This window comes from Diabrotica virgifera, chromosome 2, assembly GCF_917563875.1.
Source record: "Diabrotica virgifera virgifera chromosome 2, PGI_DIABVI_V3a".
NCBI classification, from domain to species: Eukaryota; Metazoa; Arthropoda; class Insecta; order Coleoptera; family Chrysomelidae; genus Diabrotica; species Diabrotica virgifera.
Window position 1 is genome coordinate 89,038,861 of NC_065444.1, and position 288,358 is coordinate 89,327,218.

The window sequence follows — 288,358 nt, forward strand, 5'->3', positions numbered from 1 at the left end:
CAAAAGAAATTAGAAGAGTGATTCTATCAAAATGTACTAAAAATATAAAAAAATGTCTAATATAGTCAAAAATCCTAATGCCAAATTTTTCAAATTTTGTAGTTTATAAACATTGAGAATAACTTTAAAAATATTGTCCGTAAAAAAATCATTTTACATATTCGAAAAGTTGGTATTTTACACGAGTTTTTAAAATTGTAATTCAATTGGTGGATAGTTGTGGTAACTGAAGGGGGAGCTGGGAGCCGACAAATGCACGAGTTCAAAAACTAAAAAAGGCAACTTAAAACTATTATCGTTTTCTATAAATCGGGATCTACTCAATATATTTTAATCTTTCTCTTTTTAATTGGTATGTAATTTTTCCGTACATTACAAATATATGTAATTGGTCTATTTGCAATTTGACATTTACGAATTAATAAACAAATAGAATAATAATATATAATAAATTAATAAACACCTGTTTAAAAAAATTTTGAAAAAAAAATTTATTTTTCCCAAAAATCCATGTTTATCTTCAATAAATAATTAATTATCTAATAAAAATAATTTATTTATTAAAGTGTACTTTAACTTTCTCTATGATCATTATCTACTAATCATCTACTATGATTAAAAAATAGATTTTTGTAAAAAAATATTTTTTCAAGAATTTTTCAAATAAATTAGACTGATTATTATATTTACTAAATTGATAAACAAATTGCATATTTGTAATATACGGAAATTATATATAGTGTAGGAAACAAAGGTTGAACCTTGCAAAATGGACACAAGTCCGGTTTTATTTTTTTTCTGGTATATCAAGGGGTGCTTATTATAAGACTAACTTTTTCTGAAAAAATTTCGCCCCGGAACCTCCCTTTTCACCCCTTTAAAGGGGGTAATTTGTGGTTTTTGCGGAACGTAGCCCTTCCTGTAACTTTTACAAAAAATTTCTTTTATAGAAATATGAAGAGGACTATATTTTCTACGATTTATTTCCAACACCATCTCTCTATCATCCACCATTTAGCGGGGGTGGCGCCCTAAAGTTGACAAGTTTTTAAAAAAGATGTTTTAAAAAAAAATATATTTTTCCCTAACTGTAACGGAAATTAAGAAGAAATCCTGCGGCAATTATTCACAAATAATTGACTGATTTTTTGGTATAGGTTTTACTTAAGGATAATTGCCCTTTTTTTAATTACAGGGTGTTACATTTTAAAAAACCTCTTTTTATACCATCTGAACCGTTTATGCTAGAGTAAAAAGACTTTCAGCGATTACCCATGTACTGGTGCTATTTACAAATTTGTATAATGCACCCCCATTTTTTCCCCGGAACCACCCAAAAAAAAGAAGAATTAATAAATAAATTGATTTTCTTGGAATCCTTCACACACAATGCCCTTTATTAATATGCTTCATACATCATTTTGTGGACGTTATTATTACCCATGCATGGACACCAAAAGCAATTTCCTAGTGCAACCCCTTAAGCAAAAAAAAATAAATAAAATGGGGGGTTGAAATTTTTTTTTTGTTTTTTGCTTTTTGATCCATATGGGCATATGCTTCATCAATAGTGCTTTTCAAAAATATATATGGTTATTGCAACATCTCTGCGAAAACCACCCCTATCCTTGAAAATGTACTGCAGAAACTATCCCTATCCCTTGGCCAGCATGTTTTTACGATTTTCTCATTACCTATGTATTATTTTTAAACAAAACTTATACAAGGTTAAAGACCACTATTTACTCTAAAAATTATGTCCTATTCATTTTTTCGTATAAGCAACGGTTACGGCACAGTGGCGCCGTAAACCTCATATATGCTTTGGCGGGCTCCAGTTTTTGTTTTTTTTTTTCGTCATCTGTTCGTTTTATTGATAAAGTACTTATGCAACATAAAACAACACAGTGTAACCTACAAATTATGACTTATGCACATTTTACATTCTTTGCTCCCCAAAGCCACAGTGGTGGCCCAAAATAAATTTTTGCATATTTTCGCCACCTACATGCATTTTATTGCATTAATGCTACCTTAACAGCACAATATTTACCCTTAGGTGGTCGCTACGCAGTGGCGGATCCAGGGAGGGGTGATGGGGGTGAACACCTCCCCCCCCCTCTCAAACCAAGTCATATTATATTCAAAGATTATAAAAATATTCATTTATTTTTATAGAAATTTAACCAATTGGCACCCCCTCTTAACTATGTCATTCTTATATGTCCCCTCATATAAAAAGTCATTCTTATAAAAATAATATTAATATTATATAAGTATTTCTATAAAAAAAAAATGAATATTTTTATAATCTTCAAATATAATATCACTTGGTTTGAGAGGGGTGGGGGTGATCGCCCCCATCACCCCTCCCTGGATCCGCCACTGCTTAGCGACCACTTAGGGGTGAATATTGTGCTATTAAGGTAGCATTAACGCAATAAAATGCGTGTAGGTGGCGAAAATATGAAAAAATTTATTTTGGGCCACCACTGTAGCTTTGGGGAGCAAAGAATGTAAAATGTGCATAGGTCATGATTTGTAGGTTACACTGTGTTGTTTTATTTTACATAAGTACTTTATCAATAAAACAAACAGATGACAAAAAAATAAACAAAAACTGGAGCCCGTCAAAGCATATATGAGGCTTACGGCGCCACTGTGCCGTAACGGTTGCTTAAACGAAAAAAATGAATAGGACCTAATTTTTAGAGTAAATAGTGGTCTTTAACCTTGTATAAGTTTTGTTTAAAAAAAATGAATAGGTAATGAGAAAATCGTAAAAACATGCTGGATAAGGTATAGGGGTAGTTTCTGCAGTATATTTTCAAGGATAGGGGTGGTTTGCGCAGGGATGTTGCAATAACCATATATATTTTTGAAAAGCACTATTGATGAAGCATATGCCCATATGGATCAAAAAGCAAAAAACAAAAAAAAAATTTTAACCCCCCATTTTATTTATTGTTTTTGGCTACAAGGGTTGCACTAGGAAATCGCGTTTAGTGTCCATGCATGGGTAATAATAACTTGCACAAAATGATATATGAAGCATATTAATGAAGGGCATTGTGTGTGAAGGATTCCCAGAAAATCACTTTATTTATTAATTCTTCTTCTTTTTTGGGTGGTTCCGGGGAAAAAATGGGGGTGCATTATACAAATTTGTAAATAACACCAGTACATGGGTAATCGCTGAAAGTCTTTTTACTCTAGCATAAACGGTTCAGATGGTATAAAAAGGGGTTTTTTAAAATGTAACACCCTGTAATTAAAAAAAGGGCAATTACCCTTAAGTGAAACCTATACGAAAAAATCAATCATATATTTGTGAATAATCTCCGTAGCATTTCTTTTTAATTTCCGTTACAGTTAGCGAAAAATATATTTTTTCTAAAAACATCTTTTTTAAAAACTTGTCAACTTTGGGGCGCCACCCTTGCTAAACGGTGGATGATAGAGAGATGCTGTCGGAAATAAATCGTAGAAAATATAGTCCTCTTCATATTTCTATAAAAAAAATTTTTTGTAAAAGGTACAGGAAGGGCTACGTTCTGCAAAAACCATAAATTACCCCCTTTAAAGGGGTGAAAAGGGGGGTTCCGGGACGAAATTTTTTCAGAAAAAGTTAGTCTGATAATAAGCACCCCTTGATATGCCAGAAAAAAAATAAAACCGGACTTGTGTCCATTTTGCAAGGTTCAACCTCTATTTCCTACACTAATACAAATTAAAAGAAAGATCAAATTTCATTAAGTTGATCCGGAGATACAGAAAATTGTGTTAATTTGAAATTGCTTTTCCGGTGTTTTAACTGGGTGGATTCGTAGGTTCCCCCTAGTAATCGTTTGAACTACATTTTTGAAAAATCGTAGAGGGTGATGTGAAGACACAATGTTTGTGCAAATTTTTAAATCAAAAATACAAATCCCATTCGTTAAAATTGCATTAACGAGATTCCTTAATTATTATAAACAAATTAGCTGTGACCTAATTTACTAAAGCAAAATGGGAAAAATTCTCTGAAACATTGGATCAAGAAATTTCCGAGCTAGAACCTTGCCCTGATTCATACGATAAATTTGTAAAAATCGTAAAGCAAGTATCACGGAAATTTATCCCTAGAGGTTGTCGAACTGAGTACATAGCGGGGCTCAATGAAGAATCTAAACCCCTACTTAAAAGATACGAACAGCTATATGAAGAAGACCCTTTCTCGGAAGCGACAATAAAGGCTGGGGAGGAAATGTTACATGCGATATCCGCCAACAGAACGGAAAGGTGGTGCAAGCTGGTCACGAGTCTGGACACGAAACAAAACAGCAGACGTGCCTGGAAGCTGATTCGGAATCTTGGCAACGATCCCGCTGCTCCGGCAGTCAACAGGACAGAAGTCACACCCGATTAGATAGCCCATCATCTGCTAATGAACGGTAAGACGACATCAAGAAAGAACAAGGTGAGAGCTCAACGGAATATCGACGAAGAAAGAGATGTTCTAGGTACCTCTTTTTGTCTAGAGGAGATGAGAGGCGCGATCCATCAAATGAAAGATAATAAAGCGGCTGGCCTGGACGACATACGAACAGAGCAAATAAAGAACTTTGGACTAAAAACCGTAGAGTGGCTCGTAAAAATGATGAATTGCTGCATCCGTACATTACAAATCTCCAAAATCTGGAGAAAAGCTAGAGTGGTAGCCCTCTTAAAACCAGGGAAGGATCCGGCGGATACAAAGAGTTTTAGACCTGTATCTCTCTTGTGCCACCTTTTCAAGGCCTTTGAAAGAATGATACTGAACCGGATCGCAGAATATGTGGATACTAAAATTATTCCAGAACAAGCAGGATTCAGGCCCGGAAAGTGCTGCTGCAGTCAAATTCTTAATCTCACCCAACATATTGAAGATGGTTTTGAACGGAAGGAAATAACAGGAGTAGCGTTCATAGACCTAACTGCCGCCTATGATACAGTTAACCATCAACAGCTACTCGCAAAACTCTACGAAACTACAAAGGATTTCCGACTCACAAGGTTAGTGAAATGTCTCCTCCAGAATAGACGCTTCTACGTAACGCTCCAGTCCAAGAACAGTCGGTGGAGGGACCAAAAAAATGGGCTACCACAGGGAAGTGTCCTCGCGCCGGTTCTATACAACATATACACCAACGACCAACCCACATACCAACAAACAAGGCAATTTATTTACGCTGATGATACAGCGGTGGCAGCTCAGGGAAGAACCTTCAATGAAGTCGAAGTGAAACTGACAGATGCCCTGGGAGACTTAGCTCTATACTATGATAAAAACCATCTGAAACCCAATCCCACAAAAACCCAGGTATGTGCTTTCCACCTGAGAAACAAGCATGCCCGAAGGTCGCTGGAGGTGGAATGGCGTGGTCAGATGCTGGAACACAACAAGACGCCAAAATACCTTGGCGTCCGTCTGGATAGAACTCTGTCTTACCGATACCACTGTCAAGATGTCAAGAAGAAAGTAAGTGCCAGAAATAATATCATCCGCAAGCTAACTAATACAAAATGGGGAGCACAACCACACACTCTCCGCACTTCTGCCTTGGCATTATGTTTTTCGGCCGCGGAGTTTGGAGCACCAGTATGGGCAAACTCTGCTCACGCAAAGAACGTCGACGTGGCTTTAAATGAAACGGTCCGTATAATATCGGGTTGCCTGAAACCGACACCTATCGAAGAGGTATACCCCATTGCTGGAATTGCTCCACCACCTATCAGGAGGAAGGTCACGTCAGAGGTAGAACGGAAAAAGCAGGAGACGGACCGAAGACACCCCTTATATGACCACCAAACTCAGCCAAGCAGACTAAGATCTCGGAAAAGCTTCCTGAAAACATCAAGATCCATCCCCGAAGCGCCAGAGACGCGCCGAATACACCTATGGCAAGCGTCAGCTACCGCGACACATTTTCCTCCCTCGGAGGAAATGGCTGCTGGACACAATTTACCGTATCCGACTTGGAAAGCGCTAAACAGACTAAGAACCGGCGTTTCACGTTGTGCTAGTAACCTGAAAAAATGGGGATACCAGGAGGACGATACCTGCGACTGTGGCGCGGTTCAGACCAGCCGGCATCTACTATCATGCACAGAGATGAGAGAGACCTGCACAGAACAAGACTTAATTATAGCAAATGGCAGGGCCATCTAAGTGGCCAACCATTGGAAATACAGAATTTAAAGTTGTTGGTGTTCCGGACACGGAAAGTAAGTAGCTGTGACCTAAGAAAAAACACATGGCTAATTTTGTCCCAAATGAACCCAGGCCAAATTTTTTTTATATAAAAATTCGTATTAAATACTAGCTTTTCGAATATGTATAAAGAATTTTTCTACGGACATTATTTTTAAAGGTATTCTAAATGTTTATAAACTACAAAATTTCGAAAATTTGGCACTAGGATTTTTGATTATATTAATTAACTTTTATCTTTTTTTAATACATTTTGATACCATCGGTCTTCTACTTTCATTTGGCATACTCAGACTTTCCCAATGTTCATTATTTTCTGTCTTATATTATTGCAAAATAAAGGTCTCTGTGATAAACAAATAAAATAACTTTTAAACTAATTAATGGATCGGTCTCAAATTTTGATAGTTTGTTACCAAAGTACCCAACTTTGGGTAGAACCCTAAAATTTTAAGTTAAATTTAGTAAAAGTTTTTAACAAATATCGATTTTCATTTATTTTTCAATTTGCAGAGCAACAAACTAACTTTTTAACTTTCAAAAATCAGCATTTTGAAGGTTTTTCAATGTTCTAAAAAATTAAATTTTGTAGTTTTATATCTACTGTTTAGCTTTGTTAAAAAAAATTGTTAATAATTAAAAAACGGACGCGAACTCTAGGCAGGAAACAGGTAGGTTTTGTTCCCATAGGTCTACAATAACTAAAAAAGTAGTCAGATACCTGGATCTTTGAGTGTCCTGAAAAAATTCTTATTTCTCTGGACTAATATTGTAGCGATATACAACATGAATAAATACTAGCAGAGTGTATCGTTCCATAAAGAATTCATAATGGTCATCTGCTAGTTTTTCGGCTACAATCCATGTTAGAAGAAACTTGATCAAAGCTGCCAACCACTCCTTTGGTTAAATTATAGTTTAAAATTATCGGCGTTTTACCAATCTCTTTAAAAATGTCCACCCCTTCATTCACTGCGGGTAGCAATAAAGCGTATTTATTATTTTTTGGCATGTAAGACCAAAGTTTTTTCTTCATTGTAAACGTAGAGATTTTAGAATTCCTTCTTGAATTTCTCAAAGTTCTGGATATATCTCTTTTTTATTTTTTCTCATTGTTCCCAACATAGTAAGTTTGGTTCTTTTAGTAGCTCATTAGCAAGGTCAACTGAAGTAATCCAATAATTAATAGTTGAAAGACTGATAAGTTTGTACACACTTGAATGAATAGAGGAAATAAAAAATGTAGTATATCAAAGTGTGTAAATAATTTATTTCTTTACCTGAGCGCTTTCGACATAAACGTCATCATCGGAGCTAATGGTCAATTGTTACAAAAAGTACCGCTACAAAATTGAGGTGTTAACATTTGCATCTTGTGAAAATAAATTTTGGTTGGATATGCTATGTCCTCCGTACAACCCCAAACAGTAAAAACAGAAAAACGGCCACATTACACGTTACACAAACACAAAATTTTTTTTTCCCTGGTATAGGTATCACCCATCCATTGTTGGCCTAGTAGAAACAGCTGACTGACAGGTCAGCTATACCAGGGAAAAAAAATGTTTTTGTTTGTGTAACGTGTAATGTGGCCGTTTTTCTGTTTTTACTGTTTCGGGTTGTACGGAGGACATAGCATATCCAACCAAAATTTATTTTCACAAGATGCAAATGTTAACACCTCAATTTTGTAGCGGTACTTTTTTTAACAATTGACCATTAGCTCCGATGATGACGTTTATGTCGATAGCGCTCAGCTAAAGAAATAAATTATTTACACACTTTGATATACTACATTTTTTATTTCCTCAATCCAATAATTATTCATTGTAAGATTTTGATTTGGTCATTCCTTATAAAGTATGTAGAATAAGTAGGATAGAAAATGTTGAGTAGATAAGTATAGGAAAATATTATTGTAAAATAAATGAGCAAAATTGGTGAATCGGCGAAAGAGCTTTGAAGGGCCCGTAGTCATACAACTCCAAAGAAAAAAAAAAAAAAGATTTTGATTGCTGTCGCAAAGTGTTTTCGTTAGTTATTTTACAAAAAAAATTGCCATTGGTAGACCACTTGTTTTCGCTCATTTTGTTAATATGAACAAGCGTCAACTAGGTACTTTGATGAAAAGTTATAAGCCACAACAATCTTTATTCCACATTTGGAAGGTTTTTGGGTAAGAAAATCTTATACAGGGTGTTTTTAAATAAGTATGACAAACTTTAAAGGGCATGAAAAAATAATGATAGTTTGCTCTCTAAACATATTTCCGCAAATGCTTCGTTTTTGAAATACTGAGTGTTGAAATTTTTCATTCAAACTACCAATTTATTGATGGCTCTAATACTTGTTGACTTATGAAAATGAAATTTGTTTATTTTTAAGAGGTGATTATTGCGCATTTTCTGACGTAGAAAAAAGAAGTTTGTAGTCATCATTGGCGCGCATGCGGGTAATGGCCTGAAGTTTAAAAAAAATTAGTACGTCTCTTAGATCTTTCAAATTACAAAATATTTTTAAATCGTTTTCGAAATACGGAGTGTTGAAATTTTTCTTTCAAATTACCAAATTATTTATTGCTCTAATATAAGACTTGTTGACTTATGAAAATTAAATTTGGTAGGTTTTAAGAGGTGATTATTGTGCATTTTATGACGTAGAAATAAGAAGTTTGTAGTCATCATTGGCGCGCATAGGGTAATGGCCTGAAATTAAAAAAAAAATTAGTACGTCACTTAGATCTTTCAAATTACAAACTATTTTTAAATCTCACGTTTATTTATGATAAAAATCTCTCTTGTCTTATTTTTATATTGAACACCGTTTTTATGCAAAAAAATAAACGTCTTATCTTGTATTTTTCACTTCATTAATATTATCAAAAACTATCTTAGAGATTGCAATTGCTGGACCCAGCATCCAGCAATTTAAATGGATCCAGCATTTTTTTTACATTGGAACGTTCTTTAACGGTAAAATATTGCAAAACCTCTAAATTTTAAAGAACCGTTTGGATTGACATGAAAATTGGCACACACATAGCTAATAAGTCAAAGAAAAAAAGTGATATTTTGCCGATGTGTGCTTTTGCCCTGGAGGTGAGTTTCACCCTTTCTCGGGGGTGAAAAAGTATATGCCCAAAATAAGTTCGGAATTCGATCAACTGACTGATTCTAAGCAACTTTTGTTCTATAGAGTTTTTTCAGTAAGTCAACACTTTTTGAGTTATTTGCGAGTGAATTTGTTCATTTTTAAATAAAATAACCACGTTTTTAGACGGTTTTTCGCAAATAACTCAATAAGTAACTATTTTGTCGAAAACAATAATTCTTAATAAAAATATAGTTTATAAAATAATGAAAAAAATGTTACATCTATTAAGTCTGTAGAACCAGTACAAGCAAAGCTGTAGCTAATGAAAAGTAGGTTCTTATTCGTCAAATTCCAAATCGAATATTTCATCGAGAAATAACTAAAAAACGGAACACTTTTCGGGGAACACTTATATCAACTTTTTTAAAATGTTTAAAAAAGGTTTATTTTTGTTTTTAAAAAAAACTTCTAACCTTAAAAGTAAGTGAGTTATGCTCGAAATATTGTTGGTACCTTTTATTTTTTGGTAAAAAGAATCGCTAAAATCACCCCCTAATTAGCATATCAAATAAAATTGATCGTTACCGCTTCACAAGTTACTTTACTTATTTATTCTTTATACGATCTGTAACTCTCAGCGATTCAAAGTGCTTATTTTTGAAAAGGCTGTAGTTAAAATGGCTTGAACCAGTCACTAATCCCGAGTGTATGCAAACTTTGAACAGCCATAGCATAACCGATTTTTGTTGAACAGGAAAACAAAAAGTCCAAAATATTCAGAAAAGCAAAACGTACATTTTATTACCTCTTGAGATGTTTGGTATTACTAATAATTTTTAAGTTATTTTGAAAAAGAGCATTTTTTTCAAAATCTAAAATTATAAAATTTTTATTTTAAAACCATTTTTTTTTAAAGCACGTTGAATCAATGAAACTTACAGATCATATTATAGACACTACATAAATAAAGCAATATGTGAAGTAGTCCTGTCGCCAGGGGGGGTACAACGGCCTCGTTAATTCAGATGGACTTACTCAAGTTTTTTTTATGTATTTTGACCCGTAGAACACGAATTTTTTGGGTAACAGTTGATCCGGATGTCGATAAGATTGTTATAGACCAAGAACTTGAGGAATCAAATAACAGCGATTTTTGGCAAAACAAAACAATATTTTGTATTTTTTGGGCCATTTTAAGTAAAAAATATTTCTACAAGTTTTTTCGTAGGATGCACAGTTTTCGAGATAAACGCGGTTGAACTTCAAAAAAATCGAAAAATTGCAATTTTTGAACCCGAATAACTTTTGATTAAAAAATAAAATAGCAAGTCTGCTTACCGTATTTGAAAGTTTAAGTCAAATTATATCGGTTTTGATTATTTGCATTGGTAAAAATTTATTTTTTTATTGTTTAACAAAGCTATAAACACGTAGGGTTTCCCGTGCTTTTACATTCGTTTTAACGCATGTAACGTAGAAATAGTCTTGATTGCACTAGTACCTATTCTACCTACTCGTTCGATTTTAAATGATAAATCATAGAAACATCACTCACGCACTAGTTGTTTGTAGCTTTGTTTAACAATAACACAATAAATTTTTAGCAATGCAAATAATCAAAACCGACATAATTTGACTTGAACTTTCAAAGGCGCTAAGCAGAATTGCTATTTTATTTTTTAATCAAAAGTTATTCGGGTTTAAAAATTGCAGTTTTTCGATTTTTTGAAAGTTCAACCGCGTTTATCTCGAAAACTGTGCATCCTACTAAAAAACTTGTAGAAATATTTTTTGCTTAAAATGACCCAAAAAATACAAAATATTGTTTTGTTTTGCCAAAAATCGCTGTTATTTGATTCCTCAAGTTCTTGGTCTATAACAATCTTATCGACATCCGGATCAACTGTTACCCAAAAAATTCGTGTTCTACGGGTCAAAATACATAAAAAAAACTTGGGTAAGTCCATCTGAATTAACGAGGCCGTTGTACCCCCCCTGGCGACAGGACTAAAGCGGTGACGATTAATTCTATTTAAGTTGTTAATTAGGGGATGATTTTTCCGATTTTTTATGCCAAATCAAAACGGACCAACTGTATTTTGAGCGTAACTTGCTCACATTTGATGCCAGAATATTTTTTTATGGACATGGAGGTTTTTAAACTCTTTAAAAAAGTTATAATGAGTTTTTTCCAAAAACTGCTTCATTTTTTGGCTATTTCTCATTGAAATATATTTATTTGAATTTTGGCGCATATGATCTGCTTCTACTAGGTCTAGAGACTTCATGTATACACCATTTTTTTCACTTTTTTACAAGCTTTACTTTTGCTAACAACGGTTTTTCCATAAAATACTTACCTTTTGAATTATTTGCGATAAAATTGTCTAAAAACTTACTTGTTTTTTTGAAAAATGAACATATTCACTCGCAAAAACCCAAAAAGTATTAACTTGGTGAAAAAACTGTATAGAATAAAAGTTGCTTAGAATTAGGCATTTTATCGAATTTCGGACTTACTTTGAACGTATGTTTTTCACCCCTGAGAAGGGGTGAAACTCACCCCCAGGGCAAAAGCACACATCGGCACAATATCAATTTTTTTCTTTGACATGTTGGCTATGCGTATGCCAAATTTTATGTCAATCCAAACGGTTCTTTAAAATTTACAGCAAAAACCGTCAAATACAAGCAGCGCAAATCCGCAAACGTGTCAAATTGAAAATAAGTTACTTCATGTCTTCATTAGCCTCTTTATTTAACAGCCGTGAGTCGGCAGCAGTTTGTTTAGTAGGCTGGACCGTTTCTACACCCTAAAAGTTTGCATCGATAAAGCTTTGATAGACACTGATTCTGGGATAAAAATTCTTACAGTGGTCAAAAATAAATGAATTTTTTACCACTCTCCAACCGGTAAAACTGGCTGTATAACCCATAGAGTAGCACTACCTCCTCAGCTAACTCCTTGTCCCAAACTATTGTTGTTTCGTCATTGTGTTCTTGTGGTGTTTGTTTTAATGTGGATTTTATTTATTTATTGATGGACAGAACTCAATGTAGGTAGATCCATTTCTTTTTTCTTTTTACTTTATCGTACTACATACGTAGTATAGTATAATAGATAAAGTTATAGGATCGTGCAAAAAACTTTTTTTCGGATTTCACTTTTTTTCGACGTTTTGAGTCCCCCTGAGTCTAAAAAGCAAATAAAAAAAAAACATGTCAGAAGTATGTACGTACGTATGTACGTACGTATGTCGCCACAGCCCAGCAAAAACTACCGGATCGGTTTCGATGAAATTCGGTATGAGTAAGTTTAGGAGAATTTTGTCGAGAAACTAAGCTTTTAAAAAACCTCTCGAAGGGGGGCCGAAATAGGGGGGTTATTTAGGGCCCATTTTTGCAAATTTTGACCAAAGCGAATGAAATTTAACTCAAAGTTAGCTCAACGATAGGTAAATAGAAATACGGAATTTGACATTTCCAAATTCAAAATGGCGGCCAACATGGCCGACCGCCCACTTGACACATCAGACACATTTCCCTAACTATCTAAAAACTTGTTTAAGATAAGTTTAATTTGAAAAAGTTGTTATATAGCCTAATGATGGTACTATAAGATGAATATTATCGTTTTTCAGAAAAAGTTATGGGTTGTCTATATTTAAGGGGTTAAAATTTGACATAATTTTGAACTAGATTTTGTCAAAAATGGCTCCAAGGAATTTGTTTATTTTTGATATATTTTTGATATCCTATCGGTAAATTGAATGGCATTAATAAGATTTCTTAACTCCCCATACGAGGGGAGTTATTAATTTTCTATAAAAAAAATATTCGAGTGCCCGTAACTTCCTTTGTAATAGAAACTAACATTTGAAATTTTGCAGACATATATGGAACTTTATTATATATTATCACAATGAATTTAACCAAAAATGTGGCTTCCGGTTGATCGGGAAATGAAAAAAAAATCTTAATTTTTTCAGATATGCCCCATATATTTTAACTGATTTTGAAAGAATGCAAAATTTCCTTTCCAATGACATAAAACTCGTTGCTGTAGCTCAAAAACTCGAAAAGTTACAGTAAATATAAATTTTGCTATAATCTTGTGTGTGTCCTCTCTCACGCGATCATAGCAGAGCATTATTATAGGGCAGTCAATGAGGGTATTTGGCTCCGAATTCCATCCTACTACATCGATGTACTTGATATTTTCAGAGTGAGTAGGGAATAGCTCAAGAAACAAAATCTACCCTATATACTATGGCGCTTTTATCTTAGGGCGGTTCCCACCCCTTCAAGGGGGTGAAAAATTTGTTGGTCAAAATAAGCACGGAAGTGGCTAGAGAACCTATTTCTAAGCAAAAACTGGTCTATACTTATTTTTGAGAACTCAATACTTTTTGAGTTATGCGTAGTTGAAAATTAGCCATTTTCATTGAAAAATGACACCTTTTCGGACAGTTTTTTGTGAATACCTTAAAAACTATGCATCGATTTAAAAACACTATATAAAACATTTTCCCCGAAATATGGCATCGAACATTTTCTCAAATGCAGGAATTAATGATGCGTAGAACCATAAAATATTTTCAAGAATACAAGGTGTTTCTAAAATATCAAAATAACGAGTAACTTTGCTATTTTTATAGAATGACAGTATCTAGTACGATAACGATAATAGATCGGTACGATAAAGTTCTCGGGCGGCCCTTCCGTTCAACGTTTTATTTAATTCAACAGTTTATTAAAATTTCTTCTCTGTTTTAATTAATAAAGCAACTTCCCACTTTTATTTTCAATTAACTTTCAACTTAATATTTCACTTATAAATGGCTACTTATCTACTCTATGTCATATTATGTATGTATAAGTTTTTAGTTTGTGAAAACTGTCATTATAGATAGCAGTGCGTGAAGGATTTAAAGTGTGCGTGAAGTAACAATGTATTTTAAATGGGATTTACTTTTTCGCACTGTTTTTAACTTTCGAGTTTTCATGGTGATGACAATATGAGCAATGAATTACAACAAAAGTTTTGACAGTTTTTTGGTTTGAAAGTAGTTAGAATTTTTAAATATCAAAGTTAGAAATGAATTCTAGTGACGAAGAGTTTCAGCTTTTTTGATTTGTTTATCGTAGATAAAATATTGTATGAATCTGTGCGTGAAGTACCTTTTGCGAACTTACGGGAAATAACTACTATGAAACAGTTCGTGAAATATGCTTTTTACGAACGCACGCGATTTTTAAAGCACGAGCGACAACGGGGCGAGTGCTATAAATCGCGTAAGTTCGGAAAAAGTACTTCACGCACAGTTTCATACAATATTTTATCTACTATAAACAAATAAAAAAGCTGTAACTATTCGTCACTGGAATTCATTTCTATTCTACAATTTTTAGAACTTTGTTATTTAAAAATTCTAGCTACTTTCAAACCACAAAACTGTCAAAACTTTTGTTGTAATTCATTGCTCATATTGTCATCACCATGACAACGCGAAAGTTAATGATTGTCACCATGACAACGCGAGGGTTAAAACAGTGCGAAAAAGTAAATCCCATTTAAAATACATTGTTACTTTAGGCACACTTTAAATCCTTCACGCACTGCTATCTATAATGATAGTTTTCACAAACTAAAAACTTATCCATAATATGACATAGAGGACTTAGATAAAAATTTTTACCCAACTCCACAACTAACGCTTTGATTTCTTTCTTTTCTTTTCCTTTCTGTTTTGATTTTCAGGTTCATGCACCTACATTGATGTTATAGGCTATTGATTATGTACTATAGAAAAGAACTACAACGTTAACGGGGTTTTATTATTTAATATGATCAATGAATCTCTATATATGAAAAAACCGCGGATTGCTATCATTTAAAGGAGTGAAGTGAGTTCTGAGAAATGGGTGAATTAGTCCCTGGGCACAAGTTACATTCGGGCGAGTTCTAAGCACTTTTGGTACAAACACGTCTACATAAAAATTGTTCCTGGCTAAATTTCCTATCTAAATATAGCTTTTTAAAGTCAAAGATACTTTTTTTACAAAAATATATTCAAAAGAAAAAGCACAAAGAAACCCAAAAGAAAGAAATTTTGTTTTTTGTCCCATAACGTTTGTCCACGGGGATATACAGTCCCTGGCCATATTATTATGAACACCTATGAGTTTTTACAAAAATCAACTATTCCACTAGGTAAGCTTTGTTAAAAATATTATTTTTAAGTTTAGTTTTGTTATGCAGTGTTAATGTTACGCATTAACTATAATATATTTAATAATAAACAGCAATAAAATATTTTAAAAAATTACATATTTATATTTTTTTAATATTTTGTTGAACTTCTGACCTAAATCAGATGGAAAATAGTTGGGAGCTTTTAAAACGAGAAATTCCCGATGAAAAGGTCACTAGCGAAATTGTTTTTTTATTAAAGAACTAATATATCATTGAAACCACAATGACAAATTAAAGCAAAAAAAATAACTGCATTCAAAGTATGCCAAGAAGGGTACTAGCGGTAATCAAAGTTAGGGGGGCTCAGCAAAATATTTAAAAAATGCAAAATGTGATATTTTCAAATGATTTATTAACACCAATAAACACCAATAAAACATTTAAAAATATCACATATTTTTATTCTTTCAATTTTTTGTTGAGCCCCTTTTAAATTTGATTAGCGCTTTGTATCCGTCTTGACATACTCTGAATGCAGCTAATTTTTTTTTGCTTTAATTTGTCATTGTGGTTTCAATGATATATTAGTTCTGTAATCAAAACAATTTCGTTAGTGACCTTTTCATCGGAAAATACTTGTTCTAAAAGCTCCCAAATATTTCCATCTGATTAAGGTCAGAAGTTCAACAAAATATTAAAAAGTATATAAAGATGTAATATTTTCAAATGTATTATTGGTGTTTATTATTAAATATAATATAGTAAATGTATAACATTAACATTACATCAAAAAAAAATTAAAAACACAAAGAGGGTGTAAACCTCCGCGGGGTTGATCCGGGTTGAAGCCTTATCGCTGTGTAAAAAAAACATATATGTATTAACATTTAGTATTAGTATTTAGTATTAGCATGTAGTTTTTTTTTTGTCGATTTAATTATTTGTAAATTAATTTAAGTTGGTTAGGGCCATGAATGAGGAGTATACCTACTGGTCAATTAAATGTTTCCACTTCTACATATGTATGTATGTATGTGCGTGCATAAGTATTATATGTGCGCACATGTACCTAATGTATTATGTAATGCAATGTATTATATTTGGAATATTGTAGCAAACAGTAATTTATTATCTATCGTGTCTGAATGGATCAAGTAATCCAAAGCCAATAAGGAAGAAAAAAAAACATTACATCACAAAATTTAATTTAAAAATCATATTTTAAACAAAACGTACCTAGTGGAATAGTCGATTTTTGTAAAAATTCATAGGTGGTCATAATAATATGGCCAGGGACTGTAGTTATAAACATTGCTTCACAGAAAAAAAACTTACAAATTTTCTGTTTAAAATGATGTTTAGTAAAGGTCATTATGATTTACAGTTTTCGAAATATGATTTTTAAAAGTTCGCCACTCACAGCAATTTTGGGAAATTTTCCTTGTTATTTTGCAAATATTGTTCTGTAACTTTTTTTCTACGCAACTTAAAGCATATGCAATGGTACATGTAAGAGGAATAGAAATCAATTACCTTTAAAATGTTCTACTGTATAATGTTTTACGACTTCTTTTAAAGAGGCTATCTTTTTCAAGATTTTATACTTTTAACGAGTTTTTATATTTTTTACGATTATTTTTTAAATTTCCCATTATAAATTTTTTTCCATATATTTAGTATGTTATATACATATTTTTTAAAACATCGCTGTACTAATATTGTTGCTAGACATATAAATTGTCATTGTATACCGGGTGTACCAATCACACCTTAGACCATAAACACTGATAGACACGCCGTAATGCTATTCTCTTGTCTCGAAGAGTGAAGCCAACATAAAACGATTCGCACAGCTGTGGGTGACGTCAGTTTACGGCAAAAAACGTTAGAGATTAGAAGTGTTTATAGGCGTTGTGAACTATTTAAAGTGTTACAATTAAGTTTTTAAAGTGAACAATTTAAAATTTTCCCAATACATTAATTTTTTAATTATGGTGTTATCTTGAAGTGCATTTAATTGTACACAGCGACAAATAAAAGGGACAGACATATCATTTCAAGTAAATTCACAAATTAAACTTAGAAAACATACCAGAAATTTAGCACCTATTATTTTACGTTTCCCTTCCAAAGTGTTTAAAATAGATACATATTAGAGAGAGAGCCTTATATATAATTTTTATTTTATAATTAGATTGAAAACTGAAGCACTAAGTAAATCAATTTGTTTTAGATTTCCTAAAGATTCATCATTGCAAAAAAAATGGATTATAGCGATGCGCCGTGAAAATTTTAAACCAACAAACGTATGTTCTGAAGCTATTTCCTTGTGGCATTTTTATAATTAAGTATTTTCTATGGGAAATAAGCCACAATTTTACTAAAAAATGAATTTATTAACGTTTCGAAGACCAAATCCAAAGAAAATACTTAAACAGTTCGAAAATTTGCTCCAAACATTTCACAGCGGATTCGTAATATATTACTAGCAGTTGGAGTTCAAAAAACAACTCAAAAAAGAAGCTGTACCCAACATTTTCGATTTTCCAAACCATTTAGTTAAGCAAGTTACAACTAGAAAATTACCAGTAAAAAGAGAAACTGCCTTAGATAAACCAACAGGATCTAAAAGGGAAAATATAAATACAACAACGAGTGAATCTACTACCATAAAGACTCCAGTAGAAATTTCAGACAAAACTACCTTAGAACCTCCCCTGAAAAAGCGAAGACATTATCTTGGTGACTTTGAACAAGGATCATCTAACAGAGACCAAGGATATAAAGTAGTAGTGAACAAATTAATTCAAAAGAAAAACAAATAAATCAAAATGTTGCAACAACGAAATAGAAGGCTTATTAAAAAAGTTAATACCTTAAATCTTTATTAGAACATCTTAAAGAAAAGCAGATGATCGATGAAGATTCCTCCCTGAAACTTTCGGTAAGGAAAATTATGAATACTTCTTATTAGTGATCTAATTAGCTTTGGCATGTATAACAGTATATTATTTTATATTGTTTGTAGTTAGTCGATCAAGTTTTGATTATTGCTTTTTATTTTATTAGGATACGATGCATACTTCTGCAAAAACTATCTTTAAGCAGCTACTTAAATCTAAGAGCACTAAAACCTATCCACCGGAGTTAAAAAGCTTTGCTCTCACTCTTAATTTCTATTCACCAAAAGCTTACTTGTATGTCAGAAAAACTTTTCCTAACATGTTGCCTCATCCACGAACTCTTAAAAAGTGGTATCAAGTAGTAGCTTGTGAGCCTGGGTTTCAAAAAGAAGCAGTAAATGTATTAAAACAAAAAGTAGTTGAACTTAAAAATAAAGGAAAATCATGTATCTGTGCTTTGATGGTTGATGAAATGTCTATACACCAGAAAATAGAATGGGATGGTGAAAAGTTTTTAGTTTTTAGGTTAGGTGTAGCTTAATATTTATTAGCAATTATATAAAGTATCATAACATTATATTTTCTATATAAATAATTGAAAACATTAATTTTAGGTATGTTGATATAGGAAGTAAACCTCAAAGCGATTCTTCCGAAATTAAAGCAAAAGAAGCAATTGTTTTCTTAATTAATAGTTTAAATGATTCATGGAAGCTGCCGATAGGCTACTTTTTAATCGCTGGGCTATCAGGTGTTCAATAAAGTAATCTAATAAAAATGTGCTTAAAAATAATGCACGAAGCTGATGTCACAATTACCAGTTTAACGTTTGATGGTGCAGCATCAAATATTAGCATGGTTAAGCAACTTGGAGTTGATTTATCGATTAATTCCAATAAAGTATATTTTCTACATCCAGCAACAAATCAACCAATATATGTAATATTTTACCCTCCCCATATGTTAAAACTTATTCGCAATAGTTTAGGTTATTACAAAAATTTTTTTGACGGGAATAATAAAGCGATTAAATGGGAATATTTGCAAAAATTAGTAGACATTCAAGAAAAGGAAGGCCTTCATCTTGCAACTAGGATAACCCGAAGGTATTTAAATTGGTATAAGGAAAAAATGAAGGTAAAATTAGCTGCCAAACGTTCAGCCAAAAAGTTGCTAAGGCAATACATTATTTGAGAAATAAAAGCTCAAAAGAATTTGTACATAGCGAAGCTACTCAAAATTTCATTGAACATATCAATGATATTTTTGATATTTTAAATGGCCGAAATTTATTGGCAAAGCACCTAAAATCCAGTTTACAGCAACATAATAAACGAGCGATTTTTCAAAAAATTGAAGAATCCATAAAATATCTTAGTTCACTTAAATGTTCCAAAAATGGTGAACACCTATATCTAAGCCAAAGAAAAACGGCTTTTATTGGTATGATCATTACTTTAAAGTCACTAATGGGAAGTTGGAAAAATTACGTGGAGGATATGGATGGAGGTCTGAAGCATCTTTCGGCCTATAAACTTTCACAAGATCACTTAGAAGTTTTCTTTATTTCTATTAGGAGTCATGGAGGTTACAACAACAACCCAACGGCAAAACAATTTAAAGCTGCATATAAAAGGCTCTTAATGCACACAAGTGTTACAGGATCTACCCAGGCTAATTGTATAGAACAGGCACCTTCCATAATTTTATCAATGAGCACAACAAATACTGTTAAAATGAAAACTGTTGATCATCAACTCATTGACAACTTTATGACTGATGAAAATAATAGGAATACAATAACTAGTAACCAGGATTTTACTATAAATAATTTAAGTTTTTCAAAAACATTGTCTTCTTATGTTTGTGATGTTGTTGACTTTATCGCTGGGTTTGTAGTTAAGAAAGTTAAAAAAACATTAGATTGTGACATATGTTTGTGTGCAATTGAATGTAATAATTTACAATCTCCATTCATAAAACACAAAAATTATAGCGTATCAAAAAATTTTTAATTCAACCTTCTAAAGACGTCATTCATATTTGCAAAATTGCTGAAAGCGAAATTAGAATTATGTACAATTCAAAAAAATTAAACGATTCTAAATTAATGACAAAATTGATCTTAAATGTCATTAGTAACGTGCATGGTTCTGTGTTTAACGCATACAAAGAACATATGTTTGATCATGATTTTGAAACAAACCATTTGTTTAATCTAATAAAGATAATTTGTTTTCATTATTGCAACATCAGATTGTACCACGAAGGTGAAAAACTAAATAATGTAATAAGAGTTAGAAGTAAGTTAACAAAAGCTATTTTGTTTTGTGGTCAATAAATTAATAGATTTCCTACATATTTTTTTCACCTAACCTGAAACTTCCACCCAAAAGAAAATATTACTCTCCTTTAAATTTATTTTTGATTATCAAACAAGAAGAGATATAGGTACCAACGATATAATATACTTATGTATACTTTCAAATAAAACATTTATTTTTACAAAATTACTTTAAGTCAAAAATATTTATTAATTCCTTTGATAATTGTTTTAGGTGTCTTCCATATTTTTTACAAAATATTGAAGTTATATTAAAATTAATCTAAAATTGGGTAATTTTATTAGTGCTTTGCTAAGAATCCAAACGGGTTCTTGCCGTATTGTGACGTCACTTTCGCGGAAGGTGTTTGCTTCAACCGTTGGGTACAAGGCGTGTCTATCCGTTTTTATGGTCTAAGAATCACGCTGTGATTTGTTCTCAAAATTCACGTCACTTTGTGGAATATTCTAGCGTTTATAAAATCCTGAAATTGAAACCCAACTATAGCTTCATGTTTTCTTAACATTCTGTTTTGTGATTCATCCGCTTATGTTGGATAATAAGAAGTTCGGTCCTTTAACAACTAGCCTTGTTTTTCATCAATACAGGGTCTTTTTAAATAAGTATGGGATACTTTAAGGGACATGCAAAATAATGACAGTTTGCTTTATAAACGTATGTCCGCAAATGCTTCGTTTGCGAGATAGGGGATGTTGGAATTTTTCTTACCAACTGACGATTTATTTATTGCCTTAAAACCGGTGAAGATATGCAAATAAAATTTGTTGAGTTTTAGATAGATTAGTTAGATATTGCGCATTTTTTTACATTCAGTTAGAAATTTGATGTTCACCATTGGCGCAAATAAGGGTCATACTGCCGATATGCGCGCCAATAGTGAACTTTAAATTCTAAATTGTATAGCAAAATGACATGAAACCTATGAAACAGGTTTTGGATATTTAAGACGTTAAAATTACCAATTTTTAAGGTGTGTCCCACTGTGTCAATGGCATTTAAAAGGTATTGTAATCTATCCATATCATCACTTAAATTAACTGTGTCGTCTGCATATCTGATTGTATTTATCAGAATTCCCTTACCTTTCATACCCCGTTCCAAATTATGCAGCTCTTATTATAGGTCCATAAGAAGTTTTTTTATGAATTGTTTTCCAGATTTAAAATTCCTTATTATTTCAGTGTAGTTTTATTATTTTCGGAAATTGAAAAAATTCGTAGCATTCGGTTAAAAATGTATTGAGAAGTACTATTGCTTTCATGTGTAAATGTTCAGGATTTCTAGAGTTATTAAATGGTATCCCGGCGACTTATACTAGATGGTAAGCGTACTGGTAATGACAAATGGCATGGACATTGAGTACGTGATTTATGTTTTCGTCTTCAATGTTGTTTAGTTAGTTTTAGATAAGATTTACTAAGTGTTCAACGAAGAATAGAATCTTTTTGTTTTATTGTGGTCGAATTGCCGTCAGTGTTTCTAATTGCACATCTTATAAAAGTGGGTCTAAAATTTCTTGGTTGATTTCCACAGAAATGCTCATTGTGTACAAGATTTTTGATATAATATTTATATGAGCTTTTTGAAATCGCTTATCATCATCAATCAGCCCATTGCGTCCGCTGCTAAACATAGGCACCTTCAGTTCTTTCCAGTGTTCTCTATACTGGTCCGCTTGTAGCCAGTTTCCCGCTACTTTTTAATTTGGTCGGTCTCTCTAGTCGGTAGTCATCCTCATCTTCTTTTATAGTTTCTGGGCCTCCTACAGACAACAAAGACCGCATCGTCAGAAACCAAATAGATTATATACTGGTCAAAAATAGATACAAAAATTCAAACAAAGCAGTAAATGCGTACCCCGGTGCAGATGTTAACTCAGATCATAACCCGCTGATAGCAGTAATGCACTTGAAACTCAAAAAGATAGTAAGACGTAAAAATAAACCATAACTTGATTATACGAAATTAAGAAAAACAGAAATACATTAAAAAATGATCCAACAAGTCAAGTCAAATCTTACACAAGTAGAAGAAGAAATTTTAACATCAGAAGATGTCAATAAAAAATGGAATAAAATACAGAAGGCATTGATAACGGCTGGGGAAGAAAATTTAAAGCCTGCAAAGACAAATAAAAAGCAGAAGTGGATGACTTCGGAAATTCTAGCATTAATGGAAGAGAGGTGAAAAGCCTAAGGGATAAATGAGCCAAAATACAAAGAAATACAAAATAAAATTAAAGTAGAGATAAAAAACGCCAAGGAAAAGTGGTTAACAGAACAATGCAAAGAAATAGAAGAGTATGACAGAAAATACGACAGATTTAATATGCATAAAAAATAAAAGAACTAAAAAGTACCACAAAGCGAGCACACTAATGGACACTTAAAGATGATAACGGTAAACTCATCGCAGACATCAGAGAGAAATTTCTCTAATCTAACAGATCTACTTTTAGAACTGTTCAACAAGGTATATCCAACAGGAGTAATACCCCAGGATTGGTTGCTGTCCACATTTGTAACGTAACACTACCAAAGTTTATAGTGGAACATTATACAAAAGACTATACAAAAAAATTGAGGAAGATATAGATGAGACCAAGTTTGGTTTCAGAGGCGGATTAGGAACGAGAGAGGCTCTGTTCGCTTTTAACGTTCTCGCGCAAAGACGACTAGATAAGAACCAAGATCTCTTATATCTGCTTTATAGATTATCAAAAGACTTTTGATAGAGTACGATATCAGAAACTCATAAAATTTTTGAAAGAGAGGAATGTGGACAGTCGAGATATACGGGTTATTGTCAATCTGTACTAGAATTAAAAAGCAACGGTTAAAATCGAAAATGTCGAAACAGAGGCCATAAAAATCAAGAGGGGTGTTAGACAGGGTTGCGTGTTGTCGCCATTGTTATTCAATCTGTACAGCGAAGCTATTTTTAAGGAAGCAATATCAGAGGAAGAACAGGGTATATCAATAAACGGAAAAATCTTGAACAACATAAGATTCGCAAACGACACCGCTATATTTGCATAGATGCACTGCAACTATTAGTCAATAGATTACATCAAGTCAGTATGGACTATGGACTACAAATGAGCGTTAAGGAAACCAAGTTCATGATTATTTCTAAGCAACATACAGTAGGAAGGTTGGATATCGAGGAGAAAGAGTCAATAACTACAAATATCTGGGAAACTGGGTAAATGACAACAATGACCAGGGTAGAAAAATCAGGACACGCATTGAAATTGCAACACAAGCATTTATAAAAAGGAAAAAGATGTTTGTTAATCGAGACCTTCCTCTAGAGCTGAGGATAAGAGCCTTAAGATGCTACGTTTTCTCGACTTTGTTGTATGGAGTGGAAAGCTGGACACTAAAATTAGAAAATATAAAGAAGTTGGAAGCCTTTGAGATGTGGTGCTATAGAAGGATTTTGAAAATACCATGCATCCAACGAGTCACAAATGCAGAAGTGTTAAGAAGGCTACAAAAGGATTGCAAGGTGATAAAGAACACCAAAACAAGAAAGCTAAAATATTTAGGCCACATTACCAGAGGTGCGAAATATGAGATATTAAGGCTCATAATGCAAAGTAAAATAAAGGGTAAGAGATCTATAGGTAGAAGAAGAATTTCCTGGCTGAGAAACTTAAAAAAGTAGTATAGTTGCAGCTCAGTAGATATTTTCAGAGCAGCCGCCAATAAGGTACGGATAGCTGTGATGACAGCCAACCTCCGATAGGAGAAGGAACTACAAGAAGAAGGGCCTCAATTCCATGATTCGTCTTGTCCATCTATCTCGTGTTCTAGATAAGTGCTCTGCTCAGTTCCACTTAAGCGTCGCGATTCTTGCGATGACGTCTTAAACTCCCGATATTTGCCTGGTTTGTTGATTTGTTATGTGGTCTCGAAGGCTCACGTTCAGCATTGTATTGCGTCAGTGTTAAAGTCTCTGCTCCATAAGTTTGTATGGGGAAAACATATTGGTTATAAATCTTTCGCATGAGACACATGTGAATTGAACTTTTTAGAATATGGCCTAGTTTGCCAAATGCTGAACTATTGGCTTCTCTGTTTTATGTGTTTGATTATCTCTGCTGATTTTGATTTATTAGCCCAGATATTTGTAAATATCTATCTGTTGCATTTTGTGACTGGCTAATTGACACCCAAGTCTATGCCATAAAACAAACAAAAAATCTGTTGCATGCTATTATTGCCAATAGTTATATCTCCACTCATTACTAGATTTTTCATAAATTTAGTTTTTTCAAAGTTTATTTCTAATCTGCTCAGTCAGACAGAATTTTAAACGAATGTATCGTAGAAACTTTTTAAGTCTTTTATAGAGCAGAACATAATGTGTGCGTAAGTCTGTTAAAATTTATTTTGTCGTGACTATTTCTTCTATTTTTCATTTTTCCAAATCCATTTCCAAGAACACATTTTCAGTTCTTCATTTTTACAAAATTAGTTCTATGTAACATATCGAGGATACGTTATTATTAAATAACATACATATTATAAAACCAGAGTTTGGTACTAATTTTGAGAGGAAACTAAGAGCAAATACTTACAATGTCGATGTCGTGATAGTATCATGAGTATGAGCTTATATTACAAGTAAAACAACAAAACTGTTTTGATATATTGATGTTTTTATTTTGTTAACACTTTTATATATAATCTGTGAAAATTGAAACGTCAAATAAGCTTAATTTTAAAGTAAAATTATGGCTTATTCTCACCAAAAATACTAAATCCTCATTTAATATTATCCACTAGTTGATTTTGCCTTAATTTGGTTTCTCACAAGAATGTATAGTGCTGTATTAGAGTTGTACTATCACATCTTCTATTCTTGTCTTAAAATAATCTATGTATATGAGAATTATTTCAGGTTTTGCAGTTTTGAAGGAATATTAGATAGGATAGATAAAAAACAAAAAGTAGTTACTTTTGTTAAAACTTTATTTTTCAAAATAACGCTGAATGGCAAATCAGTTACATAACGGCATGTGCTGTTGTAGAAGATTCCAGAAGACCATACAATTATTTAGAAAAATATAAAGTGCTGAAAGTAAAAAAAATATACCTATATTTTTCAAGTAGTAAATAGTAGTCAGTAAATGTAAATAATCAAATTATCAGTGACGACGCAGCAATAAAAGTAGGTTTGAAAAGTGCTTCGGAAGCGATATCGACCTTGCAGCGGCCATTCCGCTTTCGGAGCGCTGGATGACAGAGGAGGGACTGGTTTAGCAAGTAGGCATTAGGCGTAGCCTCGGCGACGAGAGAGCGTTTTAAAGTACCTCGGGAACTATCGCTGGTACTACGAAGAATGAATCCTGCACTAAGGTCAGTCAGGCAGCGTTCTGGACTGAGGTGTCTTTTGAAGATTCCAGACCCCCCTCTTTAACCCTTAACTACAGACATCTCAATATTATCACGTAACTACAGACTCCCGGTATTTTTTACCGGTCATTATAAAATAGAGTCAAAATATAAAGTTAATAATAAAAAACAAAAACTTTTTGCATTATGTGTTTTTATGGAGTCTCTAGATATGGGAAAAATGGTAAAATTAGTGATTTTAATAATATAATGACAAGATTTTTGAAGAATAATCTATTAAACCAGAATTTTGGTAACATTTTTGGTCTATTGAAACAAACGGCCATAAATGCTATGGACAAAAATTTAAACTTCTTTTTAACAAATAAACGTAACATAGAATCACAAAGGAAATATAAAATAGCATCCACGAAAATTTTTACATCCATGAAAAAAATCTGCAAGGGGTAAAATTGTAATAAAATTAAATGGCAATTCCATTTTTGCAAAGTGGCCTCAAAATTTTTATCTTCAAATTTAACCTTCATTGAAGGTCCAGGATGTCTTCCACAGTCCATTTCTTTACTTTTTCCCCAAAAACACAAAAAAATAATGTAAACATTTCAGATTTACAAATATAGTACTCATATAAAAATACTCCCTTAACACAGACATCCGGTAATTTTTACCGGTTAAGATTTTTGGTGTGTACCAGAAAAGAAAATATTGACAATACACAATACACGCTTTGACTAGCATTGTTATACAAACTGCCCGAGAGGTACAGAGACACATGAACTTATAAGTTGTGAGGTTACCACGAAATCCACATTTTGGGAATGCCCGCCGGTAAAAAATACCGGATGTCTGTAGTTAAGGGTTAAAGATGAAAAAAAAAGGTTGGAAAAACTATTTCGAGAGCCTGTTTACAGAGCAAGCACAAACAAACACAGCCTATGCACTACCTGATATCGAGATAGCAGATCAGAATCAAAATAATGAACTGACAAACCCACCCACAAGGCAAGAAATATTGGATGCCATTAAAGCAATGAAAAATAATAAAGCTCCAGGGATTGACAATATACCAGCTGAAATTCTTAAAATAGGAGGACAAACACTGATAGATAGATTCCATAAACTTATAAGAGACGTATGGAACACAGAATAAATTCCAGGAGACTGGAAAAGAACAATTGTATGTTCAGTCCACAAGAACGAAGACAAACTGAGCTACAATAATTATAGAGGCATATTCTAACTCTGTGTGAGTTATAAGGTGTTCACGTGGATCATAAACCGAAGATTAAGCCACTTCACAGAACAAATTATAGGAGAATACCAGGAAGGATTCAGACCAGGACGGTGTACTATTGACCAGCTATTCAACGTGAAACAAATATTAGCTAAAGCCTGGGAGCACGACATATACATCTACCAAATCTGTATATTTTCGACAAGCCTATGATAACATACATAGAGATAAAATATATGTAATTATGCAAGAATTTGGTATAAAAAGGAAATTAGTAAAGTTAGTTCAAGCCACCATAACTCACACAGAAGCGCAAGTACCAGTTCAAAATGAATTGACAGATCCCTTCCAGATATCTTAAAGGCTAAAACAGGGAGATGGGCTGGCACCGACTCTCTTTAATATATGTATGAAATATGTCATCACAAAAATGTTCATAAACCAAAAAATTTTTGGTTTAATAAGTCTAAGCAGATTGCAATCTACGCAGATGATGTAAACTTGATGGGAAGAACCGCAAGAGACGTCACAGAACTGTATGTGGAGTTTGAAGAAAATGTGAAAGAAATAGGGCTGGCTGTCAACATAGATAAAATTAAAGCCCTAATACAAGCAAGGAACCAACGAAACTTGCAGAACTTAACAATAGACGACGCTAATATAGAAGTAGTAGAACAGTTCACAAGTATCAGCTCACAGCTCACAGCGTACAAATAACAGAGAATGGCAGCGAGGACGAAGAAATAAGGAAACGAATAATGCTTGCTAACAAAACATACTTCTCTTTATCGTAGATGTTTGGATCCAAAGACATCCACAGAGAAGTTAAGTTTAAAATATATAAAACCACCATACGGCCAATACCCAGGTAGCACAATACAAACATTTTAGTTTTATTTAAGGTTTATAAAGGTTTTATTGTGGTAAATATGAAGATAATGGTTTTAAAGTTACCTTGTAGATACACTGCCAGAACTTTAAAACTTTTATACATTTGTCACTACATAGTTTTAAAGCTTCTAATAAGAGTATCAAATAAAACTAATTAATCTTAATAGATAATTTGTCTTATTGTAGTTTTAAAATGGTTTATTCTCAGTTCACTTTAAAACTAATCAGTTTTATGAAAAACTTCCGGACTGTTTGGTTTTATTAGATTTTTGTTTCTTATCTTTTAGTTTTATTGCAGTTTTAAAAATTCTCCTAATATGACTAATAAAACCTATTATTAAAACTTCTTAATCTCAAGACTATTATGTCAGTAAAACATATGCCTTAAAACTGTTTTTTTAGTTGTCTTTAAAGTTGCTATCTTAAAAGTAATTAGTAGGCTATAATAAAACCAAACGCTCTTAACTGAATCAATTTGGTTATCGTAAAGACTAAACTATGCTTCTTGTTAGAAACAATAAAACTAAACTCATCCCCTCTTCTTTCATGTCCAAAGTGGTTGGCCATTTGTTTTAGAGCTAGACAGTGGTGTAGTGTGTTGTAAAAAGTGGAAGTACAGTTCGTATGGAAAAAATAAGTCGCAAGTACTTAAAATATAAAAAACTGGTCATTTTAAAAGAAAATTACAACACACACAGCACTACGACGACTCGATTTTAGGTTAGATTCACATTAAAACCGAGTGGCATTATTGACAGCAGCATTAAAACTAAACAGTTTTAATTTCAAGGCAACCTTCCTTTTATGTAGGATATATGCTCTTGGAAAGGTACAAAATAAATCCATTTGATATTAAGAATTCTCTGTCGATAGACCAAATAGTTTTATTTGGATTTCGGCCATATTGCTTTCTAGACATGCTGAAAGCCATGATAGATTACAATATAAGGCTTACATAAAAATTATAAATAAGCGACTTATGCCTGGTTGCACCAACAGATCTTAAGCTGCAGCTTAGCTAAGCTCTACTTTTAGATAGGGACTCCTTGAGTATCACTTACGTTGCACCATAATTTTAGATTCTTACTTTATTATCAATTATATAATATATTATTATATTATGGTATTCTTATTATAATATATTATAATTATATTAATTCTTATGATATTCTCGACTTAAGCCTAAGATCTGTTGGTGCAACCATAAAAGACATAAATTCGATTTATTTTAACATTAAAACATTAAAATTGTAGATAAAGTTATTTTTCTTTCAAATTAATATTTTTCGGATTAAAATTTTTTTATTATTTTTATTTTTTAATCGCCAAAAGTCAGAAATTTTAGGGCGCGTGAGTTATTTAGACCTATTTTTGTTAACATTATCAATAAACTTGGGTGCGCAAGTATGTTTCTAACTTGACAGTCCGAAATAACCAAGTACTTTTTATTATTAATACGTATCTACCTATCATAACACATGTAAAAAATTGTTGGCCTATATGGAGTATATGGGTTTGTAGAATAATTTAATATGGTAAATTGTCTTTGAAAGTATCCGTTTAAGAAACCTTTTTAAGTTTGCTATAAAAATGTCTGCACTTAAAGTGTCTGTTAACATGGTTTTAAAAGCACCTTCACAGCAGCTTTAAAACCAGTTGCTTAAGAAAACAAAGTTTTAAGAAGGTTTTTATTTTTGGTTTTATTGACCCTTTCAGAGTGGACCCATTTATGCTGAAATCGATTTTATTGCAATCTTAATGTTTACTTAAAAACCAAATTGTTTTAATTTTAGTTTTATTCTACAGTTTTAAAGCATCCTTAAAAGGCTTAATAAACCCGTTCGGTGCTACTTGGGTAGCAACTTATGGTGTAGAAACGTGGACCATGACAGAAAAGACAATAAACCTTGTTAATACTTTTGAAAGAAAGATATTTAGGAGGATACTGGGAGCTATTTGTGACAATGGTATATGGAGAATAAGGTTCAACCACCAGTTATACAATATTAGAGAGATCCCTCTATAGCAAATTATGCAAAAATACAATGATTGCGCTGGTCAGGTCACCTTATAAGAATGGATACCGACAGAACACCTAGTAGAACGCTTAGCGGAACTATGGTGGGACGTCGGTCAGTAGGAAAACCAATGAAATAGGTGGATAGACGAAGTGAGAACCCATGCTACAGAGATATTGAGGGTGGACAACTAGAGGAGAGCAGCCAGAGACAGTGATACTTGGAAGCGGATGATAGGGGAGGCCAGGGTTGGACTTGGGCTTTAGCGCCATAGGAGAGAGAAATGTAAATATTAATGCATTTCCAGGTACCGGTACCTAAAAGTATAATGTTGCTGATACAAAAAACTTACTTCATTATCTACAGTTTTTTGAATGCATTTTTCCATCTCCCATATTCTTTTTACGTGATCGACCTCTGAAACATACAATTAATTATCGATTTTTGCTGTAGCCTTAAATTATCAATTAAATGTTTTTATCAAAATAAATATAAATTTTATAACATACAGTTTAAGATACGATATACTTAAGGTGGATTTGTACCGATCTGTTTCATGGATAAAAATTATTGGATATTATGTAATTTAGCATGTTAACAATTACAAAAAACCAGGGTTGCTCGATCTAATCTTGTTCTAACTATTATGAGTTAATAATAAAAAAATTACATTTATTTTAAAAATAAAAATAAAAAATTTTGACCCGGGCGGATATTATTTCAGATTCTTTAGGTCATTGTAAACAAAAAAGGTCTTATGTAATTTTTCTCTAAAGTTGATCGTTTTCTAGTTATAAACAATTTAAAACTGAAAATGAAAGAAAGATGACGATTTTCAAGGCTCAAAAACGTAAGTATAAATTATCAATTTTGAAATTACGAAGTACTACCTTAATTCAAGTTCAAACTTTATTCTATTAGTTGTTGATAAGTCTTTTGGACTTATTTCATTCTGACATATTGTTTTTCAATTGTTAATGTCCGTATCCCTATAAAAAACCTTCCTCGTTAACAATTAAAAAAATATGTACCTATTAGAATAAAACATGGCTGGCTAAAATTCTTATCGAGACCGGATAGAAAGAGGTTTGAACTTGAATTTAAGTAACGTTTACACGTATCCAGTAACTGGCGCCAATCTCACTGGCACTCTTATTAAAAATCCTAACACGGCCACTGAAACCACAGGTACGACAGCGCCAGCGACTGGAACGCTGTGTTTACACGTGGCTACAACCACTGGCACGGGGTTAGAGGGGACGCGGACGAGTGCCACTGGCACGAAAAATAGACCAGCTTTCTATTCGAGACAGCGCTGGCAGACAGCGCTGGACTGGAACAAAAAAGCGTTTCCATGATGCCAGCACTGTCGTTCCAGTGCGACTGGCGCCAGTTACTGGATACATGTAAATGCGCCTTTATGTACTTGATGACTAAAAAATAATATTTTTTGCACGATTGATAATTTTTGACTGTTTACCGTGACAGATTTTACGTCAGTAGGTGACATTTACTAGCAACTCGACGGTAAGTACTCCAACTCGACGGTAAGTAATTCACTTACCGTCGAGTTAAAAAATCTCTTAATTTTAATTTATTTTTTGAAAGAATAAAGAAAACTAACGAATTATTTATTAATATTGAAACTTATGGTACAATTTGTTAAATTATATAATGAAATCCCACTTGTTTGGGCTGTAATTTCACTTCTAACAGAAACTCCTGCAGAATCGCATACATTAGTAGTATTACCAGTATTAGACTAATTGCGGAACACCCTTCTTCCCAAGCCCGTTCAATTTCTTCAAATTCACTTTCGCTCATATTTTAATTTATAATAATCAAAATTGTACTTAAAATTATTGACAACTAAAGAAAAACTCAATTCTCCATTGTTGTTATGCACCCTAGTTACTACCTAACAACCGAAGTATCTATCTTGATAAAATGAATGAAACTAGTCAATATGACGAAAATGTTTAATTTTATAATTTATAATGGCATCAATGGTGCAAAAAACGTTATAAGCATGTCGAACGTTAAGGGTAACCGATCTCAGACAATAATTGGAGTCGTCGCTCCGCTCCTCCTCCAAACAATTGTCTTCGATCGGTATAAAACCGTTACCGTTCTCCATACTTAATATATAATACTATTTAATTGTGTTTTTGAGCCTTGAAAATTGTCATGTTTCGTTCTTTCTTCAGTTTTAAATTGTTTATAACTCGAAAACGATCAACTTTAGAAAAAAATTACAAAAGCCCTTTTTTGTTTAGAATGATCGAAAAAATTTGAAATAATATCTGGCCGGGTCGAATTGCTTTTTTCTAAATTCATAAAAAATGTCATTTTTTAATTATTAATTAATTATAGTTAGAACAAGATAAGATCGGGCAAGCCTTGTTTTTTGTAATTGCTAACACGCTAAATTACATATCAAATAATTTTAATTCATTAAACAGATCGGTGCAAATCGACCTTATATCGGATCCTCTACTAATACAATGGTGAGCGCGCTCATAACCGGCAAAATATCGCAAAAGATGGACAATATAATGCATTGTGAAATAAAAAAAAAATGAAACTAGTAGATGTGGCACATTATCGGTATAAACTTATAAAACATGACAACTTACAATAAAAATAAACGTCAAAATATGACAAGTTAGTAGCTGAATATTTTTGCCTGAGGGAATGGGAAAACTGTGCCTGTTTAATTTTTAAATTAGTTTTTAAATAAAAATATTTTAAAAATTAAAGTTAAATTATTAACTCACTAATCATAATCTTTGTTTTTGATTTATTTATGGACAGCCTTGCTACCAAACTCACTTACTGTATTAGAACAGATTCGTCGAGATTATTTAAAATTTAAAAAATGTTAATGTCACGTTAACGCCATACGTATGACTAAAGCTTTTCGCTAACGTCTAAGAGTGGGAAACTATCGTCAGTGGTAAGGCTTTATAGGTTATTACCGATAATTTCCCACCTCTACTGCTATTGTCATCTCTTTTTATTTCACAACACATTATGTTGTCCATCTTTTGGCGTTATTTTGCTGGTTATTAGCGCGCTGTATTTATGCAAATACAGAAATAGTACATAAAGTTAAATCATAAAATGTATTTATAATATTAATAATATGGTGTGTTGTCCGTAAAACTAGAACCTATACATAATTGGTTCTCTTTGTGCAGTAGATATTTATCTTGAACAACAAAATCTTTGCATTCCTATTTAGTGTTTGGAAACAAAATATTTCTTTCCTCCTGCACGGTTATGGTCTATTCTCATGGACTCATAAATTGTCTTGGCACACGCTTTTGCACTGGATATAATATCAATCTAATACTAAAGGGTAAGTGAGCATAGTGGGTTTGCCTCTTCAATCAGTCAACCTGTCCTAAAATTAGGTCTCTGAAAATTGTCCTCATTTGATAAAGATTATCCTAACCCGGCACCTGCCAAGTGGGGTGCTACTAGCACCCCATAACATATTTTTATCAAATATTTGGTATTTCAAGATTGGTAACCGTGCTGTGCGTCATAGTAGCTTTCCATAATATTATATAGCATAGATGTGTTAGCGTTTGAAGTGGTTATTTAGTGCCATTCTGAACTTGTAGCTCTAAAGTCGAATTGGGGTGTCATCATCTGGCACTTTAAGTTTTATTTTTTTTGTATTTTTAATAAACAAGTCAAATTTACATTTTTTATTGAAATAACTGATTTAAAATATTAATATCGACGGTGGAAAAGCAAAACACTTGAAGCGCAATTTTTTAAACTTTACAGGAGAGCCAATTAAAGTTATAATTTTACGAAAAAAATTAATTAAAAATTCAATTTTACTCTTATTTCGATACAAAAAATAACGGTATGTCATAATTTTTAAACTCTTTATCTACGGTCAGTTTAGAAACTAGAATGATAGATATAAATAAAAATAAGTGGCGTTTAATGATTTTAGTCAAAATATAAAATAAGGCAAAACAATTTAATGTACACACAGACACGTTATTTGGGTAAGGAAAAACGCATTAACCACCACTCTTACCAAATTATGAGATGCATAAAAACAATTCAACTGCATTGGTAAACTTTTATATCTGCTAGGCAGAACAAATTATATGACGCAATACTCTCTAAAATGCCTCGAGAAAAACAACTTAAGTACTTTAACAAGTAATAAAAATTAGGCAATGAATAAATTAAGTACCTACCTATTCTTGTACTAAATAAGTAAAGGAAAAAATAAAAAAACTAATATTTTTAAAAGAAATTTAATTGAAAACATTATTATTATAACTAAAATAAAATAAACTGAAGAAGTAATTGTAACGACAAACGCACATTATTATGAGTCATCTAATACCTTATTAAACATAATTATTGCACTCTAGTTTTAATTCGACACTTACCTATATCTAGGGTGACGGTTATCAGAAATAAAATAACGTTTAGAAAATAATATTAATATAATAAAGTATAAAAACAAAAACTCGCTCGTTATACAAGATAAATCTTGTGTACAATAAGTTTGGGTATTAAACATATACGGCTAACTGATGTGAAATGAAAACAGAAATTAAATATCTAAAACAAAGTTTTACATAATGTCGTCTATATCCGTTTCTGCGAGGGTATCAATTCCTGTAACTGAAGGTAAATTTATATATTCCTTTTGGAACAATTTGGGGATCACCTGATCATCACAAAGTTTTTTTAAATCGTTATATTTTGTTTTAGTTATGGGCAAAGGTGTTTTGTACAATTGGTCCACGACCTTTGAATTTATACCTCCCATGATGATAGGAATAATTTCTTCTTCTTCATCGGATCTCATGCTATATTTGACTGACATCTGATTGATTTTAGACTTTTTAAAAGTAGCAACTCTGATCTTGCTTATCTTTCCAGTTAAATTACCGCGAAAATATTTGTCAGCAAAGGTTCCATAACCTTTGAAATCTGTATGATCCAAATAACTGACGTTATAAGGCTTTGGTTCTTTTCTAGCTAACTGACAAACTGTAGCCCATTGCGAAGGGGCCCATACAATAGTATTTTTTACAGCGCCTTCTATAACAGAGTGCATAGAATCAACAGACATCTCTGTATGTCCCGGGAGCAAGTAGTTCATTTGGATGCTTACAATATTTTCACAGTTTTTAAGCGCATTATGAATGGCTGACAAAATGATCCTATTCTTATTCTGTCCGGGACATGAATCGGGATACAGTATGAGGTGTTTCACTGAGATGCGTGCATACACTAGATCTATGTATTTCTGGATAATAGAAGCAATTTCATTGCTCCCTCGTTTTCCTTCAGTTTCTCCCCAGATGTAACAAAAGCCTTCTCTGCTGCCATTTTCATAAAAACATAAGTTGTTTACGGCATATTTCCTTGAATAATAGAGTAACATGCTTTCGCCATGGGGAGTATTCAATACCTTTTGAAGATCAAAAGATGTACAAATTAAATCTGTGCGTTTCTGACTTATTTCACGATGAAAACTGTACCTTTCCTTGCTAGCTTTCTTTTCCATAAGGTGGTCTTCCTTTTCTGCTTTGCTCTCTTCAGTGTTTGCTGCATCAAATTTAATACATTTGAGACATTTATCTTTCTTAGGAATATGAAAGCCTATATTAAATTCAGTATTAAATATGTTGTGGCAACACGATAGCGAGTAGACAAATACCTTGTTATTTTTCGGCTGCAATTAACCCGATTTATCGGGAATTTCAACGAGAAACAAATAACCAAAGTATAAGGAGTGCAAAACCAAGTCAAAAACTAATCAGTAGTGCAAAAAATTGGGATTCTAAAAGGTGAGTCGGCTAAAAAACTATACAAAATTAACCAAAACAAATCCATAAGGTTAACAGATAAGAGCGATAACAGACAAACGAGAGAGCGAAGTCTCGGCCGATTTATTTGCGACGTTGCCACTGTGAGCAAAATATCCCAGGTGACAATATTTTAATTTTTAATTCAATTTTAATTTAATTGTAACAAAGTAAATAAACGGTAGGCACTGCTTTCTCCGCACTTTTGAGGTGGACAGCAGTGCTTGGCGCCGAATAATAATAATGAAAAAGTTTTTGGAGAAAGGAAAAGGTTATGAGAGTGATAGCTCGACAACGGACGAAGGTACAAAAAGAAAAATGAGAGAGGGGGACAACAAAAATGAGGAAACAGAAGAGCACGCGAAGAGCAGAAAGCTTTCAACGAATTCACCACAAAAAAAGTACGAATCAAAACTAGATACCATAATCGAAATGATGAGTAAATTGTCAAACGATGTCACAGAGATAAAGAAAGACCAAAAGAGCAGTAAAGAAGCAATAGAACAGCTCATTGAAGATAACCGAAAGTTGAAGAACGAGAACAAACACCTTAAACAAGAAAACAAGGAAATCAAAGAGGAATTGAAAGAAATAAAGGAAAATATGGAATTTATGGAAAAACAACGGAGGAAGAACAACGTAGTAATGAATGGATTAACAATAGACACCTATGAACAAGGAGCAATAAAAGAGGCGATGCTGAATTTGTTCAAAGGACATATGGAAATTGAGGTCAAAATAAAAAATGCATACAAGTTGGAAACAAAAACCTGTCTGATTGAACTAGAAGACCAGGAAGACAAAATCAAAGTCATGAAGAATAAGTCCAAGCTAAAAAATTACAAGGAAGAAAAAATATATATCAACAATGACACCACAATGAGAGAAAGAGAAATACAAAAAACTATCCGGATGATCGCACGAGAAGAGAGAGATAAAGGTAATGAGGTAAAAATTGGTACAAATAAACTCTGGGTAAATAATGAAGAATGGAAATGGAATAATAAAGAAGATAAGATAGAAAAATCAAAAAACTAATAAAAAGCGCCAATGGACAAACGATAATAGAACAGGCAATGAACAAGGACACGAGTAGAAATAAAGCAATATGCAACGATCAGGATAGAAACTTAAACTGTAAGAATGATGAGAAATGCTTACAAATACACAGAACAGCTGCAAACAACAAGATCAAAAGTATAGAAACAACTGCAACTGAAAAGACCAAATTACCTGAAGGATGGACAATAGGAACTTGGAACGTAAGAGGTCTCAACGGTAAGGAGACAGAACTTGCAGAAGAATTTGATAAGGCTCGAATAGACATACTAGGTATAACAGAGACAAAAATAAAGGGCAAGAGCACACAGTTTCTGGAAAATGGCCATTTTTTAATCCTCAGCGGAGTATCGCAATTAGAAAGAGCAAGTGAAGGGGTTGGTTGTTTAATTAATAAAAACTTGACTAGCAGCATTAAGGATTGGGAATGTATCACCGAAAGGATCCTGAAAATAAGGATGACAACCGATGAGAAGAAGCTACTTAACATATTTGTCATATACGGACCAAATGATACCGAAAGAGCGAAGACCAAGGACATTTTTTGGGAAAAGGCGACAGAGATTATAGACAGCGCAGAAGGGAACACAATAATAATGGGAGATCTTAATGGTAGAGTAGGCATAAAAGACAACGACTCCTCGGATGTACTAGGGCAATATGGAGAACTAACAAGAAATAATAATGGAGAACGTATTATAGACTTTTGCAGAGAGAATGATCTTTTAATAATGAATTCGTTTTTTCAGCATAAAGATGTGCATAAATTCACCAGAGAAGTTAAAAGCAGAGGAGAAAGATCTATTATTGATTATGTATTGGTGAACAGATCTCTAAGACAATATATTAAAGATGTCAGAGTGCGAAGGGGAGCAGAAATATATAGCGACCATTACTTGGTAGTGTCCCGAACAAGTATATGAAACGAACAAAAACTAACTCAAAGGAAACTGAAAAAAAGAGACAAAACCCCAAAAAATCTCACAAACGCAGCTATTAAGTCATATCGACACCTGATATGAAAAACATTGTAACTCACTTTTGCTTAGTTTACAGGAGAGCGATTTAAAGAAATTTCCAAAACATTTTATTTTTTTACTGGGTCAGCTTTTACATTTTTGTGATGTTCTTAATCCATATTTTATAACTTTTTCTCAGCTTTTCACTTTTACATATCACATTGTTGTCAACATTACTGGTCCTGATTTAGGTCGAGTTACAATAGCAAATTTTTTCAGAATTTTAGGTGAAAATCATTGTAAGTGGTTCATACAATGATATTTCAACACAGTATGTTTCTTTGGTTAGGTGGATATAAATTGTAACTAATCAGTAAATATCCAAATAAAGAGATTATAATTAATTTATTTTATTGGTTTTACTTGAAACGTGATTTTTTTGCTCAGACAAGTAGTATTTAAGAATTTACGTCATACATACTAACAAGAAGTAGGTAAATAAAATAATATCTTTTACATTTATTTATTACAAAATGAACATTAACAAATTATAAAACAGTTTATATTCTATTAAAAAATAAATAAAATTTACCCCTTGCAAACTTTTATTCAGAGTCATCATCCGAATATTCCGTTTGTTGAGAGTGGGGAAGATTTAAATAAAAACTGCAATATTGCTCTGGTATAGCTTTACCAGAGCACAAAGCAACAAGATCTTTTTATTTTGAAGTGGTTATGGGAAGTAACCCATTATATGCTAAAGGAATTTGTACTTCCCATAAATCGTGTATATTTTTATTCCTGGATTTGGTAGCCCTTTTGCTCGATTTTGGTTTGCATTCTAAGTTTATAAACGATAATTGATCAGAAATAAGATCGTACTGAAAACTAATAATATGTGGTTGTTCTTTATATATTTTTACGTATTGTATTTTTGACCAGAAAACTTGGCGTTTATCTATATCTAAATCCCAATTCGGCATTTTCTTTAACATTGATTTAAAGTCCAAGATGTCATTTTGACTTAGTTCTTTTAAATCGTATGGTTTTCCTGTGACTTTAGCACACCTTATCAGTGTATACCACTGTTGTGGTACATAAACAACTTGGTTCTTTTTTCTTCGCTTAATGAGGGCGTGCATTGAATTACCCTCAGATTGAGAGTGGCCCACCTCAAAAAACGTGTGTGTAATATTAATATTCATGATCTTAGATGCATAAATATACATTAAAAATATTATTCAATTTCGATTTTGTCCTCCACAACAATCTGAATAAACTCTAAACTCTAATGCTCCACCAGCAACTTTTCCATTAATAAAATCAAATAGTGCACTACTTATTTCATTAGGCCTCTTTTTACCTGTGGTTTCATCCCATGCATAACAATAGCCTTCTGCAGATCCAAGATCAAAGATAGTAAAGTTATACATACACTTTAAACTTCCTTTTATAATAAAACAATGATACCTCTGATTGGAGCGTAGTTAATATTTTTTTGCAAATCAAAGCAGGCAGTTACAACAGTTTCTGTTTTCTTAGAAACCTCTTTATCGCGATTTTTGGCTTCACGTGCAACACATTTATTTGCAATATGTAAAGCACATTCTTTTTCTATTTGGTCTTTCTCTGCTTTAGTGTTATGTAAATTGCAAGTAAGACACATATCTTTTTTCGGTGCAAAAAAAAAGCGATATTAATTAAGCTCAGTATTGAATTTTCTGTACTGACTTTTGGTGGTTGGTTTATCGCATGGGTGATTCTCCAACATCCATTCATTATAACAGTGAATACAATTTGGGAAAAGTTAAAGACTCATCAAAATACATCTTACTTGTTCTTTGCCTTACGTAATGGGATTCTTTTGCTGGAACAGAGTTAATATGCGCACGAATCGAATTTTTAATACTTTCGTCTACAGCATTTGCCCTGTTCCTGTGGCGACCACGCATATCTCCAGGTATACGGCCTCCGCCTTCATGGCTATCAATTTTTTTGAATATTGTAGTTAACCACATATCTGTTATGTTAAAAGTGTCCAAAAATATTTTCTTAACAAACTTGAAGTCGGTGTTCTGCCAACTGCAAATTATATTCATATGTCCAGTGTCTTCTGGACTCTTTTAGCTTTGCAACTTTCCTCTCTTGTCTGAGAACATATGTACATAAATATTCGCTTTGTTGGTCATGATCAGCCATTGCCCAAAAATTATTAAATAAATTGAGCCATTTTCAGATAATTTCGATTTACATTTTCTGATACATTTATCGTTACATCCAGGTCCCAGTTCTCTAATTTTCGATAATTTTACAGTTTTGCCAGTATATTCTTAGCCAGAGTTCCTCAGTTTCTTCAAGACATTCATTTTCCAAACACTAGGATCCCTTTGTTACTTCCTTCCAAGATTTTTCTTCTTGAGGTATTGTTTTTTCTTAGCAGACGTATCTAATGGTGAACTTCGGTATCTTCGGTGCATGTAGAATTTTCCACTGTCGATGTATCTTGAGCGTGCAATCCACTGTGACCATTGATTATCTGAGTTTCATCAGTAGAAGTTAGTTCAGCAGTGAATGATATAGGTGTTATTATTTTTGTTTGAAATTCTAAACTAGTATTTTTATGTGAGTTTTTACGATTTGAGGCATGCTTACTATGCTCAGCAGTTAATAATATAGAATTTACCTCCTGACTATATTGACTTACAATGTTGTTCATCGTAATATTCCACTACCTTGCTTTCTTGTATCACAACTTACAATGCAGTTATAAAAACTTACTCAATAAATGTTTCAAGAAAAACATTGTATCCCATGTTACAATGTTTTATTAAAAAATTTTCATCAATAATAAAAAAATTTAATATTGTAGCATTGGTTACAATGTTTTTTCCACCCAGTGATCAAAAATTTGCACTTACAATGAGGTTATTTTGTTAAATAACTTTATAATTACATAAGATAGGATAAAAGTTCTTAGACCAAATTGAAGGTTATCGTTTATAGATGCTATTTAAGCCATAGTTGAAAAACATTGTAAGTGGAGATACAATGTTTTTCATATCAGGTGTCGATATAAGCTAACAGATAAGAAAATAGCACAGAAATACAAAAACTATGTAAACAATAGTCTTCAAAAGCATTTAAACCAGAACTATGACTTAGAAGAAACTTGGCAAAAACTTAAAGAAGCACTCCTAGATGGAGGCAAGCAAGTCTGCGGAATGACTATAATTAATAAAAACAAGAAGTGCACAAATTGGTGGAGTAATGAAATAAAAGAAGAGGTCAAATTAAAAAAGTTAGCGTGGAAGAAATACCTAGGGAAGCAGAGCCCAGAAAGCTATCAAAAATATAAACAGCAGAGGGCAAAAGTAAAAGACATGGTTATGGAAGCGAAAAAGAAGAGCTGGGAGGACTTTGGCAATAAAATGGAGAAAGACTACCACACTAATCAAAAATTATTTTACAAAACCCTGAGAAGTCTAAGAGCAGAGAAGGTACAACAAACACCAAAACAAATTAAAAATGAAAATGGCCACATTCTCTGCGAGAACGAAAGAATCATAAACAGATGGAGAGAATATTTTGAAAACCTCTTGACCCAAGAAGACTCCAATAATAAATCAGATAACACCGAAGAAAATGCACTTGAAAACCAAAATCAAACCGAAATAACAACAGATGAAATAAAAGAAATAATATGTAAGCTTAAAAGAGGAAAGGCAGCTGGCTATGATAAGATATCCGCGGAAATGCTAAAAAATATGGGAGAAAATGGAAATGAAATGCTCAGAAAAGTTTGCAATAAAGCATGGAATGAGAGTAAGGTCCCAAAAGACTGGGAAGTGGGGATTATTTTACCCATTTTCAAAAAAGGAGACAGACGAGACTGCAGTAATTATAGAGGTATAACCCTCCTGAGTATTCCTTCCAAAGTCTACGAACGAGTACTAGAGAAAAAATTATTACAAGAAGTGGACCACAAACTGGAACAGTCACAAAGCGGATTCAGGAAGGGAAGAAGCATTCATGACCATATTTTCACACTCAAGCAGCTAATACAAAATACGCGAAATACAAGCACAGAACTACACCAAGCTTTTATAGATCTAGAAAAAGCATTTGACAGAACACCAAGGATAGAAATCGACAAAAGCCTAATGAACAGGGAAGTAGACACTAAACTCAGAAAAGCTATTATGAGCCTATACAAAAACACAAGAAATGGAGTAAGAACAGATAATATGGAATCGGACGAGTTTATAGTTAATGATGGCTTAAGACAAGGAGGTGTACTAGGCCCCATCTTGTTCAATATTGTTCTAGATGATGTAATGAAGGAAACCAGAGAAGAAACATCGAAAATATATGTTGGACATAGAAATCTCGAAATGATACAGATAGCAGAATGTGCATTTGCAGATGATCTCGTTGTGTTTGGAAGAGATGAGGCCGCACTACAGAGAAACCTCCAAATATGGAGGGATAAACTTGAAAAACGTAATCTGAGGATTAACGAAAGTAAAACTAAGGTCATGATATGTGGGAAAACAGATAAACGTACAAAAATTAAAATCAATAACGACACCCTAGAACAAGTTGAAACTTTCAAATACCTGGGAGTTCAAATAGAGAGTAGGGGTGCACACGATACTGAGATAAACAACAGAATAGCAAGCGCAGCCCGCATATACCATGCAATTAAGAGCACATTTCTATCGAAAAAAGAAGTATCCCAAAAAGCCAAGATAACAATCTACAACACAGTTTTCGTACCTATCCTAACATTTGGATGTGAAAGCTGGACGCTCACCACCAGACTAAAGAAGAAACTGCAAAGCATGGAAATGAAGTATTTAAGAAGAGTACTAGGTGTGACCAGGATGGACAGGATACGGAATGAGGAAATAAGAGAACGCCTTAAAGTCCAACCAATAGAGAAGAAAATCGAAGCAGCCCAGTTAAGATGGTACGGCCACATGGTTAGGATGGATAAAGGAAGGCCAGTAAAACAAGTTTGGGAAGCGAGAAGAAACCTGAAAAGACCGAGGGGCAGGCCCATGAAGACCTGGGACGATGAAATCGCTGCCATCCTAGACAAAAGGGGAGTCACTAAAGAACAAGCGAAGAAAATGGCAAGAAATAAGAAGGATTGGAGGAAGTTTGTGTACGAAGCATAAAAACAGACTTTATTTTAGACTTTATGCCCAACACCTTAGGGTAGAAGGGTTATCGATTATATATATATATTAAATATGTTTAAAAAAATTTTTTCACTGACATAGTTTATTCCCTCGGATGTTTTCTCGCCTTTGTAAATACGGTACAAATTTTTTTGGTTCCTAAATTCTACTGGTAAGTAAAGTTTAGTAGTATCCTTTCGACAGTAGTGAGAGGGCAGTGCTGGCAACTTTTTGATGAAGTTTATAACGCTTTGTCGTGTAGTTTCCTTAGTTTTATTAGCAGGTATAATTTTACCTCTTAGATCACCTTTTGCAGATCCTTCAATGGAATTTGTTAGTGTATAATGTACATAAGTTTGTGTAATATCTAGGGTGTTAAGTAGAAACTGCTGGCACACTCTTCGTCTATCTTCGTTATCATTAATGTAATATTCGTACGAAAAAGAACGTTTCCCACTATCTTTTGAACGTTTTCTCTTGATTGAATTTCGTCGGCTCATATTTACAATCCAATCGCGTTGTCTAGCACTACTCAAACTCCAAAAATGATGAAACAATGACAATCTTCGTTCTTCGGTTACATTCTGGCAGCCATTGCCGCATTTTTTCCCGATACAAGGATTAGGTTTAATTTCTCTTTTAGAACGTATTGTTCCATCTGCTCGGGTATACTCTTGACCTCTATTTTTAAGATCCTTTCTATTCTTTCTATAATTTATTCGTTTTGTTCTTTTACCTTTTTCGCCAACTATGTCAATATCATCTGTTTTACTGGCTAACTCCTTACTTAACTTCTGTGTTTTTTTGACTATCTTTTTCTTAGGCCTCTTATTATGGGTAGATGTATCTGAAGACGTGTTACCTGTATCACTCCACGAACTAGAACCATCAGTAAAAAACGGGTCTTCATTATCGGAGATAAATTCACAATATGTCTTTTTGTTAAGTCTGGGTCGTTTGGATTGTTTTGTATTTTGCTTAATATTAATAGGAGCAGAAGCAGCATCTTTGGCGACTAAATTTTCCATTGTGTTCGTTATTACATTGCTATCAATTACATTGCTATCAATAGTCCGTTGAAACTCTGCAACAGTGTCAACTGAAATAAAAGAGATGATATTTTATTTATATTTCATAACAGGGCTAACATAACAAGAATGAATAATAGAAAGACTGACAATAAATTATCATGAATGTACATACAAATGAAGCACCCAAAACGTTCGCAAGTTGAGCATTTCAGAGCCGTGTAATGATAATGTTTGCTATAGTGTATCGTCTATCCTTTTATAAAATGATATTTAAAATACAAATCATCATCTATCTTTTATCAACTAGCTGAATATTGCAAATTAATATTATTGAAAATAACAAATTCCAATACGAACCTATTCCTTCCAAGGTTGGTGGAGTCTCAGTATTATGGCCATCGGTATTATTGTTTTGCAAACATTCTATTTGTGGGACATCGATGTTTTTGTGTATTTCTGAAATAAATTACTACAATTTATTTCTCAAACTATTGTATCCATTAGTACTTTGTGTAGAGAGAAGCTTTGTGTTCATAACATATCTCAAGAAAAATTTAGTCCAAACAGTAAACACTCGTCATTTACTTTAAATATAACAGGTAGTAGCCTACGTTTCAATCCCACCAATGCGTTTATTAGAAACAAAAGCCGCTTTTATCCTTATAAAGGCAGATGACAACACAGGCGAAAGTGGAGTGAAAATCAGACAATGGTAAATACAGTGAATAAATGATTATTAAATATAATACATACCTAATTTACTTATTGACTGATGATTTTTATAAAATATTCTAGAAGATGAAACATGGTCACCCATATTTTCAATGCTTGTCAAGGGTTGATTATTATCCAATAATGAAGTTAATTCCGAAGATTGTTGTTCCTGTGTAGGGTTTGATGCTATTTCGTCTTCGAAGGATAATTTACGTTTAGCCCGTACCTGAGAGAATTCGGATATTACTTTTTTATAAAACTTCCTACGGTCCATCATCACGTAACTGTAAAAAAGTTTTTTTTTTTTTTATTTACAAACTCGCATCAGCCTGTACGGCTATTAGCGAAAATGACAGTTTTGTTAACAATAATAATAACTATAGAATACTACAATTAAATTTTATATAAACAGTTTATTGCTTTTAAGTATTGAAGGATCACTTTGGAACCGCACTTTGAGAATAGTATTTTCAAATCGTCCGGGATTCCGAATTGAACTCTTTCCGCACTGTATAACGGGCACTCCACTAGAAGGTGTTTTATTGTCAGAGGGGTCTCACAAGCATAACACTCCGGTTGAGGATCTCGTGTCATCAGATGACCATGCGTGAGGCGGCTATGACCAAGCCGCAATCGCGAGATGATCACTTGGGAAAATCGATTTGTGGAATTATCAGACCATCGTTGAAATGTTGGTTTTACCTCAAATAACTGCTTCTGGTTTTCATGCCATCTGCTATTCCATATATCAACTATTTTGCTGTGGAAATATGATTTGAGATCTGACGCTGGAGTTGTTGGATAGATCTCTATGGTTGCATCCTCTAAGGCTTCTCGAGCATGTTTATCTGCCAGTTCATTTCCAGCGATTCCAATATGAGATGGAACCCACAGGAAAGCAACATTTTTGTGATTTAGATTGTGCAATTCTTGTCTTATGAGTTTGGCCACAGGGTGGGGAGAATAGATTTTAGAGATGATTTCTAAAGAATTTAAAGAGTCAGTAATTATGAGAAAGTTAATTTGAGAACTTTTCCTAACATGACTTAGGGCTTTATATATCGCAAAGAGTTCTCCTGTTAAAATAGTGTTAGTCCCCTCTAGTTTATATTTCTTTATTTCATTATGTGTTACAAAGGCAGATGCTACACAATATTTAGTCTTTGATCCATCAGTGAATAACTGTTCGAATGAGGAAAATTGAGAAATTAAGGTTTGATATTTAGAAATAATTATATGACGATTGGTTTCTTTCTTATTTTCTAACGCTAGATCCATTATTAAATGAGGAGAAGATATTAGCCAAGGAGGGGGAGTTGGTATTTTGCTAGGATAGATTTTAGGAACTTTAAGGTGTAGTTCATTTATGATTCGTTTGCATTTTTCTTGAAAGGGAATGTGAGTTTTTGTATGCTGAGTACTTGAAGAGCAAATAGTTTGGTGACATTGTGAAGAGTACCGCTTCACTGCATGTGAGAGTATTAATTCCTGTCTTCTTAAATCTAAAGGTAGTTCGCCGAGTTCGGCCTGAAGACTTATAATAGGAGTTGTTCTAAATGCACCACATATTATTCTAAGAGCGTTGTTTTGTACCATATCTAAAACTTTTAGAGTTGTTTTTGAAGCAGATGAGTAAGCTTGGCATCCATAGTCAATCTTGGAACGGATCAGATTTTTATATAATGTGAGTAGAGTCCTACCGTCCGCTCCCCAGTTTGTACCAGAAAGACATTTCAAGAGGTTTAGTCTTTTTTGACATGCTGCTGAAATATATTTAATATGTTCTTTCCAGGTTAAAGCTTGATCAAATATTAGACCTAGATATTTAATTGTTTCTACATATTCGAGTCTCTGACCTCCAAATTTTAAAGTAGGTATCTCCTTTATCTGCTTTGGTCTCTTTGAAAATAGGATACAGCGAGTTTTGGATAAAACAAATTGAAAACCACTCTTTTTAGACCAAGATATAAATTTATCGAGTTGATCTTGTAGTAATTTGGCCATACTCTGTATATTGTTTCCCTTTAAGAATATTATGAGATCATCAGCATATAATCTGGCTTGAATGGGTTTATTCATTGATTTGATTATATCATTAATAGCTACAAGAAAAAGCGTCGGACTGATCACTGATCCCTGAGGTGTGCCATTTTCTTGATATTTCACATTAGATAGAAGACCGTTTACTTTTAGCTTGAAATTTCTATTTAGGAGAAAATTTTTAACAAAAGCGAGTATATTTCCTTGATAACCCCATGATTTCAGTGATGATATTATTTTGTGATTCCAGGCCATATCAAATGCTTTATGCAAATCAAAATAAATTGCAATACATTTCTGGTTGTTACAGAAGGCGTTATTAATATGCGTTTCTAGATCTACTAAGTTGTCGGTGGCCGATTTTAAAGGACGAAATCCAGATTGTTCATTAATCAGATGGTTGTTTTCTTCCAGACACCACAATAAACGTTTATTTATAATTTTTTCTAAAAGCTTACACATGACACAAGTTAGAGAGACAGGACGATAAGAATCTGCTTTGTTTCGTGGTTTATTAGGTTTTAAAATGGGAATAGTTATAGAGGATTTCCATAATCTGGGAAATTCATGTTTAGTCCATATACGATTGTATATTTTTAATAAAATTTCTAAAGCTTCTTCAGGTAGGTGTTTCAGAAAAGAAGCTGGAATGTCATCCGGACCTGGAGATGTGTCCTTTAAAGAATCTAACATCTCTCTTATTTCTCTGATTGTGATAAGTACATTTATAGGTTCATTATTGTTTACTATGTTGATGGGAATACTTTCTTTTTGTTCTTTATATGTTAGGAAATCTTTATCATAAATAGAATTTGAGGATGTTAACTGGAATGTTTCGGCTATTTTTTCTACGATTTCTGCATGGTCTGTTGTAGATGATTTATTGTCTAATTCTAATGAATCTATTCCTTGATATGAACTCGAGCCTGTTATCTTCTTTATTTTCCTCCAAACTTTTGATACAGGTGTGTAATTATTTATCGTTTCTACATATTTTATCCAGGATTGTCTTTTAGATCTTGTGGTAACCAGTTTGGCTCTAGCCCTATTCCTTTTAAGTTCGATTAAATTTTCTAGATTTTTGTGTCTTTTGTACTTTTGAAGAGCTTTTTTACTTAGTTTAATAGCTTCTTTACATTCTTCATTCCACCAGGGAGTAACTTTATCCCTTTCAATGAACTTTGTTTTTCCTATTGCTTTTATAGCTGCTTCGGTTATGATTTTATTGAATTGTAGAATTAATTCGTCTATTGTATTATCTAAACAAATCATTGAAGATTCACTACGGATAATTTCTTGAAAAAGGCCCCAGTCAGCTTTGTCTAACCTCCATTTCGGATCAGGCTTAACTGGCGTAGCTTTAATCAAGTGTTTTTCTATTAAAATCGGGTAGTGATCACTCCCATATAAGTCTTTTTCTACGTACCAATTGTGATTTATTTGAAGAGTGGGTGTACAAAGTGAGATATCTATAGAAGAAAATGTCCCTGTTGATAAGTTTAAGTGGGTGCTACTACCATCGTTTAGTATTGCAAGATTTAACGTGTTCACTATATTTTCAATCTTCTTTCCGGTAGATGTAGTTTTAAAGGAACCCCAGTTAGTGTTATGTCCATTTAGATCTCCCAATATAAATTTTGGATTAGGTACCTGATTTATTAGGTTTACAAGATGTTGTTCTTCTAGGTTATAATTTGGAGGTATATATATATTACATATGTTAACTTTTTGTGTTGTACCAATTTGTACAGCTACAGCTTCCAGATTTGTGCTTAGAGGAATTTCTTTGGATATTATTTGTTCTTTTACATAAATGGCAACGCCACCTGAAGCGTGACCAGCATTATCCCTATTTTTAAAATATGAATTAAAAGATTTTAGATTCATGCAGGTGGAATCTTTAAAATTAGTTTCTTGAAGACAAATAATTTGTGGTGTGTATTGATTGATTAACAACTGTAACATAGGTAAACGAGTCTTAAAGCTATTTAAATTCCACTGTAAAATTTTGTTATACATAAATGATTATATTTTATTAATGAGCACAAAAATTAAAAAGTGGATGAATCACTTTCAGAATCCAAATTCGTGAAATTAATTTGTAGAGCTAATTTTTTCCTCAATTTAGTGCAGCGATATTTTGTTGTTCTGTCTTCTAAATGTGGGTGAATTTCATCCAACATAGTGATAATAGCTACGATGTCAGAGTTATAATCCTTCGCCACCGTTACTACATCAGAACAGCCGTAGCAATTTTCTAGTAGACTTTCAACTTGCTGACTGCTGAGGCAAAAGGGAGGCGAGTGATTATCTATATATGTTCTAGTATTGTCTGAAAACTTTATGTTTTGTTCAGGTTTTTATTCTGTTTTGGTCTTTTTCTTATTTTGTGTTATAGTTGGAGTTGCGAATTGGACATCCTCAGAAGTAGGAGAAGAAACAGCAGAAGCGGTACGTTTTTGTGAGTTATTTTGTGTTGAGGGATGATCGGACTTTGTATTGTCCACCAAAATATTTTTGTTTATCTCAAGATTCATAGGGGTATTGAAAGATTGAGAGAGGGGTGAGTTTGATAGTTCTGGATTTTGTGGAGTAGATAGCTTAGACATATCTAGGGGTACATTTTGTTTTATTAGTGAACTGTGGTCTTTGATGGGTTGTGTATTATTGGAAGAAGAAGCGGTAGTGGTGTCAGAAATAGAAAGTGCTGAATTCTGGGCCTGAGTTATGTTGTCTGGTTGAATATTGCTTCCTGTAGGTATTATACTCATAGGTGGTGGAAATGAGGCAGTGCATTGTAAAGCATTGTGTCCTGCCTGCTTGCATTTGAAACAGTTGTGGCTGTCTAGTGTTAAATATAACCTATTTACTATTCCATCTTGTTCTATATCAATGTATTCCGGTAAAGATGCATTTTCTGGAGGCGAAATGTAAATTTGTCTTCTAAAACTAAGTATATGGCTGTAAGCTGGGTCAGTAGCTCCAATTCTCAGTTGTATCATTGGCGATAATAATGTTAAGCCTAGATTTTGTAAACATCCTGTGATTTCTTCATTAGAAATTGTGGGGCTTGCATTAGATATTAGCAATCTATCTGATGGGGTAATTAATCTTCGAGCAACTATACGAGTGTTATTAATTGTGATACTTCCATAATTTTTTAGAAAATCGTCGACAATGTTTTTATCTCTCAAGTATATGCATACTCGATTGTTAGAGATGCGTGAACAGTATATTATATTATATGGGTTCACTATTGGTCCAATCTGTAGGAGATAGTCTTGTATTTTAAAACCATCTATTGATGTAAAAACTACGGCTTGATCTCTGTTTGGTAGTAGATTCGAGTTCTGGGCTAACGCCGCTGAATACGACTTAGTAGGGTTATTGACGTTCTGTGACATGTTAAATATTATGAAGTAGGTAAATTAAATAGGTACTCACTAAATTTGTTATCATCCAATGATAACAAAATCTATCATCACCCAATGATTAATAGATGTGTTGTTTTGCACTTCACTAACAAAAACTTGTGAAATTAAAAAGCAATTATAAACTAATGGTTATCTACGATAACGACTTTACTGTCCGAACGTTCGAACGAGACTCAAAAAAAAAGTTTTTGAATTAGACAGTTAATGAATAAGTATGACAAATTTAATAGATAAACAACTATTTTCTATTTAAAATAATACCATAGACTAATAATAAATCGGATACTTTTAAGATAATTAATAAACAAAAGGTAATCATTTACTTACTCGGTTCTACTATCAACCTTATCGACAAGTCTCAAAAAACGTGATCTCTCCCCGTAACGGCTGATCACTGACTGAAGCGACCTTTGATTGGCACTTCTATTTATAACTTCGTCACTTGCAAAAAATTCGTTAAAAAAACGTTGCATTAAGCGACAGGTTAATTAAATAATCAGAAAAATGTATATCTTAAACGACACTAAACATCATTTACAATTGAAGTCAAAACAATTTAGGCGCCATTTATAAAGATTGTAATGCTGTCGGTTAATTTAAAAACATTTGTGATAATTTTTTATACGTTACATTAAGCGACACTTCGTATTTTATTAGACATCTTGCAAAGAAATTGAACGCCATTCAACCCATTCTGAAAATATGAGGAAAACACATTAAATACGCGATCTGCAATAAATGTTAGATAGGAAAAATAATTTAAGTCACCTACCACTAACTAGTATGAACACAGAAAAACACTTTAAGTATTATTAGTAACATAGTTCAGGGTAAGGAAAAACAATTTCACCACCTCTCGCTAGCTAAAAAGGGAAAGCATAAACAATTGGAATGCCAAATATATCAAACGGGTGTTAACTTAAGAGCAACCTATACGGAAATTGACAAAATTTTGTGTCGGTACAATTATCGATGATAAAAAATGATTCACAAAACTGCAATATTTTAAGCGACATCAAAGTCCTCAGAGAGTGATGAAACTATTACCAATCGACGCAGAAAAAAATGCTGATTTCAGTGATATATAAATGTCATTTTTGACCAAAATGTCGCTTAAAGTGTTTTGCTTTTCCACCGTCGATATAGACTATATACTCACTAAATCTTATTTTTTTAGATATTTTATTTCAATTCATTTATTACGGCTTGGTACTTGCTAATTTGCTTATAACACCTTTTTAATTTTATTTTTTAACTTTTATAACATATTAGTGGCTAATAAGTTAATAAAACATGTTTTTTATATTCTTGTGTTACTCAACACATTATTTTGGTTTTTAAACAAGTAGATCACAGAAAATTTTTAAGGGATGCTGTGAGCAACCCACGTGGCAGTTGACGCCTTGCAAAGCCACGTGGCAGGTGCCGGCTTAAGGTAATACAATACTCCCGATTAAGAGATTTTGGCGAGACGCCTGGAAACATATCCTAGTATTTATATAAGTTTTCATATTCTATCTTGTATCGTTTGCTTGATTGACCCATATGTACATTAACCCTTAAATACTGACGTGGATGTTTCAGAACGTAGATTGCGACACGCGGTGTGTCATACAGTTGTCTATTCTCCTTGGTTTTCAAAATCTGAATTTGTCTTATACATATAATTGTATTTGTTTTTTACATCAACTACGGAATGATTCTTCACATTGCTGTAGATTAAAATACTGCTCCAAATAAAAAAAAAGAATGTGTGTGTGTACTTTGTACGCACGTAAGAAGATATTCTTCTATTATATAATAGGTAATGTAAACGAAGTAAATATACTTAAAAGGTTATTTGTACTTATTTTATTTAAAAATCAAACTATCTTTCTTATCTACCACTTTCAAAAAAGAAGAATATCTTCAAAAATTATATAATAATATACTTACAATCATAAAATCTATAAAATAAAATAAAAAAATAATAACTTGCTTGGGGCTCGAACCCACTTCACGTCTACCGCGCCGTACGAAACTTGACGCCATTTCAAACTGCACCAAACTCTCGTATACGTCATGTGGGAATATACACAAACTAAACGTTTACACCATAAATTTATATGAATTTAATAAAATTATTGGTTTGATTTTTGTCGAAATAAAATACAACAAAATATATAGTACGAAAACGATATATGAGATGAAGATTTGTAGAAAGTTTGTTCGTAATCAGATTATGTAAATTAAAGCATTGCCTACTAATAGGTAACTACATTATTTTGTTTACATTTTCCAAATAGATAGGTATTGAAACTATTAGGAATTTCCAACTGAAACATTTAGAATTACGTACCTGCGGCTTTTCAAAACTATTTAAAAAGTCACTATAATTATAAATTTGATTTTATTTCCGTCCCCACATCAATAAAAACTAATATTATACAATATTTTTGTTTACCGATAACCTCCATATTGAACAATTATTGACAGACCATTTCAAAATTTCAACACCCAATCAGAGCCCGTATAACCACTAATACCATAATGTCGGTGTGCGCATGCGCGGGGATCGATCAAATTTTACCCTCAATCGATTCGCCGCTAAAGAAGAATATCTTCAAAAACTTTATTTTTTCAAGAAATTTAAATTAAATCCGGAAGAAGAATGACGTTACTACAAAATGTCAAATTTCTCAGGACAGCAAAAAACGATTTTTAATTATTTAAAATATGGATTAAATGAGGAGTAATCATCCAGGAGCAACGGTATGGCGTTTATTCTTACAATCATGGCTTTATGTTTGTCTCTATTGTTTCGAAATTCATTATCTTAATTTAATCCCCCCATTTTCAACATTATCTACAGTTCCGTCATTATTCATCTAAATATTTTTAATGTCCGACTGGCATATTATTAGACAAATAATGACATGATTTCGAAGTGAGTTAATTATAATATAATGCCGTAGGGCGTTATTTTAAAAAATAACGCCTTAGAGCATTAAATTTAAATAACTAGTTAAATACTGTCAAGTTGACAAATAACAACCTAAGTAAAACTATGGTTACCACAATTACGTTACGACTATTGCTGGTAAATGTACTTATTTAAAAACTAATTAATTCAAAATCCATTCAAATTTTTTGCATATAAAGAATAATTTAGTCGGACATTGAACGTTGAAGGCACCACGGGAATTATACACTTGAGAGCAAAATAATCGACTCACTTGTAGAATTGTACGCGTTAAAAGTCTCTAAATTAATAAACTTGTTGTCCGATTTGAGTTATTTTTTTTAGTATGTTATAGTCTTATTGTTTAAGAAAATCCATGTAATATTATTGCTGATAGTCAGGTAAAGGTCAGTTCATACCGGGTGTAACAATCGTACTGTGTTTTTTCTTAAAGTTAGGAACACCCCGTGTAATATTCTAGCTTATAAAAAATATTTAAATTATAACTCAATGCTATTCGGTCTTGATCAATATCATTCCAAATCTCGAGAGCTACTGATTTTACCTCTTGTAAGGTTCTAGGATGTGGCAAACGCTATCATAATCTTCTGCCAATTATCTCCCACAAATGCTCGCTCCGGTTAAGATATGGACTATGCGATGGCCAATGCGAAGCCCGAAGATTTACCTGTTGTTACAGTTACAGGTCGTGAACGTGAGGTCTTGCATTATCTTGCATTAGCAAAAAATTGTTACCAATATGTATAAGGAGCCTATAGCATGGTAGCTAAGTTTTCGCTAGGTAAGATCACTGCTTGAACACACTCATCGCGCGTCAAATTCCTTGTAGCGCATTCCATTTCCACCAATTAACAAAAAAAACTGCAAACTTAATTGAAACTTTAAATAATAAATCTGTAAGGTTACAAACGTCACATCTTTGATATTTTATTTTTAAATAATTATTTTACTTTATTTCCTTTAATATTTCATCAAAAATAATTTTCTTCTATTTGTTTTACCTGTTTTATTCGTTAAAAACTCGTTGGCGCCCTCTTTTATTATTCTCTTTTATTATCCTCTTTTATTATCCTCTTTTATTGCCCTCTTTTATTATTCTCTTTTATTACCCTCTTTTATTATCCTCTTTTATCATCCTCTTTTATTTTCCCCTTTTTTTTAACTTCTATTTACGATCTCTTTTCATCTAAAATCTAAATCATCAATTGAACATACTGAACGTACCCTGTATATTCTTACTCTGTAAATATCTGTTTTTCAATAAGGAAAATGCCTGCTACTTCTATTCATTTCAAATGTCGTTTTCAATGACAGTGTCACTTCTTCATCCCTACTCGAAGACACAAAATGGAGGGGAAAAATTATTGCTTAAAAAGGCATGTAATGTGAAAAATAAATCATTTTTATTCATATCATCTTTCTCTTGGGTTAAGAATTCATTATTATTTTTTCTTGTACGAAGAACCGGCCCTTAATGTACAAAATATTTAGATGATTATTTCATTCATAGGAGATTTTGACCAATAGAAAGCTACAGAAATAAAAATTAAACTGATAATTTTTGATAATATCCCGTCGTCAAGTATATTACGTTCGTCAGATGCCCTTCGTTGCTACGAAAAAATACATTCAGTGATATTAATGACAATTGATGTTTTCAAAATTATAAAAGTGATGACTTTCAACCGTCAAATATTTATAACAACTGTGTGCTTAATTGTGCTAATTTGTAGTTACATAAATAAATTACAATAAAATTTTGGTTTTGAACAGTTTTATTCATGAAATAATCGCAACAAATTGCACTCGATCTCTAAAATTATTATCGAATTTTTGCCCTCGTGACACTTTGACATAATTTAACTCCCCTTCGGGTCGTGAAATTAAAACTGTCAAAGTGTCACTCCGGGAAAATTCGATAATTTTAGAGCTCTGGTGCAATTACTACTGAAAATTATATTATTTAATATACTTACGCTTTTCTCTGGCTTCGGCGTTACATTTCAAATAATGAACAGCATCAGCTTTATGCATGTCAGGTAAATAGTATCTTAGCAGTGTTTCATTCAATTGCATTTTATCTCCCATCTAAAAATTATTTCGTATCGTTACATATTGGGGCTAATTTTTCACAGACATTATCAAAATCAATAATATACTACGTCTGGCTACTTCTAAGTCTGGCAAGGTAAATGATGACAACTTATCTATGACAGAAAACTTGAAACTGCAGCTGCATTCATAGACCTAACAGCGGCCTATTAGTCCAGAGAAATAAGATTTTTCTCGTGACACATCCCCCTCCAGGCCGAGACCAAATTTTTTGAGTAGTATGGACATCTATATTATTAACCTATATGTTTCCTGCAGCCGATTTTGATGATATACATGGTTATAAACAAATGAAGATCAAAAAGCGGTAAATTTTCGCTTATTTCGTCTACTACCAAAAAGTTAAGCACTTTAAACAAATTTGAGAGTAAGAAACTCATAAATCGTATAAAAAAACTTCAATATGGCGTTCGCTGAATATGTCCATCCTTATTGGTTGCTTAGAAAATTGCAAAATAAATCATAAATTTTGAGTTTTTATAAATATTCATAACTTATGTAAAAATTAACTTAGAACCTTCTTATTACACGTAATGCTGAGACTTCTTGTACTTAAATTATATTTTAAATTTCAAAGCAATTGGTCAAATAGTTTAAAAGTTATTTAATTTGTTTAACCCAAATTCATTTTTTTTGCAACACTATAAGTCAGAAAATTATGAGGTTAGAATAATACTTCGGACAGTTTATGTAAGAAGAATATTTATACTATTACCTTAATTAAAAATAAATGACAAAAAATAATTTTAAACAGTGTAAAATTATTTTGCAAAAATGTGTCGATTTTTTGCTTACTTATAAACAATTAGAATAACTTTTTAACCCTTACCCGTAGAAAAATTATTTTTTCATATTTAGAGAGACTGAATTTTTATACACATTTAGAAAGAAAAACAACTCTCCTAGGACAATTAGGGGCAAAGTTAGCCCCCCCATTTTTTAAATCACATGTTTTTGCAAAATAATTTTGCAATATTTATAATTATTTTTTGTCATTTTTTTTAATTAAATTAATACTGTAAATTTTCTTCTTTCATAAACTATCTAAGGTATTACTGTAACTTCATCATTTTCTGCCTTACAGTGTTGCAAAAAAAATTAATTTGGGAAAAACAAATTAAATAACTTTTAAACTATTTGACCAATTGCTTTAAAATTTAGGGTATGATTTAAGCACCATAAGTCTCAGCATTCCGGGTAATAAGAAGGTTCTATGTTAATTTTTAAATAAGTTATGAATATTTATAAAAACTCAAAATTTATGATTTATTTTGCAATTTTCTAAGCAACCAATAAGGATAGACTTATTCAGCGAACGCCATATTGAAGTTTTTTATACGATTTATAAGTTTCTTACTCTCAAATTTGTGTACAATGCCTAATTTTTTAGTAATAGACGAAAAAAGCGAAAATTTACCGTTTTTTGATCTTCATTTGTTTATAACTATGTATATCATCAAAATCGGCTGCAGGAAACATATAGGTGATTATTATGGATGTCCATTCTATTCAAAAAATTTAGTTTCGGCCTGGAGGGGGTTGTGTCACCAACAGGATATTTTTTTTCCTTATTTCTCTGAACTATATGATTGACTAAAGAGGCTGTTCTATCCTCTCAGATAATAATTAACCTAAAAATATTGTTCTTAAGCTCTTACTTGGTGGCATTTATGTAATTTATTCTTTTAAATGGGTAATAAGCCACAATTTAACAAAAAATGATTTATTGGCGTTTCGACGTCCACATCGGACGTCGTTATCAAAATACAAAATATTACTAAATTAAGGAAAAATGGTGTTGCTTAGTAAAGAAATTCTTCTAATAATTTAATTTAATCCGACTCATTTATATCGGCAATTGAAACATACTATACACTTTAAAGTAGAAGACTTAGAGCCAAAATTACTTGTTCTAACGAAAATTCATTCTTAGCAGAAAAACAATTATTGTTAACGCCTGTTTTATTAGAAAATGATTATCCTTTATCGTTTATAAATAAGGAATTGTCAAGATTGGATCTAATGGAACAGAACGACCCAGAACGGAATCCTACAGTCCATATGATGAGACCGCTCCCGTCTGAAAAACATTTCTAATTCGGTTTCTCTGCGGATTCATATTCAGAAATGTCCACTTTAAACAAATCTGAAGGGTGCCGGACGGAATTTTTGGGCAGAAATTGTCCAAAATTTTTTTTAACCAAATACATGAAATAACCTTTTTTTGCTCCAAAAAATATATTTTTAGGTTATTTGGATCATTCTAAGCAAGAAAGGTATCTTGTATTTTTTCCAAAAAATTGACAGTTATCGAGTTATAGGCGATTTAAAATCTAAAAAATGCGAAAATAAACATTTTCGAGGCTTAAAAACTCATCTTTAAATTAGTATTTTTAAGGGTTCCAATAACTTGAATTAAAGTTTAAACATTCCTTTTCAAAATTCCGAAGAGTGATCGGGTCTAACTTCAATTTAGACCGTAGTTTTTTAATTGTTAATTATGCGTGTCCATCCGGTTTTTTGCCGGTGCGGCGCGCACTATTTTCAAAAATCTCCTATTTTCCTCCGAAAAATAGTTTTTTAGATTCTTTAGGACATTCTAAATAAAATAAGTTGCTTGACATTTTTCTCAAAAGTTAATACATAGTTTTAACTAATAATAAAACACTGAAAACGTTTGTTTTCTATACTTCCACAAAACTTATTATAACTAAGTGACTACAGCTGTTTCGGCGGAGTGCCATACTAGTATGCTTTACAGAAACTAACAGACAACTTGACCAATTTCTATCATATATTAATTCACTTCATAATAATATTGAGTTTACAATAGAAACAGAACAGAATAACTCCATAAACTTTCTAGATGTAACGATTTCCAGACTACACAACAAACATGAGTTCTCCGTATATCATAAACCTACCCATACTGACACAACTATACACAATTCATCATCCCATCCTACACAACACAAATTAGCAGCCTACCACCCTAACAACACACAACATTCCAGGAATGTACTACCAAAGTTCTATCAATATTTGAATGTCCTGGAAATTTAGGGAACATTCGGTGAACATCTGTTTAAATTATTCCTGGAATGTTACCATAAGACATTCTGTGAACATACTACCAATGTTCCTATATTTTAAGTTGCGAAATAATACATACGTGTAACAGATACAACATTACTTATAACATACCAGACAAACTAAGTGACACTTTAGGCCTACAGTGCAATAATATGTCAAATTTAAAGAGTTTCCCAAGTTCAATTACCTAATACAATATTATAAACATACAAATGTAATAAAAATTATTGTTCGCGAATATTCAATTTGGAATGCGATTTTGTTAATAAAAAAAATACTTATAACTTATGCAAAACCCAAGAGAGGCATTTATATTTATTTCTTTTGCGTTCATTTTCAAATTCGCCGTGCATATATTTTTGTGCATGGCGCTTGAGAGGGCATCACGTGACTAAAAACGACCAACCAACGACCTCGCTTCGGCCATCTTGGCATCTTCATCTTGGCCACCTTGCTTTGCCGTGGGTGGATCGTTGTTTGTGTTATTTGTGCTTTTTAAGAATATTTTTTTAATTCGGATACTTTTATAATAGCTTTAATAGTATTATTAACATAGTGAATAAAATGGTGTCCTGTTTTTAACGCAGTTGGAGTAGCAGAAACAAATGTAGATAAAAAAATCTGCAGGAATAACGTTTCAATTATGACAGAAGCTCCAAACAAATGACTGAATGAAAAGCCCTATTAAAAGGTTAGTATGCAAATATGTAAACGAAGGCAGGCCCTGTATTTCAGAAAATAAATTAATACTATTAATACCCTAATAATACTATTCATAAAAAATCTTTTAAGTAAAATAGATATAACAAAGTGAATAAAAGGCATAAATCAGAAGAATTATTATTTTATTTTATAAGTTAATAATTGGTCATATCCATTTATTATTTTAATAATAATTGTGAATAAGCCACAAACTTCGCTTATTCCTAACTAAAATAGTAAATAGAGATAATAACAATAGGATTTGTAAAACTAAAGTAATTCTTTTTGCGTTTTTGCTAATGTATGCCTTTATAAATAGGATGGTAGACCACACACTATAATATGCAGTACCAACTAATGAATACACAGAATATTATAGTCGATTTGCTAAACTCAGTCTCAGTACTACTGAGTCTCAGACACAACTGGCTAGTGATTTTAGTAAATAATTTTGCCAATTTGGTAAAATTGGCAAAAAAAAATAATAACTAAATAGTTAATAATTACTGTAATTTTGGCAAAATTGGCCAAAAACAAAAAAAATTACCTACTAAAATCACTAGCCAGTTGTGTCAGAGTTTGGGGAACCGACTATACTAATAAACAATTTCTAAGCTGTTTTATAATATTTTGTGAGTCCATTAATCATATTTTTTATTCAAAACTAAAATTTGTTAATAATGCTTAGTAATGCATATATTTTGTATTTTTAGCTTTCCAGAAGATCCTGCGAAGAAGACATGAAGTATAGATCAGATTTGTTAATAGAGGAGTATGTTCAAAACACTTTTTAGAAAAAGATATTGACAGAACTTCACTTTCATCTGTTCGTTTAAGAGACTGTGCTGTTCCAATAGTTTATGTCACACAGGTATATGCATTTTTTTTCTTGGTTTTAACATCTTTAAACGTGAAATACGCAATAGCTTATCGAATTGATGCCATGTTATTTTTCTTTATTAAGGTCTTTGTTTATTATTGTGTATGTGTATTAACAACAGAAACATTTTTGGTTATTCTTTATTTTATTTTATATTTTGTCATCAAGTGTTCAGTCAATGTATGTAGTTTTCTTATGTACACCTTTATGGGTTTATACCTGGTGGATGTATATTTCAATAAATAAATAAATAAATAACCTAATTAATAATACAGTCTGTACAATATAGATACTGTTGTAATTCATTATCTACATCGGAGATCTAAGTTGACATTGTTGCCCAACTGCAAAAAATTTTTGAATTCATTTTAAGTCAAATATATCACATAATTATTGCGAAGTAGATTATACAACAAAACAGATTAATATTCAATGTAAATAAATAAAAACATCAGAAATAGAAAACAAGAATTAAGGTATAATCTTATGTTACAGTTATTAAGGTACCAAGGGTATTATAAGGATAATAACGCTTGAGGTCAATGGTGTTTTTAACAAGGGCCTGAGGGATATACGTTGACCGAAAGCGTTATTATTATAATACCTGTGGTGCCTTCAACGTTTAATGTCTGACTAAATTATTCTTTATATGCGAAAAATTTGAATGAATTTTGAATTGATTAGTTTTTAAATAAGTACATTTACCAGTAACAGTAGTAACATAATTGTGGTAACCATAGTTTTACTTAGGTTGATATTTGTCAACTTGACAGTATCTAAGTCGTTATTTAAATTTAATGCCCAAGGGCGTTATATCATACTTAACAGACTTCGAAATGTCATTATTTGTCAAATAATGTACCAGTAGGACATTAAAGTAAATAATAAAAACAATAAATATAATGAATACTAAATACTTATTTGTTCGTGAAAAATCTATTTCTTTGTGGCTTTTTTGTAATTAACTATTCTAATGAGGAAATAAGCCACAATTTACTTGAAAAAATAATTTTATTAAGGTTTCTACTTCCACGTCGGATGTCGTTGTCAAAATACAAAATGTTCATTATTATTATTTTATTTATTAAATATTATTTATTATTTATTTAAATATTATTTAATATTTATTTTTTTATTATTATTATTTATGCGTATTATTACCTGTAAATAATATTTCTTCTGATTGTTAATTGTAAAGGATAGAAAAATTACCTTTTATTTTATTTTCTTTTAGAATCAGCTGAGAGAAGTGGTCTACAAAAAACCAGAATGGAAACGGAATATGTGGCTACGAAAAGCAAAAGAAAGGTTTACAAAGCAAATGTGACACATTTTTTTATAATATTTAGGAATGTCAGTAAATTACATTAAAAAATGTATGTAAAGATTTTTTGCAATAAAAATGTTTATATTTATCAAGGATGTATTATTTGGTATGGCCACATATCGTCAGTGATGTGACAATACCTCCTATCTGTTTTTTTCAAGAGATTTGTAAGATAGACTAAAAACTTGTTTCGGCCACCTCCTGTTTTCATATATTTTTTGACTTGTTTTGCAGTAAATTCAACTATCTATTTACTACAAAAAAGTCAGAATACGTACGAAAACAGAAAGTGACCTTAAAAAATGTTTTTCGTCTCCTGCGAACCTCATGAAAAAACATATAGGAGGTATTGTCACATTACTGACGATATATTTCAGTGAATGTCTAAAAAATATACTGTGAATGTTCAAAGAACGTTCGTAGACATTCATGGAATGTTCTAACAAGACATTCAGTCTAAAAATATACTGTGAATGTCCAAAGAACATTCATGGAATGTTCCAACAAGACATTCAGTCTAAAAAATAGACTGTGAATGTCCAAAGAACATTCGTAGACATTCATGGAATGTTCCAACAGAACATTCTAAGAATATTTAAAATGCTGACACAGCACTTTCCTGGGACTTTCCAGGGACATTCGTGTGCATTTGGGGACATTCCAGGAATGTTTTCAATGTCCTGTGTGTACATTCTAGGAACATTCATGGAATGTTTTGTGTTATTAGGGCATAGCATGATACATAAACTGACAGAAATTCCCATGACAAAAAAAAACTTCGAGATAGAACTAAACATCATTAAACAAATAGCAGTAAACAACGGCTATAACGAACAAACAGTTAACAAAATTTTAAACCAAAAACTCCATAAGAAAGCCCTGAAATTAGTGTATTCACCACCACAAAAAGAACCCAGTACCTTCTGCTCTCTCACATATACTGGCAAGATAACAACAACAATAGCCAGATACATAAAAAAGAAAGGAATAACACCAGCTTTCAGAACTAACAACAACTTAAGCAAATATATTAAGAACAATAAAAGCCGAAAGAGAAAGCAACTACAGAGTGGTGTGTACAAACTAACTTGTGGTGACTGTCCGAAAACGTACATCGGTCAAACTGGCAGAACTTTTGACAAACGGATAGCAGAACACAAAAGGGCATTCAACAATAGAAAAACAGACACTTCTACATACGCACTTCACCTTCTAGATCATAATCATTCTTTCAATGAAGAGTTTCAAATTCTACATATTCAAAATAAAGGCCTTAAGCTATCTTTTTTAGAATCTATGGAAATTAGTAAACTGAAAAATACAGATATAATTCTGAATGACCAACTCGAGACAGACAGCTCCCCACTCCTCAACCTCTTCAGTTGAAGACTTAAAAAGGCAAACACATTGTAAACTATATCACTTGAGAAAGGCACTCCGCCGAAAGAGCTGTAGTCACTTAGTTATAATAAATTTTGTGGAAGTATAGAAAACAAACGTTTTTAGTGTTTTATTGTTAGATAAAATGAACTTCCATCAAGTAACGGTCGAATCCATCAATTATATACATAGTTTTAAAGTTATAAGCAATTTAAAATCCAAAAAATGACAAAAAACACATTTTCGCATTATAATCGCTTATAACCTTAAAACTAGTAAGTTTTGAGAAAATTGTCAATATACTTATTTTATTTAGAATGTTCCAAAGAATCTAGAAAAAATATTTTTCGAAGGAAAATAGGAGATTTTTGAAAATAGTGCGCGCCGCACCGGCAAAAAAACCGGATGGACACACATAATTAACAATTAAAAAACTACGGTCTCAATTGAAGTTAGACCCGATCACTCTTCGGAATCTTGAAAAGGAATATTTAAACTCTAATCCAAGTTATTGGCACCCTTAAAAATACTAACTTAAATATGAGTTTTTAAGCCTCGGAAATGCGTATTTTCGCATATTTTAGATTTTAAATCGCCTATGACTCGAAAACTGTCAATTTTTGAGAAAGATCACAAGATACCTTTCTTGTTTAGAATGACCCAAGAAACCTAAAAATATATTTTTTGGAGCAATAAAAGGTGATCTTGTGTATTTGTTTAAAAAAATGGTTTAAACAATTTCTGCCCAAAAATTCCGTCCGGCACCCTTCAGATTTGTTTAAAGGGGACATTTTTGAATATGAATCCGCAGAGAAACCGAATTAGAAATGTTTTTCAGACGGGAGCGGTCTCACCACATGGACTACTATAACATTCACAAGAAATAATACGAGGAAAATATCAATAACATATTTATTATAAAGGGACTATCTGAAAAACTTAAAGCAATAGGAAATAAATTCAACATTTCAACAACATTCAAGAGAACAAACACATTGAGATCTACTTGGTCTAAAACTAAACCTAACAATGAACAAGAAACAACAAGAAATTATTTATAAAATACCTTTTGAATGCGAACAATTTTATTTAGGTGAAACCTCAAAATCATTAATCGTTAGAATAAGTGAACATAAATTTTATATTAAAAATAGAGAATTTAACAGATATGAAATATGTCAACACGCATGGGAAAATTATAGTCTGTTCGCTAAACTCAGACGCAACTTTCTAGATATATTAGTTTGTAATTTTGCCAATTTTAGTAAAATTGGCAAAAAATAATTACTAAATAGTTAATAATCACTAAATAGTTAGTAATTTTGCCAATTTTTGCAAAATTGGCCAAAAACAAAAAAATTATCGACTAAAGTATCTAGCCAGTTGCGTCTGAGTTTAGCGAACCGACTATAACATAGAGTTCAGTGGAAAGATTCAAGTATAGTCCTGAAAGAAACAGATAGTAAAAAGAGAAATTTAAAAGAAGCGTCTCTAATTATGCTAAATGAAACCAACTGTGTCGAAAATTCCTCGGTAGAATGCAGTAAGATGTGGTTACCCATACTAACAGAGGAAGTCAATAGAAAGAAAATACCACGATTAGTAAGTCAGTAACATATGGAGAATAGTACATAATTTATATTTAAGTATTATTTATATATTTTATTTTTTACGTTGTGTACGTCTGTTAACTTGTGTAAAATTTTTACTTTTTTACTTACGGGAAGGCCAATATTCCAGAGGCAATAGGTATATCGCTAAAACAAAATAATATTATTTATATTTTTTTTAAATACACAGGTAAAACAATAGTACGTTCTTTAAAGGTAAAATATTGCAAAACATCTAAATTTTAAACAACCACTTGGATTGACATGAAATTTAGCATACACATAGCTAACGAGTCAAAGAAAAAAGGTGATATTGTGCCGATGTGTGCTTTTGCCCTAGGGGTGAGTTTCACCGCCTGTTGCGAATGAAAAATATATGTTCGAAATAAGTCCGGAAATAGATAAAGTTACTAATTCTAAGCAACTTTTGTTCTATAAAGTTTTTTCACTAAGTCAATACTTTTGAGTTATTTGCGAGTGAATATGTTAATTTTTCTACAAAATAACCACGTTTTCAGAGGTTTTTCGCAAATAACTCAAAAAGTAAGTATTTGGTCGAAAAAAGATTCCTATTAAAAATAAAGCACGTAAAAAAGTGGAAAATATGGTGTATATATTAGCTCACCGTAACTAGTAGAAGCATAGTTATAGCTAATGAAATTAGGTTCATATTCGTCAAATTCCAAATCGAATATTTTAACGTGCCATAACCAAAAAACGAAGCACTTTTTTGGAAAAAACTCATTATAACTTTTTTAGTGTTGGAAAAATGCTTAAATTTTTTTTTTAGAATCAAAAGTAAACAAGTTACGCTCAAAATAAAAGTTGGTCCCTTTTTTTTGGTAAGAAATCGGGAAAATCACCCCCTAATTAACATTTCAAATGAACTTAATTGTTACAACTTCACAAGTTTTTTACTCTCGTATGTATTGATCATATGACCTGTAAAAGTTTCTTCTGTTCAAGTTCCTTATTTTTGAAAGAGCTGTAGTTAAAAGGGCTTGAACGAGTCACTTATCGATGGCTTAGTGCTTAGTGTGAAAACCTCGTATCTCATTTTTTTTCGAAAATGACATTTTGGTGGTTTTAGTTTGAAAACCTTGTATCTCATTATTTACAACTGTTAAAAAAATTCCAAATACACTAGACTATTTTCTACAACCGAAAAAAGAAACCACGTATATCAATTGCTCTTTTGATTTAGTGTGAATACCACGTATATTTTATAATCAAGAATTTGGTACTTAATTTGGAGTGTTTGTTTGAGAGATTCGACTTGCAGAAATGTTTTTTGTGAACAACAAAAGGTAGTCCGGCATATAGGAACATTTTATGAACCTTAAATCAAAAGATTCGTATTGTATCGACCTAGTATTTGGAGGTGTGCAATAAGCTATGAAAAATGAAAACCTCGTAAATAATAAAAAATACAACCTCATTTGAGATGAAAAACACGTATATTAAGATATACGAGGTTATCACAGTTACTTCGGCAAAGGCTCTATATACTGCAAGGGTATTTACGTGTTTTTCACAGTTAATATTTGTATTTCCAATTTAATAGCAACATTTAACACTTTTCGCTCTGTGCCAATATCAGATATTTGTCTCAATGTGCTCGAATTAAAAATACGTAACGTTATTTTTGTTTTTAGGTTATATTATGGAGAAAATCAGTTTTTTGCCTCTCCTGTAAAATTGTAATTTAATGAGATACGAGGTTTTCACACTAAGCCATCGTTATCACTCTTAACCAATTTTTGTTTTACAGAAAAACAAAAAAATACAGAATATTCAGAAAAGTAAAGCCGACTTTTTTCCGAGAAAAAAAGCATTTTTTCAAATTTAAAATTTTTAAAAATTCTACTTTAAAACCAAATTTTTTTAAAAATAAGCACTTTGAATCGATGAAACTTAGAGATCATATAAACAAAACATAAGTAAAGTAACTTGTGAAGCGGTAACGATTAATTTCATTTAAGTTGCTAATTGGAGGGTGTTCTTTCTGATTTTTTTGCCAAAACAAAAGGGACCAACTTTATTTTGAGCGTACCTTGCTTACATTTGATGCTAGAAATTTTTTTTATAAAAACAGAAATAAAGTTTTTTTAAAACACTTTAAAAAAGTTGTAATGTGTTTTCCCCAAGAATGCAAGAAAATGCAGTGAAAAGAATGTTATTTGGATATTTTACATTGAATTATTCTATTTGGAATTTTTCGAATATGAACCTATTTTTCATTAGCTATAACTCTGTTTTTGCTAGGTATAGAGACCTAATATATATGTACATATTTTTTTTTTACTTTTTTATATGCTATAGTTTTGCTAAGAATATTTTTCCAAAAAAATGCTTACGTTTTGAGTTATTTGCGAAAAACCGTCTAAAAACGTGGATATTTTGTTGAAAAATGAACATATTCACTTGCAAATAACTCGAAAAATATTGATTTGGTGAAACCACTCTATCGAACAAAAGTTGCTTAAAATTAGTCAGTACAGTGGAACCTCGATAACTCGGATTAATCGGGACCGCGGCCGATCCGGGTTATCGAAATTCTGGGTTAGCCGGAGAATATGGTAAAAATTAATAAAATACGGTATACTTACAGATAACCTCCATTATAATCACAAAAACATGAAACTCATATGCACAGTACACATCTAAATTACGTATAGTTGTATAGAGTGTAGAGTTTTGTTCATTTCTTGGTAAAAAACTCAACTGTACATGTACCGACACCATATGATGCTGCAATAAATTGATTTTACATTTTCGCCTTTATCAATCCTACCTAATGCTTTTAGTTTCTTTTCCATTGTCACTACAACATTTTTACGTTTTGTTGCCATTACGTAGACAAAAAACACGCAAACACAATCTGATACGACTGTACTACACACAATACGGTCACAAGGAACAATGTTGTTATCTAAGAACAGACTGAGACCATTGTTTTAAAAAATGATTTTTTAAATAGTCTTTTAGTCTATTTTAAACAATGCTAAGACAGTCTGACGTAAATAAAGGAAAAAGAATACAGACAGTGCCTATTCTTTCCGATAAGCCGAGACGGTCGCTCTGCCGCCGTGTGCCATGAATCATTTTTACTATCGTTATGTAGTTTAAATTACACAAATACACATTATCTCTCAAATATTATTTTGCCTACATACATTTTTATTTGATAAAGTTGTTTAATTGTTTATTTGTTAAAATGTTTGATGAAAATCGGTCCGGGTTATCCGGACTTCCGGGTTATCGTGGGCCGACTTATCGGGGTTCCACTGTATATCCAATCCGGGACTTATTTTGGACATATATTTTTTCACCCCCGAGATGGGGTGAAACTCACCCCCAGGGCAAAAGCACACATTGGTATCACTTTTTTCTGTGACATGTTAGCTATGCGTGTGCCAAATTTCATGTCAATCCAAGCGGTTCTTTAAAATTTAAAGCAAAAACCGTGAAAGAATGTACTACAATTAGTTGTCCCATTTAAATTTGCTTTACCAGAGCTGCTTATCTGCTAATTTGCTTTTCCAGATAGATATTAATTACCCTGTACAATTCGGCATATTATCCGAGTCTGTAGAATATCATTGTCTAAATAAACTAATATATTATCCACCAATATCACACAAGAATTGCACCCTGTATATAAAAAGTGAAGGTGCATTGGTGGATTGGATAATTTTATTTATACGCACAACATGTCGTTAAAAGACGTCAACATAGGAAGAGGATAGAGAATGGGAAACAAAGAAGTAAAAATACTTTGCTACGCAGACGACGCCATATTGATAGCCCAATATGAAGATAGTCTGCAAAGATTAGTCCACAGATTTAACATAAGATCAAAGAAATTCACTATGACAAATTCATTTTAGAAAACTAAAACAATAGTAATCAGTAAAGAACCAATCAGATTTAAATTGAAATTAATGGTATCAGTATTGTATAAGTAATGAAAGTAAAATACTTTAAAATTACTGTCAAGTTACGGAAACCTGGACAAAGGAGTGAGAAATCAAGTACAAAAACAAATAGACTGGCAGGATGCCTTAAAACACTATATGGCCAAACCGACATATTAATACTAAGAATTCAAGAAGTCAAGAATTTATAAAGAAAGTGTAAGACTAATAATGACATATACATCAGAAATAAGACCCGATATAGCCACAACACAAAGACTACTGGAAACGGCAGGGATGAGAGTACTAAGAATGAAGATATTAGAAGACAATTTAATACAAAGTGTATAAACGAATGGATGCTAAAGAAAAAAAATGGAATAACCCCATAATCAGAATGGGGAAGAAACGTGTGGTCAAAATAGATTAATCTCCAATCGGTAGAAGAAGTGTCGGCCGACCGCGCAAAAAATGGAGTAACAATATTCCATAGATATATCAATCCGCCAATGAACAGGCAGAATTGCTTATTAAAAGGAAGAAGAAGAAGAAGAAGAAGAAGAAGAAGAAGAAGAAGAAGAAAGCGAAGAAGAAAGACAGGCCGTTAAGACCTAGGGCAGGGGTTCCCAACTTTCTAGCAACTGCGTAATACCGTAATATTTTGAAGATTTTGGCGTACCAACAAACACACCGAGGAGGGGCATAGAATAAAAAGAAGCCCCTCTCCCGATTTTTTCACACAATTAAAATAAAAGAAAAATAAAACAATTAGGCACATTACAGTTTATTACCCATAGCTATCCAAAAACAATGTGCAATGGTATATCATTGGTACAAACTATCAGCCCAAAAAAAAAACAAATCAACAAAAATCAACATTAGTCATTATGTATCGAGATGAATGCGAAGTTTGTTGCAATTTTATTCTTAAGTCCTCTTCAATACTGGTTAGTCTGTTTCTATATTTATTTTTTATATACAATAGTTCAGAAAGACCAGTCTCACACAAATAACTAGTGACATTTGGCATCAAAAACAACTTAGCTTTCCGAAAGAGCATTGGATAGACGGATTTACACCCAATTCAGAAATCAATTAACGATTTCTCTTTAAAACCGTATTTAATAGAACTGTCTTCTGTTAGATCGATAAACGTTTCCTTTAATTTCAACTCATTTGGTGGGGTTCCTGCAAAAGGATTTCTGATCCAGTCAAGTTAGGAATAATTTTTCGAAATAAGCGACACATTGAGGAATATGATTGTCACTATTTTCTGTGCTTGTCTTCACTACAAAACCGTACTGTAAGTAGCTTCAATGATATTTCCGATTGTCCTGCAGTTTATGTTTTTTAACACCATCCTTTAAAGTCTCAAGGTTCACCAAAAACAACCCGATAGACCGTACTGGCACTTCTGCAGTTAGAGGCCCAGCGTAATCGCTATTTTCACCCACGCGACGTGTATCACCTGAAATCTTCTCGCTTACCACTAGTGGTACGCGTACCACCGGTTGGGAACCCCTGACCTAGGGCATTTATTATATATAATCATAAGATTAACTACGTAATTACAATTATTTTAACCGTAGGTAACTTAAACTTAGGTATATACAAAATTCTTAATTACTCCGAAGAACCTGATAAACAACATTTCTCCATACACTTTTATTTTGAGCTTTTTTTGCAGTCCCTCACCTTCACATGTTTAAGGTCTTCCTCCACTTTGTTAATCCACATATTTCTGGATCTACCTCTTCTTTTCGGACCGATGAGTTTTATCGTCAAAACTAGTTTAGGCATTCTTTTCACTGCCATTCTTTCTACATGTCCCAACCATCTGATTCTTTGTGTCTTGGCGAATCTGCTAATAGTAAGGTATTGGTACAAGGCCATTAATTCACTGTTGGTTCTACTCTCCCAACCTTTTTCTGTCTTCCGTGGTCCGAAAACCTATTTCAAAATTTTCCTTCCCCATCTTCCCAGAGTATCCTCTTACTTCTTATTTAATGTCTATACCTCGTAGGCATATGTTACTGTGGGTCTAATCGCTGTTTTATAAATTGGGAGTTTGCCTCGTCTATAAACGTATTGTGAGTCCAGTAAGGAATTAGGTTAGGTTACCATCGCATACCTCAAACGAAGAAGTGCTGCATAGAATAGGCAAGAGAACTTTTCAACGCAGTGAAAGTTAGAAAAACATCATACTTGGGCCACATACTGAGAAATAATAAGTACCAATATGCTCAACTTATAGTGAGAGGAAATATCGAGGAAAGGAGAGGACTAGGGAGGAAAAGACTATCGTGGCTCAGAAATATCCCTACAATGGACAGGGCTAAATTTTGAACAGCTAATAAGAACAGCTGAAGACAGAGAAGAGTTTTCAATTGTAGTAGCCAACCTCCATTGAGGAGACGGCACTTTAAGAAGAAGAAGAAGGAATTAGGGCTCTTAAAATTCCTCATCATCAGCCTCTCTCAATCCACTGCTGGACATAGGCCTCCCCTATTTGTCTCCAAAGTGTTCTATCTTGTGCTTTCTGTATCCAGTTTTTTGTTGTCTTTCGTGTAACTCGTCTTGCCATCGTGTTCGTGGTCTTCCTCTGCTACGTTTATCGGCTCCAGGTCTCCATTCAACTAGTTTGCGAGTCTATCTTCCATCCTTCATTCTGGCAAAGTGTCCAGCCCATTTTCATTTTAAGTTACAGCTTCATTCAATGACGTTCTATAACTTTGGTTTTAGCTCGTAGATCTTCGTTTCTAATCCTGTCTCGCAGAGTGGCCCCTATCATTGATCGCTCCCTTGTTCTCTGCGCTACTCTTAGATTTTGTGCGTTTTTCTTTGTGAGCGATAAGGTTTCTGCACCATAGGTCATCACCGGTAGCACGCATTGGTCGAAAAATTTTTTTCTTCATATTAGTTAGAATGACAGTCTTAAAAACGTTTATAAGAGCTCCGTATGTTGCCCATCCTTGTATTATTCTTCTGGATACTTCGGTTGTTTGATTGTCCTTATATATACACACCGTTTTTTTAGGCGTCAACGCCCTTCCGGTAGGGATCTATGGAGGAGTGTCACCGAGCCGCAAGCCCTTATCCCTTGCCGTACCGCTCCTCCAAAAGCCGATCAGACACCAGCTTATTCCAGACCAAGTCAAGTAGATTCTTTTTAGAATTTTAGACTACGACGTCAGCCTTTTTATTTTTCTATTCACCGGGCCGGGGCACGAACCTTTATCGCCTCGACCGCATATCCACTATAGATTTGTCAATCGTGCGCCTCAGTCTGCTTGGCTAATCTGATCGACGTTTGATTGTCCTTACATATCCTAATTTCGTGACCCAGATGTATATATTTGTCTACCAGTTCTATTTGTTCATTTTGTATTTCAAGGTGTTTACTTGGTACTAATTCCTACATACATGTTGTTTTTGTTATATTCATTTTTAAGCCCATTTTATGACAGGCTGTACTAAGTTCTTCCAACATTTTCTGTATTTGTCCCAAATCGTTTGCAATCAGGACTATATCGTCTGCGTAACTTAGGTGGTGTAGCATCTATCCGTCCACATTTATTCCTTTGTCACCCCATTCAAGGGTTTTGATCGCTTTTGCTAGAGCCGATATGAAAAGTTTAGGTGACAACGTATCACCTTGTCGGATACCTCTTTGGATTTGTATTTGGTTGCTGTTATCGTGTAGGATTATCGACATTGTCGCATTTTTATATATATTGCATATTAGCCTTGAATATCGGCTATCAATGCGGCTCTCGTTTAGTGCTTCTATTATAACACTGTCGAGTTCTACTGAGTCGAATGCTTTGTGGAAATCTGCGAATGTTAAAACTAAGGGCTTGTTATATTCTATGGATTTTTCGATGAGTTGATTTATTATTTGGAGGTGATCGTTGTTTCCAAAGTTTGCTCTGAATCCAGTGTGTTCTCTACTTTGATATAGGTCCAATTTCTTGTCTAAAATCTTGTGGTGATTACTGTGAAAAGTTTATAAAGATGGTTTAACAGACTCATTGGTCGGTAATTTTCCAGATCAGTTTTTTCTCCTTTTTTGTGCACAATAATTGTTTTGGCTCTATTCCATTCAGATGGTATGGATTTCTTTGCCAAACATAAATTAAAGAGAACTTTTATTTTTCTTATTAGAGGTTCACCGCCATTCTTAACAGCCTCGATCACTATTCCGTCGTCTCCTGGTGATTTATTGTATTTCATTTTATTCATCGCTTGTCTAATTTCACTGAGAGTTATTTCTGGCGTGAGTTCAGAGCCTTGATTTAATATTGTTTTGCTTATTGCATCTTTTAGCTGTATTTGGTTCATTCGTCTGCTTTTATAAGTCCTGCTAAGTTCTCCATAGAAGTCTTCTACTATTGTTAAAAGCTCTTCTCTATTTGTTGTTATTTCTCCCTTTTTGCGTTTTAATACCTAATACCCTTAAAATACCTAATAAATGTTTTATTCTATTTTGCTATTCTGGTATCGAGCTTCTATTTTTCATCGAATTCCACACCTTGTATTCAAAATTGTTCATGATTTTAATGCTATAGTTGTTACCACTTATAGACCTCACACTAAAGTATTTTTTTCTTCTGTCTGTCCCATGATCATGTATTTGGTTTTGTATTCACTTATCTGCAATCCGAATTTCTGTGCTTCTTTAGTAGTTTTCTTCACAACTCTTCTTAATTCTTTCACGATTCTTACTAAGATCGTTAGATCATCAGCAAATGCCAAGCACTGGTGTTCATTTTTTACGATTGTTTCTTCCACTTTCATACTGCATTTTTTGATTACAGCTTCTAACACTTATTTCAATATTGTGGTGAATAAAGTATCTCCCCGTCTCAAGCCTTTGCAACCGTAAATTGATCTGAAATGTGACCGTGTCAAGCAATTTCATAGGCAGAGCTATTTAGTACCATTTTTACTAGCCTTTTTTGAAGTAGCCAAATGTTCCAATGCTCGATATATTATGATTTTATGGACTCTGATCATATGCTTGTCTAAAATTCACAAATAACATATGAGAGCAACTTTACCTTCATTACAAATTGATCTCCTTTAACCTTTGTCGAGCGGCATAATTTTACACCGTTAACAGACGGCATAGTTACAATTGTACCTGTAACATATTTTCTTCAAAATTCTTTAATCTAAAGGTAATATTTGTTAGTTTTAAGATAATATTATTTATTGCTAGCATAACTGGTAAAAAATTGTTTAATATCTCAATAAATAAATAATAATATTCGGTAATTTGTTCTTGTATGGATTTACAAAAATTGAAATCCGCTTTTAAATAATCCCTGTTATCTATCGTAAATTATTGAAATTAATGCAACAATAAAATTTTGGAAATAGTGGTCGTAAACAAATTCTAGGAAGAGTATCATTGTATTGTATTACAACTGGAAACATAGATTTCATCCACATTTAGTTGTTTGGTGTTTGTCAATATATGTATAGTGTACATATAGCAGGTATACATTGTATACCTGCAAATTACCATTGTATTAATGGTTCTACATCTAGTTTATCAAAATGCCGGCAAAAGAGGTATAAATAGAATCAACGAAGGAAACTTGTGTGAGATGGGGAATATGGAGCCTCTGCCACTCATACGTGCAGCTATGTCTCGTGATAATCCCAAGACTATGCTAATATTTATAAGATTTGGCAACGAAAATACCCGTCATTAACGCAAAAAAGCTGATAAGACTGCCCTCATACGAGATATCTGGACAATGCTGAATAAAAATGTGCAACAAGACTACAAATCATCCCAATGCATAACCATAGGTGAACACCATAGGTTCGAATGCATAACCATAGGTTATACTGTACATTATTGACGATTTATCTAATTATTGACGATTTATCTAATTTTAGTAAATTGTAGTTGTTATTTGTTATTTATATTATGTTTTTCTTTTGACTGTATGTAAGCTTTGTCCATAAAATTTTAAAAATTTTCAGTGAAAATAAAGCATATTTGTATTCTATTCTATAACAATTGTTTCCATTTAGAGGCCATACCTACAAAATATGCACAATGTATAATATCTTCCAAACACACTAAACATGGTATTTTGGGTTTGTAATGCCTCAAACACCTTATCCTATACAAATTCATCTTTATGTATGAAAAACAGAATATGGTTCCCGACAAGTTAACGTTGGAAAACGAACAGTTTTGGATCTGGTCACGTCTTATAAAGTTTCTGCGCGAAAGGGTACCACAGATAACTTTTTACCAGTTTTGAACTCGCTAAAGTCTAGAATTCGTGTGACATGAGGTTCGTGGGCACATTTAGAAAAAAAAAATATGAGATTTTTGCTCAGCAATATGAAAGCAAGCAAGGAAAGGGCTGTTTTCCACAAATTTGGCATACAATCATGATGCTACCGTATGTCCTTATTTGCTAAATAAAAACAAAGCAGTAGTGTTACTTCCGTTCCGTCCATGCATATGACAGGACAAGTAGCCTGAAATGATTAAGAATTAGATTAAAACTAAAGGGAGGTTGATACGATGGATAAAATGATGGGTGAATGTACGCTCAAGCGTCGAACATTGAGTTGGTACTTGCCCTTTTTTGAAATATGATTGACGTCACTGGCTTAGCTTCCTACATTATATCGAGACTACAATCCATTACAAAAAAGGACCAACGCAAGAAGTTTTTGAAGGATCTTTCTAAAGATCTTTGTCTTGCTGTAGATTCTCCTCAAGTATCTCACAGCATTCGTGGATCTACTTCAGTAACCGGAAGTTACCATGTTTGTCTAACCGAACGGAGAAAACAGCCTAAATCGAGGAAAAGTTGTGTAGCATATTTTCTACCTGTGTGTGACGAACATTCTTTGTCTAAAACGACATGTGTGTTGCAAAAATCCACACTAACATTCATTTATGATTTTTGTTTCAAATAAACTATGATTTATTGAAGGTTTCTTTGTTATATTTGGCTCACATATTCTTCTGGATAAATATAGACATGTCACAAAAGTTCAAGTCTCTATCTATACAAAAAAAAGTTATCACAATTTAAAAACTCAAAAGTTACAATTGTACCTATGCCGCCCGACGAAGGTTAAGAAGAATATTTGGTCTGTAGTAGATCTGTCTTTTCTAAAGCCGGCCTGATAATCATGTAGGATTTTAATCTATTTCTTATTTTAGGATAGCTATTTAGTCTATTTCTTAGTATTCTACAGTTGTCAAACTTCAGTTTGTCTCCTAGACCTAGTCTAGCAGTCAACTGCTAGACTAGACATCACTTGAAATGGTTGGGTGACACCCATTACCATGCACAAAATTTTATATGTTGTATCGTTTAATTGGTTGTTTTTTTAATGTTTTACAATTATTATTGATTTAATCAATTTTTCATCATCCGGATGAGTTTTCATTTTCCATCACAGCAGACAAAATTTCAAAATATGTTGCACACACACGACCCCAAGTAGCGGTACTTTTTTATACTTTGACCATTAGTTCTGAAGATGATATTTTTGCCGAAAGCGCTTAGCTAAGGAAATTAAATATATTTTTCTATGGATGATATACAACGAGCAACTTCTCTCACTACTTACATACATTCAAAACGAACAATTTCTGACGCAGTGAGAAAAGTCGGCCATTGCAGTGAGAAATATTTTTTCTCGCGGATTCTCCGCAGTGTTCCATACATATGATCGCCGTTTCCATGGTAACATGCACAATTGCACAATACAAACATAATTAATGTTTTCAAACAAAATATGTTGAAACAAAACTTACCAGGAATTACATTTCAAAACTTTTCAAAAGTAACTGTTAATTAGAGTTTTAAATAAATAACTTTTATTAATAACTTTTTAAAATATAAATTTTAAGAATATTAAATACCTACATGTACAGGGTGTCTCGGAAAATAGTGCGTTCCTTCAAGGTATGGGCTAAGTGCACCATTTAGAGCAAAAAAATTCTGATACAATTTTTTTGTAATGTCAACCGTTTTCAAAAAAATTTTTTATTAATTTTAATGCATAATGTCAAACCGTTTTCAAAAAAATTGTTTATTAATTTTAATGCGTTTGATTAATGTCCACAGAAAAGCAAATAGAGCCGGCAACGCTGCGTTCCTTCTTCTGTGTTAAAATAATTTTACTGTAACTCAACTATCATGAATCATCGACCATAGGCATAATATATGTATTGATAAAATACTGATAACAGTGATAGAAAAACAGCATAATACTTGTGTTTATTAAATATCTAATAAATAAGGTTTTTATACCCTATTCCACGAAAATAGGCGCCCATACACACGGGCAGGGGGGGCCGTGGCCCCCCTAGCTTTTCGGGAAAGAAAAAAATTAAATTTATATTACATAAACGCATTTTTGTCAAAACATTATTGGATAATTTTGAGAGATAAATTGGAAACAACATATTTATTAATAAAAAAAATTCACATATTGGGTAGTTATTAATAGTTTAACAGAAAATCTTTGTGTCTGCGACAGTGGTCTGTATGGAATGTGCATAATACACATTTCCCACAATCACGGTATGCTACTAACGAAAACATTGACAGAGATTAGAGGCGTGGGAAACATATACACTAATCGACACCCAAAATTACAAATTAAATGAATCATTTATACTGCAAAAAAACCGTATCAGCAAGAATTCCGATCTCTGATCGATAATCACTAATGAGCCATTTGTCTTTAACAACTGGTATAAAGTAATTATATTTTGAAAAAATTCATACTGAAAAATAATTTTTAAAATTTATTGAACATAGTCAAATTTTAGTTTGCAATAGTACATTGTTTACCGGGTAGGAAAAGCTTAACATTCCTGGACGACTGTGAAGATTGCTAAGTCGAGGCGCAAGCCGAGACTTAGCAACACAGAGTCCAGGAATGTGGCTTTTCCTACGAGGTAAACATACTATTTTTCCGCAAATCGTTTAAAATTCGACAGATATTGATTGATTTAAAAAAAAACGCGATAATTTTATTCCCAAATAAATGGTGCTTTGAAATTCCTAATAAAATTACTTGGGTTACTATGGAAACGTATTGAGGTTGAATTGTCAAACTTGACGCTTATAAATAGAACACTAACAACTGTACGGAAATATCATTTCCTTACAGTAAGGAAATGACATTTCCTTAAAGTAAGGAAGTCCTGACTTTTTCTTCAAGAAATTTTGACAGGAATGTCAAAATTTCCTGGCGATTTGCGGAAAAAGTATTTTTTTAGTAAATAGATTATTTTTAAAGTGTGCATTATGATGAACAGAACAATTTTATTTAAATGAAAAACAGGTGATCTTTCATGATGAATGAGTGTTATATACAGGGTGTCCCAAAAGTAGCGGAAAGGCCGAATAATTCCCGAAATGAACATCGGATCGAAAAACTGAAAAATACGTGTTCAATAATTTTCAAAAATCTATGCGATGACACTAAACAAGTCCACCACTTCAACCCCTGGGTGTGGAGCGGGGGGTAACTTTAAAATCTTAAATGGAACCCCTAATTTTTGTTGCAGATTTGGATTTTCCTTGTAAAAATAAGCAAATTATATTCGAGCCATTTTGCGAATTGTGGATAGGTAGATAGCGCTATAATCGGAAAAAACGGTATATCGTGATACCACAGCAAAATTATAGAAACGGTCTAATATCTCAAGAAATATATGTACTTCCAAATAAAACTAAAAACCACGTGTTTAATATTTTTCAAAAATCTATAGAAGGACACCAAACAGGATTTTTCATTCCACACTCTGGAGATGGGGTGAGAGTTAACTTTAAAATCTTAAATAGGAACCCCCGTTTTTCTTGCAGATTGAGTTTCCTCCTCAAAAAATAAGTAACATTTATTCGAACTTTCTTAGAATTGTTGACGGATGGCGCTATATTCGGAAAATGCGATTTATTTGCGCCATCTATCAACAATTCTAAAAATGTTTGGAATATGTGTGCCTTATTTTTCATAAGGCTTCTATATCTGCAAAAACAAAGGGGGCTCCTTTTTAAGATTTTAAAGTAAAAACTTGGTTCGACACATACTCTTGGTTAGTCTGCTCACCAAAGTTGAAGGGAAGGCTTTTCAAGCATTGTATTCTTTTCAAACGGGTTTTAAAGAGAGGCTCAACTTTTGTGGTACCCATGACATTTCCATTTAAAAACTTGGTCTAGTGTTTAAATGTATGAATAATTCCTCACAACAGGGTTCAAACTAGGTTTTTTAGGTGGTTTAAACTACAGTAGACTCCCTCTATAACGAGAACTGAAATGGTGAATTAATTATCTCGTTATAAGCGGATCTCGTTATATCAAACAATAATAATATTGAAATCTTTTGATGCCTCTTACGTAGTTTATTATGTGTCGATGGTCAACCTGAACAGTGAACAATGAGACTTCGCCGCCATAAATTGTAAATTTCCTATAGTATTCAATATCGGTCGATAAACAGGCAGATGTTTATTACAGGTGGCCGAGTTTATTATAGCACTGGCCTCGATAATAAGACAGATGTTGGGCATTTCTATGTACAGGTAGTTGGGGCATTTATTTATTTGTGACCATTACAACGCTAAAAACAGGTAAAGACAAGTATTCTTCGATTTAAATTTTCCTCGTTATAACCAAATATGCCTCGTTATAGAGCGTTATAGTTCAATAGGAATTTCATGGGACACCTAATGTACCTCGTTATAAGCGAAACCTCGTTATATCCGTGTTCGTTATAGAGAGTCTACTGTATATATTGTCATCCGAAATATACAAAATGTAATGTGCAACATCTTCACGTTTGGCCCCCCCCCTAAAAATTTTTATATGGGCGCCCTTGTCCACGAACATACGCCTGTTTTGGATTATTTCGACAACGAATATTTTACTGTGCCAAATAAGAAGAACGAAAGTAAATTGCAAATAACATTGTTGTTTATTGTAATAATTATTAGCGCCATTTACTTTCGTACTTCTTATGTTTCTCAGTAAAATATTCGTTGTCGAAGTAATCCAAAACAGGCGTATGTTCGTGGAATGGCCCATATAGTGTTTTAACTTACATGAAAAATTTTTATAACAATAAAGCTACGTCTTCAAGAGGTATCAAAAGAACATGTGGCAAAGCATTTGAGTACATTTCTCCATTCAATCTTCTGGGAAGTTTGAATGGTTCAATCAGATGATTATAAATAATCCCAGCCCATAAATTCATACTTTTGGCAATCATGAAAGTTAAACACACCATTCGTAAAATAAAGTTTATCTGCACACAACACTTTACACAGAAATTCGGGTTCTCTGAAGATTTTGTTTTTCTTCGAGGTAAATAGCCTTGCTGTAAATCTTGCACTAAACATAAGTAACATAATATCATGATGCTCGCGATCGAAATCATGAGAATATCGCAACAATCCGATGTACCTATTCTGGGGTTACAGGTGATTATGATATGACTCTTTGTGTTTACAATTATTGTATATGTTTATCTTCGCTGTATCAAAATAAATAAAACTGCCGTGTTGCCAAATGCAAATTTTAGTAAAAGGCATTATTTTAACTTTTTGGGGCAACAGATGACTTTAGAAAAAAAATTTATAAGAAAGTTTTCTTTTAAATGGTGCATTTTACCCCACCTTTAAGGAACGCATTATTTTCAGGGACACCCTGTATATGCATTTTATTTTAATTTATGCATATAATATACTTAAAAGCACATAAATTATTAATTATTTTTTGAAGTTTGAACTCTTGACAAAACCGCATCCATAGAAAAAGTACAGTGTACAACATATGAGAAAATGTGACATATTTCTACCTCGCTTGATTTGCGCTCGTGAGAAATATGTCTTTTTTCTCACTTGTTATAAAGTATACTATTAAACACTTTAATATACTTTTCTTCACTTCCTTCAAATATTTTTCCGCTCCTTCATTATTTCCGTTTTTGTCTTTGGTAACCTTTTCCCATCTTCTTAACTTCTTGATAGAACGACCTCAGGTCTTTATTTTTGAACTCCTCTTCTATTCCTTTTAATTTTAAAATTCATTATGGTATATCTTTTTCTTCCTACACAGAGCTTTCGGTGTCCCTCGAATTATTATATATTCTTGTGTTTTGCATTCTCCTATCTGTTAATAATTATTGTTGTCTGATCTTTTCCCTTTCCTTTGCTATCGTCTGACACTCTTCGTCAAACCAAGATTGGATAATATAAATTGATAGTAACCTAAATGAAATACATACCTGCAAAGCATCATCTTCAGTTAACTGTCCTTCTATCGCCTTCTGTATCAGTTCTTCCTTAACATCTGTAAGACGCTGACAAATGTTGTGCCATATGTCAACTTTTTCCAGAAGACGGGGTCCAAAGTCCTATACATATAACAAACATATTTAAATACATATTGCCCAACAAATGAAGGTATAGTGTGATAATATGTTATTAACCCGTAACTACTACCGAAATGGTCAGCGTAACCTAACAATAGCTTTAATATGCCCTACCCATTAATTATTTTAGTAAAGAAAACAGAGACGTTCTCACAAACAATTCATTTTACAACTGACGACCGGTTTCGCTGTCTATACTTTGCACAGCATCTTCAAGTCCCGGTTAAAGTAAAATTAAATGCTACAAACAACAAAAAACCAGAGTTAGTTAAGTGGTCTGGTTTAAATCAAAGGTTAATGATCAAGCCAATATCAAAATACATATATTTATGTGTATATACAAATATATGTACTTTGATATTGGCTTGATCATTAACCTTTGATTTATACCAGACCACTTAACTAACTCTGGTTTTTTGTTGTTTGTAGCATTTAATTTTACTTTAACCGGGACCTGAAGATGCTGTGCAAAGTATAGACAGCGAAACCGGTCGTCAGCTGAAAAAAACACATTGTTTGTGAGAACGTCTCTCTTCTCCTTACTACAATGGTATGGACTCACACATGCAACCCATTCATTATTCCTACCCATTAAGTTTGAAAGTGAGGAAGCTGTCTGCCCACCTATTCTCTGGCCAATCAGTGTTTCGTAAAAGGGCAAAGTGAGAAGTTTTGTTGATCTTGTCAAATTCGAAATAATTACGTAGAGAGTCACGGTGACCCAACTTTACAACCTAAATGTACCCCGGAAACTTTGATTTCTCGCTGACAAGGCAACTGTTCAGAGCAGCTGCCTCGAAGGTCAGAATAGCCATGATGTTTAAAAACCTTCGGTGTGGAGATGGCACTTTAGGAAGAAGAAGATATAGATGATACACCTGAGAGTGTTTTACTAGGCTGTTTATACTATAATATAAAGCATGTTATATTTAGGCTGTACAGCTGACTTACCTTTTTCTCTAATTTTCCTAAGGCTAAATGAATTAGGCAAACCAATAAAATTTGAGCAAAAATGGATCTCATGATTGAAAAGGTCGACTCAAGTCTGAAAAATAAAAGTTTTGTCACATAATGTATGCCTTATTATTTTTAGCGCTCATGAATAAACCACTAAACTGTCTAAAATACCGTAAACATGATAATGAAGGTCTAATAAAATAATTTTATCGCCCACCGTCACCAAAGTCATTCATTATTGTACTCATTTGCCCTCATTTTTGGCAGTAAAGTAACACTTTATTGTACTAATTGAAGAATTTTACTTATCTGCCGCGATTAATCAAATTAACCGAGATTGAATGTAAGTGGTCGATGGCAGTAATCGAATGGCGAGTATTTGAGTGAACATAAAATTTATTTACTTTAATTATTAAAAATACATATTGTACAAAATTTGAATTATTATTAATTAAATGTATATCAAAAAGTGAAATTCTGTAGTAATGTGCAATTATATTCATACAAAATAAATTAAAACTATGTATAACGACTTATAAACTATTCAATATTAATAACTATCGAATAAAATCGCAAGCGGCCATCTTGCAAAAGTTTACTGTCATCACTGTCATGAAATTATTATTACGTCTAAAATTTTAAAAGTTCTTAAATTGTAAATTGCAAGTAATTGTTAAAACCAATATAAAATTAGGTTTGTAAAAACCAATATTGTAATAACCAATATATATGTAAAAGACTGTTTATCGAACTCAGCTGTTACTCGCTCGCTACGCTCGCTCTTCTCGTAATATCAGATTCGTTCGATAAAGAGTCACTTTGCTGACTTGGTACATAAATAACTATAATTTAAGTACCTATCAGAGCTGGGACGAGTCCTCAAAAAAAGGATTCGAATCACGGATCCGAATCACGAGATATGATAGGAATCACGGATCCGAGTCCGAATCCTTTTTACTAAAAAACAAGGATTCGAATCACGTGATTCGAGTCCATTTTTCGGATCACGAATCACGGATCATATTAGTGTAATGATGTATGATTCCTAATCTAATACTGTCTTCTGTCTATCTATTACTCACCATGACATGCATAAAAATGATATAAAAATAGATTCTGTCCATTTAGCCACTCTTAGTTTGGTTTAACTTTTTTATAACGTGTGTTTTGTGTAGGGTTGGTTACTCTTTCCCGGTGACACTTTAGGAACAGCACTGTTAATTAGAACCTAACAATGAATAATCGAGTGGGGAATCCTACCGAAGGAGTATGTAACATAATTAGTTTTTAATTAATTAAATTAATCAGAAAAACCCCGTCACAAACAGGACTAGAACCCGGAAACCATGGATCCGAAAGTCCTGACTCTAAATACGGACCACTGAGCCACATACTCCCTATGAATATTTTTTGCACTGGCAATAACCTATGAATATGAACCATAAATAAATAAAAATCTACAAAAAATACACTTTATTTATAAACAGAACAACAACAACAAACAACAATAAAGTGAACAAAAATAATAAACATAAAATAAAATTTTAAAAAACTTATAGTTTTTAAAAATATTTCTTTTGGTTGGCCTTACATAGCACCAAAATTTCAAAATTTTCGTCTGTCAGGCCATTCCTTCGAGGTGCGTCGATTATACCTGCAAATGAAAATAATCGTTCGACTGCACCAGACGAAGGAAGGCAAGTGTTAAATTTTATGAAATTTTTTTTAAGTGTAGGATATTCATTAATAATATGTATATTATTTCTCTTCTAAATACGTCAACAGCTCCAGTTCAATTTTTGAAGATGTTTTACTTTTAGGTACAGATGATGATTGGGAGGAGTTTCTTGCCATTTGACTGTCGTTATTTAATATTGGAGGCTGTACCTTGACCTTGTCGTCACTGAAATCAAAGAATTGGTCTAAATTGGTTGTGTCACTCTCATCTGATAAGAAATCATAGTTTGAATCATCTAAGTCTCTAGCTACGTCTATAATAAACATTTTTATATCCTCTTTAGTGTATGTAGGATACTTTACGATATTATACCATCTGAATTTAAATTGAGGAATTAAAACGGCTGAAATTACGACTTCTTTACAATTAAGCGACAGTATGTCAGCAAATCTTCTTCTCAGGTTGTCGAGGCACATTTTGGCTATGTATTCACCTCCATATTTGTATGTGGTACGGACCGCTACTTTTTTGTCATATTTATTTATTAGAGATAATAAACTCGGTAACAAGAACCCAAAAAATGAGTTGTTCGCGTGCTCTCCTTGAAGAAAATCCAATGTATGGGCTAGAGGTTCCATTACCATACAATAATCTTCTAAAAATAAAAGTTCAGTCCCTTTAAATGGTTCCAGTTCCAGTTTCTTAAAAAGTGTATTGAGCTTGACCTTTTCTTTTAAAATTTGCTTTACAGAATCATAAAGTGAATTCCATCGAGTAATACCTGGACAGCTAAGTGTGTGCCCTAAAATGTTCTGAATAATTTCATTTGATTTTGGTCTATTAGCTTTATTCCAAAGCAGGTTACATTTTTGAAATGCTGCGGTATGGCGCTTTCGCAGAACTGCATTTTCTTTAATTAAATTTTTGTAATCCGTTGTGGCTATTAAATTTAGTGTGTGGCTGGCAGATCGGAAATGTTTCGGTAAAGTGAACTGTTCAGCTGAATCGACATCCATATCGTCATTCTCCAAAAGTTCCGTGTCTTTCTCTTCATTTATATTTATTACCGGAAATATATCATCTGCATTTATCGCTTCCTCTTCATCACTGGTTATGTGGTATTGTTCAAATGCTTTAACGAAGTTGCTTCCAATATCTGTAATTGTTCCAACTATTTTTTCTGTTAAACCAAACTGCAAGTTTATATTTTCAAGCATTTCGCCAATATGTCTGTAAATGTGTGCGCCTTTAAATCGTTTACAGGCAATTGCAGCAGATCCTCTAACCAAGTTTTCCTCGATCCAATGCACGGTAACCCCAAGAAAACTTCGTTTCTTGTTACACCAAATATCAGCTGTCGTACATAAAAAGCGAGTATTTCTTAGTTTTTCTCTAATATGACACATATTTTCATTATAATTTTGATTGATACTTTTCATAATTGTTTTTCTTGATCGAACTTTAACATTCATTCCTTGAAAAAGTGCCAAGAAACTTTCATGTTCTATGTTTATAGCAGACATTGTACCGAAAATAAAATTTACCACCCGTTGTTCAAAATTAGCTTGGTCAACCCTAACGTTTCCGCTGCCTAGAAGTGTCTGCATTAGTCTAGGTTGCTTATGGCTACTGGCACTAGTCGATGCCGTCGATGGTCCTTCAAGATCAGTTATAATGTGGCATCTTTTGTTTAATTTCGAATTTCTCTTAGATTGTTTATACCGCTTATACTCTTCTAGTTTTTCAGGATGAACTCTTTTTATATGTCTGATGAAGTTAGATGATAAATTAAGACTCCCGTTAATTTTCTTTATGATCGGAAAACAGAGCTGAGAGTTTGAAATCTTTCAAAATCAATTTTAGAGTTTTCTACTGGAGGATTTTCAGCAACGCCATTACCACTTTTGACACTTTGCTCTTCCTTTTTTTCGAAAATATCATACAGTTTTGTTATTCGATTCTTTTTTTGGGTTTTCTTGGTGTTTCAATTATTTCATCGTCTTCAGAGTCAGCTGATTCAGTACAGTACGATGGTTCTTGATCCGATAATGAAACAAATGGATCTTTTCTACTGTCATCTTCACCAGAAGGTTGTTCTGAAGATTCTGAAGACATTAGTATTATATTCCTGAAAAAAAAAATGTATCTTTCACATTGGTTATAGTAGTAATTACCTAATGACTAAGTACAACAGTTGATATTAATAAATCAATGCTCTATTTTCATGAAGAAACTCGTAAAGAACTACAGAGTATCAGAATAAGTAGGGTATGTCATTTGCGTAACATTAGGTGCGTGAACTCCTTCAGAAACTCAGAAACAAAGAAGTTTTTCAGAATTAAAAAAAACACGTATATATAATTATATTCTTCACAGAAATGACTCATTTTGAATTATTTAATAACTAAAAAGTGTACTAACATTTAGTTTGACACAATTGTCACTAATTTAAAAAATAGTCAGCTGAGCACTAAATAATGAACTGTACTGGTAGATTTCATAGAATGGATAAGATTACATACAATCATATATTTTTCGATGGTGAACAATAATTATATTGGGACATAAGAGGAATAAAAACAGCCTGTAATAACATGGTTACACTCCCTACCAGTACCAGTAGTGGGTCAGTTTTAATATTCTGTTTTTCTCTATTAAACAGGATTGTTTTTCTAGACCACTCGCCTCGAGTCACAATCAAAAAGTTAACATACTGTATATCCGTTTAGGTGTTTAGTAGGGATGGGTATCGAACTTAAAAACATCGATGTTTCATATCGATGGTTATCGAAATTAAAAACATCGATAGGTAAAAAAACTTCGTTGTGAAAACATCGATGTTTTTTCACATTTGACTTTTAATAAATAATACAATTTTCTAACCGGTGTAATTTAATTTTGCTGAAGACTAAAACAGACTACCTACATTATAAATTACATTATGGACTTTTGAAATCAAGACTATAATTATACTTTTGTATATTAAATTTATACCTCCGCAAAATTTCAAATTTTAAGTTCAAAAAGTTAATTTTGATGCCATATCTGGTTTCAACCTATTTCTTCTTTGGTTCATGATGACAAATCAGTAGATACTAGATACAGAGATACCTTATTTACTAACTTTACTTTTAACAAAACATTGATGTTTTTCAAATTTCGAGTACTCGCGATACCCATCTCTACCCTTTGCCTTTAGTCGACTGATATCGCCTACATATTCAATTTGTACATTGTGCATAAATAGAAAAATAGATAATAGACAGATTTTCACTTACCTGTAGCTTTACACGTTCACTTATATTATGTCTATCTATAGTTTATTTATACCAATTTATTTACTAATTCTATTTTGTAACTATAACAGTATAACTAACTTTTTACAAACTCCGATGCATTCGGTCTTCACTCTCAATCTGTGTTTGTTTACACTTCGTGACAAGTCGAAGCTTGAGTCAGCTTGTCGCGCCGGCGCAGTATAATCTCTAAAAGGATCCGAACATAACATTGGTGATTCGAGTACGGATCCTTTAGGATTTCTTCGACGAATCCGGATCACAAATTTTTTTTTAAAGGATTCGAATCACCGGCCTCGGATCCTCAAAAAGGATTCGAATCCAGGATTCGAGTCCTATGTGATTCGAATCCTCCCCAGCTCTGGTACCTATGTACACATACTTGAATTATAAAGATCTAGATAATGCACATTTAAAAGGATGGTCACAGAAGCATGATTTGCCAGCCTTGTAAAATAACAATCAGAATAAACGGACCACTTACGGAACCTGGGTTTCTGGGATACAGTTTCTGGGATAAGACAATAGGATTCACTAAGCCCTATGCTATTCAGTCTAAATAAGGATGAAGTCATAAAAAGTGTTAATAAAGAAAGAGGAACAATTACAGAAAATACACTGAGAGACCGAAAAAATATAAAGAATAGTGGGAAAATGTAACTTATCTTTCAGAAACAATACAAAAAATTTTGGTGCCCAAGCGAAGCTAGGACAAATAATCAACGTACAAACTTTCCAGAACAAAAAATCTCCACAAATTATTCTTGGACAAAAAATCCCCAGACAAAAATCACCCGACAAATAATACCCGGATAAAAAATTCCGGAAAAATAATCCCCAAAATTTTTTTTGGACAAAATATCCCCACAAAAAATCCCGGACAAAAAATTACCAAGAAATAAATGCTGATTAGCAATCGCCATGAAACCGATTTTCGGCACGAAAATAATGATTAGCAATTAAGATTAAGCATCAATAATTGTAATTTGGAGTACCAAATTTCGAATTTCAATTCCATACCGAAAACTTCAAATTTTACATGACAAACCAATGTGAGTTTTTTAAAAAATCGTGGAAGATATGTAGTATCTTAGTATAACCATGTAGTAATTATTTGCTTAAATCTTTTACTCACTCTGCTTTGAACAACTGTGTTCAAAACATTGCCAATTCGTGATGAGAACTGCTGGTCCTGAAAACGATGATCTTGATTGTAATGCAAAAAACCTGTTACTTTTTGTAAATTTAACGTAAAAAATATTTAGTTATTATCATAATAAATGGCGTTATAACTCTTCGAGTGCCCTTGCGAGTAATTTACTATTGCTTTCCATGTGTCGGTCCTGTACCACTATTTCCCATTGTCTCACTCCAATTTTCTGCAGATCTTCTCTGACTGCATCTTTCCACCTTTTTCTAGGCCGTCCTACAGACTTTCTCCCATCTGGCCTCTCCCCGAGCAACTATGTCTGGTTTGATTTTTGGATAAATTTTTCGCTTGGCATATTCTAAGGCCAGTTTAAAACAACAATGGGGACAATGGATCTCCCTGTTTCAGTCCAGAATTTACGCATAAAGCATTTGATATTTCCCCACCTCTTCTAACTTGTGCAAAGAAGTTACTTACACCTATTTGCGTTACCGCACTTAGTTTCTTGGGTACGCCCAGCTTGACCATTGTATTCCATAGTGTAAGATGATTAATTGAATCATAAGCCTGTTTAAAATCTATAAATATCTGATGCACGTCTTGATTATACTCCCAATCATTTCAAGCATTTGTCTAATAGTAAATATTTGATCAACAATCGATCTTCCGGGCCTGAAATCACACTGGTATTTCATCCAATCACTGGTCACCAACTATTTCTTCGGCATATGGTAGTAATCTTTTTAGTAATACATAGCGAAAAATGTTTAGTCATCAGTTTCAATTCACTGCAAGAAACATTTCAGAAACCTACTACAAAAGCTTTCAAAATCTATGTCAAAAACGTGTGTTCTGCGTTTTCATGACAAATCTAAACATTCTTAATAGCCCAAAAATTTTTCATGCATGTACACAGATAATCCACAATGTTTTGAACTTAGTTATTCAAGGCTGGGTGGGCAAAAGATTTAATCGAATAATAATTACAACATGATTCCCACAGTCTTAGCTCATTCCCCATATTATGTTCCACGATTTTTGAAAAAACTCACACTGGTTTGTCATGTAAAATTTGAAGTTTTCGGCAAGTAAATTGGAATTCGAAATTTGGTAATCGAAATTAAAATAATTCATGCTTAATCTTAATTACTAATCATTATTGTCGTGCCGAAAAGCGGTGTCATGGCCATTGCTATAATGCACTGAGGCTGAAAAACATTTGAGTCGATTGCGTTCACGGGAAAACTTTTAGAGAACTATTCGGTAGCAAATATTTCGTGGGGATATTTTGTCAAAAAAAATTTGTGGGAATATTTTTTGGGGTTTTGCCCGGGGATTATTTGTCTGGAGATTATTTTTCCGGCGACTTTTTGTCTGGGGATTTTTTGTCCAGGGATAATTTGTGAGGATTTTTTGTCAGGGATCATTTGTCTGAACCCCGCCCAAGCCAACTCCCCCTAGAGGAAAATTCTGGGTGCGTCATTGAAGTGAGTTGAATCTATTCACTGCACACTCGAGAGGGGCCACGTGCACCGAGAGCATGCCAATTTCTGCTACACCACCACGTGCATGCCGCTTGGAAACGAGTCAGGAGATTTGGCAGTCTGTGATAGGCAATCATTAAATACACGTTGATCACACGATTGATCTCAACGGAGATACAAAACTGTTTATTTCTGGCATATATTGGAACCAAGAAACCGCTCAAATGTGGGTTAATGGGAAACTTGGCTTGAAAATAAGCAGCTTGCTCGCAGCGTGCAGGCAACAGGAAAACACGCAAATGTGCATCGAGCCTAAGACCTATGCTATTCAACCTAATGAAGGATGAAGTTATAAAGAGCGTCAAGAAAGGGGATACAAAATCGGAACCAACGAAATTAAAATTCCCTATACGCATCAGAAACAAAATCCGACACAGACAAAATAGAAATAATGCTAGAAAGAGCAGAAATGAGAATACTGAGAAGAATTCAGAAAATGCCCTGAGACACCGAATAAGAAGTGAAGAGATTAGAACTCCATGTAATATACAAGATATAAACCAGTTGACACTAAATGGTACAATCACATCAGTGCAATAGTGTACATCTGAATCGTTTAAACACCAAGAGTAGTGTTGCCCAAAATCGGTCTTGGTCTTGCAGTCTTGGTCTTGTTCTTGCGTTTTAGCAAGACCAAGACCAAGACCAAGACCGCCTTATTTTAGCAAGACCAAGACCAAGACTGACCGTGCAAGACTTGAGCAAGAACAAGACCAAGCCTGCGAGACTCTTGCGTCTTGCAGTTTGAGTGTCGTTTTATGGAATAATACAGGGTGTAACAAAAATACAGGTCATAAATTCAGTCACATATTCTGGGACAAAAATAGTTCGATTGAACCTAACTTACCTTAGTACAAATGTGCACATAAAAAAAGTTACAGCCCTTTGAAGTTACAAAATGAAAATCGATTTTTTCCAATATATCGAAAACTATTGGAGATTTTTTATTGAAAATGAACATGTGGCATTCTTAAGACAGTAGTATCTTAAGAAAAAATTATAGTGAAATTTAGACACCCCATAAAAATTTTATGGTGTTTTGGTTTCTTTAAACCCCCCCAAACTTTTGTGTACGTTTCAATTTGATTATAATTGTAGTACCATTAGTTAAACACAATGCTTTAAAAACTTCTTTGCCTCTTGGTACTTTTTCGAAAAGTCAGTATTTGTCGAAATATTTTGCATATTATTTGTCAAACCCACCACATATTTGTATATGGCCACATAATAATTTATGTTATGTGCATCTGTGATATGGCTAAGTACGATTATAGAGACTTGATAATATGTAATAGGAAAATTTATTTATGATTTACATATTTAGGTATATTTTAAACCATATTAAAAAAGAAGTCACATCTCGATAAAATGTGCCTTATCGAAAAAATACACAGAAGCAAAAAAGTTTTAAAAACACTGTGTTTAACTAATGATATCGCAGTAATAGTTTAATTGGAACGTACACAACCATTTGGGAGGTTTAAAGGAACAAAACCCCCATAAAATATCTACGTAAACATACATATTAGAAAAGAAGCCGCAACTCGATAAAAACTGCCTTGTCGAAAAAATACTAAGAACCAAAAAAGTTTTAAAAATATTGAATTTAACTAATAGTATCACAATAATAATTTAATTGGAAAGTACGCAAAAGTTTGGGTGGGTTTAAGGGAATAAAACCCCCATAACATTTTTATGGGGTGCACAAATTTCACTATAATTTTTCTTTAAGATATTCCTGCCATAAAAATGCCACATGTTCATTTTCAATAAAAAATCTCTAATAGTTTTCGATATATTGGAAAAAATCGATTTTCATTTTGTAACTTCAAAGGGCTGTACCTTTTTTATATGCATATTTGTACTAAGGTAAGTTAGGTTCATTAGAACTATTTTTGGTCCTAGAATAGGTGATTTAATTTATGACCTGTATTTTTGTTACACCCTGTATATTACTTCGGGTATATGCTTAGAGACTATGAGATACAATAAAATATGTAACAAAAATTTGGAAAAATGGATTTATCCGCATTATGAACAATACGATGAACATACATACCGAATTAAAAATATGAACACTTATTTATTGGATAGGTACTCAGAGGTCATAATAAATTATTATACAATGTAAAAATAAAATATTTCATTCTTTCCTAATATCAGACGACGCCTTCGTTCCGAAATTAATTACAATTGAGCAATTGTCTAGATTTTGAGAATAGCAACCTTTCATAAAATAATCTTCTTGTATTGTGTGTATAACAATATCGCATTGAAACTTTTAAAGAAGTATGTCGCCTATAAGGTGATAAAAATATAATACGAATACCATATTCACTGTTACGGACAACCAAACCAATTGTTTTTCCTTATCCATATCGTAAAGACTAAACGTCCTACTTTTTGCAGGGTGTGCAATTAGATATTAGATCAATCGGCCAAACAAAATTTTTTGCTGAAAAAGCAGTAGATAAGATGATGCCTGACTACCATGTATAGTCCATTCGCGCACGGTAAAATGCTACAAAACCTTCAAATTTCAAAAAAAAAATATTTATTATTATATAAAAAGAGATATTGGCCGATGTGTGATTTTGCCATTGTTTTTTTATTGTTAATGAAGAACTTATGAGAGGATGGGTGATCGGGCTGCATTAAAAACTAAAAAACAATGTTCTTTAAAATGAAATAAACAAATTACTTATCGACAACTGATAAATAAAGTTTAAACTTCAGTTTAGGCACTTCGAGATTTCGAAAATAATATTTTTTTCCACCTACCTCTACCGAAAGTATACTTTTCCGGACCTGATTGTAGGGAGCAAAGTTGTACTTTTCCTCCCTAGGGAGGAAAAGTAAAAGTAACGTCATGGTATGTCATTCATGAAATATAACTTATTGACGCCCTGTATAATATCTATTTTCTATTACGTAAGTATCTATACATTTTAACTTTTATTTATAAAACACTCTGTATTTTGCAGAATGGTAAAAAACAGTAAATTGTTATTTTGATTTAACAATGTTTACATTAATAATTTGACTTATATTTGACAGTTGACAGTTATATTGTACCTACTTGTTAGATTTAGTTCTCATAAATTTTATTGGTTAGTTACATAAAATAAATTAAGTAAAAATGAAAAAATGACTTGTTATTTGAGGAAGGTGGAAAAACCATATGTATAACATGGGAGTAAAGTGCCTTTTCCTCCCTTGAATGATTACTACCCTCCGCTACGCGTCGGGCAGTAAACTTCATTCTCGGGAGGAAAAGTAGCACTTTCCTCCCTTGTTATACAAATAGCTATTACCTACTTTTGTTTTTGAGCCTTGAACATCGTCATTTTTCGATTTTTTTCAATTTTAAATTGTTTATAACTCGGAAACGAATAACTTTAGACAGAAACTTACAAAAGACCTTTTTTGTTCCATATGATTCAAAGAACCTAAAATAAGTCTGCCAGGGCTGAAACAATTGATTTTTATAATTTGTTTAATTTTTTTTAAATAAATATAGAAATGCCTCAGAAATTACGGCATTTCGGTATAGGAAATATTAGATGAAAATTAATTAGTAGTTATTATGGTTCAAAATGCAAAAATATACAGGGTGTTCTATTCGAAATACTAAAGTTCATTATATTTTCAAAAAAACGCAAGATCTGGTAACAATCTGTAATTACCACTATAATATCGGCCGCATTAGAAGACCTTTACTCACCAAATTCTATAAAAATCGTTCAAGTCGTTTCCGAGATATTTGAGGCGTTCCATACATAAAACTCACTCTGTATAAATGTTATATAATTAAACTGCATGTATTACTTTGTATTAATTCTTGTTAAAAAAAGGTCAATCTTAAAATTTTCAACTTATAGCAAACAAAAATTTTCAACTAATAATAGTGCCAAAGCTATTGCGTACTGTGCTGTAATTTAATTTGTATTTTTTTAAATTTTTATTTGAATAAATGGCAAATTGTAGAACTCTTTTATTCCATTTCATTTCATATACCTAATGTGAGAGTCCATCAATCCCTTTCTAGACAGATAATGTTCTTTAAAATACAGTCTAGATAAGTTTATGTCATTTGTTTGATTTTTTGTGTTTTCACCATGTTTTAGCACATATCAGGTTATTAAATATGCAAACGTTTATTAAGAAACAGACTGACTCCCGTGGGACATGGTAGATAGCCCAGTTAGTTAGAGTATAGGCAGGGATAGTTTAGATCGTGGGTTCAAACCCACCTAATGTTAGTTGTTTATTAATAAATAGCAATATTCTAGTGGGTAACTGCGAGACTTGCAAGACTCTTGCTGCAAGACCAAGACCAAGACCAAGACTGGGAGTGCAATACTAAGACCAATACCAAGACCAGGTGTACTGGTGCAAGACCAAGACCAAGACTGTCCAAGTCTCGTCTTGGTCTTGCATTTGGGCAACACTAACCAAGAGACAAATCACCAAGTTGAAGAAGCAGTATTCTCTGACCGTGTAAGAGATAGAGTGAAAATATTCCATAGAGACAAAAACTCGAGAATGAACAAGCAAAATTGCTTATAAAAGGGAAGAAGAAGAAGTGTTAAAAATTCTACCTGATACAAAAATAAATAAACTAACAGTAATAAACTGAAAATTCGACTTCACAGAAAACTAATCCACAAATACAATCACTATTGAATATCACGGTTATTAGACTTTATTACGGTTGTCTTGTCCGACGGTGGTGGGGAGACTTATATTTTTGACCTTACGTCACAAGAGTTTACATTCCCATATTTTTAAATTATTTTCGATCATTGAATGTGTGTTATTGTGTATATATGTGTATTATTTGTGTTATTATGAAATAATAAGACAAATAGTACACATTTTATCTTATACCGGGTGGTGAATCGTAAAAAGGGCCATAGGAAACTCAATGTAAAATTCTGAATTGTTGAATTCCTGCTTTCCTAATTATTCTACATCAAAAGTCATGAGATAATACTTGTAGAGAATTAAAATCTGTATTCAAATCAAAAGTTAAAATTGTTCTACGATTTAAATGCATTCCAAAATTTTGAAAAATATGATACATTTGCCACAATAGGTATGCGTGTAAAAGTAAGGCCACACGTTACTATTTAACTGACAGTGCTCACACCATTGACTGAATAAAAAAATCTTTATTATTAATCCTTTCTCCGCAACTGAGGGTATCTTATCAACTGTATTGTTTTTAAACAATAGATGATAAAATAAAAATATTGACAGTTCAAAAATGTGAAGATTATTGCATTGTGTGTGGCCTAAGTTTGGGCTGAAAACTAAAATGTATTACATTTTTACAAAATTTTGGAATATGTTTAATTACGTAGACCAATTTTAACAGTTATTTCCAATACAGATTTCAATCCTTTTCAAATAGTTTCTAATGTCTTTTGATGTAAAATAATTATTAGGGAAGCTGGAATTCAACAGTTCAGAATTTTACATTGAGTTAATGCAAAACCTTGACGCATGTCAAAATTCCCAATGTGTTTTAATTGTATTAATTTTTTTCGAATCCTGAGAAAACTAATAAATATTTTTGAAAAATTTAAACTCAGAATGAAAGACTACATTATTACCGAGGGCTGAAAGTCCCTGAAAACTTCTATAATGTTTATTTTAATAAGTTACAGGGCTGAAAATAAAAGAGAATTGTGATATTTAATTTCAAATATTTCATTCAATAGAATCTGCTTGTTTATTCTAAGGGGCTTTCCGCCCTCGGTAATAATGTAATCTTGCATCCTGCGTTTAAATTTTTCTAAAATACTTGGTTTCCTCAGGATTCGAAAAAAATCATATTACGATTCAAATGACAGTAAACTCTCGTGACGTAATCTCATCCTTAATGTTCATTGGTTAGTCGATTTAGGCTACCGTAGTAATGTCTAAGAACCGTGATTGAATATATTGTAATCAACCAAATACTAAACCTACAGTTCTAATAAAAATTGTCTTATAAAACACAAAATTTACAAAAAAAAATAACATATACCTACTTTATGTCTTTAACTATAACAAGCTACAAAGTAATTGCAAATGATTATGCTTAAACAGAAAACCGTTGTTTAAATACCTAAAATAATAATAAATCATTTTATTATTAAAAAATATATGCCTTTTAAATGATAATGAAGGAATTAGTAGCTGAGCATATGAAAAATAAATTGGTTCATTGATAGCGGACTCATTAGCGTATTGCGTACTTCTATAGATAAAACTAATTTCTAGAAATGACCAATTGAAGTTTTCTTTTTACTAGATACTATATTCTGCTTATTGGCTAATTAATACTTTTTTATAATCACTCTGTTCACTTAAATTGTCTATTTGTATGATGATTCTATTATTTTTTTCACTTTAGTGTTTAGTTTAGATGTAAGCACTCCTCTTTCAGTTTTTCAACTTATTGGCTGTAATTGTTCTCAGTAAGTTTTAGTTTTCTAAGTTGTGTAATAGAATATCTTCTCTTCTTTGCTCATTACTCTGTATCCTCTTCCTTTGTTGTAAGTTCACTGTTAAAATTTACCATATATCCATTTTATATTTTGATATTTTTAGCCAAAACATGCGTATTGTTCTCTTACAATTGTGTAGACTTCTTAAACATAAAAGTGAATTGATTTTGAAGTGCCAATGAAGTTAATATTTCCCTTGAAATGTAGTATATTTCTGCAATGCTGATAGTCTTATTAACCTTAATTCACAAAATACTAGGTTCTTTAAAGGTAACTATGTTGAAATGACCATATTTCATGGCTTAAGTATTTTTTGACATTTAAAAAAGCATCATCAATTCTTCCACATCATCAGTCCATCTTTCCGGTCTTTATTTACTTCTTCTGCCCTTTGAGTTTCAGAATGTTAATCTTTTCGTGTGCTCATTAAATGAGCACATTGCTCATTGTTTATTGCCGCAATGCAATGTGTCTAACCGTGTTGAGCTGCCCCCCCCCACTTGCAAAAATTAAAAAACAAATAGCGCTGATTTATGAGCTTTCATATTCCACACATCAAAAATTTTGAGCTCGTTACACTCAGCAGGAATTTAATATTTTAATGGGGGAGCTGACTCAGCCCCCCCCCCCACTACTTAAAAATAGGGATATTGAATCGATCTTTGCGACAGAATTACGAGCTGTCTATGAGCTCTTGAAATGATATAGTTTCGATTTTTGAGCTCATCCCCTTCACCACCAAGCAACCCTTTAATTGATTTAACTTAAGGGAAACATGCTAAAAAACAATTAAAATATATCCTATCGCTGATATAATTCCTATAGCTTATATTATATTCTAAGAATAAACTCTTAAATCACGCGCATTTTGATTATTGAGCTACAACCCCTTCGCAAGAAAACCACCCCATCTTCCCGACTTAAGAGGGAGTTGTACCTAAAATGCATTAAATTAATTATTTGGCGACTACACATCATAATTTAATAATTTATGAGCTCCCAAAATACGCGCATTTAGATCATTAAATTGAAATTCTTTTTGTATAGTGCAGTCACTGAAGGTAAAAATCAACTATTACCTTTAATTTCGGTGAACCTTCATCGATTTTCACGAAAAGTGGTTGTAGGATAACGATGAGTGATTAAAGGATACCTCAAGGAACAAAGGTGACATGGTGCTACCTTGCGCCTTTACCCTGAGGGTGAATACCTCCCCTTCTCGGGGCTGAAAATTTTTTGATTAACACTAGAAAGTCTGGCTTAGCATACCTACCTAGAAAGTCCGAAGGGATTATTTTGGCCCCCAGTTCTTAAATCAATAAAAACTCAGTTGAAACAAATTTTATCAATTCTAGACGATAGAATCTGATTTTATTTTTTAGTTTCATTGTGTAACACATTCGCTGCCTATCAAAAACATTTGGAACACCATACAGTTTGCAGTTTTTGACATTTACCAGACATTGCCTTGTTACAGCCCTGGCACTAATTGGAAGTCTGATTTCCTTTATAAAATATTTTCAACTGACATTTCTTTTCGTTTTTGGATAGTAACGTTGGTTGATAGTTTTTGTTAGAACCTGTGTAGCTGGGTGTAGTACCAGATTTCGGGAGGCAACGTATGGGCATGAAAACCGATGCAGTTTATAAAATATACTTAATATACATGTGTCACAGTACTCAGAAATATGTACCTATTAATATTGGACATGTTGTTGAATGCATTCATAGCCTTCTCTATTCTACATTTTACTTCTTGTGAGTGATCCCATTGTTTGTTTACTACTGTTTTAAGATAAGTTAACTGTTTTCTCGTTCCACTGGTGTATTCTTGATAAGCAGTTGGATGTCTCTAATTTATTTTTGTTAATGAGCATAAATTTAGTTTTTGATATGTTTACTTGTAGTCGAAATGTGTATTTACTTTGTTTATGAGTTGCTGTAAACTGTTCAAACTGTCTGCAAAAATAACGGTGTCACCTGCATAGCGGATGTTGTTTAGGCGTTCTCCATTTAGGATTATGCATTCTATGTTAGTAATTTTTCAAGGCTTCACTTAATATGTCCTCTGAATATATGTAGATAAAATAATATAGGTGAAAGTATATATCCTTGTTAAACTTGTCTTAGTAGGAATATATATACATGTCCTATTCTTTATTAGTCTTTTCAAAGTACCTTCCAATTATTGCGGAGTGAGTTGTTCCTATTGTACCTCTTTTTTTGCATTTGTATGCGAATCTAATGCATTGAGATATAACTCGTGGCATCCTATTCAGATCGGAAATTTTTTCACAAATATCACTGACCCGCGGTTAGTTCTTACATGGTAAATAGTAGGGGAGGAAAGTATGCTAAATTTGCAGTTACTCGAGAGTTATAGGGACCTATTGTGTTGTGAAGAGTAGGTCCTAAAACCAAAAAAATTTTAGTTAAGTATTCCATAAAGTGGGACTTTTCCATTTTTAAATTTAATTTTCCATTTCCAACAATCGTTTCTTCCCATTATAGCGTCATCAATCCATAATTTGAAAACATGTTTCGAATAAAATTTATTTATTTTATGTAAGGAATCGAAATCTGCAATAAAAAATGGGTACTCCTATTTAAGATTTTAAAGTAACCCCCAACCCCACCTCTGTGGGGGTCGTGTTTGGTGTCATTCGATAGATTTTTCAAAAATATTGAACACACATTTTTTAGTTGTTCGATCTAACGTTCATTTCGTGAAATAATCACTTTTTTTGTGAAATTTTGTGACTCGCCCATTTCCTTACGCCCTGCTCAAATCGTCAGATTTTTTAATTATACACTGTTTTGCATGTACTTAACTTACCTTATCTTAAACTGACAAATTCGAGTTTTTCTAAGGACAGATATTTTTCGGACTCCCCTTAACGAACTCACCTGTATTAAGAGCCAATATATCGTAGAGGTGCCCGCTTGGGCTCCCTTACCAAAATGAAAACAACAGAAATATTATTTCAAAGATATAGCAATAAATATTTGTTGTCAATATATTTTAACGTTTTTTATGTCCTCCGCATTTATTAAACCGATTCCAATATAAGAAAAACATATATCTGTCGATTATTTTGGAAAGCTGTTTAAATTGTGCCTTTTTTTAAACAATAGGGAATCAAAATAATTAATAAATACTAGTGTGTAAATAATACAAAAAGAAGCAGATAAGTTAAAATAATAGTATATTATTCAACGAGCATGTAATGATGGCTATTACTCACGATGATGAAGTTCGCGACACGAGCCGTTGGCGAGTGTCGTAATTCATCAGAGTGAGTAATAGCCATTACATGCAAGTAGAATATTATACTTTATCTATGACCTTTTTTATTTGGATTAGTAGAAAAATATAATTATCAACTACTAATATTATTTAAAACGAAATATTTTATTTTTCATAAGAAAATATATTTTATATAACTATGGCAACCCTGTTAGAATTACACTCGTTGAGCTTATGAAACAATCAAACAGTTGTCATTATGTCATGGAATGGCGGTGGCTTTTAAAAATAAGACATATTTTAAGGCAATTACATGAAAAACGACGTGTGCTCTCAATTAAAATCTTTTGTACAATGAACAGTAAGTAAAACAGAATTCATTGATATGAATTTGATATCCGTAAGTCCTTTTACGAAATTAATACCATTAATACATTAACTGTTTATTGTTTACCTTTTCATAACGTCAAACTTAAGATGTCAAATGTTGAAATTTAAACGTAGAAAATATACTGACCCATTGTTAAAGTTAAAAATCCTTTAAATATTTTTCAAATTTAATTGTCATATAAATTACAATGATTATTTTATTAAATAAACAAGTTTAAGTAATTATTATTTGCTAATAGGTATATTAAAAGTGCCATGCACCAATTGAATCTAACTTCAACCCGTGAGTAATAAATTATTACTCACGGGTAAAGTAATGGGTTTTATTATATATTCAAAAATAGCGAGTAATGAGTATATTATTAAACGGTCGTAGAAAAATTATATTATATTACATATTATTTATATTGCAGGTGTTTTCTCCAGTTATAATCTTCATACTTTTAACAAGTAAATTCTTTAGCTCCATTAAAGTGGTCGAAAGGAAAATTTTATATGTATTATAAGATATTATAATTAGGCCTAGACAACATGAAAGCTGCTCTTGTAGTACTTCTTTTTGTGTTTAGTTCCGTTAATTGCAACTTTGAACTAAGGGTAAGTCTTATTTTCGTAGATACAATTTTTTGATATAAATTTAAACCTATTAGGCCTGTATCCCGCGTACCAAAAAAAAGTTTTTTGGTACGTTTTTTATCTGGTAAAAGTTTTTTCGCAAGCTGAAAATTTCTTAATAAACGGTGTCTAGTCTGACAAACTTTGATGTAGGGAACACTGGATCATGGGAAGTTATAATTGTGGAACATTAGTTTAATTGTGGAGCTTGTCATCCTGACCAGTTTATGATTGTGAAAACTAGCAGGTCGTTTTTAAAATTCAATAGCAAACTGTATATAATATATGAAAAAATGTTTGTCCGACAAATATGTTGAACTCCGACACGTAGAACATGTCAAATGACAGGAATTATGTTGGTGATAAATAGCAGTGTGATTTTTGCATGAGAGTTTATCAAAAAAGTAACAAATCAATTTGAAGTTCTGTCCAACAACATACATGGGACGTTCTCGTAGTCTGACGTTCGAAATCTATAACCTGTTCCACAATTAAAACTTCCCCTGTTCCAGTGTTCCCGTACATCAAAGTTTGTCCGACTAGACATCGTTACGGTATTAACAAATTTTCAGCTTGCTATTAATAAACTTAGGCAATTAGACCGGGAGATATTATACAGAAGTTCAGCCACGATTTTCTAAGTCCTGCAAGTCTTGCAATACTGGAAGGGTAGACTATGTACTTACAATCTGTGGAAACATCCACAAATTTCCTGTGACATTTTCCTGTAAAAACTAGATTTTCCAAAAAATAAAAATAGGGTTTTGCGATGAATTTCTAAGTCCTGCCATATCCGTAGATAGACAGGATACTATCGATTTTATGAAGAAAATTTTTTGGGCAGGAGGGTTGCAAACGGGGTAACGGAGTAATATATGTATACAAACATGTAAGGAAAATAATGAAATTTTCATGATTTTCTAGGTCCTGCCAACTAAATAAACTAAACATATTTATTTCAAAATGATAAAAAAAAATATTTGCATGACGTCTCTTAATGTTTAAGTATACTTGTCCCTTGGAAAATTCTGCGGAAAATTTTCACCCTGATTCCGTGATTTTCTTAGTCCTGCCTTTAAAAAGTTATAATACTCAAATACAATCAATACCTTTTTGGTACTCGGCAGGAAGGTTAAACGGTTCTTGTAAGACGGCAGGAGTCCTAGATTTGTAAGAAAATTCGTGAAAAGTCAACGATTTTCTGAGTAATGCCATTTTGCACATGTTTCAAGAATCTTAATATAAGTCTATTTACAAAGAGGCAGGATGGTTTTATGGTTATTTTGTATACAGGGTGGGGCATTACTGTGACAAAGTCCAATTACTCGTTTGTCGTAAGATATACGAAAAAAGTTATTTAGGTAAAACATGGGTCACAGATAGGACTATGATTTAACAGTATTTTATAATATACAGGGCTACCCGTTTTCAAAGGGTGACACAAATTTATGTTTTTTTAAATGGAATTGTATATTTTTACATTTTTGGATTCTACTCGATGTTCTCTTTAATAAAATATAGTGTTTTTAAATATTATACGAGGTAGTTTAAAATATAATTACGTTTTTTTTTGTTAATTTTGTAGGAACATTCACATCCACATATTGTTAGTGATTTGATATCCAAACTTCTATTAATTTATGTTTAAACGATTTTTAATATACATAGTCTACTATTGTCAGTTATTAATAGTATACCAAAATGTTTAATTTTATTATACGGGGTTGGTTTAAACTCGGAATGAGTATTTTCTGAGTTTTCTTAAATGGGACACCCTGTATTTTAGTATTATAATAAAATGATATTTTATGGTACCTTTTTATTTGTTAAGCATTTTCTATACCATATTTATATATTAATTTCGGCAGTAGATTGATACAGACAGATTACTCAGGTGGTTTTTGGGGTTTCTGAACAAGAATGTCACATTAGAACAGATCTTTACCTAGTGCTCGGGGTGACTAATATACACGCCATATTCTTAAATTTCGAGGCTTTCAGACACCAAAGTGATGTGAGTAGATTACTCGAGGAATTTTGTGGTTGCTGAACATGAATACGCCATCAAAATCGACCTCCAAAAACTCTCTAAATTCGAGATCAGTCCCCCTGGGCACCAGGTGCTCCGAGGGTCGGTTGTAATATCATATTCATGTTCGGCCATCCCAGAAACCCCTGGAATAATCTGTTTTCTTTAATTTATTGCCGATATCCCACGAAACTCCAGATGACGTGCCTTAGCAGCAACTCTGGGCACTAGGTGATTCGGAGGTCGGTTCTGCTTGCGTATTCGTAACTCCATAAACCTCCCAAATAACAAAATTGTGCCCTTAATACAGTGATTTTGACAGGCTTATGCACTTTTGGATGCATGTTATGCACTAAAATGCAATTTCCACCCATTTTTATATTGTACACCTTTTATTTGAATTTGAAAAATTTTTTAAAAAAATTAAAAAAAAAACGATATATTTGCCGACTTAAAGCAAGAGTAACTTTTAGTACTAGAGTACCTCATAATTTAATACTCTATATATATATCGGGTGTTCTACAGCATTCGCCGTTTCCCGCATCCTATTCGCCATGCTTTTCGGTCACGAATATCTTCCTCGTTGAGTTGTCTACTGTTCATTGCTTTCTCTACATCTTGTATCCATGTTCTCTTCGGTCTGCCTCTTTTTCTTCTCTCGGGTGGTACATACTGGATCATTTTCTTGGGCCATCTTGTTGGTCCCATTCTCTGGACATGCCCGTACCATATTAATCTTTTTTGTTCTATTCTGTCTATAATATCCTTTTCTACTTCCATTCTTTCTTTTATTTCTTCGTTTGGGATATGCTGCAGTTTAGATATTCTGCAGCTTCTTCTAAGCGCGTCCATTTCTAAAGCTTGAAGTCTTTTATTTTGTCGGTCTTTTACTTCCCACACTTCCGAGTTGTACAGGACAATTCCTTCCACGATAGTTTGGTAGATTTTTTTCTTTGTCTGATTTTGCAGTCCTGTACTCCACCAGATGCCATTTAGCTGTTTTATAGCTTTTCTTCCTTGGCTTATTCGATATTCTATATCTTGATCGCATGTGGAGTTTTTGTCAAAAATTGAACCTAGATATTTAAATTCATCACATCCTTTTATGTATTCCCCTTCTAATTCTAAGTCTTCAGTATCACCTCCGACTACAAGGTATTCAGTTTTCTCCATGCTCATTTCCAAACCCCATTTTTGGTACTCCTCTTTCAATTTTCTAATCATGTAACTGGCGTCATCTTTATCAGCAGCAATCACAACTTGGTCGTCAGCAAATAGCAACGTATACAAATAAGAATCTCCTACTGGTATCCCCATTGTTTGGCATTTCCTAGTCCAATATTTTAACACATGTGTAAGGTAAATTTTAAATAAAGTGGGCGACAGACAGCATCCCTGCAAAAGGCCTTTCGAAGTTTCAAAAGTATTTGAAAGTTTCGTTCCAATTTTAATTGCTGTTGTTGCATTAGCATAGAGATCTTTTATTGTTTGGATGTATTTTCTATTTAAAGTGGTTTGTTGTAATACCTCAAACATTTTTTCTCTGGGAACGGTATCGTATGCTTTTTTTAAGTCTACAAATACCATGTGAGTTTCTAGATTTCTAGCAGAACGTTTTTCTAGTAATTGCCTTATGCAGAAAATGTTATCTGTGCATGATCTACCTGCCCTAAATCCACTTTGTTCTTCGGAATCTTGCCACTCCTTTTCTATCCGTTTCTTTATTATTCGTCCGTACATTCTTCCAATTGAGCTGGTTACACTAATGCCTCTGTAATTATTACAATTTTTTCTACCACCCTTTTTGTATATAGGGGTAGTTATGGAGTTTTTCCACTCAGAGGGCACGCCACTATTGCCTGAAAGGCATCCGTTGAATATTTCAACTAAAATTTCTTTTGTCTGTGTCGTGCTGTGCTTAATGAGTTCAATTGGAATACCTCCGGGACCAGGAGCTTTATTGTTTTTCATTTCTCTTAACGTTAGTTCTAGTTCTCGAATAGTTATATCTTCTAGTTGTTCCAGGTTGTTTGGGGCGATGATGGTTTGCCTTACATATTCCTGTCTATTCTCTTGCAATAGGTTTCTAAAGTATGTTTCCCTAATAATAATTTAATACTCTACTCTCAAAAATGTCTAAAAATTTAAAGACCAATAAGTTATGAGATAAAATATCCGTTGATCTACCCAAGACGGATGCCTATGACCTGTACTAGAAATTCAAAATTGATAAAATCGATTCATCTCTGGAAGAGAAATAAACGTAGCAGTTTTCATTTTCCTAAATAGTTATTTTCTAAATTCTTTTAAACTCAAAAAACCAAAAAACGAAAAATTTTTCAAATCGATTTTTCTAGCATATTCTGCGTATTCTTCTGAGTTAAATCAAAAGTACCTTTTAGTCCAAAACTATCCCAGATTTTAATAATCCAGTGTCAGAAATGCTTAAAAGTTAGACAGAAAAGTTATTCGATAAAATATCCGTTTCCATACCCAAAACGGACCCCTATGTCCGGTACTAAAAATTGACAATTGATAATTGACCTTTGACAATTGACCTCTGGAAGATAAATAAGTGTACCAGTTTTCGTTTTTCCAAATAAAAACGTTCTGCAGCTATTTTAAAGAAACCAATTACAAGACTTTGATATGCTTCTTCTAGACGAAGCATATCGAAGTAGAGGTCGTCTGCCAACCAGATGGTCTGATGACATCAAACGGATCGACAGAAACTTGATGCAGACAGCACAGGACAGAAATGCATGGAGAAGACTGAGGGAAACCTATATCCAGCATTGGATAGATCCGGGTTGAACTATGACGATGATGAATTACATGACGCCATCTTTAAAGAGCTCTAGCTTTCCACGGAAGCATTTTTGAACTAGGTGAATTGAGTTAAATTTTCTTAAAATTATCTGAAGGATCTCCGGTTTTCGTTTGTTATGAGAGCTTCTGGACACCCTGTATAATATAATGGGTAGGTAAATTCCCTACTATAACCAATAAATTGTAAAAATTGTTTATTTACTTTTATTGCGTTTACTTAGATAAAAATATAATCTAATCACTTAAAATAAAGATGTTACAGTTTGCTATTAGCAAACTGTAAGCTGTAAGCAGTAGTAATATTAGGGGATTTTAACATTGATTTTAAAATTAATCATAGTCATCTAGATGAATTAAAGTACATTTTGTTGTCTTTTGGACTTTTCATAAAAATTGATGATTACACGAGAGTTACTGCTACTTCTGCCTCGTTCTTGGATAACATAATTACAAACTTCGATGACTCGTCGATTGTTACTGGTATACTTGAACCAGGCATCTCAGATCATTGTGGCCAGTTTATATCAATTTTTAAAACTATGGAAATATCTTCACAAGCATCTTTCAGGAGAGTTTTTACAGAGAACTCAATATTAAAAATTAAAAAATGTTTAAGTCTTATTGATTGGTCTATTTTTAATTCAGTTAAGTCGGTTCAAGACATAGACTACTGTTCCAATTTTCTTATCACTAAATATCAACATTTAATATGTGATTATTGTCCATTGAAAAAGTATATTTCCAAAGACAAAAATTCCCCATTTGTTTGGTATAATGATGATCTGAGATTAATGAAAAACTCACTAACTGCTGCTAAGAGTAGGGCAGATGTAAGTAGAAAAATCTGTGATTTTAAAGTTGTCAGCCAACTCAAACAAATATACAAAAATCAATTAAAGAATGCAAAGAAAGCAGCATATGATAAATTTATAACTTCGTCTGATAATAAGTCAAAAGCTTGCTGGAAAATAATCAATTTCGAAAGGAATAAATCTGTTCATAATCCACCTCCTATTGAACTATCTCCTGATGCTTTCAATGATTTTTTCGTTAATATTGCAATTGATATAATTAAGTCTCTGCCATTTGTGTGCAACAAAGATTTGTTAAATTTTAGAAATTTCCCGAATCCCAGTGATTCTTTTTATCTTTATCCGGTTTTGCCAGAAGAGGTATCTGAAACAATTAATTGTTTAAAAAATTCTAAATGTTTAGATATTAATGAGTTAAATAGCAAAGTAATAAAAAAACTAATGACTTCATTATAGTTCCAATTACAGAACTTGTAAATTCTATTTTTAATTCAGGTGTTTTTCCTGACTGCTTTAAACATAGCAAAGTAGTTCCTTTATTTAAAAAAGGTGACAAAAATATTGTAGATAACTATCGTCCAATTTCAGTTGTGTCTATTTTTGGAAAAATCATTGAAAAATTAATTAAAAAGCGTTTGTATCAATATTTTGAGTCAAGAAACTTCTTTAGTGGTACCCAATACGGATTTCGACAAAAACGTTCCACGGCAAATGCTGTTATGAATGTGGTCACTAACATAGTGTCGAATCTTGAGGATGGTATACAAACCGGTATTGCTCTCTGCGACCTTTCTAAGGCATTTGACTGTGTCTCGCATGATATACTTTTGGAGAAGCTGGGTTACTATGGGGTCAGGGGAATCGCCCTGAAGCTAATAACATCGTATTTGTCAAACCGTTCTCAAGCTGTAAGTATACATAATTATATTTCTAATTTCAAACCTATTAATTATGGCGTTCCCCAAGGCTCTGTCTTGGGACCACTATTATTTATAATATATACTAACGATCTAAGTAACTATATGCATCCTGTGGAAACAGTTTCCTTCGCAGATGATACTACTTTTATTTATCCAGCCAAGGAAAGTGGGACAGGAACATACATTTCAAAATTTTGTCGAAAATAAGGCACAAAATTGGTTTTTAGCGAATAAACTGCAGCTTAATAAGGGCAAATCCCAACATTTATATTTTAAAGGTATGACAGATACCTCAAACTTGGATAACGTAAAGTTGCTTGGGATAACAGTGGATAGTAACTTGACTTGTAGGCCTCATATAATTAACTTAAGAAATAAATTAAGTTCTACTTTGTTTCTCTTAAGACAATTAAGGAAAGTTACTACTATAAATACATTAAAAACAACTTATTATGCATTATTTCATTCACATATTAGCTATGCCACTATTCTTTGGGGTAATTCATCTGACTCCTTGGTGATTTTCCGCCTGCAAAAGAGAGCAATGCGAATTATATCTGGCGTGAGCTATTTGGAGCATTGTCGCCCGTTGTTTTTTACACTTAGTTTCTTACCTTTACCGTGCCTATATATTTTTAGTGTTGTTGTTGAAATACACAGGAGATCTGTATCTCTTGTGAAACAACATGATATTCATAATTACAACACCAGACAGGCAGATAATATCAGAATTAATAGTTACCGTCTAATTAAGTCAAAAAGAAATTCTTTAGATTACAAGCTTTAAAACGTGTTGCCAGGTTATATAAAAAATTTAAGTCTAAATGCTTTTAAAAAAACCGTGAAAAGAATTCTGAATAATAACTGTTTTTATTCAGTGGAGGAATACCTTGAATATTTCAAGTTTCATTGAAGTTCATGGAAAGTACTCATCTATTCTTGTTCTCATGATCATTTTTCAGTGCGTCACAGTTTTTCGATTTCTTTCTAATGCATTAAGTTTGATGAGACGGAAAAAGCGGTAGCTCCGTGATTAAACACAAAAATAATGCAGCATTACAATGGTTATATACATAAGATGTCTATTCCTAACCTACGTTTGATTCGTTGATATTTAGAATGCGCGTTTTTTCTAGCCAATCAAATACACGTATTACGAACATTTGACGAAAACTTCGTCCATTTTGGCCAATTTTTAGAAGTGTCAAAGAGTCAAGTGACGGTTATTATTCAGGTCAGTATTTTGTGTACCTATCATTTTGAAATTTCGAATTCGACTTCCCTTGTGTTTCACAACGTTTTTGTGCATCATTTTGTGTTTTGGTTTAGAATTTAGTTCGTTAAAAGTTAGTTTTGTATTTCGGTTTAGAATTTAATTCGTTAGAAGTTAGTTTATACTCCAGGTTATTATGCAAGAAAAATATCCATAGTAAGGAGACGTAACTCATGGCTGAAGAACCTTAGGAACTGGTTTGGATGTAATAACAATGAATTATTTAGAGCTGCGGTTTCAGAAATATAAAGATCGCTCTGATGATTACCAACTTTTGAAGCGGAGACAGCACCTAGAGAAGAAGATAAAAATACAGTTTATGGATAGTTTTGTGTCATTTTTGAATGTTTCCATATTTATAAATTTAATTAACAATACTGTTTACTTTTTAATTTTATTCCCCTTTATAAAAAATACCTACATGTTAACATATTGTGTAAAAATAAAATCTACTAAATTACTAATTAGTTTAATTCCACAAGCTTTTCACCTATGGCTAAGTACGATTGTGGCATCTGTCAGATTCGTCAATAATTACATGAAATAAGTCTCGACACACCCAATACAGTATATGACGTCATAATTAATGACGCACTGAAAAATGATCATGAGAACAAGAATATCTAATATCTTTTATTACTGATCTGTGATACAGTAGTTACATAATTTTATACTATTTAAAATTGAAATTTTTGTGAAATACTTGTGTGTCAAATTATTATTTGTATATTTTAGGTATTTTTTGTGTATTTTAGGTATATTCTAATATTTTATGTATAGATAGGTTTTAACTTGTTTATTTTTAATCATTGAAGTCTGACTTGCTACAAACCTTGTAATTGTGTAATGTAGTTAAATAAATTCAGTCATTCATATTAAATTTGAAAAGTGTGTAAAAATTCCGAGACATTATTCAGGAAAATAAAATTTAATGGGATACGATTGTTTTAATGATATACAAATTAATTTTTTGTATTATTCGTCTTTGCGGTTATCCTGCCAAGTTGTAAACGGTTTTAGATTAGTGTTTTTTAAGCATACTCGACATGGTATGACTCAGAAAATTGTGGTGATATGAATATGTTGGTATAACACGCTGAAATACTTTTGCAGACACACAATTTAATTTTTTTATACGAAATAACTATACAACGATTCTGCCTCTTTGAAAATATATTTATATTAACCTTCTTGAGATATGTGCGAAATGGCATGACTTAGAAAATCGTGTAATTTTCCACGAATTTTCTTACAAATTTTTTAACTATATATAGTAAAAAAGGTGTAACTAAACATCCTGCCATTTTGAATAATGTCTACTGAAATTATTTATTTTATAACAAAATTTATTTTATGACTTAGGAAATCACGGAACCAGAGTGAAAATTTTATACAGAATTTTCCAAGAAACAAGTGCAGTTAAACATTAGGTGACGTCATGCCAACATTTTTTTTGGTCATTTTGAAATAAATATGATTAATTTATTAAGTTAGCAGGACTTAGAAAATTATGAAAATTTCATTATTTTCATTACATGTTTGTATATCTGTATACTCCCTTAGTCCTTTTGCAACCGTCCTGCCCAAAAAATTTTCTTCATAAAATAGATAGAATCCTGTTATTCTATGGATATGGCAGGACTTAAAAATTCATCGCAACTCCCAATTTTTTTTTCAAGGAAAATCTAATTTTGACAGGAAAATGTCACAGGAAACCCGTGGATTTTTCCACAAATTGTAAGTACCTTCTCTAACTTTTCAGTATTGCAAAGGGCAGGACTTAGAAAATCGTGGCTGAACTTCTGTTAATATCTCCCAGTTTAATGATTTTCTCCAGGATTGGAAAATATGCCAAATTCTACTGGGTGATTAATAACTATGTGGTAAAGCAAACATGCATTTTTTAAATAGGACACCCGGTATTCTTTGTCATATTTATATTCCACTAAAAATCTCTGCTGTTTCAGTATGAGGTTTGACACTACTATACGGGATATTTACTGAGTTATGACCATTTTTATGTCGAAATCGCTATGACATTATATTCTGATTAAAAAGAAGAAATAAATAAATAAGTATTCTTTTACATAAGGTGAACAATATATTCTAGATTTCATATTAACTTTAAGAAAAATTACTCATAAACACGGTAAAATCAAAACACAATAATTACTATTTTACTCGTACTTTTAAACGTACAACTCTTTAATAAAAATTGCATTAATAATATTCTTTCACCTTTACGGAGCATTTTGCATACCTAAGCCCTTTACTTTCCGAGATAGTTTTTTTTTAATTCGGGGACAACTTTACTTTTTATAAGTAGAAAAATAGCTTACTACTTAAAATAAAGCAGTCAAGAGCGGAGTTACACAAGGATCAGTACTTGGACCACTACTCTCTTGTATCTACACTAGTGATCTTTCTCTTATTGTAACCAGTAAGGTTTTCATTTACGCCGATGATACTAAATTATATCTGAATTCAATTATTGACCAACATGTTCTTCAAACTGACCTTGAGACAATATTCAAATGGTTCTCAGAGTTGTTACTTCCACTGAACATTGAAAAATGCGCCCTATTACATATTGGTAAAAATAACACATTACTACCGTACTTTACAAATGGATATCCCATAAAGTCAGTAACATCCCACAAAGATCTTGGAGTGATAATTAACAGTGACTTAAATTGGTCTGATCACATAGTGTCGGTGTGTAAACGTGCAAACTCGGAACTGTTTCTAATCCGTAAATGTTTTACACGAATATCTCTGACCTTGATTAGTAAACATTATTATACGTCAGACATATTCTTGAGTTTGCCGGGCCAGTGTGGAGTCCAAATTTTAATTCTGATAAAACCTTACTTAAAAATCTTCAAGGTATAGCAACAAGACTGGCATTTAGCCGTGTAAGACCTAATTATGAAGATGGACTCTCCGTGGCTCATCTAACAACATTTGAGCATCAACGTCTTCGGGGTGACCTAATCATGTTCCTCCGTATTTTAAAATATAATTTTCGAAACATCAACACCATATTTACACTAAATCAGAGGAACGATTAAGAGGTCATCGTTACAAATTAACGAGGGAACACACGACAACAAGATCCAGGAAGAACTTTTTACCCAACAGAATATTATCTGGAATAACTTGGATCAAGACACCATATTGACAACTAGTGTTTACATTAAAGAAAAGATTTAACTGTTCTTTATTTTATTTACAGTACTGAATTATTTTAGGACGGCATTATTTATTTTTTCAGAATTTTGTTGGATGTTTTTTAATTGTAATCTTTATAATTTTTTTTTATATTTATAACGATATTTTTCTTTGTTTTGGGCATAATAGGAGCTTTATAGGATTAAATTCTTTTAGGGCGGCATTATTTGTTTTATTTTTTTTTTTTATTAGAAAAAGATGTCGCATCCACCAAAAGGTTATTAGCGACGGAACAAAATATAAATAACAAAATTAAACAATTACAGATTGTACAAAATGTTTCTGGATCTGAGATAATTAACTATATTATTGTCACAGGAACAGTTTTGACCTAGAGCCTGTGGTAGAGCGTCTGGGATCTTGTAGCGCTGTCTTTCTTGGTCATATTTACTACATATTGTTAAAAAGTGTTCGACTGTTAATCGGACGTTACACTGTCACATATACGTGGATTTTTCTTTGTGAATAGGTACGAGTGCGTTAATCTGGTATGACCTAGACGTAAACGCGTAACCACAATTTGTTCTCGTCTATTGCGCGACGATGGGAGCCACTGAGACACATTATTTTTAATTTTATTTAGCTTGGAATTAGTTTGAGACCACTCATTTCGCCACAAAAACAACACTTTATTTTTAAAATAAGCTTTTAAGTCACTGGAAACACCCTTGTCTATCGGCTCTAAAAAATCACTTAAAATTGCCTTTCGTGCGGTCCTGTCACCTTCTTTATTTCCTATTATTCCGACGTGTGAGGGAACCCATAAAAATTGGACGCTTCTTCCATGTTCATGAGCTTGGGAAAGCTGGTATTTTAGCAACTTTTCAAAGGTATGTTTCGGAAAAATATGTATTAATGAGTTTAGAGAGCTAAGGGAATCTGTTATGATCAGGGCTTTTGTGAGTGTAAGCTCGTTAAGAAGTTTCACAGCGCGGTATATGGCGTAGAGTTCAGCTGAATATGTGCTACTTGCTGGGGGTAAACAAGTGAAATGTTTTGAATTGTACAACTGATTGGTCTTTAAGTTTGTCTCCTGTAGACAAATAATATCTGGAGAATATTCAGATAAAAGAAGCTGTAGCATAGGGAGACGATGGAAAAATCCATTAATGTTCCATTGAAGTATCGCGTTGAATGTTGTTAACAGATTCGGAGTTAGATGATACTGAACAATTGTCTACAGAAGAGTCACTGTCTAAGTCAGAAATCTCATTCCCTAAATAGTTGTGTAGTTTCTTTTGAAGTTTTGTAAACTTGGTTTTTGTAGATCTATCATTTGCATATTGATAGCTTGTAACGTTTGAAAAAACTCCAACATTAATTTAATATCCCAATTCCCAAAAAGAATGTCTATTTTTTTAATTTATTTTGTGAAGTTCAATATCATTATAAGATCCCAAGCCGACCCTGTATACAGCCATGAAGTATTGCAGCAACATTTCAATGTGTTACAAGATTCCTGTTTATTTGAGACGCAAAAACAGAATTTGTAAGAAGTGTTGACAAAAGTACAGTTCTAATGCGTAGATGAACTTTCTAGAACAAATCTTGAACTGAAAGTTGAGTTCTTGTCAACTAAGCATCCCTAAGGATCAAAATCGCTCGGTACTTCCGTCGTATTTTCCCCGATCTGTGGCTTCAGACCGAAGCGCAGATCAGTCCGGTTTGATTTCTTCAAGCGTGAAGATCGCTTGCCGACTCACCCCAAAAGGGCGTGGTGCCTTTTGTTACCCGCCAGTAAAGGGTATAGTATGTCGTTCTGGAAGATCTAGTGTGAGGGCACGATGTTTTTTTTTACCCCGTAGTGAAGTTGGGTGCTCTTACACTGTGTTTGAGTTGTGACGCAGTACTATACGCCGGCGTGGTATGAAGTCCCTGTATCTTGTCCAAGTTCCTGTTTAAATGAAGTCTTCCGAGTCCCGATTGATGTCCTGATGTAGACATTTTGAGTTCCAGTCCCGTGATGTTTATCCAGTTGATTGCCCCGAAATAAAAAGGAAGCCATGAAGCCCACCTCAGGTCGATGACCCTGCTTGTTTGTAGATGAACCCCCTTTCCGTGTAGTTTGTGACGTGTGATAAAGGATTTTGTTTAAATATGGTATGATATATTTTTTTAAATTTTGCAAGGATCCCAAATGGATAAATATTTTTGTTGGTAAAGAGTTTTGAAAAATAATAGTTGTTTGTGCTTTCATGATGCAACTTGTAAATTAAAATGACAGTGACTTTGACCTTTGACAGCTGCGTCAAAATTTTGTTTTGACATACACTGTCCAACAAGTTCTTTTGTCATTCTTTTGTTATGTTAAATTGAAGATTTTTTTTGTAATGTAAAAGATTTGTAGATATTTTGTCCTGTAAAATCATTTCCTGTTAAAAGTTTTTTTGTTTGTTTAAAAAAAAAACCACCCTAAAGTTTTAAATAAATGTTTGTGAAAGTGTATCTATCATCTCATTTCTGTAGCCTTTGGAAAAATTTTAACAGAAAACTAATGCAACTGTATGAAAGTTTTAGTTCAGGAGAAAAGAAAGAATATGGCATAGAAGCCAATAATAAGGAAAGATGTTGTCCCAATGTAACCCCAAAGAGGAATCAATGATGATTGTCCCCCCGATTGGTACCCGTAAGTAAGAAAGTATCCAGTAAGTACCCATAGGTGAAATAGAGGATTTATTTCAAACGGCGTCCCTTTTTGTTAAATAGTAGAAAGATCCTCTAGTCAGAGTAAGTACCCTTATGTATTTAGTTATGGTAGTGTAGTCATCTTAACACCCCTTCACCCTCCCTAACGAATCTACGACCTAGCTCCCGCACAACAAATGAGCTGCCGTCCCGCAACGAGGCTTTATGTGTCTGCTTCTTCTTCTTTAGCCCCATTCTTACCCCCCAGTATCTCTATAGATAGTCTTTCCTTGTTCCCATATGAGCAGACATGTAAAATGCATCAAATTGCGCCCAACGTGTGTGGCTCGACTCATTTTTGGCCTCCTTCCGGCTCCAGTTGCATGTAAAATGCATCAAATTGCGCCCAACGTGTGGGGCTCAAAACGCTTCAAATGTGAAGCTGTGAATCTGTGAACACTTTCATTAGTAAAATGCATCAAATGTCGCCCAACGTGGGGCCGATTCATTTTTCTGCCTCCTACAGTATCCAGTAGTTGTCTTGTCCAGTTGAATGCTTCGGATGGCCCCGGCAACGTGGGGCCTGTACTTTTTTTGGCCTCCCTCAGACCCCATTTGCATGTTCCCACTACCATATCCCTTTAGCCTCCTTTCGGTCTCATTTGTACTACAACTGTTAGGCAGTGCCCGTCTTGGGTAGCCGATCTCAGTTTGTGGTGCAAGTGTTTCCGATAACATGGAAGCTCGACTCGTGTCATGTTTTGTATGCCCATTGTTACAAGTCTAGCTTGTAGACATGTTCAACTAGTAGTTAGCCTATCTACTAGTCCCCAATATCTTTAGCCACCCCCCCACTTAGTGTTACGCTTGTAATACTTGTAACGTACACCCTGAAGTTTGACCCGAGTAAATATCGCCCAAGTCTTCCCATGTAGTTTAGCCCAGATTCCTCTTGTCTTGCCCCCAGAAACTGTTTCATGTCTGTTAGTGCCCCCGAAACTGTTTCAGTCTGTTAGTCCCCATGAAAGAGCCCATTTTTGTAGTTTTTGTTGCAAAAGTTAATAATTTTTCCAAAGAGGTGTAAGTATGTACACATTTTGTTGTGATGTTGATTTGGTCGTGCTGTTGATTGTATGGGCATGTACCATTTCATACATCATAGTGTATTTAACTTGTAACCCCATATGTATACTGGTATTGTATTGTATTGTAAGTATCGTAGAACAGAATTGTATGTTATTTTAGCGTACTAACTGTATTGTATTGATATTGTACCCATGATGAAAGCATTGATTTGAATTTTTTTGAAAATATTGATGAAATATATAGACAAACAGTTGAATAAAAAAGTAACGTAAAATTTTTTTGAAAATTTTGATTAAAAGTAACGTTAAATATTTTGAATATTGAATCCAATTATGAAGTATAACAGTATGTTGTATTTTTTGCATGTATTCCTATAGATCAACAGTTTTTTTACAGAATAATCGTTTTTTGTGATTTATTGATTTGGTCATTTGATTAGATGTGTGATGTTGTTGGTATGGTCCGTGTATGAGCTTAGCCCCGTATAGTCTGTGTGAGAGTAGTCCCTTGTTTTACCAGCGAAGCCTATCTCTGTTGGTGTATGTCATGCCACAGGTTAGTTGGAGAAGTCATCCCATTGAGAAGTCATCCCCTTGAGAAGTGGCCCCGTGAAGAAGTGAAGAGGGAAACCGTGGAGAGGCCCCCCACTTCTGTGTTTTTTTCAAGCAGCCAGGAGAAAAGCTGTCACTTTTAGATTTGAAGATAGCGTTCTCTGTCGACACTGTTTGAGAATAACTGTCTTGAAGTGTAGAAGTTAGCCCCTGAAAAAGCCCCCCCCTTGTCTGTGTTGCCCCTTGTTTTTTTTTTTTGACTAATCTATCTTTGTAGGTGTCAAAAGGATGCCAGAGGTTAGTTAAAAAGAGCCCGTGAAGTAGTAGTTGAAGTCTCCCCCCCAGTGAAGTAGTTGAAGTCCCCCCGTGAATGAAGTATGTCTTTTTGTTTCTGACATGTCACAAGTGTAATACTCGTGATGAAGGAAGTGTTGTTCAGCTATCTGTGAACACTTTCATTAGTAGTCGGAGCAAGAAATGTCTTATCCCGTGTGAGCTCATATAGGAACCAAATTTCAATATTGTTTGTGTTTGTAAGCCCCTGAGTATATCTAGAAGTCAAAAAGTATGTTGTTGTCTGTTTGTTTGTCTATCCCTGTTTTGTCTGGAAGTTTTAGAGCCCATTGTCTGTTGTCCCGTGTTGTCTATTAGCCTGTGTTGTCTATTAGCCCGTGTTGTCTATTAGCCCGTGTTGTCTATTAGCCCGTGTTGTCTATTAGCCCGTGTTGTCTGTTAGCCCGTGTCCGTGCTGGAGTTTGATTTTTTTTGGCGAATAGTTAGTTGACCTCTCTTCTCTTTGTTGATTGAAAGTAGGCCAAGAGCAGAAGCTGTGACAAGGCTGGTGAGGTTAGGATCTGGCCGCGTTGAGTACAGGTGAAGCTTGCTTTCGGTCGATAAATGGAAGCGGTTGTTCGTCAGAACTGTCATACTTTCCAATGTCCCTTTGGTCTTCCCCTTGCGTGTTGCTTTCACCCCCTGTTTTGAAAAAGTAGCCCCCCGTTTTGAAAAATAAAGTCCACCCCCAGTCTTGAGAAATGAAATGCCCCCAGTTTTGAAAAGTAAGTCTATCCCCAGTTTTGAAAAGTAAGTCTATCCCCAGTTTTGAAAAGTAAAGCCCAACCCCCCTGTCTTGAAAAATGAAGTCTATCCCCTGTTTCGAAAAGTGAAGTGTAGCCCTGTTTTGAAAATGAAGTCTTTCCCCAGCTTGTGATTTGAAAATGAGAGAGTTGTCTAGTGAACGTTCATGAAAGGTTCTTATGTCCTGGATTGGACTGTTGATTGAAAACGTAATGATGTAGTGTTCTCTATATCATATGTTGCGTTCATTTCCCTTAGTCTTGTTTAAAAAGTTTGATATCCTGTTTGAACCCAGTATACTAGTCTTTTTGGTCTTTTGTTGTTGTCACACATACCCCCTCCCCCTTGTTAGTCTTGTTTTGATTTTAGCCCTTGTTGTTGTCATATACCCCTTTGTCTAGCCCTGTCTTGTTTGAATGAGTTGTTGAAGTAAGTTGTTGGTGAGATTTTGTCTCACTGAGGTGTTTAGACTGGATTGTCTAAATCCTCGTTTTGCAGAACCGTTGCCGAAATGTCCCGTGAAACTCGCTAGGTGTTAGCAGAGTTTGGGCAGATGTTTATCTGTCAAACATCAACTTTTTAGTTTTTGTGAACCGCTCGCGGTTAGGCAACGAGGTGACAAGGCTGTGTCTGCCCTGGTATGTCACTTGTGTTACTGCTGTGGATGTCAGCGAGGTCCACACAGGGCACAAGTTTAGTTTCTTTCCCAAGGCACAGAAACTCTTGTCACCTACAGTTCTTAGTAGAGTCAAGAAACATTTAAGTCTACTCGACTTTAAAGAGTCTGGCGATTGATGGCACGCTAGCCCAATCCCTAACGACTTTTTTGTTTTGTTTAATCCCCACTAGCCATTATCTAAATATTTTGATATTGTTGTCCTGTCACACCTAAGATGTCCATGTTGGATTTTTTTCTGTTTGTTATCGAAAACTGGATAATCTTATCCAGGTTTCTCTTTTGCGCGGAGGCTTTGTAACGTTTGAAAAAACTCCAACATTAATTTAATATCCCAATTCCCAAAAAGAATGTCTATTTTTTTAATTTATTTTGTGAAGTTCAATATCATTATAAGATCCCAAGCCGACCCTGTATACAGCCATGAAGTATTGCAGCAACATTTCAATGTGTTACAAGATTCCTGTTTATTTGAGACGCAAAAACAGAATTTGTAAGAAGTGTTGACAAAAGTACAGTTCTAATGCGTAGATGAACTTTCTAGAACAAATCTTGAACTGAAAGTTGAGTTCTTGTCAACTAAGCATCCCTAAGGATCAAAATCGCTCGGTACTTCCGTCGTATTTTCCCCGATCTGTGGCTTCAGACCGAAGCGCAGATCAGTCCGGTTTGATTTCTTCAAGCGTGAAGGTCGCTTGCCGACTCACCCCAAAAGGGCGTGGTGCCTTTTGTTACCCGCCAGTAAAGGGTATAGTATGTCGTTCTGGAAGATCTAGTGTGAGGGCACGATGTTTTTTTTTACCCCGTAGTGAAGTTGGGTGCTCTTACACTGTGTTTGAGTTGTGACGCAGTACTATACGCCGGCGTGGTATGAAGTCCCTGTATCTTGTCCAAGTTCCTGTTTAAATGAAGTCTTCCGAGTCCCGATTGATGTCCTGATGTAGACATTTTGAGTTCCAGTCCCGTGATGTTTATCCAGTTGATTGCCCCGAAATAAAAAGGAAGCCATGAAGCCCACCTCAGGTCGATGACCCTGCTTGTTTGTAGATGAACCCCCTTTCCGTGTAGTTTGTGACGTGTGATAAAGGATTTTGTTTAAATATGGTATGATATATTTTTTTAAATTTTGCAAGGATCCCAAATGGATAAATATTTTTGTTGGTAAAGAGTTTTGAAAAATAATAGTTGTTTGTGCTTTCATGATGCAACTTGTAAATTAAAATGACAGTGACTTTGACCTTTGACAGCTGCGTCAAAATTTTGTTTTGACATACACTGTCCAACAAGTTCTTTTGTCATTCTTTTGTTATGTTAAATTGAAGATTTTTTTTGTAATGTAAAAGATTTGTAGATATTTTGTCCTGTAAAATCATTTCCTGTTAAAAGTTTTTTTGTTTGTTTAAAAAAAAAACCACCCTAAAGTTTTAAATAAATGTTTGTGAAAGTGTATCTATCATCTCATTTCTGTAGCCTTTGGAAAAATTTTAACAGAAAACTAATGCAACTGTATGAAAGTTTTAGTTCAGGAGAAAAGAAAGAATATGGCATAGAAGCCAATAATAAGGAAAGATGTTGTCCCAATGTAACCCCAAAGAGGAATCAATGATGATTGTCCCCCCGATTGGTACCCGTAAGTAAGAAAGTATCCAGTAAGTACCCATAGGTGAAATAGAGGATTTATTTCAAACGGCGTCCCTTTTTGTTAAATAGTAGAAAGATCCTCTAGTCAGAGTAAGTACCCTTATGTATTTAGTTATGGTAGTGTAGTCATCTTAACACCCCTTCACCCTCCCTAACGAATCTACGACCTAGCTCCCGCACAACAAATGAGCTGCCGTCCCGCAACGAGGCTTTATGTGTCTGCTTCTTCTTCTTTAGCCCCATTCTTACCCCCCAGTATCTCTATAGATAGTCTTTCCTTGTTCCCATATGAGCAGACATGTAAAATGCATCAAATTGCGCCCAACGTGTGGGGCTCTAAACGCTTCAAGCTGCTTTGTAAAAGATAGAGTAAACCAGCCATATCAGTTGTAAATTCTTTAACGACGCTAATAGTGTCGGGGGAGCCTTGGACATTATCAATAAGTAAAGACAATTGGTGGTAATTTAAAACGAATGGTGGGTATGATTATCAATAAAATTTTCAAGAGTTACCCGTGTAGATGGGACTTTAGATGAGCGCGGTTTTTTTGGTTTAGATGATTTGGGTTTTGCAAACAGATTTTGTGATGAAATTGCCGAATCTGAAGGAGGCGTATCGATCTCACCAATACTGCGTTTTATGGAAGAACTTGCGTTTTCGCAAGTGCTATTAGAGTTTTCACTTAGATGCTGTGGCTTTATTACATTTGGGGGTACTGGAGCAAACTCATTGGTAGTGGCAGAAGTCGAGCTTGAGGTTTTATTTGTAATATTGGTTGAAATGGTTGTTTCAGAAAATTGTGGTGATGTATCAGTTTTATTAGAGTTTTCTGCAGTTGTATCTAATAGAAAAGGTGCTGATAGATTGGAGGATATGGCCTCCGAAGTTTGTGAAAACGGTATTGCCGCTGAATGAGGTTGATTTAAAGTGTTGCTATGAGTAGAAGTATTAGTAATTTAAAAAATCACTGGGAAAATCCCAATAGTTGGCTGTATACCATAGTTTAAAAAACCAATACAGAAGTAAAAACTTCGAGATGTATTCTGGTATAAAATCGTTTATTTAAAAACTATAAAATGTCATCGATTGCAGAACGTTTTCGTTCTAAACAGAACATCTTCAGTGCCTAGAATGAAGTATTTCCACGTTAGATTAAAGCAAAAGGTTAAAAATGTGACTGTTAAAATGAAAAAAGTGTGGGAATACTTACATCCTGTCGAGTATTTTGAAACTAGCACACCGTAAACAGTGTTAACATCATCATATGTGGTTTACATAATGTAATATGTTAAAATGTTATGACTACAAGTCGATGTTAATGGATAAAGTGGAACACATGCTAAAAGGGTGCCATGGTTCCCTGCTCGAAGATACTAGGTACTTGCCAATTCAATGGGCACAGACCAACTGAGAAATTATGAAGTGGATATACAATTTGACAAGGGTGACATGACATGACAAGATAAAGCCAATTTTTGGTTAAAGTTTCATTTGATTTTGGATTTTTTAATAAAATGCGAAGGTTTGTCCGCAAAAAATAATTTAAATTATTTGAATAATAAAATCTACTGTAAAGTTTAAATTAGCAACTCTCTATTCCAGAATAACTTATAGATTCATTAAATTTAATGCAGATATATTACGTGGTTTAAGTTGTGACGTCATCGGATGTGAAATGACGAGATGAAAGTTGAGTTTGTTGAAACAAGGAAATACACTACATAATAAGATAATTAGACTTGCGTGGAAAAACAAAGCTAAACAAGCCGAGAAAACCAGAATTTAAGAGTGTTTTTATGTGATGAAATGTTGGTTGCCTAACAAGGCAAGCAGACAACAGGTTGAAGGTAAACGGTAGAATATTGCGAGAAAACAGTATATATACGAAAGGTGGCTATTTATTGTGTTAAATTTATTATTATATTATTGTAATGAATAATTATGTCTGTTAAAAGTTGGAAAATAGTTGTGAACAAAATTAAATAACTAAAGATTACTGTTAGTGAGGTAGATATATGTGTGAAGGATATGATTGTATATAGTATTGTGAAATGAATGAGAGTATGTAATAATATAATAAAATTAAACTATGTGACATAAAGTCTAATTCATCTTTATGTAGTTTTGAAAGGACTGAATGAATTGGAAGTAATGTATCTTGATAGTCTACCAACGTGGAATAGTGAATAAAATAATTAGAATGAGAGCTACCAATATAGGTCAAATTGTGGGTTGGTGTCAGTATGTAAAGAAGAATCTAAATTGAATGAAATATATTTAAGTGCACAAACTTTATGAACGTATGTGATTGTAACTGAAATCAAACAAATGAAAAATGTGAAAAAATTTTTTTATTTTAAATTGGGATAAATGGATATTGGAAGTTGCCTGATATGAATGGAAATGAAAAGATAGATGGAAAAAGAAGAATAGTGAATGCAATAAAACTTAAATGTTATAATCTGAAAGAAGTTTGACTGAATGGGTCGTAATGGATATAGGTGTGCAGTATCCTATTGTTAAGTAAAGTCTAAGAATCTAAAAAGAAAGAAGTGACAGAATGTTACTAAGTAAGGAAAGTGATATATGACAGACCAGAGTGATTGGATGTATGGTGTTTTTTAATTATTGTAAGCGGAGATGAGAGAAAATGAGTAAGTAACATAACAGGCAACAGGATAAGTGAGTGTGTATGACTCAGCTCAACAACTACTTCTTAAAATTAACTTAATTCACCCTAATATCAAATTTACCATGGAACTAGAATCTTCTCAGGCCATTAATTTCCTTGATTTATCTATTACCAGACTTAACAACCAATTCAACTTTGGTATCTTTCGTAAACCCACCCAAACTGACCATGTAATTCATTTTTCTTCTAATCATCCTCTATCACACAAACTAGCAGCTTTCAGAAGCTTCATACACAGACTTTTCTCTATACCTATGTCAACAGATTCTTTCAACAAAGAACTCAACATTATAAAACAAATAGCTGTCAACAATGGTTACGATCCCTCTATAATAGATAAACTCATCCGCAAAAGAGAATCTAAATTGCTTCAAAATTCTGCTTTCCGTCAGTCATCTTCCTCTTCTGCTATTTACAGGTCACTACCATATCATAACCCACATCTATCTGAAAAGATTAAACGTATTGTATCTAACTCTTCTGAGAATATACATATTTCTTTCAAAGTTGGAAATACCCTTGGCCACTTTTTGACAAATACTAAGGATACAATACACTATATGAATCGTAGTGGTGTTTATAGACTGACTTGTTCTGATTGTGATGCCTCTTACATCGGCAGGACTTACAGATCACTCTCAACCAGATCTGCTGAACATTCTAAAAGAGACACTACATCAGCCTTTTCCCATCATTTGAAAGTTAATAATCATCATCTTGACATCCCTGATGGTGTTAAATTAATTCATAACATCCAAGACAGAAACAATCTACGCCTGGATTTGTACGAGGACCTTGAGATTTCCAGAGACATGAGGACCAGCCCCAATTGCGTTAATCGTCAAACAACTTTAAATCGTCCTTTCACTCCTATCCATCGACAACTATTCCCTTAATCCAACCCTAGTTTTCTCTCATTATTCCTCTCACCCCCCTCCCCTATACTCCTATTCTCCATTTCCCCCTCCCCCTCTTTTTCCACTACCCCACTAGTTTATAACAGTCTTCTCTTTCCATACTAATCACCCATTAACACATATCTCAACTTGCATTTCTTTTCAACTTCATTGCTGCCTCCCCCACTATCCCATCCCTAACACAGTTTTGATTCTTCTATTTTCCTATCCTTCATATTTCTCCACTCCTAGTCATTTCTGGTTTGACCTTGTGTCTCTGTCTCTTTTTCAGGTCCTCTATATCTCATCTCACCATTTCTTTCATAATTTATTTAAATGCCTCTTATTATTATTAATCCTTAAATCGGTCTGGTTTATTGTCTCTTTGGAATGTTCTTCACACTCACTTATCCTGTTGCCTGTTATGTTACTTACTCATTTTCTCTCATCTCCGCTTACAATAATTAAAAAACACCATACATCCAATCACTCTGGTCTGTCATATATCACTTTCCTTACTTAGTAACATTCTGTCACTTCTTTCTTTTTAGATTCTTAGACTTTACTTAACAATAGGATACTGCACACCTATATCCATTACGACCCATTCAGTCAAACTTCTTTCAGATTATAACATTTAAGTTTTATTGCATTCACTATTCTTCTTTTTCCATCTATCTTTTCATTTCCATTCATATCAGGCAACTTCCAATATCCATTTATCCCAATTTAAATTAAAAAAAATTTTTCACATTTTTCATTTGTTTGATTTCAGTTACAATCACATACGTTCATAAAGTTTGTGCACTTAAATATATTTCATTCAATTTAGATTCTTCTTTACATACTGACACCAACCCACAATTTGACCTATATTGGTAGCTCTCATTCTAATTATTTTATTCACTATTCCACGTTGGTAGACTATCAAGATACATTACTTCCAATTCATTCAGTCCTTTCAAAACTACATAAAGATGAATTAGACTTTATGTCACATAGTTTAATTTTATTATATTATTACATACTCTCATTCATTTCACAATACTATATACAATCATATCCTTCACACATATATCTACCTCACTAACAGTAATCTTTAGTTATTTAATTTTGTTCACAACTATTTTCCAACTTTTAACAGACATAATTATTCATTACAATAATATAATAATAAATTTAACACAATAAATAGCCACCTTTCGTATATATACTGTTTTCTCGCAATATTCTACCGTTTACCTTCAACCTGTTGTCTGCTTGCCTTGTTAGGCAACCAACATTTCATCACATAAAAATACTCTTAAATTCTGGTTTTCTCGGCTTGTTTAGCTTTGTTTTTCCACGCAAGTCTAATTATCTTATTATGTAGTGTATTTCCTTGTTTCAACAAACTCAACTTTCATCTCGTCATTTCACATCCGATGACGTCACAACTTAAACCACGTAATATATCTGCATTAAATTTAATGAATCTATAAGTTATTCTGGAATAGAGAGTTGCTAATTTAAACTTTACAGTAGATTTTATTATTCAAATAATTTAAATTATTTTTTGCGGACAAACCTTCGCATTTTATTAAAGAATCCAAAATCAAATGAAACTTTAACCAAAAATTGGCTTTATCTTGTCATGTCATGTCACCCTTGTCAAATTGTATATCCACTTCATAATTTCTCAGTTGGTCTGTGCCCATTGAATTGGCAAGTACCTAGTATCTTCGAGCAGGGAACCATGGCACCCTTTTAGCATGTGTTCCACTTTATCCATTAACATCGACTTGTAGTCATAACATTTTAACATATTACATTATGTAAACCATATATGATGATGATGTTAACACTGTTTACGGTGTGCTAGTTTCAAAATACTCGACAGGATGTAAGTATTCCCACACTTTTTTCATTTTAACAGTCACATTTTTAACCTTTTGCTTTAATCTAACGTGGAAATACTTCATTCTAGGCACTGAAGATGTTCTGTTTAGAACGAAAACGTTCTGCAATCGATGACATTTTATAGTTTTTAAATAAACGATTTTATACCAGAATACATCTCGAAGTTTTTACTTCTGTATTGGTTTATTAGTAATTTCTTGGTCATGGAGATTTGTAGGTGTAGGTGATATGCTCGGATTTGATAATGGATAACTTGATGACTGCTGAGTGTTTGGTACCTTGTGTAATATACTTGTTGGATCTGTTGGATTTGGTACTTCATTGTTTGACTCAATATGAGTTGATGCCGTTACTGAACTGTTATTGCATTGGGATGATATGTGTCCTGTATTTTTGCAAATAAAGCAGGTGAGTGTACCTTGTGACAAAAATATGCGGTGAGGTGTTTGGTCGAAATTTATTAGAATAGAATCTGGAATTGCTGATGTTATAGGGCTTACATAAACTTGCCTCCGAAAGCTCAGTATGTGACTATATTCGGGAAGAGTGGAGCTAATTTTCAGAAATGTTATTGGGGAAATAAGCTTTAAACCGATATTCTGTAATTCTTCAACTAATACTTGATGAGGAATTGACGGGCATACACCAGACAAGACTAGTCTTTCTGCTGGAGAGACAAGTCTCCGTGCTGTTACAACTTCGCCGAGTACTTTTATAGAGCCATGTTGTGTCATGAAATTATCTACTACGGTTTTGTTTGCTAAATACATGCAGATTCTATTATGAGATAATCTAGATGAAAAAATAATATTTTTTGGGTTGATGATTGTGCCCAAAGGAATTAAATAATCCTGCAGTTTAGCACTATCGATACAACTAAATTCAATTGCTTGGGTCTTACTCGGAAAAGACTGTGAAGCGGCTGAAGCATAACTGTTTGTGATATTTGTACGTTGATTTACTGGGCTGGTTAGATCGGAAGGTGTGTTTACATTGTGTGAAGTCATTTTAAGCTGCGGTGGCGAAAGCTTCAGTCCGACTCTGGTAAGTGACAAACCAACCGCATGCTAGCTAACCTCACAAAATGATTGTACGGTGGTGTATTTTTCTTATTTGACGTTTTCTTTTCACAATAATAAACTAATAATTACGTATAGATGACTTACGTAGTAGTATCTAGTAGATAAACATTTTAGTTTTAAAAAACTATTTAATAATACCACTTGTTTTTAGTAAAAACTAGGAGAACAATATCAGTACAACTTGACCATCTAATTAGTTTATTGTTTTAAGCTATTTGTTTTATTGTTTCAGTATTTTGTTTGATGTTTCTTAATTGTAAGTTTATTCTTAATTTGTATTAGTTGAATAATGAAATTTTTCTTGGTTTTTGGGCATAATAGGAGCGAGCTCCTGTACCCTTATTTGTTTTATAATAACAATAATATTAATAATAACTTAGCTACAGTAGGAAAAATGAAAGAATACCCATGAACGAACATATAAAACACGCTGTATTTTCCTGTCACCGTGTCACATAAAAAATTGGCCAGCGCAAGTACATGTAATAATTATTATTACATGTACTTGCGCTGGGCAATTTTCTTTGTGACGGTGACAGGAAAATACAGCGTGTTTTATATGTTCGTTCATGGGTATCCTTTCATTTTTCCGACTGTAGTAAAAAAGCATAATTATTATTATTTACTAAATATATATTGCAAAACATCATTAAAAACAGAACACAAAAATATAATGTCATCTTAGTTACTATCTGGATCTGGAGACCATTTAGAGAGATTCCCTTCAAGGACAGCAACCAACACTGTTGGGAGCACTGTCATGATGTAAAAAAAATAAAGTAAAATTTCAAACATAACATAATAGTGTAGGAAACAGAGGTTAAACCTTACAAAATGGACACAAGTCCGGTTTTATTTTTTTTTTCTGATATATCAAGGGGTGCTAATTATGAGACTAACTTTTTCTTAAAAAATTTCGACCCGGAACTTCCCTTTTCACCCCTTTAAAAGGGATAATAATGGGCATAGGTAAATTGAGTCCCGTATACCGGAATTAAGAAGGGTCAAAATAGTTAGATGGTCGAATTGAGTCCCGGGCATCGTTATCCTTCTAATTACCTTTTAATAGCTTTTTAATTTGTAAATATTTTATTGGTTATGCATTTATGGTAATCGAATAAAAAGTAATATGTATACCACAAAATATTTAGTATAGAGTGCGATCTATCTGTATACGATACAGTGTTGATTGCCAATGAAAATCGTTCTTAGTGAAAATGAAAAACAATAATTGATTGTGTTTAATGGCTTCAAACATCGTTTTCAAAATTATTTAAAAAATGACGGCAAGCGTTTGGATTTGTTGTGCGCAGACGAAAGAAAATTGTAAAGCATTTTTAAAAACCCAAGGGGACAACGTAGTGACGGAAATTATGGATGACCACAATCATAGTTAATTAAACGAAGATGTACTCAGTCGTCAAATGTTAGTAACTACTTGAAGTGAAAGACCGTAGAAGATATCAGTGAACGACCTATGAAAATGGGGGATATGAAAATTTTGCATGAGGAATTACGAAATGGCAATATTAGTACCTTGGCTATCAAAGATGTGGAATTGGTCAGAAAAATATGTATAACGCCCGACGATCTGTTCTGCCTAAATTGCCAAAAAGTATGGAAGAAACTCATGAACATTAAAACATTTCCAGTGAATACCAACAAAAAGGAGGATTTTCTAATGGTAAACGACATACAAAACCAAATTATTGTTTTATTACAACAGCAATTGAACTTTTGAATATTGCTCAAAGTTTTTTATGCAAATGTTCTCCATCCATGATCTAAAAGAAGATCATTATATAGCTTTGGTTTTCTTCTTATTACCAAATAGAAAAAAACATACATATACATAGAGTGGCATTTAAATACCTTACTTAGCACAGATTTAGCATGTAAATGTGGTTATATTGTTTACTGTAAATATTGTAGGATTGCATTTTTGTAATAAAATTATATGTTATAAAATAAATTATTGTTTTCTCATTCCTAGAAAACATTAGGTACACCGACTAAGCCCCAGGTAGGCACGGGACTCAATTTACCCATCTTCGGGACTCAACTCGGCTATTGGAAAGACGGATTATAAATTCTGGGACTCAATTAGGTTACTCCGATAATAATTTGTGGTTTTGGCGGAACGTAGCCCTTCCTGTACCTTTTGCAAAAAATGTCTTTTATAGAAATATGAAGAGGACTGACAAGTTTTTAAAAAAGATGTTAAAAATTATTTTTCCCTAACTGTAATGGAAATTAAAAAGAAATTCTGCGCCAATTATGCACAAATAAGTGACTTATTTTTTGGTATAGGTTTCACTTAAGGATAATTGCCTTTTTTTTAATTACAGGGTGTTACATTTTAAAAATCACTTTTTATACCACCTGAACCGTTTATGCTAGAGTAAAAATACTTTCAGCGATTACCCATGTACTGGTGATATTTACAAATTTTTATAATGCACCCCCATTTTTCCCCGGAACAACCCCAGAAAAAGAAGAATTAATAAAGAAAGTGATTTTCTTGGAATCCTTCACACACAATGCCCTTTATTAATATACTTTATATATCATTTTGTGCATGTTATTATTACCCATGCATGGACACCAAAAGCGATTTCCTAGTGCAACCCCTGTGGCAAAAAAAAATAAAATGGGGGGTTAAAAAAAATTGTTTTTGCTTTTTGATTTATATGGGCATATGCTTCATCAATAGTGTTTTTTAAAAATATATATGGGTATTGCAACATCCCTGCGGAAACCACCCCTATCCTTGAAAATATACTGCAGAAACTACCCCTATCCCTTGGCGAGCATGTTTTTACAATTTTCTCATTACCTATGCATTCTTTTTAAACAAAACTTATACCAAGGTTAAAGAGCACTATTTACTCTAAAAATTAGGTCCCATTTGAAATGTTCTGCACAAAAACACTTGGATGAACCCGAAACAAATCATTATTGGACTACATATCAAATACAACTGGTTAATTCTTTTACCTGTAACTAACTAAAATATAATGCGATAGTTAGCAATACATGAGCGTCGCCAGTGGGGTTTATAATTACATGGCCAATACATTACATCACCCCACCCTAAAATCCTACTTATAACTAAATTTAGGAACACAACAAAACTAAACTCCTAAATACTATATTTCGAATCCAAAACGTTTTGGTTCTTTTCTAGATCTTATTGGACGTCTATGTGGGATGCCTGACTCTTGGATAACATCACTATCATTTTGAGAGTCTAGCTGAGGCTCCCCACCTAGATTTCCTGTTGAGCTTGTAGCGGCTTGGATAACATTTTCCTCGCTATTTTGAATATTATTTTCCTCTGAACTATCGTGCATCGTCTCCGCAAAGGTAATACCTTCTAAATTACTATTAAAAACTATTTTAATTTGATTACAATGTCTTTTACACGTAAGTTTACTCCCTAACGGATTTACCAAATATGCTCTTCTACCTAAAATTCGTAAAATCTTTGCTTTGCACCACGACACCTTGGTGTTTCTATAATCTTTAACTAAAACGATATCCCCCACTACAAACTCTACCTGTCTCCTCCCCCTATAATATTTCTTATTATTTTCTTGCTCTTGCATCAAGTTACGTCTAATTTGTGTTAAATCAACTGGGTTTGATTGTTGGTTTTGTAAATCATCAGGTTTAATTAAATCTAGACGCGTTCGCAAAGCCCTTACAAAAAATATCTTAGCGGGAGAAGTACCTGTCGACAGGTGCACTGTGTTCCTATATGTCAATAAAAATTTAGACAATGATAAATTAATATTCCTTTGATCAATATCTTTTAACAAAAAATGCTTGACTGTTTTAACGCTATTTTCAGCGGCACCGTTGCAATGTGCTGAAAAAGGAGGTATTGTTATATGTTTAATACCATTAATTAAAGTAAAATGTTTAAATTCTTGCGATGTTAGCTGCGGGCCGTTATCGCTGACAAGTACTTCCGGTAAACCATAACGAGCAAAACACTCCCTAAGTTTAGCAATCGTAGCCATTGAGGTGACTGAAGACATTGGACAAACTTCTACCCATTTAGAAAAAGCATCCAAAATGATAAGAAAATGAGTTTTTCGCGTTTCGGCAAAATCTATATGCACGCGTGACCAAACATTTTGAGGAATGCTCCAGCCTTGTAAGGGAACCTTAGGAGGATCTGCCTGCATGTGCTGACATGGAATGCAGATCTTGCTGAGAACTTCAATTTCTGTATTTAATGATGGCCACCAAATATAAGACCTAGCTAATAATTTCATCTTAACTATACCAAAGTGAGCTGAATGCAATTCATTCAGTAATTTATTTCGTAGTTTACTAGGAACAATTACTCTTTGTCCCCACAATAAGACGCCATCTTCAATAGATATTTCATTTCGTTTAAGGAAATAGGGTTTAATCTCTAATTCAACATTTGTGGGCCATTTGGCCATAACATATTCAGTTACACGAGACAAAATCGGATCTAATTTTGTTTCTTTCCTTATATCACTCACATTAATAGGAATTTCTTCGCTGTCTGCTAAATAATTTAAATTAACAGTTTCCTCTATATTAAACTTAGAAGAATCTAGCCTTATCGGCTTATTTGAAGGCAATCTACTTAAAAAGTCTGCTACATTTTTTTGTGTCGATACATGCTTTATATTAAAATTGAAACCACTTAAAAATACTGCATATCGCTGCAATCTATTTGCCGCTGTAACCGGTATCCCATTTTTAGGGCCAAAAATGGATACTAACGCCTTGTTATCTGTGATTAAATTGAACTCCTTCCCATATAAAAATTGGTAGAAACGTTTGATTCCCCACACTATAGCAGTTGCTTCTTTATCTAGAGTCGAATAAGCCTTTTCGGTATCGCTGAGCGTTCTACTAGCAAAATAGATTGGTTTCTCGCTACCATCTTTCAAACTATGCAAGAGAACAGCTCCGATCCCATAATCTGAACTATCAACCGTTAAATTTAATTCTAAGGTTGGGTCGTAATGAACTAATACTAGATCTGAAGCTAACATTTGTTTAATAGTGTCAAAAGCTAATTGACATTCTTCATCCCAGTGCCAAACTACATTTTGTTTTAAAAGCTTATATAAACAATGAACAATGTTTGGGAGATTTGGAATGAATCGATTATAATAATTTATACTTCCCAAAAACGATTTTAGTTGTGTCACATTCGTAGGTTCTGGGATATCCTCAATAGCCCGAATTTGATCTTGACTTTTATGCAAGCCCCTTTTATCAATTATAAATCCAAGATAAGATACTGATTCCGCGAAAAACGTACATTTTTCTTTTTTTACTCTAAGACCACATTCTTGTAAAATCGCTAAAACTTTACACAAATTCTTAGTGTGTTCTTCCCTATTCCTTCCTGTAATTAGAATATCATCTAAAAAAAATAGATATACTTGGCATATTGAGAAATATTTGTTCCATAATACGTTGGAACTGGGATGGACCTGATACAACTCCGTACGGTAGACGATTAAATGCAAATAATCCCTTATGAGTACTAATAACCGTATATTTCCGAAAATCTGGATGAATCACAACTTGCTGATAAGCTTGACTCAGGTCAATTTTAGAAAACTCTTGACCACCCTGTAAATTAGCAAATAAATCATCGATCCGTGGTAACGGATATTTATCCGCTTCGATAAAAGGATTGATAGTTATTTTGAAATCACCACAAATCCTAACACCTCCATCATTTTTTAAAATCGGTACTATGGGTGTTCCCCATTCCGAAAATTCAACTGGAGATATAATGCCCTCCTGAACCATTTTATCTAATTCCATCTCTACCTTGTTTCTTAAAGAAAAAGGAACCACTCTGGGTTTAAAAAATTTAGGTCTGGCATCTGGTTTAATATTAAATAGTAACTGAAATTTATTAAATGTGCCCAATTTGTCAGAAACTACAGTGGGAAAATCTTTCATTAACCACCCGATTATTTCATTATGTTTATCTGCTTCAATAAAATTTAGTTCCCTGAAACCCATATTATAACACCTAATAAAATTTCTACCTAGCAAGGCTGGAGTTTCTCGATGCATAACATAAAAATCCAAATTATTTGTTTGTTTTGAAAAAGTTACTGGTAAGTTAATTTTGCCCTTAGGATGAACCTTGTCTCCCGAAAAATTAACTAACGATACATTAACTTGAGATAACGGTTGTGTATTAAAATATTTGTTATATATACTAAAAGGTAGGACAGAGACCGCGGCGCCCGAATCTAATTCAAATTTAAATATTTTACCTCTAATACTGATATCAATATAAATTGGCGGATCATTATTTGCTGATATACATAATACAGATGATTCAGTTCCTTCTTCCAATAAATTTAAAAATCTATTTCTACATACCCGTTTTAAGTGTCCTCGAACGTTACATAAATTGCAGATATAATCCTTATAGGGACATACTGAAGGCGGATGTTTTTAGCACACCTGAAACACTTTTGAACACTACCACTGAACTCATCACGATTAAAATCCGAACTATGTCTCTGCATCCCTGAAGTTGAAGGTCTAGTCTCCTTAAATCGCCGTTCTTGTTGATGTACTCTGCCATGTGATACTTGCAATATTTTCTTACTGCAACTTCCACTCGTTATTTGACACACCTCTCTTTCTTCTACTGGTTCCACTTTCACCACACTTCTGCTATCTACTTCGTTAATGCCAGTTATTGCTGCTTCTTCAATTTGTGCTGTTTCCATAGCTTTATTAAATGTGATATCTGACTTCAGTGCAAATAGCGTATTCTTTACTTTTCCCTCATTATATTTTGAAATAAACATATCTGTTAATTTCGTTTCCAAATTATTTCCAAATTCACAAGTACCGGCTAGTTTTTTTAAACGTACACTCCAATTTTGTACACTTTCACTTTTTGCAAACTTTGCCCTTTCTACCCACACTAAACAAGTTTTGTTATAGTAGCTATCTAGGCTTTTTACAATGACATTAAATTCACATTCTTCAGGTTTTTTAGGCACGGACAAGTCGGATAACAAGATATAAGCTTCTTCTGAAAGGCTATATAACAAAATAGCTCTTTTAATATTAACATCTGTAATTTCTCTAGCGATGAAATATTGTTCTAGCCTTTTTATAAACACATTCCATTCACAAATTCTGGGATTAAATTCCAAATTTAACGATAAATCTAATTTCCTGTTTTTCGACATTTTGTATTCACTTATACACACTTTAAAAACGTTTTTATCTTCGTCGCCATGAAATGTTCTGCACAAAAACACTTGGATGAACCCAAAACAAATCTTTATTGGACTACATATCAAATACAACTGGTTAATTCTTTTACCTGTAACTAACTAAAATATAATGCGATAATTAGCAATACATGAGCGTCGCCAGTGGGGTTTATAATTACATGGCCAATACATTACATTTTTTTTTGTATAAGAAACCGTTACGGCACAGTGGCGCCGTAAACCTCAGATATGCTTTTTCGGTCTCCAGTTTTTGTTTTTCTTTTTTCGTCACCTGTTTGTTTTATTAATAAAGTACTTATCGAAAGGTTTTTGACAAAACATCGTAAGCATAAATTTTCCGAAAATGGGATTTTTATCTTAAATGGTTCCTTACGATAGTTTACAGCTAATTCAAAATTATTTTTCCCATAATAACATCCTAAGTGTCTAAAATTGAATATAATTTGTATCGAAACCACCGCATTTCAAGCTCATTTTGTGCCTTTGGTATCGCAAACGGCAAGGTAGTACCGACAGATTATAATAAGCCCCATAAATCTGGTCGGTTATGTTTGCATGTTTTGCCGCTTACGATAAGATTCAATGACCAAAATGAGCGTTAGCAGGATTACTCAGTGTTATCTTAAATGTGTTAGAACTCAGTCAGTGCAAATTTTTTATTTCGCTAGAACAATTTAAAACGAAAATAGTGGTAGTTTTGATAAATCCTCTTATTCAGTAGATACGGTAAGTTTTTAATACTTGTTTTTATGGTTTATTGTCTTTTTAATAGAATTTTAACTATAATTTACTAACTTAGTAATTATATAGCCTATGTCTTTCAGTTGTTCTTGTGCAAATATCATAAATATTATATTTGCAGCAAAAATATATCAACTTGTAGTAAGTTCACTGAAACCTGAAACAACTGTAGGGGAGTTAATATAGAACGAATATTGAAACAAAGTTTTTAATTCCAAACAACTTTCGATATTGATAAAGCTACTTTACTCTTGAACAAGATTCATATTTTTTGACATACCTCGTATGAAATTAATAAAATTTAATATCTCATAGTTTTTTCTGATAATAAAAAGTTATCAATAGGTCCCAAGTTACGCAGACATACTGTATAAGAGCTCAAAAAAGCTTGTTATTAAATGTATTTTAGGTAAGTTGTACAGAAAAAGGTTTTGATGACTTTATATAAACAGTTTTTTAACTGATATTTTTGGGTTATTGTATTACATTTTTTTATCTTTCTTAATTTTCTCAAAAAGAAGTTGTTTATCTCATGTCTAAAGCAAAATAGTTTAGTGCATTTTAAAGATTACATCTTAAGCTTTAAAAAACACCTATAAAATTGTAATATCTGTTCAAACTTTAGTAATAGCCTCTTAAGGTGCTAGTAATTCTGTAAAACTACGAAGTTCTCAAAAATTATATTTTTGGGACGTGTCGTATCATTTGAACTAAATTTTTGAGATTTTTTTGAATAGTACATCATTTAGTAGTGTCACAGATTAATATACGTATAACATCTTATTTTTCTTTGTCGATTTTTATTATTAATAATATTTTTTCTGTTAAGATACTTACGTTATTTATGAATATTCATTTATATATTGATACCTTGAAACTATCGAATGTTTATCTTAAGCGACAGGCTTCAACTAAAATTTACACAGACAAGGTCTGACAAAGTATCGCATGTTACATAATTTAATAAAAAAAATATTATATTACAGTTTTTTTAAGTTAATTATTTTTTTAATGTACTAATTTATCACGGTTTCAAAATTTGAACTATATTAACCAAAAAGTCGGTAGAAGAAAAAGTCGTCCCTTGTAAAATGTGCGTTTTGTCGGTTACGATGTTTTGTCAAAAATTCACCGTTATTTAAAATAAAACAACACAGTGAAACCTACAAATTATGACCTATGCACATTTTACATTCTTTGCGCCCCAAAGCCACAGTGGAAGCCCAAAATCAATTTTTGCATATTTTCCCACCTACACGCATTTTATTGCATTAGTGCTACCTTAATAGTACAATATTCACCCTTAAGTGGTTGCTAAACAGTAGCAGATCCAGGGGGTGATGGGAGCGATCACCCCCTCTCAAACCAAGTGATATTATATTTAAAGATTATAAAAATATTCATTTATTTTTATAGAAATACTTATATTATTATTTTTATAAGAATGGCGTACTTTTTCGCTTTAGCGACAGTGGCGGATCCAGAATCGTTAAGAGAGGGGTGAAAATTGGCTAAATTTCTATAAAAATAAATTAACATTTTTATAATCTTTAAATATAATACCACTTGGTTTGAGAGGGAGGGGTGATCGCCCCCATCAACCCTCCCTGGATCCGCCACTGCTTAGCGACCACTTAAGGGTGAATATTTTGCTATTAAGGTAGCATTAATGCAATAAAATGCGTGTAGGTGGAGAGAAAATATGCAAAAATTGATTTGCTGCAGCAATATGCTGTGGCTTTGGGCGCAAAGAATGTAAAATGTGCATAGATCATAATTTGTAGGTTACACTATGCTGTTTTATTTTACATAAGTACTTTATCAACAAAACGAACAGGTGACAAAAAAAAACAAAAACTGGATCCCGCCAAAGCATATCTGAGGTTTACGGCGCCACTGTCCCGTAACGGTTGCCTATACGAAAAAAATGAATAGGACCTAATTTTTAGAGTAAATAGAGTTAACCTTGTATTAGTTAACCTTGTATACGTTTTGTTTAAAAAGAATGCATAGGTAATGTGAAAATCGTAAAAACATGCTTGTCAAGGGACAGGGGTAGTTTCTGCAGTATATTTTCAAGGATAGGAGCGGTTTCCGCAGGGATGTTGCAATAACAATATATATTTTTGAAAGACACTATTGATGAAGCATATGCCCATATAGATCAAAAAGCAAACAAAAGTTTTTATTTTTCAACCCTCCATTTTATTTATTTTTTTTGCTACAGGGGTTGCACTAGGAAATCGCTATTGGTGTCCATGCATGGGTAATATAAACGTGCACAAAATAATATACGAAGTTTATTAACAAAGGGCATTGTGTGTGAAGGATTCCAAGAAAATCACTTTCTTTATTAATTCTTCTTTTTTTTTTGGGGGCGGTTTCGGGGAAAAAATGGGGGTGCACTATACAAATTTGTAAATAGCACCAGTACATGGGTAATCGCTGAAAGTATTTTTACTTTATCATAAATGGTTCAGATGGTATAAAAAGGGATTTTTTAAAATGTAGCACCCTGTAATTAAAAAAGGGCAATTACCCTTAAGTGAAACCTATACCAAAAAATCAGTCACTTATTTCTGAATAATTGCCGTAGGATTTCTTCTTAATTTCCGTTACAGTTAGGGAAAAATATGTTTTTTTAAAAACATCTTTTTTAAAAACTTGTTAACTTTGGGGCCCCACCCCCACTAAACGGTGGGTGATAGACATATGCTGTTAGGAAATAAATCGTAGAGAATATAGTTCTTTTCATATTTCTATAAAAGAAATTTTTTGCAAAAGGTACAGGAAGGGCTACGTTCCGCAAAAACCACAAATTACCTCCTTTAAAGGGGTGAAAAATGGGGTTCCGGGGCGAAATTAAAAAAAAACGTTAGTCTCATAATAAGCACCCCTTGATATACCAGAAAAAAATAAAACCGGACTTGTGTCCATTTTGCAAGGTCCAACCTCTGTTTCCTACACTATAATACTATTACATTACATTACGTAACAGTGTAACATTATTTAAAAGTCAAAGTTATAATTCATTATTTAAAAGTAAAGAATAAAAATGGTATACATTTTTATTTTAATATTATTTAATTCTAAACTTTAGACTATTTAAAATATTTTCACCGAAATATTTTTAGTGCCTCAACCACGTATACCTTGTGCTGCACTGATGATGGAATTATCATTCCGAAAACGTTCTATCATGTAGCCCGAAAGAGTTACACTTTACACTTAACACTTCAAATTTATTAAAATTTAGACACGCGCAGTTCTTCCAACGGATACTCGCTCGTGCATGAAATTATTCACGAATTACTTTTTATACTAGTTGTCTTTTTTATCTACAGAACATAGTATCGCAAAATTAAGTCGCATATCCATAGAAACCACAATAAGTTAAACAAGGATAAGTGATACGGCATGTCTTTAATACATTATTTACTAAGAATTTTGACGTTTATCATTTTCATTGACATTGGTGCATTTGTTTTGTAATGATTTTTCACATTATTTAAACTTTTGGTATTTGTACATTTCATTGTAATTTTTAATTATAAACATATTTTTTAGAAAGACTAACTGTTGCTCTCTTTTTTGATAACTTCCGCTAATTCTTTATTTTTGAGCTAATAAGACAAGTATCTAATATTTTCTAACCTGCAAATTGTCATTATCATCATCAAACCTCAATATGTAGTTGTGTCAAAGGAAACTTATTGGTTTGTTTCGAAACAGCTTTTTGACTTCTTTTTATTTATTTATTACCGTTTTACATTTATCTTTATATTAGTAATAGTAATAGTTGGTATGATATTCAAGTTGTTTAATGTTAAGTCCATCAATGAAAGTTAAAACTGAATGAAAAAAATTAAACACTTCAATAAAATAACTTTATAAAATACGTCCACCGGAATAATAGCCATTTCCTAATAATTATATTGACAGTACATGCCGACTTACGTTTCACTTAATGTTTTGATTTAACTTGTTTGTAAATCAATCATTAGGTATGTTTGTGCAAAGATCCATTATAACAACTACTGCAATAAAATTTATTTATTTATTGAATAAATAATTTACTTTGAAAATGAAAATATATCAAAAACTAATAAATTTAGAAAGAGAATATTAAATAAAAATTGAAGTATGGTAATTGACCAGTAAGGATCTGTTTTTAGGTGGATGTGAGAGGTGGCATTCAGATTTTTGCGGATTAAGTTAGGTGATAACTTCTTTAATAATAATTGATTTATGCTCCTTCTCAGATATGCCCGGAACAATTAATAAAAAAAGTTAAATATTTAAAAATTTCAAAAAATTTCTTTTTTTTTTTTCTAATTTTTTTGCTTATAACTTTAGAACGATTCATTTTGGAACAAAGTCTTATAGGAATAAAACAAAGATAATTAAATTTTCTATCAGATGCGATTGGTTAAAAATGTCTTAATTTATCACCCTTGCTGCAGAATAGCACGAAATATAAAATAAGGGGGCAAAACAAGTATGTCTTTATTCAATGATTTTCCATCACTTAGGTTACAATTGGAACCTTCCTAATTCCTTTAGAAAATTTTTGTAATGTGCTAAAACCGTACACCAAATTTCATTAAAATTGACGTACTAGATTTTGATTACTAATTTTGCAATCTTAACTTTTTTTAAAAAATTTAAATTTTTTAAAATCTTGCACAACAAAAACTAGAACATACAAAGATTTTTCAATTTTTTTAAATATAAAGAAGCACTCCACCTATCTAATACACTTTACAGAATTGAAATCGGATTATTTAAGCAGCCTCAGCAATGTTTTAAAGTTATAAACAATTTTTTGGCTTATAAACAAATTAGTGCTGTGACCAGGAGGGTGTGCTACGGGCTCCTTTATTTAGATGGGCTTACCCAAGATTTTTATGTATTTTTTGACCCGTAGAAGACGATCTTTTTGGATAACAGTTGATCCAGATGACGATAAGATTTTTATAAACAAAGAACTTGAGGAATTACATAACATCGATTTTTGGCAAAACAATATATTTTTTTTGTATTTCTTGGGTAATTCTAAGCAAAAAATGTTCTTACAAGTTTTTTCGTAGGATGCATAGTTTTCGAGATAAACGAAGTGGAACTTTCAAAAAATCGAAAAATTGCAATTTTTGAACGCGAATAACTTTTGACTAAAAAATAAAATAGAAATTCTGCTGACAGCATTTGAAAGTTTAAGTCAAATTATACCGGTTTTAATTATTTGCATTGCTAAAAATTAATTTTTTTTATTATTAAACAAAGCTAATTTTTTACAAGCCAAAAAAATGTTTATAAGTTTAAAACATTACTGAGGCCACTTAAATAATCCGATTTTAATTCTGTAAAGTGTATTAGATAGGTAGAGCACCTCTATATATGTAAAAAAATTAGCCAACTTCTAAATCGTCTACTTTTTGTTCAGAAATATTTAAATAATTTGAACTTTTTTAAAAACATTTAGATTGCAAATTTATTATGCAAAATCTATTAGGTCGATTTTAATGAAATTTGGTACACGGTTTAAGTGTGTTACAAAGAATTTCCTAAGCGAATTACTAAGGTTCTAGGTGCCACCAAAGTGGTTAAAAACATTGAATAATAACAGGCGTATTTTGCCCTCTTATTTTGTATTTATTGCTATATTTCAGAAAAGGTAATACGTTAAGACATTTTTGACCAGTCGCATATCATACAAAATTCAATTATCTTTATTTTATTTCTGTACGACTTTGTTCCAAAACGAATATTTTTAAAGTTATAAGCAAAGAAATCAGAAAAAAATCGACGTTTTTCGAAATTTTTAAATATTTTAATTTTTTTATTAATGTTCCGGGCATATTTGAGAAAGAGCATAACTCAATTATTATTACTGAAGGTGTCACCTAACTTGATCTGCAAAAATCCGAATGCCACCTCTCACATCCAAAAATAGACGTTTTTTCACAGATACTTTTCGATAATGACATAAAATACAGGGTGTCCTATTTAAAATTACTGAGACAATGATGTACTTGCGTCTTGACTCACCCTGTATTCGATATAAAGAAAACTAACAATATCAATTATTTGTGAAAATTTTGACAATCAATGGAAATATGTACACTCATATTGTTGTGCTTCTTTTTAATTATACCAGTAGTTGAACTTGTTACGATTTTCATATAATATTGGTTATAACTTTGTTAATACCCTGGATAACATACCAAATCTTTATATTGTTGTGGTGGGGACATAAAGAAAATTTCGAATATAAATGAAACTACAGGATGTTCCATTTAAAAAAACATAATAAGTTTGGTCTGCGACAATGTTATTCAGTACCCTCTAACATTCTAACTATTTTTGTAATGTGAATCTCAAAGTTACCTACAAAGAATCCTACAAAGTTACGAAATTTTTAAATATTTTAATTTTTTTATTAATGTTCCGGGCATATTTGAGAAAGAGCATAACTCAATTATTATTACTGAAGGTGTCACCTAACTTGATCTGCAAAAATCCGAATGCCACCTCTCACATCCAAAAATAGACGTTTTTTCACAGATACTTTTCGATAATGACATAAAATACAGGGTGTCCTATTTAAAATTACTGAGACAATGATGTACTTGCGTCTTGACTCACCCTGTATTCGATATAAAGAAAACTAACAATATCAATTATTTGTGAAAATTTTGACAATCAATGGAAATATGTACACTCATATTGTTGTGCTTCTTTTTAATTATACCAGTAGTTGAACTTGTTACGATTTTCATATAATATTGGTTATAACTTTGTTAATACCCTGGATAACATACCAAATCTTTATATTGTTGTGGTGGGGACATAAAGAAAATTTCGAATATAAATGAAACTACAGGATGTTCCATTTAAAAAAACATAATAAGTTTGGTCTGCGACAATGTTATTCAGTACCCTCTAACATTCTAACTATTTTTGTAATGTGAATCTCAAAGTTACCTACAATTTTTGTTTTTACTTTTATTCTTATTCTTTGTATATAGACATGACTCTGTCTGTTTTTTTTTCAATGTGCCTCCAGTAAGTCGTCATTCCATCGTTTTAGAGGCCTTTCCATTGATCGCCTTCTTATTGGGGACCATCTCTCGCCGTCCATATTACTCTATTTTTTGTCATTCGGCTTCTGTGACCATTCAACCATAGTTTTCTGATTTTTACCCAGTTATTAATGTTGTTGCATTCTTTAAGTTAAAGAAACTGTCATGTGGAAACAGTGACATAAAAAGTGGGCCAGGTCGAAGAAAAACGCCATGGCTTAGAAACCTGAGAGAATGGCTTAACAGATCCTCTGCAACCATTTTCCGAGCTTCTTTCAACAAAATTACTATAGCCACTTTGATAGCCAACGCTCGATAATCGAACAGGGCACATGAAGAAGAAGATTACTGTTGTCCACCTTATACCTTCGTCGTATATCTGCACTTCTAGCTCTATGCTATAGAGTCTTTTACCATCGATTTTTCAAAGGGTTTTTATCTCTGCTATTTCTAGTATTCTTTTTGTACGCTATGTATCAGGTCGTGTTTCTGCAGCATATTATTAGTCCAGGGTAATAAGGTTTTTCCGATGACACTCAAGCAGCCAGGGTACTGAAGCGTTTTTTCGACAGTTAATGCCTATGAGAACAAATTGTAACTATTTGCTGCGTAGGATCTGGCGGCCATTTTTGTTTATAAACAATTTAATGTCGAAAAACGGCATTTTTTCCGTTTTTTTTTCAGATCAATGGAAAACAGTGTACCTTGTGGTTACATTAGTACAAAATTCTTCGAGAGCATGGAAAAACCTTTAAAATGACGTATTACAAAGTTTGATACACTTATCTATTGTTAATATAATTGCGAAAAAAGTCGGACTTGCAAAAAAAATAATTTCGCAATATCTTTTGTAAAAATTAGTGTACAGCTTTGAAATTTTTGTCATATAAGGGCTCATTGGTGCTTAATATGTTATAAAAAGTTCATAGCGATTCATTTAATTGTTTAAATTTTATTCAAATTGTTTATCCCAGAGAGCATTTCTTTTGCAATAACATAAGTCAGAAAAAAATGAAGTTAGAACCATTCCACAGGTGTCAAGTGAAAGAGCATGAGCTATATTTTCAACTTGGTTTAAAAAAAGCGAATAAAAAATGTGTTTATTAGTAATAAATAATTATGCAAAAGTATCATAAATCTTTCCTTATAAACTTTTTATTTTGTTATATAAGAAATTATATATATTTATTACAATTTTTTATCAATTATGATATAAATAACATTACTTGGTAGTTTTGCACTTAAAACAGGGTAAAAAAGTCAATTTTTTTGGAAAAACTTATCCAAAAAGTTTATAAGGAAAGATTTACGATACTTTTGCATAATTATTTATTACTAATAAAAGCATTTTTTATTATCTTTTTTTAAACCAAGTTGAAAATATAGCTCATGCTCTTCCATTTGACACCTGTGGAATGGTTCTAACGTCATTTTTTTCTGACTTATGTTATTGCAAAAAAAAATGCTCTCTGAAATAGACAATTCGAATAAAATTTAAACAATGGAATTTTTTTTGAAATTTTTATCACATAATTAAATGTGATTTAAATTTAAATAAAAATAAAATGGAATCGCTTTGAAATTTTTATCACATATTATGCACCAAAGAACCCTCATTTGACAAAAATTTCAAACCTGTACACTAATTTTTACAACAGTTATTGCGAAAATATTTTTTTTTGCAATTCCGACCTTTTTTCGCAATTATATTAACAATAAATGAGTATATCAAACTTTGTAATACGTCATTTTAAAGCTTTTCCATAATCTCAAAGATATTTGTACTAAAAAACTCATAAGTTTCACTGTTTTCCATTGATTTGAAAAAAAAAGGAAAAATGTCATTTTTGGACAGTCAATTGTTTATAAATAAAAATGGCCGCCAGATCCTACGCAGGAAATGGTTACAATTTGTTCCTATAGGTATTACTTGTCGAAAAAACGCTTCAGTACCCTGGCTGCTGAAGTGTCACGAACAGGGTATATTTTTGTCTTATTACCCTGGCCTATATGTCATTATTGGCCTGACGACTGTTCTGTAAATTCTGCATTTCATTGCTTTTCCCATATTTTTATTTCTCCATATTATTTCATTCAAGCAAACTGCCGATCTGCTTGTTTTCTTCGCTTGATCTTATACTTCTGTTTCGAGCTTTCTGTAGCTAGATAATGTGATGCCTAGATATTTAAACTCCATGACTTGTTCTAATATCTAACCATCCACCTCTAATTTACATCTTAGTAGATTTGCTGTTATAACCATGCAGTTGGTCTTTTGTGGGAAAATTAACCTGCTAAATTTTTTAGCGGTTATGTCAAATTTGTGCAGCATACGTTGTAAATCATCTTCTCTTTGAGAGATTACTATTGCGTCGTCTGCATACTAGATTATTTTTTTTAAGTTGTTTTTCTCCCATTTGGTATTTTTTTTTATTTATTACTTTTTGTATTACTTCATCCAGATCAGGTTGAACAATAGAGGACTCAGGGAATCCCCCTGAGTTTATTTTATCCCATTGAGTCTTATCCCATTGCCAGCTTTAATTGCGTCAGTTAATTCTTCTTCTACTTTTATTGTGTTTTTCTAGTATGATATTTTAGACCCTTTTAATTATTCTTGCTTACAATAAATGGATAACGTCATTTAATTTGACCCTTCTTAAAATCAACGAAACAGAAATATGCAGGTTTGTTGCATTCTAATGATTACCTACCTCATTATAAATATAGCGTCCCTGCATCATATTGCTATCTATTATTATACAGGATTTACTGAATTTTATCACACTAGTTAATCACCCTATATATATATATATATATATATATATATATATATATATATATATATATATATATATATTATAATATGCAGTTTCATTGCCGTTGACTATATTTTTACTTTCATTAGCACCTAGAGGGAATGAACGACTTGCATACACTTTGTAAATTGTATTCAGGAACAACTGAACAGCTCATTGAAGGTGTTAAAAAAGGACAGTTTCCTGATAATGAACCATCAATACAGGTATTAAATTTACACAAAATAGATTAATCCATGGAGGTTTACGTTTTCCCTTTATACAGATCTGGACCTCGGAGGTAAACTACACTATGTCATTTTAAGCAACTTTTCAGTAGAGCAGTTTGAATATTTTAAAAATCTTATATCTCATAATTAGGTATCTTTCGCTCTGAAAGACAATGTTATCATATTTTAATCATAACATATAACTAGTTTGTACAATACAACTAATAAAACGTTAAAATTTGCCCTAATTACTGTAATTAACGGTAATTTAGGGTGACATAGTGCAGTTTACCTCTGATGGGTTTGATCTATACTTATAAAATATTTATTGAATTTAAATGTATTCAAGCCCAAAAAAATTTGGTACATCCCATGAAACAAATTTTTATTTTAGTTAAATGTTGTTACAGTAAAACCTGTGTTAATGGCCACCTGTCAAAATCGACAACCTGTACTAACGGCCATCTATTTAAAACGGAAACCCATTTCATAGAAATTTACCAATATAGGCCAAAATATTTTTGTATGGGTACTTGTTCATAATACCTTATATTGCGAAATACCCAATACTATTTTATAACTTATCGTATTTATCTAAAATGAGATTAAAAATAACTTGAATTTTAATTTATTAGGGTCGGTGTCGAACACGAAGTTCTTAAAGCTCTATAATAATATAATAATAAAAACATAATAAAAATATAATAGCTGAGACAGTGAAAAGTCTGGTTTATATTCACAAAAGTTTGCCGATAAATATAGTGTTGGAAAATTATGAAGCTGTATTATTAAAAAAAAAAAATAAAAGTAAGTTGAAGAATTCTTTAAAACGCTTCACTAAACGCTAACATCAACAACTGATAACAACCTGAACAAATTCTGTTTTTTCCGTAGTATACAGTCTCTGGGCAAATTTTATTAGACGCACTAGAAAGGATTTCAACAAATGGTTATTATAAGGTAATACCATTGTAATACTAAATAGGTTTTTTGTATGTACCAGAGACAAAGTATATTGTTTGATTGTCCATTTATTTGTCTATATTTTATCACAAATAGAACATTATTATTAATAAACGAATATATATTTATGTATTGACTCTTGAAAGAAAACAGAAATAACAAAAATGTTGGCAATTTGTTTCTGACATATTGTGGCTCAACAAATAGTACATTGTTTACCGGGTAGGAAAAGCTTAACATTCCTGGACGACTGTGAAGATTGCTAAGTCGAGGCGCAAGCCGAGACTTAGCAACACAGAGTCCAGGAATGTGGCTTTTCCTACGAGGTAAACATACTATTTTTCCGCAAATCGTTTAAAATTCGACAGATATTGATTGATTTAAAAAAAACGCGATAATTTTATTCCCAAATAAATGGTGCTTTGAAATTCCTAATAAAATTACTTGGGTTACTATGGAAACGTATTGAGGTTGAATTGTCAAACTTGACGCTTATAAATAGAACACTAACAACTGTACGGAAATATCATTTCCTTACAGTAAGGAAATGACATTTCCTTACAGTAAGGAAGTCCTGACTTTTTCTTCAAGAAATTTTGACAGGAATGTCAAAATTTCCTGGCGATTTGCGGAAAATAATAATATTTAATACTAGTTGTTGCTATTTCTGTTTCTTTTATATTTTTTTAAACTTAGCATAATTTTAAGTGATGCATAATTTTTGAAACTATATGATAATACCATTCGAAATAAAAACACCAATTTTTAAGAGACGGTACATAATATTTGTTGATTGTTTTTTACCATGTATTAATAATCGCGATTTTTATAAAAATAACAACTACGTAACTATAAAAAAATAGATAAAAACCAAGAGATTTATTTCTGTTAAGAAGAACAGTTACCTATGACCCGTTTTCTGCTAGGTGCTCAGTGCACTAAGTCAACATAGTGTTGTTTACCATCAGCACGCAGTTAGAAACTGTGAGGTAAAAACACCCAACTTTATATGGCGCTATTTACCTCCCAAATTATTTGAACATAGTGTTCTATTTTTTTGGTAATTTCGTTTTCGTGGTCATTAGTACCAAGCGTAGTATACCCCTAGAAAGCTTTTGCGGGGCAAAACATGTCTAGGTTGCAGCTAAGGAGCTCTTATTGGTCGACAACTTCTTAAACCTGATTCTAAAATTCTTCTTCTTATTGTAGCCAACGATACTCTGTCTCCTGCAGCATGCCTAAAGTCTCTTCGTAGGGCTGGCACAGATATAGAAGAATTGTCACAGACAAATTACGATTCATTACAAATCAGGTTCTCACAAAATTTACCAGAATAATTTTTTTCCTAAGTTTACAACTTAGCAAAATTAGATCAATTAAATGGGTATTTGAAAAAGCCCAAAAAGGTGTATTATATGTATATTTTATATAAAAAAGGACTTTTAAATATGTGATAAGGACACTGATTTGTAAAAGAGAAGAAACCGTGAATACGAGAAGTGATGCATAACTCTTGAAAGTATGTATGTATATTAATTACTTGTTTGATTCCTTTCTTAATGTACGAATTTAATAAAAAAAAGTAACGCAACACGGGGCAAATACGATTAACATGAGAGGTATCAATGCAAATAATGAAATGCAAATAGTCAGAAAGCTTAACCCACTTAATAATATTTTGGTTATACTTTTCGCAAAAGTCTTAAAATAATCTTTTTTGAAAACGATTTCTGGAGTGGAAATCCAAACGTCAAACAGTAGTTAAAATGTAATTTTTATTATAATAAATTGTCGCTTAATCCCAGATAAACAGAAAAAATATTTTTCGCATTTACAAAAGAAAAAAATGGATCATTATGGCGAAGAACAAGCCGGACTCCGAAAGGCCAGATCATTTCAAGATACATAATATATTTATCATAAGATAAGTGATAAAAAAGAACAAAGACGAAAATATCGAAACGAATAATATGACCTTTATTGACTTAGAGAAAGCATACGATAGCTTTCCCATGTAACAATAATGTGGGAAGCAAGGAGAAGAATGCTGTTTACTAGGTTACAGAGAAAGGGGTGAATATAATACATATACTGTATAAACAAACGCAGATCCAAATAAAGTTAGGCTATTAAATAATAAAATTAGAAAATCTAGGGTTTCGTTTTGATTTAAATCTGTCTCCTGCCTAAAACTATTTATAAAACTAAAAACTATTTATACTGTAGTATGGTTAGAACGCCATCTAACGGGGAATAAGTGAAATGAATGTCGATTCAATTCAAGTTCTCTGTTTAATCCAGGTACGACAATACCAAAAGGCACCGCTAGGAAAATATTCCAATTTGCGTTTCAGATAACCTGTATCAAACGGGTGTTTTTACTCTAATACAGAGTATGGCATTAGTAAAATTAGAGAATCTACGGTTTCGTTTTGATTTACATCTTGATTTAAATCAATAGGTCAGAAACCGATTAACTATTAGGCGGACTAGGCGGCCGGCTAGGGCCCGCGCGTGTTACGGGACCCGCACTCGGCTCAAATACATTAATTAATATTGAATTATTTAAGTAGTAAATATACGAAAAGATATAAATTTATGTTTTCATTATCATAAATTTCAAATCAAATACTGATTTTAAGACGCGTCTGTAGCTAAATAATTTGGGCGCATATAAAATGCCTCCCGAAAAAGGGTTTCTTACGTTTCGCTAAAATGGTAACATACGAATTGCCTTCCAAGCTCTAAATAAATTACATGCTTCTAACTTTTATGTGAAGGTGAGACGTTGCCACATCTTCGTCCCTTTGTAAATTTTCGGCAAAATTGGTATTTTGTTATTTAATTTATTTTATTTTAAACCTTTCCACAGAGAACGGCAGTTCTCACCAGTGGCGCACAACACCCCTACAAGCGACACTATATACACTATATATACTATATACACGAAATTTTCGATTTTCTAAACCTGACTGAATTGAAAATTGGGCCAAATCCCATCTTAAAATATAGGAAAAGACTCGTCCATCCATATCTTACATCTCCATTTTGGTTCAAGGATGTGGATTTTACGGCCCTTCCCATCTAGAGTCTGTTTTTCGTTCTCGTCCCCAAAACTCCCAAAAATTTCAAAAACTTAAGCCCGATCTTTACGGTTTCTGATAGCACAGATCATTACCTTTCCAACGCATGTTTAATTTTAAAAATCGGTTATATCATTCAAAAGTTACCGAGCTCAGAATTATTACTCAATTTTTATTTAAAAATGGGAAAATGTTTGTGGATATGTATGTATGTATGTATGTGTGTTTGAAAGTTAAACCGATTTGAATTTTTTTTCTGTGTTTCAAGTGGATGTGCGGGCTGCTGATTCAGAACCGGTGTAATTTTTTACTTCTGACTACCCGTAAGACAGCTAGAGGGCTAGGAAAATACAAAATAACATATTTTTTGCACGTATATATCTTAGGTTCAAGGAAGGGCAGGAAAATTATAAATATATCAAATCAATAGGGTTGATTCAAGATTTCAAATGGTGCTTAACCGATCAATCTGAGACATACACACTGCTCAAAATAGCCAAAAAACTGAAAAAGCAAACTTTGAAAATTTTGGTTTTTTGACAATTATTGAAAATTTCAACCTACAAATTACGCCAATAACTGAGCGTTTGTAGGAGGACTCAGGACACGTCTAACGGTTTATATCTCGTATCTGGAAAAATTCGAAATTTTAAGTTATAGGCTTCATAAATATGATCAAATCTCTTTCTTATGGGAAAAACTGTTTTTCAAGCTCAATAATTCCTGTAATACGTTCAGTTATTATACTTGATCTTAGATGCATCAGATACTAATTGTCAATACGATTCAAACTCATGTTTAGTGGTCAAAATCAGTCAAGCCGTTCAGAAGTTATGGAGATCCTAAAGTATAATTAGTCCAGAAACTGAAACTTTTCACTTCGCAATTTTTACAGAATGGATGGATTTGCTGAAATAAAAAAGTTTTGTAGATCTTATAAAAACCTACAAAAAAAATTTCTAACAAACTTTCTAATATAAAAAATAAAAAAGTTACGGTTAACAAACCAATAAATTTTTTTGAAAAATAAAAAAATGTAAAAATCTAATTGGAAGCATAATAATGTAGGTTAGCGGTGTTTTTTTGTATAGTGTACGTTAAAAACTTAAAAAATTACTTAAAAACTTAAAAAAAATTACCAGAGAACGGTAGTTCTCACCAGTGGCGCACATCCCCATACATGCGACACTATAATATAATATAATATATACAAAAAAAATCTAGTGTATGTACATTCGATAGACACTATATCATTTGGAAGATAATGCGTGAAAGGGCAACCATTTATAAGGCTTAACGTGTAATCGAGACATATTATATTGAACTTAATACATTTAATTTATAAATAACTTTGAAAAACTTATACAAGAATAAAAACCGTTAAACGCCGTAAAAATGAGTGGCTCATACAATATTTCAGCTACAAAAGATCTGATATGAATATTATGTGGCGCAAAAATGTATTTTCATTTTGACGCAAAACAAAATTCTAGTTTAATTTTAGAAGATTTTTCCATAATGTTTGCTAAATTTGAAGTAAACGCGCCACAAAAGAGTTTCAAAATTCAAACTGTATAAAAGTTACTCTTTTGTGGCGCGTTTACTTCAAATTTAGCAAATATTATGGAAAAATGTTTTAAAATAAAACTAGAATTTTGTTTTGCGTCAAAATGAAAATACATTTTCGCGCCACGTAATATTCATATCAGAGCTTTTGTAGCTGAAATATTGTATGCGCCACTCATTTTTACGGCATTTGGCGGTTTTTATTCTTGTATGTATTAAACATTATTGACACTAGGCAGTATTTATAAATTTCAACTAACTTATACATATATAATTAGTTTTTTAGTATTTAGTATTTAGTATTTTTGGATATTCATAATTTGACAAAAAATACAAAAACATAATAAGTATTTTATAGATTTATTAAAAATAACATCACAAAATGCTTATTTTCAAAATATTACAAAATGTGTATAGAAACATAAAATTACAAAATATTGTTCCTAAATTTGATACTACTTTGACAAATTCTAATCTATTTATTTTACATTCTCTTAATTCTAAAATTTTTTCATTTAGACAGTTTACTTTTGCTGTATTTTCTGCAACAATTTTTTTGGTGTCGGAACAGAATTCATTTTAATGTAGGTATTTATTTGAAATAATTGTAAAATTAAATCAATAAATTTATTAATGTTAGGATGAGGGCAGTAGAAAGAAGAACTATACTTGAAATGAAAACTTTCGCATGGGTTTGTGGTTCTTTGTAAGGATGAAGAGTGCTCAGCCCAAAGATGTGGAGGAAATGTCGAATTTTCAGATATGTGATTATGCATTTACTGCATTATGAATTAAAAAAATCAAAATAGATAATACCTATATATTTAAATTATGATTTGGCAACATTGTGTCATTATACAGAGATTAAATAGAAAAAATATCAGCCTAAATGATTAACAAAACGGAGGCATTTCGATTGTACCTGGGAGGCATTTCATGTATGAAAATGTTTACCTGAAAAAGTGGAAGGCATTTCGATAACGCCGAATAATTTAACCATGTCATCGCACCGCTGAGTAAGCTATAATTCGAGAAGTTATAATCTTTAAATACATGCCGATAGAGAGTTAATGACTTATAAAAATTTCGTTATTTACTCTACGATGATTTACGTTTAACCACGTATTCTGAAAGAATAATACAGACTTCTATAATAGGTACCACTTTCAATTTACCCCAAGTGATTAAATTAAAAAAAATTTGGCAATCATTATCTGTACTACACTTTAACTTTTCCGAATAATTTTCAATTAAATTTAGGACGTTATAAATGTAGAAACGCGCCTATATATCCAGAGTATTTGGTGTTCATTGTACTAAGGTGACCAACTATACTCATTTACTGAGTTTTGTACTCTTTTTTTCGCAAACCGTACTTTTTCTGAAAGTAGGTACTCATTTGTATAATTTATTAAACATGTACTTTAGAGCATTAAATTGTTTCAAATGGACCTATATACGGACCTATATATGGGCATATGGAAACAAAGGTTTCTATATAGTAAAATTGAATGGAAAGAAGTTTCTTCAGCAATCGAATTTGTAATGAAAGAAGTAAAAGTTATTGTTATTAATGACAATTTTTTCGTTGAAGAAATTCAAAGTAAATGTTTTATACTTAGGTAAATGAAGAAAAATTGAATAAATGGAACGATGAGAAAATAGAACTTGACAAAAGATGGCTAGAAATTTTTGGGCATTTTAGAGTGGTATCCCACATGAAAATTTAAAAGTTTTGCTAGAAATTTCCTTATGTTGCCTCGGCCCTAATGCTGCTGTTGAAAGGGTATTTTCACTGGACTAGACTAGAGGATGGTTATTGGAGCAGTGAGAAGTCGCAATTTTGTGTAACAACATTATATACCACGTGTTAACACAGAAATTTAATATGCAAAATGAAAGTTGTTCGGATGTGGCTACATTATTAGACGAACATCCTCATTTAGCAAAAAAATCCACTCCTAAGAAAAATATGTTTTTAAAAGAAAATAAAGTTTTTATCGTTTTTTCTTCTTTTTTTTACCTATGAAATACGTGCAAAGTGTAGGTACTCTTTTTCAACAAAAAATAGTTGGTCACCTTACTTGTACACACTTGTTCTTAATCCAGTAAAAAATGCACAAAAATGCATATTTTTGCTTTTTCAGATTTTGAAATAAAATATTTGATATTAAAAATCACACTAAATTTTATATTTTTTTTTTCACCCCTGTAACTTATTAAAATAAACATTAAGTATAGAAGTTTTCAGGGACTTTCGGCCCTCGGTAATAATGTAATCTTTCATGCTGCGTTTAAATTTTTCAAACATATTTCGAAAAAATGAATGCATTTAAATAGCATTGGACCAGTATTCATTTTAAGATAAGTAGTTTTAATTCTGGTTACCACATTTAAAGTAACTGATAATAAATGATCTTTTTACATTATCGTAATTTATTTTTGTAGTAAATAGCTACTTTCCAAAAAAAGATAAATATTTTAGACCTTGGGCCTGCACCCCACACTTATGATTATCTCCCTCATGAGACTTCGTTTGTTCAGTTATTCATGTTGAGTTTGACAATTTTTCTAATACGGAAAAAATTCAGTAGGGGTGCGTTTCATAAATATAGAGGTTATTAAACTCTGGTGCGTCCGACAACTGAAATACCCTTAACATTTATTGTCGGACAATATTACCAGTTAATTTTAAATATTTTTATTAATTGATACTGCAAAAATCAGCTGTAAGGGTATACATTTTATGACTTCATAACGCAACATAAAGTCATAAACTGTTTGGTATTCCAATAACTGTCGGACGCACCAAAGTTTAGAAATCTCCTCTATATTTACGAAAGTCCCCTCCCCAAAAAATTTTCCGTATTAGAAAAGTTGTCCGATTTAACATACATAACTGAATAAACAAAGTCTTACGAGGGCGGTAATTATGATTTTTTTTTAGTGTGTTCGCAAGACCTATTTGTAAATTAATTTTAATGTAAAGGCTGCTATAAAATTGCCTACTTCTTATGGCTGCCTAGGGCCCCATGATGCATTAAACCGTCACTGTAATAAGTTTATGAAAGCAAGCATAGAAGAATATATATTATACTCTAAATATTTATATTCAATTCGAGATTGTCCGTATCTCATAAACATCACGTGTTAATAGAGAGATATCGAAACCCTATTTAACATCGTCCTTTAATAAACGATCTTTTATTTTGACATATAGGCAAACCCCGTATCACGTCCTTTATTTTTGTCCTGTAATAAAATACAGGCCGCCCGTATTTAAGAAAAAATAAAGGACAAAAATCTTTTAATAAAGGATCCTTTATTTTGACGTAACGTGTCAAGCATGTGACAAATTTGTCAAATTATGTGAAGAAACAAGAAAGAAACGCGTCTAACTTCACTTATATTTATGTTTTTATCACATCCTTGGATATTTTTTGATCTAAGTTGAAGTTTTATTTATTAAAAAGAACTCCTAAATAAAGGGATAAAAGTTTATTCTCAGATATAGATTATTAATGCTTTGACCCAAATCAATATAAAAAAGAATATTAATTTAGGCTATTGATTATATTCAAAATAAGATTAAAATAGATAGCTAAAAGGAACTACAACGTTAACGGGGTTTTATGATTTCATATGGTCAATGGATATCTATATATGAAAAAACCGCGGAGTGGTACCATTCAAAGGAGTGCGTTTTTGAGAAATAGGTGAATTAGTCCCTGGGCACTGGTTACATTAGGGTGAGTTCTATGCACTTTTGGTACAAACATATCCACATAAAAATTGTTCCCGGTTAAATTTCCTATCTAAATATCGCTATTTAAAGTCAATGATACTTATTTTTACAAAAATATATTCAAAATAAAAAGCACAAAGAAACCCAAAAGAAAGAAATTTTGTATTTTGTCCTATAACTTTTGTCCACAAGGATATAGGTATAGACATTGCTTTACAGGAAAAAAACCTACATAATTATTCTTTAAAATGTTGTTTAGTAGAGGTACTTAGGATTTATAGTTTTCGAAATATGATTTTTCAAACTTCGCTACTCACAGCAATTTTGGGCAATTTTCCTTGTTATTTCGCAAATATTGTTCTGTATCTTTTCTCTACGTAACTTTAGGTATATACAATCGTACACGTAATAGGAATAGAAATTAATTACCTTTAAAATGGTCTACTGTATAACGCTGTACGACTTTTTTTAAAGAGATTATGCTTTTTCACGGTTTTATACTTTTACTAATTTTTGATATTTTTAATGATTATTTTTTAAATTTCTCATTATGACCTTTTTTGTACATTTATTTATATATATATATATATATATATATATATATATATATATATATATATATATATATATAGTTTTTTTTTTCTAAGTTTCTTGAACCATACTATATTTAATTAAATTTTGTATTTCTTGGGTTTAGGTTCAGTGAATAATGTTAAAAAAATTTTTGGAATTAGATTTTATTTTTCCATTTAAATCGACGTTTCGGTGGATATCTCTCACCTTTGTCAAGATTCTAAAAATGCATACAAATGAATACAAGATGTTATTATAAAACATGTTCAACAACTTACCTACACGTAAATCGACACACTCACAATAATGGACATATACATAATAAAATGTGAAACCTGTTATCTCATTGCTAGATGGTATAGTAATTACTATTAATTATTAATTATGGTACAGTGACGTATCTTTTATGTTGTTATAAAATATTGCAAAGTGGATGTTTGTTACGACTTTAGGAGGTTTTTGTTTTGTTTCGGGTGTTATAATTATCATTATTTAAATGAGATTGTAATATATTCTATTTAGGTTGTTAGTGTCTTTTTTGTCGTTGATAGCATTGGTGTTTCTTTTTATTTCAATCGATTCGTATATTTCCCTCTTTTTTTAATGGATGTGCAATGGGTGCAAGTATTTCCAGTGTCATCGCTCAGCTGGTTTTGGAAGATTTAGAAGAATCTGTCATAGATCACTTAGATTTTAATATACCATTCTTCTACCGCTACATCGACGACTGTGTATGTGCTATCCCAACTAATAAAATCAATGAAATTTTAGACAATTTCAACTGCTACCATCCAAAACTAAAATTTACTTTAGAAATTGAACAACATAATAAAATAAATTTTCTGGATGTCACTTTACATCGTACCAACAACACAATAAAAACTATGTGGTTCACAAAAGATACGTGGTCTGGACGATATCTTAACTATAGATCTCATCATCCGTTCTCCCAGAAGAAGTCCGTAATTATAGGTCTTGCTGACAGATCTATTAAACTGACAGATCCAGAGTACAGACCAATTGCAATAAAAAAAGCAAAAAATGCACTCCTAAGCAATGATTATCCCAAACATTTAATCGAATCGATATTCAAATCCAGACTAAATAAATTTTACAACAACACTAATAACAACAAAAGCAACAACACCAAAACTATATATACAACCCTGCCGTATATAAATGGTTTATCTGAACAACTGATGCATCTTTTAGCCAAACATAACATAACAATGTCTCACAAGGGCAACAACCTTTTAAATAAATATTTTACCAAATTGAAAACAAAGACTCCAAAACTTAAAAAATCACATGTTGTTTACGAGATACCATGTACTAACTGTGAAGGTGTCTACATCGGGCAAACCAGTCAACTGCTTCAATCTAGAATTCGTTCCCACAAATACGATAAAAACAACACCACTGCACTTACAAAGCATGAGAATGGGAAGAAGCATAAATTTGACTTCGATAACATCAAAGTTTTAAAAACCGAGAAAAATAAAAAAAAGAGGGAAATATACGAATCGATTGAAATAAAAAGAAACACCAATGCTATCAACGACAAAAAAGACACTAACAACCTAAATAGAATATATTACAATCTCATTTAAATAATGATAATTATAACACCCGAAACAAAACAAATACCTCCTAAAGTCGTAACAAACATCCACTTTGCAATATTTTATAACAACATAAAAGATACGTCACTGTACCATAATTAATAATTAATAGTAATTACTATACCATCTAGCAATGAGATAACAGGTTTCACATTTTATTCTGTATATGTCCATTATTGTGAGTGTGTCGTTTTACGTGTAGGTAAGTTTTTGAACATGTTTTATAATAACATCTTGTATTCATTTGTATGCATTTTTAGAATCTTGACAAAGGTGAGAGATATCCACCGAAACGTCGAATTAAATGGAAAAATAAAATCTAATTCCAAAAATTTTTTTAACATTATTCACTGAACCTAAACCCAAGAAATACAAAATTTAATTATATATATATATATATATATATATATATATATATATATATATATATATATATATATATATATATATATATATAAAGAAAGATTAATCTTTGCAGATAAGTTAAACAGTAAAGTTTTGAATATTGGGGAAATCTGCAAACCAAAACTCAATGCGTATCAATTGTACGGCCTAACGTTTTCGTGAATGATTATTCACTTCTTCAGGGCTGAAATAAAGAAAATGTTAATTAGCCATATATATTCCACGCAAAATGTTAGTTTTCATTACCAATACGTAGAATTGTAGAGTTACGTTGTTAAGTAATAAAAAAGACGATATGTATAAAAACATATCTCTTTTTGTTTGAAGTAAAAAGAAAACACAACACTTCAACTTGGAAAACTATGGCTATATGGTTACAATCAATGAATTATAATCCTTGAGAAACCTCACCGATTGTTCACCATACTCTACCCTTATTGTGTTGTAAAACCCCATGTTCCTATAAAATAAAGAAAGATTAATCTTTGCAGATAAGTTAAACAGTAAAGTTTTGAATATTGGGGAAATCTGCAAACCAAAACTCAATGCGTATCAATTGTACGGCCTAACGTTTTCGTGAATGATTATTCACTTCTTCAGGGCTGAAATAAAGAAAATGTTAATTAGCCATATATATTCCACGCAAAATGTTAGTTTTCATTACCAATACGTAGAATTGTAGAGTTACGTTGTTAAGTAATAAAAAAGACGATATGTATAAAAACATATCTCTTTTTGTTTGAAGTAAAAAGAAAACACAACACTTCAACTTGGAAAACTATGGCTATATGGTTACAATCAATGAATTATAATCCTTGAGAAACCTCACCGATTGTTCACCATACTCTACCCTTATTGTGTTGTAAAACCCCATGTTCCTATAAAATAAAGAAAGATTAATCTTTGCAGATAAGTTAAACAGTAAAGTTTTGAATATTGGGGAAATCTGCAAACCAAAACTCAATGCGTATCAATTGTACGGCCTAACGTTTTCGTGAATGATTATTCACTTCTTCAGGGCTGAAATAAAGAAAATGTTAATTAGCCATATATATTCCACGCAAAATGTTAGTTTTCATTACCAATACGTAGAATTGTAGAGTTACGTTGTTAAGTAATAAAAAAGACGATATGTATAAAAACATATCTCTTTTTGTTTGAAGTAAAAAGAAAACACAACACTTCAACTTGGAAAACTATGGCTATATGGTTACAATCAATGAATTATAATCCTTGAGAAACCTCACCGATTGTTCACCATACTCTACCCTTATTGTGTTGTAAAACCCCATGTTCCTATAAAATAAAGAAAGATTAATCTTTGCAGATAAGTTAAACAGTAAAGTTTTGAATATTGGGGAAATCTGCAAACCAAAACTCAATGCGTATCAATTGTACGGCCTAACGTTTTCGTGAATGATTATTCACTTCTTCAGGGCTGAAATAAAGAAAATGTTAATTAGCCATATATATTCCACGCAAAATGTTAGTTTTCATTACCAATACGTAGAATTGTAGAGTTACGTTGTTAAGTAATAAAAAAGACGATATGTATAAAAACATATCTCTTTTTGTTTGAAGTAAAAAGAAAACACAACACTTCAACTTGGAAAACTATGGCTATATGGTTACAATCAATGAATTATAATCCTTGAGAAACCTCACCGATTGTTCACCATACTCTACCCTTATTGTGTTGTAAAACCCCATGTTCCTATAAAATAAAGAAAGATTAATCTTTGCAGATAAGTTAAACAGTAAAGTTTTGAATATTGGGGAAATCTGCAAACCAAAACTCAATGCGTATCAATTGTACGGCCTAACGTTTTCGTGAATGATTATTCACTTCTTCAGGGCTGAAATAAAGAAAATGTTAATTAGCCATATATATTCCACGCAAAATGTTAGTTTTCATTACCAATACGTAGAATTGTAGAGTTACGTTGTTAAGTAATAAAAAAGACGATATGTATAAAAACATATCTCTTTTTGTTTGAAGTAAAAAGAAAACACAACACTTCAACTTGGAAAACTATGGCTATATGGTTACAATCAATGAATTATAATCCTTGAGAAACCTCACCGATTGTTCACCATACTCTACCCTTATTGTGTTGTAAAACCCCATGTTCCTATAAAATAAAGAAAGATTAATCTTTGCAGATAAGTTAAACAGTAAAGTTTTGAATATTGGGGAAATCTGCAAACCAAAACTCAATGCGTATCAATTGTACGGCCTAACGTTTTCGTGAATGATTATTCACTTCTTCAGGGCTGAAATAAAGAAAATGTTAATTAGCCATATATATTCCACGCAAAATGTTAGTTTTCATTACCAATACGTAGAATTGTAGAGTTACGTTGTTAAGTAATAAAAAAGACGATATGTATAAAAACATATCTCTTTTTGTTTGAAGTAAAAAGAAAACACAACACTTCAACTTGGAAAACTATGGCTATATGGTTACAATCAATGAATTATAATCCTTGAGAAACCTCACCGATTGTTCACCATACTCTACCCTTATTGTGTTGTAAAACCCCATGTTCCTATAAAATAAAGAAAGATTAATCTTTGCAGATAAGTTAAACAGTAAAGTTTTGAATATTGGGGAAATCTGCAAACCAAAACTCAATGCGTATCAATTGTACGGCCTAACGTTTTCGTGAATGATTATTCACTTCTTCAGGGCTGAAATAAAGAAAATGTTAATTAGCCATATATATTCCACGCAAAATGTTAGTTTTCATTACCAATACGTAGAATTGTAGAGTTACGTTGTTAAGTAATAAAAAAGACGATATGTATAAAAACATATCTCTTTTTGTTTGAAGTAAAAAGAAAACACAACACTTCAACTTGGAAAACTATGGCTATATGGTTACAATCAATGAATTATAATCCTTGAGAAACCTCACCGATTGTTCACCATACTCTACCCTTATTGTGTTGTAAAACCCCATGTTCCTATAAAATAAAGAAAGATTAATCTTTGCAGATAAGTTAAACAGTAAAGTTTTGAATATTGGGGAAATCTGCAAACCAAAACTCAATGCGTATCAATTGTACGGCCTAACGTTTTCGTGAATGATTATTCACTTCTTCAGGGCTGAAATAAAGAAAATGTTAATTAGCCATATATATTCCACGCAAAATGTTAGTTTTCATTACCAATACGTAGAATTGTAGAGTTACGTTGTTAAGTAATAAAAAAGACGATATGTATAAAAACATATCTCTTTTTGTTTGAAGTAAAAAGAAAACACAACACTTCAACTTGGAAAACTATGGCTATATGGTTACAATCAATGAATTATAATCCTTGAGAAACCTCACCGATTGTTCACCATACTCTACCCTTATTGTGTTGTAAAACCCCATGTTCCTATAAAATAAAGAAAGATTAATCTTTGCAGATAAGTTAAACAGTAAAGTTTTGAATATTGGGGAAATCTGCAAACCAAAACTCAATGCGTATCAATTGTACGGCCTAACGTTTTCGTGAATGATTATTCACTTCTTCAGGGCTGAAATAAAGAAAATGTTACATAGCCATATATATTCCACGCAAAATGTTAGTTTTCATTACCAATACGTAGAATTGTAGAGTTACGTTGTTAAGTAATAAAAAAGACGATATGTATAAAAACATATCTCTTTTTGTTTGAAGTAAAAAGAAAACACAACACTTCAACTTGGAAAACTATGGCTATATGGTTACAATCAATGAATTATAATCCTTGAGAAACCTCACCGATTGTTCACCATACTCTACCCTTATTGTGTTGTAAAACCCCATGTTCCTATAAAATAAAGAAAGATTAATCTTTGCAGATAAGTTAAACAGTAAAGTTTTGAATATTGGGGAAATCTGCAAACCAAAACTCAATGCGTATCAATTGTACGGCCTAACGTTTTCGTGAATGATTATTCACTTCTTCAGGGCTGAAATACAGAAAATGTTAATTAGCCATATATATTCCACGCAAAATGTTAGTTTTCATTACCAATACGTAGAATTGTAGAGTTACGTTGTTAAGTAATAAAAAAGACGATATGTATAAAAACATATCTCTTTTTGTTTGAAGTAAAAAGAAAACACAACACTTCAACTTGGAAAACTATGGCTATATGGTTACAATCAATGAATTATAATCCTTGAGAAACCTCACCGATTGTTCACCATACTCTACCCTTATTGTGTTGTAAAACCCCATGTTCCTATAAAATAAAGAAAGATTAATCTTTGCAGATAAGTTAAACAGTAAAGTTTTGAATATTGGGGAAATCTGCAAACCAAAACTCAATGCGTATCAATTGTACGGCCTAACGTTTTCGTGAATGATTATTCACTTCTTCAGGGCTGAAATAAAGAAAATGTTAATTAGCCATATATATTCCACGCAAAATGTTAGTTTTCATTACCAATACGTAGAATTGTAGAGTTACGTTTTTAAGTAATAAAAAAGACGATATGTATAAAAACATATCTCTTTTTGTTTGAAGTAAAAAGAAAACACAACACTTCAACTTGGAAAACTATGGCTATATGGTTACAATCAATGAATTATAATCCTTGAGAAACCTCACCGATTGTTCACCATACTCTACCCTTATTGTGTTGTAAAACCCCATGTTCCTATAAAATAAAGAAAGATTAATCTTTGCAGATAAGTTAAACAGTAAAGTTTTGAATATTGGGGAAATCTGCAAACCAAAACTCAATGCGTATCAATTGTACGGCCTAACGTTTTCGTGAATGATTATTCACTTCTTCAGGGCTGAAATAAAGAAAATGTTAATTAGCCATATATATTCCACGCAAAATGTTAGTTTTCATTACCAATACGTAGAATTGTAGAGTTACGTTGTTAAGTAATAAAAAAGACGATATGTATAAAAACATATCTCTTTTTGTTTGAAGTAAAAAGAAAACACAACACTTCAACTTGGAAAACTATGGCTATATGGTTACAATCAATGAATTATAATCCTTGAGAAACCTCACCGATTGTTCACCATACTCTACCCTTATTGTGTTGTAAAACCCCATGTTCCTATAAAATAAAGAAAGATTAATCTTTGCAGATAAGTTAAACAGTAAAGTTTTGAATATTGGGGAAATCTGCAAACCAAAACTCAATGCGTATCAATTGTACGGCCTAACGTTTTCGTGAATGATTATTCACTTCTTCAGGGCTGAAATAAAGAAAATGTTAATTAGCCATATATATTCCACGCAAAATGTTAGTTTTCATTACCAATACGTAGAATTGTAGAGTTACGTTGTTAAGTAATAAAAAAGACGATATGTATAAAAACATATCTCTTTTTGTTTGAAGTAAAAAGAAAACACAACACTTCAACTTGGAAAACTATGGCTATATGGTTACAATCAATGAATTATAATCCTTGAGAAACCTCACCGATTGTTCACCATACTCTACCCTTATTGTGTTGTAAAACCCCATGTTCCTATAAAATAAAGAAAGATTAATCTTTGCAGATAAGTTAAACAGTAAAGTTTTGAATATTGGGGAAATCTGCAAACCAAAACTCAATGCGTATCAATTGTACGGCCTAACGTTTTCGTGAATGATTATTCACTTCTTCAGGGCTGAAATAAAGAAAATGTTAATTAGCCATATATATTCCACGCAAAATGTTAGTTTTCATTACCAATACGTAGAATTGTAGAGTTACGTTGTTAAGTAATAAAAAAGACGATATGTATAAAAACATATCTCTTTTTGTTTGAAGTAAAAAGAAAACACAACACTTCAACTTGGAAAACTATGGCTATATGGTTACAATCAATGAATTATAATCCTTGAGAAACCTCACCGATTGTTCACCATACTCTACCCTTATTGTGTTGTAAAACCCCATGTTCCTATAAAATAAAGAAAGATTAATCTTTGCAGATAAGTTAAACAGTAAAGTTTTGAATATTGGGGAAATCTGCAAACCAAAACTCAATGCGTATCAATTGTACGGCCTAACGTTTTCGTGAATGATTATTCACTTCTTCAGGGCTGAAATAAAGAAAATGTTAATTAGCCATATATATTCCACGCAAAATGTTAGTTTTCATTACCAATACGTAGAATTGTAGAGTTACGTTGTTAAGTAATAAAAAAGACGATATGTATAAAAACATATCTCTTTTTGTTTGAAGTAAAAAGAAAACACAACACTTCAACTTGGAAAAATATGGCTATATGGTTACAATCAATGAATTATAATCCTTGAGAAACCTCACCGATTGTTCACCATACTCTACCCTTATTGTGTTGTAAAACCCCATGTTCCTATAAAATAAAGAAAGATTAATCTTTGCAGATAAGTTAAACAGTAAAGTTTTGAATATTGGGGAAATCTGCAAACCAAAACTCAATGCGTATCAATTGTACGGCCTAACGTTTTCGTGAATGATTATTCACTTCTTCAGGGCTGAAATAAAGAAAATGTTAATTAGCCATATATATTCCACGCAAAATGTTAGTTTTCATTACCAATACGTAGAATTGTAGAGTTACGTTGTTAAGTAATAAAAAAGACGATATGTATAAAAACATATCTCTTTTTGTTTGAAGTAAAAAGAAAACACAACACTTCAACTTGGAAAACTATGGCTATATGGTTACAATCAATGAATTATAATCCTTGAGAAACCTCACCGATTGTTCACCATACTCTACCCTTATTGTGTTGTAAAACCCCATGTTCCTATAAAATAAAGAAAGATTAATCTTTGCAGATAAGTTAAACAGTAAAGTTTTGAATATTGGGGAAATCTGCAAACCAAAACTCAATGCGTATCAATTGTACGGCCTAACGTTTTCGTGAATGATTATTCACTTCTTCAGGGCTGAAATAAAGAAAATGTTAATTAGCCATATATATTCCACGCAAAATGTTAGTTTTCATTACCAATACGTAGAATTGTAGAGTTACGTTGTTAAGTAATAAAAAAGACGATATGTATAAAAACATATCTCTTTTTGTTTGAAGTAAAAAGAAAACACAACACTTCAACTTGGAAAACTATGGCTATATGGTTACAATCAATGAATTATAATCCTTGAGAAACCTCACCGATTGTTCACCATACTCTACCCTTATTGTGTTGTAAAAGCCCATGTTCCTATAAAATAAAGAAAGATTAATCTTTGCAGATAAGTTAAACAGTAAAGTTTTGAATATTGGGGAAATCTGCAAACCAAAACTCAATGCGTATCAATTGTACGGCCTAACGTTTTCGTGAATGATTATTCACTTCTTCAGGGCTGAAATAAAGAAAATGTTAATTAGCCATATATATTCCACGCAAAATGTTAGTTTTCATTACCAATACGTAGAATTGTAGAGTTACGTTGTTAAGTAATAAAAAAGACGATATGTATAAAAACATATCTCTTTTTGTTTGAAGTAAAAAGAAAACACAACACTTCAACTTGGAAAACTATGGCTATATGGTTACAATCAATGAATTATAATCCTTGAGAAACCTCACCGATTGTTCACCATACTCTACCCTTATTGTGTTGTAAAACCCCATATTCCTATAAAATAAAGAAAGATTAATCTTTGCAGATAAGTTAAACAGTAAAGTTTTGAATATTGGGGAAATCTGCAAACCAAAACTCAATGCGTATCAATTGTACGGCCTAACGTTTTCGTGAATGATTATTCACTTCTTCAGGGCTGAAATAAAGAAAATGTTAATTAGCCATATATATTCCACGCAAAATGTTAGTTTTCATTACCAATACGTAGAATTGTAGAGTTACGTTGTTAAGTAATAAAAAAGACGATATGTATAAAAACATATCTCTTTTTGTTTGAAGTAAAAAGAAAACACAACACTTCAACTTGGAAAACTATGGCTATATGGTTACAATCAATGAATTATAATCCTTGAGAAACCTCACCGATTGTTCACCATACTCTACCCTTATTGTGTTGTAAAACCCCATGTTCCTATAAAATAAAGAAAGATTAATCTTTGCAGATAAGTTAAACAGTAAAGTTTTGAATATTGGGGAAATCTGCAAACCAAAACTCAATGCGTATCAATTGTACGGCCTAACGTTTTCGTGAATGATTATTCACTTCTTCAGGGCTGAAATAAAGAAAATGTTAATTAGCCATATATATTCCACGCAAAATGTTAGTTTTCATTACCAATACGTAGAATTGTAGAGTTACGTTGTTAAGTAATAAAAAAGACGATATGTATAAAAACATATCTCTTTTTGTTTGAAGTAAAAAGAAAACACAACACTTCAACTTGGAAAACTATGGCTATATGGTTACAATCAATGAATTATAATCCTTGAGAAACCTCACCGATTGTTCACCATACTCTACCCTTATTGTGTTGTAAAACCCCATGTTCCTATAAAATAAAGAAAGATTAATCTTTGCAGATAAGTTAAACAGTAAAGTTTTGAATATTGGGGAAATCTGCAAACCAAAACTCAATGCGTATCAATTGTACGGCCTAACGTTTTCGTGAATGATTATTCACTTCTTCAGGGCTGAAATAAAGAAAATGTTAATTAGCCATATATATTCCACGCAAAATGTTAGTTTTCATTACCAATACGTAGAATTGTAGAGTTACGTTGTTAAGTAATAAAAAAGACGATATGTATAAAAACATATCTCTTTTTGTTTGAAGTAAAAAGAAAACACAACACTTCAACTTGGAAAACTATGGCTATATGGTTACAATCAATGAATTATAATCCTTGAGAAACCTCACCGATTGTTCACCATACTCTACCCTTATTGTGTTGTAAAACCCCATGTTCCTATAAAATAAAGAAAGATTAATCTTTGCAGATAAGTTAAACAGTAAAGTTTTGAATATTGGGGAAATCTGCAAACCAAAACTCAATGCGTATCAATTGTACGGCCTAACGTTTTCGTGAATGATTATTCACTTCTTCAGGGCTGAAATAAAGAAAATGTTAATTAGCCATATATATTCCACGCAAAATGTTAGTTTTCATTACCAATACGTAGAATTGTAGAGTTACGTTGTTAAGTAATAAAAAAGACGATATGTATAAAAACATATCTCTTTTTGTTTGAAGTAAAAAGAAAACACAACACTTCAACTTGGAAAACTATGGCTATATGGTTACAATCAATGAATTATAATCCTTGAGAAACCTCACCGATTGTTCACCATACTCTACCCTTATTGTGTTGTAAAACCCCATGTTCCTATAAAATAAAGAAAGATTAATCTTTGCAGATAAGTTAAACAGTAAAGTTTTGAATATTGGGGAAATCTGCAAACCAAAACTCAATGCGTATCAATTGTACGGCCTAACGTTTTCGTGAATGATTATTCACTTCTTCAGGGCTGAAATAAAGAAAATGTTAATTAGCCATATATATTCCACGCAAAATGTTAGTTTTCATTACCAATACGTAGAATTGTAGAGTTACGTTGTTAAGTAATAAAAAAGACGATATGTATAAAAACATATCTCTTTTTGCTTGAAGTAAAAAGAAAACACAACACTTCAACTTGGAAAACTATGGCTATATGGTTACAATCAATGAATTATAATCCTTGAGAAACCTCACCGATTGTTCACCATACTCTACCCTTATTGTGTTGTAAAACCCCATGTTCCTATAAAATAAAGAAAGATTAATCTTTGCAGATAAGTTAAACAGTAAAGTTTTGAATATTGGGGAAATCTGCAAACCAAAACTCAATGCGTATCAATTGTACGGCCTAACGTTTTCGTGAATGATTATTCACTTCTTCAGGGCTGAAATAAAGAAAATGTTAATTAGCCATATATATTCCACGCAAAATGTTAGTTTTCATTACCAATACGTAGAATTGTAGAGTTACGTTGTTAAGTAATAAAAAAGACGATATGTATAAAAACATATCTCTTTTTGTTTGAAGTAAAAAGAAAACACAACACTTCAACTTGGAAAACTATGGCTATATGGTTACAATCAATGAATTATAATCCTTGAGAAACCTCACCGATTGTTCACCATACTCTACCCTTATTGTGTTGTAAAACCCCATGTTCCTATAAAATAAAGAAAGATTAATCTTTGCAGATAAGTTAAACAGTAAAGTTTTGAATATTGGGGAAATCTGCAAACCAAAACTCAATGCGTATCAATTGTACGGCCTAACGTTTTCGTGAATGATTATTCACTTCTTCAGGGCTGAAATAAAGAAAATGTTAATTAGCCATATATATTCCACGCAAAATGTTAGTTTTCATTACCAATACGTAGAATTGTAGAGTTACGTTGTTAAGTAATAAAAAAGACGATATGTATAAAAACATATCTCTTTTTGTTTGAAGTAAAAAGAAAACACAACACTTCAACTTGGAAAACTATGGCTATATGGTTACAATCAATGAATTATAATCCTTGAGAAACCTCACCGATTGTTCACCATACTCTACCCTTATTGTGTTGTAAAACCCCATGTTCCTATAAAATAAAGAAAGATTAATCTTTGCAGATAAGTTAAACAGTAAAGTTTTGAATATTGGGGAAATCTGCAAACCAAAACTCAATGCGTATCAATTGTACGGCCTAACGTTTTCGTGAATGATTATTCACTTCTTCAGGGCTGAAATAAAGAAAATGTTAATTAGCCATATATATTCCACGCAAAATGTTAGTTTTCATTACCAATACGTAGAATTGTAGAGTTACGTTGTTAAGTAATAAAAAAGACGATATGTATAAAAACATATCTCTTTTTGTTTGAAGTAAAAAGAAAACACAACACTTCAACTTGGAAAACTATGGCTATATGGTTACAATCAATGAATTATAATCCTTGAGAAACCTCACCGATTGTTCACCATACTCTACCCTTATTGTGTTGTAAAACCCCATGTTCCTATAAAATAAAGAAAGATTAATCTTTGCAGATAAGTTAAACAGTAAAGTTTTGAATATTGGGGAAATCTGCAAACCAAAACTCAATGCGTATCAATTGTACGGCCTAACGTTTTCGTGAATGATTATTCACTTCTTCAGGGCTGAAATAAAGAAAATGTTAATTAGCCATATATATTCCACGCAAAATGTTAGTTTTCATTACCAATACGTAGAATTGTAGAGTTACGTTGTTAAGTAATAAAAAAGACGATATGTATAAAAACATATCTCTTTTTGTTTGAAGTAAAAAGAAAACACAACACTTCAACTTGGAAAACTATGGCTATATGGTTACAATCAATGAATTATAATCCTTGAGAAACCTCACCGATTGTTCACCATACTCTACCCTTATTGTGTTGTAAAACCCCATGTTCCTATAAAATAAAGAAAGATTAATCTTTGCAGATAAGTTAAACAGTAAAGTTTTGAATATTGGGGAAATCTGCAAACCAAAACTCAATGCGTATCAATTGTACGGCCTAACGTTTTCGTGAATGATTATTCACTTCTTCAGGGCTGAAATAAAGAAAATGTTAATTAGCCATATATATTCCACGCAAAATGTTAGTTTTCATTACCAATACGTAGAATTGTAGAGTTACGTTGTTAAGTAATAAAAAAGACGATATGTATAAAAACATATCTCTTTTTGTTTGAAGTAAAAAGAAAACACAACACTTCAACTTGGAAAACTATGGCTATATGGTTACAATCAATGAATTATAATCCTTGAGAAACCTCACCGATTGTTCACCATACTCTACCCTTATTGTGTTGTAAAACCCCATGTTCCTATAAAATAAAGAAAGATTAATCTTTGCAGATAAGTTAAACAGTAAAGTTTTGAATATTGGGGAAATCTGCAAACCAAAACTCAATGCGTATCAATTGTACGGCCTAACGTTTTCGTGAATGATTATTCACTTCTTCAGGGCTGAAATAAAGAAAATGTTAATTAGCCATATATATTCCACGCAAAATGTTAGTTTTCATTACCAATACGTAGAATTGTAGAGTTACGTTGTTAAGTAATAAAAAAGACGATATGTATAAAAACATATCTCTTTTTGTTTGAAGTAAAAAGAAAACACAACACTTCAACTTGGAAAACTATGGCTATATGGTTACAATCAATGAATTATAATCCTTGAGAAACCTCACCGATTGTTCACCATACTCTACCCTTATTGTGTTGTAAAACCCCATGTTCCTATAAAATAAAGAAAGATTAATCTTTGCAGATAAGTTAAACAGTAAAGTTTTGAATATTGGGGAAATCTGCAAACCAAAACTCAATGCGTATCAATTGTACGGCCTAACGTTTTCGTGAATGATTATTCACTTCTTCAGGGCTGAAATAAAGAAAATGTTAATTAGCCATATATATTCCACGCAAAATGTTAGTTTTCATTACCAATACGTAGAATTGTAGAGTTACGTTGTTAAGTAATAAAAAAGACGATATGTATAAAAACATATCTCTTTTTGTTTGAAGTAAAAAGAAAACACAACACTTCAACTTGGAAAACTATGGCTATATGGTTACAATCAATGAATTATAATCCTTGAGAAACCTCACCGATTGTTCACCATACTCTACCCTTATTGTGTTGTAAAACCCCATGTTCCTATAAAATAAAGAAAGATTAATCTTTGCAGATAAGTTAAACAGTAAAGTTTTGAATATTGGGGAAATCTGCAAACCAAAACTCACTGCGTATCAATTGTACGGCCTAACGTTTTCGTGAATGATTATTCACTTCTTCAGGGCTGAAATAAAGAAAATGTTAATTAGCCATATATATTCCACGCAAAATGTTAGTTTTCATTACCAATACGTAGAATTGTAGAGTTACGTTGTTAAGTAATAAAAAAGACGATATGTATAAAAACATATCTCTTTTTGTTTGAAGTAAAAAGAAAACACAACACTTCAACTTGGAAAACTATGGCTATATGGTTACAATCAATGAATTATAATCCTTGAGAAACCTCACCGATTGTTCACCATACTCTACCCTTATTGTGTTGTAAAACCCCATGTTCCTATAAAATAAAGAAAGATTAATCTTTGCAGATAAGTTAAACAGTAAAGTTTTGAATATTGGGGAAATCTGCAAACCAAAACTCAATGCGTATCAATTGTACGGCCTAACGTTTTCGTGAATGATTATTCACTTCTTCAGGGCTGAAATAAAGAAAATGTTAATTAGCCATATATATTCCACGCAAAATGTTAGTTTTCATTACCAATACGTAGAATTGTAGAGTTACGTTGTTAAGTAATAAAAAAGACGATATGTATAAAAACATATCTCTTTTTGTTTGAAGTAAAAAGAAAACACAACACTTCAACTTGGAAAACTATGGCTATATGGTTACAATCAATGAATTATAATCCTTGAGAAACCTCACCGATTGTTCACCATACTCTACCCTTATTGTGTTGTAAAACCCCATGTTCCTATAAAATAAAGAAAGATTAATCTTTGCAGATAAGTTAAACAGTAAAGTTTTGAATATTGGGGAAATCTGCAAACCAAAACTCAATGCGTATCAATTGTACGGCCTAACGTTTTCGTGAATGATTATTCACTTCTTCAGGGCTGAAATAAAGAAAATGTTAATTAGCCATATATATTCCACGCAAAATGTTAGTTTTCATTACCAATACGTAGAATTGTAGAGTTACGTTGTTAAGTAATAAAAAAGACGATATGTATAAAAACATATCTCTTTTTGTTTGAAGTAAAAAGAAAACACAACACTTCAACTTGGAAAACTATGGCTATATGGTTACAATCAATGAATTATAATCCTTGAGAAACCTCACCGATTGTTCACCATACTCTACCCTTATTGTGTTGTAAAACCCCATGTTCCTATAAAATAAAGAAAGATTAATCTTTGCAGATAAGTTAAACAGTAAAGTTTTGAATATTGGGGAAATCTGCAAACCAAAACTCAATGCGTATCAATTGTACGGCCTAACGTTTTCGTGAATGATTATTCACTTCTTCAGGGCTGAAATAAAGAAAATGTTAATTAGCCATATATATTCCACGCAAAATGTTAGTTTTCATTACCAATACGTAGAATTGTAGAGTTACGTTGTTAAGTAATAAAAAAGACGATATGTATAAAAACATATCTCTTTTTGTTTGAAGTAAAAAGAAAACACAACACTTCAACTTGGAAAACTATGGCTATATGGTTACAATCAATGAATTATAATCCTTGAGAAACCTCACCGATTGTTCACCATACTCTACCCTTATTGTGTTGTAAAACCCCATGTTCCTATAAAATAAAGAAAGATTAATCTTTGCAGATAAGTTAAACAGTAAAGTTTTGAATATTGGGGAAATCTGCAAACCAAAACTCAATGCGTATCAATTGTACGGCCTAACGTTTTCGTGAATGATTATTCACTTCTTCAGGGCTGAAATAAAGAAAATGTTAATTAGCCATATATATTCCACGCAAAATGTTAGTTTTCATTACCAATACGTAGAATTGTAGAGTTACGTTGTTAAGTAATAAAAAAGACGATATGTATAAAAACATATCTCTTTTTGTTTGAAGTAAAAAGAAAACACAACACTTCAACTTGGAAAACTATGGCTATATGGTTACAATCAATGAATTATAATCCTTGAGAAACCTCACCGATTGTTCACCATACTCTACCCTTATTGTGTTGTAAAACCCCATGTTCCTATAAAATAAAGAAAGATTAATCTTTTCAGATAAGTTAAACAGTAAAGTTTTGAATATTGGGGAAATCTGCAAACCAAAACTCAATGCGTATCAATTGTACGGCCTAACGTTTTCGTGAATGATTATTCACTTCTTCAGGGCTGAAATAAAGAAAATGTTAATTAGCCATATATATTCCACGCAAAATGTTAGTTTTCATTACCAATACGTAGAATTGTAGAGTTACGTTGTTAAGTAATAAAAAAGACGATATGTATAAAAACATATCTCTTTTTGTTTGAAGTAAAAAGAAAACACAACACTTCAACTTGGAAAACTATGGCTATATGGTTACAATCAATGAATTATAATCCTTGAGAAACCTCACCGATTGTTCACCATACTCTACCCTTATTGTGTTGTAAAACCCCATGTTCCTATAAAATAAAGAAAGATTAATCTTTGCAGATAAGTTAAACAGTAAAGTTTTGAATATTGGGGAAATCTGCAAACCAAAACTCAATGCGTATCAATTGTACGGCCTAACGTTTTCGTGAATGATTATTCACTTCTTCAGGGCTGAAATAAAGAAAATGTTAATTAGCCATATATATTCCACGCAAAATGTTAGTTTTCATTACCAATACGTAGAATTGTAGAGTTACGTTGTTAAGTAATAAAAAAGACGATATGTATAAAAACATATCTCTTTTTGTTTGAAGTAAAAAGAAAACACAACACTTCAACTTGGAAAACTATGGCTATATGGTTACAATCAATGAATTATAATCCTTGAGAAACCTCACCGATTGTTCACCATACTCTACCCTTATTGTGTTGTAAAACCCCATGTTCCTATAAAATAAAGAAAGATTAATCTTTGCAGATAAGTTAAACAGTAAAGTTTTGAATATTGGGGAAATCTGCAAACCAAAACTCAATGCGTATCAATTGTACGGCCTAACGTTTTCGTGAATGATTATTCACTTCTTCAGGGCTGAAATAAAGAAAATGTTAATTAGCCATATATATTCCACGCAAAATGTTAGTTTTCATTACCAATACGTAGAATTGTAGAGTTACGTTGTTAAGTAATAAAAAAGACGATATGTATAAAAACATATCTCTTTTTGTTTGAAGTAAAAAGAAAACACAACACTTCAACTTGGAAAACTATGGCTATATGGTTACAATCAATGAATTATAATCCTTGAGAAACCTCACCGATTGTTCACCATACTCTACCCTTATTGTGTTGTAAAACCCCATGTTCCTATAAAATAAAGAAAGATTAATCTTTGCAGATAAGTTAAACAGTAAAGTTTTGAATATTGGGGAAATCTGCAAACCAAAACTCAATGCGTATCAATTGTACGGCCTAACGTTTTCGCGAATGATTATTCACTTCTTCAGGGCTGAAATAAAGAAAATGTTAATTAGCCATATATATTCCACGCAAAATGTTAGTTTTCATTACCAATACGTAGAATTGTAGAGTTACGTTGTTAAGTAATAAAAAAAGACGATATGTATAAAAACATATCTCTTTTTGTTTGAAGTAAAAAGAAAACACAACACTTCAACTTGGAAAACTATGGCTATATGGTTACAATCAATGAATTATAATCCTTGAGGAACCTCACCGATTGTTCACCATACTCTACCCTTATTGTGTTGTAAAACCCCATGTTCCTATAAAATAAAGAAAGATTAATCTTTGCAGATAAGTTAAACAGTAAAGTTTTGAATATTGGGGAAATCTGCAAACCAAAACTCAATGCGTATCAATTGTACGGCCTAACGTTTTCGTGAATGATTATTCACTTCTTCAGGGCTGAAATAAAGAAAATGTTAATTAGCCATATATATTCCACGCAAAATGTTAGTTTTCATTACCAATACGTAGAATTGTAGAGTTACGTTGTTAAGTAATAAAAAAGACGATATGTATAAAAACATATCTCTTTTTGTTTGAAGTAAAAAGAAAACACAACACTTCAACTTGGAAAACTATGGCTATATGATTACAATCAATGAATTATAATCCTTGAGAAACCTCACCGATTGTTCACCATACTCTACCCTTATTGTGTTGTAAAACCCCATGTTCCTATAAAATAAAGAAAGATTAATCTTTGCAGATAAGTTAAACAGTAAAGTTTTGAATATTGGGGAAATCTGCAAACCAAAACTCAATGCGTATCAATTGTACGGCCTAACGTTTTCGTGAATGATTATTCACTTCTTCAGGGCTGAAATAAAGAAAATGTTAATTAGCCATATATATTCCACGCAAAATGTTAGTTTTCATTACCAATACGTAGAATTGTAGAGTTACGTTGTTAAGTAATAAAAAAGACGATATGTATAAAAACATGTCTCTTTTTGTTTGAAGTAAAAAGAAAACACAACACTTCAACTTGGAAAACTATGGCTATATGGTTACAATCAATGAATTATAATCCTTGAGAAACCTCACCGATTGTTCACCATACTCTACCCTTATTGTGTTGTAAAACCCCATGTTCCTATAAAATAAAGAAAGATTAATCTTTGCAGATAAGTTAAACAGTAAAGTTTTGAATATTGGGGAAATCTGCAAACCAAAACTCAATGCGTATCAATTGTACGGCCTAACGTTTTCGTGAATGATTATTCACTTCTTCAGGGCTGAAATAAAGAAAATGTTAATTAGCCATATATATTCCACGCAAAATGTTAGTTTTCATTACCAATACGTAGAATTGTAGAGTTACGTTGTTAAGTAATAAAAAAGACGATATGTATAAAAACATATCTCTTTTTGTTTGAAGTAAAAAGAAAACACAACACTTCAACTTGGAAAACTATGGCTATATGGTTACAATCAATGAATTATAATCCTTGAGAAACCTCACCGATTGTTCACCATACTCTACCCTTATTGTGTTGTAAAACCCCATGTTCCTATAAAATAAAGAAAGATTAATCTTTGCAGATAAGTTAAACAGTAAAGTTTTGCATATTGGGGAAATCTGCAAACCAAAACTCAATGCGTATCAATTGTACGGCCTAACGTTTTCGTGAATGATTATTCACTTCTTCAGGGCTGAAATAAAGAAAATGTTAATTAGCCATATATATTCCACGCAAAATGTTAGTTTTCATTACCAATACGTAGAATTGTAGAGTTACGTTGTTAAGTAATAAAAAAGACGATATGTATAAAAACATATCTCTTTTTGTTTGAAGTAAAAAGAAAACACAACACTTCAACTTGGAAAACTATGGCTATATGGTTACAATCAATGAATTATAATCCTTGAGAAACCTCACCGATTGTTCACCATACTCTACCCTTATTGTGTTGTAAAACCCCATGTTCCTATAAAATAAAGAAAGATTAATCTTTGCAGATAAGTTAAACAGTAAAGTTTTGAATATTGGGGAAATCTGCAAACCAAAACTCAATGCGTATCAATTGTACGGCCTAACGTTTTCGTGAATGATTATTCACTTCTTCAGGGCTGAAATAAAGAAAATGTTAATTAGCCATATATATTCCACGCAAAATGTTAGTTTTCATTACCAATACGTAGAATTGTAGAGTTACGTTGTTAAGTAATAAAAAAGACGATATGTATAAAAACATATCTCTTTTTGTTTGAAGTAAAAAGAAAACACAACACTTCAACTTGGAAAACTATGGCTATATGGTTACAATCAATGAATTATAATCCTTGAGAAACCTCACCGATTGTTCACCATACTCTACCCTTATTGTGTTGTAAAACCCCATGTTCCTATAAAATAAAGAAAGATTAATCTTTGCAGATAAGTTAAACAGTAAAGTTTTGAATATTGGGGAAATCTGCAAACCAAAACTCAATGCGTATCAATTGTACGGCCTAACGTTTTCGTGAATGATTATTCACTTCTTCAGGGCTGAAATAAAGAAAATGTTAATTAGCCATATATATTCCACGCAAAATGTTAGTTTTCATTACCAATACGTAGAATTGTAGAGTTACGTTGTTAAGTAATAAAAAAAGACGATATGTATAAAAACATATCTCTTTTTGTTTGAAGTAAAAAGAAAACACAACACTTCAACTTGGAAAACTATGGCTATATGGTTACAATCAATGAATTATAATCCTTGAGAAACCTCACCGATTGTTCACCATACTCTACCCTTATTGTGTTGTAAAACCCCATGTTCCTATAAAATAAAGAAAGATTAATCTTTGCAGATAAGTTAAACAGTAAAGTTTTGAATATTGGGGAAATCTGCAAACCAAAACTCAATGCGTATCAATTGTACGGCCTAACGTTTTCGTGAATGATTATTCACTTCTTCAGGGCTGAAATAAAGAAAATGTTAATTAGCCATATATATTCCACGCAAAATGTTAGTTTTCATTACCAATACGTAGAATTGTAGAGTTACGTTGTTAAGTAATAAAAAAGACGATATGTATAAAAACATATCTCTTTTTGTTTGAAGTAAAAAGAAAACACAACACTTCAACTTGGAAAACTATGGCTATATGGTTACAATCAATGAATTATAATCCTTGAGAAACCTCACCGATTGTTCACCATACTCTACCCTTATTGTGTTGTAAAACCCCATGTTCCTATAAAATAAAGAAAGATTAATCTTTGCAGATAAGTTAAACAGTAAAGTTTTGAATATTGGGGAAATCTGCAAACCAAAACTCAATGCGTATCAATTGTACGGCCTAACGTTTTCGTGAATGATTATTCACTTCTTCAGGGCTGAAATAAAGAAAATGTTAATTAGCCATATATATTCCACGCAAAATGTTAGTTTTCATTACCAATACGTAGAATTGTAGAGTTACGTTGTTAAGTAATAAAAAAGACGATATGTATAAAAACATATCTCTTTTTGTTTGAAGTAAAAAGAAAACACAACACTTCAACTTGGAAAACTATGGCTATATGGTTACAATCAATGAATTATAATCCTTGAGAAACCTCACCGATTGTTCACCATACTCTACCCTTATTGTGTTGTAAAACCCCATGTTCCTATAAAATAAAGAAAGATTAATCTTTGCAGATAAGTTAAACAGTAAAGTTTTGAATATTGGGGAAATCTGCAAACCAAAACTCAATGCGTATCAATTGTACGGCCTAACGTTTTCGTGAATGATTATTCACTTCTTCAGGGCTGAAATAAAGAAAATGTTAATTAGCCATATATATTCCACGCAAAATGTTAGTTTTCATTACCAATACGTAGAATTGTAGAGTTACGTTGTTAAGTAATAAAAAAGACGATATGTATAAAAACATATCTCTTTTTGTTTGAAGTAAAAAGAAAACACAACACTTCAACTTGGAAAACTATGGCTATATGGTTACAATCAATGAATTATAATCCTTGAGAAACCTCACCGATTGTTCACCATACTCTACCCTTATTGTGTTGTAAAACCCCATGTTCCTATAAAATAAAGAAAGATTAATCTTTGCAGATAAGTTAAACAGTAAAGTTTTGCATATTGGGGAAATCTGCAAACCAAAACTCAATGCGTATCAATTGTACGGCCTAACGTTTTCGTGAATGATTATTCACTTCTTCAGGGCTGAAATAAAGAAAATGTTAATTAGCCATATATATTCCACGCAAAATGTTAGTTTTCATTACCAATACGTAGAATTGTAGAGTTACGTTGTTAAGTAATAAAAAAGACGATATATATAAAAACATATCTCTTTTTGTTTGAAGTAAAAAGAAAACACAACACTTCAACTTGGAAAACTATGGCTATATGGTTACAATCAATGAATTATAATCCTTGAGAAACCTCACCGATTGTTCACCATACTCTACCCTTATTGTGTTGTAAAACCCCATGTTCCTATAAAATAAAGAAAGATTAATCTTTGCAGATAAGTTAAACAGTAAAGTTTTGAATATTGGGGAAATCTGCAAACCAAAACTCAATGCGTATCAATTGTACGGCCTAACGTTTTCGTGAATGATTATTCACTTCTTCAGGGCTGAAATAAAGAAAATGTTAATTAGCCATATATATTCCACGCAAAATGTTAGTTTTCATTACCAATACGTAGAATTGTAGAGTTACGTTGTTAAGTAATAAAAAAGACGATATGTATAAAAACATATCTCTTTTTGTTTGAAGTAAAAAGAAAACACAACACTTCAATATATATATATATTAGAGCGGAGTAATTTTTTTTGTCATCGGGTCACAATCAGTTTCTGATTCTACAATGAATTCTGTGAAAAAAAAAACATTACACCATAGGTATCTGATGAATTTCGAGGCGCCACATTTTTCATTTTAGTTTTGAGGTACATCAGACCTCGTCATTTTACGACTTCTGATGTACATTGAGGTTGATTGTGGACAAAATTTCAACTTTTTTTATTACGGAAAAGTGTATTTTTGTAGCTTTTGAGACGAGCAATCCATTTTTGATATGTATTTCTACCAAAAACACTCACCAGGGGGCGCTACAATGCAATTTTATGAACATCAGAATTTGTCACTTTATGACTTCTGATGTACATTGCGGTTCACTGGGGACATATTTAAACTTTTTTTTACGGAAAAGTGTATTTTCGTAGCTTTTGAGACAAGGAATTTATTTTTGATATCTATTGGTCCCAAAAGTACTCACCAGGGGGCACTACAGTGCCATTTTTGTCATTTTACGACTACTTTTTTTGGATAAAACAGTGTTAATATTATTTTTTCAACGTTTTTATTTAATAGGCCCTGAGTATATGTTACAAAAAATAGGTAATATTAATTAGTTTATTATAAACTTTACTAAACAATATTTTGCTTAATTAAATTTATTTGAAATATAATAAATTAGATGTTTTTGAGTAACCAAACCACTCAATTTTGGATCAAAAAAATTTTGGATCTTCGATTTTTCTAAAACTTGATGTATAGCTTCTGAGGAACGTAAAAATAAGCTCAAGCTGAAACATTTAAGCCCGAACAGTCTTCTTCTTTTTTCTCAATTTGTACATTTTATCATAAAGTATGAATGGAAAAATAAGGTGTTAATACGAGGGACTCAAAAATGTCATTATAAGGTATTATAACAAATTAATATGATTCAAAACGAGGTTTTGGTCAAATTTTGGTGTAGAAAACGTTAGAATGCCGTTTATTACATTTTCCTCCATTCCCAAAATATTGTATATTTCGATTTTGCTGATCATCTTGGCAATATTTTGCCAAGCATAATTCCTGTCTTTGACATGTTCTACGTGTCGGACTTATGACTTATTAAAATGTCCAGTTGGTGATAAATAGCAGTCTGATTTTCGCAAATGTGTGTGTTTAATGAAAGGGTAACAAATCAATTGGAAGTTCTGCCTGACAAAATATAAGGGACGTTTTCGTAGTCTGACGTTCCAAATTTTTAACCTGTTTCCCAATTAAAACTTCCCCTGTTCCAGTGTTCCCAAAGATCAAAGTTTGTCCGACTAGACACCGACTAGATACTTCCGCCTTCATCTTAATTGTAAGATTTTATACCTTTTTTGTCTTGGAGTTATATGACTCTGCCAGATGTAATACGTTCGTATTAGTAGGGGAGACAGGTGTGCTAAATTTGCAGTTACTCAAGCGTTATGGAGACCTATTGGATTGTGAAAATTAAGTCCGAAAACCAAAAAAACTTAAGTTAAGTTTTCCATTTTACTGGAGACTTTCCATTTTTTTATTTTAAATTCCAAAAATCATTTTTTCCGATTACAGTGCCATCTATCCATAATTCGAAAAATTGTCTCGAATAAAAGTTACTTATGTTTACCTAAGAAATCCAAATCTGCAATAAAAAAATGGGGAATCCTATTTTAATGTTTTAAAGTAACCCCCCACCCCACCACCGAGGGTGGTCGTGTTTGATGTCATTTGATAGATTTTTAAAAAATATTGAACACGTAGTTTTCAGTTTTTCGATCTGAAGTTCATTTCCGACGATCAAAGTTGTGAAACTTTGTGACTCATCCATTTCCTTACGGATCCGCTCAAATCGCAAGATTTTTTAAATATACTGCATGTACTTAACTTACCTTATCTTAATCTGATGCAGTGGCGTACTGATAGATCAGCGGGCCCTGGTTCCAGTTGGGATGCGGGCCCCCGCCCAAAACATTCAATATAAATCATCATATATCATAAAATATTTCATAAAAACTCAAACTAATTTATAGTCCATTTACTCACGGTTTTTGCTGTCAATTTTAAAGAACTGCTCGGATTGAGATGAAATTTGGCATACACAAAGCTAACATGTCAAGTGACCCCTGGCTTATATGATCTGTAAGTTTTACCGCTTCAAAGTGCTCAATTTTAAGAACAATTTGGCTTTAAATTAACAAAAAAGTTAATACTTTTGAAAAAAAATTGTTTTTTCAAAATAACTCAACTTCAAAAATCTCAACTACCTAGTATAAAAAATATAGGTTTTGCTATTGTGAATATTTTGGACTTTTTGTTTTCCTGACGACAAAAATTGGTTATAAGATATGTCTGTTCAAATTTTCCATACACTTGTGATTAGTGACTCGTTTAAGCCATTTTGACTACAGCCTTTTCAAAAATAAGCACTTTGAACCAACGAATCTTACATATCTTATAAACAATAAAGTAAAGTAATTTGTGAAGCGGTAACGATTAATATCATTTCGGATGCTAATTAGAAGGTTATTTTGACGACTTTCTTTACCAACCAAAAAAAAGATACTAACATTATTTTGATCGAAATTTACTTACTTTTGATGTTAGAAACTTAAAAAACAACAATAGGCTATTAAAACAGTAAATTAATATTAATCCTATCGTTCTTCATACTCGCATGATTGATCACTTTACGCCAGCCGTTTTTATAAATAATGAAACTCAAAAACTTTTTACATCCAAATTTACAGTCATAATTGAAAACATTAATACCGGAAAACTAACACAGCATTTAAAAAATGAACATTGGAATAGAATTTATATGAACAAAATAGATTCTCAAATTGCATAATATGATACATTTATTATAAATAAGTTAAATAATTTCATACAAACCTCTAGGGAGATAAAACGGTTAAATAAAAAAAAAACCTTGGATAACGGTAGGGCTGATATATTTTATCAAACGACGAGAATTTCTTAAAAAGAAATTAGTGACTAGTTATCCTTACCACTATTGTCTATATTTAGAATTTAATTTAAATTTTTAAGAATCACCTACCTATATAAAAGTACAGGTTGAATGATGACGGTTCTATAAGTACCAGTATCGACCCTATTGTATTGGGATTATTGCAATAAAACTTGCAATGCATATTTACAACTTTGTAGTAAACCGACATCTTATTCATGAATCCTGCTAATATACAAGTGTTTAAGTTATCACGTGTAGACAGGCCCTGGCGGTTAGTCTTTATCAGTTGAAACATGTTTGGAAAGCAGGTAAATAAAATGTGTAGGGAACCTTACAACAGCATTCCCTGTATTTCAATAAAAAATTTTGTTTTCAAAATTTTTGAGCAATAATTATTCTTCGTTTTTACCTACACAAGTACCTACACAAAAATGAAAATCTGTTAAGCAGTTACATTTCTTATCTGTGTACTTGTGTAGTTCAAATGTCTCTATCAAATTAGAAACAAAAGAAGCAAAAAGCGCATTAAAGCGGGCCCCACGGGGCCCGGGCCCTGGTCCCGCGGAACCATGCTCAGTACGCCACTGATCTGATGATTTCGAGATTTTCTAATAATAAATTCTTTCGGACCCTCCTTAACGAAATCTCCTGTAGTTAGAGTCCATATATGGTAGGGGTACATTTACAGGGTACAATGTTTCTCCCCATGTGATATTCTGACGTGCTCGAGAAACTGCAGAAATCCCCGCTTGGGCTCCCCTACCTAATATAAAAGTAATTGCTTAAGGTCTAGTTAATTATTATATTTTAATTAATTTTATTAACAGAATTATTAATTTTTTAAAATTTTATAATTATCAAGTTAATGTTAAATATTTTTAATAACACAGAATTAATATCTACTAAATAAAAATAAAAGAAAAAATAATAATATTAACATTGTTTTACTCACAAAATGACGCAAATTGCACTGTAGCTCCCCCTGGTGAGTATGTTTGGTACAAATAGATAAAAAATGAATTCCTCGTGTCAGAAACTACTAAAATACACTTTTTCGTAAAAAAATGTCTAAAATTTGTACACAATCACCCGCAATCTACATCAGTAGTCAGAAAATGACAACTTCTGATGTTCATAAAATTGCATTGTAGCGCCCCCTGGTGAGTGTTTTTGGTAGAAATACATATCAAAAATGGATTACTCGTCTCAAAAACTACTAAAATACACTTTTTCGTAAAAAAATATTTAAAATTTGTACACAATCACCCGCAATCTACATCAGTAGTCATAAAATGACAACTTCTGATGTTCATAAAATTGCATTGTAGTGCCCCCTGGTGAGTGTTTTTGGTAGAAATACATATCAAAAATGGATTGCTCGTCTCAAAAACTACTAAAATACACTTTTGCGTAAAAAATGTTTAAAAGTCCACAATCAAACGCTATGTACATCAGAAGTCATAAAATGACAACTTCTGATAATCATAAAATTGCAATGTAGCGCCCCCTGGTGGGTGTTTTTGGTACAAATAGATATCAAAAATGGATTCCTCGTCTCAAAAGCTATTAAAATACACTTTTCCGTAAAAAAAGTTTAAAATTTGTCCACAATCAACTGCAATGTAGATCAGAAGTCATAAAATGACAATTTCTAATATTCATATAATTGTATTGTAGCGCCCCCTAGTGAGTGTTTTTGGCAGAAAAACGTATTAAATTTAAATTTCTCGTCTCAAGAAATACTAAAATTCACTTTTCCGTAAACAAAGTTTAAAACTTGTCCACAATTAACCGCAATGAACATCAGTAGTCATAAAATGACAACTCCTGACGTTCACAAAATTGCATTGTAGCGCCCCCTGGTGAGTAATTTTGGTAAAAATAGATATCAAAAATGGATTCCTCGTCTCAAAAGCTACTAAAATAAACTTTTCCGTAATAAAAAAAGTTGAAATTTTGTCCACAATCAACCTCAATGTACATCAGAAGTCGTAAAATGACGAGTTCTGATGTACCTCAAAACTAAAATGAAAAATGTGGCGCCTCGAAATTCATCAGATACCTATGGTGTAATGTTTTTTTTTCACAGAATTCATTGTAGAATCAGAAACTGATTGTGACCCGATGACTTTTTTTTTTGTCATATAAATTACTCCGCTCTAAATATATATATATATATATATATATATATATATATATATATATATATATATATATATATATATATATATATATATATTGATACATGTATCCATGTGACTTCCAAAGTAGATTCTCGTAATACGTTGTTACTTCATATATACCGTTATGACTTCCGATTTCGGAAGTCACAACGTTTTGCCTATATTTTTACGAATTTGGCTACTAGATGGTATCAAAAGGCTTATATTAAAAATTTCGCTGGAAGTCATATCGTATCTAACATACTCATAAGATCAGATTTTAGTTCGACGGTATATCACCAGCGCTAGTGTCGCTCCCGTGCTACTATACAGGTTATGTACACAACGCGTAGCGTCTTCCGTATACCACACCGCTCGGTGTGACTTCCGTTTTTTGGCAACCCTGTGTAACGGTTTCCAGACATTTATCTGTTGTAGATTCGCGGTCCTAATCGTACTTAGTGTTTTGTGTGCCTTTTGTTTTTAAACATGAATAATAGCAGATCTGCTTTACTTTTAAAGTTAGCCTTAAATGAAGGTACAATAAGTGATTATATATCTCTATAATTATATATTTTCTGTACTTATTTCAATCTATAATATTTACTTACCTATTTACTTATATAAATTCATTTTTCTCGTGTTTTTGTTTACTTCCTTTTTTACAATGAACTTCTAATTTAATCTACACTCACCGGCACGAAAAACGGGCACCCTAAAAAAATGGGTAATTTTTGATGTCTCGTATCTCCCAAACCTTTGGTCCGATTTAAGTAATGTTTTTAATATGTTATAGCCTTATTATTTAACAATATAGCTATGATAACATTGTTGATAGACAGGTAAATTTTCATTGTATACCGGGTGTACCAATCAAACTGGGTTTTTTTCTCAATTTTCACAACACCCTGTGGAATATTCTAGCCTTTATAAAATATTTAAATTAAAGCCTAACTATAGCTCCAGGTTTTATTAACATTCTGTTTTTTTATTCATTCGCTTACGTTGGATAATAAAAAAGTTAAGGACTTTAACAACTAGCCATGTTCTTTATCGATACAGGTGTTTCTAAATATAAGTGCGACAAATTTTAAGGGGTAATTTCTGCATGAAAAAATAATGATCGTTTGGCAAAATAATTTTATATTTGCAAGCATTTGCGGACATAGCTTTATCAAGTAAACGATCATTATTTTTTCATGCAGAATTACCCCTTAAAGTTTGTCGCACTTATTTAGAAACACCATGTATTGATAAAGAACATGTTTAATTGTTAAAGTCCCTAACTTTTTTATTATCCAACATAAGCGAATGAATAACAAACAGAACATTAAGAAAACCTGGGGCTATAGTTGGGTTTTAATTTCAATATTGTATAAAGGCTAGAATATTCCACAGAGTGTTGTGAAAATTGAAAAAAAAAACCAGTTTGATTGGTACGCCCAGTATACAATGATAATTTACCTGTCTAGAAACAATATTATTACAGCGATATAGTTAAAGAATAAGGCTATAACATATTAAAGAAATACTTAAATCGGAGAATAGATTTAGGAGATACGAGCCATCAAAAATGACCCATTTTTTGGGTTGCCCGTTTTTCGTGCCGGTGAATGTATCTATTAAATAATCTAAATTATTTTTAAAAATCTTATTAAAAGCTTAAATACAAGAAATGTAGGTAAATGTTCTCATTTAACGAAATTTCCGAAAATTGTTTATTTTTTTGACCCAAGTAGGCTGAAAAATCGATTTTATAGTTATTGTTATTTCGAAAGTAATAAAACGTGTAAAAATTACAAAAAAATTGAATGTACAATTACAATTGAATGGAATTAAATACACGATAAAATGAATCAAGAGCGATAAAAAGTTTAAAGTAATAAATTCTAGTAATAATATAAAATACAGTAAACTCTCTCTTAAGAGAGAGTAGGCGCAAAATCTCTGTCCAATGCTATTTAAATACATTTATTTTTTTCGAATCCTGAGAAAACTAATAAATATTTTTTAAAACATACACCCAGAATGAAAGATAACATTATTACGGGGGACCGAAAGTCCCTTAGAATAAAAAAAAGTTTCTTTTGAATGAAATATTCGAAATTAAAAATCACACTAACTTTTCTCTTGTTTTTTCATCCCATTATCTTTATTAAAATAAACATATATTAGGTATATAAGTTATTAAAATAAACATTATATAAGTTTTCAGGGACTTTCTGCCCTCGGTAATAATGTAAGCTTCCATTCTGCGTTTAAATTTTTCAAAAATACTTATTAGTTTTCTCAGAATTCGAAAAAAATTAATGCATTTAATTAGCACTGGACTAAGATTTTGCGCCTATCCCCAACGAGCACCTCCTCTATACGGACGGTATTTAAAACAAAATTCATTTGCCGATATACTGAGCCTGTACTCTTCCGGACAATCCCTTAAAATGATGTGTACCTAAATGAAAAAAAAATACATAGATATTTTTTCCAAATATTTTAGAATACAAAACTACAATATTTATATTTTATTATTTCAAATTAACACAGAGATGACAACGAGTGATATTTAATAACTCTTTACCTTATCAGCAGTAGGTAATAAAAATCTGGTTCTAGTGTGGGATCCGTCATTAAAATATTTTGTGTGTCAGTCATTAAAAGAAATGTGACACCATATGTGTTGTGACTAAAAATGTTAACGGAATGTCTGCTTGGCAAAAGAAAACATCGGCACAATATCAATTTTCTTCTTTGATATGTTACCTATGTGTATGCCAAATTTCATGTCAATCTTAAGTGGTTTTTTAAAATTTATGGGTTTTGCAATATTTTACCGTCAGCGAACGGACTAATAGAAGAGGATCCGATATAAGGCCGATCTGCATCGATATATTTAATGGATAACAATAATTATTGGATATGTAATTTAGTATGTTAACAATTATAAAAAACAAGGGGTGCATGATCTAATTTTCTTCTGACTATAATCAATTAATAATTAATAAATGACTTTTATCTACTCTATGTCATATTATAATATATAAATTTTTAGTTTGTGAAAACTGTCATTATAGATAGCAGTGCTTTAAAGTAAGCATGAAGTAACAATGTATTTTAAATGGGATTTACTTTTTCTCACTGTTTTTGACACACTTTCATATAATTAAATATTCTTTCTTAACTTTCGCGTTTCATGGTGATGACATCTTATTTTTCTTCAAGTGCCATCTCCGCGAAGGAGGTCGGCAATCATCATAGCTATTCGGACCTTGGAGACGGCTGCTCTGAAAAGTTCGTTTGATGTACATCCGTACCATTCTCTCAGGTTGCGCAACCACGATATTCTGCGTCTCCCTATGCTTCTTTTTCCTTGAATCTTTCCCTGCATAATGAGTTGGAGCAAGTTGTATCTCTCTCCACGTGTAATATGTCCGAGATATTCCAATTTTCTGGTTTTAATTGTATTTAAGACTTCCATTTCTTTATTCACCTTTCTCAGAACCTCTTTGTTTGTGACGTGTTCTGTCCATGATATTTTTAGAATTCTTCTATATACCCACATCTCGAATGATTCCAGTTTTTTCATTGATGCCGCATTCAAGGTCCAAGCTTCCATTCCGTAAAACAGAGTCGAGAAAACGTAGCACCTAGCCAACCTTATTCTTAGCTCTAACCTTAGATCTCTTGTGCAGAGCACAAGAGAGGTGATGACATAATGAGCAATAAATTACAAAAAAAAAATTTGACAGTTTTGTGGTTTGAAAGAAATTAGAATTTTTATATGTCACAGTTCTAAGAATTGTAGAATAGAAATGAATTCCAGTGACGAAGAGTTACAGTATTTTTATTTGTTTATCGTAGATAAAATATTGTATGAAATTGTGCGTGAAGTACTTTTTGCGAACTTACGCGATGTATAGCACTCACTCCGTTTCATAAAAAACTATTTTCATATATTAAAAAAAAATGTTTCGACCCGGGTAGATATTATTCCAGATTTTCAGATTTGGGCACAGAGTTGGATTGTTGGGGCATATATGGAGAGCAGGTAGCGCAACAACTATAAACTCAATTTTACAATGGAGACCCGGAGTTAGAAGGAGACGCGGAGGAACTAGAATAAATGGTTACAGGAATTAAAGGAAGATTTATATAGGGCAGGAATTAGAGACTAGCAGAAAAACAAAAGAGGATAGAAAGAAATGGAGAAGCATAGTCAATAGTATCGAGTAGCAGATTGGGAAAAATCTGCTCGAAAAAGATGGATCTAGATAGCTTTTTAGCGGGTAATCCCCACCTGGAGGGTTTAGCCATTTAATTTTTTATTACATATTATTATTGGTACATCAAAAATTAAAAGGACGGTGCCTGTAATAAAATCTAAAATATTAAAATTTTCTATAAGTTCAAATTTATTTATTAACATTTTTGATATAATTTTCATAAATAAATGACTTACTATTAACACTTTTTTAATTAATTCCAATAAATCCATTTTACAGCAATAATAATATATTAGTATTTTTGTTAAAATAAATATCAATCATATTATCATAAATAACACAGGTTTACAAAAAAACTAAATTTCGGACAATTTGACGAAACCATATGACAAGGGGGTTTTTCGAGTGGCTGATCACAAATCCGGGGTCTGCTCACCTCTATCGCGTCAGGTAAAGGTCATTTCAAGGTCAAATCAAGATAAATCGACAGTCGCTCTGAAAAAGTGTATTAGGGGGTTCTTGGGGTCGCTGAAGATGAATCCGGAGTCCGCTGACCTCTATCTCGTCTAGTTCAACGTCATTTTAAGGTCAAATCAACATAAATTGACACAATTGCTCTGAAAGTATAGGGAGTTTTGGGGTCGCTGATCATGAAAACTGCGGACCGTTGAGCTCTAATACGTCATGTAAAGGTCATTTCAAGTTCAAATCAGGAGGAGTTAACAAAATTGATTTGACCTTGAAATGGCCTTTACCTGACGTGGTTGAGCTCAACGGGCCCCAGTTTTGTGATCAGGGACCCCAAAAACACCCTAATATACTTTTTCACAGCGATTGTGTTGATTTATCTTGATTTGACCTCGAAATGACCTTCAGCTACACGTGATAGAGGTCAGCGGATCCGGGATTCGTTATAAGCGACCCCAAAAACCCCCCTAGTCATATGGTTTCGTCAAATAGTCCGAAATGTATTTTTTTGTAAACCTGTATAATCAAAAGAATATCAATATTTTAATTTAAATAGACAACTTTACAACACAGACAACTGTATTCACAGTAAAAGTTTCAAAAGATCACACATTACGCTCAAAATAGGAGGTAAATCTAGCAGACGAGTCGTTGTGACTTCCAAAATATGACAACACCGCTGGAAGTGACAACGCGCCTTGAACTACCCTATATATGGAAGCCATAACGTATGCTGTACGCTTCGGTATATACGTATATATATACAAAATTTATTTTGGTAAATCCTTTCCCCTCAATAGGTAGACCCATTTTATAAGCCCCCCTTTTACCAAATACACAATTTTTAAAAAATAATTCCTAGTAGAAAAGGTGGAAGTCGGACAGCCTCTTCTGTATACCGGAAGTCACAACTTAACGTGCATCAATATATATATATATATATAGTCTTTTTTTATTACTTAACAACGTAACTCTACAATTCTACGTATTGGTAATGAAAACTAACATTTTGCGTGGAATATATATGGCTAATTAACATTTTCTTTATTTCAGCCCTGAAGAAGTGAATAATCATTCACGAAAACGTTAGGCCGTACAATTGATACGCATTGAGTTTTGGTTTGCAGATTTCCCCAATATTCAAAACTTTACTGTTTAACTTATCTGCAAAGATTAATCTTTCTTTATTTTATAGGAACATGGGGTTTTACAACACAATAAGGGTAGAGTATGGTGAACAATCGGTGAGGTTTCTCAAGGATTATAATTCATTGATTGTAACCATATAGCCATAGTTTTCTAAGTTGAAGTGTTGTGTTTTCTTTTTACTTCAAACAAAAAGAGATATGTTTTTATACATATCGTCTTTTTTATTACTTAAAAACGTAACTCTACAATTCTACGTATTGGTAATGAAAACTAACATTTTGCGTGGAATATATATGGCTAATTAACATTTTCTTTATTTCAGCCCTGAAGAAGTGAATAATAATTCACGAAAACGTTAGGCCGTACAATTGATACGCATTGAGTTTTGGTTTGCAGATTTCCCCAATATTCAAAACTTTACTGTTTAACTTATCTGCAAAGATTAATCTTTCTTTATTTTATAGGAACATGGGGTTTTACAACACAATAAGGGTAGAGTATGGTGAACAATCGGTGAGGTTTCTCAAGGATTATAATTCATTGATTGTAACCATATAGCCATAGTTTTCCAAGTTGAAGTGTTGTGTTTTCTTTTTACTTCAAACAAAAAGAGATATGTTTTTATACATATCGTCTTTTTTATTACTTAACAACGTAACTCTACAATTCTACGTATTGGTAATGAAAACTAACATTTTGCGTGGAATATATATGGCTAATTGACATTTTCTTTATTTCAGCCCTGAAGAAGTGAATAATCATTCACGAAAACGTTAGGCCGTACAATTGATACGCATTGAGTTTTGGTTTGCAGATTTCCCCAATATTCAAAACTTTACTGTTTAACTTATCTGCAAAGATTAATCTTTCTTTATTTTATAGGAACATGGGGTTTTACAACACAATAAGGGTAGAGTATGGTGAACAATCGGTGAGGTTTCTCAAGGATTATAATTCATTGATTGTAACCATATAGCCATAGTTTTCCAAGTTGAAGTGTTGTGTTTTCTTTTTACTTCAAACAAAAAGAGATATGTTTTTATACATATCGTCTTTTTTATTACTTAACAACGTAACTCTACAATTCTACGTATTGGTAATGAAAACTAACATTTTGCGTGGAATATATATGGCTAATTAACATTTTCTTTATTTCAGCCCTGAAGAAGTGAATAATCATTCACGAAAACGTTAGGCCGTACAATTGATACGCATTGAGTTTTGGTTTGCAGATTTCCCCAATATTCAAAACTTTACTGTTTAACTTATCTGCAAAGATTAATCTTTCTTTATTTTATAGGAACATGGGGTTTTACAACACAATAAGGGTAGAGTATGGTGAACAATCGGTGAGGTTTCTCAAGGATTATAATTCATTGATTGTAACCATATAGCCATAGTTTTCCAAGTTGAAGTGTTGTGTTTTCTTTTTACTTCAAACAAAAAGAGATATGTTTTTATACATATCGTCTTTTTTATTACTTAACAACGTAACTCTACAATTCTACGTATTGGTAATGAAAACTAACATTTTGCGTGGAATATATATGGCTAATTAACATTTTCTTTATTTCAGCCCTGAAGAAGTGAATAATCATTCACGAAAACGTTAGGCCGTACAATTGATACGCATTGAGTTTTGGTTTGCAGATTTCCCCAATATTCAAAACTTTACTGTTTAACTTATCTGCAAGGATTAATCTTTCTTTATTTTATAGGAACATGGGGTTTTACAACACAATAAGGGTAGAGTATGGTGAACAATCGGTGAGGTTTCTCAAGGATTATAATTCATTGATTGTAACCATATAGCCATAGTTTTCCAAGTTGAAGTGTTGTGTTTTCTTTTTACTTCAAACAAAAAGAGATATGTTTTTATACATATCGTCTTTTTTATTACTTAACAACGTAACTCTACAATTCTACGTATTGGTAATGAAAACTAACATTTTGCGTGGAATATATATGGCTAATTAACATTTTCTTTATTTCAGCCCTGAAGAAGTGAATAATCATTCACGAAAACGTTAGGCCGTACAATTGATACGCATTGAGTTTTGGTTTGCAGATTTCCCCAATATTCAAAACTTTACTGTTTAACTTATCTGCAAAGATTAATCTTTCTTTATTTTATAGGAACATGGGGTTTTACAACACAATAAGGGTAGAGTATGGTGAACAATCGGTGAGGTTTCTCAAGGATTATAATTCATTGATTGTAACCATATAGCCATAGTTTTCCAAGTTGAAGTGTTGTGTTTTCTTTTTACTTCAAACAAAAAGAGATATGTTTTTATACATATCGTCTTTTTTATTACTTAACAACGTAACTCTACAATTCTACGTATTGGTAATGAAAACTAACATTTTGCGTGGAATATATATGGCTAATTAACATTTTCTTTATTTCAGCCCTGAAGAAGTGAATAATCATTCACGAAAACGTTAGGCCGTACAATTGATACGCATTGAGTTTTGGTTTGCAGATTTCCCCAATATTAAAAACTTTACTGTTTAACTTATCTGCAAAGATTAATCTTTCTTTATTTTATAGGAACATGGGGTTTTACAACACAATAAGGGTAGAGTATGGTGAACAATCGGTGAGGTTTCTCAAGGATTATAATTCATTGATTGTAACCATATAGCCATAGTTTTCCAAGTTGAAGTGTTGTGTTTTCTTTTTACTTCAAACAAAAAGAGATATGTTTTTATACATATCGTCTTTTTTATTACTTAACAACGTAACTCTACAATTCTACGTATTGGTAATGAAAACTAACATTTTGCGTGGAATATATATGGCTAATTAACATTTTCTTTATTTCAGCCCTGAAGAAGTGAATAATCATTCACGAAAACGTTAGGCCGTACAATTGATACGCATTGAGTTTTGGTTTGCAGATTTCCCCAATATTCAAAACTTTACTGTTTAACTTATCTGCAAAGATTAATCTTTCTTTATTTTATAGGAACATGGGGTTTTACAACACAATAAGGGTAGAGTATGGTGAACAATCGGTGAGGTTTCTCAAGGATTATAATTCATTGATTGTAACCATATAGCCATAGTTTTCCAAGTTGAAGTGTTGTGTTTTCTTTTTACTTCAAACAAAAAGAGATATGTTTTTATACATATCGTCTTTTTTATTACTTAACAACGTAACTCTACAATTCTACGTATTGGTAATGAAAACTAACATTTTGCGTGGAATATATATGGCTAATTAACATTTTCTTTATTTCAGCCCTGAAGAAGTGAATAATCATTCACGAAAACGTTAGGCCGTACAATTGATACGCATTGAGTTTTGGTTTGCAGATTTCCCCAATATTCAAAACTTTACTGTTTAACTTATCTGCAAAGATTAATCTTTCTTTATTTTATAGGAACATGGGGTTTTACAACACAATAAGGGTAGAGTATGGTGAACAATCGGTGAGGTTTCTCAAGGATTATAATTCATTGATTGTAACCATATAGCCATAGTTTTCCAAGTTGAAGTGTTGTGTTTTCTTTTTACTTCAAACAAAAAGAGATATGTTTTTATATATATCGTCTTTTTTATTACTTAACAACGTAACTCTACAATTCTACGTATTGGTAATGAAAACTAACATTTTGCGTGGAATATATATGGCTAATTAACATTTTCTTTATTTCAGCCCTGAAGAAGTGAATAATCATTCACGAAAACGTTAGGCCGTACAATTGATACGCATTGAGTTTTGGTTTGCAGATTTCCCCAATATTCAAAACTTTACTGTTTAACTTATCTGCAAAGATTAATCTTTCTTTATTTTATAGGAACATGGGGTTTTACAACACAATAAGGGTAGAGTATGGTGAACAATCGGTGAGGTTTCTCAAGGATTATAATTCATTGATTGTAACCATATAGCCATAGTTTTCCAAGTTGAAGTGTTGTGTTTTCTTTTTACTTCAAACAAAAAGAGATATGTTTTTATACATATCGTCTTTTTTATTACTTAACAACGTAACTCTACAATTCTACGTATTGGTAATGAAAACTAACATTTTGCGTGGAATATATATGGCTAATTAACATTTTCTTTATTTCAGCCCTGAAGAAGTGAATAATCATTCACGAAAACGTTAGGCCGTACAATTGATACGCATTGAGTTTTGGTTTGCAGATTTCCCCAATATTCAAAACTTTACTGTTTAACTTATCTGCAAAGATTAATCTTTCTTTATTTTATAGGAACATGGGGTTTTACAACACAATAAGGGTAGAGTATGGTGAACAATCGGTGAGGTTTCTCAAGGATTATAATTCATTGATTGTAACCATATAGCCATAGTTTTCCAAGTTGAAGTGTTGTGTTTTCTTTTTACTTCAAACAAAAAGAGATATGTTTTTATACATATCGTCTTTTTTATTACTTAACAACGTAACTCTACAATTCTACGTATTGGTAATGAAAACTAACATTTTGCGTGGAATATATATGGCTAATTAACATTTTCTTTATTTCAGCCCTGAAGAAGTGAATAATCATTCACGAAAACGTTAGGCCGTACAATTGATACGCATTGAGTTTTGGTTGCAGATTTCCCCAATATTCAAAACTTTACTGTTTAACTTATCTGCAAAGATTAATCTTTCTTTATTTTATAGGAACATGGGGTTTTACAACACAATAAGGGTAGAGTATGGTGAACAATCGGTGAGGTTTCTCAAGGATTATAATTCATTGATTGTAACCATATAGCCATAGTTTTCCAAGTTGAAGTGTTGTGTTTTCTTTTTACTTCAAACAAAAAGAGATATGTTTTTATACATATCGTCTTTTTTATTACTTAACAACGTAACTCTACAATTCTACGTATTGGTAATGAAAACTAACATTTTGCGTGGAATATATATGGCTAATTAACATTTTCTTTATTTCAGCCCTGAAGAAGTGAATAATCATTCACGAAAACGTTAGGCCGTACAATTGATACGCATTGAGTTTTGGTTTGCAGATTTCCCCAATATTCAAAACTTTACTGTTTAACTTATCTGCAAAGATTAATCTTTCTTTATTTTATAGGAACATGGGGTTTTACAACACAATAAGGGTAGAGTATGGTGAACAATCGGTGAGGTTTCTCAAGGATTATAATTCATTGATTGTAACCATATAGCCATAGTTTTCCAAGTTGAAGTGTTGTGTTTTCTTTTTACTTCAAACAAAAAGAGATATGTTTTTATACATATCGTCTTTTTTATTACTTAACAACGTAACTCTACAATTCTACGTATTGGTAATGAAAACTAACATTTTGCGTGGAATATATATGGCTAATTAACATTTTCTTTATTTCAGCCCTGAAGAAGTGAATAATCATTCACGAAAACGTTAGGCCGTACAATTGATACGCATTGAGTTTTGGTTTGCAGATTTCCCCAATATTCAAAACTTTACTGTTTAACTTATCTGCAAAGATTAATCTTTCTTTATTTTATAGGAACATGGGGTTTTACAACACAATAAGGGTAGAGTATGGTGAACAATCGGTGAGGTTTCTCAAGGATTATAATTCATTGATTGTAACCATATAGCCATAGTTTTCCAAGTTGAAGTGTTGTGTTTTCTTTTTACTTCAAACAAAAAGAGATATGTTTTTATACATATCGTCTTTTTTATTACTTAACAACGTAACTCTACAATTCTACGTATTGGTAATGAAAACTAACATTTTGCGTGGAATATATATGGCTAATCAACATTTTCTTTATTTCAGCCCTGAAGAAGTGAATAATCATTCACGAAAACGTTAGGCCGTACAATTGATACGCATTGAGTTTTGGTTTGCAGATTTCCCCAATATTCAAAACTTTACTGTTTAACTTATCTGCAAAGATTAATCTTTCTTTATTTTATAGGAACATGGGGTTTTACAACACAATAAGGGTAGAGTATGGTGAACAATCGGTGAGGTTTCTCAAGGATTATAATTCATTGATTGTAACCATATAGCCATAGTTTTCCAAGTTGAAGTGTTGTGTTTTCTTTTTACTTCAAACAAAAAGAGATATGTTTTTATACATATCGTCTTTTTTATTACTTAACAACGTAACTCTACAATTCTACGTATTGGTAATGAAAACTAACATTTTGCGTGGAATATATATGGCTAATTAACATTTTCTTTATTTCAGCCCTGAAGAAGTGAATAATCATTCACGAAAACGTTAGGCCGTACAATTGATACGCATTGAGTTTTGGTTTGCAGATTTCCCCAATATTCAAAACTTTACTGTTTAACTTATCTGCAAAGATTAATCTTTCTTTATTTTATAGGAACATGGGGTTTTACAACACAATAAGGGTAGAGTATGGTGAACAATCGGTGAGGTTTCTCAAGGATTATAATTCATTGATTGTAACCATATAGCCATAGTTTTCCAAGTTGAAGTGTTGTGTTTTCTTTTTACTTCAAACAAAAAGAGATATGTTTTTATACATATCGTCTTTTTTATTACTTAACAACGTAACTCTACAATTCTACGTATTGGTAATGAAAACTAACATTTTGCGTGGAATATATATGCCTAATTAACATTTTCTTTATTTCAGCCCTGAAGAAGTGAATAATCATTCACGAAAACGTTAGGCCGTACAATTGATACGCATTGAGTTTTGGTTTGCAGATTTCCCCAATATTCAAAACTTTACTGTTTAACTTATCTGCAAAGATTAATCTTTCTTTATTTTATAGGAACATGGGGTTTTACAACACAATAAGGGTAGAGTATGGTGAACAATCGGTGAGGTTTCTCAAGGATTATAATTCATTGATTGTAACCATATAGCCATAGTTTTCCAAGTTGAAGTGTTGTGTTTTCTTTTTACTTCAAACAAAAAGAGATATGTTTTTATACATATCGTCTTTTTTATTACTTAACAACGTAACTCTACAATTCTACGTATTGGTAATGAAAACTAACATTTTGCGTGGAATATATATGGCTAATTAACATTTTCTTTATTTCAGCCCTGAAGAAGTGAATAATCATTCACGAAAACGTTAGGCCGTACAATTGATACGCATTGAGTTTTGGTTTGCAGATTTCCCCAATATTCAAAACTTTACTGTTTAACTTATCTGCAAAGATTAATCTTTCTTTATTTTATAGGAACATGGGGTTTTACAACACAATAAGGGTAGAGTATGGTGAACAATCGGTGAGGTTTCTCAAGGATTATAATTCATTGATTGTAACCATATAGCCATAGTTTTCCAAGTTGAAGTGTTGTGTTTTCTTTTTACTTCAAACAAAAAGAGATATGTTTTTATACATATCGTCTTTTTTATTACTTAACAACGTAACTCTACAATTCTACGTATTGGTAATGAAAACTAACATTTTGCGTGGAATATATATGGCTAATTAACATTTTCTTTATTTCAGCCCTGAAGAAGTGAATAATCATTCACGAAAACGTTAGGCCGTACAATTGATACGCATTGAGTTTTGGTTTGCAGATTTCCCCAATATTCAAAACTTTACTGTTTAACTTATCTGCAAAGATTAATCTTTCTTTATTTTATAGGAACATGGGGTTTTACAACACAATAAGGGTAGAGTATGGTGAACAATCGGTGAGGTTTCTCAAGGATTATAATTCATTGATTGTAACCATATAGCCATAGTTTTCCAAGTTGAAGTGTTGTGTTTTCTTTTTACTTCAAACAAAAAGAGATATGTTTTTATACATATCGTCTTTTTTATTACTTAACAACGTAACTCTACAATTCTACGTATTGGTAATGAAAACTAACATTTTGCGTGGAATATATATGGCTAATTAACATTTTCTTTATTTCAGCCCTGAAGAAGTGAATAATCATTCACGAAAACGTTAGGCCGTACAATTGATACGCATTGAGTTTTGGTTTGCAGATTTCCCCAATATTCAAAACTTTACTGTTTAACTTATCTGCAAAGATTAATCTTTCTTTATTTTATAGGAACATGGGGTTTTACAACACAATAAGGGTAGAGTATGGTGAACAATCGGTGAGGTTTCTCAAGGATTATAATTCATTGATTGTAACCATATAGCCATAGTTTTCCAAGTTGAAGTGTTGTGTTTTCTTTTTACTTCAAACAAAAAGAGATATGTTTTTATACATATCGTCTTTTTTATTACTTAACAACGTAACTCTACAATTCTACGTATTGGTAATGAAAACTAACATTTTGCGTGGAATATATATGGCTAATTAACATTTTCTTTATTTCAGCCCTGAAGAAGTGAATAATCATTCACGAAAACGTTAGGCCGTACAATTGATACGCATTGAGTTTTGGTTTGCAGATTTCCCCAATATTCAAAACTTTACTGTTTAACTTATCTGCAAAGATTAATCTTTCTTTATTTTATAGGAACATGGGGTTTTACAACACAATAAGGGTAGAGTATGGTGAACAATCGGTGAGGTTTCTCAAGGATTATAATTCATTGATTGTAACCATATAGCCATAGTTTTCCAAGTTGAAGTGTTGTGTTTTCTTTTTACTTCAAACAAAAAGAGATATGTTTTTATACATATCGTCTTTTTTATTACTTAACAACGTAACTCTACAATTCTACGTATTGGTAATGAAAACTAACATTTTGCGTGGAATATATATGGCTAATTAACATTTTCTTTATTTCAGCCCTGAAGAAGTGAATAATCATTCACGAAAACGTTAGGCCGTACAATTGATACGCATTGAGTTTTGGTTTGCAGATTTCCCCAATATTCAAAACTTTACTGTTTAACTTATCTGCAAAGATTAATCTTTCTTTATTTTATAGGAACATGGGGTTTTACAACACAATAAGGGTAGAGTATGGTGAACAATCGGTGAGGTTTCTCAAGGATTATAATTCATTGATTGTAACCATATAGCCATAGTTTTCCAAGTTGAAGTGTTGTGTTTTCTTTTTACTTCAAACAAAAAGAGATATGTTTTTATACATATCGTCTTTTTTATTACTTAACAACGTAACTCTACAATTCTACGTATTGGTAATGAAAACTAACATTTTGCGTGGAATATATATGGCTAATTAACATTTTCTTTATTTCAGCCCTGAAGAAGTGAATAATCATTCACGAAAACGTTAGGCCGTACAATTGATACGCATTGAGTTTTGGTTTGCAGATTTCCCCAATATTCAAAACTTTACTGTTTAACTTATCTGCAAAGATTAATCTTTCTTTATTTTATAGGAACATGGGGTTTTACAACACAATAAGGGTAGAGTATGGTGAACAATCGGTGAGGTTTCTCAAGGATTATAATTCATTGATTGTAACCATATAGCCATAGTTTTCCAAGTTGAAGTGTTGTGTTTTCTTTTTACTTCAAACAAAAAGAGATATGTTTTTATACATATCGTCTTTTTTATTACTTAACAACGTAACTCTACAATTCTACGTATTGGTAATGAAAACTAACATTTTGCGTGGAATATATATGGCTAATTAACATTTTCTTTATTTCAGCCCTGAAGAAGTGAATAATCATTCACGAAAACGTTAGGCCGTACAATTGATACGCATTGAGTTTTGGTTTGCAGATTTCCCCAATATTCAAAACTTTACTGTTTAACTTATCTGCAAAGATTAATCTTTCTTTATTTTATAGGAACATGGGGTTTTACAACACAATAAGGGTAGAGTATGGTGAACAATCGGTGAGGTTTCTCAAGGATTATAATTCATTGATTGTAACCATATAGCCATAGTTTTCCAAGTTGAAGTGTTGTGTTTTCTTTTTACTTCAAACAAAAAGAGATATGTTTTTATACATATCGTCTTTTTTATTACTTAACAACGTAACTCTACAATTCTACGTATTGGTAATGAAAACTAACATTTTGCGTGGAATATATATGGCTAATTAACATTTTCTTTATTTCAGCCCTGAAGAAGTGAATAATCATTCACGAAAACGTTAGGCCGTACAATTGATACGCATTGAGTTTTGGTTTGCAGATTTCCCCAATATTCAAAACTTTACTGTTTAACTTATCTGCAAAGATTAATCTTTCTTTATTTTATAGGAACATGGGGTTTTACAACACAATAAGGGTAGAGTATGGTGAACAATCGGTGAGGTTTCTCAAGGATTATAATTCATTGATTGTAACCATATAGCCATAGTTTTCCAAGTTGAAGTGTTGTGTTTTCTTTTTACTTCAAACAAAAAGAGATATGTTTTTATACATATCGTCTTTTTTATTACTTAACAACGTAACTCTACAATTCTACGTATTGGTAATGAAAACTAACATTTTGCGTGGAATATATATGGCTAATTAACATTTTCTTTATTTCAGCCCTGAAGAAGTGAATAATCATTCACGAAAACGTTAGGCCGTACAATTGATACGCATTGAGTTTTGGTTTGCAGATTTCCCCAATATTCAAAACTTTACTGTTTAACTTATCTGCAAAGATTAATCTTTCTTTATTTTATAGGAACATGGGGTTTTACAACACAATAAGGGTAGAGTATGGTGAACAATCGGTGAGGTTTCTCAAGGATTATAATTCATTGATTGTAACCATATAGCCATAGTTTTCCAAGTTGAAGTGTTGTGTTTTCTTTTTACTTCAAACAAAAAGAGATATGTTTTTATACATATCGTCTTTTTTATTACTTAACAACGTAACTCTACAATTCTACGTATTGGTAATGAAAACTAACATTTTGCGTGGAATATATATGGCTAATTAACATTTTCTTTATTTCAGCCCTGAAGAAGTGAATAATCATTCACGAAAACGTTAGGCCGTACAATTGATACGCATTGAGTTTTGGTTTGCAGATTTCCCCAATATTCAAAACTTTACTGTTTAACTTATCTGCAAAGATTAATCTTTCTTTATTTTATAGGAACATGGGGTTTTACAACACAATAAGGGTAGAGTATGGTGAACAATCGGTGAGGTTTCTCAAGGATTATAATTCATTGATTGTAACCATATAGCCATAGTTTTCCAAGTTGAAGTGTTGTGTTTTCTTTTTACTTCAAACAAAAAGAGATATGTTTTTATACATATCGTCTTTTTTATTACTTAACAACGTAACTCTACAATTCTACGTATTGGTAATGAAAACTAACATTTTGCGTGGAATATATATGGCTAATTAACATTTTCTTTATTTCAGCCCTGAAGAAGTGAATAATCATTCACGAAAACGTTAGGCCGTACAATTGATACGCATTGAGTTTTGGTTTGCAGATTTCCCCAATATTCAAAACTTTACTGTTTAACTTATCTGCAAAGATTAATCTTTCTTTATTTTATAGGAACATGGGGTTTTACAACACAATAAGGGTAGAGTATGGTGAACAATCGGTGAGGTTTCTCAAGGATTATAATTCATTGATTGTAACCATATAGCCATAGTTTTCCAAGTTGAAGTGTTGTGTTTTCTTTTTACTTCAAACAAAAAGAGATATGTTTTTATACATATCGTCTTTTTTATTACTTAACAACGTAACTCTACAATTCTACGTATTGGTAATGAAAACTAACATTTTGCGTGGAATATATATGGCTAATCAACATTTTCTTTATTTCAGCCCTGAAGAAGTGAATAATCATTCACGAAAACGTTAGGCCGTACAATTGATACGCATTGAGTTTTGGTTTGCAGATTTCCCCAATATTCAAAACTTTACTGTTTAACTTATCTGCAAAGATTAATCTTTCTTTATTTTATAGGAACATGGGGTTTTACAACACAATAAGGGTAGAGTATGGTGAACAATCGGTGAGGTTTCTCAAGGATTATAATTCATTGATTGTAACCATATAGCCATAGTTTTCCAAGTTGAAGTGTTGTGTTTTCTTTTTACTTCAAACAAAAAGAGATATGTTTTTATACATATCGTCTTTTTTATTACTTAACAACGTAACTCTACAATTCTACGTATTGGTAATGAAAACTAACATTTTGCGTGGAATATATATGGCTAATTAACATTTTCTTTATTTCAGCCCTGAAGAAGTGAATAATCATTCACGAAAACGTTAGGCCGTACAATTGATACGCATTGAGTTTTGGTTTGCAGATTTCCCCAATATTCAAAACTTTACTGTTTAACTTATCTGCAAAGATTAATCTTTCTTTATTTTATAGGAACATGGGGTTTTACAACACAATAAGGGTAGAGTATGGTGAACAATCGGTGAGGTTTCTCAAGGATTATAATTCATTGATTGTAACCATATAGCCATAGTTTTCCAAGTTGAAGTGTTGTGTTTTCTTTTTACTTCAAACAAAAAGAGATATGTTTTTATACATATCGTCTTTTTTATTACTTAACAACGTAACTCTACAATTCTACGTATTGGTAATGAAAACTAACATTTTGCGTGGAATATATATGCCTAATTAACATTTTCTTTATTTCAGCCCTGAAGAAGTGAATAATCATTCACGAAAACGTTAGGCCGTACAATTGATACGCATTGAGTTTTGGTTTGCAGATTTCCCCAATATTCAAAACTTTACTGTTTAACTTATCTGCAAAGATTAATCTTTCTTTATTTTATAGGAACATGGGGTTTTACAACACAATAAGGGTAGAGTATGGTGAACAATCGGTGAGGTTTCTCAAGGATTATAATTCATTGATTGTAACCATATAGCCATAGTTTTCCAAGTTGAAGTGTTGTGTTTTCTTTTTACTTCAAACAAAAAGAGATATGTTTTTATACATATCGTCTTTTTTATTACTTAACAACGTAACTCTACAATTCTACGTATTGGTAATGAAAACTAACATTTTGCGTGGAATATATATGGCTAATTAACATTTTCTTTATTTCAGCCCTGAAGAAGTGAATAATCATTCACGAAAACGTTAGGCCGTACAATTGATACGCATTGAGTTTTGGTTTGCAGATTTCCCCAATATTCAAAACTTTACTGTTTAACTTATCTGCAAAGATTAATCTTTCTTTATTTTATAGGAACATGGGGTTTTACAACACAATAAGGGTAGAGTATGGTGAACAATCGGTGAGGTTTCTCAAGGATTATAATTCATTGATTGTAACCATATAGCCATAGTTTTCCAAGTTGAAGTGTTGTGTTTTCTTTTTACTTCAAACAAAAAGAGATATGTTTTTATACATATCGTCTTTTTTATTACTTAACAACGTAACTCTACAATTCTACGTATTGGTAATGAAAACTAACATTTTGCGTGGAATATATATGGCTAATTAACATTTTCTTTATTTCAGCCCTGAAGAAGTGAATAATCATTCACGAAAACGTTAGGCCGTACAATTGATACGCATTGAGTTTTGGTTTGCAGATTTCCCCAATATTCAAAACTTTACTGTTTAACTTATCTGCAAAGATTAATCTTTCTTTATTTTATAGGAACATGGGGTTTTACAACACAATAAGGGTAGAGTATGGTGAACAATCGGTGAGGTTTCTCAAGGATTATAATTCATTGATTGTAACCATATAGCCATAGTTTTCCAAGTTGAAGTGTTGTGTTTTCTTTTTACTTCAAACAAAAAGAGATATGTTTTTATACATATCGTCTTTTTTATTACTTAACAACGTAACTCTACAATTCTACGTATTGGTAATGAAAACTAACATTTTGCGTGGAATATATATGGCTAATTAACATTTTCTTTATTTCAGCCCTGAAGAAGTGAATAATCATTCACGAAAACGTTAGGCCGTACAATTGATACGCATTGAGTTTTGGTTTGCAGATTTCCCCAATATTCAAAACTTTACTGTTTAACTTATCTGCAAAGATTAATCTTTCTTTATTTTATAGGAACATGGGGTTTTACAACACAATAAGGGTAGAGTATGGTGAACAATCGGTGAGGTTTCTCAAGGATTATAATTCATTGATTGTAACCATATAGCCATAGTTTTCCAAGTTGAAGTGTTGTGTTTTCTTTTTACTTCAAACAAAAAGAGATATGTTTTTATACATATCGTCTTTTTTATTACTTAACAACGTAACTCTACAATTCTACGTATTGGTAATGAAAACTAACATTTTGCGTGGAATATATATGGCTAATTAACATTTTCTTTATTTCAGCCCTGAAGAAGTGAATAATCATTCACGAAAACGTTAGGCCGTACAATTGATACGCATTGAGTTTTGGTTTGCAGATTTCCCCAATATTCAAAACTTTACTGTTTAACTTATCTGCAAAGATTAATCTTTCTTTATTTTATAGGAACATGGGGTTTTACAACACAATAAGGGTAGAGTATGGTGAACAATCGGTGAGGTTTCTCAAGGATTATAATTCATTGATTGTAACCATATAGCCATAGTTTTCCAAGTTGAAGTGTTGTGTTTTCTTTTTACTTCAAACAAAAAGAGATATGTTTTTATACATATCGTCTTTTTTATTACTTAACAACGTAACTCTACAATTCTACGTATTGGTAATGAAAACTAACATTTTGCGTGGAATATATATGGCTAATTAACATTTTCTTTATTTCAGCCCTGAAGAAGTGAATAATCATTCACGAAAACGTTAGGCCGTACAATTGATACGCATTGAGTTTTGGTTTGCAGATTTCCCCAATATTCAAAACTTTACTGTTTAACTTATCTGCAAAGATTAATCTTTCTTTATTTTATAGGAACATGGGGTTTTACAACACAATAAGGGTAGAGTATGGTGAACAATCGGTGAGGTTTCTCAAGGATTATAATTCATTGATTGTAACCATATAGCCATAGTTTTCCAAGTTGAAGTGTTGTGTTTTCTTTTTACTTCAAACAAAAAGAGATATGTTTTTATACATATCGTCTTTTTTATTACTTAACAACGTAACTCTACAATTCTACGTATTGGTAATGAAAACTAACATTTTGCGTGGAATATATATGGCTAATTAACATTTTCTTTATTTCAGCCCTGAAGAAGTGAATAATCATTCACGAAAACGTTAGGCCGTACAATTGATACGCATTGAGTTTTGGTTTGCAGATTTCCCCAATATTCAAAACTTTACTGTTTAACTTATCTGCAAAGATTAATCTTTCTTTATTTTATAGGAACATGGGGTTTTACAACACAATAAGGGTAGAGTATGGTGAACAATCGGTGAGGTTTCTCAAGGATTATAATTCATTGATTGTAACCATATAGCCATAGTTTTCCAAGTTGAAGTGTTGTGTTTTCTTTTTACTTCAAACAAAAAGAGATATGTTTTTATACATATCGTCTTTTTTATTACTTAACAACGTAACTCTACAATTCTACGTATTGGTAATGAAAACTAACATTTTGCGTGGAATATATATGGCTAATTAACATTTTCTTTATTTCAGCCCTGAAGAAGTGAATAATCATTCACGAAAACGTTAGGCCGTACAATTGATACGCATTGAGTTTTGGTTTGCAGATTTCCCCAATATTCAAAACTTTACTGTTTAACTTATCTGCAAAGATTAATCTTTCTTTATTTTATAGGAACATGGGGTTTTACAACACAATAAGGGTAGAGTATGGTGAACAATCGGTGAGGTTTCTCAAGGATTATAATTCATTGATTGTAACCATATAGCCATAGTTTTCCAAGTTGAAGTGTTGTGTTTTCTTTTTACTTCAAACAAAAAGAGATATGTTTTTATACATATCGTCTTTTTTATTACTTAACAACGTAACTCTACAATTCTACGTATTGGTAATGAAAACTAACATTTTGCGTGGAATATATATGGCTAATTAACATTTTCTTTATTTCAGCCCTGAAGAAGTGAATAATCATTCACGAAAACGTTAGGCCGTACAATTGATACGCATTGAGTTTTGGTTTGCAGATTTCCCCAATATTCAAAACTTTACTGTTTAACTTATCTGCAAAGATTAATCTTTCTTTATTTTATAGGAACATGGGGTTTTACAACACAATAAGGGTAGAGTATGGTGAACAATCGGTGAGGTTTCTCAAGGATTATAATTCATTGATTGTAACCATATAGCCATAGTTTTCCAAGTTGAAGTGTTGTGTTTTCTTTTTACTTCAAACAAAAAGAGATATGTTTTTATACATATCGTCTTTTTTATTACTTAACAACGTAACTCTACAATTCTACGTATTGGTAATGAAAACTAACATTTTGCGTGGAATATATATGGCTAATTAACATTTTCTTTATTTCAGCCCTGAAGAAGTGAATAATCATTCACGAAAACGTTAGGCCGTACAATTGATACGCATTGAGTTTTGGTTTGCAGATTTCCCCAATATTCAAAACTTTACTGTTTAACTTATCTGCAAAGATTAATCTTTCTTTATTTTATAGGAACATGGGGTTTTACAACACAATAAGGGTAGAGTATGGTGAACAATCGGTGAGGTTTCTCAAGGATTATAATTCATTGATTGTAACCATATAGCCATAGTTTTCCAAGTTGAAGTGTTGTGTTTTCTTTTTACTTCAAACAAAAAGAGATATGTTTTTATACATATCGTCTTTTTTATTACTTAACAACGTAACTCTACAATTCTACGTATTGGTAATGAAAACTAACATTTTGCGTGGAATATATATGGCTAATTAACATTTTCTTTATTTCAGCCCTGAAGAAGTGAATAATCATTCACGAAAACGTTAGGCCGTACAATTGATACGCATTGAGTTTTGGTTTGCAGATTTCCCCAATATTCAAAACTTTACTGTTTAACTTATCTGCAAAGATTAATCTTTCTTTATTTTATAGGAACATGGGGTTTTACAACACAATAAGGGTAGAGTATGGTGAACAATCGGTGAGGTTTCTCAAGGATTATAATTCATTGATTGTAACCATATAGCCATAGTTTTCCAAGTTGAAGTGTTGTGTTTTCTTTTTACTTCAAACAAAAAGAGATATGTTTTTATACATATCGTCTTTTTTATTACTTAACAACGTAACTCTACAATTCTACGTATTGGTAATGAAAACTAACATTTTGCGTGGAATATATATGGCTAATTAACATTTTCTTTATTTCAGCCCTGAAGAAGTGAATAATCATTCACGAAAACGTTAGGCCGTACAATTGATACGCATTGAGTTTTGGTTTGCAGATTTCCCCAATATTCAAAACTTTACTATATATATATATATATATATATATATATATATATATATATATATATATATATATATATATATATATATATATATATATATATATAAACACTTTTCGAGTTTCGGTGGGTTGGAGTCAATAAAAGGGGGCTGTTAGAATACTATTTTTTATTACTCGAGCTTTCGAATGTGTTTACATTCATTTTCAAGAGCTAAAAAGTAACTGATAAAGTGGAAACAAAGATCATGTAAAAATATAACTCACCAGATAAATCTAGATTGGTATTAAAACTTGCTAGCATTAATCCATATAAATAAGAGGATATATATATATATATATATATATATATATATATATATATATATATATATAGTGATATTCAAAGATCGGTGTGCTCAAAGCAATTGATTAGATAATTAATTAATTAATTAAATTTAATTTTAATGATGCACTTATGATTTAATCACACTATTTAATGCTCTAATCTCAGGGTTTTATATTCTCGTGCTTCAATATCTCCTTTGCTTTACATATGATAAATAAGGTCAAAGACTAACGGAATAAAACACATATATGGTACAAAAACATCTATTGAAATAAATTCACCCTCAAAATATCCTCTAAAAATAATATCTCCTATTCTGATTATTGAAATACTCCTACCACTATCTAAAGTACTTATTGAAATTTGCGTTATGAATAATTCTACAAAAAAAATAAAACTGTCTCTCGGATGATGAGTTGTCCAAATTCTTGTCTCTGGTCGCCTACAATTTACTCTTAGCAGCCCCCTATGTAGTCAGCAATCTCGCAACAAACTATTGCAAGCCTATTGTCATCAATGACCCCCTTCAGATGCACGTATCGTTCAAAAAACCATGCTAGCCTTTTCTCCTCTCAATAAACTGAATCTATTTCTCGTTCCGGCATGCAACGGTGACTCTTGGAATATAAGTAGAACAATATAACTTACAATGCTTTACGTGATGAGCCTCCGTCAGGACACTTATTTCAACAAACTCACAGCTATTCATTTATCTGCCTTACTACTTCAGGAGACTCTCAGAGATCACCACTATTCGACTTGACGATCATTTAACAACTATCATCTAGAATCCCATTCGTTTAAAGGCCAGCACTAAACAGTAACGTTGAAAAATTTATTCTACCGTAAAATTAAATTATGTAAAAAATTATGAAAGTCCACTGACAACGATTCCCAAGAATTAAATTCCAAATTGTCAATGTCAGATCCAAAACCAACTTTTCCTACCATTCTAAATTTCCTAAAACTAATTACATGCCAATCGGTTTTTAAGGAGATTACATTCATTTAAATTTCTAAATACAATTGTTCCCTAACCCGGTCTCATTGTCCAAACACATAACCACTTCCTTATCATACTAACTGTACAAAGAAAATACTTAATCCCTATTTAAATTTTGTTTACCTACGGCCATCCAAAGATAATTGACTTTCATTTCTTCGAAATGAATTTTGGTATATTTTTATTATATGTTTTAACTTTTCTAAAATATTAAGATCGAAACCATATTAATTCAAATTTTACATATCTTAACAACTCCCCGCCATTTGATTTGCCGAAAAACTCTGTTATTTATTTAAATGACACAAGTTTTTTTTAGGATCAAATTATTCCATTATGTTACCAAACTCTACTCATGATACTTATAAATGTCGTGAATGTTAAAAATACCCCGTATCTTGCCTGTCTCTATATGCGCTAATTCATAACTATTTACCCCATTTTCCGTATTGACCCTATATGGACCTTCAAATACCGGCATCAATTTAGCACAAATACCATTTTGTAAATTGGACACCCTTAGTGCCCTCACTAAAACTTTATCCCCTTTCTGGAATGTAACCGGCCTTCTTCTTCGGGTCCTCTCTTGCCTTTGGAGATATTTCTCTCCACTTCGTCTCAATCTTCGTTGAACCACCTCGATCACTTCTTCGTATTGTCTGGGGGCGGTGTCTTCCCACGGTCTCGTAGGCATTGTTCCTTTCATTACATATAAAGGCGTCTCCTTGGTAACCGTATTTGGTGCACAGTTCAAATACGTCTCTATTTCAAACACTTTTCTGTCCCAATGTCGATGATGTTCTTCCGCAGCAATTCTTAGAAATTTTGTGACTTCTTGTATAAAACGCTCTGATGGGTTGCTCTGTGGATGTCGGATGCTTACAAATTTTGTATTTATGCCTCTCTCTCTTAATTCCCCTTTAAAACGGTCGTTCCTAAAGTATGTTGCATTGTCCAACAAAATATTGTCTGGTCTTCCCACTGTTTCGATAAAATCGTCTATCTTCCGAAGTATTTCAGCTCCTTTCGTGGTTCTACATGGGTACAGTTTTAAATACTTTGAAAAAACATCCACCATAACTAATATGTGTTTATTCCTCTGTGTTGTTGTTATTAAATCGCTCAACATATCAATGGCGACAATATCCAGTTTCTTCCGAGCTATGACGTTTTTTGTGATGTTTTCGTTTTTGAAATTCTTACTTTTACACTTTTGGCATGTCTCGCAATTTCGAGTCATCTCTTTGGCTATTGTATAGTCCTTTCGACAAATGTAGTTCTCCCTGAACATAAGCCACACCTTCCTGCTTCCAATGTGTCCGTTGTCACAATGTAATTTTGCTAAAACTTCTTTTGCCATCTGTTCCTTGATTACATATAGTTCTCTACCATCGACCCTCTTAAAATATAAGTTATCCTCTTGTTCGACCCTTTGCTTTTCTCTTTCATCCAGTTGTTCCTGATTTTCCCTGATCTGAGCCAAAGAAAATAAGCCTGCTTCTTCTCTCATTATGTTCATGCCAACGTGGAGAGTTTTGTGGTCCTCTTTGCGGAATTGTTCATCTCTCGTCAACGCATCAGCCAAGATATTGTCAGTTCCTTTGATATATTTAAATTCAAAATCATACTCTTGAAGTAAAAGAATGCCCCTATGAATTCTATTATTTACCAGCCTATTTTGTTGCCTTGATTTACCAAGTAACCAGGGGAATATTGGGGGACGTAACTGCGGGCCGAAGTATTTTAAATTCATAAATTCATTTTGTTAATATTTAAATGAATAATCACTGCCTCTAGTTGTTCATGAGTAAGATGTTGCAATATATTTTGAACATTGGAATTCTTTGGTACTCCTAATTTTGTAAGTTCGGTTCTCAGATTAAACTGCTTGGATACTCTTATTGGACACTGTAGAAGAATATGGCCTAGATCCTCAATTTTTCCGCATTCACAATAATAATGTTATTTTACTTTTAACTTTATTTTTATAATTACATAAATATTTAATGTCATTTGTATATTTAAAATATACAAAATAAAAGATTCCTTAAAACTGAGTTTCGATAACTCTCATTACACATGTCCTGTATTGGCTCTATTTGTCCTTTATTAAAAGATCCTGTAATAAAGGAACTTTTAACTTAGAGTTTCGATATCTCTCTAATATGTCGCATTAAAGACAAAGTACAAGATTCAACTGAACGAAAATACCATTACTGTTGACATTAGTCGGGGAAGGGTTTTATTTTAATTTGTACGATAGCGAGAGCAACAATAAAATACGCATGTGTCCAAAAGACACTTGTACTTACTATTGAAGGTTAATGTGCTTAAAATAAAATTCCTTTTTTTGCAATTAACTACAAATACTCTTTTTCAGCGATATAATTTCTGCCTATGGGGCCAAGCAGGAGAGGTAAAAAAGCTAATATACTCTTAGATATAAAGATAATTGTTGTAGTTTTTTATTCGTAGTTGGATTCAAATTATAGGATAATTGTACCAAAATTGATGACGTACTTGACTGGTATTGAAAAACAGTATGCTGTGCACTATATTAAATGTAATGAAATGGCTCTCGGTTTGGGTAAGTATCCACAAGTAAATGAGTATATCCTTTTCTAGCGAATTAGTCCACATATTATTCAGTAAAGAGTTACACCATTTTTAACGTCTGGTTTGGGGGGAGGGGGAGTAACCCACTCTGACCTTTCTATGGACAATGTCGCATGAATATCTTTCCAACAGTAAAATTTTTGTTTCAAATTTAATGTAATACATTTTTGTATAGAATATTGTTCACGCTAAACAACTTAGGTTTAGAAATATTGACGAAAAACGTAATTGTTGTGGACCATATAGAACAATTTGGTGTTGAAGGATAACTTTCACTTTGGATGTCTGGGTTTGGGTCTAGCTATATCATACTAATTACACCATTTGGAACTAGCAGAAGGGCCCTCAATATAGCGTTATTTATTAAAAAAATATATAGAATGAATAGATAGAGAGGTCGCTTTGTACAACTGGTCTGTATTATTGCCAAAATTCAACTCTCCGATGTATTGATTATAATATTGACAGTGTACTATTATCGTCAGACTACCAGAAAAAACGAATATATCTTTAGACAGATTAGTAATATCTTTGTTCTATGTTTGTAACTAGGATTTTATTTTGCTTTTACACATTATCAGCTCCTCCTCTTCTTTCATCATCATCATCACGTAGCGCTACAACCCTGGATGGGTCCTGGCTGACTGTACAACTTTCTTCCAATTTGTTTGGTCTTCCATCAACCTAGGGTCAAATGGAATGTACATTTTTCGGAGTTCTGCTTACATGTCATCTCTCCATCGCATTCTGGGATGTCCGAATGGTCTTTTACCTGTAGGAATCTCTTCCCATAATAGTCTTACCTCCAATTCTTTCGGTTTAACCCTTAACTACAGACATCCCAATATTATCACGTAACTACAGACTCCCGGTATTTTTTACCGGTCGTTATAAAATAGAGTCAAAATATAAAGTTAATAATAAAAAACAAAAACGTTTTGCATTATGTGTTTTTATGGAGTCTCTAGATATGGGAAAAATGGTAAAATGAGTGATTTTAATAACATAATACAAGATTTTTGAAGAATAATCTATTAAACCAGAATTTTGGTAACATTTTTGGTCTATTGAAACAAACGGCCATAAATGCTATGGACAAAAATTTAAACTTTTTTTTAACAAATAAACGTAACATAGAATCACAAAGGAAATATAAAACAGCATCCACGAAAATTTTTACATCCATGAAAAAAAATCTGCAAGGGGTAAAATTGTAATAAAATTAAATGGCAATTCCATTTTTGCAAAGTGACCTCAAAATTTTTATCTTCAAATTTAACTTTCATTGAAGGTCCAGGATGTCTTCCACAGTCCATTTCTTTACTTTTTCCCCAAAAACACAAACAAATAATGTAAACATTTCAGATTTACAAATATAGTACTCATATAAAAATACTCCCTTAACACAGACATCCGGTAATTTTTACCGGTTAAGATTTTTGATGTGTACCAGAAAAGAAAATATTGACAATACACAATACACGCTTTGACTAGCATTGTTATACAAACTGCCCGAGAGGTACAGAGACACATGAACTTGTAAGTTGTGAGGTTACCACGAAATCCACATTTTGGGAATGCCCGCCGGTAAAAAATACCGGATGTCTGTAGTTAAGGGTTAATATATCTCTTAAATTTTATACACATTTTTTTACAGCTAATAAGGATCCTGTACAGAAAATATGGGAAATGGAGAAGTGTGCCAACAAAAGAATCAAGGATAATAAAGTAAAAAATGATTACCCTTTCGCTTTTGATACTGTTTAACCTTCCAGCGGACGCAGTGCCGGATTTAGGGTATTTGCGGCCCTAGGCCAAATTACCCCGAGCGGCCCCCGATAACTTCACGATTATGTAATTAAAGCATAAAGACTTAATAATAATTACAATTAAAACGTTTATTTTAATTTTACTTTATAAAATTCGTAATACAAAGTATAACATCCTCCTCCTCCTCTGTCCTTTATCCTTCGTAAGGATGTGGTGACGTTATGGTATTTGACAAATGGTTGCTATCCATTCTTCTCTCTCCTGGGCGCGGTGTGCTGCCTCAGACAGAGAGTAACCGGTGGCGCATTTTATTTGGTCTGACCATCGGAGTGGCGATCTTCCTCGAGTTCTTTTACCCTCTACCTTGCCTTCAACCACCAACCTCTCCATGCCTTCTCTTCGTCTGGTAATGTGTCCAAAGTACCTCAATATATTTTGGTTGATGATGGTGGTACGCCTAGTGTTGATGTCGAGTTCTGATAATATTGAGATATTTGTGCGATGTGATGTCCAGGGTATGCGCATCATTCTACGATATACCCACATTTCAAAGGCCATTATACGTTGTGAGTCGGACTTTTTAATGGTCCAAATTTCTGAAGCATAGGTAGCGATAGGAAAGATAAGCGTCCGTGCCAGGCGCAGTTTCGTGTTCCTGTATATAAAGTATAACATAAATGAATAGAAATGCCTCTAATGTTCTATTTGAATACGGACATAAATAGGTTGAAATATCTTTTTACTAATTAACTAAACTTGGTTTGCAAATTTGGCTAAAACCCCAGGACAGCTCTAACAAATTCTATATTTATATAAATTTCGAAAAAGAACAGAAAGAAAAAAGAAAGAAAGAATATATAAATACTTGGGTCTTACAATTACACAAGATGGAACGTTGGACAAGAATATCCAAGAAAGGTGCACACAAGGAAGGAAAGCTATCGCCAAAGTATCTCCAAAGAAAATAAACGTAACATCTATAACAGCATTGTTAAGAGCATTATAACATACAGCAGCGAAGTTTGGCCACTTAAAGAAAAATCCGAAAATATGCTCAGAACAACTGAAATGGACTTCTGGAGAAGATCTGCTGGTATATCAAGAATACAAAAAATCAGAAATACAAGAATATTGGAGATAATGGATGTAAAGCATACAATAATGGACGATATAAAAACAAAGCAACTAAGATGGTTTGGCCACGTACAACGTATGGAAGAAGACAGATTACCCAAGCAAGTGCTACGATGGGCACCAAAAGGACGGCGGAAGAGAGGAAGACCTAGGAAAAGCTGGATAGAAGGAATCCATAGGGAAATCGGAGAAAGAGGCTTGAACGAAGACATGTGCTACGATCGAGAGCAATGGCGATTGGGAATCGGAAGACGTCGTAGAACGTTATAAACCGATTATATATATATATATATATATATATATATATATATATATATATATATATATATATATATATATATATATATATATATATCGAAAAAGAAAATTTATAGAAAGAAGTCTATATTTATAGAAGCCATTGAGATGTTGGTTTTTCGAAGGATGCTGAAGATCTCTTGGACAGATTACGTGACCAACAGCGAGGTGCTGAAAAGAATGGAGACTGAGAGAGAATTCCTAAATGTTGTAAAAAACAGAGAAACGAGTTATCTAGGAAATAATTCACATAGGAGAAAGATACAACTTTTTACGACTCATAATGGAAGGGAAAGTGGAAGGAAGAAGAGGTTCAGGAAGAAGAAAATGCTTTTGGCTGGAGAACATGAGAGACTGGAGAGGCATGAACACACATTCGATACTAAGAACCGCTCAAGGTAGAGAAGAGTTTGCTGTAGTTATAGCCAATCTCCTTAAGAAGAAGATAGAAAATATATAATTCAAAATGTTAGCAAACAACAGTTATTTGTAAAATTATCAATATTGCTAAAATGATTATATTATAAATAATTAGTATTGTAGTTAATTAATAAAATGAAATATCATTTGTTTCATTCGGAGGGAAAAATACAAATGACAACCAAAAACTAAAAAAGGCCGAGTTGAAAAGACATTATAAGTAAAAGAACAAGCAAAATAATATGAACTCTACTAGTAATAGGCTACGGTACTGAAAAATAAAAATATTAATGTCTTGTTGCACCAAATCTTAAGCTCAAGCTTAACCTGTAACAACTAGCTGATGATTTTCTGTTGGAGTGAATGAAAAGGGAGTGGTAAACTCCAACAGAAGTAGTAAAAAGAAGAAGATCTACTTAATGTAGCCAAAGGACAAAAATGTGTGGCTTCTCCGTTGAAGAAGCTGGAGTAACTAAAATACAACTTTGTAGTAGTATTTGTATGGAAGGATGCCAAGACAAAGAATATCGAATTGATACAGGACTAGAGATGAGAAATCATTAATAGATAGATATAACTTGAATGGCTAGCTAAATATGTATGAGAAGGGCCACTTGACACTCAAGGAAGGATTCGGCCAATTTGCACGGCTATTTTTGGCCAGACAATAGATTAAAGGAAGTGACAATGATGGCTCGAAAAGAAGATATGAAGATAATGTTCAGAAAATAGATAGAGTAAATATAATAATATACTGAAAATAGAATGAAATTTTGGGCGCCAGAAGAAGGATAACTAGGTTAACGCTCTTCCAGGTATTCTACGCTGCTATAGAGTATGTTAAATTTGTAGTACAAGTATGTGAAAAGTTATTAAAGATTATTAAATTATAAAATATACTACTAAAAATAAAGGAGTAATAAGAAAAAAAAATCACAATAAATGTATATTTATTGAATGTAACTACTAGATCTTTTTAACAATCTCTGAGTTAGGACAAGTAACTAGTGTGTAACTCTAACATGACAGGAAAAAGTGATACTAGTGAAAGTCAATTACAAAATCATCATACAACTATGATCTAAGAATACTCTTTATAAGGTTAGAAAAACTGACTACGGGTACCTCTAATACAGGAAGTACAACTTACAACTAGGTTAGTAGAACCCTCACCAAATAATAATTGTACGTTTATAATACGTACACCTTAATTAAATACTACCTGATACTATATATAACATATAAATACCTCACTGTGAGTGGGACAGGCACAAGCCTTATTGAATAAATAAACCTACGAGTGGATACACAGATCCTTTTCCTAACTCGTGGTTTATAATAGTAATAATAACAAGTGAAACCAAAAACTAATCTGAGGGATTAGAATCCAGAAGTTCATATGAATTTAATAAATTAAAGTTAAAGTTAAATAAAGTTAATAAGTTAAAGTTAAGTAAAGTTAATAAGTTCAAGTTAAATAAAGTTAATAATTACAATTTTGACTAATATGTGAAGTTAATTTTTAAAAATTTAATTAAACATATACTAAAATAATGGAATGAGTTTAAATAATTATACAAAAGTGGAACACAGCCTAAAAATAATCAAGATAAGAGTACCGACTACTATTATCAGGGAAAATATCTGAGCTCAGAAATTTATACCTTTATAGATTGCAGAGTGTTGGGGAACGCTATCAATTAAATATTATGTTGTAAAGAAAAAAAAACCTATAAAAAATATAAAGCAGGAAAAATGTGTGTGCAATTGAACTATAAAAAAAAAATGTACTAAATATCACAAAACCAGTCTGTCTTTAATAAGAGCACAGTAAATGTTCCCAAACAAACCACTCTTTCCTAATCTTGAAGTTGATGTAATGAGCACCCAAGGGTGCTAACTCTCGCTAGCAGCTGTCCTGCTGGAGGTACAGGAGAGGAAGACTGGTAGAAAGCAGCTGAAGGTACTCAAAACTGTTGGAAAGCAGCGGGAGGTACTCAAAAAAAAGAAAATGTGGAAATAATCCAGGCTGGTCGCCTATTGATTGTTTCTCTCTGTGTGGTCTGGCCTTGGTGTTGTTGTAGGGTGGCTTTAAGATTTCATGGTAGGTGCTAAAAAAAACACAGTGTGGTGTTACTACCAATCTACCAATGTCAAAAAAAAGAAGCAAGAGATACGAGGAGGTGTTTTTATTCCTATGGGAATAAGAAGAAATAGGTCATTAAGTCCAAAAACTTGAATGACTAGACAGCTTGACCTTTTATCAGGTTGCTATCAGATGACCTTGGTCAAATAACACAAGTAATTTCCAATTGAAATACAAAATATAATTACTGTGAAAGAATATTTTATTATAATATATACACCGGTATATAGATATATTATACAAGGATGAAATATAGTAAGACTAAGCGATGGATACTTATTTGATCATCGTTCAAAAGATAGGAGTTCTGTAGACTTGAAAGGAATATAAAAAATGGAGTTTAAATTAGCTCTATTTTCCAACTGGAAGCACAAATTAACAACGAATATTGAATTATCTCTAGATGAGTTTGATCCATGAAAATAAAACATAAAAACCATGAAAATAGACTATGTGAAACTTAGTTAGCAAATGTCAAGGACTTCCAAAATGGCTGAATAAAATACTTAATAAAATGTGTATTTACCGGGGTAGAACTCATTGGATATAGTATGCTCTAAAATTCTTCAAATCCACTGCTGCTGGATAACTTCACTATACTTTTATTGTAATATTTAATCAATTTGGAACTGAGAATTAGAGGTGAATAATTGAGTCTAATGACCCCGCACACTACGATTCAGACCGAACACTCGAGAAACAATGGCAATCCAAGGCTCACGTTCACAGCTGAATCCTTCGTACCCCTCTACTAAGCATTGGCTGTCAAAGTGGGGAAACCAATGTTGCCACGTTTTAAATGTGACGTCATCAAGCATTTAAAAATTCTGAGATGGGTTTAAGTTCTATTTGAATAAACATTGAAAGAAAATAATTCTGAAAATAATTAAATAATATTTTGGATAGTTAAATAATATCTTCCCATCAATAATCGATTCTATAAGGGGCGGAACGTCACATTCCCTTTCAACCACCAGAAAAAAAAATTTTATTTAAAAAAATTTTTTTTTTTTTTTTTTTTTTCAAAATATTAAACTAGAGTAGTAGTGCTTAGTGTATCATTCCCCGTTGATTCGCAAGATTACAAATAATCACCACTAATAATCAAGGGAAAGTAGGATGGTCACTGCAGCAAATAACGGAAATTGCAAAATATGACCCGAAGTCCTAGTAAAAGTGCTAAAGATGAGACATAATTTATAATGACAAATAAGTGTCGAATTGGCAGTAAATCCAAAGTTGAACTATCCATGGACATCAGATTTATAAGGAGTATATCCAAGGACGAACAACCAGGCAAAGGTGAGAGCCAATTCATACCATAACGCAAGTACATATACTAAAGTCACCAATGAAATCAATAACTATAATAAGTGAAGAATCAAACACTCAATCCTAAATTGGACTAGCAATGGACACCAGATTCGTAATAGCATATCCAGAGAAGAACAACTAGGAATATTTATAGAATAATTTTCACCAATACCAACTAATATAAATAGTGAACATACCAAAGGAAGGCAAACACATTAACCAAAATAAATGTGGAATCAGACACTCAATCCAAAGTCAGACTATCAATGGACAACAGATTCACAAAAGCATATCCAATGAAGAACGACCAGGAAGATTTATGGACCAATTCACATCCATACTAAATCATATAAATAAATTAGGTCTACGTACACCCACATCCGGTAATACGAACCTATACAACCAAATAAACAAAATAAGTGAAGAATCGGACACTTAATCCAAAATCGGACTAGCAATGGACACCAGATTTATAGGAGCATATCCAAAGAAGAACGATCAGGAAGATTTATGGACCAATTCTCACTAATACTAAATAACTAACTAAATTAGCTCTAGATCTACCCTCATCCGGTAATATGAGCCTATCGAAACTAAATAGTAAAAATAAAGGATGAACTTATAAGTTCTATGACTCCATGGTAAATACAAAATATGACGGGAACGAGCTCCCAATCTTTCATAAGACTGTATATTCATGTGAACATACATAGGATTATCCAGGAGATATTCCTGAATCTAAGCAACAATTAATGCCTAAGGAAAGAAGAGGGAATCTACTAAAAAGAAAATCAATAATTTGTCCCAGTGGGTTAATCACTAACATTACGACTCTACGTCTATGGAAAGTCAAGCATCTATATACTATGAACTAAGAGACATAAAATAAGCAAACTAGACTTCCCTATTATCGTGTGAAAATGTGCCTGGAATATTTGGAACAATTGCACAAGAATGGTTAGGAAGTGTTGTACACCATTTCCCAACCAGAAATATTATCATGGATAAACATCTGCCTACTCTGACAAGAAAGACATGGATTACGAAATTGGATAGCAGTGATCAGTTGCTGAACTTCGAACCCACGTATTCACCAACTTTGAGCATTAACAGACTAGTTCATAAGAAGAAATATGAAGGACTCAAGAATTCATTTATAAATCAAAATTCCAAATTCATTCCAGAATCATCCTGTGGAGGAAGTAAGAATCCGAATTAATATAAAGTATTTAAGGTACCTGTGACAAATATCAATAAAGTAACCCAATAACAAATTAACAACCACAACTTCTTTCCAATATGGCAAATCCAATGACATGATATAAAAACAATAAAAAAAAATAATAGGTATGTAATCAAATATCCAAGATATAACACATAATCTAAGATATGGTAGTGTAACATAGCTCCATCTATATTAAGCAAGAATACTTGTATGAGCCCACACATCCAAATATCTTAATATATAATAATCAACAGCCCTTTTATTCTGAGAGGTTGAGTACAAAACTAAGAGTACAAGTGGAGGTTATTAACTTGGTAATACTACTGGCTGGATTAGTATTTGAGAATATTTGTCGATAATGACTCAAATGCAATCTATAATACAAAAAAATAATAATAAACTCATACAAGCGGTATTACACAAGAATTCGGTACCTAATAACTAATACGTGAGAAATCATCAAGCCATGCCGAAGGATAAAAATTGCTATGGTCAGGCATTATCTGGTGATTAACAATTTAAACTAAAATACTATACCATAATAAAACTAATTAAAGGCAAACACAGGAAGATATTAGCTTAAACAACCCTGTTAAGCTAATCTTCTTCCGATGAAGTTGAAGAATCCACCTCGTCCATGGTGTTGTCAGGCAGTAAATCCTTTACATGAAATTGACCAATTCGCTTATTAGTCGAATTGTCCTTTAATTCATAAATCAAAGGAGATATTACCCTTGAGACAGTACATGGGACATATTTCTGGCAAAACTTTGCAGAAATGGCATCACCCTTATTGGATTTGACAAAATTGCGCTTTAAGACTCGATCACCAACAAAGAATCGCAGATCTCGTTTCCTCAAATTATAGTGCTGCTGGTTCCTTAGGTAAGAAGTTTTTAACTTCTTCCTAATGTCTGCGAAAATATGAGGTAACGTCTGGAGATCATCTAAGCGATGAAGTTTCTCAGATATTTGAGGAAGATTTTCGGAATTGTCTGAAATTACACCAAAATAATCACCTGATAAAGCCACATTCCTACCAAAATTCAAATATGCTGGAGAGCACTGGGTAACTTCATGGACAGAAGTCCTTATGGCTTGAGCTATGGAATGAATATATTGATCCCAAGCTCTGTGATCAGGGTAAGTATAGGACCTTAGAGCTGTGACAATACTGCGATTTACTCTCTCAGTATGATTTGCTTGTGGATGGTAGGCAGCATTATAAAAGGTCTTTTGAACCTTATATTTAGCTAGAAGATCTTTAAAGGCCTTCGATACAAACTGAGGACCGTTGTCACATGACACAATTTGAGGAACACCATACACCAAAAAGACTTGTTCCTCCAAATATTTTAAAATTGCTGGAGTTGTGGCCTGGCGAAGGGGACAAACTAAAGGAAATTTAGTGAAATAATCCACAACTACCAGGCAATAGGTATTACCCTTGTAACTCCGAGGATAAGGTCCAATGAGATCCATTGAGATCATCTGCCAAGGAAAATTTATGTTCCTGAAGGAACCCATAAGTCCAGCCTGTGGTAGGTTACTTGGTTTACAAGTAGCACAAACCATGCATTTAGAAATGTACCTTTTTATAGACTTCCGCATACCAGGCCAATAATATAATTCGGCAATACGGTGATAAGTCTTATAAAAACCAAAATGACCCGCCGTAACTTCATCATGAAATATATGCAGAATATTTTCCCTATTTGGCGTAGGTACAACTATTTTCCACTCCGACATATTGGATAAGGACTCTATCGGACTTAAGATGTGTTTGTACAGAATATTATTCTCTACCTTAAAATCAGGATATTTTTGTGGGTCTTGAGTGACCCTATCAATCATATTCTGATACCACATATCAGGACTTAAAGAGGACAGATCTAGGACATTAATATCATGGACACGTGAAAGAGCATCTGCGACCACTACCCCGTTTGCCTTTCTATGGACAATCTTATATGAATAGGCAGCCAGTTTGCATATCCATCGAGAAAGCCTCTGTGAAGGGTTTTTCATACTATGAAGCCATACTAAGGAACTATGATCAGTAATTATAGTGAAATTACGACCTTCCAGATAATAACGAAAAGCTTCTAACCCATGGATGATAGCTAAGAGTTCTTTCTCCGTAGTTGAATAGTTTTTCTGGGCCTTGTTCAACTTCTTACTAGTGTACGCTATGGGGTGTTCGGAGCCATCTTTCAACTGAAATAATACGCCTCCAGAAGCTGTATTAGAGCAATCTGTCATTAGATAAAAATGCTCATCAAAATTAGGTGACATCATAACCGGAGCGCTCGTTAAAGCATCTTTAACGCGCCTAAAAGCTTCGTCAGCCTCAGGAGTCCAAGTAATGGTCTGTCCCTTTTTCCTGTTCTTCAAAAGATCAGTAAGAGGTGACAACAAAGTAGAGTAGGACGGTACAAATCGCCGATAATAGCCACACATTCCCAATATCCTACGGACTTGGGTGGTGGTCTTTGGTATAGGAAAATTTTTGATAGCAACTATTTTCTCAGGATCAGTCCTCAGCCCCTGGTTATCCACAACATAACCCAAGAACTTAAGACTAGGGCGACAAAACTGACATTTATCCAGATTGACCGTTAGATTAGCTTCCTTAAGACGTAAAAATAACTTATCTAAAATTTCCATATGAAGGGAAAAATCAGGAGTGACAACCAAAATATCGTCTAAATAATAGAAAACATAGGGCTCTAACGGTGGACCAATGACTAAATCCATCAGACGACACATTGTCTGAGGAGCAGAAACAAGACCGAAAGGCATGGTGACAAACTGGAATAATCCTTTACCACTGACAGCAAAAGCAGTATACTTCTTGCTCTCTTCACTCAGTGGGATCTGTAGGAAGGCCTTAGACAAATCAATAGAAGAGATGTATTTGGCATTCTGAAGTTTGCTCAAAATCACATCTATTCTGGGGATAGGATAAGCATCCCTGTTAGTTGTGATACTGTTTAGTTTTCGACCGTCAAAGCAGATCCTGAAGGATCCATCCTTCTTCTTCGTTAACCAGAGCGGAGAACAGTAGGACGATGTTGAAGGTTCTATGATATTTAAAGCAAGCATCGAATCTACTTCCTTTTCTAAATCTGCCTGCCAGGCTTGAGGTATGGGGTACTGATATAATCTGAAAGGAGTGGGATTTCCCACTTCGATAGTGTGAGAGATTAACGACGTACGACCTAGTTTGTCTTTTGAAGAAAGAGTAGTAAATTTAGAGATCATACTCTCTAATTGCCTTTGTTCAGAGCTTGATAAACTAGCAAAATCGTGAATAGCACTAAGGGTAGATAAATTAAATTCAGATATGGAAAAAGAAAAATCAGAACAACTTAAGGTACTATTGAAAGCATTGAAAAAGTCCATACCTAAAATTATAGAATTCTGCACGGAAGGAATAACATAAAATGTAATTTCCCTACATAAATCTGCCACTGTGATTTTAATTTGGAGTTTGCCCGTAATGGACTGAACTGTACCATCTGCAGTAGATACTTGCAAAGATGAAATGGGCATAATGGGAATACTAGAATTTTTCAATAAATTTAACGAATGTGCCCCTATCAATGAAATATTAGAGCCACTATCTAACAAAGCTAAACACGATTGTCCTAAAATTTGAATAGGAAGATATGGCCTATTATCATTTTGTTTCCTAACTAATAACGAATTAATATCTAGATCTAAAGTATTTGGCTGTCTACAACCGTTATATGGAACTAACCCAGACGTATCATCATCATTAACAAAACTAGAATCTAATATAGATAATGGAACCACATTACTATCACAATTATTATTGTTACGTTGAACACTACCAATCAAAGAAGCGTTTGTAAATGACCATCTGTGATCATTTGAATCAAGCGAATCTAACGTATTATCTATAGAAATAAATTTCTGGTTTAATTTTGTTTTGTGGTGTGTGCTGCTTTCTTGAACGACACCCCTTTCCCTTTTCGTGAAGATGGGTTTGGGTTGCTGGATGTGCTTGGTCCAGCAGTTTCGTTTGACGATGGGGTTTGATTCCCTGATTGGATGTTGGACGGAGAAACGTTCAGGGGACGGACCTCCGACGTGTCGTTTCCCGAACACTTAGAACAGTTTCTTTTAAGGGTGTTCTCTCGGCCACAACCATGGCAGAAAATACGATTTTGAGGAATCCCACAATTGTAAAATGGGTGACCAGGCTGATCACAATTCCAGCAGACAAGAGAACTAACAACCGAAACATTATGTTCATGACCCTTATTTAGCCAAGAACGTTGCCTAAAGGAAGTTGGCTGAGAAGAAGAGTTAGAAGAGGATCGAGATGTGGATGGAGGTTGAGAAGACCAGGATAACGTTTCCTCCAAACGTTTGCATTTTATAGTAAGGTCATCAATGTTCTGAATGTCCATAAGAGCTAATTGTTGATGATAAAAGGGCAATAGACATTTAAGGATGATTTTAATTTTAGCTAAATCTGACAAAGGAGTGTCTAAACGACTACACATACCTAATATAGTATTAATAAACATAGTAACAGATTCCCCAGGTTTCTGCTTATGATTCTTAATTTGATCTAATAAATCATCCTGGAATGAATACGGAAGAAAATCCGACTTCAACTTTTTAATCAGATCAGACCAACAAGAAAAATTACCCCTGTTATTCATAAACCATGTAAAAGCGGTCCCGGTGAACAACTCAGCAGAAGCAGCAAACAAATCCTCTTCAGAAACACCTCTAGATATTCGAAGACATTCAACCCTTTCTAAAAATGACATCACATCAGTGTGCTGTTTTTCACCTGAAAATGAAATACCCCATTTGTGTACTTGAACAGGTTTGGAGTACGTAAAGCTAGGTACATTGACTGAAGCATTAGGAGTAGAGGTAGCAATGGGGTTAACTCTAGAATCAAGTTCACCCTCTAGTGTTAATATTTTAAGAGAAACAGACCTCTTGAACGGTTCCTGTTCTTCAGAAGGACAGTGTAGCAAGTGTACACGGGCAGAAATATGGCCTAGACGAGATGTTAATCGCGCATACTCTGTATCCTTTACAGTTCCCCTAAACTTTTCGATTTTTTTAGACAAGCTGTCCAATGTTTCAGTGATTCCTTTTTGTTGTTCCTCAAAAGGAAGGGATACAGCTGAAATTTGGAGAAAACTTCTATTGCCAGCTTCTTGTTTCAAAGCACCTCTCAAAAGATTGCGTTTTTTATCGACAGTTGTCGACTCCTCTGGCATTATGTCCCGAATCTTTAATTCATAATCCAATTCATCCACCAGAAGATGTTCAGCTTTAAAAGCACACATGATGAGAGCAAAGTTATTGACAAATAGTCCAAAGAACAGAAATATGAAAAATATGAAAATATGAAAGTTTGCACGCAAAATATATATAATATAAACCGAGAAAATATCAGCAACACACCAACAAAATCAAAATAGCCAGCAAAAAAAAAATATATATATAATGCAGTATATAATCTAATAAATAAGATCAAATAAATATATAAGATCAAATAAATGGATAGATAATCCAATAAATATTGTATACTCAAGTAAACCTACTACCTAAATACTGGAAGTAAATTTTTTTATTTATATGTAACTTACCACCACTCTAGAAAAAATATATATCTATAATAATAATAATAATAATCAACACTTAGTTGTACCTCCAACTATACCACTATTGACTGAAGAAATAAAATTGTTATATGAATTATATTATTAATAGCAATATTAAATATAAGTTCCCAATAAAAATTCAAAATCTAACCCAGAATGTAAGCTGCACAAACATATACTATAATGAGGTCCCAAAATATAAACAAAAATCAAAACAGCGTTTAAGAATACCTGATATGTATCAGAAATTAAAAATAAAATAAATAAGTAACAATATGTGTATAGGATACCAAACGGAAATAACAAAGAGATTTCAGATAAAAGAGAAGAATTGACCTAAATGAATACTGTCTCAGACCAAAAATAAAGCCACCACGTTGGAAAGCCGATGTAACAACTAGCTGATGATTTTCTGTTGGAGTGAATGAAAAGGGAGTGGTAAACTCCAACAGAAGTAGTAAAAAGAAGAAGATCTACTTAATGTAGCCAAAGGACAAAAATGTGTGGCTTCTCCGTTGAAGAAGCTGGAGTAACTAAAATACAACTTTGTAGTAGTATTTGTATGGAAGGATGCCAAGACAAAGAATATCGAATTGATACAGGACTAGAGATGAGAAATCATTAATAGATAGATATAACTTGAATGGCTAGCTAAATATGTATGAGAAGGGCCACTTGACACTCAAGGAAGGATTCGGCCAATTTGCACGGCTATTTTTGGCCAGACAATAGATTAAAGGAAGTGACAATGATGGCTCGAAAAGAAGATATGAAGATAATGTTCAGAAAATAGATAGAGTAAATATAATAATATACTGAAAATAGAATGAAATTTTGGGCGCCAGAAGAAGGATAACTAGGTTAACGCTCTTCCAGGTATTCTACGCTGCTATAGAGTATGTTAAATTTGTAGTACAAGTATGTGAAAAGTTATTAAAGATTATTAAATTATAAAATATACTACTAAAAATAAAGGAGTAATAAGAAAAAAAAATCACAATAAATGTATATTTATTGAATGTAACTACTAGATCTTTTTAACAATCTCTGAGTTAGGACAAGTAACTAGTGTGTAACTCTAACATGACAGGAAAAAGTGATACTAGTGAAAGTCAATTACAAAATCATCATACAACTATGATCTAAGAATACTCTTTATAAGGTTAGAAAAACTGACTACGGGTACCTCTAATACAGGAAGTACAACTTACAACTAGGTTAGTAGAACCCTCACCAAATAATAATTGTACGTTTATAATACGTACACCTTAATTAAATACTACCTGATACTATATATAACATATAAATACCTCACTGTGAGTGGGACAGGCACAAGCCTTATTGAATAAATAAACCTACGAGTGGATACACAGATCCTTTTCCTAACTCGTGGTTTATAATAGTAATAATAACAAGTGAAACCAAAAACTAATCTGAGGGATTAGAATCCAGAAGTTCATATGAATTTAATAAATTAAAGTTAAAGTTAAATAAAGTTAATAAGTTAAAGTTAAGTAAAGTTAATAAGTTCAAGTTAAATAAAGTTAATAATTACAATTTTGACTAATATGTGAAGTTAATTTTTAAAAATTTAATTAAACATATACTAAAATAATGGAATGAGTTTAAATAATTATACAAAAGTGGAACACAGCCTAAAAATAATCAAGATAAGAGTACCGACTACTATTATCAGGGAAAATATCTGAGCTCAGAAATTTATACCTTTATAGATTGCAGAGTGTTGGGGAACGCTATCAATTAAATATTATGTTGTAAAGAAAAAAAAACCTATAAAAAATATAAAGCAGGAAAAATGTGTGTGCAATTGAACTATAAAAAAAAAATGTACTAAATATCACAAAACCAGTCTGTCTTTAATAAGAGCACAGTAAATGTTCCCAAACAAACCACTCTTTCCTAATCTTGAAGTTGATGTAATGAGCACCCAAGGGTGCTAACTCTCGCTAGCAGCTGTCCTGCTGGAGGTACAGGAGAGGAAGACTGGTAGAAAGCAGCTGAAGGTACTCAAAACTGTTGGAAAGCAGCGGGAGGTACTCAAAAAAAAGAAAATGTGGAAATAATCCAGGCTGGTCGCCTATTGATTGTTTCTCTCTGTGTGGTCTGGCCTTGGTGTTGTTGTAGGGTGGCTTTAAGATTTCATGGTAGGTGCTAAAAAAAACACAGTGTGGTGTTACTACCAATCTACCAATGTCAAAAAAAAGAAGCAAGAGATACGAGGAGGTGTTTTTATTCCTATGGGAATAAGAAGAAATAGGTCATTAAGTCCAAAAACTTGAATGACTAGACAGCTTGACCTTTTATCAGGTTGCTATCAGATGACCTTGGTCAAATAACACAAGTAATTTCCAATTGAAATACAAAATATAATTACTGTGAAAGAATATTTTATTATAATATATACACCGGTATATAGATATATTATACAAGGATGAAATATAGTAAGACTAAGCGATGGATACTTATTTGATCATCGTTCAAAAGATAGGAGTTCTGTAGACTTGAAAGGAATATAAAAAATGGAGTTTAAATTAGCTCTATTTTCCAACTGGAAGCACAAATTAACAACGAATATTGAATTATCTCTAGATGAGTTTGATCCATGAAAATAAAACATAAAAACCATGAAAATAGACTATGTGAAACTTAGTTAGCAAATGTCAAGGACTTCCAAAATGGCTGAATAAAATACTTAATAAAATGTGTATTTACCGGGGTAGAACTCATTGGATATAGTATGCTCTAAAATTCTTCAAATCCACTGCTGCTGGATAACTTCACTATACTTTTATTGTAATATTTAATCAATTTGGAACTGAGAATTAGAGGTGAATAATTGAGTCTAATGACCCCGCACACTACGATTCAGACCGAACACTCGAGAAACAATGGCAATCCAAGGCTCACGTTCACAGCTGAATCCTTCGTACCCCTCTACTAAGCATTGGCTGTCAAAGTGGGGAAACCAATGTTGCCACGTTTTAAATGTGACGTCATCAAGCATTTAAAAATTCTGAGATGGGTTTAAGTTCTATTTGAATAAACATTGAAAGAAAATAATTCTGAAAATAATTAAATAATATTTTGGATAGTTAAATAATATCTTCCCATCAATAATCGATTCTATAAGGGGCGGAACGTCACAAACCCAGCTTAGCTTATAGATAGGGCCGATTTAAGCGTCAAATACGTTGCACTATAATTTTCAATCCTTATCAATGCAATCCACATGACAATCAATTGTGGCAAGCTGAAAATTGATCTAAGACTCAATGGTGCAACGCATATGTTTCGTTAATGCACGCCTTAAGCTTAAGATCTGTTGGTGCAACCAGGCATAAAAATACAACAAATAAACTTCTAGATCGTTCAATTCATTAATCATTATTCTCTTATAATAAATATCATATCTACACTCTAAAAACTCACTTTTCTAGCTTTTTTGGCTGCAAAATCTTTAATAAAATTTTTAAAGTCTTGAAACAACAGCCTTTTAAAGGCTTGATAAAGCTCAGCATTTGAAACAAAACTGGACCAACTAGACAATCTAAAATCTTCGTCAGAAGGCGAGTTACTCAAGTAGTTTTTTATTCTTTTCAACACGCTGAACGATCTTTCTCCAGATGCATTAGGTCATCATGCATAGTAGAATGCGCAAAGCCGTGTCCATATTCGGAAATAATGTTGTTAACTGTTTTTCATTAATGATTTTCAGATACTCCAAAAGTGGATTTCTCGGAGGCTTGGTAATCTTGTTGTCATGAGATTTTCTTTCTTCATCAAAATGTGATATATATTTAGGTATATTTAATATACCTTCAACAAAGCCTTTGAACTGTACACACTCTTCTTTTAAAGTCGCCATCTATGACGATTCGATACTTTTTAGTCAAAATAGAAACGTTTAGCCCGATTTCTTCATTGATAATTGATGATAAGTTGTTTTAAATCCAAATTATTTGTTAAGACTGAAATAAACTTCGGACCTTTCATTAAATTCTGAATAAAGCATGTCAATTACAACATTGAATCTTTAAGTTTTCTTTGCCATTAAAGTGGGGTTCACTGGATTTATCTTCTTTGTCTTAGCCAGGGAGAGCTTTTCTTTTCGGGCGTTTTTTTATTTCAAGAATATAGGTTTAATTTTTAGACTCTTTTCCTATTTTTTTAATAGGAATCAAAGTTGTCTCTCAGACTCAATGCATACTCCTTTAGATATTTGTGTGTTGCAAGTCGCATTCAAGTCTGTAGCAGTTAATGTTTTGCTAATCGTGTCAAAACGTTGTAAAATACCGTACCACGTGTTTAGTAGAATAGCCATTCTCTTATTTGAAAAATTGTTTACTGATTTCAATTCAATTAGTAAAATTTTTTTACCAAAAAAGTTTTTTTACAAAACGCTGCGGCCCCCTTTTGCTTGCGGCCCTAGGCCGTGGCCTAGTCGGCCTAGTGGTAAATCCGGCACTGAGCGGACGCGCTGTCGTAAATGTTACGACAAAAGCACTCATACCATATAGTTGAACGCATCGAGCTTCTGAGTTTATGGTATGAGTATAAGGCACAGGTGTATGATATTTACAAAGTTGTCATTATTCGTTAAACTTACGATACGTTCCGTTTCATGTAAGTGTATTTATATTATCCTTGTAACTTCTTTTCCATGAAAATGTTTTGTATTTATTATTATTTACTAAGCTCAACAGGCCTTGAAGACCTAGGGCTGAAAAATTTATTTTTCCTTACAATTACTAATACATATAGTACACACAACCAAACCTATATGGAATCATCTGATATTTCTTATTATTTATTTTAAATAAATAATATTTATTTTAAAGCAGTTTAATAACAAATACATAACATCATCATCATTCTCTTTGCCTTATCCCTATGCGGGGTCGGCTTCCCTAATTGCATTTCTCCACCCAATTCTGTCTTGGGTCATATCAATGTTAATCCCCTTTACCAACATGTCCTGCCTTATCGCCTCCCCCCAGGTCTTCTTTGGTCTTCCTCTCCTACTCCTTCCAGGAATCTGCACTTCAGCTATTCTTCGTATTGGGTGATTAACGTCTCGACGTTGAACATGACCAAACCATCTTAACCTATGCTCTCTCATTTTGGCATCAATTGGTGCCACACCTAGACTTCCTCTAATATACTCATTTCTAATTTTATCCTTCTTTGTCACTCCACTCATCCATCTAAGCATTCTCATTTCCGCCACATGCATTCGTTGTTCCTCTTTCTTTTTCACTGCCCAACATTCAGTTCCGTACATCATAGCCGGTCTTATGGCTGTTTTATAGAATTTTCCCTTCAGCTTCATTGGAATTTTTCTGTCACACAACACACCACTCGCTTCTTTCCACTTCATCCATCCAGCCCTAATTCTACTGCATGCATCTCCATCTATTTCTCCATTACTCTGTAATACCGATCCTAGGTACTTAAAACTATTGCTTTTCACAATCATTTCACCATCCAAAGATACCATTTTATTTGTAGTAGCTCCATCTTTAAATGAACATTCCAAATACTCTGTTTTTGTCCTACTAAGTTTTAAACCTTTTTCCTCCAGAGCATGTCTCCACTGTTCCAGTTTTTGTTCTAAGTCTCTTTCACTATTTCCTACTAACACGACATCATCAGCATACATTAAGCACCATGGAATGTTACCCTGTAGTTTCGCTGTTATCTGGTCCAAAACTAATGAGAATAAATACGGACTAAGCACCGAGCCTTGGTGCAATCCTACTTTCACATGAAATTTATCAGTCTCTCCCACACCTGTCCTAACACTAGTCGTAACTCCCTCATACATATCCCTCACAATCTTTACATATTCACCAGGGACTCCTTTCGTATTGAGTGCCCACCACAGAATCTCTCGAGGAACTCTATCATATGCTTTCTCAAGATCAATGAATACCATATGAGCGCTTGTTTCTTTACTCCTGTATTTTTCCATCAACTGCCTTATAATGAAAATTGCATCTGTTGTTGATCTACCCTGCATAAAGCCAAATTGATTCTCGGATATTTCGGTCTCTTCACGTATCCGTCTGTCAATTACTCTTTCCCATATTTTCATGGTGTGGCTAAGCAGTTTTATAGCCCTGTAGTTTGTACATTGTTGTATATCTCCCTTGTTTTTGTAAACAGGTACCAGTATACTGCTTCTCCATTCGTCTGGCATTTGTCCGACTTCCATAATTCTATTAAATAGACCTGCTAGCCATCTTGTTCCTGTCTCTCCCAATGCTCTCCATACTTCCCCAGGAATATCATCTGGTCCTACCGCTTTTCCTTTCTTTATTTTTTGAAGCGCTTGAGCCACTTCCTCGTTGGTTATTTTGGTGACCATTGCTGCTACTGTCTCCGTTGACTCTACAGGCTGTCTGTCAAATTCTTCATTTAATAAGCTGTCAAAGTACTTTCTCCATCTCTTTTTGACTTCCCTTTCGTGAACTAGTATTTTATTATTTTCATCTCGGATACATCTAATCTGATTAAAATCTTTTGCTTTCTTTGCTCTCTGTTTGGCTATTTTATATATCTTCGTTTCGCCTTCCCTGGTATCAAGTTGATCGTATAGGTTTGAATACGCTTCTGCTTTGGCTTTTGCTACTGCTACTTTCGCTTCCTTTTTCGCCACCATATAGTTTTGAAGATCTGTGTCGGATCTGGTTTCTTGCCACTTTTTATATAATTTTCTCTTCTCTTTTATTTTTCCTTGTACTTCGTTGCTTTTCAGGCAGCTTCTAGGGTTAATAGCCTTTCAGGCAGCTTCTAGGGTTAATAGCCTTTCAGAAATTTCTTGTTCTGACAAGCAGTATGGAAATAGGTTCATTACTTGTTAGGAACTATACTATATTTTCGAAACACGACTTATTTGTAAAGCACTCTTATATTCTTCTTACGATGCCTATCGGTTCCAGATGTTGCCGATCATCGTGGCTATTATAACTTTACTTGCAGCTACTCAGAATAGTCCGGTTGTAGACGTATTCATCCACCTTCTCAAGTTTTGAAGCCACGATGTACTCCTTGGTCCTCCCTTTCCAAATACCTAGCCCTAAAATGATGTGCAACAAACTATACATCTGTTCATTTCTTAAACCATGTCCAAGGTATTCTAATTAGCTCTCTTTGATTGTGTTAATAACCTGGCAGTTTACCTGGCATTACCTTGAAGGCCTCCAGTTTTCTTAAAGAAGCTTTAGAAAGTATCCAGGTCTCCTTCTAATAACGTAGAAAATACGTAGCATTTGACTATAGATTTTGGAACCAAGAAGTAAATCATGACTACTGAAAAGAGATTTTATCATTACGAACGCTTCTAAGCACAATCTAAATGTTTAATTACTTCCGACATTTTACAATCCATTTAATTTAGTTTTTCGAACAAAAAAAATTGTCTACTTTCATGGCGTTATTTTTTTCCACCAACTCACAGAGAAAAAATTTAATTATGAATTCAAGGAGATTCTTCAGGGTTTAGTATTATCCATTACTCCTGTGTACATATTTGTTGAAATAAATAGTAAAATATGTAGCTATAGTCCCTGACAAACAACAACCAATTTTCAAAATTGGGGATTTTAGATGCAGCATTCTTCTCTAAAGAACATAATTCTTCTCGTTGGGCCATCCTCTCTTGAAGGTTGGCGATCCAATAGGTAATTGTAGCTTTTTGGAAACTGTTTGACGTATACTTTACCTTCCAATATAATTCGGAGCAATTCATATTTTTCTTCTCTCCACTCATGACCAAAATATTGTATTTTTTTCCTCTTTGATCATACTTAGTTATCCTTATTGTTTACTCATGTGCCGAAGCTCCTCATCGTTGGTAACTTTTTGTACCCATGGAATTTTAAGCATCCATAGGCATATATACATCTCAAAAGTATATATTCTCTTTTCTGTTTCAGGGTCCATTGTTCAACTTTCACGTCCATATAGTAAGACATACAAACGTAATAACTGATCAATCAGATTCTGAGCTGTAGACCAGCGGTTCTCAATATTTTTGTGTCATGTACCACCAAATACTTTTTATTATTTTTGGTACCACTTAACTGAAATACATATCTAACTAGGTAATTTAATTAACTATAATAGTGGTGCTGATTTTGGTTTTTTTGCGTTTTGTGTACCACCTCAAAAAAATTAAATGTACCACCAGTGGTACATGTACCACCGATTGAGAACCGCTGGTCTACAGCTCAGAATCTGATTGATCAGTTATTACGTTTGTATGTCTTACTATATGGACGTGAAAGTTGAACAATAGACCCTGAAACAGAAAAGAGAATATATACTTTTGAGATGTATATATGCCTATGAATGCTTAAAATTCCATGGGTACAAAAAGTTACCAACGATGAGGAGCTTCGGCACATGAGTAAACAATAAGGATAACTAAGTATGATCAAAGAGGAAAAAAATACAATATTTTGGTCATGAGTTGAGAGATGAAAAATATGAATTGCTCCGAATTATATTGGAAGGTAAAGTATACGTCAAACAGTTTCCAAAAAGCTACAATTACCTATTGGATCGCCAACCTTCAAGAGAGGATGGCCCAACGAGAAGAATTATGTTCTTTAGAGAAGAATGCTGCATCTAAATTCCCCAATTTTGAAAATTGGTTGTTGTTTGTCAGGGAATATAGCTACATATTTTACTATTTATTTCAACAAATATGTACACAGGAGTAATGGATAATACTAAACCCTGAAGAATCTCCTTGAATCCATAATTAAATTTTTTCTCTGTGAGTTGGTGGAAAAAAATAACGCCATGAAAATAGACGATTTTTTTTGTTCGAAAAACTAAATTAAATGGGTTGTAAAATGTCGGAAGTAATTAAACATTTAGATTGTGCTTAGAAGCGTTCGTAATGATAAAATCTCTTTTTAGTAGTCATGATTTACTTCTTGGTTCCAAAATCTATAGTCAAAGGCTACGTATTTTTTACGTTATTAGAAGGAGACCTGGATACTTTCTAAAGCTTCTTTAAGAAAACTGGAGGCCTTCAAGGTAATGCCAGGTAAACTGCCAGGTTATTAACACAATCAAAGAGAGCTAATTAGAATACCTTGGACATGGTTTGAGAAATGAACAGATGTATAGTTTGTTGCACATCATTTTAGGGCTAGGTATTTGGAAAGGGAGGACCAAGGAGTACATCGTGGCTTCAAAACTTGAGAAGGTGGTTGAATACGTCTACAACCGGACTATTCTGAGTAGCTGCAAGTAAAGTTATAATAGCCACGATGATCGGCAACATCTGGAACCGATAGGCATCGTAAGAAGAATATAAGAGTGCTTTACAAATAGGTCGTGTTTCGAAAATATAGTATAGTTCCTAACAAGTAATGAACCTATTTCCATACTGCTTGTCAGAACAAGAAATTTCTGAAAGGCTATTAACCCTAGAAGCTGCCTGAAAAGCACACTGAAAATTAAGTCTTTTACTTGACTTACTCATTGTTATAAAATTGAAATTAGTAGCAAAGTATGTGAAATTATTTAATTAAAAAGGAATAATATGTAATATATTATTGTTATTTAGTTCCGATTTTTAAATATTGAATTATTTTGAACTATTTTTAATAGCAATGCGAATAAAAATATAGAAACTCTACAACATTTATGACTTTGTTTTGTGTGTTGTAACCCTCTTAGAAATAGATTTTTTTTTAATATGCAAAATTACAATAATCTTAAATATTTCAATAATTGATGACAAAATACCCACACATATACACAAAAATAGCCAAATAGTAAAAAAGGGAAGGAGTAACACCAACTTAGACAACTTAGACAAATACATTAACAACAATAAGAGCCAAAAAAAACAATTTCAGAGTGGACAGACACGTAGTGACTGTCTAAAAACTTACATCGATCAGACGCCTTTAACAAACGTATACCAGAACAAAAAAAAAGAGATAGAAAAACAGATTCTACGTATGCACCTGACCTTATAGATCATAATAGTTCTTTCATAAAGAGTTTCAAATTCTTCATATTCAAAATAAAGGCCTCATACAAGCTATCTTTATTAAAATTTATGGAAATGGATAAATTACAAAAATAGAGATATAATTCTGAATGTCCAACTTACGACTAACCGTTCTCCACACCTCAACCTATTCAATTTGAATTTAAGGGCCGACTCCTAGTAAAACCACTTGCGAAAAACATTCTGCCGAAACAGCTGTAGCGACATTACCTAGTAATAAATTTTGTAAAAGTATTGAAAATCAAAGTTTTCAGTGTTTTATTGTTAAACTAATATTTCATTTGAATTATATCTGATGTGGATTTTTCTTTATTTTTTAAGAAACACTGTATTGTGTCCATATTATAATCATTATAGTATAAGAGCTGTGAGACATTTTTGAGTAGGTATTTTAGGCAACCTGAAAATTTTTCAGGTGACTCTTCTATGATAGCCTAATACACAAATGCCGGTCTGGCTGGAGGTTAGCGGTTATTTTCCCCAAAATTCCCCCCCAAAGTTAAAAAAGGGTAAAAATTGTTATTACAAAAAATATCATTGATATGACTTGAAAGTAAATTTAAATATTCAAATATAAAGAAAATAAACAGGCCAGGCGATTTGAGGGCGATTTTAATTCTGCAAGATACTTGTATGAGCGCCCCAGGATTATTTTCAGGGGGTGCATCTGAACTTCAGAAGATTTCATCTGAATCTGGACATACTATTAACGAGTATAAAATATACAACTATACATGCATAGCTATGTACATTCCTTCCGGACAGGGAGGCGCAATTTTTATTTTGACAGGGTATTTTTTAATTTTAAAAATAAATATTCTACAAAAGACAGGTCCTTTGGTGAAATTTTCCAATTTCCATGTGATCAAACAAATTACGCGTGCATATAAATGAAAAGCGCTATAGGTAAGTAGCAGTGTGAGAAAGAGCGTATACCGATAGCTGTTTGCGTCCTCTGTTTTAGCTGAGCGAGTCCGTTTGCTCGAGAGAAATCACGTGACCTGGCGATATCCATGTTGTTGTTCCTCGAAACCTTAGAATATTTATTATAATATATTATAGTCTATTAAGTATCTTTTTCTGAATTAAAGGAAATAATACGTACTATACAATAGATTTTGCAAATATGATAGAAAAAGACAAATTTATTATTATAAATATATAGGTAGAAAAGTATAAAACTATAAACTAAATTAATTCTGTGTCCGAATCTTGTACTTCTTCTTTAAGTTCCTCCGCTGAGCTTAAATATTCATTCTCTTCTTCCTCGTCAGAGTCCCCTCGAGACTCAGGTTCCTCTTCTACATGATCTGTAAATAGTTGTAATATGTATTTAGAATTAATTAAAAATTAATTAGTGATTAACTAGTTGAGTTGCTACGTATTCTCCGTCCTTTTATACGGAGTCGAAGCCTGGACAATCACGAGCGCATCTGAAGAAAGTCTGTTGCTGTTGTTGAGATGTGGAGTTATCCAATAATGTTAAATATATCATGGACACACGTAACAAACACGGAAACGTTAATAAAGATGAAAAAGGCAAAAGAAATACTCAACACTATAAAGGAAAGGAACATGAGCTACTTTGGTCATACCTACACTAAGAAATAAAAAACGTGATGTGATTGGTTATATCAGGAAAAGCATTGGTAATTTTTCATTAATTCTAAATACATATTAAAACTATTTACAGATCATGTAGAAGAGGAATCTGAGTCTCGAGGGGAGTCTGACGAAGAAGAACAGAATGAACATTTAAGCTCAGATGAGGATTTTCAAGAAGAAGTACAAGATTCGACACTGAATTAATTTAGTTTATAGTTTCATATTTTCTACCTATATATTTATAATAATAAATTTGTCTTTTTCTATCATATTTGCAAAATCTATTGTATAGTACGTATTATTTTCCTTTAATTAAGAAAAATACTTAAAAAACTATAATATAATATATAATAATTACTCTAACGTTTCGAGGCACAACAACATGGATATCGCCAGGTCACGTGATTTTCTCGAGCGAACGGACTCACTCAACTACAACAGAGGACGCAAATAGCTATCGGTATACGCTCTTTCTCACACTGCTGCTTACTTATAGCGGTTTTCATTTATATGCACGCGTAATTATAATCATTATAGTATAAGAGCTGTGAGACATTTTTGAGTAGGTATTTTAGGCAACCTGAAAATTTTTCAGGTGACTCTTCTATGATAGCCTAATACACAAATGCCGGTCTGGCTGGAGGTTAGCGGTTATTTTCCCCAAAAAAAATTCCCCCCCAAAGTTAAAAAAGGGTAAAAATTGTTATTACAAAAAATATCATTGATATGACTTGAAAGTAAATTTAAATATTCAAATATAAAGAAAATAAACAGGCCAGGCGATTTGAGGGCGATTTTAATTCTGCAAGATACTTGTATGAGCGCCCCAGGATTATTTTCAGGGGGTGCATCTGAACTTCAGAAGATTTCATCTGAATCTGGACATACTATTAACGAGTATAAAATATACAACTATACATGCATAGCTATGTACATTCCTTCCGGACAGGGAGGCGCAATTTTTATTTTGACAGGGTATTTTTTAATTTTAAAAATAAATATTCTACAAAAGACAGGTCCTTTGGTGAAATTTTCCAATTTCCATGTGATCAAACAAATTACGCGTGCATATAAATGAAAACCGCTATAAGTAAGCAGCAGTGTGAGAAAGAGCGTATACCGATAGCTATTTGCGTCCTCTGTTGTAGTTGAGTGAGTCCGTTCGCTCGAGAAAATCACGTGACCTGGCGATATCCATGTTGTTGTGCCTCGAAACGTTAGAGTAATTATTATATATTATATTATAGTTTTTTAAGTATTTTTCTTAATTAAAGGAAAATAATACGTACTATACAATAGATTTTGCAAATATGATAGAAAAAGACAAATTTATTATTATAAATATATAGGTAGAAAATATGAAACTATAAACTAAATTAATTCAGTGTCGAATCTTGTACTTCTTCTTGAAAATCCTCATCTGAGCTTAAATGTTCATTCTGTTCTTCTTCGTCAGACTCCCCTCGAGACTCAGATTCCTCTTCTACATGATCTGTAAATAGTTTTAATATGTATTTAGAATTAATGAAAAATTACCAATGCTTTTCCTGATATAACCAATCACATCACGTTTTTTATTTCTTAGTGTAGGTATGACCAAAGTAGCTCATGTTCCTTTCCTTTATAGTGTTGAGTATTTCTTTTGCCTTTTTCATCTTTATTAACGTTTCCGTGTTTGTTACGTGTGTCCATGATATATTTAACATTATTGGATAACTCCACATCTCAACAACAGCAACAGACTTTCTTCAGATGCGCTCGTGATTGTCCAGGCTTCGACTCCGTATAAAAGGACGGAGAATACGTAGCAACTCAACTAGTTAATCACTAATTAATTTTTAATTAATTCTAAATACATATTACAACTATTTACAGATCATGTAGAAGAGGAACCTGAGTCTCGAGGGGACTCTGACGAGGAAGAAGAGAATGAATATTTAAGCTCAGCGGAGGAACTTAAAGAAGAAGTACAAGATTCGGACACAGAATTAATTTAGTTTATAGTTTTATACTTTTCTACCTATATATTTATAATAATAAATTTGTCTTTTTCTATCATATTTGCAAAATCTATTGTATAGTACGTATTATTTCCTTTAATTCAGAAAAAGATACTTAATAGACTATAATATATTATAATAAATATTCTAAGGTTTCGAGGAACAACAACATGGATATCGCCAGGTCACGTGATTTCTCTCGAGCAAACGGACTCGCTCAGCTAAAACAGAGGACGCAAACAGCTATCGGTATACGCTCTTTCTCACACTGCTACTTACCTATAGCGCTTTTCATTTATATGCACGCGTAATTTGTTTGATCACATGGAAATTGGAAAATTTCACCAAAGGACCTGTCTTTTGTAGAATATTTATTTTTAAAATTAAAAAATACCCTGTCAAAATAAAAATTGCGCCTCCCTGTCCGGAAGGAATGTACATAGCTATGCATGTATAGTTGTATATTTTATACTCGTTAATAGTATGTCCAGATTCAGATGAAATCTTCTGAAGTTCAGATGCACCCCCTGAAAATAATCCTGGGGCGCTCATACAAGTATCTTGCAGAATTAAAATCGCCCTCAAATCGCCTGGCCTGTTTATTTTCTTTATATTTGAATATTTAAATTTACTTTCAAGTCATATCAATGATATTTTTTGTAATAACAATTTTTACCCTTTTTTAACTTTGGGGGGGAATTTTGGGGAAAATAACCGCTAACCTCCAGCCAGACCGGCATTTGTGTATTAGGCTATCATAGAAGAGTCACCTGAAAAATTTTCAGGTTGCCTAAAATACCTACTCAAAAATGTCTCACAGCTCTTATACTATAATGATTATAATATGGACACAATACAGTGTTTCTTAAAAAATAAAGAAAAATCCACATCAGATATAATTCAAATGAAATATTAGTTTAACAATAAAACACTGAAAACTTTGATTTTCAATACTTTTACAAAATTTATTACTAGGTAATGTCGCTACAGCTGTTTCGGCAGAATGTTTTTCGCAAGTGGTTTTACTAGGAGTCGGCCCTTAAATTCAAATTGAATAGGTTGAGGTGTGGAGAACGGTTAGTCGTAAGTTGGACATTCAGAATTATATCTCTATTTTTGTAATTTATCCATTTCCATAAATTTTAATAAAGATAGCTTGTATGAGGCCTTTATTTTGAATATGAAGAATTTGAAACTCTTTATGAAAGAACTATTATGATCTATAAGGTCAGGTGCATACGTAGAATCTGTTTTTCTATCTCTTTTTTTTTGTTCTGGTATACGTTTGTTAAAGGCGTCTGATCGATGTAAGTTTTTAGACAGTCACTACGTGTCTGTCCACTCTGAAATTGTTTTTTTTGGCTCTTATTGTTGTTAATGTATTTGTCTAAGTTGTCTAAGTTGGTGTTACTCCTTCCCTTTTTTACTATTTGGCTATTTTTGTGTATATGTGTGGGTATTTTGTCATCAATTATTGAAATATTTAAGATTATTGTAATTTTGCATATTAAAAAAAAATCTATTTCTAAGAGGGTTACAACACACAAAACAAAGTCATAAATGTTGTAGAGTTTCTATATTTTTATTCGCATTGCTATTAAAAATAGTTCAAAATAATTCAATATTTAAAAATCGGAACTAAATAACAATAATATATTACATATTATTCCTTTTTAATTAAATAATTTCACATACTTTGCTACTAATTTCAATTTTATAACAATGAGTAAGTCAAGTAAAAGACTTAATTTTCAGTGTGCTTTTCAGGCAGCTTCTAGGGTTAATAGCCTTTCAGAAATTTCTTGTTCTGACAAGCAGTATGGAAATAGGTTCATTACTTGTTAGGAACTATACTATATTTTCGAAACACGACCTATTTGTAAAGCACTCTTATATTCTTCTTACGATGCCTATCGGTTCCAGATGTTGCCGATCATCGTGGCTATTATAACTTTACTTGCAGCTACTCAGAATAGTCCGGTTGTAGACGTATTCAACCACCTTCTCAAGTTTTGAAGCCACGATGTACTCCTTGGTCCTCCCTTTCCAAATACCTAGCCCTAAAATGATGTGCAACAAACTATACATCTGTTCATTTCTCAAACCATGTCCAAGGTATTCTAATTAGCTCTCTTTGATTGTGTTAATAACCTGGCAGTTTACCTGGCATTACCTTGAAGGCCTCCAGTTTTCTTAAAGAAGCTTTAGAAAGTATCCAGGTCTCCTTCTAATAACGTAAAAAATACGTAGCCTTTGACTATAGATTTTGGAACCAAGAAGTAAATCATGACTACTAAAAAGAGATTTTATCATTACGAACGCTTCTAAGCACAATCTAAATGTTTAATTACTTCCGACATTTTACAACCCATTTAATTTAGTTTTTCGAACAAAAAAAATCGTCTATTTTCATGGCGTTATTTTTTTCCACCAACTCACAGAGAAAAAATTTAATTATGGATTCAAGGAGATTCTTCAGGGTTTAGTATTATCCATTACTCCTGTGTACATATTTGTTGAAATAAATAGTAAAATATGTAGCTATATTCCCTGACAAACAACAACCAATTTTCAAAATTGGGGAATTTAGATGCAGCATTCTTCTCTAAAGAACATAATTCTTCTCGTTGGGCCATCCTCTCTTGAAGGTTGGCGATCCAATAGGTAATTGTAGCTTTTTGGAAACTGTTTGACGTATACTTTACCTTCCAATATAATTCGGAGCAATTCATATTTTTCATCTCTCAACTCATGACCAAAATATTGTATTTTTTTCCTCTTTGATCATACTTAGTTATCCTTATTGTTTACTCATGTGCCGAAGCTCCTCATCGTTGGTAACTTTTTGTACCCATGGAATTTTAAGCATTCATAGGCATATATACATCTCAAAAGTATATATTCTCTTTTCTGTTTCAGGGTCTATTGTTCAACTTTCACGTCCATATAGTAAGACATACAAACGTAATAACTGATCAATCAGATTCTGAGCTGTAGACCAGCGGTTCTCAATCGGTGGTACATGTACCACTGGTGGTACATTTAATTTTTTTGAGGTGGTACACAAAACGCAAAAAAACCAAAATCAGCACCACTATTATAGTTAATTAAATTACCTAGTTAGATATGTATTTCAGTTAAGTGGTACCAAAAATAATAAAAAGTATTTGGTGGTACATGACACAAAAATATTGAGAACCGCTGGTCTACAGCTCAGAATCTGATTGATCAGTTATTACGTTTGTATGTCTTACTATATGGACGTGAAAGTTGAACAATGGACCCTGAAACAGAAAAGAGAATATATACTTTTGAGATGTATATATGCCTATGGATGCTTAAAATTCCATGGGTACAAAAAGTTACCAACGATGAGGAGCTTCGGCACATGAGTAAACAATAAGGATAACTAAGTATGATCAAAGAGGAAAAAAATACAATATTTTGGTCATGAGTGGAGAGAAGAAAAATATGAATTGCTCCGAATTATATTGGAAGGTAAAGTATACGTCAAACAGTTTCCAAAAAGCTACAATTACCTATTGGATCGCCAACCTTCAAGAGAGGATGGCCCAACGAGAAGAATTATGTTCTTTAGAGAAGAATGCTGCATCTAAAATCCCCAATTTTGAAAATTGGTTGTTGTTTGTCAGGGACTATAGCTACATATTTTACTATTTATTTCAACAAATATGTACACAGGAGTAATGGATAATACTAAACCCTGAAGAATCTCCTTGAATTCATAATTAAATTTTTTCTCTGTGAGTTGGTGGAAAAAAATAACGCCATGAAAGTAGACAATTTTTTTTGTTCGAAAAACTAAATTAAATGGATTGTAAAATGTCGGAAGTAATTAAACATTTAGATTGTGCTTAGAAGCGTTCGTAATGATAAAATCTCTTTTCAGTAGTCATGATTTACTTCTTGGTTCCAAAATCTATAGTCAAATGCTACGTATTTTCTACGTTATTAGAAGGAGACCTGGATACTTTCTAAAGCTTCTTTAAGAAAACTGGAGGCCTTCAAGGTAATGCCAGGTAAACTGCCAGGTTATTAACACAATCAAAGAGAGCTAATTAGAATACCTTGGACATGGTTTAAGAAATGAACAGATGTATAGTTTGTTGCACATCATTTTAGGGCTAGGTATTTGGAAAGGGAGGACCAAGGAGTACATCGTGGCTTCAAAACTTGAGAAGGTGGATGAATACGTCTACAACCGGACTATTCTGAGTAGCTGCAAGTAAAGTTATAATAGCCACGATGATCGGCAACATCTGGAACCGATAGGCATCGTAAGAAGAATATAAGAGTGCTTTACAAATAAGTCGTGTTTCGAAAATATAGTATAGTTCCTAACAAGTAATGAACCTATTTCCATACTGCTTGTCAGAACAAGAAATTTCTGAAAGGCTATTAACCCTAGAAGCTGCCTGAAAAGCACACTGAAAATTAAGTCTTTTACTTGACTTACTCATTATTATAAAGTTGAAATTAGTAGCAAAGTATGTGAAATTATTTAATTAAAAAGGAATAATATGTAATATATTATTGTTATTTAGTTCCGATTTTAAAATATTGAATTATTTTGAACTATTTTTAATAGCAATGCGAATAAAAATATAGAAACTCTACAACATTTATGACTTTGTTTTGTGTGTTGTAACCCTCTTAGAAATAGATTTTTTTTTAATATGCAAAATTACAATAATCTTAAATATTTCAATAAAATTGATGACAAAATACCCACACATATACACAAAAATAGCCAAATACTAAAAAAGGGAAGGAGTAACACCAACTTAGACAACTTAGACAAATACATTAACAACAATTAGAGCCAAAAAAACAATGTCAGAGTGGGCAGACACGTAGTGACTGTCTAAAAACTTACATCGATCAGACGCCTTTAACAAACGTATACCAGAACAAAAAAAAAGAGATAGAAAAACAGATTCTACGTATGCACCTGACCTTATAGATCATAATAGTTCTTTCATAAAGAGTTTCAAATTCTTCATATTCAAAATAAAGGCCTCATACAAGCTATCTTTATTAAAATTTATGGAAATGGATAAATTACAAAAATAGAGATATAATTCTGAATGTCCAACTTACGACTAACCGTTCTCCACACCTCAACCTATTCAATTTGAATTTAAGGGCCGACTCCTAGTAAAACCACTTGCGAAAAACATTCTGCCGAAACAGCTGTAGCGACATTACCTAGTAATAAATTTTGTAAAAGTATTGAAAATCAAAGTTTTCAGTGTTTTATTGTTAAACTAATATTTCATTTGAATTATATCTGATGTGGATTTTTCTTTATTTTTTAAGAAACACTGTAGTGTGTCCATATTATAATCATTATTATTTATTATATTTTTTGTTTGACAAAAATTTAGTTTACGCAATTTTCAAAGGGTTCCTAGGTTTTAGCTGTATAACTGCGCTATGTAAATGGAGTTAAAGCCTGGTAAATTACGGACGTAACTTAAAGATGAGAGCTTTAAGATGTAAAATCGAAGAATATGGAAAATATCATGGGCACAACACGTAACGAGCACGGAAATGTTAAGAAAGATGAAAAAGAAAAAAGTTATGCCATAAAGACAAATAATGAGCTACTTTGGTTACATACTAAGAAACAAAAAATATGAGTTAATGGTTATAAAGAGAAAGGGAAGAAAAAGGAGGACAGGAGAGGTGACATACGTCTTGATTAAAAATTTAAAGCAGTGGAGTGAAAAAAACAACAATAGAACTATTCACAATTTCTGTAAACAGAGTAAAATGCAGATCGATAATATCCTTAAAGGACGAGGCACATAAAGTAAAGCAAAGAGTTCCTACGTATTAGGAACTGAGCTATTAAAAGGAGTTAAAGCCTGGTAAATTACAGACGCAACTGAAAGATGAAAGGTTTAAGATGTAAAATTGAAGAATATGGAAAATATCATAGGTACAACACATAACCAGCACGGAAATGTTAAGAAAGATGAAAAAGAGAAAAGCAGTACTTAACATCATGCAGAAAAATAATGAGGTACTGTGGTCACATTTTAAGAAATGAAAATATGAACTTTTGCGATTGGTTATAAAAAAAAAAGACCGGGGAGACAACACACGTCCTAATTATAAAATTTAAAGCTATGGAGTGGAAAAACAATAATAGAAATCTACGGAATGGCTGCATACCGAGTAAAATGGAGAAAATATGTTTTAAAGGATGAGACATATGAAGAAGAAAAGTTCCTACGCATTATATACATAACTTTACAAATTAAAAAATTTTTGTTTAGTTCCAAAAAGTAAACAGACTAGCATACGATATTTTCTCAGGAATTTGAATAGCCGCTCATGCTTTGTGAATATTTGAGTGTTAATATAAAAAATTTTGTGAAATAGATAAAAAAAGATTGTGAGTATAAATAGTTCATTATATAGTTTTAATGTTATTATTAGGTACTGAAAAATTCTTGTTTTTCTGTCCACATTAGTTGCTAAATAATATGTTTATTTATTATTTTAAGTAATACATGATAATATCAATATTATTATTTTGTATTCCACGATCGATAATTGTCAAACTTTCCGAAATTTTAGCAAATTACAGTTTATGGATCCACTATAACATTTAAAATCCTAAAAATTAGTCAGTCATTATGGATTTAAAACTCAAAATAAATAGTAAATTGTTATTAGTAGTAGTTTTTGTTTTCGGCTTCTTTACGTAAAGAGATTGAGACCAATGTTAAAAATGATGGTAGATAGTATAATATAAAAATAATATCACACCGAAGATATCCTTAAAGCCTTAGTTGAATTTTAAAACCCTCTCATGGATTAACAGGAATTTAATAAAGGAATATGTTACATCAGATCGGAATAGGTAAAATCTTATGAGATGTAGAATTAGTTAATCATCTCTTTAGATACAGTTGAGAGTAATTTTTTTAAAGAGGGTAAATATTACTTTAAAAGACAATCTATAATAAATCAGTATGTGTATATATGCAATTATTTCGAATATCATACTAAAAATAAATAACACCCACGATAACCGTATGTTAGTACACGCTACATTTCCTAACGTAACAGGTACTCCAGTAGAAATTTATTTGAATGAAGATGGTGGTACCTAACTGCATCAATTTTTTGTATACACTAATACATGAAAATAAGGTACAGCGTTAGAACATTCTAACGATAAAAATTTTTAATAATTTATAAACAAATTTTGAATGAAAATGTTATTTAGTGTGGATAATATTCAAGATGTTCAAGCAATATAAGATTTTAATAATTTATAAAATATAGGAAATCTTTTTACGAATGAGTTTTTGAAAATTATATTTTTATCAGAACAAAAAACAACCTTTGCATACTAAATCGTAATTAACGTTCTAAGTAATGAATTTAGGAAAATAAGAAGAGTTATACAAAGATAGAATGAAGAGGATTCTCCTAGTCACAAAAGAAAATATACATTGGAATACACTTAACTTAATAAGTGAAAATCACACAACTGAGAGAATAACTACATTCGTCTCGCATAAGGAAAAAATATAGCAAAATCGGTGATGTTTATTTCAAATAGATAAATTTCTTTCACTTCAACATTGATGGTGTTTTTTTTTTGTATCAGAAAGTCAGAAAGTCAGAATGACAATTAACAAAAAAAAATGAAGTATTTTTTATGGTATTGATTTTATATCATTCAGCCAGTCACAACATTAGTATTAGTGTCATGTGTAGTGTGTATGTTGAGTAAGTGTCTTGTTACTTTGCAAAGTCTACGTCATTAGCGTAAAAACTACTTGGAATTATACATAATAGACGGTATTTTACTAAACATCAACTTTCGAATATATTTTTTATTCGTAAAATATAGGGAATTTTTTTTATATCGAAATATGAGGATATCCAGAATGATATTAAAGTCAAATAAAAAAATAAAGAGTTAAAAATTGAAAATACTTTTGAATTTATTCAAGAAAAATCTACGCCTGGATCCAAATTTCCCCCCGCTTGGTCATCGGAAGGTTAAAGGAATAAAAATTTAAATTTGATTCGTATATTATATCCAGAAGAGATGGAAGCGGATACTGAAATGGGGAAAAAGAGATAATGCCTACCGAAGAAGAGGTCGTCCACAAACGTTGCTATAGGAATAGGATGCAACCTCGAAACATATAAAAAATTATGAGGGAGATCCATGTCCAGCTGTGGACAAGCGAAAATTTAATGCTGATGATTAAATCCATACATATATCTACTTTAGGAAAACACTTTCACAAATACTTCTGTATGGAACAGGATTAACGATTGCAGTAGATACCTATGAAGGAAATATAATACATAATGATAACAGGTAATTATGTACATACATAACACGATGTTGTAACGAGAGTACAACAACAAATTCGAAATAACTTTAAAAATAAAAATATGTTAAATCTTTTAATTATGTAAGAAATACTAATGGATACATGATAATTATATTCTGTGAAAACAAAAGAGAAGTACAAATATCGTTTTAATATTAATATCAACTAAGAAATTTCCAACTAAGAAAGTTATGATAGGTTCTAGTTTTATTTTCGGAAAATCTGTTTGATTGTACACATTTTCTTACTTTCCACAGTACACAACTATCCTGCAGAAAATCTCTGTATGATTGTATAACAGCTAGTACTAAAATTTACTTTCATAAAAAATGCTAGCAGAATTATTACCAAGAGGCGCTATGTTTATTATTAATAACGAGTTTAATGTTATGTTAGTTTATCTTCATCAGTAGTTTTTAAAATATTTAGATATGTCTACTTATCAGAAATTATTCAAAATTGTAATAATGCATACGTACTTACTTCTGTACATCAAGTAACGACACAAACCTTCACAATACTGATTCCGTACTAGTTTATACATATAGGCACTCGCTCTCCCCCTGTTTAGCGAAGGCAATCACCCCAGTATGCTTCGCTAATAAATGACTGCTCAATGCACCTGTCTTATTTCCTTTGGTTAAATTTATACTGTGTTTCGTATAACTACTCTTAATATTATATACTTACAAATATTATTCATTTTAATATAATAATATAATTTATGGGCTATCAATTTCAGACGTTAGTATTAGATCAGGGCGGATCTGTTATGAGGTGGATGTGAGAGGGCATTCGGATTTTTGCAGAAAAAGTTTTACATAACTTGTGTACTTGAGTAATCTAAATGAAATTAAGGTATTATAATAGATGATTCCAGTAAATTGCTTTATATTCTTCTATGCTTGCTGTTCTACTGAGTTGATTGTCTTGTCTATTCTATAATTTCGGCTAATATTAGGTAAATTTGGTAAAATAATTTTCATACATTTAGGGTACAACCAATAAAGACAAATTCCATAAATTTTTAGCAAACACTAAGGTTTTAGTTATAAACAATAAAGAAAAGGATTTATCTTATTTATTTGTTAAATATCTTCAATGTTTTAAAAACAAACATTAGTACAAATTCCTTTCTTGTTTATTTTTATATTTTAAGACCGGTAACAAATAAAGCTAATCTATTTTTTTTTGCAATAGGCGTTGCAAAATATCCATGCTTTCAGACATCTGATTATTTAGTAACTATAATACGAGTAAACTACGTAATGTTATAATTATCGATACATTTCATCGATACATAAATTGAGGAGTCATGTAACTAAGTACTTATTTTCTACTCTGTAGGGTGTAATGCAGACTTTTTGTATAAGCAATAATATAGGTTCTTTATTTTTCATTAGGAGCTTCATCTTAAATTTCATCTAATAGTTTTCTAGTATTCAATGTAGATTATCCGGTTCTTCTTGGTTAAAAATAATAATTATCCTCTATTCGCATAAATAACGAAGTAAATGTTTACAATATTACCATTAATGCATATTTGCAAAGACAGTGAAGTCGACGTTATTAAGTAATAAGGCATTTACTCAACACACACTATACATTACACTATAATCTGACTGCGAACTCAACTGCATCATTCCAATGACCTTAGTTATTGAGGCATTTAAACTAAATAAAAATGTTTACAATATTTAATTACATAAATATGGTTTTTTAATTTTTCTTATATCAAAATATTTCCGATTTTTTAGTTCCCAAAATATGACATTTTTTTTACATGGTAAACTACAGCCATGGACCCGAACAGCTCAGACGGTAGGATGTCTGACTTCCATGAGGGTAGGCCGGTGTTCGAATCATGCACTGGCCCTGTTCCTTCCTTGTATACCGTAAGCTATAGGGATAGCAGACTGCCCTGTTTTAACCCCAGAAGTCGCTCTAGCGGTATAAACGGGGAACAATTATTAGACTACAGCTCAAAGAACCGTAATACAATATTTGATATCAGTACCTTACAATTTAATACCTAACACCATACATTCAAATTTATGTATACGTTCTTAAGTTTCAAACTTTCCATTAAAAAGGCTCACTTGTTCTAAGACATATTTATCCGATTACCCTGGAAAAACGTACGAAATTTTTAATCGCTCTTCATGGTAATTTTTACTTTTGGCGATGCTGCTCTGAAAATTTCCAGTTGTTGTGTTGAACCAAGTACGTAAATTTTTAGCCCGTTCACGTTTCGCTTCTACTTTTCTGTAAAATTAGTTGCAGCAATCCCTATCTTTCTCTGTTCCTCATGAAGTTAGTAAGATATTCGATTTTGACTGTTTTTATTCTAATAAGACGTCCTGATTAGTATCGTGGAAGATATCTCCAGGATTCGATGATATAGCTACATTTTGAAAGCCTCAATTGTTTTGCAGGTAGCGTCTTTGAAAGTCCATGACTCAACTCCCTACAACAGTAATAGCTTGATTTTTATGGGTATTTAAATATAATGTCATTTGTAGCTATTTTTGAAAATTATAGTTTATTTTTTTACCAAGAGGAGTAAACTAAGAAGACAGATTCACACCCAAGAAAAGTCACCAAATTCATCTTCTTTTTTCGTTGATTATGTCGGCTTTACGGTAATTCAGTAATCACGATCGGAGAACCTCACACGTCGATTGTCACAAGTATGCAAGCCAAGAACGAGAGTAAATAAGAAGAACACGTCGATTCTAACCTCACTCTCACTATGCTTGTTGTTGGTTTGTTTGAATAATTTTTTCCAATTTATGTACTTCCAATAATATGTAGGTATATATTTCTTTTGTTTTTCAAATTACAATAAAAAATGTTGGATTGGTATGAAGAAGTTGAAGAATTTTTAGAGTTTATTTCTTATATTGTAGAAGAAAATCGCCCGGAAAGTATACGAAAGCCATGTGATAAAATTATATCAAATCCAATGGAATTTTACAATATTGAATTTCATCAGCTGCAATAACTTAAACAACAAAGATTTTATGCTACTTTATAGGAATATAACCAGTTTTTATGAAGTTGTCCATTTTAAATTACAGGTACAGACTTACGTTTGTTATTCAGGCCCTTATTACATAAATGAATTGTAGCTCTTTCATGTTCTAGAAGCGAGATTATGAATGTTGTTGGTTGTTGGTGAACAACAAGGTCAACAGGGTCAAGTTATGTTAGCTTAATATTTGATCTAAGTGCATTAAGAGGTATCATGAGAAAGAATGAAATTCCAGGATTATTAATTGACAATAGTAGATATGCATGCAAATACTATCTATTTACTTCAGTATTACAGCCAGGTATTTATTGATAATTGGCCTAAATAAATAGTAGGTTATTTGATAGATAAATATACTAAAATCACAATAAAGATGCTTCTTCTTTTTGTAGTGCCTATCTGTTTCGGATGTTGACGACCATCATGACAATCTATACTTTGCACACTGCTGCTCTAAAAAGATTTGTGGTTGTTGTGTTGAAGCACATACGTAGATTTTTCAGCCAGGAAATCCTTTGCCTTCCTGGTCCCCGTTTTCCTTCTACTTATCCTTGAAAGATTAGTTGCAGCAGTCAATATATTTTACTTTTCCTCATGATGTGACCGAGGTATTCGATTTTGGCTGTTTTTATTGTGATTATTAGCTCTTTTTCTTTTTGCATTCTCAGCAAAACACTCTGATTAGTAATGTGGTTATTATAAGATATCTTCAGGATTCGATGATAAAGCCACATTTCAAAAGCCTCAATATACTTGCAGGTGCCATCTGTGAGAGTCCACAACTCAAGTCCATACAACAGTACACTAAAGATATAACATCATAGTAACCTGATTTTTATGGGTATCGACAAATCATGACATTTGAATAACTTAGCCATTGCTTGAAATGTAGATCTTGCTTTCTCTATCCTACATTTGATTTCTATGGAATGATCCCAATCTTCATTGACGTTCGTACCAAGGTAGGTGTATGTATTTACTCTTTCTATTTGTTGACCGTTCACACTGATTCGTCTAAATTGCTGTTCCTTCTTAGAGATCATCATACATTCTGTTTTCTTAGTGTTTAGCGAAAGTCTGCATCACTGATTGACTTCTGCGATTCTGTTCAATAAATATGCACCAGAAATAAACAAACCAAGACACTTAAATGTTACGAGGAGTACTCCCTAATCATGATTTATACAAAAAATATATAAACCTTGAAAATCAGGATTTGGGATTTACAATGTACTTATATAAATTGTAAATTATTATTTAGGAGTGCACCTCGTAACATTCAATGTTTCTTGGTTTATTTATTTCTAATGCATCTTTATTGTGATTGTAGTAAGTATAATATATAGGTATATATGTATATCTTTTTAGGTAATGATCAAGAAAATAGATACAATAGTGCACATGTAAGAACAAGAAATGTTGCCAAAAAGCTATTTGGAACCTGGAAAAAACAGTTTCCATGTCTTCAAAAGGTCTACAAACCGAATTAAATACATACCTTGCAATATGTGCTACAACAGTACCTTATAAGTTATAATCTGGGTGCAAGAGAAAATCATGATGGTGATGATGATTTTGTAGAAAATCTTGATTTGTCAGTAAATGGAAATGTTAATGATGTGGAACAATGTTTAAATTTTAGGAGGCATTTTTATCGACAATATTTTGCATGAGAATGAGAATACATTATTGAATACTTGTAATATATTAAATGTTTTTTTTTAATATTTAATGGGTCGTCTTTCTTTGGGATTTTTTGCCTATTATTTCTCAAATATCATGATCATTGGCTTGACAACTCTTTTTGTTTGAGTTTTGGTCCCTTCAGGAATACTTACTTCTCCATTCTAATCTATTTGAAGATTTTGATTTTTTGTTCTTCCAATTTTTTATTTTTAAAATTTCAATGTCTTATCCTATTTGTTCCTTGCCTATATGTAATCTTTGGTCTTCCTCCTGTTAATGTCCAGCTGATATTTCTTTGTTTATTTTGGAAAATATTTCATGTTCTTCCATCTTTCCTCTTATTATGTGCTCCTATTTTGATGAATGTTAGTATATAGATTCTGGTATGTCCTGTATAGTTCAAACTTATATCTTCTTCTCAATTTCTCTTTTTTTTTTCTTCTTTGTATATGTGTCAAGATTCTTCTGCCTAAGTAACCAATTGGTCGTCTTCACTTTAAGTAAGTAACCAGATTTCAGATTCATATGTAAATACTGGATGTATTAAGGTTTTGTGCAATTGACATTTAGTTTTTCTTGTAATATCTTATCTTGGTTGTTTGATCGAGCCCTGGTAACTTTAATTGGCTATGAACGTATTGCTATGTTAGATGCTATTTAGCCTGATTTCAGTGCTTTGTTATTGTTTATTTTATCTACTTGTCTACTGCTAGTCTATTATTGTACTTTCACTATATATGTTTTGAATTTATATAGTAATCTGTCTTTCTCTTCTATCTATATTCCACTAGAATTTGTTTATTTATTCTGAGAATACATTATTGCATCCTTGTATAATGTGAGATATATGTAGTTTCTTTTTTAGTTTACTTCTCAACATGTATTTTTTATATTTGATGTTAAAATAAATGAGTACGAGTTTTTCTCCTTTTAAATAAGTGTTTATTTGACAAAGCAATATAAAATTAATTACACATGTAAACAACAATACATAATATACTATTTATGCAGATGACATAGTCCTCTTAACAAATAAAAAAAGTGAAGCTGTTTAGGAATTTGAAAGGTGAAGTAATAAAATTACTTTTACATCAATTTCGAAAAGTAATATTACCCCTCGTCAATTTAGATAGTTGCAAGTGTTAAGTAATGGTAGCTATAAAATTTGGTCTGATACATATTAAGTATTTTAGGATATATATAAAAACAAAATAAGTAATAAAATAATGATAGTACTCATCTCAGAATAAAATTTAATCAACGCTGAGGTACCTGCATAAAAGTACACAAGAATACAACTATTACATTACAATACAACTGTTTCAAAATGTTGGGCTGATAACAATATTACCAATTCGTGACAGTATTTTATGGAAGGATATTCGTTTGGTTTGAACCCACCTATTGGAAAAGGTAGACTAATAATTATTCATATTGGATCTGAAAGAGGATTTATAAATGGTGGTTTATTAAAATTTACTACAAGATCCACTGAAGATTATCATGAGGAAATAGAGCTATTTCAAGAATATTTCTTTCAGATGGTTAGTAACATACCTCAAAATTCTGTCATAGTAATTGATAATGCTAGTAACCATTCTCGTTTAATTGAAAAACTACCGACTTTGGATTTATGTAGGCATTAGATACTTAATTAGTTGAAATGAAAAGAGGTGACATTTGATAATACGATGGTTAAAAAAGAACTCATGAATAGCGTTCAACAACACAAACAAAAGTATAAAAATATGTAATCGATGAAAAAGCTAAAGATGGCGGAATAACTGTACTTCGTTTATCCTCATATAATTGTCAACTTAACTACCCTAAAGAGTTCATATGGGCACAAGTAAAGGGTGACGTAGCTAGAAACAACAATGCATACAACTTAGTTGATGTGAGAAGAATTTTACAGGAAACTATCGAAAGCCACTGCAGAAAATTGGAAACTATGTACATTATAGAGCATGCAAAAAAGGAGGAAGAAAAGTTATGGAACTTAGATTTCGTAGTTGACGAATGCTTATTAGAAACCAATTGTCATTGCACCAAACAACAAAACTTCAAAGGATGATCATAAACAAAGGAGAACAGAATATAGCAAATTCAAATATTTGGGAGTGACAATAATTGATAAAGGGGAAGATGAAAAATAAATAGAAAAGATACTACTAAAAGGAAGCAGAGCAATGGGATAATGAAAGTTACTTGACCAGTGGCATTGTATGCTTGTTACACTTGGACAATGAATAAGAAAGATGAAATGAAAATATGACATCTAGAAAACGAAAGTACTGCAGGGAATTTTTAGTGGAGTTAGGAGTGGAAAAAGAATAACAAATAATATGGAAAGTCAGACCAGAAATATCATGAACGATGTGGTTCAAAGTAATAAGCAGATTTGGATGGTAGGTATAAAAGTGCAGATTTGGATGGTAGGTATAGAAGTGCAGAATTGGAGGGAGAGAGTTAATGGCCAGCAGAGATAGAGAGTATTTTTTTGTGGCATCTGATGCAATTTACTATTTTAGGTGGGAATAAAGCCACAATTTTAGTTTGCAATTAAATTTAATTTTGATTTCGATATGTTTCGATTTCCACTTCGCAAGTCGTTATCAAAATGCAAAACATTTTGTTTTTGGTGCTTGGTAAAAAAAACTTCTAATTTAATTTTATCTGACTCATTTATATTAACAATTGAGGCCATGAGAGACAGAGTGGCCTAACTGATATTTACATTCAAAGAAAATGATAAGAAACTAACAATGTTCGACTGTTTTAGTAATTGTATGTTGACCAATAATGATTCTTGGTCAACATACAATTACTAAAACAATGGAACATTGTTAGCTTCTGATCATTTTCTTTGATTATGTAAAGTAATTTAAATATCAGTTAGGCCACTCATCTGGCTCTCATGGCCTCAGTTCAGACATTATATTATCCATTTTAAAGTGAATAACTTTAAATAAACGATGTTGCCAATACTTATCTATGAGTTGCGTTCCTGGGACGACTTTATTGAAAGATAGTTCATTCGAAAACATAAAATCAACTTAAGAATATCCATCAAAAAAATCATACCATGTGATTTGTTTTTAAAAATTTAAATCTCAAATAAATTTAACTTTAAACTTAAATTGTGGTTAAAATTCAAATAAATCAAAATTACATTGAAGCGAAGTTCCTGAGAAGATGAATGAATTGTATTGAACATACAATTATTCATCTTCTGAGGAACTGGTGTCACTGTCATCATTGCCAATTGAAATTATTAGTGGTTCTATGACACTATCCATGATACCATCTAGTTTACACATTTTTTCCTCTACTTTCAGGATGTGCTTAACACAATTTTGCCAATGTGTTGGAGTTACATTGTCCAGAGCTTGTAACAGTAGATTTTTTACTTCTTTCAGTTTATATGTTGTGTTTCTTAATGCCACTTCATTTTTCACTTGAGCCCAAATTTTCTCAATAGGATTCAACTCACAATGATATGGAGGCAACCGCAGTACAATTTGACCATTTTCTTTAGCCATCTCATCAGTTACATACATATTATACTCATTTTTATTTAATCGTATCAGGTGTAATAATTCTGACCTAACCATCTCCAAATTGAAAGGAATATTTTTTATTTTTAACCATTCCTGCATGTCTTTCTTTTTTGATGATGTTGTCGGAATTTTTTCTAATTTTCGGCTGTGGTATGCTGCATTATCCATTACAATAACAGCGTTTTTTGGTAATTTTTGCAGGATATTACTAAACCAATTTTCGAAAACAGATGCATTCATTTCTTCATGGTAATCTTCTGTCTTTCTTCCCTCAAAAAGTAAAAGTCCTTCATTAACAAAACCTAACTCTGATCCAATATGTAAAACTATGAGGCGTTTTCCTTTTCCTGATGGATTTTTCAAACCAGTAGACAACCCCTCAATAAAAGCCTGTCTAGGGTTTTTTATATCGGTGTCTACCCACACTTTCTCTTTGGTGTGACCTTCATTTACCCATGTTTCGTCAAGGTAATAAATTGGTTTACCTTGACTTCTGTATTCTTTTATAGAAGTTAGGTAACGACGTCTCCATCTTATGATATCATCACGTTCGATAACCCATATAGCACACAACGTCCGATGTACGTCCATATAACGTACATTTAAAGTCCAAACGTCCATGGACCAAAACTGGACGTACTATGTACGTACATTACCGGACGTCCATTGGACGTTTGATTTCAACGTACATTGGACATCCATTTGTGGTCCATGGATATTTTACACAAAACGCGACTATTATATTAAGTCCCAATACAAACTAAATGAGAATCTTCTTGACAACGTTGTCGCTCTTCGCGCTATCGGTCGTGAAAGGTGTAGTATTAGGCAGGTACTTTTAGGGGATTATCGCTGTTAATTGTTGTGGAATACTGAAGGATGGTTTATTTATGATAATTCACAGAATGGCAAACGCGCTTGTAATATACGACAACGGTACTGACTCTAAAAATAGTTTGGAACAGAAACAGAACAGAGATTAAACCTCTTTTTAATGTGCATGCTCCTAGGGCGTCATTATCTGAATCTCGTCTTTATGAAAATACATCCTGTGATATATTTGTGTTTTCTGTTTATCGTGCAAGTGCAGTCGTGCATTAATGAAGTTCCTAGTTCCTATAATAAAGTATATATTATAATGAAGTTATAGTAAAGAGAAATAAAAAAGGTCTTTTGTGTAATATTTTTAAGTATCTATAAGTTTAGTATTATAAGGAACTATTTCCTATAAAAGCTTTTTGCTATGTATTCACAAAATTATGGATACTAGATTGCTTTCTGAAAAGTGCCCTACAAATGTCCATAAGACGTACATTGAATGTACATAAGGTGTACACTGAACGCTCCAATACAACGTACAATGTACGTTTGTAGCGGACGTTCTATGGACGTCCAATTTTGTGAACTCTGGACATTCGTTGGACGTCCATCGGATGTCCATTGTACCTTAGCGGGACGTCCATTGGACGTTCCAATGTACACAGATGTACGTCCATTGGATGTCCATAAAACGTACTTGTGCTATCTGGGAAGATGACTTCTTCGACTTCTCTTCAAGTACCTACAAAATAATAAAATGTATATTTTGACCTTACCTTTATCTTTCTCCATACAAATTTTTATGTTTAAAACACTCATAAAATAGGTATATTATTATAATAAAAACAATTGATATTCCGCGATTATTTGGTATAAAAATACAAAAAAATCTATGAAATTCACCTTTCTTCAACCTAGATTCACCCTTCTTAAGTTCAAAATCGGTATATATAAAAAAATGCATTTTCTCGACTTCCAATCGAGCAATTTTCTTCATTTTTTTTTTAATCTGAGGTAACTCGAGTAGAGCCACCTAAATAGTGCATAATTAAATCCAAAATATGCTTTAGTTTTGTTATAATAAATTAATTTATTTATAACAAAATAAAACCACATTTTTTCCTATGTTGTAGAATGCTTTTTAAGAAAAACTTACCACATGTGTACCTTTTTAACGTTATAAATACAAATATTCTTATTTGAATGTTGTCTAATTCTTTAGACAATCTTTGTTTAAACAAATTAAAAATTTTTGTTGATTTTTTTACCGGGCGGGGACTGATCGGTTTTAGCGTCTCTGATTTCGCTTCAGAAGAATATATGTCATCTGTGTTTATATTTCCTTGATGAAATAAAGACTATTTAATTAAATAAAGATTGTTTAAATAATTATACAGCTTTCAAATGAAACAATTTGCATTTAGAGCGTCTACAACATAGGAAAAAATATCCTCTAATTGATTGCCTAACCCAGACATAATATGAATATTTTTTGGGTTGCACTTATTATTTACTATTAATTGTGGCTAACCCATATTTACTTACTTAAAATTTATTTGCTTCAAGAATTTATATAATGTTGAACGACACATGTTTGGAAGATCTGGGCGGTTGTTAACTTCACTTAAAATTTTATTTAAAGTGGGCATTTCGTTCTTGAAAAAGAAGCTGTGTACTATCTGTCGTACAGATGTTTTAACTTTTTCGTCATATCTTGAAAGTACAGCAGGTCTACCGCCAATATTTTTAGGACATCTTACAGTTCCAGTTTGCTTATATTCCTTAATGGTTCTATAAATCGTTGAATTCGCAACACCTAAAATTAGAACATTACTTAGTAAGTCTTTGATTTTAACAATCGGTATTCTGAAAAACTTACCTGTTGCCTGCTTTATTTTTGCTACCATGGCTGTTATTTTCATTCCAGGATCATCAATTTTTATTTGTTTGTACATATTTATAATGAATTGTTTTTCATTTGATGATAAATGTCTACCCAAATTCACTCCGCGTTTTTTAGGTGGAGAAGGGCAATTACCACTAGTACTCGACATTGAATCCATATTTTTATCGTAATGACACTAATATGACGCTAAATAGTTCTAAAAAGAACTGTTTTTTTAAATAAATGCAGACGAAAAATCAAAAAATTATAGGAATAACGCAAAAACACAAAAACTCGATATAATTTTTGAATTTTAAATAATAGTGTCAATTTCAGAAATGTCAATGTCATAATTTAGTGGAGTAAACTCGCCTGCCGTTGGACCAATTAGAAACAAGCATTACGGCGCGGTAAATTTGAATCACTCCTCTTGGTAAAAAAACAAACAATAGACATTCTCTATCTTACATTTGACATCTAAGGAATGGTTGCAATTTTCATTGACGTTCGTACCAAGATAGGTAGGTATTGGGACCGTGCAAGTTCGGCAAAGCGACCTCTATTTCTACGCTCTGTACTTTTATTCACACTTTTAATTATATTGGCCAATTATATTAGTCCTAGTTGCTGGATAATTGTCAAGGCCCTAGTCCAAAAAAAAAATAATAAGAAGAAAAAATAAGATGCAGGTAAACGATTGCAAACGTAAACAATTGTATGTAGTAAATAAAATTAGTTATTAAAATGCAGTACTGCAAGCAAAATACAAATAATTAAATTTACCTTTATATAATAATTGCATATCATATCAATATTGTGGAGCACTATATATTTTTTCTACTTCAATGACAGAAGGTATGAAATATACGTCAATTTGACAATTTCGATTGACAATATGAATTATTTAAGATAGTTGCAATATTTCTCCGCGACTCGCGTACAGTCGTTTCTCGTTCTTGCACACCGCGAATATTGCTTTTTCTATTTGTTGACCATTCATACTGACTCGTCCAAATTGCTGTTAGAGATGTTTTGTCTTAATGTTTCCATATTTCTGACTTACTTCTGTGATCACGTTCATTAACTCATGCGGAGGGCTTTGTAACTGTCAGCGAATACTACGTAGTCGTCCGTGTGTTATTGTTTATTCGTTAATTTCTATTCCGGCTTCAACCTAGGTATTCTCTTGAAAGATTAGAGTATCTGTTAAACAACACAGTTGATAGTATACCTACAGTATACATCTTTGTCGGACTTCACGTTTGATTTTTCATATCATCGTATTCTCCAGCCTTTGTACGGATGTTTGATTCCAGTGAATATTGCTAATAATTACTAGGTCCCCGGTGTTTATTCCAATATTTAATAATATCTCCATCCGCTGGTCGTGCTCTACCGTATAGAACGTTTTATGGTAATCAATGACGCATACTTTATAACAACCTTATATAGCTTTCCTAATTAATAATAATAATTATTATTAAATTATGAAATCAATTTCTGTTTCGAAATATTTAGGTTAAATTCTAATTAATTGTTAATAAACAAGCGACAATAGTTCTTGCATTTTTCCCTTACTTGATCCTTTCTGTAACGTCAGTGACTATACAAATGATTATTATAAACACTGTTAACTTTTATAAGACCTAAATGTTTTCAAAAACCGTTTTACTTGTGCTATTATGAATCCCTATATCCAAAAAGATGCATGTCCATCTTTGTTTTAATTTTATAACAGTCATAACGAGATCTTCCACAACACACAATATAACTATCTAAAGTTTGATATTAATATAATGATTACAATGTTTGTAATATAGTTAATAACTCTACCTAACGAGGTCTGGTTTAGATTCATTTTAGCAGAAATAGTCCCAACAGGCGTGCTCTTAAAACCCTTGTAATATAAACAGTTGTTCATATGTTAAATGCGCGTGTTGAAATTTTAAAAAATCAGTCGTCGTGATCGATGTAGATAAAAATAATCTTCTAATTAAATATTACATTACTCGAAAGAAAGAGCGGGCGACATGCGATTTATGATTCATGACGGCACGTTTATATGCGATAGTAGGTTTATACGTAAGGAGAGGGACATATTGGTGCTGGTCGAAGAAAAGTTTCACCGCACCAGGTGTCCCTATCTCTACTGATGATGATGAAATAAGGATAAGGCATTACTCAAAACACAGCTCTGAGGTATACCATTATCGAAAGCGCGTATTTTTTGAAGTCATACTTCTTTAGGCGCGATGGGAGTGAATTTTACATCAAAATCCTTAGTGCCGGACGCACGCGCGTTATACCTTTGCTCTGATTGGGTGTTCAAATGAAATGTCAAAAATTATCCAATATGGCGGATGTAGCACAGCTGTGGTTTGATGTGGTCTATGTTTGTGGTTATGGCTGGTGTGTTATAAAATTTGTGAGAAGAGAAAAGAGAAACAACAGACAAAAGTTAGTTAATAGTTATACTGCCTTTGTAAATAGTTTTCGTATAAATTTTTGGACTTATTAATATAGAAAAGATGCCAGGTGTGGAAGCCCATCAAACAGAGAAGTGGAGTTTTATTCTGTGACTGCGGTTTTCAATCACAAAATTACTGATAAAAACCGATTATCTCGAAGGCGTAGAGATCTGTGGATAACATCAATCAAGCGGGACGATCTCATACAAAATTAAAGAATCAGAGAGTCGAGTAATATTGTAGTGACTTTTTAAATAGTTTTTAAAAGCGACAGGTACGTAATAATTGTAAATGTTTCAGTATCCTAATTAAAAAAGTCATAGGTCACTTCTATCAATATTCACCTAATATGTATATTGTTTTCTTACTCCTGTTTTGTTGTATTTTCTTTCAATTTCATTCAATTCTAAATAATTTCAATTCAAAATCAAAATAATTTGGTTAAATTCAGAACCGTCAAAAATTTAATCCGTTTAGTTAGTTGATCTTCGCACGTGATGACACATGGTCTCCGTGGGTAAAGTTTAAGGTGAATGAATTTCAATACTAACTGCGCTGATAAACGGGTTCGAACCCAAATGGAAACTTTTATTGTTTTTTTTTTATACATTTAATGATTATTTATTTATATAAGTTTATTTATTATATAATTATTTTTTCAGAAAATACGTACAGTTGAACCCCGTTAACTCGGATTAATTGGGACCGCGGCCGATCCGGGTTATCGAAAATCCGGGTTAGCCGGAGAAAATGGTAAAAATTAATAAAATATGGTATGCTTACAGATAAACTGGTATACCTTTGGCTATAGTATATTGGTCCGGGTTAGCCGGAGTTCCGGGTTATCGGGGGCCGACTTATCGGGGTTCCACTGTATTTAGTTAAAAAATTTTCCTACATTGTTCAGAAATCATTTGTGGCATTTTTCAACGTGTATGTTTGTGTGTGTTTTTCTTTTATTATTTTAATTTTTGGCACTGTTTTAATAAAAATTTTTGAGAAGTAGTAAGTATTAAAATTAGTTTAATATTTAAATAAAATATAAATAAACTGTTTAAAATATATTAATTTCGTTGAAATCATATAATAGAAGCATTATAGAAGTATAACTTCTTACGTGCGTACAAAGTACACACACATTCTTTTTTTATTTCTATTGGCTAATATGTACTCTAAACTCTAAAAGATCCATTAGTTATTTTTTTTAAACGCACTAACTATTACTACTCAAATTATATTCTGCTAACTTTCTGAAATAGTCTTTATGTAGTTTTGAACACACTTTGAACACACTTTGAACACCTAAACATACTGTTATTACTTGTGTTTAATTAAAAATTGTTAAGCGGTTTATGTCTAAAGCATGACCAGGTCATCCATTGCGCACCGATTTGTTGATTTCATCGTCGTTCTTTTTCTTGATGTACCTATCCAGGACTAATGTTGGTGATCATCATGGCAATATTTGTCGTACCTGGACCTCGCTTTGCAAACATTTTCCTTGTAGGAAAGCTTGTAGGAGAGCATATCTTCATTCATTTCGTATTATGTGTACGAAGTATTTAACTTTTGAGATTTGATATTGGTCAGTACCGCTCGGTTCTTCTTCATTCTTTGAAGGCGTCCTCGTTCCTCCTCGGTCAGTATAATGGGTATTTTCCGATGTAGTCACATCTCAAATGCCTCCAATTTTCTGCACATATCTCCATATAAGAATCGCATCATTCTTACTTTTATACCAAGAGAGAGCTGAGTGCTCAATTATATCTGCACATGCTCCGACAGAAGATAAAGACGAACTTAAAGTTGACTTCTTTGGACAACTCGAAAAAATGCTTGAGAAAATCCCCAAACAAGACATGCAGATAATATGTGGAGACTTGAACGCAAAAATTGGCAAAGAACCTAACCTAAGACCGACAATAGGACAATACAGCCTCCACGATATCTCAAGCGATAATGAACAAAGGCCCGTAGAGCCGGCTAACAATATGCTTATAAAGTCTACTATGTTACAACACAAAAACATCCATAAATAGACTGGTGTTTCTGATGACAACTCCACACCGAACCAAATTGATCACATAATAACTGTCGATGCTAGACATGGAAGTAATGTGCTAGATATAAGAGGCCTCAGGAAAGTAGATGGACGTACAGACCATTACCTAGTAGTGGCAAAAATCAGGTTAAGAATATATTCACAAGCACCTAAAATGAGCGAAGCATTGGGAAAGTGGAACATCGAGAAACTGCAAAATTAGAAAATCCGAGAAAATTGCGAAGAGGAAATCAAGGCAGCAAATGGAAAATTCAATTACGGAGTCGGCAGAACTAAGAATAGGTAAATCAGGAAGGGAACAAGGAAATGGTTTGATAGAGACTGCCAAGAAAAACTACAGACAGACAGAAAAAGCGAAATATTATGCTTCAACAAGAAACAACAGAAAGTAAAGAAAACTATGCAACTTCACGCCGAAAAACAAGAAAGTTAATTAGAGAGAAAAAAAGGAAATACGAACAACAGCAATATGAATAAATGGGAAAGAATAGACAACAGTCAAATAGTCGAGCATTTTACAAATCAGTGTCAACCGAAAGAGAGGATTCAGACTAGATGCGTGTCTATACTCAAAAAAAAAATGATAAATTAATAATCAATGAAGAGGAACTGCTCCAAACATGGCAAGAATATTTCAACAATTTACTAAACATACATCAAGACGAAGAACATGGAGAACATATATAACTTGAGGTGGACCCGGTAGGGGACAAAAACATAGACGAAACATTGCAAGCAATTAACAAGTTGAAGATTGCAAAAGCTCCAGACTCCGACAACATTCCGTCTAAGTTCCTTAAGTACGGAGGAGAAACTTTACATAGACAAATACACAAACTAATAACACTTATATGGAACGTAGAGAAAATACCAACAAAATGGCACGATAGTGTAATAATCCCCATCCACACAAAGGGAGACAAAACCAAGTCCTCTAATTATAGAGGTATCTCCTTACTTAACCCTCAACTGGTATGGTGGGTCAATACTGACCCAACAAAATTTAGTTTGATTATTTTTTGATGATTTTAACTTCCAATCGTATAGTAAGATATTTGAACACGTGTTTAATTCTGTTCAATTAGATTAAAATATTATACTGAGAATTATCTACTGTAGAAAATTACCGATAGAATTTTTTTAAATAGATTGTTTCTGTTTAATGGCAACCAGTTTCCTAGTTTTGACAACTGTCACATTTAAGACAATATCCATAATATACGTATTAAAAAATAATCTTGCGAATATCACACGACAGTAAGAATAAATAAGAAAATAATGCTTCATTTTTGCCCAAATTTGTTGTCATTGGGCAATAGCCACTCGAGCCCTGCGGGCTCTCGTGTCTATTGCAAGACAACAAATTTTCGAAAAACTGTCGCATTATTTTCAATTTGCTCTCACTCTCTTGTGATATTATACCCTACAATTTAACCAATATTGCAATCGGCGTACTGTACTGGCCAGCCATGAATTCTTCTATTTTCTACAGTAGGTACTCTAAGTTGACCTACGACCATTGTGCATGCGGGCGACTGTTTTTTTTAATTTAAGTTTTCAATCAATTTTTAGGTACAAAACACCCTGGAATTTTTGACATTATGACTAAAATTCTTAATTTTCTAAAAATCGACAAGGAAAAGAAAATGTTTTTCCTGTAGTTGGCTGTATACCATCAATCGCAAAATTGGAAAGAAATCCTTTGTAAAAGGTATACAATTTTTTTATTAAAATCCCTTAAAAGGGCTACATCACAACAAAACGTTTTCGATTTTTATAAAAAATCATCATCAGTGTACGATCTAAAAATAAGTGTAACCGATTTAATGAATATAAAGTTAGTACTTAAATTTTGAAAGGTTAGAGCAAATTGGTTATACTTACAAACTGGATGCTAGCTGAGCCACAAAAGAAAAATATCTGGGTAAAAACACTTTACATATAATATAGACGCCTTAAAAGCGCATACTTCAATAAAAAGCCCTGTAGTGGTCACATGACCAACAGGATAATGCCCTAAGGTAATGTATACAGATTTCCCAACACGTGGGATCCAAATTGAGTTGATTACATTTCAATGACTTAATGGCAACTGAAAGCGAAATGAGTGATATATCTGAAAGGTGTCAAAAGACAGACGGACAACGTGACGTGGAATTTACCCTGTATTACCACAGCCAACTAATTGTAGTAAAATATTTTTTAAAAATTTACATAGTAATAACAAACATCAACAAAGTTTTGGCTATAATTACACTTCAGTACCTTTAATATGTAAGATGTAAGTAGAATATGAAATGATTTTTATAATCTAAATAGAGAATTAGCCAGAATGTATGCAGCCATCTATACATAATTCAAATGAAGTTGAATTAGCAAATAATGGTAAATTTATGGTAAAGGACAATTTGGACCAAATAATTATGTGGAGATATTTTCGCTAAGTTGTTTTATTTATATGGATAGGTTGATGATTATGGTTCCTATTCAAATTGAAGTAAGTCCAACTGTGCTGATGAAAATTTAATTTACTATGAGTTAAAAGGAGTTTTGGTTTAATTGTACTAACTGGCAGAGTAAATTAGAGAGTCTGTAGGAAATGGAAGTCTGATATCAAAGTAGTGTTGAAATTAAGATAAGTAGTATGAGTCACAGGAGGAGACTGATATGATATAATGATATGTGAATTAATTGGTTATAGGTAATTAAATGTTGATATTGGAAGTGAAGACAGAATATCAATTGAACTAATAACCTGGGCAAAAATATGAGGTCGTTTTGTGTAACTTAGATATCTAGGACTAAAAATGTTTTATGACTTAGGGATTTTTTTATACCAAGTTATCGAGTTGAATTGAGAAGGTTTAAAACTGGATGGGTGTATGAAGGTGTTTTGGAAAGATAAGCATTATGTGTAAAAATAGTAGGTAATGAATAATGACTAATTTATGGTTTGATATCAGAATTGTTTACTGTAATGAGGTGTGATGAGAAAGGCTGGGCGCCCCTGAAACCAGACCCCACACCCTATGGATAAGAGAGTGGAAGTATTAGGATAAAAAAATTTTTAGAACTATTTTTTCTGAAGTTTAGTTGGACCTAGAACGAAAACCTGATCAAATGGCGATATGTTGTGGATATTTTCCACCCAACTCCACAACATATCGCCATTTGATCAGGTTTTCGTTCTAGGTCCAACTAAAATTCAGAAAAAATAGTTATAAAAAAATTTTTATCCTAATACTTCCATTCTCTTATCCATAGGGTGTGGGGTCTGGTTTCTGGGGCGCCCAGCCTTTCTCATCACACCTCATTACAGTAAACAATTCTGATATCAAACCATAAATTATTCATTATTCATTACCTACTATTTTTACACATAATGCTTATTTTTCCAAAACACCTTCATACATCCATCCAGTTTTAAACCTTTTCAATTCAACTCGATAACTTGGTATAAAAAAATCCCTAAGTCATAAAATATTTTTAGTCCTAGATGTCTATGTTACATAAAAGGACCTCATACTTTTGCCCAGGTTATTAGTTCCATTGATATTCTGTCTTCACTTCCAATATCAATACTTAGGTACCTATAACCAATTAATTCACATATCATTATATCATACCAGTCTCCTCCTGTGACTCATACTACTTATCTTAATTTCAACACTACTTTGATATCAGATTTCCATTTACTACAGACTCTCTAATTTACTCTGCCAATTAGTACAATTAAACCAAAACTCCTTTTAATTCATAGTTAATTAAATTTTCATCAGCACAGTTGGACTTACTTCAATTTGAATAGGAACCACAATCATCAACCTATCCATATAAATAAAACATCTTAGCGAAAATATCTCCACTTAATTATTTAGTCTAAATTGTTCTTTACCATAAATGGATCCATTATTTGCTAACTAATTCAACTTCATTTGAATTATGTATAGATGGCTGCATACAATGTGGCTAATTCTCTATTTACATTATAAAAATCATTTCATACTCTACTTACATCTTACATATTCAAGGTACTTAACCCTTTCTTTACCGGTCGTCAATACCTATGTAGTACTGCCAGAACCAGAGTTTTTAAAATGTCATGAGCCCCAGTGCCATATATATACGCCATTATAGAAAATAGATCAAGAGTTGTTTTATGAGGAGATAATAAATACTATTGATATGAAATAATTGATTCAGCTTGTATATTTTATTATAAGAATATACATTTTAATACATTTCTTTTGTGTGATATTCTTCGAAGCAAGGAAAAACACATAGACCCACGTCGCATTCATTGCACATATATCTTGAATCTCGCCTCTTTTTTTGGTCACGAATTTTAGACTGTGAACAAACAATGCATCTTCGAACTTTTTTATTTGGTACCATAGCCGGAAAATGTCGCCCCGTCAGACGCTGATGTTTTGATGTATTCAACGTCCTGGGTATGGTTTTTGGTACATTATAACTGTAACAAAAGATTTTCGTAAATAAAATAAATTTATAGTCTCTCACAAAATTACCTTTCAAGCAGCTGTCGAGTTAGCCTCAATTGGAAATCTGCCAAGGGCAACTGCCCTGGATTTTGCATAAGGAATAATGCATGACTGTTCAGGACACATAGATCAAGAATGTGAAAGAATAGTTTCTTGTACCACTTTAATGTTTTTCTAACGCATTCTGTGGAACTTAGCATCATATCCGTTCTGTCTACTGCTCCCATATTTTGGTTGTAGTGGACGACACATTCCGGTTTCTTCACAGATTCCCCTGTCTTCATGTTTGTTTTATTTACATTTATCATTTGATCTTTATGAAAAGTTGTCAACATATTAACGTCTCTACGATCTTTCCATCTAACGGCTAACATATTATCGCTAACCATCGATTTTGTTTCGCCTTTTTCTAATTTACCCGATAAATCAGGCATTTGTTTTCTGTTAGTTCTAACGGTACCACATGTATTTGTTTTGTGTTCAAATAAATAGGTAGAAAGCGTTGGAGAGGTATACCAGTTATCCGTGAATAGAGAGTGGCCTTTATCTAAATAAGACTTCATAAGTGTTGTTACAACTGACCCTGATATCCCCAGATCCTTGTATAGCTCTATTTCCGTTTTGGAGCCTGTATATACGATAAAATTTAAAACGTATCCTGTCTCACAGTCGCACAAAAGAAATAGTTTAATGCCAAAACGATGACGTTTTGTCCTTATAAACTGCTTGAAAAGCAGGCGTCCTTTACAAAGCATTAAACTCTCATCAATTACTAAGTTCTGGAATGGAGAAAATCTCTGAGCAAATGTATTTTTGATCTTTTCGAAAATTCCTCGTAACTTATGGAAAGAGTCGCCTTTAATTTGTTGGGCATTATCTGCAAAATGTAACATGCGTAATATAATTTGAAAGCGGTTTCTGGACATAACTTTTCCAAATATTGGAGTGTACAACAATTCATCTGTCGACCAATTTTCGACAAGTTTGTTTTTTCGATGACGAGCAGCAAGGAAAAGAACAGCAATAAAAGTAAAGAAATCTTCTTTAGTCATTGCTGTCCAAGTTATTTTTGTATTCAAATGTGTCTGTTCTAAAGCATATTTATTAGTCTGCGTTATAATCATGTTCACTACCTCATCATTCATAAATAATAGAAAATAATCCAATTCACTGAATGGAACTTCCGTGTTTTCTAAACAAGCACCAGCAGTTTTATCGTCAAAATTATGTATTTGAGGAATAAACTTGCCTTTTGTCCAGTTCACGCTAAAGTTTTCAGGTAAAGCATTCCTTACCGCTTGTGCTTCTTTCTGTTCATCATTGGCCGCCATTTCATTTATCTCATCCTCACTGTCGCTGTGGTTTTCGGTGCACAACATGTGATCAATCTCTTCTTCGCTACTAGCTTCACTGTCAGTAGGTTGAAATTCACTTCCACTGTCAATGTAGGGATCTTCATCGGAATCTAGACAATCTAGTATTCTATCGATATCGGCCTCCGCAAGGCCACACATACTAACTTTAGTTTTCTCACGTTTTCTCTTCCGCGACGTATTCGAACTACACGCCATTTTATTTACTTTCCTTACCGCTTGGCTTGGCACGTTGCACTGTTCAATATAACCGACCGGCGCGGCGGTGCCGGTATCCAATAACTCGTGTTGAATCGGGCTCCATCGATATTCTTTGCTGATGCCATATATTTGCGGCGGTGGTTCTGATAGCACGTTTATATGAACGAATTATTACGGCACTGAGCGTACAGACTTGTTTAGACTGCCGTATAAATGTGACGGTGGGTTTAAAATGTGACCAAAAAATAAAAAGTGTCGCCTGTATATTGTCCTAGAATTTAAAACAATTTCACCGGCGAACGTATAAATACGGCGGTGGGACTGAGAGCCCATCTAGTTGTTGCCGTATATATACGGCGCTGGTAAAGAAAGGGTTAAATGTAATTATAGCCACAACATTGTTGATGTTTGTTATTATTATGTAAATTTTTAAAAAATATTTTACTACAATTAGTTGGCTGTAGTAATACAGGGTAAATTAAACGTCACGTTTTCCGTCTGTCTTTTGACACCTTTCAGAAACATCACTTATTATTTCGCTTTCAGTGGCCATTAATTCATTGAAATGTTATCAACTCAATTTGGATCCCACGTGTTGGGAAATCTGTATACATTACCTTAGGGCATTATCCTGGTTGCCATGTGACCATCACAGGGCTTTTTATTGAAGTATGTCCTTTTAAGGCATCTATATTATATGTAAAGGGTTTTTACCCAGATATTTTCCTTTTGTGGCTCAGCTAGCATCCAGTTTCTAAGTATAACCAACTTGCTCTAACCTTTGTCAAAATTTAAATACTAACTTTATATTCATTAAATCGGTTATACTTATTTTTAGATCGAACACTGATGATGATTTTTTATAAAAATCGAAAACGTTTTGTTGTGATGTAGCCCTTTTAGGGATTTTAATATAAAAAATTTATACCTTTTACAAAGGATTTCTTTCCAATTTCTTAATTTTCTATTTCTTTTTTTACAGGCGAACAAAAATAAGTTGGAAAAAAGTATTTAATCAGATTGGCGTTTTTTAAATATTTCTGTTATTATTTTGCTCGTTTCGCAAAAAATCCAATTTTTATGTTTAATTCATAATAATAGGGTAAATTATTTGTATCCATTTATTTTCTTGTCTTATATCTTTCCTAAAGATTCAATTAATAAAATAAACTAATTACAATATAACATAATATATCGCATATACAGGGTGGTGAATCGTCAAACGGGCCATAGGAAACTCAATGGAAAATTCTAAATTATTGAATTCCTGTTTCCCTAATTACTTTACATCAAAAATCATCAGAAACTATTTGTTAAGAATTGAAATCTCTATTAAAAAGACGTGTTAGATTTGTTCTACGAATTAAACACATTCCAAAATTTTGTAAAAATATAATGCATTTGAGAGAGTATTATTAGTCCAATCGTGAGAGATTTGACCTCTAAAAATCATATCAACAAGCTGAATTTTGCTGAGTATGTCAATTTTGGGACACAAACAAGATGCAAAGAAAAGTTTGCCAGTCCTACCCCCGGGGTTTCCCTTAAAAACTCCTTATAAATTGGTAAAAAGCGGATTTTTTATTTATTTAACAGCTGTAAAGAAACGGACTTCATTTGCGACAAAATGCAAAATGTGAATACGAAAGCTGCCTTTTTCATCTTTAAAACGCATTTTAATTTTTGTCGATAGTACACTCTGATCAAAAGATATCGAATTTTGACCGTCGCGTCGAGTTGATACCAGGGCTGCTTTATCTATTAGGCAATATAGGCAGTTCCCTTGGGCGGCAAATTCTGAGAGGGCGGCAAAAATACTGTACAAGAAAATATTTGTATATAAAAATTAAAATCGAATAAAAAGTATGTATGTTCATCCATCAATGAAATAGAAGTGGGCATTCATTTCTAAATAGAATAAAACAAATTGTATTCATAAAAAAAATAAAACAAACATAGCATTCTTTTATCTTAACACTATTCATTCAAAAAGAACGGAAGTATTAAATTTAGTGATTATTAGGCCGCCGGCAGCTGGGCAAAGGCGGTGGACCATTGAACACTTCAATATTGCACATTTTGCAGAAACTAAAGATTTGACTTGTCTACAGTAGGACATCGAGTTAGAGTTGGGATTTTCAAACTGTATTATTACAAGTAGATAAGGTTCGTGTCGTCGCACAGATATACTCCATGGAAATAAGCAAGAAATAGACCATACACTGAAATATCGAGGTAGCTGACTACTTTTTTAGTTATTGCTATCTGTTGACCTATAGGATGAAAACCTACATGTTTCCTGCCTAGAGTTCGCGTCCGTTTTTTAATTATTAACAATTTAGTGCAATCAACGCGATTTTTTTCCATTTTTTGCACTCAATTAAAAAGCTAAATAGTTGACATTAAATTAGAAAATTTATTTTTTTGAATATTAAAAAAACCTTCAAAATGACGATTTTTGACAGTCAAAAAGTTAATTTGTTGCTTGGTAAACTGAAAAATAACTGAAAATCGTTATTTATTAATAACGTTTACTAAAACTAACTTAGAACTCTAGTGTTTCACTAAAGTTGGGTATTGGGGTACATAACAAATCCTCAAAATTTGAGACTGATCCATTAATTAGTTTAAAAGTTATTCTATTTGTTTATCCCAGAGACGTTTGTTTTGCAATAAAAAATGACAGAAAATAATGAAGATAGGACAATTCTGCGTACCTATGGCAAATGAAAGCAGAAAAGGGATACTATAAAAATGTATTAATAAATGATAAAAAATTATCTAATATAGTAAAAAATCCTAGTTTAAAAATATTTAGAATAACTTTAAAAATATTATCCGTAGAAAACATCTTCTTACATATTCGAAAATGCGATATTTTACTCGAATTTTTAAAAATGTAGTTCAAATGGTGACTAGTCATGGTAAGTGTTGTTAATGTAAATTGTTAATAATTAAAAAACGGACGCGAACTCTAGGCAGGAAACATGTAGGTTTTCATCCTCTAGATAGGTCAACAATAACTAAAAAAGTTGTCAGCTACCTGGCCGACAATTGCATGAGTCAAAAACTAAAAAACAACTTAAAACTACTATTATTTTCTATATCTTGGGATCTACTCAATGGATTTTAATCTTTCTTCTTTTAATTTGTATGTATGTACTTTTGTGTACATTACAAATATGCAAGTTGTCTAGACATTTATTAATGAATAAACAGTCTAGGGGGGGCGGTACAATGGCCTACTATATTCAGATGGACTTACCCAAGTTTTTTATGTATTTTGTCCCGTAGAACATCAATTTTCTGGTTAACAGTTGATCCGGATGTCGATAAGATTGGGATAAACAACTTGAGGAATTACATAACAGCGATTCTTAGCAAAACAAACCTTTTTTCTATTTTTTTTGTCATTCTAAGAAAAAAAGGTTGTTACAAGTTTTTTAGTAGGATGCATACTTTTCGAGATAAACGCGGTTGAACTTTCAAAATATCGAAAAATTGCAATATTTGAACCCAAATAACTTTTGATTAAAAAATAAAATAGCAATTCTGCTTACCGCATTTGAACGTTCATATCAAATTATACCGGTTTTGTTTATTTGCATTGCTAAAAATTAATTTTTTTATTGTTAAACAAAGCTATAAACACATAGTGCTTGAGCAATGTTTTCAATGCATCTCTCGTTTAAAATTGAACGAGTAGGCGCGCCTACAAACAGGCAATTTCTAAATATCATGCTTAAAACGCATGCATTGGGCACAGGTCAAAACGCTCAAACATACATATAATAATAGTAATATGTAACATTACGCCTGATGTAAAATATAGAATATTTTTAACACATTTCCAAACATTATTGTAGAACCTAACGTTCTTATTTAAATAAAAAATTCTGCTTGCATTTTTTTTTTCGCCAAAATGGTACATGTTTGAAGGGCGGCTACTAGAGAATTGCCTAGGGCGTCATTTGAACTAAACGCGGCCCTGGTTGACACACATTTTATTTAAAAAATTGATTTTGAGCGTAAATGTGTATCTCGCCGCGCGCCGGTAAAAATTCGATATATTTTGATTGGAGTCTCCTATCGACAAAAATCAAAATGCGTTTTTGCATTTTGTCGCAAATAAAGTCAGTTTCTATACAGATGTTAAGTAAATAAAAATTCAGTAAATAAAAACTTTTTTGAACCTTTTTGGGGTCCCATAATTGATATTCGCAGTAAAATTCAGCTTGTTCGTACGATTTTTAGAGGTCAAATCTACCAAGATTGGACTAATAATACTCTAAATTTCGACCACGAGTCAGTATTCTGTTAACCGAGATACGATAGTACCAAGCGGCGCCGCTAGGAGAAACATTCCAACAATGCGTCTCAGATTACTTTAACGAAACGTGGTCATTTTGTACTCTAAACCGAGTAAGGTATGAAAAAGAAAAGAAAATAATCGGTTTCGTTTTGATTAAATTCGAGTCTCTTGCCATCCTCTGACACCGTGTTTCGGGGTCTCTACCCTTTATCAAAGAGGCTATGCGCCGCATAGACGCATTGTTAGAGTGTTTTTCCTAGCGGCGCCGCTTGGTACTATCGTATCTCGGTTAACAGAATACTGACTCGTGGTCGAAATTTATTTTTACTTATTTCGTCATTCCCCGTTAGAGGACAGTCTAACCACACTCTGCTGCAAATATTTTAATATATGCAGTTCTTCTTCGTTTCGTCATGATTCAATTCAGTCTACTTGCATAGCCTCTTTGATAAAGGGTAGAGACCCCGAAACACGGTGTCAGAGGATGGCAAGAGACTCGAATTGAATCAAAACGAAAACGATTATTTTCTTTTCTTAATAATACTCTAGCAAATGTATTATATTTTTGCAAAATTTTGGAAAGTGTTTAATTTGTAGAACAAATGTAACATTTGTTTTTAATAGAGATTTCAGTTCTCTACAAATAGTTTCTCATAACTTTTGGAGTAAAATATTTAGGGAAGCAGAAATTCAACAATTTAGAATTTCCCATTGATTTCCTATGACCCGTTTGACGATTCACCACTCGGTATGTTAAATCGTACAGAACTTATACTCGTGGGTCACCATTGATCTAACGTACCTTAGAAGTATAATTAAATCACCACACCAGTTGAGGGTTAATACGGCGTGTAAAATCTTATCGAACATCCTAGTAAGTAGGCTAACACCGGTTGCATACCCTATTCAACGAACATACGACTGTGTTGAATTATCTCGACAACGAATATTTTATTGTGCAAAATATGAATAACAAAAGTAAATTGCAAAAAGCATTGTTGTTTATTGGAATAATTATTACAGACATTTACTTTCGTACTTCTTATGTTGCCCACTAAAATATTCGTTGTCGCGAAAATCCAAAACAGTCGTATATTCGTGGAATGAACCATAGAAGATTTTATAAGGAAATACCAAGCTGGCTTCAGAAAAATAGATCGACCATATTCTACTCGTACTCTTTTCCGCTTTGTATATTCGTCGTCCCTATGCCTTGTAAATTATGGAAGGTCGAGATTTAAGGCAAGCGTCCACAGGTCCGCATCGTACGCATCGGATTAATTTTTCATACTGTGTCCACAGTACCGGTAGCCATCGGATTGCCAATGCCACTACCTGATAGGGTAAAAAAATTACTAAGATTTTAAAATTGGTTGTTTATTTAATTTAATAATTAATCTATGCATATCAACTACATTTATTAGTATGGTAAAAGGTAAAATATTATATTTTAATGTATCTGCTTAGTACCTAATAAAAAATCCGGAAAAACCTAAAATTTATAGTTCTTTTTTAAATATCTACAAAACGAGACATGCTAGGTACATACAACCTACATAGGGATTACGAACACTTAATGCGAATCGTATCCGCCATGTTTTACCATTAAGGCGCTATGGTAAAACATGGCGGATACGATTCGTATCGAGTGTTCGTCTGTTCGTAGTCCCACTGCTGATATCAAAAGAAAGCCTGTAATATTTACTTAAAAATGCAATACTAATGTACAGGGTATACCATTTAAAAAAAATGAAAAAAAAGGTATTTGCAAATAGTGATCGTGATCAAATTGTATATTATATTGATATACATATGTCAAAGATATTAAACTATTTAAAAATGACACTATACTGGTAAAACTCTCATAATATGTCGTTTTAAATATTTCGAAAATTATTAACTTTAGACTTATAAAACCTTACACAAAATCTACATGTTCTTAAAAAATACATGCAAAATGATTTGTAAACATTTTTTTATCGGCATAGTAATATTACAGCTTATACACCAATTCTCCCACCAAACACGAAGGTAGACCGCATATTAGCACCCATTTTTCTAACTATTTATACATTTGAATATGCAGGTATACACAAAGCTGTTACAATGTGATTTAAATGGATAATAGTAACTACATCAGTAAAAGTTTCTATAAATATTAATTTATTAAAGTTGCCTTTGTGAAATTGCCAAAATACTTGCTGTGGTTTTCAACTATTTGTAGTAACACACTTTGCCTGTTTTTCATCTTTTGCGAAGGACAATGAAATGTCTTGCATCGATTTTACACTTCTCTCAGTAACATCATTAACAAGTCTAATATTTTTTAAAAACTTCATTGCTTTAAGATTGAAAAATGTGTTGTTTTTTTAACGAGAATAATTTTCATAGTTAGATCCTCAAGATATCTTGAAAAAGGCCAATAAACATGAAAAATTAGTAATATTAAATTTATGGTATTTTAATCTTAATAATCAAATCATGGCATGTAGTATTTTTTTCTGAATATACCTATATACAGGGTATCCAGAAACTCTACCGACAAACGAATACAGGGGATTCCTCAGATAATTTAACCCAATTCGCTTAGTCCGAAAACGCTTCCTAAGGGAGCTAGAGCTATTTGAAGATGGCGTCGGGTAATTAGTTTTTCTTAGTGGCTCTGGAACGCTTCTATTTAATAAAACAAAAATTGGTATAGGTAATTATCTTCCAGAAATAAATCGCATCCATCCATTGCAAATTTCTAGTACCGGTCATAGGCGTCCGTTTTGGGTAGAGCAACGGTCACTTTATCGCATAACTTTTTTATCTTTAACTTTTAAGCATTCTTGACTCTGGATTATTAAATTGTGAGGTATTCCTGTACTAAAAGGTACTCTTGTTTTAAGTCGATAGGATACACCGTTTTCTAGAAAAATCGATTTGAAAATGTTTCGTTTTTTAAATTTCAAAAAAAAAAATTTAAAAAAACTATTTAGAAAAACGAAAACTTGTACGTTTTAGGTTATAACCGGTAGGTTTTTCCCATCCCTAGTCTGTGGACTCTTGCCTTTAGGATGTTAACAAAGAAAGGTTCTAATAAGGAAAGTTTCAAAACCAACCTATTATACCTAATAATGGATTCTGTATTTGGGACTTTCCTCTTTCCTTTAATAGATCTCGCGGCAGCGTTCTCATGGTGAATTTCAATCTATTTTTGAAATTTCCCTTAACAAGACAATATCGTTTCGTTTTAATTCAGAGGAGGGCAAGCTTCTACACTGATGAAGTTCATAACAGAAACAGCTGTCTGTAGATACCCAGTCAACCAAATAACGTTTACAAAACGTTGAAAAGACGTCATAATTATCACCAAACCACGTCAGTTTGTCACGTTTTTTCGACGTCGAAATTCACGTGAATATGTCCCACCATAACTGACGTCATTTTTATCAAGTTTTAAACATGTGATATAAACAAATTAGTTTTAATGTCGTTTTTAGACTATTTTTCATTTTATGGTTTTAAAAATACACAATAAAAATTATTCCTATGGGTATTGTTGGTAATGCAATTTTTCATTTAACTGTTTTAAATTTAGCTTATAGGCTAAGGCCAGTGGTTTCCAACCTGTGGGGCGCGCCCCCCTAGGGGGCGCGGGACTGTTGCAAGGGGGGCATGCAGCTGTAACAATTGTTTATTACAAGTAGGAAATTGTAACAAAATGTCTGAAAATTAATTTAAAAATTGGATAAACACTATTAAAAAGCAAATTTTATTATTTTTTTTGTATATTTTTTACATGATATAGTATATTATTCTGTAGTGCATCAAAAAAAATTATAATATCAATTAAGTATTTATGAAATTAAATTCAAAAATTAAGGGGGGCGCAAAAATTTTTTGTTTTTTTAAGGGGGGCGCAGGTACAAAAAGTTGAAAACCACTGGGCTAAGGTATACTTACTGTGTCAAAACTGAAACAACATATAAATTAATAAATAATTTATTAACACATTAATTTAATCAAACTCGATAACACATAATTAGTTCATTAGCAGAAAATATTCACCAAATAAACAAAACACATAACCTCAAACCGTTTTCAAGAAGAACTATCACAAGAACTATTGCATTAAACTAACTCACAACTCACTTATAAAAAACGAATAAAAATGTCTTAATTAACACGTTTCTTCAACTAAATATCTAAAGGAAAAGTCCTTTTTTACCCCACAAAGCACGAAGCACGTAAACGATAAATTAAAAATTTCTTATTACAATTTAAGGCTTATATAAACGTCAATATACAAAATTATCAGGGTTGCCAGATCAGATTTTACTTTTTCAGTAGTTTTGCTTTCAAAAATCAGTAGAAATCAGTAGATTCTTTTTAAACCATGTAAATACAATAAAACCTGTGTATTCGGTCACCTGTCAAAATGGACCACCTGTACTAACGGCCAGATTCAAAATTCTCAAAACCAATTATATGAAGATTTCCTTATTTAAATAATCCAATAATACAGGTCATAATTATTATGACCTGGTATTTACGGCCATCTTCATAATACGAACGCAGCCAAATAATCTCGTATTTTTAAAGCCCGTTTCATAGAAATTTACCTGTTAATAACGGCCAATATATGTTGATTCAGTAGGTCACTATTTGGAGTTAAAATCAGTAGGTTCACTGAAAAATCAGTAGAGCTGGTAACCCTGAACATTATAAGCATTAACCCGTTAAGCTCCTCCCGATTTTTGTGACGTCAGACTTGGGCTGTCTGAAATACTCTGAAATGAAAACGTATTTTTAAACGTATTTTAATGTCATTAATATTACGTATTTAAAATCACCTACAAAAGACGTTTATACGACGTAATGTTCAAACACGTATATATATTCAATCAAAAGCTGACGTTTCCTGGACGTTATTGACGTCACTTGGTTGCCTGGGTAGTGTGCCTTGCCTCTGAATCGAAATGAAACGTAAATTGTCTTTTAATTCACGTCTATCTTGACTCAGTTTGTGAGTACTAAGAACCTTTTCTCGAATCTTTTCCTAGACGAAGGAAAGCGGAATGTGATTGCATAATATTATATAATTAGTCTGGGCAGATTATCCTAGAAAAGGCCATTTTGGGTAAAGTTATTTTCCATCAATTTTATTGCTGGAATCTAATCTTATGATTGTATACAGGGTGTCCAGAAACTCTACCGACAAACGAAGACAGGAGATTCCTCAGATAATTTTAAGACAATTTAACTCAATTCACCTAGTCCGAAAATGCTTCTTAAGGGAGCTAGAGCTCTTTGAAGATGACGCCATGACATTAGTTTTTCATAAATACCTCCAGAACGCTTCTATTTAGAAATACAAAAATTGGTATGCATATTTACTTTTCAGAGATGAATCGATTCCATCCATTGCAAATTTCTAGTACCGGTCATAGGCGTCCGTTTTGGGTAGAGCAACGGGTATTTTATCTGATAACTTTTTTGTCCTTAACTTTTATGCATTTTTGACACCGGATTATTAAATTGTGAGGTATTCTAGTACTAAAAGGTACTCCTACTTTAAGTCGGTAGGACACACCGTTTTCTAGAAAAATCGATTCGAAAGTTTTTTGTTTTTGGAATTTGAAAAAAATTTAAAGAACTTTTCAACAAAAAATGAAGTATTTTACCAACATAAAGTAAGAGTAACTTTTAGTACTCGAATGCCTCATAATTTAATAATCTAGTGTCAAAAATGCTCAAAAATTCAAGACAGAAAAGTTATGCTATAAAATAACTCTTGACCTACTCAAAACGGACGCCTATGGCCAGTACTAGAAATTCGCAATTAAGGAAATTTGATTTATCTCTGGAATATAAATAAATGTACCAGTTTTCGTCTTTCTAAACAGTTTTTTTTGAATTTTTTTTTTTAATTTAAGCTGCGAAAAATTTTCAAATCGATTTTACTAGAAAACGGTGTGTCCTACCGATTTAAAATAAGAGCACCTTTTAGTACCAGTATACTTCACAATTTCATAATCCAGTATCAGAAATGCATAAAAGTTAAAGATAAAAAAGTTATGCGATAAAATAACCGTTGCCCTACCTAAAACGGACGCCTATGATCGATACTAGAAATTTGCAATGAATGGTTTAGATTTATATCTTGTAGATAAATACGCGTACCAATTTTTGTTTTTCTAAATAGAAGCGTTCTGGAGGTATTTAAGAAAATCTAATTACAAAACGCCATCTTCAAAGAGCTCTAGCTCCCTTAGGAAGCATTTTCGGACTAAGTGAATTGGGTTAAATTATCTTAAAATTATCTGAAGAATCTCCTGTCTTCGTTTGTCGGTAGAGTTTCTGGACACCCTGTGTATTAATAATATAGGTATTCAAAATCCGCAGATAGTGTGCTACTTTTTTTATAAAGAAAATGGCGCCCGACAGTCGTGTTTTTTTCAATTTTTGCTCTGTAACTCAGAAGATTTTAACTTTACACCAAAAACACCCAAATAAAAATTCACCGTAATTAAAATATGCATAGAGACGTGTTTTTCCCGATTTACTTCGACGAAATTTTTCCCCGGCAAATGCGGGATTTCCAACAAAATCTTTAATTTCCAACTAAAATTTTAGATAAGTAATTGTTTATCAATAATTAAATAACTTGGTAATACAAAAGCTCTATTTGTATAGATTATAATATATTATATATTGTACAGTTTAGCAACAGTTGAATTGTTAATTAAAAATTTACGGTCGCTATAATAACTACAATAATAATTATGATACATAAGAATAACTATGATTTTTGTATAAAAAGACACTGTACCTATCTAATGTACTTTAAAGAATTGAAATTGAGGAGTTTGCTGTAAGAAGGATGCAGCTCCATATTTAGACCGTTTTGGGTGGAAACTTATTCCATTATTAAAAAAAATTGGCGGATTGACTGGTATAAGAACGATGCAGATCCGATAATAAATAAAGGAATTATAAGTCTTTATGGATCTGCCACCTCAATCATTTGGTGAAAGAAGGGTGCAGCTCGGGACCTGCATCCTTTTTGCACCAAACGATTGTGAATGTTCGGTGATTCTCGTGGAATGCAAGGTCATCTTGTGTTGGCGCTGGGCTGGCAGGGCAGCTGATTTGTTTTGACTTGTTTGTCGCTATCATTACTGCGTGGCTTTAAGGTAGATGAAGGAAGGATGTGTTTGCCAGTGTGTTTAATGTTTTATTTTTTTTTTCTGAATGCTATTTTTGACACCAACCTGTTTCTTTTTGCTGATTTTTTTTATTTGTGTAATAGGAAAACCATAGTCGTTTGATTTTTGTAACGGAATAGAAGAGTTTTTGTTGGGAATTTGTTTTTTTTTCTCAAAATTGGTGGCAAAGAAGCATTATTTCACGTGTTTGGTGCAAGAAAGATGAAGGTCCAACTTTTTTTCAATTTTTTTTTCTTATTTTTTCAAAAATTATCTACTTCAAAATAGTCTCAAATATTGACTAAATCTGTTTGTCATCGATTGATATTATGTCCTTCGGGTTAAAATAAAAACTTTTATTAAAAAACGTTTTTTTTAATTTTCCAACAATTACCAAATATGGAGCTGCACCCTTCTTACAGCAAACTCCTCAATTGGAGTATTTAAGCGGCCTCAGGAATATTTTAAAATTATAAACAATTTTTTGGCTTATAAACAAATAGAATATCTCGGGAAATGTTAAACTAACTTAAATCATGAAAACGGTGTTGGAACAACGAACGGCCGGACGCTTCTTTTAAAAGAACATCGTTTAATTTTGATAAGTGGTTCCTGAGGTACAACCGGTCAAAGTTGATCGGCACTTACGGCAAATATATAAACAATAGGATCATAATTTTCGAACCATCACCTTTTCATTTCGGTCCTCTTTCTCCATACCAATTATTATATCTTTAAAATACTCATACGATATATTATTATAATAAAAACTATCGATATTATGAGTAAAAATTGCCAAAAATAGCAAAATTTCAATCAAAAATTAGGTTGGAGAAAATGTAATCTCAGAGTTCAAAATCGGTATACGTTAAAAAAATGCATTTTCTCGGTTTCCCATGGAGCAATTTTCTTCATTCTTTTTTTGTTCATAAGTAACTGACGCATTATTAAATGTCAAAGTTGCATTTGTTTTGATATAATAAGTTAGTTTATTTATTATAACAAAAATTTTTAATTTCTTTAAATAAAGATTGTTTAAATAATTATAAAACTTACAAATGAGAATATTTGTGTTTTTAACGTTAAAAGGTACACTTGTAGTAAGTTTATCTAAAAAAAATCTACAACTGGAAAAATCTGTAGTTTTCTTTCCTTATTATTATCATATTCAGTCTGGGCTGATTATCGGAGAATAGGCCATTTTTGGGAAAAGTTATTTACCAGCAATTTTATTGCTGGAATCGAATTATAAGATCCTATTTATTAATAATATAGGTATGCAAAGTCCTCAGATAGTATGCTACTTTTTTTATAAACAAAATGGCGCCCGAAAATCGTGTTTTTTTCAATTATTGCTCTATAACTCCGAAGATTTTAACTTTACAACAAAAACACTCAAATAAAAATTCACCGTGATTAAATTCTGCATCGAGGCGTGGTTTTCCCGATCTGCTCCGACGAAAATTTTCCTCGGAAAATGCGGGTTTTCCCAACAAATTCTTTAACTTTCAAATAAAGTTTTAGATAAGTAATTATTTACCAATAATTAAATAATTTGGTGACTTAAAAGCCTTCTTGGTTTAGATTATAGCTCCAGAAGCTGGTGAAAATTAAAGAATATTTTAGCAACAATTCAATTGTTAATTAGTAATTTACAGTCGCAATAATAACCAAAATAATTATGATACACGGATCAAACTTGGAAATCTTATAAAGATGAGATGCCTATTTAACATTTTGTCGACAAAATATAAATTTTTAATTTTTTTGCATAATCTTTAAATGTTTAAAAAAAAATAGTAATAAACAAATTAACGTTTCTCAGAAAGTTTTTCTTATATTATAATTTTAAAACATATCTAAAATGCCCATTTCAAATATCTTGAAAATGAATGCCTTAAAACTTTTTTGCAGCCATTTGCAAGAAAGTTATGAAACAGCAAAATAAACATACGATTACTACGGTATTTATAATTTTTTTTAATTCTTTCAAAGCGTAGAAGTGAGTTTAAAGTACAAGCTAATTATTTATAAAATAATATCGATTATCAGCTTAATGGTTATATTTTAATTAAAGATTATAAATATATTTTTTTGTAATTTACACGCGCGAAAGTAGAATAATACAGTACCGTAGCTACCCGCCCACATACACAACTCGGGCGAGTTTAACCGTGCCAGTCGCTTCGAGTGAACATTTTATCTCCGGCTCTGTATCAAGCCTACTTTCGCGCTAAAAATTACAAAAAAAAGTATTTTTAATCTTTGATTAAAATATAACCATTGCACTAATTTTTGACATTCTTTATGAGTAATTAGATTGTACCATAGACTCACTTTTAAGCTTTGAAACAATTAAAACAAATTATAAACAACGGAGAATTCGTATATTTACTTTGCTGTTTCATAACTTTTTTGCAAATGGTTGGAAATTTTTTTTAAAGCATCCATTTTTAAGACCTATGAAATACGCATTTTAAGTATTTTTTAAAATTAGAATATAATAAACAATTTCTGAGAAATGTTAATTTGTTTATAACAATTTTTTTTAAATATTTAAAGATTATGCAAAAAAATGAAAAATTTATATTTTGTCGACAAAATTTTAAATAGGCATCACACCTTTATATTCTTTCTAAGCTTGATCAAGGTCTCATGATTATTTTTGTTGTTATTGGGACTGTAAATTGTTAATTTACAATTGAATTGTTGCTAAAATATTCGTTTCATTTTCACCGGCTTCTGAATTTATAATCTATAACAAGAAAGCTTTTATTTCACCAAGCTATATAATTATTGATAAATAATTACTGCCCAAAAAATTTATTTGAAAATTCGATATTTTGTTGGGAAAATCTACATTTTCCAAGGAAAATTTTCGTCGGAGCAAATCGGGAAAAGCATGTCTCTATGCAGAATTAAATTGGGGTGAATTTTTATTTGAGTGTTTTTTGTGTAAAGTTAAAATCTTCGGAGTTATAGAGCAATAATTGAAAAAAATACGATTTGTCGGCGCCATTTTGTTTATAAAAAAAGTAGCACACTATATGCGGACTTTGCATACCTATATTAATAATATATAGGATCTTATAATTCAATTCCAGTAATAAAATTGCTGGTAAATAACCTTTCTTTGTACTTTACTAATTAGACCAGCGTATTATAACTATTTTTCTTTCAAAATTTAAAGATTATGCAAAAAAAAGAAAAATTTATATTTTGTCGATAAAATATTAAATAAGCATCTCATCTTTAGAATCTTTATAAGTTTGATCAATTTATCATGATTATTTTGGTTATTATTGCGATCGTAATTTGTTAATTAACAATTGAATTGTTGCTAAAATATTCGTTTAATTTTCACCGGCTTCTGGAATTACAATCTATACAAAGAAAGCTTTGATGTCACTAAGTTATTTAATTATTGATTAATAATTACTTACCTAAAACTTTATTTGAAAGTTAGGGTTTTTGTTAGGAAAACCCGCATTTTCCAAGGAAAATTTACGTCGGAGCAAATCGTGAGAAACCTATCTCTACGCAGAATTTAATTGCGGTGAATTTTTATTAAGGTGTTTTTGTTGTAAAGTTAAAATCTTCGGAGTTATAGAGCAATAATTGAAAAAAATACGTTTTGTCGGCGCCATTTTGTTTATAAAAAAAGTAGCACACTATCTGCGGACTTTGCATACCTATATTATTAATATAAGATCTTATAATTCGATTCCAGCAATAAAATTGCTGGTAAATAACTTTTCCATGAATTTTGCTAATTAGCCCAGAGTATAAATAAATTAATCTGTTATAACAAAACAAAAGCAAGTTAGACATTTAATAATACATTAGATAGATGGCTCTACTCGCCTTACTTAAGAACAAAAAAAGAATGAAGAAAATTGCTCAATGGGAAGCCGAGAAAATGCATTTTTTTAACGTATACTGATTTTGAACTTTGGGATTATATTTTCTCCAACCTAATTTTTGATTGGAATTTTGCTATTTTTGGTAATTTTCAATTCCTAATATCGATAGTTTTTAATATAATAATATATGTTATGAGTATTTTAAAGATATGACAATTGGTATGGAGAAAGAGGACAAAAATAAAAAGGTGATGGTTCAAAATTATGATCGTATTGTTTATATCTTTGCTGTAAATGCCGGTCAAATTTGACCGGTTGTATCTCAGGAACCACTCATCAAAGTTAAAAGTTTTATCTTTTAAAACAAGCGTCCTGTCGCTTTTGTTCCAATACCGTTTTCATGATTTAATTTAATTTAATTAGTGATGAGCGAGACTGGTCTTGGTCTTGCGGTCTTGCTCTTGGTCTTGCAGCAAGACCAAGACCAAGACCGCCTTTGGTTTGCAAGACCAGGTATTCAAGACCAAGACCAAGACCGAACCTTGCAAGACCAAGACCAACCTGCAAGACTCTTGCACTTTTTTGCGAAATGGGTTTTTTTATTATCTAGTTCAATAATTGTATACTGACATTGTAATAAACCTTAAACAATATCGAATTTTTAAAATACATAATATTTTGGTTATATTTTTAAGTCGTTTTGATTAAGTCAAACGGTTTGCATTTTCTCAACCTTCAAAGTGTCCAGAAGGCAAGTTTTCAAACGGCGACAGTTCAAGGACAATTGAAATTACTTGCAAGATAAAAAAATGTAATTAAAGATAGGGTAATCCATTTAAAAACAATGCCATTAAAAACCGTTTTGATTTACCATTGGTTTCCGCTTTTTTGTCTAATAAAAATACTGACACTTATTTCAATTCTTTTCGCATAATCGAGGAAAAATGTAGGTAGTTAAATTTAAAATTAATAGGTACCATAAAATATAATATATTTTGAAAAGGGATTCAAAATGCTGTAGAAGCATTGTGGCCTGAATAGAAAATAACTGGTTGTCGATTGTAATGTGCCAAGCTTGGTATCGCAAAATCCAAATCTTAGGTTCAGTTTCTGAATATAATGACAAAAATTCCGATACTGGGAAACTTTTAAAATTATTTTTTGGATTAGTTTTTTACAATTAACGAAAGTTGGAAGTTAAATTATTTGTGAAAATCCCGGATGACAAACGCGTAAAGAATTTTACTGATTTCATGTTTGAAAACTATTTGGAAGAATATAGGTTTTCCCCAGGTGCCGGAAAATTTACTTTCACGCATGCCGTGCGGGAAAGTGCACCTTTCGGAAACGAAATGCGCGCGTGAAAGTGGCTCTTTTAGCAAGGCCGTAGAATAATATTTTTTTTAATGAGAAATCAGTGTTCATGTTCGATATGTTACCGGCCAAACCCGATTTCAGGACAAACTAGTTTGGCCTAGGCCAAACTAGTTTGTCCTAACCGCCTTAGGATAAACTAGTATGGCCTAGGCCAAACTAGTTTATCCTATCGCGCGTAGGTAAAACTAGTTTATCCTAGTCCAAACTAGTTTATCCTGATATAATAAAGATTCACACTTCAGGATAAACTAGTACGGCCTTCTTCTTCTTCTTCTTGTAGTGCCTATCCGTTTCGGATGTTGGCGACCATCAAGGCAATCTTTACTTTTCACACTGCTGCTCCGAAAAGACTTGTAGTGGTTGTTTTGAAGCACGTACGTAGATTTTTCTAGGTCTTTTTTAAGATGCGTCTGTAAATATGATATGATGATTTTTAAAATAATTTTCTATATCTGAATTAAACATCATATTTCTCGCGCGCAAAACGCGTTTTGCGCGTCTTGTGCGCGCGTTTTGCGCGCGGGAAATATGATGTTTAATTCAGACAGAAAATTATTTTAAAAATCATCATCTCGTATTTACAGACGCATCTAAAAAAGACCTAGAAAAATCTACGTACGTGGTTCAACACAATCACTACAAGTCTTTTCAGAGCAGCAGTGTGAAAAGTAGAGATGGCCATGATGGTCGCCAACATCCGAAAGGGATAGGCACTACAAGAAGAAGAAGAAGGCCGTACTAGTTTATCCTGAAGTGTGAACTTTTATTATATCAGGATAAACTAGTACATCCAGAAAAAACTCAAATAATCAAGGAAATACAAACGTTCTACAAGAATCTTTATACATCCACTATACAGAATCCCGGAACAGACCATAGAACAATTCTAAACGTCGGCTTGGAAACTCTCCCTAAAATAACTTCTTCGGAAATTAGACATGCCTTACAGCAAATGAAGAATAAAAAGCTCCTGGCGAGGATCATATTATTATAGCGTCTGAAATGTTAAAAATGGGTGGCAACACCGTTGTAGAGGTTGTGGAAGTCTTGCTGAATAGGTGTCTAATAGAGAAAAGAATACCCAATATGTGGGAAAACGCCGAAATAATACTTTTACACAAGAAAGGAGACACTACTAATAATGAAAACTACAGGTCTATAAGTTTGTTGTCACATTTATACAAATTGCAAACAAGAATAATAACCAACCGCATAACACAAAAACTTGATTTATATCAACCGGTTGAACCGGCGGGATTTCGAAAAGGGTTTGGTACCAACGATTACTTACAAACCATCAGAACACTGGTAGAAAAAACCACAGAATATAATGTACCCTTACATATGGCATTTATTGACTTTCATAAGGCTTTCGATAGTATTGAAACCTGGTCCTTTTTGTCAGCCCTAAGGGATGCTCGAATAGACTCACGGTACACTACACTCATTAAAAATATTTATGAAAAGGCCACATTCCACACCAAAATCAATGAAGACCAAAAAACCGAAAAAATACGCCTTGGTAAAAGTATTAGACAAGGTGATACTATTTCACCAAAACTTTTTACCTTAGCATTGGAAAATGTATTCAAACAGCTCGACTGGGAGGAAAAAGGTCTAAACATTGATGGTGTACGATCGAGTGATTTGAAGTTTGCGGACGACATAGTATTATTCAGTACAGATGTCAAGGAAGTGGAGCAAATGATGAAGCAACTAAACCAGCAGTCAAATAAAATAGGTCTCAAAATGAATCTTCAGAAAACAAAAATAACGAGTAATGTACAAACTAAGCTTGTTATTAACAACGTCAGTCTTGAAAATGTAGAACACTATATATCTATATATATAAAAGAAAGTCGAGTTATGTTAGTTACACCGTTAATAACTCGAGAACGGCTCATCAAATTTTTATGAAATTTGACACGTGTATTCTACCGGACTGGGAATAGGCACAACTCTGAATTCATGCCCGTACGTCATAAGAGGGCTTGCCCCCCTTGATATATTTTTTTTAATTTTTTGACAAACCGTTTTTTCTTAATTTTGTATGATGTAGAAGCAAAAGATACATACAATCCTAAATTTTCACTTTTTTATCTTCAACCGTTATTTTTTAATAGCCATTTAAATATTTTATCTATATACAGGGTGAGTCACCACTAACGGGACGGAAGATTACAGCGAAATGGTAAAAGATTTGAAAAAAAAAATAAATTAATAGTTTGTAGTTGATAAAAGCTACATATTAAAATTATTTTGAAATATACAAGGTGACCCAATAAATGGCGGCGTATCAAACTTATATTTTTTCTTATGGAATACCCTGTATTTTATTGCATGTTTTAATTGTCCCCAAAAAGTAAGTTATAGTTTCATATGGCTTCCCTATAGCTATGTACAGAGTGTTCTGAGTTATGTTGACTTTTCTTAAAATGTAAAGTTTTAAAAGAAGGCTTATTCTCAAGTTATTTAAGAAATTATAAAAATATTACTTTTACATTTAAATTGTTTGATATTGGTTGAATGTAATCCATGATTAATTATTACACATTTATCTACAGGGTGTTCAAAATTTACCGTTTCATTATTGAAGTATTCAATGTGTCATATGATGCTTATTTTAAATGGAACACCATGTATATTAATAAACAATTATACTTAACAAACTTACCTCTTTCGAATGGTATATGAATGTCCTATACCTAGGTCTCATAGTTCTTGCGTAATGTACGATTATTTAAATTATTAATCTCTAAATCGATTTTAAAACAATAGATGAAGTTAATTAATGTCATTGTATGACATTGTCATTTTATGACAACACGGTCTGGTAATTATCTTATAGGTAATGCATTCCATGATTATTTATTACACATTTATTTACAGGGTGTTCAAAATTTACAGTTTCATTATTGGATTATTCAATGTAGCATAATATGATGGTTATTTTATTAGAACACCATGTATATTAGTCAATGATTATACTAAACACAGGTTTCTCTTTCTAATGGTATATAGATGTTCTATAACTGGGAGTCATAGTTTTTGCGTAATTTACAATTTTCTTAAACGGTACATCGATTTTAAAAATATTTATAGTCACTCTTGATTTTTAAACTCATCATCTTGGCATAGTTGTTATAGAGTGTAGTTGTAAATAAATATGTAAGTATATTTTTATTTGCTGATTTGTAAAATAAATTTTTTCGTTATTGAAAATAACTAAATACATAACGAAACATATAGAATCTTAATAAAACAAATACATAAATAATACAAAATGAACCACAACTTACTATAAGTAAAAAATTATCAGTTATATAATACATGTTCAAAATGTTTATACAACAAGCGATTTTAACTGATTTGTTTACATTATTTAACATAGCTGGTGTTATAGACGCAAAAGCATTCGAAATTCTTAATTTCATAAAAGTATCATCTGAAGTAGTAGGGTAGGAAGTGTAGCATTTACAATATTTTTAATCTAACCCCATTTAAAAAAATTCATCTTGGTCAACCCTGGTGACCTAGGTGGCCAAATATAGGTATGGACCGAATCTATCTATCCATTTATTTCTAAATTTTATGCTGAGGTTGTTCTTAACATTACGTCAAAAATAAGCTGGAGCTCTGTCGTCTAATTGGAGCCACATGTTTGTTCGCACGCTAAGTGGAAGGTTTTAAGATGGATCCAAAAAACTTGTTTTAAGAAATTTAAAAAAGTTGCTCCATTCAGATTTTCGTCAAAAAAATATGGGTAGATAACGTATTCGCTCCGAATACGGCCCCAAACAATCAAACATTAACACTTCATCGATGTTGGCGATCAACAGTAAAATGTTTGTTTACTGCATCATAATAAAATGAAAGCTATGTCTATTAAATAGACGATTATTATGAAAAGTAGGTAGATTCGTCTGTACACAATACATTCTTAAAAAAAATCAGGATCTTCTCCAAATTCTAAAGTCTATAAACGAAAAGTTAAACGTTCCTGTTCTGTCTAATGCTGGTGTAGTTGAGTTTTATAAGGATGATAGTGGTTTTTCTTATGTATTCTACATACACTCGTTTGACTGATTTCCAATTAACTCGAAATTTTTCACGTACATTCTAGTATTTGGGTTTTCCGTAACGGAAAGCAGGATATCAAGTTCGTTGACGTCATCAAAAATAAATGGTTTATTTTTATTTAACTTTTCGTACCTATGCAACATTACCAGTAGCACGGAATCTATCGAGAAATCTCTCAAAAACGTCCTTTTTGGGTGTCTTCTATCAGGATACTACCAGAGAACAAGGTCCTTGTTCTCTGATACTACTAAGAGACAATTTTAAAAATATTCCCCAATGCAAAGTAGCATGTCTACTCTTTCATAGATAGCGTGATTATTCATTTTTAGGAACAATTAAATTTGAATGTAAAAATCATTTTTAAGTAAAAAAAAAATTGAATATCATACACGGATGTTTATAGTTTTGATAATTACCAGACCGTACTTTTATAAATTGATAATGTCATACAATGACATTAATTAACTATATCTTTTGTTTTAAAATCGATTTACAGATTAAGAATTTAAATAATTGTAAATTACGCAAAAACTATGACACCTAGGTATAGGACATCCACATACCATTCGAAAGAGGTAAATTTGTTTAGTATAATTAGTTATTAATATACATGGTGTTCCATTTAAAATAAGCATCATATGACACATTGAATACTCCAATAATGAAACTGTAAATTTTGAACAACCTGTAGACAAATGTGTAATAATTAATCATGGAATACATTCAACCAATATCTAACTATTTAGATGTAAAAGTAATGTTTTTATAATTTCTTAAATAACTTGAGAATAAGCCTTCTTTTAAAACTTTACATTTTAAGAAAAGTCAACATAACTCAGAACACTCTGTACATAGGTATAGGGAAGCCTTATGAAACTATACCTTATTTTTTACGGACAATTAAAAAATGCAACAAAATACAGGGTGTTCTATAAGAAAAAATATAACTTTGATACGCCGCCTTTTATTGAGACACCCTGTATATTTCAAAATAATTTTAAAATATAGCTTTTATCAACTTACAAACTATCCAATTTAAATTTTTTTGAAATCTTTTACCATTTTGCTGTAATCTTCCATCCCGTTAGTGGTGACTCACCCTGTATATAAAAGAAAGTCGAGTTATGTTAGTTACACCGTTAATAACTCGAGAACGTCTCATCAGATTTTTATGAAATTTGACACGTGTGTTCTACCGGACTGGGAATAGGCATAACTCTGAATTCATGCCCGTACGACGTAAGGGGGCTTGCTCCCCCTGATATATTTTTTTAATTTTTTGACAAACCGTTTTTTCTTAAT

At 32.3% G+C, this 288,358-nt stretch overlaps 6 protein-coding genes across 12 annotated transcripts; 1 reads left to right on the plus strand and 5 right to left on the minus strand.

The window, feature by feature from the left end:
• Positions 1–25,730: 25,730 nt before the first annotated feature.
• LOC114332598 (uncharacterized) lies at positions 25,731–95,704 on the minus strand. Of its 6 annotated transcripts, XM_028282422.2 has the most exons (7): positions 95,632–95,702; positions 81,920–82,013; positions 80,822–80,950; positions 64,728–64,763; positions 55,489–55,600; positions 30,628–30,692; positions 25,731–25,851 (listed from the first exon to the last, which is right to left on the minus strand). In XM_028282422.2, exons 2-7 carry the CDS (start codon positions 81,989–81,991, stop codon positions 25,834–25,836), a joined length of 432 nt encoding a protein of 143 aa, XP_028138223.1. In that variant the 5' UTR covers positions 81,992–82,013; positions 95,632–95,702; the 3' UTR covers positions 25,731–25,833. The 6 variants fall into 6 exon arrangements, with proteins under 6 accessions (XP_028138223.1, XP_050498662.1, XP_050498658.1 ...); XM_050642705.1 differs by lacking the exon at positions 64,728–64,763 and having other exon boundaries at positions 95,632–95,704; XM_050642701.1 differs by lacking the exons at positions 55,489–55,600; positions 64,728–64,763; positions 80,822–80,950; positions 81,920–82,013; positions 95,632–95,702 and adding exons at positions 44,194–44,430; positions 44,720–44,818; positions 45,116–45,360; positions 50,878–51,038.
• A 244-nt stretch (positions 95,705–95,948) lies between these two features.
• LOC126879553 (uncharacterized) lies at positions 95,949–210,519 on the plus strand. 2 transcript variants are annotated; one of them, XM_050642706.1, is made up of 6 exons: positions 95,949–96,060; positions 100,141–100,324; positions 143,672–143,788; positions 208,385–208,420; positions 208,480–208,591; positions 210,278–210,519. In XM_050642706.1, exons 2-6 carry the CDS (start codon positions 100,259–100,261, stop codon positions 210,385–210,387), a joined length of 441 nt encoding a protein of 146 aa, XP_050498663.1. In that variant the 5' UTR covers positions 95,949–96,060; positions 100,141–100,258; the 3' UTR covers positions 210,388–210,519. The 2 variants fall into 2 exon arrangements, with proteins under 2 accessions (XP_050498663.1, XP_050498664.1); XM_050642707.1 differs by lacking the exon at positions 143,672–143,788.
• A 10,351-nt stretch (positions 210,520–220,870) lies between these two features.
• LOC126879554 (uncharacterized) lies at positions 220,871–225,768 on the minus strand. The gene is made up of 2 exons (XM_050642708.1): positions 225,320–225,768; positions 220,871–224,758 (listed from the first exon to the last, which is right to left on the minus strand). Exon 2 carries the CDS (start codon positions 222,266–222,268, stop codon positions 220,871–220,873), a length of 1,398 nt encoding a protein of 465 aa, XP_050498665.1. The 5' UTR covers positions 222,269–224,758; positions 225,320–225,768.
• Positions 225,769–252,582: 26,814 nt separating this feature from the next.
• LOC126880745 (uncharacterized) lies at positions 252,583–253,089 on the minus strand. Its single transcript, XM_050644793.1, has one exon. The coding sequence runs from the start codon at positions 253,087–253,089 to the stop codon at positions 252,583–252,585; it is 507 nt and encodes a 168-aa protein (XP_050500750.1).
• A 1,353-nt stretch (positions 253,090–254,442) lies between these two features.
• Positions 254,443–256,072, minus strand: LOC126880746 (uncharacterized). Its single transcript, XM_050644794.1, has 3 exons — positions 255,620–256,072; positions 255,286–255,556; positions 254,443–254,482 (listed from the first exon to the last, which is right to left on the minus strand). Exons 1-3 carry the CDS (start codon positions 255,801–255,803, stop codon positions 254,443–254,445), a joined length of 495 nt encoding a protein of 164 aa, XP_050500751.1. The 5' UTR covers positions 255,804–256,072.
• Positions 256,073–263,254: 7,182 nt separating this feature from the next.
• LOC126880747 (piggyBac transposable element-derived protein 4-like) lies at positions 263,255–266,228 on the minus strand. The gene is made up of 3 exons (XM_050644795.1): positions 264,685–266,228; positions 264,518–264,629; positions 263,255–263,353 (listed from the first exon to the last, which is right to left on the minus strand). The coding sequence occupies exons 1-3, from the start codon at positions 266,226–266,228 to the stop codon at positions 263,255–263,257; spliced, it is 1,755 nt and encodes a 584-aa protein (XP_050500752.1).
• Between the last annotated feature and the right edge of the window lie 22,130 nt (positions 266,229–288,358).

Excerpts from the sequence above, each read along its gene's own strand:
- LOC114332598 (XM_050642701.1), bottom strand. The coding sequence starts at position 51,023 with ATGCAACGTTTTTTTAACGAATTTTTTGCAAGTGACGAAGTTATAAAT. Across the intron at positions 45,361-50,877 it reads AAGGTTGATAGTAGAACCGA|TTACGTGATGATGGACCGTA; the intron begins GTAAGTAAATGA and ends ACTTTTTTACAG. Across the intron at positions 44,819-45,115 it reads TCAGTCAATAAGTAAATTAG|AAATACACAAAAACATCGAT; the intron begins GTATGTATTATA and ends AATTTATTTCAG.
- LOC126879553 (XM_050642706.1), top strand. The coding sequence starts at position 100,259 with ATGAAAGCTGCTCTTGTAGTACTTCTTTTTGTGTTTAGTTCCGTTAAT. Across the intron at positions 100,325-143,671 it reads ATTGCAACTTTGAACTAAGG|CACCTAGAGGGAATGAACGA; the intron begins GTAAGTCTTATT and ends TACTTTCATTAG. Across the intron at positions 143,789-208,384 it reads ATAATGAACCATCAATACAG|CGATATAATTTCTGCCTATG; the intron begins GTATTAAATTTA and ends ACTCTTTTTCAG.
- LOC126879554 (XM_050642708.1), bottom strand. The coding sequence starts at position 222,268 with ATGTGTGCTTTTAAAGCTGAACATCTTCTGGTGGATGAATTGGATTAT.
- LOC126880745 (XM_050644793.1), bottom strand. The coding sequence starts at position 253,089 with ATGGATAATGCAGCATACCACAGCCGAAAATTAGAAAAAATTCCGACA.
- LOC126880746 (XM_050644794.1), bottom strand. The coding sequence starts at position 255,803 with ATGGATTCAATGTCGAGTACTAGTGGTAATTGCCCTTCTCCACCTAAA. Across the intron at positions 255,557-255,619 it reads AAAAATAAAGCAGGCAACAG|GTGTTGCGAATTCAACGATT; the intron begins GTAAGTTTTTCA and ends TTCTAATTTTAG. Across the intron at positions 254,483-255,285 it reads TTGAAGCAAATAAATTTTAA|GTACTTGAAGAGAAGTCGAA; the intron begins GTAAGTAAATAT and ends ATTATTTTGTAG.
- LOC126880747 (XM_050644795.1), bottom strand. The coding sequence starts at position 266,228 with ATGGCGTGTAGTTCGAATACGTCGCGGAAGAGAAAACGTGAGAAAACT. Across the intron at positions 264,630-264,684 it reads ACTCGACAGCTGCTTGAAAG|TTATAATGTACCAAAAACCA; the intron begins GTAATTTTGTGA and ends CTTTTGTTACAG. Across the intron at positions 263,354-264,517 it reads AAAAAGTTCGAAGATGCATT|TTGGACCTAGAACGAAAACC; the intron begins GTTTGTTCACAG and ends TCTGAATTTTAG.